This window comes from Rana temporaria, chromosome 2 (genome assembly GCF_905171775.1).
Source record: "Rana temporaria chromosome 2, aRanTem1.1, whole genome shotgun sequence".
In the NCBI taxonomy this organism is placed as follows: Eukaryota; Metazoa; Chordata; class Amphibia; order Anura; family Ranidae; genus Rana; species Rana temporaria.
This window is the reverse complement of record NC_053490.1, coordinates 135,257,845-135,534,632: the sequence shown is the minus strand read 5'-3', so window position 1 is coordinate 135,534,632 and position 276,788 is coordinate 135,257,845. Positions and strand designations below refer to the sequence as shown.

The 276,788-nt window shown below is 43.8% G+C and overlaps 2 protein-coding genes across 4 annotated transcripts in view; both read left to right on the top strand.

Annotated features, from left to right (window-relative positions):
• SPATS2 (spermatogenesis associated serine rich 2) overlaps window positions 1-41,690 on the top strand; it is a 136,906-nt gene extending 95,216 nt beyond the window's left edge. For 2 of the 3 annotated variants that reach the window (XM_040341151.1, XM_040341152.1), the window contains 11 exons: window positions 3,746-3,825; window positions 8,853-8,961; window positions 12,108-12,157; window positions 14,060-14,321; window positions 15,553-15,753; window positions 20,255-20,390; window positions 30,572-30,630; window positions 36,094-36,203; window positions 38,056-38,158; window positions 38,949-39,142; window positions 39,274-41,690. In XM_040341151.1, the coding sequence (XP_040197085.1) occupies window positions 3,746-3,825; window positions 8,853-8,961; window positions 12,108-12,157; window positions 14,060-14,321; window positions 15,553-15,753; window positions 20,255-20,390; window positions 30,572-30,630; window positions 36,094-36,203; window positions 38,056-38,158; window positions 38,949-39,142; window positions 39,274-39,573 (1,604 nt within the window). In that variant the 3' untranslated portion in view covers window positions 39,574-41,690. Of the gene's footprint in view, window positions 1-3,522; window positions 3,642-3,745; window positions 3,826-8,852; window positions 8,962-12,107; window positions 12,158-14,059; window positions 14,322-15,552; window positions 15,754-20,254; window positions 20,391-30,571; window positions 30,631-36,093; window positions 36,204-38,055; window positions 38,159-38,948; window positions 39,143-39,273 lie in introns of those variants that run through there. The other variant, XM_040341154.1, reaches the window with a different exon arrangement.
• A 57,978-nt stretch (window positions 41,691-99,668) lies between these two features.
• On the top strand, window positions 99,669-271,414 carry KCNH3 (potassium voltage-gated channel subfamily H member 3). The gene is made up of 16 exons (XM_040341150.1): window positions 99,669-99,991; window positions 108,989-109,102; window positions 178,928-179,161; window positions 183,210-183,341; window positions 183,464-183,594; window positions 184,714-184,963; window positions 187,783-187,940; window positions 189,048-189,255; window positions 192,982-193,251; window positions 208,405-208,604; window positions 235,735-235,984; window positions 236,771-236,988; window positions 238,018-238,265; window positions 262,093-262,169; window positions 270,329-270,390; window positions 270,706-271,414. The coding sequence occupies exons 2-16, from the start codon at window positions 109,027-109,029 to the stop codon at window positions 271,180-271,182; spliced, it is 2,991 nt and encodes a 996-aa protein (XP_040197084.1). The 5' UTR covers window positions 99,669-99,991; window positions 108,989-109,026; the 3' UTR covers window positions 271,183-271,414.
• Window positions 271,415-276,788: the final 5,374 nt, after the last annotated feature.

Below are 276,788 nucleotides of genomic sequence, written 5' to 3'. Positions count from 1 at the left end.
ATAAATCCAATGTATATACAACCCTAAAGATTTTCATTAGAGGGGACCCATCATGAGTGGAAGATGATGGCTGCCTGCCACTGTTGGCATTCTAACTTTAACTGACTAGAATACGTTGCATTGTTGACCATTATGGTACAAGTTTGCAAATTAGGAAGGTCCACGAATCCAAAAGTTCCAGGTAACAGAAATCTGTTATGGGGGGGGGGGGGGGCAGGACGATATCAGGGCATCCAACATTTTTCTAGGCAGGTTGTACAATGGCAGCTTCCTTTTTTGCTCCATTACAGGTTTACTTTAAGCTGATTACATTTAAATGTACTGCAGATTTATGTTTGCCATGCCTTCCTGTGTATGCATAATGTAGTTGAGACCTACTTTAAAACTGGAAATGTCAGTTTTGCTCTATCCGTGACATTTTAAACAAGTGACAGTCACCAGTGACGAGGAAAAATTTTTTGCCTTGAAGCCGTTTAGCCAGTTGAAAGGATCTTTTCGTAACAGTTCTATGCATTCATAAACATGGATGTCTACATTACATAAACGTTCAGCCCTTTTTTCATTTAACTTGGTAAGATCTTTAAACTGTAAACTACAGAGAATAATGTACGGCAGGGGTGTCCAAACTTTTTCAAAGAGGGCCAGATTTGATGAAGTGAACATGCGTGAGGCCTGACCATTTTGCCTGACATTCTTTGAAACCATTAAAATGGTTTGTTCGAGCAACTAATACACGGCCCAACAAGAATTCTATTGCCTTTGTTGCTGTGTGTGATGAAGAGATGAGCTTGGGCATGTTATATGGATATACTGTATCTATTGTGTGGCCTCAACGAATCCCAGAGCGCTGCTCAGGACTAAGGATGAGCTTGGGTGTGTTATTTGGATATACCGTATTTATCAGCGTATAACATGCACGGGCTCACCATTTCCATGAATGCAGCCTTACCATTGCCACGAATGCAGCCTTACCATTGCCACGAATGCAGCCTTACCATTGCCACGAATGCAGCCTTACCATTGCCACGAATGCAGCCTTACCATTGCCACGAATGCAGCCTTACCATTGCCACCAATGCAGCCTCACCATTGCCACCAATGCAGCCTCACCATTGCGACCAATGCAGCCTCACCATTGCGACCAATGCAGCCTCACCATTGCGACCAATGCAGCCTCACCATTGCGACCAATGCAGCCTCACCATTGCGACCAATGCAGCCTCACCATTGCGACCAATGCAGCCTCACCATTGCGACCAATGCAGCCTCACCATTGCGTTCAATGCAACCTCACATGTGCCACGAATGCAACCTCACATGTGCCACGAATGCAACCTCACATGTGCCACGAATGCAACCTCACATGTGCCACGAATGCAGCCTCACATGTGCCACGAATGCAACCTTACCATTGCCATCAGTGCAGCCTGATCGATGCCCATCTGCAGCCTCGGAGGGCAGAGGGAGGGGGGTGGGACGAGTGCCGACAGATTACAAACAGGAGAATCTCTTGTTTACTCTGTGGCCGCTTTAATACAAAATCCCGCCTCCTATGATAGACAGAACATTTGTCCAATGGCATCCCAGGAGACGGGACTTCTCGATAAATACGGTATATATCTTTTATATATATCTATCTATCCAAATCCCCAGCGGGGCCATATTAAATCAACAGGGGAGCTGCATTTGGCCCGCGGGCCGGACTTTGGACATGCCTGATGTACGGCATCCTGCTGTGTTTCTATGTGTGCATGAACATGTATGCTGGCATAGAGGTGCATTTACAGACAGAACAAAGCCTATAAAAGCAGTGTTTAAGCCCAGTGTACATGAGCCCTAAACGCTCATTTGATCAATCTGTCCAGGGATGATTATCTATTCTATACCGAACTACAGGTCACCACTCAATGTGCACATACATGTGAAAATCTGTGGACAGCCATGGATCCTGTCAGCCTGTCATTGCTTTGTATAGGCTTCCTGACCACAGCTATTTGCATTCGCCAGCAATTCCAACCACAGGAATCCACTGTCTGGCCTTATTGCAAGAAAATGGATTGTCCAAAAAGAGGTCTCTGTGTGTATACAAGCGTAGGGGTCTGATTCACACGTTGTGCAGAGTTTAATATTAGTCCAGTGGTAATTTACAGTTCCATACAAGTTTCAGCCTTAAAAAATAAAATAAAAAAATTAGCCATTAGGTCTTGAATTAAAGTAACCTGAAACGCCTGAGCTCCAATTTAAGAACAACCCTAACCAGAATCTGTCTCTCTTGTTCCTTGCCACCTTGAGGTATTCCTAAGTCTCCCATTGCATTTTTCGTAATATATAAAACTGAAGAATTTGAAACCTCCAAAACCCTTTGTCAGGATTGTGGGACAAATGGTGAACATATTAGGATCTAATGCATACCGTGTTTCCCCGAAAATAAGCCCGGGTCTTATATTAATTTTGGCAACAAAAGACACAGTAGGGCTTATTTTCGGGGTAGGTCTTACATGTAATGTGCCGTCCTCTCTCCCCCTCTCCCATCCTGCCTGACAAAAATCCCCACTGTGAACCGAATTAAAATGCTTGTACAATCCTATAATCCTCCCTATTACAGTAGCATATAATGTACAATGTGTGTGTTTCTGTAATATAATGGTGCCAAATACCTTCGTTATAACGCCGCTCTGTGCTTCTATGACTCGCCGGAGCTCTCTTCCCCACAATTATATTACAGAAACACACACATTGTACATTATATACTCCTGTAATAGAGTGGATTATAGGATTTTACAAGCATTCTAAACTAGGGCTTATTTTCGGGGTAGGGCTTATATTGCAGCCCTCCTGAAAAATAACGCTAGGTCTTATTTTTGGGGTAGGTCTTATTTTCAGGGAAACAGGGTAGACCAGCTGAATTTCAATCAGTATGTGGCTGTCTCCTCTCGAAAAGTTGATTACTGACTGAATGAAAAACTACTATGTGTGGCCAGCTAAATATCTATAGTCCCCAATAGAGGTAGGGTGGGTTTTTAACTCTCTAGAACCTGACCAATAAACATTTTAGTTTTGGGGGGACATGATCCCTTGGTGGTTGGCTTGGTGTTGCACATTCCCCAATGAACAATACATCAGTCCATTATCATTGCTTAATATCATCTAAAACAGGATTGTAGTAGTTTTTTTAGCAGCTGCTGAAGAAGTAAAGGCTTCTGGTGTTTTAATACTTAAAGGAAAAAAGAAAATACTTGAAAAAAAATGCTTTTGTTGCTGGCTTTTGAACAAAAAGCACATAGCCCAAAGCGTTTCTTGATGTTGGTAGAATGTTAATTTTGTTTATTTTGAAGTACATGTAAGACTTCTTATGACAAGCCGCATATAGTGCTTGATCAGTCCAAGTGATTTCCCTGTGAAGGATGAATAGTGCACTATGTCTTTGGAAGGGAAATTCTAGAGTTAAAGGGATAGAGGGCTGTCCAGTTTTTCCGGGTCCTGCAATATTATAGCCACGCATGCAGCAACTTCTACACTATCCAGACTTGGGAGGTGGAGCTGCCTGCTATGAACACAGCAAGCTTTATTAAAGTAGCCAAGTAAGAGGAATGAGGTCTTGCATGTATGAGGATATCCCACGTATACCGAGAAGATCATGGGTTGGTGCATATTCCCCATTTTGATGTTTTAATTATTTTGAGTAGATGTTGTTTTAGGAAAGGTGTAACATTTGTGTGTAATTGCTCTTTCCTTTTTTTCACAGATCCAATCGGCTTTGTCTTTGACGTTCAATCTAATACTGTGATGGCTCAAGGAGGCTCCTATGAGAATATGAAGGAAAAGGTAGGTGTCCTGGGGGGGTTGGTATAGTGCAGGGTTTCTCAAACCCATCCTAAGGATTCACTAAGCATTCTTTTGTGGCTTTGCACTTGTGTAACTGAATCGCTTTGAGACACTAATTGCTACAAGAATTATGTGAGGTGATCTGCAAAACATGCCAGTGATGGCTGAAGACCAGATTAAAGAATAATTGAAGTAGTGTGCAACTACACTGATGCTTTTGTGATGGGGGGGAAAAAACGACATTTTTAAAAACTTCATTTAAAATGACCGTGTGTGGGCAAAACGTCGTTTTATGTCTTCTGAAAAACGACAAAAAAAATTCGAACATGCCTCAATTTTTTATGTCGTTTTTTGTGTCATAAAAAATGATCGTGTGTGGGCTAAAACGAGGTTTTTAAACCCACGCATGCTCAGAAGCAAGTTATGACGCAAGCTTGAATGGAACAGAGTGTCGTTGTACGTAACCGCGTTTTGCTAGAGCATTTTGAAAAATACGATGGTGTGTAGGCAACGTCGTTTTTTAAAATGAAGTTTGAAAAAAAAAAAAAAAATTTCATGAGAAAAAACAACGTTTTTTTACAAGACAAAAAACGACCGTGTGTACGCGACATCAGAATTCTGAATTTCACTTCTGCACACAATGAGGTTGTACATAACAAACTTGGCCATCTTTATCTCTGAACCTATTAATCATGATGTTGTAGTTTTCACTGAAACCAACCAATGCTTGTAAGTTTATAAACTGTTATGTGATATACCGGTAATTATTATTTGCATAAAATATATAATCTGTAAATAAACATTAATACTGGATGCTTTCATTCTTCACTGTAGGCAGTTGGTGGTGATCTGTCTGAGAAAGCCCAGTACTAGCTCATCTGCTTTGGCAGAAATCTGGATGCACTAGGTGGTTTATTTACTAAAGGCAAATCCACTGTGCACTCACTACAAGTGCACTTGGAAGTGCAGTCGCTGTAGATCTGAGGGGGATATGCAAGGAATATAGCATTTTTGCTTGTACATGATTGGATAATAAAATCAACAGAGCTTCCCCTGATTTCAGATTTTCCCCTCCGATCTACAGCAACTGCACTTTCATTGCACTTGTAGTGCAAAGTGGATTTGCCTTTAGTAAATCGACCCCAACGTCCTCTTGGAGAGGGTGGGGGTTTGACCCTCTTATGCGACCTGGAACTTCAGTCTCCAGGTTACCCGGTGACTAAAAAAGGGTACATTTGGAATATTTATATTCAATATTTTTATATTTATCTAGCTAAAAAAATGATAAATTCAGGCCCGGATTCTCAGTGGAGCTACGACGGCGTATCTCCAGATACGCCGTCGTATCTCTGCGTTGCACCGTCGTATCTTTGCGCCTGATTCTTAGGAATCAGTTACGCATAGATATCTGTTAGATCCGACAGGCGTAAGTCTCTTACGCTGTCGGATCGTAACTGCATTTTTACGCTGGCCGCTAGGGGCGTTTACGCTGATTTACGTGTCGAAATATGTAAATCAGCTAGATACGCGAATTCCCGAACGTACGCCCGGCCGACGCAGTAAAGTTACGCCGTTTACGTTGGGCTTTTCCCGGCGTATAGTTACCCCTGCTATATGGTGGCGTAAAGTGCGGCGTCACAATGTTAAGTATGGCCGTCGTTCCTGCGTCGAAATTTGAAAAAGTTACGTCGTTTGCGTAAGTCGTCCATGAATGGGGCTGGACGTCATTTACGTTCACGTCTAAACCAATGACGTCCTTGTGGCGTACTTTGGAGCAATGCACACTGGGAAATTCCAGGGACGACGCATGCGCCGTTCGGGGAAAAACGTCAATCACGTCGGGTCACAGAAGATTTACATAAAACACGCCCCCCTGATCCAAATTTGAATTAGGCGGGCTTACGCCGGCCGATTTACGCTACGCCGCCGCAACTTACGGAGCAAGTGCTTTGAGAATACAGCACTTGCCTGTCTAAGTTGCGGAGGCGTAACGTAAATCAGATACGTTACGCCCGCACAAAGTTACGCGATCGTACGAGAATCTGGCCCTAAATGTTTGTTTTCCTTGCATGTCCCCCTCAGATCTACAGTGACTGCACTTCCAAGTGTACTTGTAGTGAGTGCACAGTGGATTTGCCTAAACCCCCTAGTGCCATTTGGATTTCTGCCAAAGCAGATGAGCTAGTACTAATGTTTAGTTTAATTTACCGGTGATATATTTTATGCAAATAATAATAATTCTAACATTTATTTTTAGCTAGATAAATATAAAAATATTGAATATAAATATTCAAAATGTACCCTTTTGTAGTCACCAGGTAACCTGGAGACTGGAGTTCCAGGTCACATAAGAGGGGCAAACCCCCACCCTCTCCAAGAGGGCGTTGGGGTTGATTTACTAAAGGCGAATCCACTTTGCACTTTTTTTTTTCTTTTTTTTTAAATCAAACCTGATATTTCATTTAATACCGATGGGTTCCTTCACCCCACCAGCTTATCATTCTGCATTTAAACATCTCTTTGGTGTCGCCTCTCACAAAATTTCAGCCATTCAGCTGCATTTTCTGTAATTTACGTAAAGAATTCAAAAGCGACCGTGAAATGTCTGGAATTTATGTGATGTCATCTTGCTACTGGAGAGAACATAACATATGATTATGCTGGGTCATAAAAGGGATATTAGAGGCATAATTATTTTGTCAAGGGTCAGAGAAAAGTTTAGTAGTTTAAAAAGATAATTATTCACCACTTGACTGTCCGATTAGTTTGTTTTGCTAGGGTACATCTGTACAAACGGTTTGCCTCCTTCATGTGGCCGGTTACTTGTGGCTGGGGTGACCAGATGCTGTTCACACAGAGAGTGAATGGATAGGGAAAGATATCGGAGGTTGAACACTGATGTTCCGAAAGATTGCAGGACACACTCCTCTCAAGACTAGTGCTTACAGGTTGACATGAGAGAACGGTATAGACTGCCAGTCCTGACCACCTTCTGACATGCTTGGCTGTGATTATGAATAAGTGTCTTCAGACCTTTTTTCTAAAGGCTGGGCATACATCAGTCCTTTTTTTTTTTTTTTTTTTTTCAACCAGCAGAGTGAATGAAGAAAACTGACGTGATTGGAGGAATCTTCCCTGCTGAGCTATTGTATTCTGACAGTGGGGGAACTGCCATCAACATTGCTGCCAATGCGGTTGTACAGAAATTGATTGGTATAGTGGGCTGGATTCAGGTAGGAATTGCGCCCTCTTACGGAGGCGCAGCGTACCGTTTTAACGTTGCGCCTCCGTAAATTACCTGCGCTACGCTTCATTCATAAAGCAGTAGCTACGTAATTTGCGCGGGCGCTCCTTAAAACTGCCCGGCGCAAGGGCGCGTAATTTAAATGATCCCGTAGGGGGCGTGGATCATTTAAATTAGGCGCGTTCCCGCGCCGAACGTAGTGCGCATGCTCCGTCGGGAAACTTTCCTGACGTGCATTGCGGCAAATGACGTCGCAAGGACGTCATTTGCTTCAACGTGAACGTAAATGGCGTCCAGCGCCATTCACGATTCACTTACGCAAACAACGTAATTTTCAAACATCGCGACGCGGGAACGACGGGTATACTTAGCATTGGCTGCCCCTGCTTTATGCGGAACCCGACGAACGTAAACTGCGTACGTAGGGCGCGCGTACGGTTGTGAATCGGCGTTAGTATGCAATTTGCATACTCTACGCTGACCACTACGGGAATGCCACCTAGCGGCCATCGTAAGAATGCAGCCTACGATACGACGGCATAAGAGCCTTATGCCAGTCATATCTTAGGCTGCAGTCGGCGTAACGAGCTTTCTGAATACAGAAAAGTCGTTACGCCGGCGCAACTAAGCAATTGCGCTGCGTAACTATTGTTACGCAGACGCAATTGCTTACTGAATCCAGCCCATTGACTTCTGTACAACCTTTCTTGCCCATACATGGATCGAAATTAGGCTGGTCCCTGCTGAACTGGCCAAATTTCCATTTGTGTATTGCCGGCTAAAAAAACTTGACTTAAGATAGGTGGTGTCTATCAGAATCTGAGAAAAAAAAAATCTATAAGCTGACCAGTGATCAGGCATTTCTAAAATGTTGGAGTGTATAGCTTTTTTTCACTATATGACAACTCTCACACTGAAGCGTTTTTGCAGCGTTTTAGCGTTAAAAATAGCGCTCTTAAAATGCTCATAAAACGCTCTCCATGCATCTCAATAGACCCTTTCACACTGAGTCCTGCAAGCAGCATCTTTGGAGCAGCTTTTGGGCGCTGAAAAAAACACTACAAAAACGCCCCTCTCCATTGAAATTAATTGAACGCGCTGTAAAAACACCTTGCCCTTTCACACTGAGGCACTGCAAAAACGCCCTAAAACGTTGGTCTTAGTGGTGCTTTACCAGCACATTGGGATTGCAGATGAGGCTTCGCTTGAAAAACGCTCAAAAAACGCCCCAGTGTGAAAGGGGCCCAAATCTAAATTATTCAATCTTTTCATAAGTTGCAATTACATTTGCCCCAAGTACCAGGTAAAAATATGCATGTGTTGATCCTAAACAGTTTTTAAATGTTACATGAAGAAAAAAAAACTGATCATCAAGGAGCTTCTGATTATGTAACCGATACCTTTTGATGTCTGATTTTAGTCAAAACCAAAGAAATATGTTTGTTTCCCAAGCTTCTCCTCTGATGCTTTGAGTTAATGGTACCCCTGCTGCCCTAAAATTCCAAGCAGCGTTGTCAGCCCTGCCCAGTTGTCTTCTGTTTGACACACCCAGCCTCACCAACTACCCCATTACACAAAAATATATATGTACACAATATTAAGAGCACTAACCTCTAATATAAAAAATTGAGTAATGAATAGAGTGAGATTGAATTGTGAATGATTATGTATAGTAATTTTGTATGTTAAAATAAAGATACATTATTTTACTGTAGCATATGTAATGTTTTTTGAATGATTATTTTCATTGGTTTACATTATTTAAATGATTTTATTATTTCAGATCCATGCAGTTCGTGCCATTGTTCCAAACAAGAGTAACAATGAGATCATCCTGGTACTACAGCACTTTGATAACTGCGTGGACAGGACGGTGCAGGCATTCATGGAAGGTTAGTTTCAGAACCTATTCCCATAGTGTGTGGTAATCTGGATTCTCACCACAAAAACAGCCAATGTCCTATTTTTTGAAGATGCCTTAAAGCAGGGCTTGACAAATTTTGCTTGGAATCTAGGTGCCAGTTAAAGTTTAAAGCCAAGGACATGTCCCATCCTTGCCGAGCTTGCGCGCGCAGAAGTGTATGCATTTGTGGGTAGTGCCCGCATATGAAAGCGGTGTTCAAGCCACACGTGAGGTATTGCCGCGATTGGTAGAGCGAGAGCAATAATTCTAGACCTTCTCTGTAACTCAAAACATGCAACCTATAGAATTTTTTAAACGTCGCCTATGGAGGTTTTAAAGGTTAAAAGTTTGTCGCCATTCCACGAGCGGACGCAATTATGAAGCATGACATTGTTTGGTATCAATTTTACTCGGCATAACGTTATCTTTCACAATATATAAAAAAATTGGGCTAACGTTACTGGTGTCTTATAATTAAAAAAAAAATAAAAAATGTCCCCAAAAAAGTGCGCCTGTAAGACCTCTGCGCAAATACGGTGTGACAGAAAGTATTGCAACGACCGCAATTTTGTTCTCTAGGGTGTTAGAATAAAAAATATATATAATGTTTGGGGGTTCTAATTAGAGGGAAGGAGATGGCAGTGAAAACAGACCAGGGCAAGCTCCATTAGTATTGCTGGTTGTCTTGTCATACCAACAGCCACCACAAGATGGCGCCAGGTCACAGAAGAAACCATAGGCCTGCAGAAGGCCGCAAAGCCGCAGCCTTGCCATGGCGGCCCTTCGCGATGGGGGGCGCACAGAGACACCGGATACCCCAGCTGTGCCGTGCCAGGTCGCTAATTGTAGTCGCAATTGGGACCTGGCACCCGGGTTTTGTCGAACCCTGCCTTTAAAGTGATTTTTATTTTATCAATAATAACAAACATGCTTACCTGCGCTGTGCAATAGTTTTTCACAGAACAGCCCCGATCCTTCTCTTCCTGGCACTGCCTTTTTCCCAGTGCCCCCATAGCAAGCCACAAGTGCTCGCGCCAAAACCCCCTGCTCATGCCTCACTTGCTGTGATTGACAGCCATGGCTCACGCTGGAACGTGATTGGGCTTTGGCAAGTATGGGGGGGGGGGGGGGGCTTTCGGAACGAGCTACATGCTGAAGGTTTTATATCTTCATGTATAGAATGCATGAAGGTAAAACAATTCAGCCTTTAGAGCCACTGTGTCATTGCCGAGAATACATAATGATCCCAGAAGATCAGAGTTGCTTTAATATGTGTTCACAGCAGATTAGTTTTTGCTCATGACATGCTATGCTGATACAGTTTGAATTCGCTTGGGGCTTGTTCCCAATGGTGTGCATTAATAACAAGAATTTGTGTGTGTGTATTGAAAGTGAGGGTTCTATTGGGAAAATGCAAGCAAATTTCCTAGCATGTGATCTGTGAACAAACACCCCAACAATAGATCTGTGCTCTTACCAAGTTTTGTGCCCTCTCTTAGTGCCCTGTAGAATCAGAGTAAGTCCTCACCACATTACCTTACTACAAGGTCTCATGAGATCCATGTGCCTGCTAATTTTACTCTTTTCCAAACCTGATTACTACAGCACTACAGCAGCAACGGAATTGTATTTCTGTCCATCTGGTGTTTTGTGCTTTTGTGTTGCACAATATTAAAGCGGTGTAAAATATAAAATTGTTACATTCCTGGCATGCCAGGAATGCCAACTATGACATTTGCTTGTGCCTAAAACCAAACTGTCAAGCCATCAAATGGCTGGTGTCATAACTGATCACATGTGAAGCATCATGGCAGTTGCAGATCAGATAGAGGCTAAGATGGCAGCTTCCATGTCTGAAAATAATGGGAATGTTTAGCTTCACTTTAAAATACAGCATGCCTACATTTTTCCTAAATGCACTAGTTTTAGCTTGAGCTAGCCCAAAAAGTTGAAATGGGGTTTCTATGGTATCTGGTGTAAGAGTTTAACCACTTCCCAACCGCCGCATGTAAATGTACGTCCACAGAATGGCACGTACAGGCACATGGGCCTTGCCTTGCCTTCTAGCGGGTGGGGGGTCCGATCGGGACCCCCCACCCCCCGCTACATGCGGCGGTCGGATTCCCGCGGGGAGCTATCCGGGATGACGGCGAGGCTATTCGTTTATAGCCTCTCCGTCGCGATCTCTCCCCGGAGCTGAAGAACGGGGAGAGCCGTATGTAAACACGGCTTCCCCGTGCTTCACTATGGCGCTGCATCGATCGAGTGATCCCTTATGTAGGGAGACTCCATCGATGACGTCAGTCCTACAGCCACACCCCCCTACAGTTGTAAACACACACTAAGTGAACCCTAACTCCTACAGCGCCACCTGTGGTTAACTCCCAAACTGCAACTGTCATTTTCACAATAAACCATGCAATTTAAATGCATTTTTTGCTGTGAAAATTACAATAGTCCCAAAAATGTGTCAAAATTGTCCGAAGTGTCCGCCATAATGTCGCAGTCACGAAAAAAAAAATCGCTGATCGCCGCCATTAGTAGTAAAAAAAAAATAATTAATAAAAATGCAATAAAACTATCCCCTATTCTGTAAACGCTATAAATGTTGCGCAAACCAATCGATAAACGCCTATTGCGATTTTATTTTTTTTACCAAAAATAGGTAGAAGAATACGTATCGGCCTAAACTGAGGAAAAAAAACATGTTTATATGTTTTTGGGGGGTATTTATTATAGCAAAAAGTAAAAAATATTGAATTTTTTTCAAAATTGTCGCTCTATTTTTGTTTATAGCGCAAAAAATAAAAACCGCAGAGGTGATCAAATACCACCAAAAGAAAGCTCTATTTGTGGGGAAAAAAGGACGCCAATTTTGTTTGGGAGCCACATCTCACGACCGCGCAATTGTCTGTTAAAGCGACGCAGTGCCGAATCGCAAAACCTGGCCTGGGCATTAAGCTGCCTAAAGGTCCGGGGCTTAAGTGGTTAAAAATATTTTTAAATGTTTGCCTGTCCACATCATTGTGCATAGATTTTGGTCTTTTTTTTTTTTTGTGCTGCAAATGTAATACCCAAATGATATTATCCTCCTAAAATACCTTTTTTCTCCCTTCTTCTTTTTTGTTACCCTAGGAAACGCTGTTGAGGTCTTAAAGGAGTGGACTGTGCTTGGCAAGAAAAAGGTAAACTGCATCTTCGTATAATTGAATTGAAATGAGAGCTGAATTTAGAATTGATAAAGGACTTTGTGGTGCCATATCGATTTAAAGTAGTTCCTGCACTACTTTTGGCAATTTTGGGTGCGACTTGCATAGACACCTGTGCACAAAGTCACACAGCTGTCTTCACAGCCTCACCTGAAGTCGCACTGACATGTGGATTTGAAATTGTGCGCTTTCCGAGCCGCATTCAATGTGAACGAGGACTAAAGGCCTGTTTACACAGCAAGACAGCTGTCTCACATTAATCCCCAGCAGTTTAGTGTCTGGCAACTGTCCATTCCGACTGCAGTGAGCCAGTGGTAGGGGACAGTGTGATGTGCATCCTGCAGCCCCCCCCCCCTCCTTTTTCATACATATACATACATATATATATATATATATATTTAGAACCTTTATTTGAAGTGCACAAAATGCATGTCTGCATTTTATCGCAGCTCCAAGGTGCGTTTCAATGTGAATAGGACACTTGAAGTTTATTTACTAAAGCTGGAAAGTGAAAAATCAGACTCACTTCTGCATAGAAACCAATCCGCTTCTAACCTCAGCTTGTTCTATAAAGCTTTAGCACTAAAACCTGGAAGCTGATTGGCTTCTTTGCAGAAGTGAGCCTGATTTTGCACTCTACAGCTCTAGTAAATAAACCCCATTGTGTCCTAGCGGTGACCTGTGTTCTTCCAGCGCAGTAAAACGCAGGTCACAGCACTAATTGTGAACAGAGCCTAATGCTTGTCTTTTCTATGCTAGGTCTTCTAAATAACATAAGCAGCCCACAATCCTATAATAAATGGCTTATACGCGGCTTTGGATATTTGTACTGCCTTTTTACAAATGAAGTCTGCAGTAATTCGGTAGTTTTAATATTTTGAAGGATATTGTAGTCTGAATCGTACCACATTCCTTTAAAAATAGCTTTAGTGTAGATGGACAAGCTTTGAAGGACCACTTTGTTGTCCAAACAAAGTCAGATTTCGATTTTTGATCTAAAGCTGGCTACACACTATGCAATTTATGTACAACTTTCCTTTAGATTTACCAAAACCATACAATATAAGATCAAACCTAAACACTTTTTTAAATTTCATGCAGTCAGGCAGGCCCTGGCACTACCTAGTTGAAGGTAAATCTAAAGGAAATTAAACAACAAAAATTGTATGTGTATCCAGCTTAAAGGGGTTGTAAAGGTACAATTTTGTGCCTAAATAGCTTCCTTTACCTTAGTGCAGTTCTCCTTCACTTACCTCATCCTTCCAGTTTTTTGCTTTTAAATGTCCTTATTTCTTCTGAGAAATCCTCACTTCCTGTTCTTCTGTCTGTAACTACACTCCATAATGCAAGGCTTTCTCCCTGGTGTGGAGTGTCAGGCTCGCCCCCTCCCTTGGACTACAGGAGAGACAGGACGCCCACTAACACACAGCTCCTTTCTCTATCTGCAACATAGAGAGCATCCTGACTCTCCTGTAGTCCAAGGGAGGGGGCGAGCACAACACTCCACACCATGGAGAAAGCCTTGCATTACTGTGTGTAGATACAGACAGAAGAACAGGAAGTGAGGATTTCTCAGAAGAAAGAAGGACATTTAAAAGCAAAATGGAAGGATGAGGTAAGTGAAGGAGCACTGCACTAAGGTAAAGGAAGCTATTTAGGGGGGGGGGGGGGATTGTACCTTTTACAACCCCCTTTTAAGATGTATATAATATAGATGTTTCTAAAAAGAAAAGATTATTTGCCACCTTAGACATTTTTATTCACAGCTTTTCTCCTGTCTTTATAGACCAAAAAAAAAACGTTAAAATGTTTTTATTGGGTGCATTTTTAATTCAGACTGGTTTAAGATGGCCAATATGTTCCTTATTGATCTCTTAGAACAAGAAGAAGAAGCCCAAGACAAAAACAGAAGCTGCACCTCCTAGCAGTACACCAGATGCTGTGAAATCCGCACCTACAGAAGGGGAACAAAGTACTGCACCCTCGGATAAAGGTGGACTGAATGGCTATCATGTCAATGGCACCACTAATGACACAGAGTCAGTGGATTCCCTCAGTGAGGGCTTAGATACACTTTCTTTAGATGCTAGAGAATTGGAGGACTCTGAACCTACTACACCTGATGTATCTGACCACCCAGGTGAGAGAAAAGCAAACTGTTCTCCTGTTGTCTTGAATCCACACCCACGGGTGAATCGGGAAATGAAAATTCTAACAGGATGTGCACTTTCTAAACTGTATATAAAGATGAAGACGGCAGATATACATGTAATACTTTTGTAGGGGGATTTGTTTCATCTCTGTGTATTATCTGAGGCTGTTCACTTCACTGGGTATATAGAGGGTTTACATACACTTTAACCAGTGCTCAACCGGACATATAGAAGTCAAAATACTGCTATATACTGCTGATGAGAAGGTATTTTGCAGTTTATATTTACTAAAACTATTGCATGTTCTGTGGGAGACCGGATATAGTGCAGGCATGGTCCTGGGTTTAGTAGGTCGCAGTTCTGTGAATGCATGAACTACTAGTACAGTCTGCCATTGCAGCTTTTAGTTCTCAATGAACTTCGAGAGTGCTGATAAACACTTTTTAGTTTTGATTCTTCCTGCTTCCCAGTAACTGTCTGTATGGGAAGTACGAGCAGATCGCTTTACTGAGAGTCTGCGTGTGCAATGCTCTACAGGCTCCTGAGAAGAAAAAAAAAACAATGTACATTTCTTTACCTGCAGAAAAGTGCATTTATTTGAGAGTGAGATTATCCTTTTAAAACAAGCCCTTTCTGACCCCATTGGCTTAAAAGGCACTGTACTGCAGTTCATCCTGAAAGTTGTTCACATCAGATGCACTGACATTGTTTAATTTGGCTTTTAGTAGCAGCTCAGCTTACTTCACCCACATTTTGACCTTTCAGAGCATTTGCTCTGTTTATGTTGGAAGGCTGACAACAAAACTATTGGGAGAGCAGAGTGAGCTGAGCTTCCAAGAGTTCTGCTGTGAACTAGGAGCATGAATTGTTCCACAATGGCTGTAGACACAGAGGTCGATGAGGAATTGTTTTAGAGCCCAATTACTGCTTGTTAAGGATATGTAGATACTTGAATATCTGTAGCTTGCAAGTTCTTTTTAATTGCCTGGTTGTCAAGCATGCAAATCAGGAATTCTGACTCATGTCTGCACACCCTTTTTGGCCAATGGAACAGACCGTGTGTTAAATTGGAGGATTGTTGATAAAGAATGGTGCATTTTGCATGATGGAAATATTTTTCATTCATTAACTTTTTACCTTACCTCATTGTCTGCAGTACATTATACATATTTCAATATAATATGTCTAAAGAATGTTTTGTTTATTTTCTTTCTAAAGGGTCCACATTCCACAATGGCCGTCCAGACTTAGAGCTGAAGTTGACAGCTTCCCACCTTCCTCAAAATTCCCATCATAAAAGCGTACCGACTGACCACAGGCATTCTAATAAAGTCCGCTCTGGAAGTGTTTCAAGTTCTCATTCATTTGCTTCATCTGTCACAGATGATTCCTACCTATCCACAGGGTCTAAAAAGCTTGGTAAGATTTCAGAATGTATAAACTGTCATTTCTTGTAGCAATGTAATTATTCTATGGGTTACATAACTTTTTTTATCTTAATCGGACGCTAAAGGACATTCATAGACACTGGGTTATATGCTGATACTTTCAGGGGATTGAACACTGGCAAAGTTGTTACGTTCACACCCCCTGGATGTCCCACTATAATTCTGCCCTACTCCATGAGTCCTCGGTTTTTGCCTAGTGTCCAGAGATGATGGACCTCTTCTATACCAAGAAATCACTCTTGGCTTAACTAGTTTACCATTTTACTTCAAATTCTTCAATCAACTTTTCACTCTCTTCTAATACATAAAAGAAGCAGGGCATCCAGGTCAGTGCAACCTCTGTAGAACTTTAGGAGCCATACCCGGACCCTTCACTGTGCCCTGTAATGTTGCTTTGGGCACTTTGTCCTGCTTGGAAGCTCACCTGGTACAATGCGTGTAGTTGGCCGCAGGGTATTGTATAGGGCCAGGGTTATGGTCCATTGCTATGGAACCCATATACCCTGTAGACCCCTCCGTGGTATGCCTACAATGAAGGGTAAAGCCTGGACCCTTTTATATAAGCCAGCGACATAGACAGATAAGACAGGATATGTGCTCACTCCATCAGGTCAGTAGGAGTTTCCTGGGCACTCTGACATCAAGTCTCTGTTGCTCAGCTTTGCAAAACCACCACCTGGTCTTCTGTACATACCTTTTCCAAGTTCTACCAGGTGGACATCCAGTCATCTGTGGATGCATCTTTTGGCTGGTTCTTGCAGCAGCACTCTGAGTTTTTGGTCCTTTGACCCTTGTTTTTGGCGAAACAAAAGTGCAGCGCTAATAAGTACTGTGATCAATAATTAAAATATCACAAATAATACAAATTAATATAAAGTCTGTGTGAGAACCTGGTGTCTCGAAACTAGTGACACTAAGTGAATCAATAGATCACACCAATGAGTAAAAAAATTCAAATTCCAAAAACAAGTGGTAGGTGGATGTATCAACGTTGAGTATACAGTTGCCTGAAAGGATAGCCAAGGCATCATTGATGCCTCTACTGCAAGTCAGGCGGCCGATGCTTGTAATGGGCAAATGATTGTTTATCTAATACAGCACGCCGAGGAAGGGGGCGGGGCGGTACAATGCGATGCCAGTGAAATCTCTCCTTCCATTCTAAAGTTGCCGTGCGGGTTTGAGGATTTAGGAATACACGCTGCAGGAGCACTGGTCAGTACTGCAGGGCAGGCGGCCATGCGGACCGTTTATTGTTATAGCCGCGAATCGGACGATTTTTTCACAATCGGCCGATGCTGATTTCATAAAAACGACCAAATATCGGCCGATATATCGGTCGACCTCTAATATAGATGTTTCTAAAAAGAAAAGATTATTTGCCACCTTAGACATTTTTATTCACCGCTTTTCTCCTGTCTAGTGCAACGCTAATAAGTACTGTGATCAATAATTAAAATATCACAAATAATACAAATTAATATAAAGTCCATATACAATTACACTGCTGTGGAAGGAGATCCAAAGCCATTGCTTGTTCTAGCACTGTCATTTTTTATCTTACAGCTTGCTCAAGTAGTGGGGGGGGGGGGGGGGGAACAGGTGAAGTAATAGGAGTCAGCAAGATCAGCAAAAAAAAGTTTTATAGCTGAGCTTTGTGCAAGAACTTTTTTCGGCACAGTTTTTTTTTCTGGATTGTAATGTTCCCTTTGACAGTGTTGCTGGTTTACACTGTACGTTGCTTCTGCCTCCTGATGATGCTTTAACAAAGATGGTGTCACCAAGGTCTGAGTTGTAAGAGGTGAGAAAGGGGAGCAGTATTTCCTTTTAGTGTTTTATTTACGGACCCGTTTACATTTTAAAACAAGCTCTCCTTTCCTGACTTTGTATCATACTTACACTTTTTAAATTGTCTATTACTTAAAGTCCAAAGATCTATTGTGGATCACTGTGCTTTTCAGATGTCGTGGGCAGAAGGGAAGGAGGCATGATTATTTCTAGCTGTATTACGTTTAGATCAAGTTGGCAAAGCTTCTTCTTTAAACCACATTTGAACTACTCATTAACTGGTCTTATTGTGTCAGTAACTTACGCAAGGCCTCTGCACCCACCTCTGACCCTAACGAATGCTTGGAAAATGTGAGTTAATTGGAAACTCTTTATTTGCCTTGGTTGGAGCCAGAACCCTTTTTTTTTTTTTGTCATCCTAGTTCACCTGGTCCAGGCTGTTTGAATGCAACATTATTGTAACTTGTAGTGGCGTTCATTTGAACAGCTGACACCACCTCCTCCATTTTTAATACACTGTCCTGGTTGCATTTGACAAACTATTCAAATTAGAGAAGTCGTTTTTGTAAGAATATTGTAACTTCACTGCTTGTATTTAGATTTAAACCGCTATAGTGCTTTTAACGAATAGGCATTCCTATGATATAGCATACACATCTGTACAATGATTATGAAAACTGTATTTTACGTTTAATGTATTTTTTTATTTGCAAAAAAGATTATAACAGTCCAGTACATCAATGTATTGTCCAGTCATAAGAGCATCTGCCTGCCCAGGAGAACACTAAAGATACTAAATATTAACCATGATGCTAGACTAGAGTTTAGAAAATCTGTTTCTGGTGTTCAAAAATTTCTCAGGGAGGGAGGCACAAAGGACAACCCATGTGGCCCAAATGCATGCTATTTGTGGGTGCTTTTAAAAGGGGAACACATTTTATCAATAAAAAAAGAGGGGGAAAAGTTATAGATCTCCACTTCAGATACTGCTTAGAGTACCCAGTTACCCGGTGTGATGGTGATAAAGGGTCATGGTTAAATAACTCGCTGTATACATGGCACACACATGCCACAGTCCTTGTACATAAAACTGTGCATTTCAAACGGCACAATTGTAGGACAAATTCTGCTGTCAGAATACACAGCTGATTGGCTGCAGCCACTGAGCAACAAAGGTTTTCCAGCGTGTTCATTCAACGGAAGTTGATTTAATGATCGACTTCTGTCTAACAGGGAGGGCCACACCGTCTGAAATTTAGCCAATCCAAGCTGTACGGTCTGAATTTTGATCCGTTAATGCAAAGCTTAAGCCAACAGAAGGAAGCATAGCCTGTCTATTAGGATTAGAGGCCCAGATTCACAAAAGAGATACGACGGCGTATCTCCTGATACGCCGGCGTATCTCCTGATACGCCGTCGTATCTCTGTTTTAGGGTCTTCCTAACTATGCGACTGATTCATAGAATCAGTTACGCATAGTTAGCCCTAAGATCCGACAGGTGTAATTGAATTACACTGTCGGATCTTAGGATGCAATACCTCGGCTGCCGCTGGGGGGAGTTTGCGTCGTAAACCAGCGTCAGGTATGCAAATTAGTAGTTACGGCGATCCACAACGGTTTTTCGCGTTCGCTACGTCGCTGCTAGTCTAGTTTCCCGTCGCAAAGTTAGTCGTCGTTTTAGCTGCCCTAACTTTACACAGCCCACGTATGTGCTGTATAAAGTATGGCCGTCGTTCCCGCGTCGAAATTTGAAAAATGTTTGTTCTTGCGCAAGACGTCCGGGAATACGAAAGTACGCTACGCACGTCGCCGTTCGAAAAAATTACGTCACTTCGCGCAAAGCACGGCGGGAATTTCAAAACGGAGCATGCGCAGTAGGTCCGGCGCGGGAGCGCGCCTAATTTAAATGGCACACGCCCCTTTGAATTACGCGGGCTTACGCCGGAGGCCGCCGACGTAAGTTTTCATGCAAGTGCTTTGTGAATCAGGCACTTGCGATGAAAACTTGCGGCGGTGTAACGTATCTACGATACGTTACGCCACCGCGATTCTACGTGAATCTGGCCCAGAATTTCTAATAGCCTGCCTGAACAAGGTATATGTATTTCTCTAGGAAGGTACTTTCACTGCAAATGTCAGAAAGAAAATGTATTTATGTAAAAGATAATTGGTATTTTTAAAAATGAACACCATTGCTGTATTGCTTAAAATTAGAAAAAGGAGTTTTAAACGGATCTGGTATAAGTACCCTGAATATCCTGTGTATTAATCTTCTGCACAGAATAACTCTGAGGAAGGTCAAAATGTCAGCCAGTTGGGCTCTACTTTTGTAATACAGTTCTGTTGGTTAAAAACATGCTTACTGAAGGACAAGGATAACTTCATTAGTGTACTTCTGTCTGATTGATGCCCTGTGGCTTGATAAGTAGTGAGATGACCCAGCTGAGTTGGTGATCTCTATAAAATATGGTGTCCCCTTTCTGACTATGAAATGTAGCTGGAGATTGTGAATTACAAAATTGGCTGAACAGAATCTCAAATGATTTGACAGTTCCCAGAAGTTGTGAATGGTATACATAATGCTTCATATTTACACATACCGGTTCACAATCGGACAAAAAAAACTATTTTAGGTAAGCTGTCCTGTCTGTAAATGGCCAATGTTTAAGACATTTGTATTTTTCAGGTGCCAACATTGAGAAATCTGTTAAAGACTTACAGCGATGCTCGGTGTCCTTGGCACGTTATCGCATAGTAGTAAAGGAAGAAATGGACAGCTCTATCAAGAAAATGAAGCAGGTTTTTCAAGAACTGCAGAGCTGGTAAGCTTTTGCTGATTTTATATCTAATGGCATTATCTTCCTTGTATCACAAGACTGCTGTGGCAACCCTTGACATCCGAATGATTATATTTTATATACATAGATTGTTTATTAATTATTTTTCCTCCTTGGCCTTATAAAGGGCATTGGCTTTTTATTTATATAAAGCATGGCCATATTAAACCAGGGGGGTCGAAACATTTTTAATCGCAGGCCGCATTAGCATTATGGTTGCCCTCAAAGGGCCGGTTGTATCTGTAAGACTAGTGTGTTACCCTGTGATATACAGAGTACCTAGGAATGTTTAATTTTTATTTATTTTTTTCTGGTTCATTAGTCTAATGTACTTGGCACACCTATACGCAGTGTTGCAACAGCTCTGGGTGGTTACCATTTATCTACCAATATGGTTTTGGATTGGTATGAAGAAACTAGAGAAATCGGAGGAAGCCTGCAGGAAAAAACTGAAAAATTCCCTGCAGATGGTGCCTCCGATGGAATATAACCACTTGCTTCCACAGCAAATTGTGTTAAATTAATTCCTTGTATTAAGTGAAATGCACTAAATCATGCCATGGTGTAAAATGGCTAATGCAGAGCATGTGCTCAAATCCTTTCTATCCACTATCTTATAAAATATTATAAGAATATCATCATTTTTCCTTGTAAGAATTATAAGAATAACCACTTCATGGATATACTGCTATGAGCGAGTGGTTCTCTTTTATGAGCATGTTTACAATTTACGGTGTACTGTAATTCTCCTGTAAATTCACTTATGTAACACAAAGTTACCTACCCTGCTGTCAGCGATGCGTATCCCTCTGTTTCGTTTCATGCCGTGAACTGTCAGGAAATATGGCCTTGGGCTGTTTCGTTTCTTCAGCACCTTTATGGCACATACTTGCCACGCCAGTCCTGCATTGTGCAAGGGAGTATTTTTATGACCCATGATAACCCTGCCTCACTGACAAACATGCTAGGCTGAACATAATCCTGTGACAAACCCGGCTCTGTCCTGTCATTTATAGCTGCTGTGCTAATACCGCTTTACTTTTTAAGATATTTCATTCTCAGTCAATATGGTTCAGGTCCGTGCCTTAAAGTATTGAATCCATTAAATGCACATGATAGCCAGGCAGATATCATTTTTAGGAGAAGTTGCTGGTGACCGCCTCTCTAATCTCTTGGTACAGTACTTTTAACTATTTCACATTCTTTTTTCACCATTCTTAATCTAGAAAATTCTGACACTGCACAAGCTGGATAATGGAAAATTCTGACACTGCACAAGCTGGATAATATTAAAGCCCAGTTGAACCCTAATACTCTAGTACTGCAATGCATCCAGGCTGCATATACTGTACATCGGGGGTCCTCAAACTTTTTAAACGAGGGGCCAGTTCACGGTCCCTCAGACTGTTGGGGGGCCGGACTATGGTTCGAAAAAAATATAAACAAATACCTTTTCACACTGCACATATTTTTTTTGTAGTGCACAAAATCCCTTCATCACAGACTCCCCATCACAGATCCCCCCCCCCCCCATCAGACTCCTCTCCATGAAAGACCCCCCCCCCCATCAGACTCCTCTCCATCACAGAGCCCCCATCACAGATAGCTCCCACCACAGACTCCCCCATTACAAAGCCCCCCATCACAGATTTCCCCCCCCCCCCAATATCATATAGTCCCCAGATCCCTTCAGCGATATTGCTGCCCCTTCCATAAGATCACAGCACTTCCCCTCCGCAGCACTCCCCCCTCCTCTACCTTATTCACACAAGACGTGAAGCCTGACAGGATCGGACAAAGCGCAGGACTTTTCAAGTCAAAGGCAGGAGATTGATTGCCTAGTAACCAATTACCCACTTCTTAACTCGAAAAGTCCCGCCCTTTGTCTGGACCTGTAGCAGAGGGGAGGGGGAGTGCTGCAATCTTATGAAAGGGACAGTCCGTGCCGCGGGCCGGGTAAATCGCCTTGGTGGGCTATATGTGGCCCACAGGCCGTAGTTTGAGGACCGCTGCTGTACATCAATAAATAAAGGGTAAAAGAAGATCTGATTTAAGTGCTGCAGCAAGGGTTAAAATACCCTGTGCGGAAAGAATCTGAAGCGTTGGCTGGTGGTGCACTCACACAAAGCAGCAGACCCAACATTACCAACAGCCAGTGCACTACATTGCTTCTTGGGCTGTAAGAGCACTCTTGATTGGTGCTCGGGGGAAGGGGGGTGGCAGGGTGAAGGGTGCCAGCCCTCTGCTTTGTGCCAAAGAGCCACAGTCTAGATTACTGCATCTTTTTTATTCCGATTAAGTACTGTATATGCAGCATGTCTACATCAATATTGTGAGGGTTCGTGGCATTTTTCTGTTGGTGTGATAATGATGAAATAAAAATTCCATAATGTGCACATGTATATTCCTAAAAAATTTCAATAACAGAAATGCAAAGAGCAATCAAAATCAATGGTTGCTGTTCAGTGAAATCTTGCACAAAAACCTCACGCACTCATTATGCATATATCCTATAGTAATATTTTGGAACAATTATAAGTTTGGAATACCAGGAGCTTTCAGAAGGCAACCAGTGGTACTTTAAATGGGAGTTCTTATCTTTTAGGCTTAGTTCTTCAAATAAAGTAAGTCCACTGAGATGTAGATCTTTGTTTTTAGAAGAGATTTAGATTTGCTTCTAACTTGTATACCAGTTATTCAGAATTCTGTCTCTTAATTTGTCTCATTTGAACTTCTGTTTAACCACCCTGTCGTCTTTTGGCTCGATCTGTGCTGCAGGCAGTAGGCTGCAGCGCTGATCAGTGTATTCTGATGATGGGGAAGTCTGCCTGCTGCAGAATACAAAGACACAGCAGGGAGAATTCTCCCATCCACCTTGAATGTGTGGGTGGGGAAATCGGGTCAGTTATTTTATTTAAAAAACGTATGGCCGGCTTTATCTCATTTTAAAATTCCATGTTTGGAGCAATTTATTTTTAAGTGATTCTCTTCAAACTGTGCCTTGTGACCACTCTCTGCTCTCATCAATTTAAATTAAAGCAGGTTAAGTTGCAGGACCATGTCAAGAAAACTCCCTCTGCATCATAGGCTAAGCTTTTTATCGTTTACCCCCATAGATAGGCGTGCGCACAGCGTGTGCCAGGTGTGGCCAAGCAAACCCTAATCGCCCTGTGCAGCACAGATTCCCCCTACAGATTTCCTCCTCTCTTATAGGCTGTTGCTGCTGGGATGTTTTAGGGAGTGGGGAAGGGACCAGTAAATATGTAAATTACCAGCCCCTTCCCTTTCTGAATGAACATTGTGCGTTATCGGTAGTGTGTGTTTGGGCTTTGGGGTGCACACCATAATGCAAAAGGCTGCGCACACCTATGTTTACCTCATACAAGATGTATGAGGAAGTATGAGGAATGTTTTTAACAGTTATCATTGGCTGTAACTTTATAGGTGTATGTTACATACTGTTTCTTTAAAGCAGAAAGGTTTAGTTAAATGTCAGTGTTGGCTTATTTGTTTTTTACTTGCATGCAGAGTATAGACGTCAGTGACTGTTTGTGTTGCCAGATGCTTCAGCACCTAAGCGGTTTCTTTCCCGGAGTTGCGTGCACACGGAGTGTGAACCAGGAAGCTTGGTTCCGTATAGTGGAGAAAAAGAAACTCTCGGCTGCTTTGGCTCTCAGCCAGCTGGAAACTCCTTCAATAAATATACAGGGACGGACTTTTACTCCAGCTTCAGGGCAGTTTTTTTTTGTTTGTTTTTTTATTTTTATATAAGGCAGGGAGTTGTCTTGCTCTTTATACAAAAGCAGCAAATGTTCAAATACGTATTTTTTTTTTTTTTTTGTGTGAAAAATTGAATGCTGTAATAGAGCTATCCCAATACTAGGTTCCTACCAGCAGTTTAAAAGTCACTTAGAAAAAAGAAAAAAAAATATGTACTTGCCCAGGCTTTTATGCTCTACCTCCTGGTCTAAATCCATTCTATGTCAAAGGCATAAATATAAAAACAGTATAAATATCCAAAGTTCTGGCTTATAGAATTGACATTCAAAGGTCAGCATGACAGTGGAACATCTAGCATTTTCAAAGCCAGTTTAATTTTATTTTATTTTTTCTTCTCATGGACATTTTTTTTTGTAAGGCAATAATGCTTAAAGTGGAACTTTAGTCAATCAGTCTGGCCCCTTTTGCAGGTATAGCTATGTAAAGCTTTCAAAATAAGTGCCTGTACTGTTTAAAATCCAATAATGGACAGTCTAACCCTGCACCGCTTATGCTCGGTTGCTCTATGTTTTTAGGCACTGATGAATTTGTAGAGAACGATCTGCTGACGGCCTCAAAGCAGAATTGATCCTTCCTATCCTTTACAGCCAAGGAAGCTGCTTCAGTTTGATCTGCAACTGCCATGGTGCTGCACATGTGATCTGTTATGACACCAGCCATTTGGTGGTTTGACAGTTTAGTTGAGGTCACACACAAATGTGACAGTTGGCAAGCCTGGCATTCCAGGAATGTAACTTTTTTTTTTTTAAATCGATGTTATGGTTTACTGCTGTTCAGAGACTCTGGGCTTCAGCAAATTGGTAGCCTCTAGCAAGCATAAGCAGGAGCAACACTAGAGGCAATTTACAGCACACCCTAATGATCGTAGAAAAATTGGTAATATGCAATGCATGTTCCTTGTTAGGCCCCTTTCACACTGGGGCGTTTAACGCTCGAAAAACCGCTCGAATTTCAAGCGTTTTTCGAGCGAAGCCTCATTTGCAATCCCAATGTGCTGGTAAAGCACCTCTAAGACCCTAATGTTTTAGGGTGTTTTTGCAGTGCCTCAGTGTGAAAGGGCAAGGCGTTTTTACAGCGCTTTCATTTCAATAGAGAGGGGCGTTTTTGGAGCGGTTTTTTTCAGCGCCCAAAAGCTGCACCAAAGATGCTGCTTGCAGGACTCTGTGTGAAAGGGTCCATTGAGATGCATGTAGAGCGTTTTATGAGCATTTTAATAGCGCTATTTTTAACGCTAAAACGCTGTAAAACCGCTTCAGTGTGAAAGGGGTCTTAAAGAACATTATTTTGTTTTATCCAGTTGTTGTGGGTAAAGTTCGGTTTTAAAGCATTTTAGCCCCATAGCCAATAGGGGACAACGTTTTTCTGTAAGAATAGAAAGATGGAATTTTTATTGTTTTTTGTGGTCCAGCCTTCCACTGGGGAGATTTTCCATCACTTTTTGTCCCAGTGATAAAGTATGTAGTCTTGAGATACCTGTAGTGATACAGCCAGTGTAATATAGCATAAAAGTGTCATTACCTCAACCTGTTTTGGTAAAGGTGGAGCATGGTGAGCTGAGGCTGTCTGACTTCCAACATGTGATTCATTTGAGTCCCAACTTGGTTCCTATGGAGCTTCCCGTGTTTCCTCTCCTCTATCAATGTCATGAATCTGTGTTCTCCAAACTGTGGGCTGGATGTGATGCGGCCCTTTGTTTGCCTTTATCAGGCCCTTGGTGCACTTTTCCTTCCACTGACACAAACGAAGAAGCACTATTACTTTCACTGACGCCAACAATTGAGCCTAATTTCTCCAATGAAATACTACTACTCCCACTGACACCAACAATGGGGCAATATTCCTCCCATGGGGGGAAATATTTCTCCTCCGACTGTGCTAGATTCTTTTCTATTCCCACTTACCACAGTCTGGCCCCCCTAAAGTCTGAAAGACCGTAAAATGGCCCTTTGTTTAGAAAGTTTGGAGATCCCTGTTCTAAATCCTCCATTTGCATGCCTCAAAATATAGAATAACATTGAGAGAGGGAATCTGGCATGATGGTCATAGCAGGGGGCAGACCCAGGAAGTCAAGCATAGAGATCTTGGCATCAGGGCCCCCAAACTGTAAGAAATCATTTGATGGTTTTTAACTCTCAATTGTTCACAAAAACTGAAACCATTTTGGGTGGACTGGCTCTTTAAATTCTATTTCTATGCCCTCTGCTTCTTTCTGTGTTACAACTGCAGGTTTAAGTACTTGCTACTGAGCCCTCCTCCAGTAATTAAAGTGGTTGTTAGATTCAGACATGAAATATGAACAAAGCATATCCCTCTATAGCGAGTATTTGCCTCAATTAAGAGCACAAAGTGTCATTTCTGTCTGCTGCCTCATTCCTCTACTATCAGCAAGAATCACTTCTGACAAGTTTTACTGACTCCAAGAGGAAAAAAAGCGACGGGAGGGATCCCCAACTGATTAACGTCTTCATCCCTGTTCCTGTCCCTTCCCTCCAATCCGCTCTGTGAGCTCTGCGTTTTTTTCAGCACTCGGCTCCCCTTTTTTCCTGACAACTTGACAAGCTTTGACATCTGGACTTTAAAGGGCTATAGATGAGAGAGGACCGCAGATAATTAGGTACAACTTATGTAGGAGGATTTGTTTCATCTGTGTATCACCTGAGGCCAGTCACTTCATGTAAGGGTTTACAAATACATTAACATATTCTTGAGCTAAGAACTTTAAACCACCAATTGGATTGACATAAAAGGTTTTTGCTACAACAAAGCTTTAGTAAGAATTTCATGAATGCGTTGCGTTTTAGGACCTTCAAACTGATATTACACGCATGCCATCTATAGGCTTGCTCAGAAATTTAAGGCAAGTAGTAGTGTGACCTTTGTTCGCAAATCAGAATTAACCTTTTACTGTTTTAACTTTAGTCCACTGAAACCTGATTGATAATCATGGGTTAATGTCCTTGTATATTGCTGTTTCTAAAGATTGCGTGCTTGTTTCATAGACAGAGTTTGTCTGTAAATGACTGCTAAGATGAGCACAATCAGTTTGCTTTAAAGCTGATCAAGAAATGGGACATGTAATACCAAATGAGTCTGTCTACCTCCCTAAATTTTTCATTTAAAAAGTTTGTTTTTATATTATTCCTGCAAGTCAACTTGTTTGTATTTCCCTTTCCCTGGTGACATACATGATGATTAAAGTGGTTCTTAAAGCTGAAGGTTTTTTACCTTCATGCATTCTGCATGAGGGTAAAAAAAACCTGTGTGCAGCTCCCCAATACTCACCTGAGCTCCATTGCAATCCAGCAATGTGCAGGAGTGTCTCCGCTCTCCAGGGACTCTCCAGAAGTGACTAGTGCTGATGGCAGAGGAACGAAGCAGCGGACAGAAATGGCACTTGGTGCTCTTAATTGAGACAAGTACACACTATAGAGGAATATGATTTGATGCCTAGCAGTGCTTCATTTCTTATCAAATGGTTCAGTCCAAATTTTCTGTGAGCGAGATTCTGCCTGGAAGGAAATGGTTACTGCTGTGCTGTCTCTTAGCTAATCATAGTGCTCCCAGAATCCTTTGTCATGTATCAAATTGTTTTCAAACAGATAAAAAATAAAACACCCTTTTGTATAACCCATTACGTTTTAATGTGGGCTGTTGGTGTATGTTTTATTGTTATAGAATGTTAATATAAAGGCTATCACTCGAGTAGGAAATCCAAGCATGTTTATTTATTGCTGTTTTTGTTTTTATACAATTTCCAATTTTGTATGACTGCTGCGAGTCAGTGCCCCAAAGATCATTACATGCAATATTCTCTGAGGACTAGTGCAACCAATAATAATGGATGTATCCATAGGAAATGTACAAGTTCAAATGCTCACCGAGTGAAATATATTTTTATAGCACTTTTGGCTAGGGCCCCTTTCACATGAGCGGACCGTTCGTCCGTTTACGGACTTGTAATGGATCCCTATGGGATTGCAGACGTTGGCGGATGATGCATCCGCTAACGTCCGCAAAGAACCGCGTCCGTCAGGATCCGGTTTTTCGGACGGAAGAAAACCCTATTTTTCTTCCGTCCGGCGGATCGGATGAATACGGACAGACGGTCCGTATTCATCCGATTCCCCATAGGGGAGAGCGGAGGAGAGACAGGGCGGTCTCTGCACAGTGTGCAGGGACCGCCCTGTCCGCCGACAGCTCAGCGGGGATTACGGATGATCCCCGCTGAGCCGACAGCCACACACAGAGCGGACACAAAAACGGTCTGCTCCGTGTGAAAGAGGCCTAAGGCTGCATTCACACCTGAGCGTCGGTCACACCTGAGCGTCGGCGGTTTTTTCCCGGCGTTTTGTCGCGCGTATTCATGCTTATTTGCGCGTTTGCATACAGCGTTGTCCGACGTTTTTGTACTTCGACGTTTTTTATTTTAGCCAATAGGAAAAATTATCATCTTTTCATCACTTGTTGCTATGTTGGTAGATTTTTTTAATCTTCTGCCTGGGCGACAGGTTCTATTGATTAAAGCGACGAAACGCCCGTAGCAAACGCCCGTTGTCGCGCAAGTTGCTTGAATCGAGCGTTTCCATTACTTTCTATGGGAAATGGAAACGCTCAAATACGCCCAAACCGCACGGTACGCGCAACAAAAAAAGGTCCGGGACTTGTTTGAGCTTCGCGCGACAGGCGTTTGGGCGTTCGGCGTTCAGGTGTGAACAGTCACCATAGCAAATAATGTTATTTCATCCCTCTGGCGTTTGTGAGCGTAGTGCTTCAGGCGTAAAAACGCCTAGGTGTGAATGGAGCAAAGTATCAAAACTTACTGTTATTTCTGGATATTAGGTACAGGTGGCAGCTGTCTTTATTGTAAACTAGCTGTGGAGTTTTGGTAAAGATTTGAAATATGTTAATAAGAGCAATGGATGCCAATAAAATCAGATGGATGGGGATCTGTTCCCCATCCGTCCAGTGGATTGGATCGGATCCCAGTCTGAATGGAAAGGGACAGGCAGTCCGTTTCCATCAGGCCACCCCATAGAGAAGAACGGCTGTGTCCATGCCCGCTGTGCATAGTGGAGCGGACACAGACTTCTCATCCGCCTGCTCAGCAGGGATTGGCAGACAGATCCCTCACTGAGCAGGTGGATGTGCTTGGCGCAGTCTGCCTTATCTGCAAGGGACCCAAGTCACCTGGTAATACACTTTTTTGAGAACATTTTTTTTTGCAGCATTCTGATTTATTTGCACTGCAGATAATGATGGAATCTGCATACTTTAGCTACCATTTTGCTGATTTTTTTTTTTTTTTTTTTTCTTAAATCCCTGTTCTTGCTTGACTTCTAGTTAAGTCATTTATCTTAAGGGAGCATGTGAAAATCGGGTGTGTATATAAGGTCAATGACTTGCCAAGTAGTAAAGAAAGGATGAGGATGACTACCTTTTAAAGTACTTTTGTACCAAGTGTGTGTTTATCATTTGCATCAAAGTCCAACTCCAACAAAATACTTTTATTTTTCGATAAGGCAGAGATTTCCCATCACATACTGTTTCACCCCAGGAATTGATTGGAAATCTTACACAGGAATACAAAGAAACTTGTTTTTAGTAGACTGAAAAAGGGTTATTCTGCCAATTTTTTTTTTTTTTTTTATTGCTGTATACCTCCTTCTTTTTTTTTTTTTTTTTTTTTTTATTGCTGTATACCTCCTTTTATTTATTTTTTTATTTTTTTTCTGTGGAGTGAAAGTGAGGGAAAATCTAATATTTACATAAATAAAAACTGACTTCTGTAACCGTTCAGCTCTCAGTAAACAGCCTATTTTTCCACAATAAGAAAGAAAATAAGATTAATGTGGTAAACGATTGTTAAAGGGGTGCAGTGCTCCATTTGATCACAAGAAATGGGCAAATATTGAAATTCAGAATTGTGTATATATTTCCCTAAACAAAATAAATGCACACACCTTAAGAGCCGGTTCACACACAGGCGACCCGACTTTGGAGGCGATTCGGCAAGGCAATCTCAAGGCGTCTTGAGAGGCAACTTGCAAAATGACTTCAGTATTGAAGTCAATGCAAGTCGCCCCGAATCGCCTCCAAAGTAGTACAGGAACCTTTTTCTAAGTCGGAGCGACTTGCGTCGCTCTTATTAGAACGGTTCCATTCACTACAATGGGACGCGACTTGTCAGGCGGCTGTGTCGCCTGACGAGTCGCCCCAGTGTGAACCGGGTCTTGCGCTCTTCATGTAGTAAATTTGAGTTTACTAGTGAAGTGCCTTTCCAACCAACTATAGGCTTAGCAATGTTGTTGTCTGCTGCCACCTGCTGGCACTTTTGTTTATTTTTTTCTCAAGTGTGAAAGTGTTCTTTGTTTTTTTGTTTTTTTTAGCCTCATGGACAGAGAAGTGGCACTTTTAGCAGAAATGGACAAAGTGAAAGCTGAAGCAAGTAAGTAATTATGAATTGGGCTTTAAAAGTGATTGTGTGATAAAATAATCTGTATGTTTTGAGTATTGAATTGCAATCCATGGAAATCGGGTCAGTAAAATGTTTTTCATCCAGCACAGGTCTGAATTTCATGTTTCTACTATCACATCACAGTACCCCTCGGCCGCTTGCTGCTCCGCTGTGGTGTGGGAAACCAGTCCCTTTACGTCACTGCCATAGTCTCCCTTTCATATAGCATGGGCCTCATGCACAGTGATGTTTACACAGTGATGTTTACATTATCTCACAGTTTAAAATTGCATGAATAAATAGCATATGGATGCAGTGCATTAGAGCACACATATGTATATGGGGCCTTCTAGCTATCAAATTATTTTATACCTGGGGCCCACAGTGAGTCATGTAGAGTCTCTGTTACAGCAGTGGTCATCAACCCTGTCCTCAGGGCCCACTAACAGGCCAGGTTTTTATGTATTACCTTAGGGAGATACAGACTAGAATACTGCAATCGCTGAGCAGCAAATGATATCACCTGTCATGTATTTAAGTTATCTTGCAAACCTGGCCTGTTAGTTGGCCCTGAGGACAGGGTTGATGACCACTGTATTAGTGTGTTCACAAGCAGATTAAACTTCAGCTTTAGTTTGAATTCCCTGATGCATTCTTTACTCCCCTCATCAATATGTTAATGATAATTTTAAATGACAACTTGTTTTCATTGCTTACATTATTTTAGACCCAATGTGGTCATCACTAGGTCTCTGTACTTCACCATGCAATGCTGACTGATCATGGCTGGTGGAAGGTGCCGCCCCGTACAGTCGTGGCCAAAAGGTTTGAGATTGACACATATATTATTTTCACAAAGGTCTGCTGCCTCCATTTTTATGATGTATTCTCCAGAATGTTATGAAGTGTGATCAGATGAATTGCATTTAAATGAAAAGTTCCTCTTTGCCATGAAAATTAACTTAATCCCATAAAATACATTTCCGCTGCATTTGTGAAGAAGGCTTCAGGGCGTCCAAGAAAGTTCAGCAAGCGCCAGGGTTGTCTTCTACAGCTGATTCAGGTGCAGGATCATGGCACCACCAGTGCAGAGCTTGCTCAGGAAAGGCAGCAGGCAGGTGTGAATGTATCTGTAGGCAGAGTAAGGCATATATTTTTGGAGGATGGCCTGGTGTCAAGAATGGCAAAAAAGAAGCCACATCTCTCTAGGAAACACCTCAGGGACAGACTGATATTCTGCAAAAGGTACAGGAATTGGATTGCTGAGGACTGGGGTAAAGTCATTTTCTCTGAATCCCCTTTCCGGTTGTTTGAGTCAACTGGAGAAGAAAAGGTGAGCACCACCATCAGTCCTGTGTCATACCAACAGTAAAGCATCCTGAGACCATTCTTGTGTGGGGTTGCTCCTCAGCCAAGGGAGAGGACTCACTCACTCACAATTTTGCCAAAGAACACAGCCATGAATAAAGAATGGTACAAAAACATCCTCCGAAAGTAACTTCTCCCAACCATCCATTTTTGTGATGAACAATGCCTTTTCCAGCTTGATGGATCACCTTGCCATAAGGCAGAAGTGATAAGGAAGTGGCTTGGGGAACAAAACATCACAGTTTTGGGTCTATGGCCAGGAAACTCCCCAGACCTTAATTTGTGTCCAATCCTTAAGAGGCGGGTAATCAAAAAACCCCACACAATTTCTGACATATTTCAAGCATTGAATATGCAAGAATGGGCTGCCATCAGTCAGTATGTGACCCAGAAGTTGATTAACAACATGCCAGGGTGAATTGCAGAGGTCTTGAAAAAGAATGGTTAACACTGCAAATATTTGACTCTACATAAACTTAATGTAATTGTCAGTAAAATACTTTGACACTTATGAAATGCTTGTAATTCTACTTCAGTATATCGTAGTAACTTGGGGTGCAACGGATCGTCACCGATCCGTGATCCGAACGGGTCACCCCGCTCGGATCGGCACACCCCGCGATCCGCGGAGCGCTCCGGAGCCTAGGCCTAGGAAAGTCTCCGGCTTCGGCCTAGCTCCGGAGCGGCGGCCATCTTGCTCCACCCAGTGTGCTTGCCAGAGTCCAGCGTGACACGCCTCCCTGGGGAGGCGTGTCACGCTGTGCACTGGGCTCTGGCAAGCAGACTTGGAGAGGGGAAAAAGAAAAAAAGAGCACTCGGCACAGTAGCAATTCACAAGGGTGGATTAGAGGCTGTTTGGACAGGACTTGTTAAAAGTACAATCTTGCTGTTTTTACAGCAAGATTATTTACTACTACTGCATGTTATTTCCCCCCAGTTCTGACAATGACTATAAAGTGTGTGTGATTATATTTTTATATATATATATATATATATATATATATATATATATATATATATATATATATATATATATATATATATATATATATATATATATATATATATATATATATATATATATATATATATATATATATATATATATATATATATATATATATATTTATTTTTTTTGGACCGATGAAAAGGGACTTTTTTTTTTTTTGCTGATCCGAAAATGATCCGATCCGTGACTCCTGATCCGAGGATCGATCTGATCCGTTGCACCCCTAATAGTAACAGCTGCCAAAAAGATCTAAAAACACTGAAGCAGCAGACTTTGTGAAAATGTTTATATTTGTGTCATGGCCACGGCTGTATATAGCTTGCTGAAACCTCACAACACACTGCCTTGGTACATTTTTCAGGAACCCTCAGCCCTAATGCAAGCAGAGGGCTGGTTCTTGGAAGGAGTTATGCAAATATGAAAATTCTTTGAGAGGTGGATGTCTGCCTGGAGGATTGGGCATTTTTAGCCCGACTACTCCAGATAATGCCCACATGTAATACTAGGCATCATGATTGAATGAACTTAAATTCAATGAATAAAGGGGACAGGCCAGGGACAGTAAGCATTTTCAGTTTTCATAATCCTACTTGGGTCCGATGCTGCATCTGTCCCCCGACACCTCTGCACTGAGAACCGAGCAATCGAACACCACCGATGGCTCGGTTCTCACAGCTCCCTGAGCAGAGAGCTGCTAACTGTCAATCAACAGTTTTCCGCTCTGCTCCCTCCTTGCTCATTGGAACGCTGAGCTGTGGAGGGGTGGGGAGCGGCCATCTCAGCGGCTCGCTAAGAGGCTGAGACGGGTGTCAGTCCAGGCACCTGGCAGGTCTAAACTCCCATTGTCGTGTTGACATGGTGCCTGTGACGTCAAAAGTAATGTCTGTATGTAAAAATGGTACCTAACTTGGTAAAAGCCTGGGATATAACTTCCAGCAGTTTAAGCATGCGTGTCACCTCATCGTACTGTATTTGATGTACATGGCTTCAATAAAGTAGTGCACTCTAGACAAACGAATAGCACTCCGGTTTTGGGGTATGTAGATAAGATTAGTGAAAGAGAGGAGTGTTTTTGTCTTGATACACTTTGTGTAACCATATTGGAAAATATTTCTGTTTGTCGGAATTCATACAAATGATAGCAGAACCCGCCCCCTAAAAAGAAAAATGTCAGCTGCTACAAATGTAGCTACTGCCTTTAAATATAAGGACACTTGCCTGTCCAGGGATCCAGCACTGTCCTCACCCAAGCCCATTCTTCACTGGGCTTCAGGTCCCCAACGCCAGCATCCTAACTAAGAAAAACCAGCTGTGAAACCTCACGGCTTTACTCTGCGCAAGCTGTGCTGCAATTTGTGAATGGCCCCCCAGGGCTTTTGGGGGAAGAGGAAGGGAGGAGCAGGTACCCAACCTCACCCCCAAAAACAATTGGTACAAAATACTGAAAAGAAGGGGGAGGAGACAAACAAGCAGAAGTTACCCTTTTTTGGGTAAAGTTCCACTTTAATTCGCCATAATATACCTAATTTTGCATTATATATGAGATGAGAATAAGATTCAGATTTTTGTGTAGTCTAAAGCAGCCTGTGCTTTTCCCAGTGCAAGATGGAAGATCCAAGGTAAGATTCAGTTATGTTTCTGTGGGCTGAAACAATTGCCTGATATTGACAAGCAAGGGCAAGTGCTTTTTTGATACAAAGGCGAAGGATTAGAACCTCTGTCAGAAATCTCTCTAAAGGGAACACGGACAGAAAAACCTTCTAAGTAACATGAAGGTTTAATAAAACTTTACTTTTAAAGGGGTTGTAAAGGTAAAAAAAAAAAATCCCTAAATAGCTTCCTTTACCTTAGTGCAGTCCTCCTTCACTTACCTCATGCTTCAATTTTGCTTTTAAATGTCCTTATTTCTTCTGAGAATTCCTCACTACCTGTTCTTCTGTCTGTAACTCCACACAGTAATGCAAGGCTTTCTCCCTGGTGTGGAGTGTCGTGCTCGCCGCTCCATTGGACTACAGGAGATTCAGTACGCCAACGAACATACAGCTCCTTTCTCTATCTGCAACGTAGAGAGCGTCCTGACTCTCCTGTAGTCCAAGGGAGGGGGCGAGCACGACACTCCACACCAGGGAGAAAGCCTTGCATTACTGTGTGGAGTTACAGACAGAAGAACAGGTAGTGAGGAATTCTCAGAAGAAATAAGGACATTTAAAAGCAAAATGGAAGGATGAGGTAAGTGAAGGAGCACTGCACTAAGGTAAAGGAAGCTATTTAGGATTTTTTTTTTTTTTTTAGCTTTACAACCCCTTTAACCCTGTTAGCCAGTTTATGGGTAACTCCACTTTTGTGGGAAATGAAATGGATTTGAAAAAAAAAAAGTATACAATTGCAACTGAAGTCCCATTGTAATTGAATGTTATCAAAAATGACCTTGCCTTTTTCATACTGGAGTTCTGTAACTTTCTGTAAAATGCAATATGCTTGGGGTACAGAATATCCCCCCCCCCATGCCATTTACTACCTGTGTGATTGGCTTTTCTGATTTTCCCGGAGGTCTGCACTACGTTACAAATCAGATTTTGAGCCACCCCTGCAACAGAAATGTTTTTGGTGAGCTACTCTCAAAAGGAAATATCGCATCTAAAGGGATGCAGACCCTGCAACTTTCCTCATTACAGCCCTGCAGGTGCAGCAGCTGATTGATAATAATTATAAAACCACTTCCTTATAGATTCACTCTGCACATGTACAAATCAACCGCTATTTCTTAAGAATAATAAAGAGTAGGAATTTGCAACAAAGTTTTATAAAAATCCTTGCAATTTACATAGATCACCCAAAGGGGAACATTTCTTTCTCAACAAAGTGGAATTATTATTTAGTGACCGCATGCCTTGTTTTTTGTGGGGATATTACAGTAAGTACATATTTCTTATTCCCACTGTATCAAAAAAAATACTGGTGAATTAAGGAATGACATTAAAGCAATGCCTAAATGACCTTCAGATGCTTGTCATTTTACACCAAGGCAGATTCGGCAACTGTGTCATTGTTAATGTCTTCTGTGTATCTCTTCACAGTGGAGATTCTGGACAGCCGACATAAGAAAGCAGAAGAGCTGAAGAAACTCACAGATGTGGCTGTGCGCATGTCTGAAGAGCAGCTGGCAGAGCTCCGTGCTGATATTAAGGTTGGCCTTCCCAATTTTTGAATATGGTCACACATAAAATCAAAATGTCCAACAATTTTGATTTCTTCCATTGTCGGGAAGTTATGGTGGAACTGTGGATGTAACTGAGCTGCATACTAAAATAACATGTGTTTTCCAAGCTATGCAATCACAGTAGCAACTGGAGTAGGTCTAATGAATTTCAGGTAGTTTATGTTCTGTGCAGCTGCCTTTTCCCCTCCGGTTACTTTTGCATTGTAACAAAAGGTTTGTTATGACAGGGCTTGACAAATTTGCTTTAAATCTAGGGGCCAGCTAAAAAAGTTGGGAGACAGTTTTTTTTAACCACTTGCCTACTGGTTACTTTCACCTCCTTCCTGCCCAGGCCAGTTTTCAGCAATGTGAGTTTTTTCTTTTTTGCTAAAAAAAAAATCGTATTCACTGATGAGAGGGCATTGATGACACTGCACTGATGAGCACGGATGGGATGGCATTAATTAGAGGTCGACCAATATTGTTTTTTCTCTGGCCGATATTTAGAAATTGGGGTGGCTGATGGCCGAGATATGATGCCAATATTTTAGGCTGATTTATATTTTATTTTTTGGCAGGTGGCACTGGCAGGTGGCATTGGCAGGCATGGATTCGCACTGATAGGTGGAACTGGTTGGCACCAATTAGCAGGTGACACTGACAGATGGCACTACTTGGCACTGGCAGATGGCACTGGTTGGCAGGTGGCACTGGCAGGTTTCACAGCCGATGGTGTAACTAAAACTGAATGCTCTCTGCAGTGCCGTGGTGTGTGTGAAACTGTATGGAGTGAGGAGCTGACAAATTCAGCGTGATGTTGGAGCTGAGTGGGACCCGGGGTGGGCAGGACCCAGCAGCTATCCAGCTAATGATTGGGCTGTTTAAGAAAGGGCGGGGGCTCATACATGTAGCGGCCTGCCCAGAGCCCATCACATTGGCAGGTGTTGGTTAGCTGGGTCCCGCCCACCCCCGACATTCAACCTCAATTTTGACAGCTCCTCTCTCCCTACAATTTCATACTGCCGCGCTGCTCTGCCAACAGTGTGGAGAAGGGAGGAGGATTCTCCACACTCTGCTGGCAGAGGTGCGGTCAGTGTTATATCGGCAGTGTTAAGACTGACATTCCACAACTCCCATTATGCCCGGCTGCCCCCTCACGCTACAGCCACTGGGGCTGACAAACCCCCAGGCGCCAGGACGAAAATTCTATTCGCCATGGCAGAGGCGCATTGCCGGCGGTATAGCCGCGGTGTCGCATTGTTTTCAATGTGAAGGAGCGGTAAACACACCGCTCCAAAGATGCTGCTGGCAGGACTTTTCGAGCGGTCCCGCCAGCGTATCGCCTCAGAGTGAAAGCACTTGGGCTTTCACACGGAGACTGCAGGGCAGGAGTTTTTCAGGCAGTATTTAGGCACCATTTTTAGCGCTGAACCGCCTGAAAAACTCCTCAGTGTGAAAGGGGTCTTGGGCTCCTGTATGAGATATGTAAATCACCTGTCACTCGCAGCAGGGGGGAAGAACAGACAGGGTTTTCTCCATTTGTCTGTTTTATTGCACTGAAAAAAGATAAAAGGATTGCTCAGAGCTGGATTAACTCTTTCTAGCAAGACTGGGCAAAGATTTGCCGAAATCCTACACTATACATTGTGCCAGCCAAATACATTTTTTTTTTTCTTTTTTTTTTTTTGGGGTTTACAACCACTTTAATTCATAGTCCTTCCTCTTTTACTGTTTTGTTAATGCAATTTTCTTCAGACATTTCAACATGTAAATTTGATCATCTGTAAACATTTTATTCTTGATTAACCTGTGGCATCACTTTGTATCACTTGTCTTCTAGCATTTTGTCAGTGAGCGGAAGTATGATGAGGAAATGGGTCGTGCTGCACGCTTCACAGCTGACTTGGAACCTGTGAAGAAGAGCTTAGAGTCTTTTGGACAAGGTTTGTGTCGGCTAATTGTGTACTGTGCCTTAGCCCTGGTTCACACTGGGTACGATTTGGAACGATTTGAGATGCGATTTGACATGTCAAATCGCATCTCAAATCGGCGGCAATTGTCGGCAATGGCACTGTCCTAATCAGTGCGACGCCGCATCTGCGATTTCAAAAAGTAGTTCCTGTACTACTTTTTGCGATTTCGGGCCGCGATTTACATTAAATTGCGGTAAAATCGCGCATTTTACCGCGATTTTGAATTCGCAGCAGTGTGAACCTAGGCTCAAAGTTCCTAAAAAAAAAAAAAAAAAAAAAAAAACAATAGAGAAGCCACCTATTGCCTGTTTTTCTCATCTGGGAGAATGTTGATAACTTTCCTGTGGGAGTGTTATGGCTGAATTGCAACCCCTTAAAGTGATCTTTCTGTGCAATATTGTATAATCCTCTTCACCTTTTTATTTATTTTATTTTTAATTTTTATTGTAGCCTTTAGTATCACTTTGGAACTGTGTGAAACCCAATGGATACCACAAAACTGTCATCTACAGATAGTGTAATCTCTAGAATTTGATACATCACCCATATAACAATAATGCTTATGAATCGCAAGTTAACCTTTCCGTATGATTGCATGCTTCAACTTGTTTTTAATACATAATGACTTTTATTTATTTATTTATTTTTGTAACTGGCTGCATTAGATTAAATGGTTTGGAATGCTAGCTAGCTGGATGTTTTTCTTCAACCTGCTGCAACAAAGTCCAACATATTGTATTCTGTTTTTCTGGTTTTTCAGTTTCCCATCCAAAGAACAATTATTCTGCTCGCTCTCGCTGTTGTTCCCTAACAAGTCCCAGTAATACCTCTGCTCCATCCACTACTGAAATCTCCTCTAATCCAAGCCTTACTTCATCCAATCGAAAGGCTACAGTCTCAGGAGACTCACCTGTGGCAACAAGTCATTATGGCCCCAGACAGCCTCCAAGACAGGTAATTGCTTTATTTCCCATTTGGGAACATTTTGATCAAACATAAATACAATATAATTTTATGTGTATTTTTTATCATTGGACTTTTGAAATGGTTACTTTACCTTTTTTTTATTTTTTCGAATCCTTAAGGGACCTCCAGCCAATAAAAGACCAGGGCAAGGTTATCGACCTCAGGGCCAACGACAAAACTACCAAACTAATAATCTGAGATACGACAACCGAAACCGGAACAACAACTGGTATCATTCCAATCCACGAAACCAGAGCTACAATCCTCAGGCACATCGTCAGCCCGGTGACCAGACATCCACCTATTCCGGCACGAATGGACCTGCTGCCACCTCAGAGCCCGTCCAAACAGGGGTTTTAGACCCTGAAAACAAGGCCCTACCACAGCGTAAGCCGAGAGGGAACCCATCTGCCTCCTGAGTTGGAAAGAACTTCATGCCTTTAGTCCGCACTTTCAATGTTCAACTCCATAACTTGACTTTAGAAAACTGTTAGGTTTATTAACAAAGAGAAACGTTTACAGCCAGCTGTTCCGTGCCACTTTTTCCTCTTTATCCTGTCTTATATATTTTTTTTCAAAGCCTCACTTTCAGCCTCTTTCTTTTCAATGTGTTAAATGGACTGTTGCATTAGACTTCAAGCAATTGCTTCTAATTCAACAATGGGCTCTTCTAGGAGTTCCACAATGTGTTTTGTATCCCTGTTTCTCTCACTATCAGATGATGATTGTCTGTGAGAACGGACAGTTGCTGGCTGAGACAGAACATGTCGTTCTAGTGGCATGCCAGCTTTTTCCACTGCTGTAATGACAACTTTGCAAAATTCTAGCTCATGGGCTCCCAGCAACTTGCAGCTTCTTGAGTTATTCAGTCTGTGCTTGTTTATACAGAGTAAATTAGCCAGTGTCATGAAAGCAGCGGTTCTGTGGCCAATATTTGGAGCTTTTCAACATTGTATTTCTCGTTTGTCCCTTTATCTCAAGTTACTCCCAAGAAAAACCCATTTCTCTGTCTTTAAAGTGCCTTGTTTTTGTAATGGGGTAAGCAGATTCTTCTCATTCCCACCCTTTCATACATTCCCTGAATACAGTTTTTTTTTTTTTTATTATTATTATTATTGGGCTGAGTTAGGAAGGAAGCATTAATTTTTTAGGATGCTGAAGCTGTATTCGTTCCTAAATATTCTGAATGAATGAAAACAGGTTGACAGCAGAGTGTGAGGACATGGTCAGGCATGCCACTGTTTTCCCTAATATTCGGCCAGTGCATCTGTTCTTTTAGAAATAATTTTCTTCGGTACCTAGAACCAACTTTTAGACTCTACTGCTCAGGATTTCAGAGTCCATTTGGAGCTAATCTAGTCTTATTTCTTCCACCTTCCCTTCTTTCTTGCTCCTTTTTACGCAATTTGTTTTTGTTTTAATAAAATTGCACTGTCCTGTCGCTGTGGCTGATTAATAGACAGCAGGCTGCAAGCTGTTTGTTCCCATATGATTCTGTGAATTCATCATGACAGTGCCCTCTTCCTTACCGTTTTCTCTTGTCCAAAGATGCACCTTTCACCAATATTCATGTGTCTTGTTTTTCTTTTGTTCATTGCAAAGTTAGGATTGGTTTAGTTTTAGTAATATGATAAATCACCTCTATTCTAAGGGCTATAGTGTTGATACTTCCATAGTACAACACATAACTATTATGTGATATTAAATGCATTACATGTATCCATTGCAGGTGTTATGCAACAAAAATGAAGGAGAGGCCTGATCGTGTAGTTCAGAACTTTGTACATCTTCTAGCTGTTTCCCTTATCTGGCCATTTGCCATTACTGCAGCTGCATATAACATTCCTTAGCGAAGCAAGGGAACGCATTTTTTCCCTATGAAGACAACCCTGTGGCTCCAACATGTGCTCCAGGGATATCAACATAGTTCAGTTATAAGAAAGGAACATTTTAATGAATTAGAATGGGAGAATAAGCTTTCCAGAAATGAACAATGTTGAGGTATTGCATGGATAGTCATTTGACTTGCAATCTGGAGTCAATCCAATGGTATAAAAAAAGGGCCACATGTGTTTATTCCAGACTGTCATTAGCGGTGGCATATTGCCCCGTTATTTGATACATTTTTTGGCATACATTGATCTTGATGTGACCACACTTTGGTCATTTGCATGTGACGTCAGTGATTTCCTTCATTGGTAGGCTGAGGGTTTCGGAGATTAAGAAGTGGTAAAACTCTGTGTTGATTGGAGAAAAAAATTATAAGTATCTCAAACACAGCTTGCCACTCTTTATTTTTTATGTTTTCTACATTCACAGTGCTATTAAACATCCCTTTACCCAGAGCCTTCATCAAGACATGCATATTTTTTCCTGACCATGTGTGTCTGTTATACTGTGCATGCACTACACAAGTACTGCAGTCAAATTTCTTGTAAGATAAAATATGCCTTAGTGAAGCCTCTATAAAAACACAACTGACTGCATTACTAGGTTTGTAAAATGTTGCTCTAAATATACTATTTTGTTCTCGTTATTTTTCTGTTTCTTTGTCTTCTGTCCTTCTAGGTTTATACTTTATCAAGTAGCATCAGGTGGTTTGTTGCTGCTTTATTGTGAAGGTTGTGGTTTAGCCATAAGACCATAGGTGAAGTCGCTGTTATGTATTCCATATAATTCCTGTGTGCACCACAATAGGTATTATAAAAAAATAAAACGGAGGGCAAAATTACAGAGGCATCCACCCCTGGTCATTCCAACTCACAGCTCTGCCTTCACGTGAGTTGGAGAAGCCACTAGAAGCAGGATGCAATTAATAGATGGGGGAAAAACAACCTGAAAGGAAGAGTGGACTATAACCGAAAGGGACATTAAGTGAGGAGAAAAGGTCACATCATGTATAGCAGAAGCCACATCATTTCCGCGGGAAATAGTTTTACTTGGGTGGTATCTTATTAAAGTGGTTCTAAAAGAAAAAACCTCCTGCAAGCGCCCCCCCAAAGCCTCTTTTATAACTACATGAGTCCACTCTCGATCCAGTGACGTGCATGAGTAGTAGCTCTTTCAGGTCTCTCCCTCTCTCTCCCCTCATGCCTCATTGGACAGAGCGACTGGAGCAGATGGCTCCCACTGCTGTCAAGTTAGGGAGTACTGGGCCAAGCTGCACACTGTCAAAGGACACACAGCCGGCTCAGGAGCAAACCTGCACGAGTGCTGCCAAAGCAAGCAGTTTACTATGGGGGCACTCAAAGGGGGGGGGAGCCAGGAGCTATTGTGGGGGGCACAGGAAAAGGAGGATCAGGGCTGCTCTGTGTAAAACCTTTGCACAGAGCAGTTAAGAATAACATGCTTGCTTATTCACAAAAAAAAACATTCCCTGCTGCTAAATAAGAGGTCCATTTAATATTGTGTGCAAGCTGGGCCTCCAGTGCCAACATCACCGGAGTGGATGTCCAAGATTTGCCTTCCAAATTAACTAGTAATCAAGATCATATAACATATATCATGTTACATACTGTCTGAAATATCTAACATTGTAGTACAAGGTAATCTTAAAGTGGTTAAAAAAGGATGTTTGGTGATTTTAAGAAAAAAAAAGTGTAACTTGCCTTCTCTGTGCATTGGTATTGCACAGAGCGGCCCTGAACTTGCTCTTCTAGGACCCGCTGGCATTCTCTGCTCCTCGCCTTCTGTGTTTACCTCCATAGTAAGCCACACGCTGATACTGCTACTTTTTACCTTAATGCAGGGAATGTAGAAAAAAATGTTTAGACTTTAAAACCAATTTAAAGTAGTGTGTTGAGATTACATCAAGGGGATTATAGTCCTATTAATGCTGGCCAACCTAGCATGTTGGTGTTGATGGGAATTTTAAATGTTTATCATACAGATATAGAATTGTAATGTGATGGTAAATTGGGTAGATTTGTACCCAGTATAGTCAGCAGAATATGGAAGACTTCTTGTGTCTAAAATATTCAGATTTTCGTTAGTCTGGCGAGGTGTGGGGCATTTTTGCTTTAAAAATAAGCAATAAACAATTTTGAATATTAAGCCTCATACACACGATTAGATTTTCCAACGGGAATTGTGTTGACAGCCTGTTGGCGTAAAATCCGTACATCGGACATTTATTGTCAGATTTTCTGTAGATAAACGTTGGATGGCAGGCTTTAAAATTTTCCATGGACACCCGTCTATTGGATTTTCCGATCGTGTGTACAAAAGTCCAAAGTACGAACACGCATGTTGGGAAACAATGCTCACCAAACACAACATTGGCAGAAGATACCCAAAGGATGGTGCTACAGAGCTTAAAAACAATGTAGTGTACTTAACTACGTTCGAGACTTAAAGCGGAGTTCCACCCAAAAATGAAACTTCCGCTTTAAGCACTCCTCGTCCCCTTGCATGATACATTTGGCATGTAATTTTTTTTGGGGGGGGGGGGGGCTTCGGTAGGGGTGGGACTTCCTGTCCCACTTCCTCCTTCCGCCCAGGGACCGCCTAGGCGACTCCCCCTCTCGCCTTCGGCGGCCCCTCCCTCTAGGCGATCTCCTGGGACACATGACAGATCCCAGAAGATCGCCTGTCCACTCCGATGCCGTGGCTCGTGCGTGCCCGGCCATGAAGGCGAAAGCTGTCACGGCCGGGTGCCCACAGTCTGAATGGAGGTGGAGAGGAGCGGCGCTCCGGGCGGCCGCATCGCTGGACCGTGGAGCAGGTAAGTGTCTGTTTATTAAAAGTCAGCAGCTACACTTTTTGAAGCTGCTGACTTTTAATAAACATAAAAAAGGCTGACACTCCCCTTTTAAGTCACGATCACCACATGTTTCCCAACTTGTTGGGAAAAATCTCTGTATGGGTGGTTGCTAATCATTCCCTTTTCTCATTAGCTATAGCTATGCACATTGGGGGATTCAAGCTGGAAAGCCAATGGAAACCTGTAAAAGAAAATGGACATATTTTTATTGGGTTTATTTATTGTTGCAAGGATAACAGAGGTATGGCTTAGAATTGTACATTTTAAATCAGATTATAGAAGGATATATAAACAAAAGGTACTCTTTCAATTGAACTTGCAATTCTCCTGAGAAACCACAGGCAGTGGTGTTTAATGATACACAGTAGCCAATGGGATATTAGTCTTCATTAGTTCGTGTTTTTTTTTTTTTTTTGCTACACTGTATTTATTTTTTCTTCTACCCTTTACAATCATTACATTATACTGTCAGACCGGTATGTTAAATAATGTTTAGATAAAAATAGCTGCATGTTACTTGATGAACACATTATGAGATACCTCCTCCAAAACCAGGCATACACATGTCTGAGGGCTGAATGGAAAATCTCTCAACATATCCCTTCATCTGTGCTAAACAAGGCAGATGGGCAATTCTCTCACACCAAAATTGTATTTGATCCTACAAATCCCTAGATGCGGCGCTTGTATTAGTTTCATTTTTCAAACCAAGTACCTTTCTAAAAAATAAAATCAGATTTTTGCTAGCAATACAGTGTGAGCTAAACTGAAAAGCACAGATATTCTCTTATTTTTGTAAATGTCTAATCCCCCCCACCCCCTGTGTAATGTAGTCAAAGAAAGGAAGATCTTTTTGAAGTCTACCTTGAGTAGCATACAATGGAAAAGGGTAGCGGCTCTGGAACAGGAAGTATGCTATTTGCAGGTTTACCAGATGAAAATAAAGAAAAAAGGCATGTGATGTGAAAACCACCTAATCTAAAGACTGCCGTCTTTGGGTGTATAAGCTCTTGTCGTGTATGTGGCCTACAAATTATTATAGCCATTCTTATACCAATGTTTTATGTTTTAGTGATTATTCTTCAGAAGACTATAAAATGTATTACATTAAATCTGTTAGGGAAAAACCTACACTTTAGTTTTTTTGAACAGCAGACACTCACTACAGCCAAAATCCCAAACGCTTGTAATGCAAGAATAGGTACATCTTGAATTTGTATGGGAACTTTAGTGGCGTTCTGAAACTGTAAAAGTACGATTGAAGAAATAATGATGCCTTCTGTTTGGCAGTAAGGTTTTTGTTTTTTTTTCTTAAGCATTCGTTGATTGACACAAATTCAATGACTTGGGTTATACTGCTGCAGGTGAAATTTAGGATCCCTCCTCAGTTTGGTAATAGTGTCTACCTACAATGGCCTGGTGACCTTTAACCATGTAAACCCCCCTCCCCTTTCACCACCAGCAACCACTACAGAAATACTCAAGACTCAACCTTGTACCCAGAGCTACTCTGCCATCTACTCCGCAGCTCAACATGTCAGACTATACATGCATAGGAGGGCAGTCTAGCTGCCCCAGGTGCCTCTAGCTCTATCCACTGCAGCACACCTTCAAAGTGCCCGACACAGACGGTTTAGTATTTTGTCCTCTGCTTGAGTCTATACCATTCTATACCAATTTTCTTTAGCTTTCTAAGGTCTGTCGGGCTTTGTCTTGGGAATTTAGGCACCGGGCTACTCGTTTCTAGATTTGTAAAGCTGCCAACTGGTCTTTTTTGTTCGCCACATTATAGCAGTTGGATGTTCAAGCTATTTTTTCAGATGACTTTTTGGGGCTTGAGGTCCAGCTTCCTGAGCTGCAGATAGTTCCCACTTCTATTGTTTTTTTTTGGGGGGGGGGGGGGGGGCTTGTTAGTGTTTTGCTGTTGCCCACCCCTCAGTTGGGTTGCTGTTTAGATGTTTCAACAGTCATTCCTATGTGCCTTAATAAATGTTAATCAAAATGTTTTTTTTTGTCCGTACCATAATCTTTGTCTTGTAGTTTGAGGGACACCACTCCCACCCCCTCATGCTTGTGGTATTGATTTCCACCAACCTGAGGTATGCTGGGAGCAGGAGGGGTTATACTGGCCTGGCCGTTGTGTTTTTCTTTCTTTTTTCACTGTCTCTAAATTCTCTTGTAGGTGGCAGTAAAACCCTAGAGTTATTGAACTTCCGTGTCCCTCAATGAACTACAAGAAGTGGATTTTATAGCAAGTAGAAAAATCCCATTTTAAATTACAATTCAGTATACACTTGTTCTTTTATAAGCTATTTTCTTTTGACCACAATTGTCACTAGCAACAAGTTCTTTTCTGTAACCAAAGCCCATTTGGTTGCCCTAAACCACTGCCACCTGCAAATTGCAGAGATTACATACAATGAACTAACACATTGTGCAGTTCAAATATCTGTTATTGGGGGTTAAATTCTTAATCCTAATCTTAGTTTACATATTACTTTCTGCCTAACGAATGCAATAAAAAGATGGCTGAGTAGGCCACCTCCATTTTGTTAGCCAATATTTTGTCCCAGTGGCATTGAAGTCCAACACAAAAATAGCTGGAGTAAGGAAGACTTTCTTTCGGTTTGGTTTGTATGGCCCCCTTGAGGAGATTTTACCTCACTTCCTGTCTTATGTGAAACAAATAAAGGATAATGTAGTTGCCACCAATGAAACGCATGGTCCGCAGTTAAAATATTGTTCAGAAGTCCTAACACAAACGACGAAATTTGTATATTTTGCTTATGTCCTATGTGGAGAGATTTACTGACGTCCCCAGCAAGGGAGAGCATGGACAGCAACAGAATCCTGTCAGAGGCTCTTCTAATCCTTCTCTACTCAACCCAAAACAAAGATGTTTTGACTGTAGCTGGGATCCAAGTTTCCAATCCATAGGCCTGGTTCACACCTATGCATTTATTTTTATTTTATTTTTATTTTTTAGTGCATCTTCAGTTTTTTGCAGAATCTCACTACAGTCCATTTAACATGGTTTCCTATTGATGTAGTTCACATCTGCATTTTATGGAAAGGGACAGATTATTTTTTTTCTGGTTTTTGGTTCCATAGACTTCAATGGTTAAAAGATGTTTGTTGAAAAAATGCACCTGCAAACGTGTGAATCAGGCCTTGTACATTTAACAGTGCAGCATATTTCAATTTACAAAGAAAATCTCGCCTGTATAAATGGAGCAACACAGTAATGCACATCAAGTAAAAAGAGTCCTGTGTGATTTCACATTATGGCAATGGAATAGTAATGCTGGTTGTTAATACTTGCCAATTAATTTTAAATAAATACTATACATAAGTGCAGTTATGTTTTTTTCCTATATTTGCTGATTTTACAAGCTTTTCAACTTTGGGAAGACGGGAGTCAGTAATGAAACATTCCCCCAAAAAATTCAACAACTATTTGATCTAAACATAAAACATTTTGAATCAGAAATAGTTTGTGTATGACTGCACTCATTACATATTTATTTCACAATAAAAGTGCAAGTTTGTAATGTTTTATTAATGAAAGTGATAAAATATTCTGGTTGGGAAGTATTCAGCTAAATTCAATGGTACCTGACTAACCTTAATACTGATTGTTTGTTTTTAAGGGGGACCTATTTGTTAGCTTGGTTGCACTTTTAGGGAATAACAACTACTAGTTATGTGGTTTGTGATCCAGGGGAAACCAGAGATCCTGTACCCCCAACACAAGTGGGGGAAAGGAATTGTTGCAAAAGTAATGTAGTTTGACATCTTAATTTTATCATTTAGATTTCAATTTGTATTTGCCTCATTTGAACAAGCGAGGTGTATGCGTATAAGCATAATTTGTACTGAACATATTCAGAGATCTTTTGGTGACCGTCATTTGTTTCTTATGCTCGGCTGTTGCTTGGGTAGTCGATATCACTCTAAAGCCTCGAACACACAATATGTTTGTTGGCAGTGGATTGTCTGACAGACTGTTGTCCTAAAATCTTACCGTTGCTTTGAAAATGCAAATTTCCAAGAGGGTCTTCTCAGGTTGAGGCAAGGCTATACTCCGTCTTGCAGCATGGGATATATGTAAAGCGAAGGGAATTAAGTAAAGCTGATGCACCTATTTTCTGGTGTTAATCCATAATGTATTGCACCAAATTCATGAAGAATTTGTGGCACATTTGGTTCTGACAGCAACTTGGCCACCAAATTCAGGTCATTTCAAAATGTGCCACTTTTTTACATTGTGTTGCATTAAATGCCCAAAATGCAAAAGTGGAGCTAATTAGGACCAACTTTCTTTTGGCCTACATAGAGAAAAACTGGCTCAGACAGATTTTTGAAAAAGTGTCTAAAAAAAAAAAAGTGTCTAAAAGTGGCACAGCATGAGCCCAACTCAAGTACAAGTTCTAGACAGGTACACGAAATTGGCGCATTTTTCACCACATTTAGAATACACGAGAGACCGTTTCACCAAATATGCCTGCGCCAGTCTTTATGAATATGGGAATATGTTTAACAAAACACTCAATTAGAGCCTCAACTACGCTTCACTTTTTGTTATGTTACAGCCTTATTCCAAAATGGCTTATTTTCCTCAATTCTTCTAACAATACCCCATAATGACAATGTGAAAGAAGTTTGTGTGAAATCTTTGCAAATTTGTTAAAAATAAGAAATGAAAAATATCCTATGTACATAAGTATTGAAAATCTTTGCCATGACACTTAAAATTGAGCTCAGGTGCATCCTGTTGTCACTGATCATTCTTGAGAGGTTTCTACAACTTGTTTAGAGTCCACCTGTGGTAAATTCAGTTGATTGGACATGATTTTGAAAGGCACACACTTGTCTATATAAGGCCCCACAGTTAACAGTGCATGTCGGAGCATAAACCAAGCCATGAAGTCTAAGGTATTGTATGTAGACCTCTGAGACAGGCTGCCCGGCCAAACTAAGCAATTTGGAGAGAAGGGCCTTAGTCAGGGAGGTGACCAAGAACCCGATGGTCACTTTGACAGAGCTCTAGCATTTCTCTGTGGAAAAAGGAGAACCTTCCAGTAGAATAACCATCTCTACAGCACTCCACCAATCAGGTCTGTATGGTAGAGTGGCCATATGGAAGCCACACCTCAGTAAAAGGTACATGACAGGCACCTGAAAGACTTTCAGACCATGAGAAACAAAATTCTCTGGTCTGATGAAACAAAGATTGAACTCGTTGGCCAAAATGTCAAGCATCATGTCTGGAGGAAATCGGGCACTGCTCATCACCATCCCTACAGTGAAGCATGGTGGTGGCAGCAGGGATGTTTTTCAGCGGCAGAAACTGGGAGACTAGTCCAGGATTGAGGGAAAGATGAATGCAGCAATGTACAGAGAAATACTTGATTAAAACCTGCTCCAGAGTGCTCTGGATCTCTGACTGGGGCGAAGGTTCATCTTCCAACAGGACAACAACCCTAAGCACACAGCCAAGATAACTATGAATGTCCTTGAGTGTCCCAACCAGAGCCCAGACTTGAACATCACTGGAGAGATCTAAAAATGGCTGTGCACTGACGCAAACCATCTAACCTGATGGAGCTTCAGAGGTCCTGCAAAGAAGAATGGGAGAAACTGCTCCAAAAATAGGTGTGCCAAGCTTGTAACATCATGCTCAAAAAGACTTGAGGTTGTAATTGGTGCCAAATGTGTTTCAACAAAGTATTGAGCAAAGGCTTTAAATGCTTATGTACATATGATTTTTTTTTATAAATTTGCAAAGATTGTCATTATGGGTATTGTAGAATTTTGAGGAAAATAATGAATTTAATCCATTTTGGAATAGGACTGTAACATAACAAAATGTGGAAAAAGTGAAGTGCTGTGAATATGCACTATATGTCAACAATCTTGACAAAAACATCCTACATTGTAGTGACCTTCATACAAAAATGCACTTGGGGGGTCAAGAACAGTTGGTATATCTGGCACAAAGTAAGAGAAATTAGGAAAAGTATTCTTAGGAACGGGGTGGGGAAGATTCTATAGTCCAAGAGTGAAAATGTAACAAATACAAGCTGAAATATTCCATGAAAAATGGGCGTCTGGTAATAGTGTCTGAAAATGATTTGCACTTGAAAGGACTGGGTTTCTGTATCGGGATGCTTTTTTTTTTTTTTTGCCTTGGGTAGCCAGGATACTGGCATAAGGCACAGATAAAGAAAAACAGCAGATTTCCAGATGGTGATTGCCAGTACAGAAGACTGCGGGGTTACAGAGTTTTAATCAGTCTACACCATATGAAAATATACCTGCAACTTCATACCTCCAAAATAACCCATAGATTAAATAGAAATCTTTTATGTGGCTTCAAATAGTGCCAATATTATCTAAGAAAATAATCTAGAAATATTTTAATAACTACAATCTTGAAAACCCAATTTACAAGGTTAAGCCCTAGTTCACACTGGTGCGATTTGACATGTCAAATGGGCGGCAATGGCACCGTTCTAATCGATGCTGCACCGATTTCAAAAAGTCGTTTCTGTACTACTTTTTGCGATTTTGGCCCACGATTTACATTGACATCTGTGTAGATGTCTCTGTAATTGTGGTGGAGATCGGGACTGACAAGCAGGAGTGAAATCGTGCAAGTTTAGCTGTACTCGCACCGCTTCATTCCCACAGCCCAGTGTGAACCTGGGCTGAAACCTTTGTGTTTTTGCACATGCCACAATATGAATTTTCATCCGATTTCCTGTGAGTGTTCAATATACTAAATCTCAGTCATCTATAAAGATTGCTCATTACACATGGATATCAAGCAGTTCTCCTCTCAGGTGTTGTAATAAGAAGGAATGGAACTTCCCATTTCATTTCTAGAGGATTTTGCCATTAGGACTGGACATAGTGGGTAAGTCCATTCACCACCAAAAAGCTCCAACTTGTTATTTTATTATTGTCTACAGCTATACACACGCTTGTCTAGTGTCCTTACTAATACAAGGAGTTTAATGCTTTCTCTCTACACTGTCCAAAATATCTGTTCTTTCAGGTTCCCCACCACAATGTTGTATGCCAATTTCCCCTAAACTGTCTACATTACACACTGATCATGTCTGTTCACACCAATCACCACAATGTCTCTGCAATACTGTCTGCTGCATTAAAGTGGTTGTAAACCCTCTAAAACAACTTTATGCTACAGGTAAGCCTATATTAAGGCTTACCTGTAGCTACCAAGGATATCTCCTAAACTTGCACCGTTGAGATTTCCCCATTCCGCTGCATGTGCCTATGTAATCGGCACATGTGCACTGGGGCAAACTGAGCCGTTGCTTCAGTCTGTGTGCCGTTACCAGCGTCTCCCACACGCATGTGACGTCACTGAAGCTCTGGCCAATCACAGTGCCGGAGCCGCGATACCCGGAAGCAAGCCCCAGCAAGCCCCTAGCTCATTATGCCTTTGTCTTGCAGGTTTTTTTTTTTTTTTTTTTTCAATTGGTTTAACTTCCTCTTTAAATGCTATCTACTATTGCTTTATGCGTTGTAGGATACCATAAAGCAGAGCCTTCTGGCTGCCAAATTGTCGCTGCTTATGTGTCTGGATTCTCCAGCACAATCTCCACTGTATTTACTACCTTTTTAATATTGTATATTGTCTTTGCTGGTGCCCAAAGAGGGGACTGACATCTAGGCACATATGAAATGTCATCTGACTATCCATTGCAAAGCAGGAGCTCTGAAGTTTTGCCGGGATATCAGTGTATCAGTTATCTATTGCTGCATGCTGGTTTATTCTATTCTGTTAAAGCAATTTCTGGGAAATCGAATAAATGTACTTGTGCAAGAGAAATATTTCATACCTTGTTCCTAATGTGTGAAGTAGTGGGGTGGCTGTGTCAGCTACAACTAACCTATTGCAGGTAGGTAGGGCTTACTGTAAACTACAGTACATTTGTCAGTTGACATTCCATAGGTGCTTGGGTGTTTGTTCCACTTCATGAAAGCTGCTATGTTGAAGGTGTAGAATGGTACTGACATGAATGAAGTGTCGCAAGACCAGGACCTTCATGTTTGATGCTGCATCAATGTGCAGTTGAGTGTTAATGCAAGAAATGCTATGGCACAAAAATGGGCAGAAGGCAGTAAGACAAATCTTTAGGATGATTCACTGTCTGATTTTAACTAATGTTAGTGGGTTGAAAAATCCCAAATTTTGTGTTACCCCTGCACCCCGAACAGAAAAAGACGGGAAATCTATAATCCATTACAGAAAACAGTTGTTTTCCTTTTGGGGTAAAGGTTTTACATAAATAAAAGCTGATCATTTTAAGTACCCGTCTGTTAAATACTGTATTTATTGGCGTATAACGCTCACTTTTTTACGCTGAAAATAAAGGGTAAACTGTGCCTGCGTGTTATACGCAGGGTGCTGTGGATAGTTTTTTTTCCTGAAATTTCCCTCTTAAAGTTAGGGTGCGTGTTATACGCCGATAAATACGGTAGTTTGTCTCATCTCTATAACTGCAAGAGAGCTTTTCTGTTGAAAAACATGCTTGCTAGATCACCAAATGAAAATAGAAGAAAGCCTAAAAAATATGAAACTAATGCAGCCATCACAGCTAACTAATGCCAAGCTGCAATATGTTCGCTTTTGGGTTTAATACTGCTTTAAACTTTAGTTATATTTTGATGTACTGTGCAATAAACAGACTATTGCAAAGTGGGTGTCAGTGAATTCAGGAGATGTACACATTATGGAGAGAGATGGCATAAAAGGTGGTGTGAGTTTTGAGAAAAGACGCTATTGTTGATAGTGTGGGGAGAGGAGAGCGTACCTAGATTGTGAGCTCTAATGAGCAGGGCCCTCTGATTCCTCCTGTATTAAATTGTTTTAGTTCAAACAAAAGGGGTATATGGCTCAGCAGTGGAATCAAGATCTTACGTTGGAAGTTGAAGTCCAAGCTGAGGTGTCCTCCCATAGACCGGAAGACAACCTGTGCTGTGAACAAGGCTTATCGCCGAAACGCATCTGCCGCTGTCTGTACTCACTGTGAAGGCTTTACAATAAATATATTTGATGCTATGGAGTTGCCAGCTGCATCTATTTTCTGACGATTAAATTGTTTTATAACTGTACTGTTTGCCCTCATTTTGTAAAGCGCTGAGACCACTTATGTTGGCGCTATATAAATCCTGTATAATATCGTGGAAACCGGATTAAGAAAATTAGTTGCATTTCAAATCTCTGAAAGAGGTCAGATAGATCTGAGAGGTGACGCTTGAACTTTCCTGCTGGTTGCAGTCACTATTTACACTATACAGAAAATAAGGAAAGATTCAGACTTGCATCACAGAGATCTGGGCTCTGTGCTTTACAGTAAGCACTCACATTAAAGGGGTTGTAAAGGAAAAACATTTTTTTTCATAATAAGCATCCTTTACCTGCAGACATTCCTCTTTTCACTTCCTCATTGTTCGTTTTTGCTCAGAAGTTGCTCTATTTCTTCTCTGTTCACTTCCTGCTTGTCTAAATATTACTCACCACCGTGATGGGAGACTTTACTGCGGTGGTCAGTGACGTTCTCTCCCCCTCCTGGGAACTACATCTGTGCGGCAGGACGCTCTCTACGTGTTAGAGACTTCAAGGAGGTGTGAATTACTGGGCGTGCCGCAATGCATACTGGGAAATGTAGTTCTTACATGAATGAGCGCCGCTAACCAGGAAGTGAATGAAAGAACATAAACTAGAACGCCGGAGGTGATATACTGTAGATAAAGTAATTTAATAGGTATTTACTATTTTTTTAACAGAATCATTACACTATTCTGTCTGTCTACCTTGCAGACATTAATTTTAGGCAAAAAATGTTTTACCTTTACAACGCCTTTAAACAGAATGTATCCATGTGATATCAAAATACTCTAGTAAAAAAAAAATATATATATATATATATATATTGTAGTTTCTTTTTTTTTTAATGCATAGGACATGCATGCATTTGAACTTAAAGCGGGAGTTCACCCAAAAATCAACTTTCTGCAGTTAGATCCAGCATACTGCTGACATCTGCAGTATGCTGGTCTTTTTTATTTTATTTTGGTACTTATCGTTTTAGCAGTATTTCTTCTATGGCTCCGAGCGGGGAATCCTTCGGGGAATGGGCGTTCCCGAAGGCAAGCAAGTTGATTGACGGCCTTCGATAGCGTGTCACGGCCTCCGAAAACAGCCGAGGTGACACTTGCCTGTTTACGGCGCCTGCCATGTAGAGCTGACTGCGCAGGCGCCGTAAATTGCCGAGCGTCACTCGTGTATTTTCGGAAGCTGTGACGCGCTATCGAAGGCTGTCAATCAACTTGCTTGTCTTGAAGGGAACGCCTATACCAGGAAGTAATCCCCGCTTGAAGCAATAGAAGAATTACTGCTAAAACGATAAGTACCAAAAAAAAGACCAGCATACTGCAGATGTCAGCAGTATGCTGGATCTAACTGCAGAAAGTAGATTTTTGGGTGAACTCCCGCTTTAAATTAAAAGAACAACTCCAGGAAATCTGAATAATCTCCCTTTTAGTGGGGCTGTGCATGCACTGAAAGGATCAAATGCTCATTTATTCTAGGGAACATAAAAAAAAAAAGTTGTTTCTGGAATTCTGTTCCCCCTGGGAAACTGCGCTCCCCTTTGCTGTGGACTGCCCCTTGGCATCATCACATCCAATCAGGGCTATGCACCCTGCATCTGCCTTGATGACAGGGAGAGGAAATACTGCAGAGGGCCTGCTCTAGCAACAGTGAAGCAAAGCTTATTTTCTGTGCTCTGTGAAATCGTAGAACCTTTAAGCTAGGACAGCCTTGTAACATCAGACAGTGCTAGTGCATTTGTATGTCTGGTGTGGTCCAGTGATGTCACGGATGCCTACAGGAAATGCATGTAAGCCAGGCAGTGTTGCTAGCCATCAGCATTTTTACTGGCAGCCAGTAAAAAACAGGCAATTTTCTCGGGCCAGTAAATGACCGTAAAAGTAAAATGTTGCCAGTAAAAAAATATGGCTGTGACGCTCGGCTTGGTATGAAGCTGAGACCATATGAGTGCCTACTACAGTGTGATCGGGTGGCTCTGGCGGAGCCGGTGCCTGAGCATGTCACATGATGTCATGGTGCAATTATAGGAGCAAGGCAGGTTGGGACTGGGACCATCAGTGCTGTTTGTTTAGACTTGAGTGGACTGGAGGGATCTGTCACTTGGAGAGAGACTGTCGCTGTGACTCAGCATGGGATATGTTGTGTCAGTAAGGTCTCATCATCATCTGTGCTACTGCACACTGCTGTCAGTGTCACTGTGAGAGTAAATTTTATGTGTGTGTGCCGCCCATTCTAATTTCTTGCCCTCTTAAAGACTGTCCCTGAGCTACTTACTATATCGAAAATAAAATGGAAAATATGTTTTTTATCCTTAAATCATATTGCTAATTGCATTTGTTTGTAGCCTAAATACTCTAATTTGCACTTAAAACGGTAATTTTGTAACTTTTGGAAATGCCAGTTAAAACTTGGCTGTGCCAGTAAATTTCAATCTGGTAGGTTGGCAACATTGAAGCCAGGAGTTTTCTTACATTTTTCTTCAAAATTTTTATTTGATTTATTTTTATTACTTTCACTGAGTCTGGATTAGCATCCATGCATTTTCCATCAAGATCAATGAAAATGCATATCAAAGCAATGCACTTGCACTTTGTATTAAATGTCAACATGCATTATAGCGCACATTGACTTGCTTCTTAATGTATGTGTGTAGCCCCCCTGTTTCTAAAAATGGAGCTATAGTGTAAATTTATTTTTTGTCTGAGCTGTAAATAGCTCAGATTGACTGTATATAGTTTATTAGGTTCTGTTCTAAACTTGGCTGAGTTGTGCAATTCTCACTATTGCCAGTAGGTGTCACTGGTACCACACGCCAGTATGAGATTCACAACCAGGTTGAGCGTTAATAAATATTCTTTTTCCAGAACAGCATAGTAGGAGGTTCCTGGCCGCTGTGCATTCTGGGAGGGGTATTTATGGGACAGATGCCATGTGCTCTAGTCAGTCTTCACCTCGTGGCCCTACTGGCCTGAGGCTACATTTCTGCAAATAGGCCCAGAAGCCTGTTTGGGGCCTACTAATCCTGAGGTAGTCCTAGGCTGTCTTGCCTGTTTGAAAGAAGCTGAGGAGATCCAGCGGAGGACCCTTGCTGGAGAGAGCCAGAATGAAGGCTGGTCTCTCATGAGGGCCTGGTGACTCGGTTGGAGGATGCACCTATATCTAAACTACCCTTACAGTACCGCTGGATGGCTTAAAGGTTCTAGTACGTAGTAGTAGGCTGGATTCACACTTGTGCGGTGCGAATTTCAGCTCTCTTATCTCTGCAGAGAAATAAGAAAACTGTTCAGCAGATCATCTCCATTTTAGCTGCGAATTTGGAGACCTGGGAGAGGGGAGGGGGAGGGGGGAAGTGTATTGAGGTGAATGAGAGAAATCCTGAAGAGAAATGAACACATCTGCGAATCAGATACGTGCCCATAGAAGACAATGGGCCTGAATTTGCACCTGAGCCGCACCGCAATGCCTAGGAAACGCACACGTTTTTTTCGGCAATGCATCGCACATATGTGAACCAGCCTCATTGGAATCAATGTATTTTATAATATGCGAATTGGATGCGGTTTAATCCGCAACCAATTCGCATAGGTGTGAACCCGGCCTCAAGTATAATTTTGCTGCTCAAGTAAATATATACTGTTGTTGAAGAAGTGAACTTGTGTTGAAATCAAAACCAGACATCGGGAAGTTGCCTGTGAGTCATGAGATGGTCTGCAGTTATATTTGTCTGGGTGACATAATATAAGGTGACATAATGAGTTATAATGTTACAGAGTTAATGATTAGGATTGGTTGAATACATTGTTGAAGGAAAAATGTTCTTTGAACATTTACCCCTTATTGGTTGGTGATGCCCATCTTTCATTCTTTACTTAACACCCTGTGTGGTATAATAAATCAGAACAGTGTATGAAGCATTGTGTATTTACGCTGTCCCCTATGCATATAGATATATTTGGGTGAAAGCAACAGAATTGGCTGATAAGGTAGGATAATAAGATAATAGTCAGGACTAGTGGTTAAAGGTGAAATGCACCTTTCAACTTCAACCTGAGGATGTACAGGTACCACAGGTGTGTGCAATAGGCATTAGCTCAAACACATACATACACACTTTTAATAATTGGAAACTTATCAAAGTAAACAAATACTAATTTAATGTAAAAAATATAATTTAACTTATGAAAAATATGGTGTAGACAGTCAGTGGGCAGTATGCGGTGTGGACAGTCAGTGGGCAGTATGCGGTGTGGCCAGTATGCGGTGTGGACAGTCCATGGGCAGTATGTAGTAGGAGTGCTAGGAGCAGTTCTGTAGTGATTTGTGTGCAGTGTAAGTGTCATGGTCTTACCTCTTGCTGGCTTCTTTCATCTGACATGTGCTGGCGGCCATATTGGTTTCTGGGCTTCTTATAACTTACCACACCCTGCGGCTCCTCCTTCCCACTGGGAGGAGCTGGATGCCTTGCATATATATAGGAGGTCTGTTGCTTCATTTCCCTGCTTGGTCCTCTTGTATACATATGCTCCTGAGATTGTGCTGCTGCTTCTGGTTACCGACCCGGCTTCCACGGACGATCCTTCTGGCTCCCGATCCCTGGCTTCGTTCGGACTACCCTTCTGGCTCCTGATCCCTGGCTTCGTTCGGACTATCCTTCTGGCTCCTGATCCCTGGCTCCGGTGGAAGACTCTGCTTACTGTTTGTTCATCCGTTTGGACTTTAACCTTGCTGTTTGGTTTTTAATAAAGCCTTCCTATTTCAGTTATCTGTTGTTGTACGTCTGATTCATGCTTCCGTGACAGTAAGAGCTTCAAGCAGCATAGAGGAAATTTGTGCAGGGAAGCGATAAACCTCTCCACATCAGCCACTTACCCAGGCTGCCATCTTTGCTCCACCTCCCTTCCCAGTTCCAGCTGCTCGAACAGCCACCTGTAAGTGTGTATGGAGGAGAGTTCGGGTACACCGCCTCCACAGCCTGATACACAGGTTGATAGTGAAGAGCTGAGACAGAGTCCCGCAGGGTGCAGGCCTTTAGGATGCTGTGTGTGGGGTACTACGACCATGGCAGAAAGTGAAAGGCAGCCCTTGCCGGCCTGGTGACAGAGATGTTTGCAGAAATAGGGGTGAACCCAAGCATCCCCTGGTGCTGCCTCTGAATTACAGTAACTAATGCTTGGTTGGAGAAGCCTGTGATGAGAAACCATGCTCGTTAATCTCAGCTAGGCGAGAAATGCAGAATTCTAGTTAATATAGCAAACAAATGTTAAATGCATCTCAAATAGTGTTTTATTTTTTTTAATCAAATATATTTTATTTAAAATATTTTTTTATCGCAAATTCTTACACACCAAAATACAAAAAATAACCATCCTTCTATTATTTGTTTCCTCTCCTGTTGCTCTCCAGAATCCCTGCACCTCCGGGAAGGACCTTATAGCGATGGCTAGTGGCTCCATTGCAAGGGCGAAGAGCAGGGGCAATGAGGGACACCCCTGTCTTGTCTCCCTCGATAACTGGAACCACTCTGAACCTTCTCCATTCACTCTTTGGCCCTAGGTGCCCCATATAATGTTTTAATACAGTTGAAAAAATGGAACCAAACTGTAACTCCGCTAGCCTAGGACCCGCCAGAGAAAATGACCCTTGTTTACCGTCGGTGTCTGGATGTTTAAATATATCTGTTGTATATTACGGCTTGTTGATCTATCAGGTATAAATCCAGATTGATCCGGATGTATAAGCTTTACAATTATTCTATTTAGCCTTGCCGCTAGCACCTTTGCTAGGATTTTTATATCCAAGCATAATAGGGACATTGGCCTATTTAAGGACACTTGAAGTGGGTCTTTCCCTTTCATTGGTAGGACAACTATTGTCGCTTCTGTCATAGATGCAGGTAGTCTTCCCTCCCTGGGCACCCAGTTCAATACGTCCAATAATTTTGGGAGCAATATACTTCCGTACCATTTATAAACTTCTATTGGCAAACCATCTAGTCCAGGGGATATCTGATTTGCCATTGCTGTTGCAGCTTGCAATTCTTCTAACATTATGGGGGCTTCCAGTCCCTCACTGTCCTCCCTTGAAAGTGATAGGATACTCTACCTTTTAAAAAAAAGTCCCACATCTCCCCCTCCACCTTTTCTTGTGATGTTCTATATAATCCCTCATAATAATTTTTGAAAGTATTTCCTATTTCTGGGCTGGATATTGTACCCCCCCTGTGGCAATGGCGGGTATAATTGAAGAGGGTGAATTTGCCGCAACCTAACCAAAAAGGATTTATTTTCCAATCACCTCCCCATTGTCTCCCCCCTAATTTTATAGATAGGACTAATGGTGAGTGGTCCGAGAGACCCTTGGGATTATAGTTTACATTTTCTTGTGCAAAGCCTCTTCATTACATAATGCGAGATCAATTCTAGACAACGTAGAGTGTGTCCTGGAGAATCAAGAATCATGCCTCTGGGTTCCACTTCCTCCATATACCCACCAGCCCAATAAAGAAAAATATACAGACCATACTAATCTATCTTACTCTGCCCACAGGAGAATACCACCCATGGATCAACCAAAATACTCGCACCCCTTGAATAGGAGGTGTGAACCAAGTGGTATTGAACCCGGAAGTTCCTGTACATCAATTTACAGGTTGTATCTTTTTCAAGATGTGTCTGAGTATCTTTACTTTATTTATACCTGCTGTAGAAAAGATAACTGATCTTTTATCTAGATCTCCCATCCCCCAAACGTTCCAGGAACCTATCTTTAGCATCCTAATTTGACCCATACTACTTGTTTTCCTTTTGTTTGAACATATCATTTTTCTTTCCTTGTTTTCCCATATGTTGTAAATATACCCACCCTTTGTTCATATATAAAATCCAAAAACTCATAGATCTGTGGTTCTTCCCTTTCTGTAATACCTCTATTATTATTCCCCCTTCACTCCCCAAATCATTCACCGGCTTTCTCTCACATTCATTCACCCCCTTACTCGCCCCCATAAATAAATGTGTGATAAATGAAATGGCTTATTCCATATACCCTATCAACTGCATTGTACGATCTATACTGCACTCCACTTTGTACATTGAGCTTTGCATTTTGTACTGACCTCCATTCTATATATTGCACTGTATGTTCTGTACTGCAATCCACTCTGTACATTGGGTTGTGCATTCGGTACTGACCTCCATTCTACATATTGCACTGTATGTTCTGTACTGCACTTCACTATGTTCATTGAGTTGTGCATTCTGTACTGACCACCCTTCTATACATTGAACTGTATGTTCTGTACTGCAGTCCACTCTGTACATTGAGCTGTGCATTCTGTATTGACAGGCATTAAAATGTTTCATCAGGGGTAGATGTGTGTAGTACATCTGTAGGGGGTATAATGAACCAAATTAGTATCAACACAGAGATGGTATCGTGACAATAAGTTACTGTGCTCTGTGTTAAATACTGCACAGTGTTGCACTCTGTATATTGTGCTAAACCACACCACAGCGCCCTATACACTATGCTATAACATCCCCATTCATGCGTTCTACCTTGCATCTAATGTGCTGTTTCCATGTTACAGCTTCTTCCAGTTACCTTTTTCATTTTTTGCTCTACATTTACAAACCTTTACCACTTTCATTACCCTTCCTGGTCCATTACTAATTGTCTTCTGTTACATCTGAAGCCTGACCTGACCTGATCCTTTCTTTTTTATACAGGGAATAATAGTTAAAGTCTTTGTCAGGGTCTTAATATCCCACTCTGGAAATTTACATTTACTTAATTACCCAGTAACATAGACAACCTAAGAAATTCTCACAATGTCAAATTGATCGACGCATCCAATATATTTTCATACCAAACATTAGACATCATTTTAAATGTTCAGTACAGCCATCAAATGATCATTTTACATATTATTAATATTCCGTTTTTTTACAGAATCTCTACACTACAAATTGTTGTTTATAAGTTGTTCGATATTAATGAGTCTCTGTCTAATACAGCCACTTTAAGATGTAAAGGTTTCCTTTATATGGCAACCTATATATAGCAATCTATATATATAAATAGCAACCTCTTGAGACTCTTCTTTATCTGAGCCTCTCGTTATAGAAAGACTTTGGTGCATTGTAAGCATTCTTAGAGGAAAATAGACAAAGCCCATGGATGCACACTTAACACAGCAATCATGTAAAAGTGATTTTATACATACCTTAGGCAAGAATAAATGCAGTATACTGTTTTACTCTGGTATGAATCTTAGGCCGGGTTCACACCTATGCAAATTGGTTGCGGCTTAAACCGTATCCAATTCTCATAACATTATAAAATACATTAATTTTAATGAGGCTGGTTCACATATGTGCGATGCATCTCTGGTATAGATTTTAACACAAACCCCTACGCTGAAAAAACGGCGTGGGGTTCCCCCCAAAATCCAAACCAGACCCTTATCCGAGCATGCAGCCCGACCAGTCAGGAAAGGGGTGGGGACGAGCGAGCGGCCCCCTCCTGAACTGTAACAAGCCACATCGTACCCCTACCCACCTGGTGGAAGAAAAATGTCAATAAAAAACACTGCACAGGTTTTTAAAGTAATTTATTAGGCAGCTCCGGGGGTCTTCTTCCGACTCCGGGATCTTCTTCTGACTTCGGGGGTCTCTTCTGACCTCTTCTCCCGCTCTCCGGTGCCTTCTCCGTGCTCTCCGGTTCTCCTCCCGCTCTCCGGTGCTTTCTTCCTTCTGCCGGGCACCACCGCTATCTTCCAGCTTTTTTACTAGTGGGGGCCCGGTCTTCCTCGTCGCCTTCTTCCCTCTTCTCTTCTTGAGATGTTGACTCGACGCTCTCTCCCGCTGTAATGAAGGTTGCACGGTGCGCAACGACTTGTATAGGGTGATTTGTGATTATTTTTATATATATTTATATATTTTGTTATATTTAGAGTTTAATAACTTATGAGTGCTTATATATATTTAATCACTTTACAGCGCCCTCTTTATCACCAATCACACTTTAGTAAGATGTTCACTCTTTACATTTTAGGGGAGCAGCTTAGATTTATAGAGATCTTTATAGAGAACTTTTTGGAATAATTAATTTGTCACGTGGCGCAGATTTATTTTTACTATCATAGTTGAGGTATACCTATGACGTCAATTACAGGCCTCTCATCTTTTTAAGTGGGAGAACTTGCACAATTGGTGGCTGACTAAATACTTTTTTGCCCCACTGTATATATAAAATGTTGAATTGAGTATTTTGATTTTAAAATTGCAGCACCTACACATATGCCCAGATTCACAGAGAGCGGGCGAACATTACGCCGCCGTAGCACATATAATATACACTATGCCGACGCAGCGCAGAGAGGCAAGCATGGAATTCACAAAGCCAGTGCTGGGTTTCGAAGGCGTAAGTCGGCGTAGGTGGAAGTGGGCGTGAGCCATGCAAATGAAGCATGACCCCATGCAAATGATGGGCCGAGCGCCAGACAGATATGTATCACCAACTGCGCATGCGCCGAGACGAGGACGCATCCCTCTGCGCATGCTCATAACTACGTCGGAACAACTGCCTAAAATACGCTGGATCACTGCCTACGCCGTGAACGTAACCTATGCCCAGCCACACACACGTCCAACGTAAACTCCGTAAAATATGCCGGCTTGTGTTGCCAGGTGCAGACCTTTGCATGTCTGCTGCTGGGTTACACCTCCTTTATGGGGCTTAACTTTATGCCGGACATACAACTTACGCGCACATCGCGTAGCCTGCGTCGGGCGAACGTACGTTCGTGAATCACCGTATTTCCCTCATTTGCATATTTGAATAGAAAAACAATGGGAGCGCCACATGCGTCCAGCCTAAATATGCGCCCACGCTACGCCGGCGTAGGCAAGTTACGTCGGCGGGATGAAGCCTGTTTTTAGGCGTATCTTAGTTTGTGGGTCCGGCGCACAGATACGACGGCGCACATTTGCACTTACGCGGCGTATCTTGAGATACGTCGGCGCAAGTGCTTTGTGAATCCGGGCCATTGTTTTCATTTTTATTTACAGTAAGTGCAAGATATTAACCGGTTACCGACCATGTCACGCAGAAATACTGTGGCAGAATGGCTCCCCTGGGCAAAATCCCATATGAGTATGTCCTTCCCTTTAGCAGCCACCAGAGGGATTCAATGCACATGGCCGGCGGGCACAATCGCCCACACGCGATTGAGTGCACGAGCGCCAGCATGGGGATTTGTGTGTGTAAACACATAAATCCCTGTGCTGTCAGAGAGATGAAGTTACTGCTCCAGATAGATATATTATACCAATCAATGTCCTCTCAGAGGACAATGCACAAGGCAAAAGTAGAGAAAATATATGGACAGCCGCACTTCAGAAAAAACCTTGACGGTTGCCTTTATTTGTAAAAAAACACTACAAATCACAGCAAAATGAGGGATAAATGCGTTTTGCACTATTGGCTAGTGCTTAGTCATAGCTGTGCTGTTAGGGAAGAGGAGCCATATCGTTTATTCCTACTAAGTAGGAAAAACGATCTGTCTTCTCTCCTAGCCAATCCTATCCCCATACAGTTAGAACACACTGAGGGAACACACACTTAACCCCTTGATCGCCCCCTAGTGTTAACCCCTTCCCTGACAGTGACATTTAGACAGTAATCAGTGCATTTTTATAGCACTTAGCACTGTATAAATGCCAATGGTCCCAAAAAAGTGTAAAAAGTCTCGGATCTGTCTGTAGCAATGTCGCAGTACCACTAAAGATTGCAGATCACCGCCATTACTAGTAAAAAAAATGCCATAAATCATTCCAATTGTTTATATACACTATAACTTTTGCACAAACCAATCAATATACAAGAATTATTTTTTTATTTTTTTATTTGGAGATATTTATTATAGCAAAATGTAAAACAATATATATTTTTTTCTAAATTGACGCTTTTTTTTTTGTTTATAGAGCAAAAAATTAAAACCGCAGAGGTGATCAAATACCACCAAAATAAAGCTCTATTCGTGGGGGGGGGGGGATGCAAATTTTGTTTGGGTACAGCATCGAACAACCTCACATATGTCAGTTAAGCGACACAGTGCCAAATTGTAAAAAGTGCTCTGGTCAGGAAGGGGGTAAAATCTTCCGGGACTGAAGTGGTTAAAACTTATATATCCTTTAAAACTGTCCTGTTGCTGACCAATTTTAAACTGCTGTATCCTGTGCAGTATCTTACATTTTGCAGCAAAGCCCCAGCCTGTGCTCTATGGGCCAGATTCACATAGAAATGCGTTACGCTGCGGCGGCGTAACGTATCTCATTTACGTTACACCGCCGCAAGTTTACAGCATAAGTGCTTGATTCACAAAGCACTTACCTGTAAACTTGCGGCGGCGTAGCGTAAATCCGCCCGGCGCAAGCACGCCTAATTCAAATGGGGCGGGGACCATTTAAATTTGGCGCGTTCCCGCGCCGAACGTACTGCGCATGCTCCGTCCCTAAAATTTTCCGACGTGCATTGCGCTAAATAGAACAATGTTGTATTATCATGGATCTCTTACTTCTTAAACTGAGATTGATAAAAATTGGCCAGTGGTAGGTTAATTTGGCATCAACAAGAATAAAGACAGCTATAGCAAACTACAAGCCGATTTTAATCTACCAGTCAAAGCTGGTCTATTAGTATCTGATGAAAAAAGTATGTGTCACTGCTAATTACCCGAAAGAAAAGGCTTATTTTTCCAACTGAAATGAATCAGATTGGGATGCTGCTGCTGAATGTAAGCCAAGCTAGTTAAAAAAAAATTAAACTCCACAGCCAAATATGCTCTGTCAGTGTATACTGCCGTTGAATCTGTTGGTATACATCATAGAGTTTTGAAACATCACAGTTTTAAGGCATCCCCAAGCATGTTATTTAAAGGATTTGCGCATTTTCAGTGTTGCCATTAAAGCCACACGAACAAACCCTCTCCCCACTGTATGGTATTTACCCATTTCACCCCCGGAAGAATTTACTCCCTTCCTGACCAGAGCACTTTTTGCGATTCGGCACCGCAATTGCGCGTCGTTCGACATTGCACCTGAACGAAATCAACGTCATTTTTTCCCCCACAAATAGAGCTTTCTTTTGGTGGTATTTGATCACCTCTGCAGTTTTTATTTTTTGCGCTATAAACAAAAAAAAGAGCGACAATTTGAAAAAAAAAAATCTCTTACTTTTTGCTATAATAAATATCCCCCATTTAAAAAAAATATGTTTCCTCACTTTAGACCAATATGTATTCTTATACATATTTTTGGTAAAAAAATTGCAATACGCGTATATTGATCGGTTTGCGCAAAAGTTATAGCGTCTACAAAATGGGAGATAGTATTATGCCATTTTTATTATAATATTTTTTTTTACTAGTAATGGCGGCAATTTTTATTGGGTCTGCTACATTATGGCGGACACATCGAACACTTTTGACACTATTTTGCGACCATTGTCATTTATACAGCAATCAGTGCTATAAAAATGCACTGATTACTGTGTAAATTACACTGGCAGGGAAGGGGTTAACCAGTAGCGAGCGAGGAAGGGGTTAAGTGTGTCCTAGGGAGTGATTCTAACTGTGGGGGAGCTGGGCTACAAGTTACACAACAGGGAGCAGTAGATCACTGTCCTGTCACTAGGCAGAACAGGGAAATGCCTTGTTTACATAGGCATCTCCCCATTCTGGTTCTCAGTGAGACGATCGCGGGCACCCGGCAGACATCGAGTTCGCGGGACCCGTGGGCACGCTCAAGGAGCACACAGTAGATACGTTGCTTTGCGCAGCCATGCCATTCTGCCAACGTATATCTACAGGCGGCGGTTGGCAAGTGGTTAAACAATTATTTGCATCAGCACATGTCCACTATGGCAGTGCCCAGCTTCCCATGCCATTTTGACAGTAGTTTGCCTATAAACCTTAAAAATTAACAGAGTTTAACAAGATTCAACACCCCCTAGAATTCCGTGGGATTCACCTCAAAGTTTGGGTTCACTGAATTTAAGGCAAGATTTAACAAACCCATGGCAAATCAAACCTGGGCAGATTCACCTACCACTAGTGGCTAATTGATTTAGCCCATGACTTGTTAAGTAAGATATGCTGGCCATACTTCTTTGTATACACATGCATTAGACTCACTCCATGTATTAGTGAATACATAGTTAGTTGGGACCAAGATGGGATATCTTGGTCCCAATTAAAAAAAATCTAAATCTAAAAAAAATCTTTTTACCTATATTTTGGATAAAGTGGTACTGTGGGCTCAAATTAAAATCATAGAGAATATTTATAAGAAACGATGGAGTTAATTCGAGAGGGCATGTGAAACATATATTTTATTATAAGGTTCTGAATCAGGCACCCCCGTAATGGTGAATAAATGCATCTGAAGGCATGGCCTGAGCACGCACTCACAGAACATAATGAATGAATGAATGAATGACTTGTATAGCGCAACGCATGCGAACTGAATCGCCTCTGGGCGCTTTTTCCAGCCAGTATCTACTTGGCTGGTGCGGTCATTTTTACCCCGTAGGATCATGACACACTAGGGACACACAGTCATACACACATATATACATATATACTGGGCCAATTTGGACGAGATCCAATTTACCTACCAGCATGTCTTTGGAGTGTGGGAGGAAACCGGAGTACCCGGAGGAAACCCACGCAGACACAGGGAGAACATGCAAACTCCAGGCAGATGGTGTCGTGGTTGGGATTCGAACCAGCGAACCTTTTGCTGCTAGGCGAAAGTGCTACTCACTGCACCAATAATGCTATCTGTATATGATTTCAAGAAATTGATACACAGGATCTGACCTGGGTGGGAGGGAGACACTAAGGCCCCATTCACACCATGGCTTTCCAGATCGCAGGCGGAATCGGCGCAATGCTACCTGAGATTCCTGAATCAGTGCAAAATGTGGGACACGCTTGCGATCCCATTGCTTTCAATGGCATGTCAATCGTGGCGCAATGTTGCAGCGCCCCCTGCCCCAAAACACCCACAATTTTTTTTTTTTTTTTTTTTTGGTGTGGAGTTCCCCTTAAAATACATACCAGACCCAAAGGGGGGGGAGACGACCCCATGCTGTATTTTTCATTGAAGCCGGCAATACATTACAGCCACAAGCAAGTTTTTTTTTTTTTTTTTTTTGCAAATTATTTTTATTGAGTTTCAAGTTTAGATAGAAAACAAAGCCTATTGGGCATACCCAGGCTCGGGCTACATACATCACAATAAAACAACGTTATAAAAGAGTAAAAAAAATAATAATTTAACAGTAGTGTCGTTATTGCCACTAGAACAAAGCTCCATGCTCCAGTATCTACTGAAATTGTTAGATTATTGTAGGTATCAGCTGCCTCGGAGGTAGTAGTAATCCATATAATATAAGAAGGAAGCCACAATTATTAAGCATGGGGATTCAATTACATACAATATACGTGTTCACGCGGTCTGTCGTAAGGTAATCTACTAATCAGGGGATTTAGGGTCAGTATTGGTAGATAGGTCCTCTACCCAAATGTCCCAGACCTTGTGTAATTTTTTGGAGCAACCTCTTGCTAGATAGGTGGCTTTTTAATAACATTAATAATTTTTTTCTGCCCTCATACCTCTACCCTAACACACCCCTCCACCATCACACACACCTTTGGGTTTTCCAGTCCTGCAGACCGTCCCTCTCAGTCCTGCAGCTCCTCCTCCAGATTATGTCAGTGGAGGAATCTGCAGCACACCAGAGTGGGTTAGCTGTCACTGGGGCAAGCATGACAAAACCTCCATCCGAATTTCTGGTGGCGATGGAAGCTGCACTGAGCTGGGAGCCTCCTCCACCCTGACCTCCTCCTTTGACGGCACCCCCCAGCCTGATTCCAGCGCTCATAGCCACATGCGTGCTTCCTGACAGTGGGGCCCTGCCTCTTCCCTGCACACATGGAAATCCGCCCACCGCTTCGCCTTCCTCTGCCTCATTGGACCCGCTCTGACAGCAGCACACACACATCGCTCCAACTGCCTCCTGCTCTGTTCCACTGCCTAAAACGCACGGGGGGAATGTTGAAGCAAGCAGTCTCGGCAGTCTCTGAATGAGCTGCGGGCCAGATAGAATATCCAAGCGGGCTGGATGTGGCCCATGGGCCTGGGTTTGGGGACCCCTGCTTTAGTGTGTAAACAAAGTTATTCTAAGGCAGCCTTTTCTCAACCAGGCTCACTCGAAAGGTTACTAGGGGTTTCTTGAGCTTTTAGAAATGTTTTCCCCTCAGGTAAGTTGCCACTGACACCAATGATATTTTAAAGTATATTTACAGGGACATTTTTCCCACTGACCACCAAATAAGGGGATTCTTTCCTTTGACCACCACACTTATGTGCACTGAGCTGTAGATACATTAACTATTGTCAGGGATTTCCTGAGACCTGAAACTTATATCATAGGTTCATCATGTAGCACCCTCCTTGGAAGGTGCTAGAAGAGAGTATAGTTTTGGTCTTTCTGCTTACCAGGAAGATGGTCAGGTAAAACTTAGAGTGCTCTCTGCCTTCCAAGGAGCAGGATCTATTGATTAGGTCAGCTCATTTTTGCTCAGGTGCTGCTCAGCTTGTTTGACTGTCCCCCACTGGTCTAATAGGGAGGCATATTGGACATTGGCAGGGAATCTGACAAATAAATGCACAGGCTTTGTTACAGTCCTGGCAATTGGCAGAGGAAAAGTTCTGCCTTTCATGTTGGAATACTGTATAAAAGCCCAAGGTACATGTGCTTAGAGTTAGTTGAGCTGGAGAACAACGTTTAGGAGGGAGGGGGCGGCTGCCCTCTCCTCCACGGAGGTGGTCGTGTGCCCTTGGTTTACCCAAGGGCCAGGAGAGAGAGAAGCTGAACCAAGAGGTCATGCAGAGCTGACTGGAAGGGAGACGCCAGGAAGGATCTGATTCTGCCAACTTTCAGAACAGATCTGTGTCTTTGAGGCCTGTCAAGTGAGGGCCACCCCCTTCAGCTAGAAGAGTCAGTGGACAGGTGGCAGTAAAGGGGATGCTAGAGAGTATCCTGAAGATAATTGAATGCATCAAGTCTGCTTCTAGTGAGAGAAAGAAGACTTGAATCCTCCATACATGTGACTGTATGGTTAAAGCAGTGTAACTACTTCCACAATTTATCCAGTGAGGCCAAGTGAGAGTTGTCTTTATCCACTGTGATTAGTTCAAGTTGGAGTATCCCACTAATCCCTTCTCCCATCGAAGCTCCAAATAAAATACAAAAACCCAAATACCCTGTGTGATACATTTGCCTATATGTCTCAGTTTACTGCTCCCTGCTAGCCATATGGGTAGAGGTAGAAAGGAATTTCATGTGTGATTCATTCCTCTGACCGGTTATTGACGTGCTAATGTCCCCTCACTATTCTAAACGTTAATTGATCTATTGTGTTGTGTGAAGAAGATCTGTGTTTACCCTTAAAAGATGTGTATTGTATCATCAGGCTAAATGATTAGAGAAGTAGTATGTTAATTATTCTGATTGCTTCAGTGTATTAATTAACTCCCCTGATGTCTTTATCTAAAGAAACGTGTCTGCATGGTCGGCTCCGACTTGTCTCCTATAATCTGTATGGGAAACCCCACTGTGTGAGGGGGGCGTTCCTAACAGGCTGTAACCACATATAAGCTGAGTTTTTGTGTCATTAAAGTGTCTTGTTCTAGCAGTAAGCTTGGCATGTGTGGCTTTCTGGGCGATTCCAGGGATATCCCTCCTCGTGGAATATTGGGGTGATTTTCGTTATGGGAAGAAGGGAACGTTGACGGGGATATCATACCAATACCGTCACAATTGGTTGGCAGCGGTGGGATTTTTCCCTTCTATTCCCCTTCACACCCGGATTCCAAGCAGACACTGGAAGAACTACTGGAAGTTCGTGGAAGGATTGCTAGCAACAAAACCAAGCGGGTCATCATAGCAGAATCAATGGAGATAGACCAGGAGGACGGGATTGCAGCAACGCCAGCAGTACAAGAGATGGAGACACCAGTGATTCAGGAGGAGGAATCGCCAGCCAACAAGCTAATGAGAGAGAAGCTAGCGTGGTTCGGCCCGAACCCAACGCCGGATGTGGTGCTGAAAGTGATGGACCTGTTAGCGGAGGAGGCTAAACAAATAAGAGACAAACAAATAAGAGACGCAGAGCTACAGGAGGCTAAAGAAATAAGGGACGCAGAACTACAGTTAAAACTGGCAGCAGTCCAACAAGCAGCCGCACCTTCTCCGAACAGTGAGTACAGCACAGCAGACGCAAGGAAGATCCCGTTTAGCGCTTTTAAAGCTTTTGATGAAAAGGACTGTGAGATTGATAACTACCTGGCGGATTTTGAGCGACAATGTAACCTGCACCGAATAGCTAGAAGAGAGTGGGTTTCAATATTGTCAGGCAAACTGTCAGGCAAAGCTTCTGATGCTTTCCGGACCGTGCCAGATCAGGATATCCATAGCTACGCCAGGGTTAAAGAAGCTCTCCTGGCTCGTTATGCGGTAACCCCAGAGTCCCACCGACAGAAGTTCAGGGACTCACGCAAAACCACGAAAGACTCTTACGCGGAATGGGCATGCCAGTTATCCCTGTCGGCCTCTAACTGGGTTAACAGCAGCCAGGCCACCACCGCAGAGGACATTTTGCAACTAATGCTCCTGGAGCAATTTTACAATCACATCCAGACGGACGTCAAGGATTGGGTGAGAGATCGCAGGCCCATGACTCTACCAGAGGCCGCGAAGTTGGCGGATGAATATGCGGATACTCGCAAGACAAACCAGGTCACACCACGGGTACAACCCCCACAACCAAGGGCGCCCTCACACCCACCAGCCGCTAGATACCAACCGCCTAACAGACCGATGACATATAGCCCTCGCTACCCACGCCAGGAGGACAACGAACAACGCTGCTTCCGGTGCAAACAGTTGGGTCACTTCAAGCAGAATTGCCCCATGAATGACAACACCAGGTCAAATTGGTCTCAACCTGGGTACCGCCCACCAGCAGCAGCCCATTGTGTAGACTCGGCTTGGGATCCCCAGGAGCTGGGTCAGGAAGAACCATTGGGCACCCCTTACGAAGCCCTCATGGTACAATCTGTTATTACGGACAACAGGGAACACCATTGTCAGCTGGTCATGGGCGACAGCCATGAGCCGGAGGGGCCTTGGAGGGAGATGGGCAGAAAGAGGCACCGCCAGCTACCCTCCAAGAAGAAGAGGTCCTGGAAGTCATATAACCAGCGGACCTGGGAGGAGAAGAAGCGACTGGAGGAGATGGAATCGCAGCGGGCGCCCCAGATGCGGGCCGAGATGTTCGCCAAGGGCCCACCGGTGGCCCCTTACACCACCACCCAGTTCCTGATGATGAAGGACCACGTGGAAAGCCTGCAGGACATGAGCAAGCAGGATCTGATCCGTGAGTACATAGAGCTGGAGGAGTGCATAAGCCGCATGGAGGAGGAGAACAACCACCTGAGGTCACAGTGGGCTGACCCCCCCAGGCTCCATGAACTGGAGATGGAGCTGGAGAAGCTCAAAGAGGAGAACCGGCGGCTGCGGAGGGAGCAGGGGGTGGCTGACCTTATGGGGCTCTGAGTCCCCTCTCCCCCCCCCGGACTCTGAGCACCAGTGCTACAGCATTTCAACAAATATAACTTTTTCTTTTTATGAATCCCCTGTGATTGTCACTTCAGAGCCATAACCTGCCCCCTCCCATAGCGGGACACCTAGACGGCGGCGCACAGACCCATTCGCTGTCTTCCCACTGACTTCTGGTGACTTTGCAGATCGCACAAAGACTTGGGGACTGAACGGCGTGTGATCTGACGACCCGGTGACATACCTGAGTCTGAAGCAGTTGTCAAGGGAGGTCAGTCATGCCAAACGGAGTTAACCTCGGACTAAAAGCTCTGAACCCGTCAACCCTACTGGACCAGGGAAGGTCCAACCGGGTTTGCCGGGGCAGGGAGCAAAAGGGGGGCCATTGTGATACATTTGCCTATATGTCTCAGTTTACTGCTCCCTGCTAGCCATATGGGTAGAGGTAGAAAGGAATTTCATGTGTGATTCATTCCTCTGACCGGTTATTGACGTGCTAATGTCCCCTCACTATTCTAAACGTTAATTGATCTATTGTGTTGTGTGAAGAAGATCTGTGTTTACCCTTAAAAGATGTGTATTGTATCATCAGGCTAAATGATTAGAGAAGTAGTATGTTAATTATTCTGATTGCTTCAGTGTATTAATTAACTCCCCTGATGTCTTTATCTAAAGAAACGTGTCTGCATGGTCGGCTCCGACTTGTCTCCTATAATCTGTATGGGAAACCCCACTGTGTGAGGGGGGCGTTCCTAACAGGCTGTAACCACATATAAGCTGAGTTTTTGTGTCATTAAAGTGTCTTGTTCTAGCAGTAAGCTTGGCATGTGTGGCTTTCTGGGCGATTCCAGGGATATCCCTCCTCGTGGAATATTGGGGTGATTTTCGTTATGGGAAGAAGGGAACGTTGACGGGGATATCATACCAATACCGTCACACCCTGGACTGGTCATTGAGTAACGAGCAAGCGGGAGTAAGGGTGGGACAAGTGGAAACCCCTAGCAAATAAAGTGGAAACCCTAAACAACCAGCTACAGGTAACCAGGGAGACAGTGCTACATTTGGGGGCTCGTCCAGGATGTCTCTCTGAGTTACATCAGTTTCTACTGGCAACGGCCGGATATGTACCCAAGAAACGCTATGTCTTCTCAAGTAAAGTGCTGGAGTGTCAGAGAAAGAAGGAGGTGTTGAACTGTGGAGGAAAGTGATGTCTGCTTTACAGTAATTAGTGAAAGTGTGCTTTCAAGTTTTGTTCAAGAAAGCAGTAAACCGGTACGCAGGGATCGGCATGTCAGGGATTATGTTTGTACATGCGCTGTGAAAGGAAATCAAGGAAAAGACTCAGACTGACGTGTGAGCAGGAGAATGCAGATGAATGTGTGCCCACGGCAGGGAACACAGTCTACATTGCAGTACCATTCATGGAAGCTGAGCAGCATGATGGCAGCAGTGAAAGGGTTACTTTGCCACGCGGGAGAGAGCGCGCCAAAGAGGTCTCCCTTTCAGGAGGAGCCCCTGCCAGAGAATCAGCTAGTCTGGGGCTGTTGCTGCTCTCTTGTCTAATGGAGAGGAGGACATGAATGCCATAATAAATTCAAAGCCATATTATATTCCAGCTTGCCAATTCTTAGATGTGGTGGCTGCATTGTTTTCTTTTTTTGGGGCTTTTTTTTCAACTTCTGTTAGCAGACTAAGCTGTCCGGCAAAAGTGGCAATTAGGGGGTGGAGACAAACCATTTATGCCCTGACAGGGGTGCTTACCATGGTCAGGTTTTATTAATTTATGTAAAACCTTTATCCCAAGAAACAGTTGTTGTAACTGCATAAAAAGTGTTATCTGCAGTTTGGCTTTAATTTGTTAAAGTCAAGTCAATTTCAATCCAGTGGTACATCTTGACAATGCTGCTGCCCAAGGGTGGCTCCATTACTTTTCCATAGTAGCACCACCCTGGGCAGTAATGGTGTTACTGGCCGGATCAGTAGGTGAAAATAAAGGAATAACAGCCTAAAAGAAGCAAAAGAGTGCAGCCACCGCATTTTAAGAATGGTAAGCTGCAATATACAGTATTTCACAAAAGTGAGTACACCCCTCAGTTTTGTGAGTACACCCCTAAGTGAAAATGTCCAAATTAGGCCCAATTAGCCATTCTCCCTCATTAGTGACTCATTAGGGTTGCAAGGTCTCAGGTGTGAATGGGGAGCACAATGACTGTAGGCAAGACACACTTGTCTTTGTACTCCTCACCTGGTTGCCGCCACACATGCTTGACACCATCTGAACCAAATACGTTTATTTTGGTCTCATCAGACCACAGGACATGGTTCCAGTAATCCATGTCCTTAGTCTGCTTGTCTTCAGAAAACTGTTTGCAAGCTTTCGTGTGCATCATCTTTAGAAGAGGCTTCCTTCTGGGTCGACAGCCAATCAGACCGATTTGATGCAGTATGCGGCGTATGGTCTATACACTAGGGATGAGCTGAACACCCCCCGGTTCGGTTTGCATCAGAACCTTCAAATGGACCGAACGTTCTCGCAAACTTTTGAAATCAAAAGTGCTAATTTTAAAGGCTAATATTCAAGTTATTGTCCTAAAACGGGTTTGGGGACCCGGGTCTTGCCCCAGGGAACATGTATCAATGAAAAAAACTTTTAAAAATGTCAGTTTTTTCGGGAGCAGTGATTTTAATGATGCTTAAAGTGAAAAAAAAATTGAAAAATTCCTTTGACCACTGGGCACTTAAACCCCCTTAATAACCAGACCAATTTTCAGCTTTCGGTGCACTCACAATTTGAATGACAAATACTCAGTCATGCAACACTTTACCCAAGTGAAATTTTTGGCTTTTTTTTTCCCCACAAATTAAGCTTTCTTTTGGTGGTATTAAATCACCGTTAGGTTTTTTGGGCCAGATCCACAGCCAGGCGGCGTAACTTAACTTTTCCCATTTAAGTTACACCGCCGCAAATTTCCCAAGTTAGTGCCCGATCCACAAAGCACTTACCTGGAAATTTGCAGCGGTGTAACTTAAATCCGTCCGGCGCAAGGCGTTCCTAATTTAATGGGGCGAGTCCCATTTAAATTAGGCGCGCTCCCGTGCTGGACGTACTGCGCATGCTCCCGACGTCATTTTCCTGACGTGCATTGCGCAAAATTACGTTACGCCGAGTTTTGTGAATCGCTCCGGGTAAAAAAAGTTGCGTCGGGAAAAAAAAAAGATACGGCAGGAAAAAAAAATTTAAAAAGAAAAAATAACAGCGTCGCGGGAAAGAAGGGTCTACTTTAACAAGGTGTAAACAGTTTACACTTTGTAAAAGCAGCCCTAATTTTGCGTTTGCAAACTAATACTTACGGAGAAAAAACAAACCATAAAAGCTTTGTGGATCTCCGTAAGTGCTAATTTGCATACCCGAAGCGGCATTTCGACGAGAAATGCCCCCAGCGGCGGCCAAGGTACTGCATCCTAAGATCCGACAGTGTAAGTCCCTTACACATGTCGGATCTTCTGCCTATCTATTGGAAACTGATTCTGTGGATCGGTTCCAAAGATAGAAACAGGGATACGACGGCGTATCAGTAGATACGCCGGCGTATCCCTTTTGAGGATCTGGCCCTTTATTTTTTGCGCTATAAAAGAAAAAAGACTGAAAATTCTGTAAAAAATAAATTTTTCTTCATTTCGGTTATAAAATTTTGCAAATTTGTAATTTTTCTTCCTAAATTTTGGCCAAAATTTATACTGCTACATATGTTTGGTAAAAAATAAGTACAAATTGGTGTATATTATTTGGTCTTTGTGAAAGTTATAGAGTCCACAAGCTATGGTGCCAATATCTGAAAATTGATCACACCTGAAGTACTGACGGCCTATCTTATTTCTTGAGACCCTAACGCCAGAAAAGTACAAATACCCCCCAAATGACCCCATTTTGGAAAGAAGACATTCCAAGGTATTTAGAAAGAGGCATGGTGAGTTTTTTGAAGTTGTAATTTTTTCCCAAAGTTCTTTGCAAAATCAATATTTTTTTTTTCACAAAATTGTCATATTAGCAGGTTATTTCTCACACACAGCATATGCATACGACAAATTACACCCCAAAACACATTCTGCTATTCCTCCCGAGTGTGGCGATACCACATGTGTGAGACTTTTACACAGCGTGGCCACATACAGAGGTCCAACATGCAGGGAGCACCTTCAGGCGTTCTTGAGCACCCAGGCCGATTCTGACATTTCTCTCTCTCTCTCTACATGTAAAAATCATAATTTATTTGCTCGAAAACTACATAGAACCCCAAAACATTATATATATTTTTAGCAAAGACCCTAGAGAATACAATGGTGGTTGTTGCAATTTTTTATCGCGCACGGTATTTGCGCAGCAATTTTTCGAACACGTTTTTTTTGGAAATAAAACAGTTTTGAGCTTTTAAAAAAAAACATTAAAGTTAGCCCAATGTTTTTGCATAATGTGAAAGATGAAGTTATGCCGAGTGAATAGATACCCAATGTGTCACCCTTCAAAATTCCACACGCTCGTGGAATGGCGCAAAATTTCGCTACTTAAAAATCCCCATAGGTGACGCTTTAAATATTTTTACTGGTTACATGTTTTTAGTTAGAGAGGTCTAGAGCCAAAATTATTGCTCTTGCTCTAATGTTCACAGCGATACCTCACCTGTGTGGTTTGAACACCGTTACGTGTGTGTTTGTTTCTGTATGCGAGCACACGGGAACAGGGGCACTTTAAAAAATGTTTTTTTTTATTGTTCATTTTACTTTATTTATTTTAGTTTGACACGTTTTTTCCCCAAAAATAAATGTTGTGATCACTTTTATTCCTATTACAAGGAATGTAAACATCCCTTGTAATAGGAATATGGCATGACAGGTCCTCTTTACAGTGAGACATGGGGTCAATAAAACCCCACATCTCACTTCTAGGCTGGGAAGCCTAAAAAAAAAAAAAAACGATCCTGGCTTTTATCGTAGCGGTGAGTCGGTAGAAGCACCAGAGGGTGAAGGGGGGGGGGAGTCAACTTTCGCCTCCCGTAAGAACGATCAAGAGGTGGAACATACGCCATGGTCATTCTTATGGTGTAGAGAATCGCCGGCTGAAAAATCTGATATCTGAATGATGCCTGTAGCTGCAGGCATCATTCAGCTATCCCCGCACAAATCAAGGACATCATATGACGGCCAGCGGGCGGGAAGTGGTTAAAACGCATTTTTTTCCAGAGTATTTTTCAGGTATTGCAGAGTATTGGCCGGGTATTGCAGAGTATTGGCCGGGTGTTGCAGAGTATTGGCATTGGTATTGCAGAGTATTGGCAGCGGTATTGCAGAGTATTGGCAGGGGTATTATACAGTATTGCAGGGATGGCTGAGCATGGATGGCTGGATCTGTGACTGCAATTGTCACAGATCCAGCCCACAGCGCTGCTGACACCAGCTCTCTACCTCTCACACTGTACCGATCGGTACAGAGGGGAGGGAGGAACCGGCATCATCAAATGACACCCGTTTGTTTACAAGTGATCGCTCCGTCATTGGACGGAGCGATCACGTAGTAAACGGCCGTTATCAGCAGGAATTTACCACGATCCGTGATGCGCCGGGTCCAGAGGTCACGGATAGGGTTGAGCGAACCCGAACTGTAAAGTTCGGGTTCGGTACGGACTTTGGGTTTTTCCCGAACCCGAACCAGAATAATTGGAAAAAGTCCGGGTTCGGGTTCGGAGTTTGGGTATGTTTTGGCGCGCTGCACGGCAGCCATTCGTGTTACTACTGTGACTGGGAACTGATCACAGCCATGCCTACTTATGGCATGGCTGTGATTGGCCAGTGCAGCATGTGACCAGTCTCTATATTAGATAGAGGCACACAGCACAGATCGTCACTCTGCTTCACTCATGATAGGGAAAGGCTGCTGGAATCTGCTGCTTAGGGAAAGTGTTAGGTGTATCTGGCTCGTTGTCACTGTGCTTCACTTATGTGAGGGAAAGGCTGCTGAATCTGCTCAGGGACAGTGTTAGGTCTATGCTGCTATGCTGCTCCAGAAATATCAAGAAGCACACTTTATTTCTTTGATATCTGCATCATCTTATGGCATCTGGCTCGTTGTCACTGCTTCACTTATGTGAGGGAAAGGCTGCTGAATCTGCTTAGGGACAGTTTTAGGTGTATGCTGCTCCAGAAATATCAACAAGCACTCTATTCCTGTGACATCTGCTGTGCTTCATATAGTTTAGGAATTTTGTTCAGCTATAGGGGCAGTTTGCAATCTATAGGTGACTCTGAATATTTCAACAGCACTGCACCTGCCACACCACCTGTGCACCTATGATATACTGTGTTTTTGTCAAGTACATAGTCAGGGACAGGTTCCTGAAATATTTTTCCTATAGGGGCAGTCAGCACTCTATAGGTGACTGAGTATTTCAACAGCACTACACCTGCCACACCACCTGTGCACCTGTGATATACTGTGTTTCTGTCAAGTACATAGTCAGGGAGAGGTTCCTGAAATATTTTTCCTATAGGGGCAGTCAGCACTCTATAGGTGACTGAGTATTTCAACAGCACTACACCTGCCACACCACCTGTGCACCTGTGATATACTGTGTTTCTGTCAAGTACATAGTCAGGGACAGGTTCCTGAAATATTTTTCCTATAGGGGCAGTCAGCAATCTATAGGTGACTCTGTATATTTAGGTGACTCTGTATATTTCAACAGCACTGCACCTGTCCCCTGTGATATACTGTCTGTGCAGTACATTGTTTAGGGCTGGGTTCCTGCTTATTGCTATAGGTGGAGAAATATATAGGTGAATCTCTGCCTATTTCACCAGCTTACACTTTTTTGTATTTAACATTTCTCAAAATTAGGGCAAGACCCTAAATTTGAGAAATATATAGGTGAATCTCTGCCCATTTCACCAGCACTCCACCTGTCCCCTGTGATATACTGTCTGTGCAGTACATTGTTTAGTGCTGGCTTCCTGCTTCTTTCTATAGGTAGAGAAATATATAGGTGAATCTCTGCCTATTTCACCAGCTTACACTATTTTTGTATTTAAAATTTCTCAAAATTAGGGCAAGACCCTAAATTTGAGAAATATGAGGAAAACGTCAAATAAGGGACGTGGCTGCGGTCGTGGTGCTGCTGGTGGAGCTCCTGTTACAGGGAGATGACGTGGTCGCTTCCATGTACCTGCAGAAGCAAAACAGCCCCAAAGCATGATTGACCCCCCACCATGCTTCACAGTAGGCAAGGTGTTCTTTTCATCATAGGCCTTGTTCTTCCTCCTCCAAACATAGCGTTGATCCATGGGCCCAAACAGTTGTAATTTTGTTTCATCAGTCCACAGAACACAATCCCAAAACGTGTGTGGTTTGCCCACATGACTTTCGGCATACTGCAGTCGACTCTTATTCTTTGGAGACAGCAAGGGGGTGAGCCTGGGAGTTCTGGCATGGAGGCCTTCATTACACAGTGTGCGCCGTATTGTCTGAGCAGAAACTTTAGTACCCACATCTGACAAATATTTTCTCAGTTCCTCAGCAGTCACACGGGGACTTTTCTCCACTCTACGCTTCAGGTATCGCACAGCAGTCGAAGTCAGCATCTTCTTTCTGCCGCGACCAGGTAGCGTTTCAACAGTGCCCATTGCCTTGAATTTTGCATTTACTACTGTATTACAAAACCAATTGATGTCATATTAGTTGCATATGGTTCTTTATGAAGTCCTTGTAGGATTTCATTCTGAATACAATTACAAATGTACACTAAATTCCCTAAAACCCTTTACAGCATTGGGGGGTTCAATAATTTTGAACAAAACTGCATGGACCTCGTCCTCAAAGGTCAAAAATCATTATATTTTTATTTTTATTTTTTTGTATGTTATTTTAAGTTATTTCCCTATCCACATTTATTTCCAGAGTACTTGCCATGCTCTTCCCGACATTTTGCTGCCATTTGCAGCCCTCCAGCCCTTTCCCTTAGTTTTTTAGAGACATTTTTGTAGTCAAAAGTCCGGGTCCCTATTGACTTCAATGGGGTTCGGGTCAAAATCCGGGTTCGGGTTCAGTCCCGAACCCGAACTTTTTTTTCAAAGTCCGGGTTCGAACCTGAACATCCAGGTGTCCGCTCAACTCTAGTCACGGACACTCCCGTGTGCGTGCCCCAGGGGGTGCGTGGGAGCACGATTCTGGGAGGACGTGCATAGACGTCCTCCCAGAGTTAACAAACCGCCCTTTAGATGTCTTTTATCTATGGGCGGGTTGTTAACTGGTTATATATCGTACCTGCTGGGTTGTCAATAGTATGCCTGTGAAGTGGCACGTGTTTAGAACTGTCCCTGCACAAAATGACATTACTATAGGAAAAAAGTCATTTAAAACTGCTTGATGCTTTAATGTAATGTCTGGTCCCTGCAATATGGATGAAAATCCTTGAGAAAAATAGAATGCCCCCCCCCCTGGGTCCCCCCCCCCTCAGGTCATTGCCAGCCCCTTTGGCCCTATATACTTTGAACAGCAGTATACAGGCGGTGCAAACAAGACAGGGACTGTAGGTTTGTTGTTAAGTAGAATCTGTTTGTAATTTTGAACTGGTACTTTTTTAAAGTGTAGCTCCTTCCAAAAAATCTATTTTTAAGCTTTTTGGAAAACATAGAGAAGGGTTATCACCCCTGTAACATTTGTTTTGCTGTCTGCTCGCATCTGTTCCGAAGATTGCACCTCACTTTCTGTCACAATGACAAATGTATTTTTGAAAGTTTTTTTTTTTGTGAAACAAGGATTGGTGATAAAGCATCAGTGGACAGGAGACACCTCTTACAGAAGAAAATTTCCCTTCTTCTTTCCCTACCTGTTGTTAGACATGTACATTCGTTTTCGTTAGAATGCATTTTCGTCCGAAAATCGGGTTTTTTCGTTATCGTTTTAACAAACCATAACGAAAATGCAAGAAACGAAAACCGAAAGATCCGACATTAACAATGCTTTATTTTCGTTTTCGTTGCGGTAAAAATTAGATATAGAGAGATTCGACATTATAGGGAAAAGATTCGACACTATAGAAATAATAGATTCGACATTACAGAGAATAGATTTCGATTTATGAGAAAATAGATTTGACATTATAGAGAATAGATTCGACATTATTACTAGTCATACAACATTAGAATTCTTGTAGGCGGAATATTCGAACGGAAATGTACGATTCGGCGAAAAGATTCGACGTTCCGTCGAATATTTTTTGACCATTAGACAGAAACCAACAAAGATTCGACGTTCCGTCGAATATTCTTTTGACCATTCGACAGAAACCAAGTATTATTGGATTTTCGGACGAAAGCTATTCCCCAACGAAAAACAAAATAAATCAAAACGATTTCCGGGAGTAACTAAATAAATTTATTTTCCAAACGAAAACGAAACAAAATATTCCACACTGCACATGTCTACCTGTTGTCTCCTTCCATTTGCAAGTAGGAGTCGTTTGTAAGTTGGATGTTTGAAAGTAGGGGCCTGCCGTATATACTCTGCAGAAATTTGGGCCATAGGTGTTGGTGTTGCCACAACACTGTAAGCCGTCTCAGTTAGTCTTGGTGGGCGCTGGAACGTCCTGCTGTGAACTATTATATCAAGAATTGTAATTACATGCAATTGTTGAACAGTGGTAGAAAAATTGGGTCTTTGGTGCTGGCGCTGGTTCAACAACACTCTAATTCCTTGTTTCCACTAAACTGAACGGTTCGGGTCAGTAAATTTGGAGCGGTTAGAATGGGACCGGTCTATTCTCGTGAGCGTTTCCACTGCAAATTGGACCGTCAGGGACCATTCAGGGTTTAGAAAAAATGCCTAGCGCATCCACCAATCAGTGGAATGTATTGTATCTCCGCCCTAATGGAACCGTTCCATTTTCTATGGCCCCACATCTGAAGCAGGACCCAGAATGGTCCGGTACGGTTGTTTAATGGCACACTTTCATAATGGAAACACCCAAAATAGCGTACCTTACCGAACCGATCCGCTCAGTGGAAACGAGGCATAAGTCCTCACAGTTACTTTTGGTGGGCGCAGAATGGGACGTGCTGTTAATGATCAAGAATTGTAATTACATGCCCCTGTTGAACAGGGGCGTAAAAATTGGGCCTTTGTTGGTGGTGGTGGTGTTGGTGCCACAACACTGTAAGCCCTCACAGTTACTCTTGGTGGGCGCAGGAATGGGCCCTGCTGTTAAATATTAGATCAAGAATTGTAATTACATGCCCCTGTTGAACAGGGGCGGAAAAATTGGGCCTTTGTTGTTGGTGGTGGTGCTGGTTCCACAACACTGTAAGCCCTCACAGTTACTCTTGGTGGGCGCAGGAATGGGCCCTGCTGTGAAATATTAGATCAAAAATTGTAATTACATGCCCCTGTTAAACAGGAGCAGAAAAATTGGGCCTTAGGCACTGGTGCTGGTGCCGCAACACTGCAACCCCTCACAGAAACTCTAGTTGGAGCGCAAGAATGAGCCCTGCTGCAAAGTATTGCATCAAAAATTTTAATTACACGCCCCTGTTAAACAGGGGCAGACAAATTGGGCCAGTCGATCGACCGAGTTGGTGGAGAGGCGCACCCTGTGATCGGTTACAAAGCCTCCAGCAGCACTGAAAGAACACTGGATGCAGGACAGGCCAGTAGCTCAATTGCATACTGTGCAAGCTCTGGCCAGTGATCCATCCTCAAGACTCAGTAAGCCAGAGGATTTTCAGTGGGAAAGGTGACCAAGTCTGATCTTGCCCCTAGGAATTCCCGCACCATGTAAAACAGACGCTGGCGATGGTTTCTGGAACCGCTCCGCTGGGCTGCGGACTAAAAAATTGTCTGAACGCATCGGTCAGATGGCCACCTTCTCCACCGCTCCTTCTTTGACTGACCACAGCCTCAGCAGCACGTTGTCCAGGACCAAGATTTTGTAACCTCCCAGTCTCTGGGAACGCGTTGCACAGACCTTTCTGCAAGGCCTCCCGAAGATGTTTCATCTTCTGCTCCCTCTGTGCCGGCAAGATAAGGTCCGCAACCTTACCCTTGTAACGTGGATCAAGGAGGGTTGCCAGCCAGTAATGATCCCTCTCCTTGATAGCACGAATACGAGGATCCTTCTGCAGGCTTTGAAGGATCAGGGAGGCCATACAGCGTAGGTTTGCTGAGGCATTCGGTGTGGAGTCCTCTGGGTCACTGAGGACAACATGATTCGCAGCCACCTCGTCTCAGCCATGTACAAGTCCATGGGTTTCCTGGGACTGTAATTGATCCCTTGATCCCCTCAAAGGACACAGTACACCAAGTGAAATTACTTGCTGATCAGTCACTGCCTGTGGTATTAATATGAGAACAACAGCAAATGTATTCACGTAGCTTTAGGTGCACACTGTGCAGAGGACACAGTACACCAAGTGAAAATACTTGCTGATCAATCACTGCCTGTGGTATTAATATGAGAACAACAGCAATTGTATTCATGTAGCTTTAGGTGCACACTGTGCAGAGGACACAGAACACCAAGTGAAAATACTGCAGCTAGCACAATTACCTGCCTGCCTGTCAGTATATTAGTAAGAGCATATCTAGCTAAACTCAATACAGTGTACATACAACACCTGGGATGCATATATATCCTCTACACACTGTAACTGTAACTGACTCGCCTGCCTGCCTGCTCTATCTAACTCAAAATAAATGACTCTCTCTCTCTCTCTCTCTCTCTGTCTTTAACCACCGCAACACACTACACAAGGCCGCTACGGAGGTGTACAGTGTACTAAACCCCCTGAGACATAATTAGCCGAAGCCACCCTGGCTTTGGCCAATTATGGCTCTCTGTTTTTTGAGCGCTGTGATTGGCCAAAGCATGCGGGTCATTGTGCATGCTTGGCCAATCATCAGCCAGCAATGCACTGCGATGCCGCAGTGAATTATGGGCCGTGACACGCCACTCAAATTTGGCCCGAACGGCCCAAAACGTTTGTAATTATTTAGAGCAACGATTCTTTTTTTCAGATCTTCAGAGAGTTCTTTGCCAAGAAGTGCTATGTTGAGCTTCCAGTGACCAGTATGAGAGAGCGAGAGCTATAACACCAAATTTAACACACTTGCTCCCCATTCATACCTGAGACCTTGCAACACTAACAAGTCATGTGACTCCGGGGAGGGAGAATGGCTAATTGGGCCCAATTTGGAAATTTTCACTTAGGGGAGTACTCACAAAGCTGTGAGGACTCACTTTTGTGAGATACTGTATATTGCAGCTTACCATTCCTTAAATGTGGTCGCTGTACTCTTTTTCTTCTTTTAGGCTTTTATTCCTTTATTTTCAACTAGTGATCCGGCCAGTAACACCCTTACTGCCCAGGGTGGTGCTACTGTGGAAAAGCAATGGAGACATCCTTGGGCAGCAGCATTGTCAAGATGCACCAGTGGATTTAGATGGACTTAAGTTTAACAAATTAAAGCCAAACTCCAGCTAACACTTTTTACAACTATTTTTTTGGATAAAGGTTTTGCATAAATTAATAAAACCTCACCATAGTAAGCACCCCTGTCAGTGCTAAATGGTTTGTCTCCACCCTCTAACTGACACTTTTTCTCGGAAGCATAGAACTTCATTTTGTCAGCTCTTTGTAGTCTTTTACGTTACCGCATTCTTGGCAGTCAAAAGTTCACCGGACTTTTGTGTGACCGTGTGTATGCAAGACAGGCTTGAGAGGAATTTCTTCGGGGGTTAAACCATTTTTTTTTTCCATAGGGAAAACCGCTCGTGTGTACGTGGCATTTGAATTTTTTTATGGCTTTCATGTCCTTCTCCCAGCAGCACATTATCTATTAGACAAGAGAAAACAGTTGAATGATCTGTATATTTGTATCCCTTATTTGTGGTAACAGTCAGACACCCACTATCAAACCCCCTCATCCCTTCAGCATTGACAATATTTTGCCACTCTTCGATGCTCCAAAGACTTGCAGTATTAGAGATAGTCAGACCATTTATATGAACCCAGCCTGCCTGTACTATCTATGGGCAGCAATAATCTAACTAGGGATTCCAATGCAGTGTGAAGAATTATGTTAAGAGATGAGTCAAACTGAAAAGAGAAGAAAACATATGGTATTACAGACCACATGCTATGCTATTTTCGCCAGCCATGTATAAGACTCAGTGATGACAAGGAGCATATGGAAATGCTAAAACCAGAAATCTTTCAAACCTGGCATTTTGCTGTTGAGGTGGCGCCCATCACTCACATGTCTGCCTAGTGGGCCATAGAGCACTACATTGTAGCTTAATTAAAGTAGTTCCACCGGGTTCTAAAAACAGAAAAAAAGCAGTTGAAAGTTTTGTGCAAGAGAAGAAGTATCATACTCACCTCTAAGACAGCCCAAGTCTCCTAGCTCCCATCTGCTCCAGGGCTCAGCAATCAAAAGTTCAGGGGGTGTCAGATACTGGTGTTCCCCATCCACATTGCCTTGTCATTCCTTTTTGTGATCCCTACCTTACTACATAACACAACAGTGATCTAGGGGCTGGAGGGTGGAAGTATGCCGTGGGGGAAGCAAGCACCTGACATTCCCAGAAAGCCCAAATGTTCAAAGGTAGGGATGAGCCCACAGTTCCAGTCGAACTTAAGTTCGACTGGAACATCGGGTGTTCAATTGCTAGCAAATGAACCGAACATATGGGGCGTTCGCAGGAAATTTGAATGCCGTGGAACGACCCATATTGCACTGCGAGATCATAGTGCATTGGCGTCTGTGTGGCCAAAGCACACACCTGACGTGCATGCTTTGGCCAATCACAGTGCGCTCTGCTGTGTGCACCATAATTGGCCAAAGGCAAGGTGCCTTTGGCCACTTATGGCTCAGGGGAACTAAGTCAACGCCCCACACTATATAAGGCTGCTTACATAGCAGCTGTGTATAGTGTGTGGACAGAGATAGATTGAGCCAGATTAGGCAGGCAGGTTAGTTAGTGGCGTGCAGGCAGTATATTTAATATATATATATATATATATATATATATATATATATATATATACATACATACAGTCTAGTATATATATATATATATATATATATATATATATATATATATATATATATATATATATATACATACACTCTGCACTTAGTGTAGACTATATACAGTGAGGTCCATAAATTTTGGGACATCGACACAATTCTTTAATTTAAGGGTATTTACATCCAAATCAAGTGAACGGTGTAGGAATTACAACAGTTTGTATATGCGCCTCCTACATTTTAAGGGACCAAAGTAATGGGACAGATTAACAATCATAAATCAAACTTTCATTTTTTAATACTTGGTTGCAAATCCTTTGCAGTCAATTACAGCTTGAAGTCTGGAAAGCATAGACATCACCAGACGCTGGGTTTCATCCCTGGTGATGCTCTGCCAGGCCTCTACTGCAACTGTCTTCAGTTCCTGATTGTTCTTGTGGCATTTTCCCTTCAGGTTTGTCTTCAGCAAGTAAAATGCATGCTCAATCGGATTCGGGTCAGGTGATTGACTTGGCCATTGTATAACATTCCACTTCTTTCCCTTAAAAAACTCTTTGGTTGCTTTTGCAGTATGTTTCGGGTCTTTGTCCATCTGTCCAATGAGTTCTGAAGCATTTGGCTGAATATGAACAGATAATATTGCCCGAAACACTTCAGAATTCATCCTGCTGCTTTTGTCAACAGTCACATCATCAATAAATACTAGAGAACCAGTTCCATTGGCAGCCATGTATGCCCATGCCATGACACTACCACCACCATGCTTCACTGATGAGGTGGTATGCTTTGCTTTGGATCATAAGCAGTTCCTTTCCTTCTCCATACACTTCTCTTCCCATCATTCTGGTACAAGTTGATCTTGGTCTCATCTGTCCATAGGATGTTGTTCCAGAACTGTGAAGGCTTTTTTAGATGATGTTTGGCAAACTCTAATCTGGTCTTCCTGTTTTTGAGTCTCACCAATGGTTTACATCTTGTGGCGAACTCTCTGTATTCACTCTGGTGAAGTCTTCTCTTGATTGACTTTGACACACATACCCCCTGGAGAGTGTTCTTGATCTGGCCAAGGGTGAAGGGTGTTTTCTTCACCAGGGAAAGAATTCTTCGGTCATCCACCACAGTTGTTTTCCGTGGTCTACCAGGTCTTTTGGTTTTGCTGAGCTCACTGGTGCGTTCTTTCTTTTTAAAGCGGGAGTTCACCCATAAGAAAATGTTTTCAAAAAATCCCCTTAGATTCCTGCTCGTTTTGTCTAGGGGAATCGGCTAGTGGTGTTAAAATATGAGCTGTACTTACCCGTACTTACTCGACTACGCAAATGCCCTCTATCTAGGACTCCCCAAATACCAAATCACTCGTCTGCAAGTCGTTCAAAATACGGCCGCTCGACTAGTGACTGGAAAAAAACCATGGGAATCAATTTCACCTTCACTGAGATCCCTTCATTGGTTGCCAGTAAAAGACAGAATCACTTTCAAGGCACTCTGTCTAATACATAAGTGTATTCAAGGCAACGCCCCCCAATATCTATGCAAAAAAATAAAAGCCCATAACCCAAATCGCATTCTGCGATCCACCAATCAAAACCTACTCCAGATACCCAAAGCCAGATACAAGTCCAAAGGAGATTGAAGATTTGCAGTCCAGGGACCTCGTCTGTGGAATGCACTACCAACCACCATCCGACTGGAGTCAGACCACTTGGCCTTCAGGAGAAAGATTAAAACCTATCTCTTCTGAGGTCAAGGGGTTCCTTACCCATAAAATGGATACAGCGCCCAGAGGCGATTCAGTTTGCATGTGTTGCGCTTTACAAGTCTCTCACTCACTCACCCACACCAAGGGCCAGATTCACAAAAGAGATACGACGGCGTATCTCCTGATACGCCTTTGGATCTCTGTGTTAGGGCCGTCCTAACTATGCGACTGATTCATAGAATCAGTTATGCATAGCTAGCCCTAAGATCCGACAGGTGTAATTGAATTACACTGTCGGATCTTAAGGATGCAATTCTAGGCCGGCCGCTAGGTGGCGAGGCCATTGCGGTCGGCGTAGAATAAGCAAATGAATACTTACGGCAAACCCCAAACGTCCGAGCTGCCCGTCGATCTAACTACGTTGTTTCCGTCGAGTTACGTCGCGTAAAATTAGGGCTACCTCCTAGGTGTCCTAAGCCATGTTAAGTATGGCCGTCGTTCCCGCGTCGAAATTTAAAAAACAACGTCGTTTGCGTAAGTCGTCCGTGAATGGCGCTGGACGCCATTTGCGGTGACGTCGGTGCAACGTCATTTAGCGCCCCGAAGGGCCTGATATAGATTTTGGGGGGACTTCACGCTGTTTTTGTTTTTGGTTTGGAGCTCCCCTTAATATCCATACCAGACCCAGATATATAGATTTTTTATATAGATTTTTATCTATATTACCAGGAGCTGGCAAAAAATTAAAGCCGCGAGCAAGTTTAAATTAAATTTTTTCCTTTCGAAATTTCATTTTGCTGCGGGACTATAAAACACATCAGACAGATGCGCTACTTACAGGCAGACTAAGGGGAACCCCGGGCATGATATTTGCATATAAACCTTTAAAATTAGCATGTCTGTGTCCCATAGACTTTTACTGTGTTTGCATGTTCGCACAAATTGTTTGCCTGTTCACATGTTCTGGTGCGAACCAAACCGGGGGGGGGGGGGTGTTTGGCTCAATTCCTATTCAAAGGGTTGGCAGTGACTGCAGTGCTGGAACAGAGGGAAGGGAGGAATCAGGCTGATGGAGAGGTGATTATAATACCTTTCTCTTCAGGAAACTTTACGCTGATTTTCTTTATTATCAGTAGCACCCTCTAGTGTGCTATTAGTGTGAGAGTAGACAAACTATATCCTGACTTAATCATGTGAGTCTTGAATTGGGTCAGGGATATTAGAGTTCAGGGCAGCGTGACTCATACAGATATCTGTCTGGTGCCACCCCCTGGTTCCCTAGAATGTTGGAGAATGTTCTGGAGGGTAGAGGTTAGGTTGGGTTGTTCTCAGGGCTTTTTTTCAGGGGGAACTTGGGGGAACTCAGTTCCACCACCTTTAGCTCAGACCCTTTGGTGCCTGCTCACCACAATCACTTGTAAACACAGAAGTCTGGTTTCTTTGTTTACAAGTGACAGCTCTGCACTCTGTGTGTAACCCCCTGAACTCTGCACTCTGTATGTAATGCAATTCTGGTATTTAATGCCCCTTTAAGACCCTCCTACTGTTTGTGAAATCTGAACGGGTCGTGGTTGAGTTTCTGTACCTATTTTCTGAGAAAAAAAGCTCTGGTTGTTCTGCATATTTAGGGACCCTTAGCCAATCCCCAGGAAGTGGGCCTGGTAGGGGACTAATTAACCCCTAAATATTGGATGGGTCATGCTGGAAAGGGAGTTCGGTGGAAGATGGAGATGCAGTGAGGAGGCTGTCAGTAGCCCTTGAGGCGAACCCCCTGGTCTGAGGAGAGGGTGTTCTGCCTCGGGCTGGGGCTCGGGTGCTGGCCTGGAAGGATCCCACCACAGGAGAAGTTTTAAGGAGGCTTTCCTGAGATGCAGCAGGAGCAAGAAGGACAGTGCGAGTACATCAGAATGGTGCAGGGACTTACAAGGGGAGAGACTACCACATGTAGCAGGTCTCCCTGGAAGACAGCGGTGCACTTAAGCCTTCTATAGCCTTGCCCTGGGAGATCTTCAGAGTGTCAGTCGGGGAGACTGGTGAAGAGAAGCAGCCAGGTAGGCTGATGGAAGAGCAGCCAGGAGGGCTAGTATTCCCTGCATAGGTAGAGCTTGAACCAGTTTCTACAAGGGAGTAGAGGAGTTCCAGGATACAGTTCATACCACGTTGTGCTACTTAATAAGGGACTGAGAGTACCTAGCATGTAAGGGGCTGTTGCGAAATCTAACTCACCCCAAGCAGTGGGCAAGCTGCCAAAGCCACCCAGGAAGCCGCAGAGGAGGAGAAGCAGCTGGGAAGCCCCTGAAGCCGCCATAAAGGGGAAGCAGCTAGAAAGTTGCTAAAGCCGCTCCTGGAAAGCCGCAGAGGAGGAGAAGCAGTGGGGAAGCTGCTCGAAATCTGGATGGGGTAAGTAGTAGTAGCATGACGATTGACTGATCGGCCGATCGGAGGGGGGGGGGGGGGCGGTTAGGAGGTTTGTTTGCCACCCCCACCTAAAAACAATTGAGCACCAGCCACCACTGTAACAGAGACTGTTAGTCTGTGCAGAGGGATCAGTTGGTACTAAAGAGAGGAATCAATTGGAGCTAGAAAAAGAGGAGGTTTTCACCATGTCAGAGAAACAGTGTAGTGGCCACATCCCTGAAACTGTGGAACAAGAAGAATATACCCCCTTGAATTCCCCCAGACACAGACCAGAGGGGAGATGCTATTCCCAGGGATTTTACCTACTACACCTATGGTGATTGCACAAAGACAGGGACTATTTTGGGGCTATCCACAGACTAAGGGACTTCATTGGCGGACAAAACCCCTGTTTTTAACACATACTGTTAGACAGGTTAATTGGTTGTTCTGCGAGCTGGTTGGTAAGTAGGCTTGGTTTTTCCCTGGGCATTCCCCAGGTTTTGTTGTTATTGACTTCATTGAAGGCTCTGGCTAAGCTCCTGTCCTGGTCCTCTGCTTGGAACATATATTGTCCATGTTTTTAGCCGCTGGAATCTAAGCTGCTGCTGTCTATTTGCTGAAACCAAACCTGGGAATTTGCCAAGTTAAAGTCCCCACTGATTTTGGGGTTTGCATTCATTTGCACCCCCGTCAAAAAACAGTTTCCTCATATGCTTTCCACATGGAATCACTCTGATTGAGTTAAACAATCTGCGACGGTATTGGTATGATATCCCCGTCAAACAGTCCCTTCTTCTCATAACAGAACATCACAGAATCATCCACACATGAGCCAAGGCTGAATGCTGGAACCAGAGAGAGTTTAATGGTATAACACACAGCTTATATGTAATTTCCAAAACTGTTACAATGACAAATCTCCGCCCCCCTCACACTGGGGCTTCCATACAGATCATAGGCAGACATTTCGGAGCCGACTCTGAAAACACATTTTCTTTAGATAATGACATCAGTGGAGTTAATTACTAGGTGTAACAGAATACATTATCTAGACAGCCTGACCACAATGAAGCAATCAGAATAATTAACATGAGCCCCTTCTAATCACAGTAAACAGTAACCACAGGGCTTCTTCACACAACACACTAGATCAATTAACATTTCAACAGCCTGTTAGCAGAGGGAGTCACACCTGAAATCACCTTCTAACACAGCATTAACCAAGCAGGGAGAATTTCAACTGAAGCATCCTTCACAATGGCCCCCCTTTTTCTCCCTGCTCCGGCAACCCGGTTGGATCTACCCTGGTCCAGTAGGGTTGACGGGTTCAGAGCTTTTAGTCCGAGGTTAACTCCGTTTGGCGTGACTGACCTCCCTTGGCAACTGATTCAGACTCAGGTATGCCACCGGGTCGTCAGATCACACGCCGGTCAGTCCCCAAGTCTTTGTGCGATCTGCAGAGTCACCAGAAGTCAGTGTGAAGACGGCGAATGGGTCTTTGCGCCGCCGTCTAGGTGTCCCGCTATGGGAGGGGGCAGGTTATGGCTCTGAAGTGACAATCACAGGAGATTCATAAAAGAAAAAGTTATATTTGTTGAAATGCTGTAGCACTGGTGCTCAGAGTTCGGGGGGGGGGAATCAGTGCCCCATAGGGTCAGCCACCCTCTGCTCCCTCCGCAGCCGCCGGTTCTCCTCTTTGAGCTTCTCCAGCTCCATCTCCAGTTCATGGAGCCTGGGGGGGTCAGCCTGCTGTGACCTCAGGTGGTTGTTCTCCTCCTCCATGAGGCTTATGCACTCCTCCAGCTCCATGTACTCACGGATCAGATCCTGCTTGCTCATGTCCTGCAGGCTCTCCACGTGGTCCTTCATCATCAGGAACTGGGTGGTGGTGTAAGGGGTCACCGGTGGGCCCTTGGCGAACATCTCGGCCCGCATCTGGGACGCCCGCTGCGACTCCCTCTCAAGTCGCTTCTTCTCCTCCCAGGTCAGCTTGTTATACGGCTTCCAGGACCTCTTCTTCTTGGAGGGTGGCCGGCGGTGCCTCTTTCTGCCCAGCTCCCTCCAGGGCCCCTCCGGCTCATGGCTGTCGCCCATGACCAGCTGACAATGGTGTTCCCTGTTGTCCGTAATAACAGATTGTACCATGAGGGCTTCGTAAGGGGTGCCCAATGGTTCTTCCCGACCCAGCTCCTGGGGATCCCAAGCCGAGTCTACACAATGGGCTGCTGCTGGTGGGCGGTACCCAGGTTGAGACCAATTTGACCTGGTGTTGTCATTCAGGGGGCAATTCTGCTTGAAGTGACCCAGCTGTTTGCACCGGAAGCAGCGTTGTTCGTTGTCCTCCTGGCGTGGATAGCGAGGGCTAGATGTCACCGGTCTGTTAGGAGGTTGGTATCTAGTGGCTGGTGGGTGTGAGGGCGCCGTTGGTCGTGGAGGTTGTACCCGTGGTGTGACCTGGTTCGTCTTGCGAGTATCCGCATATTCATCCGCCAACTTAGCGGCCTCTGGTAGAGTCATGGGCCTGCGATCTCTCACCCAGTCTTTGACGTCCGTCTGGATGTGATTGTAAAATTGCTCCAGGAGCATTAGTTGCAAAATGTCTTCTGCTGTTGTGGCCTGGCTGCTGTTAACCCAGTTAGAGGCCGACAAGGATAACTGGCATGCCCATTCCGAGTAAGAGTCTTTCGTGGTTTTGCGTGAATCCCTGAACTTCTGTCGGTGGGACTCTGGGGTTACTGCGTAACGAGCCAGGAGCACTTCTTTAACCCGGGCGTAGCTATGGATATCTTGATCTGGCACGGTCCGGAAAGCATCAGAAGCTTTGCCTGACAGTTTTCCGGACAATATTGCAACCCACTCTCCTCTAGCTATTCGGTGCAGGTTACATTGTCGCTCAAAATCTGCCAGGTAGTTATCAATTTCACAGTCTTTTTCATCAAAAGCTTTAAAATCGCTAAACGGAATCTTCCTTGTGTCTGCTGTGCTGTACTCACTGTTCGGAGAATGTGCAGCTGCTTGTTGGACTGCTGCCAGTTTTAACTGTAGTTCTGCGTCTCTTATTTGTTTATTCTTCTGTAGTTCTGCGTCTCGTATTTGTTTAGCCTCCTGTAGTTCTGTGTCTCTTATTTGTTTAGCCTCCTCCGCTAACAGGTCCATCACTTTCAGCACCACATCCGCCGCTGGGTTCGGACCGAACCATGCTAGCTTCTCTCTCATTAGCTTGTTGGCTGGTGATTCCTCTTCCTGAATCACTGGTGTCTCCATCTCTTGTACTGCTGGCTTTGCTGCTCTGGTCTAGCTCCATTAATTCTGCTATGATGCCCCGCTTGGTTTTGTTGCTAGCAATCCTTCCACGACTTCCAGTAGTTCTTCCAGTGTCTGCTTGGAATCCGGGTGTAAAGGAGAGTAGAAGGGAAAATCCCGCTGCTGCCGACCAATTGCGACGGTATTGGTATGATATCCCTGTCAAACAGTCCCTTCTTATCATAACAGAACATCACAGAATCATCCACACATGAGCCAAGGCTGAATGCTGGAACCAGAGAGAGTTTAATGGTATAACACACAGCTTATATGTAATTTCCAAAACTGTTACAGTGACAAATCTCCGCCCCCCTCACACTGGGGCTTCCATACAGGTCATAGGCAGACATTTTGGAGCCGACTCTGAAAACACATTTTCTTTAGATAATGACATCAGTGGAGTTGATTACTAGGTGTAACAGAATACATTATCTAGACAGCCTGACCACAATGAAGCAATCAGAATAATTAACATGAGCCCCTTCTAATCACAGTAAACAGTAACCACAGGGCTTCTTCACACAACACACTAGATCAATTAACATTTCAACAGCCTGTTAGCAGAGGGAGTCACACCTGAAATCACCTTCTAACACAGCATTAACCAAGCAGGGAGAATTTCAACTGAAGCATCCTTCACACAATCTATGACCTTACTTATCCCTACTATATACCCCTGACGAAGGTGTCAAACTGGAAACGCGTCGGGTACCAGGGATCACCACTCATTGGAGAGTATCAGTGTCACCATTTATGTATTGTTGTATTATGTTTTTTGTTGCATTTGTCACATGTAGACGTCTGACATTTTTAATAGAAGATCACTGTGTCTGATCTGCCCTTTTATGTAATAAATGTACTATTTAACCTCCTTAGCGTGACTCGGGGTGTTTTTTCCGGCTATTATCGGTAACCCAGAGTCACGCTCGGGGTAGCTTTGCAGAGCCTGCAGCGGCATTCCTTACCTTCTCCTGGCGATCCAGCCACGATCTCCACTTGCTGTGATCGCCAACGAGATCACAGCCACGCTGTCCGTCGGTCATCTGACTTCCTGGTTCCATTCCCTGCAGCAGCAATGGTGCATGGGAGCGGAACTGGGAGGGAAATTCAAACCTGAACACAAACGCATAAAAAGGAGGTGACCGTGATACAATGTAATCTGAGAGGATTACACTGTATCACCTTAGTATCTGACAAAGTGCCTTTTCAGTGCCCCTTGCCTGTCATTAGCCCATAAAAAAATCTTTGAAAAATGGCATCAAAAAAGCGCCACTTTGCAACAAATGCGCTTTTGGATCAGTTGAGCGACAGCGGCAGCGACACTGAGGTGCTAGCAGAACAGAGAGATAGTGAGTCGTGGGGAGATTTGTCATCTGACTCTGACACTAATCCAGAAAGTGATAACGGCGATGATCCTGTACCTGACCTCAGCGATGTGCGCACTTGGTGCCCTATACACAGCGATACGGACCAGGTAGCGCCCCCGACATTCCGATTCACTGGATCATCTGGGATGAAGGTAGATGTTGAGTGTGACAACCCTCTGGCATACCTGCAATTATTCCTCACCGAGGAGGTAATTGAAAAAAATTGTCATAGAGACCAATCGCTACAAAGAACAGCAATCCCCTATGCTGCATGACAGGTTTTCCAGAACCAAAAAATGGGAACCGGTGACTAAAGAGGACATCTGGCAGTTTCTGGGACTCATCATCCTTCAGGGGGTGGTGGGGAAACCGCTCCAGAAATGGTACTGGACCACAAATAGGTTACAGGCCACTCTTTGTTTTTTGGCACTGTGATGTTCGAATACCGTTTTTCGCTCATCATGAAGTATTTACACTTCACTAACAATGAAGAATTTGATGAGGCCACGCATCCTGTACCCAAACTAAAAAAAATCTGGGAGGTATGCCAAATGATTGTGACCAATTTCCAGAAAGCCTACGTGCCAGAAAGGAACGTCAGTGTGGATGAAAGTCTGATAGCCTTCAAGGGACGCCTAAGCTGGATACAGTTTATTGCATCCAAAAGAGCTTGGTTTGGCATCAAATTCTACATGCTCTGCAAGTCATCCACTGGATACATCTGGAATTCGGTAATTTACACCGGTAAAGGCACAAAGTTCAACCCCAGGTACAGCCGCTATGGGATGGCCACATCATCTGTCCTTATATAGCTGGACCCATTGCTAAACCAGGTATATTGTGTGACAACGGACGTCTCCGGAACTGTATGAGGTTTTGCTCCAAAACAAAACTGATGCGTATTGTACCATTAGGCCTAACCGACATGACATGCCATCTATGTTTGGCAAGAAAAAAAGAAAAACCGGAGAAATGGTTGCCTTTCAGAAGGGTAAGATGATGGCAATGCGATGGCGAGACAAGAAGGAGGTGTGTCTCATGAGTACCGTGCACAATACCTCCACTGCCATGGTCCATATAAAACATGGGAAAGATGTGCTGAAGCCGCAAGTCGTGATCGACTATAACAACACAATGGGAGGTGTCAACAGAGGCGATCGGGCAATGACATTTTACCCGGCGATGCGCAAACAGCAAAAGAAATATTACAAGAAGATTTTCAGGCATCTTCTGGAACAATGCCTTTGGAATTCTTATATCCTTTATAGAGCAAAGAGTGACATTCCTCTTGTTCATTCTGACTTTATCTGGAAGGTGGCTGAGCAGATTTTTGTCAACCACCAGACGCCATCAGTAGCTACGAACAGACCCGGACAACGTGCTGTTGACGTTGTCAACCCAGAACGCCTGACAGGTCGTCATTTTATGGACTACATACCGCCAACCGCAAGAAAGGCAGCACCTACCAGGATGTGCGTGGTTTTGCTGTTCAAAGAGAGATGGCAATGGAAAAAAAGTCTGAAAAGAAACAAGGTACTATTGTCCTGATTGTGACGTCGATGTCCAGTTCCATGCTTCAAAATATTTCACACTCAGGATGTTTATTGATTTTCTTTGTTTGACAAATTTCATTATTTTTCATTACATTATTGAATAAAATTATATTATTTATTAGATTATAATTCACGAGTTTGTGTTTTAAATTTATCACATCTGGGATGTCTACTAGAGTCTTGTTTGGTCAGGTTTAAGTAAGTAATTACTAAGAATTGCAGGCCTATAATACATATCACCAAATTTCCATGCAAAAAATTGTACCGCCTTTGGTACAAAATTCCAGACATAATCATACCACCAGGGAGGTTAATACAAATCAGTGTCTGTGGCTTTTAAAGGGGCAATATTCTCAATCAATTGGAGCTGTACAGAAGAATTAATCGGAGTTGTACATAGGGAGGTAGTTGTCTCTGGTTTTCATCCTATCCCAACCAAGTTATTACCGTTCTAATAATACCTAAAAACAAAGTTCAAAGACTGATCCCTGTGTTTAGATAAATGCTGAAAATGTTATATGCCTGGCTGTGCAGCAGTGGGGAACCCTGTCACTTGCAGCCCCCACGGGGGTAATGCTACATATCTAACTAGGTTGCTTGCAGGTGAATATACATTATTCTTCTTCTGTCCCTTAATATCCTGATGCTCATGAACAGTATTCATCGTGCACAAATCTGGAAGTTTGATGATGTTGGGACATTTAAAACAAGCACAGTGTATTTCCCAGGAGCAAACATGCTTGGTGCTATGTCAGGAACTGTTAAAAATACTACAAATACAAACAAAAAATGTCCAGGTATAGATAGATTCTGCTAACCAACTCATAGTTACATAGTTAAATAGTTAGAGTTAGGTTGAAAAAAAGACACAAGTCCATCCAGTTCAACCAATAAAAGAGGAAAAAAATATATCGTACAATCCCATATACCCAATTCTATACCCACAGTTGATCCAGAGGAAGGCAAAAAAAACAGCAAAGCATGATCCAATTTGCTACAGCAGGGAAAAAATTCCTTCCTGATCCCCAAGAGGCAATCGGATATTTCCCCGGATCAACTTTTTTTTTTCACAAGAAATCCCTGGATCAACTTTACCTATAAATGTTAGTGCCCAGTTATATTATGTATAGTTAGGAAAGAATCCAGTTTTTTTTAAAGCCATCTACTGAGCTGACCAGAACCACCTCTGGAGGGAGTCTATTCCACATTTTCACAGCTCTTACTGTGAAAAAACCTTTCCATATTTTGAGATGAAATCTCTTTTCCTCTAGATGTAAAGAGTGCGCTCATTGTCCTCAGTGATCACCTTAAAGTGTACAACTCAACACCAAGTTCACCAAATGGACTTCTTATGTATTTCTACATGTTGGAATAGTACATTTAACATTGCCTCTTCACTCAAAAATATGAGCAACGTGCAACGGGTATGATCATAGACCCACACTGATTTTCTGGTGCTGGGAATCCAGTTTCCCTTACAAATTCCATGTTTTTGTATAGTTATTTTTTGTGTTCAGCATAGCCAACATGTATTGCAAATCGGAAAAACAGAAGATTTCTATAAAATGGTAGGTTATCGGCCAAAGTACATTTATTTTCATGATTAGCAACCAAAATCTGAAGGATACACCAAAAAGGGTTCAGGAAGCAAAGTCTTTGTTGTCTATTGCAACAAGCTAAAAAATCTATTTTGAGCACCTTTGACTGCCTCTAGGTCAGGGGTCCTCAAACTACTGCCCGCCGGCTGGATTCGGCCCACCAGTGTGATTTACCCGGCCAACGGACTGCCCCTTTAATATCGCAGAAATCCCCCTCTCCTCTGCTACTTTTTTATCACACAAGATGAGAAACATGACAGGTCCGGACAAAAGGCGGGTCTTTTGAGTTAAGCAGCGGGGCGGTTTCAGCAATCAAACACCTGCCTTTCACTAGCAAAGTCCCGCCCTTTGTCCTGACCTGCCATGCTTTGCGTCTTGTGTGATTGTGATTGTGATTGTGACAGAGAGGCGGAGTGCTGGGATGTTATAGAAGGGGCGGCAGTGTAATATTGATGGCATGATCTGTGATGGGGGGGTCTGTGATGGGGGGCTATGTGAGGAGAGGAGTTTGTGTTGGGTGGGCTTTGTGATGGGAGGAGTCTGTGATGGGGCGATCTGCTATGGGGGCTTTTTGATGTGGGAATTTGTGATGGAGAGGAGTCTGTGATGGGGGATCTGTTATGGGGGTCTGTGATGGGGGGGGGGGTGTCTGTTGTTCTGGGCTTTGTGATGGATCGGAGTTTGTGTTGGGGGGCTTTATAATGGGGAGGATCTGTTATGGGGTATTTTTGATGGAGAGGAGTTTGTGGTGGGGGTCTGTTATTGGGGGCTTTGTGATATAGAGGAGTTTGTGTTGGGGGGCTTTATGATGGGGAGGATCTGTTATGGGGGATTTTTGATGGAGAGGAGTTTGTGGTGGGGGTCTGTTATTGGGGGCTTAGTGATATAGAGGAGTTTGTGTTGGGGGGCTTTATGATGGGGAGGATCTGTTAATGGGGGCTTTTTCATATAGAGGAGTTTGTGTTGGGGGGCTTTGTGTTGGAGGGGCGTTTGTGTTGGGGGGGCTTTGTGATAGAGAGAAGTTTGTGATGGGGGGCCTAATATGGGGCAATCTTTGATGGGGGGATCTGTGATGGAGAGAAATCTGTGATGGGTGGGTTCTGTGATGAGGGGGGCCTGTGTTGGGGGAGGGGGTTCTGTGATGAGGGGAGTCTGTGAAATACTAATATGTTTATGTTGATTAAAATTGTTCTTTATTTTAAATATTGTATTGTGTTTTCCTGTTTTTTTGCACTTCAAATAAGATGTATGCATAGGTTAATATTTTTTAAACTATAGTCCGGCCCCCCAACAGTCTGAGGGGCCGTGAACTGGCCCCCTGTTAAAAAAAAGTTTAAGGACCCCTGCTCTAGGGCATCAGAAATGGCTCAACTATCACAAGCAATGTTCAAGATCTGGAGCAGGGGTGTCAAACTCAATTTCATTCTGGGCCGCATCAGCATTATGATTGCCCTTAAAAGGGCCGGATGTATCTGTAAAATTAGATGTCCAGCGCATCCCCTCCCCTTGACATTAGATGTCAAGAGCCACCCCACCATCAGACATTATGTCTCCCACTCTTCCTTACATCACAGTGCACCCCCCTTTCCTTATGCTGCTGCTGGGAAGAAGCTGGATGCATTGCTTGAAATCAGAAAGTAAGGGTCTGGAGGAGGACCAGAGGAGGGCTGGAGCTTTCCTGAAGCTGCAGGAGAGGTGCGAGGGCCACATAAAATTGCCTGGAGGGCCAGATTTGGCCCACGGGCCTTGTGTTTGACACCTGTGATCTGGAGAATCACTTGGTTGTATGGGGAGGTTTATATGAAAATGAAAACAATATTTTTCTGTAGATAAAGGTTCAATGTATGGACATGGTTTTTTTATTCGCTGCTTCTTGAGCAAACATTTTCATTTCATTTACTGCCAACAACTCTGCCGAGCTCCGATGTGTAGAGCGTGAAGCGAGTCTCAGGATCATAATTAGTCTCTGATCACCGTATTGTCTCTTTAAGAGAAGCGGGTGTGTCAGTAGTAACTATGGAAACTTCAAGCTGAGAATAAAAGCAAATCTGTTCTCAAGCAGTCTACAGGAGCCTGATAGGAATGCGGAGAGGAGGGAGATGAGGATTTTGGATGCAGAAGTTCAGGTGGGAGGGAGGGGGTGGCTGCAACTCCCAAAGAAGATTTCTTTCTGATCATTGGGACAGGTGTGGAGTGGTCATCCTCCCTTTGCTCTACACCTGCTGCTGATAGAAGATGGACATCAGGTGAGAAGGTGCAGGTGATGCTGAGAGTGTCACACCTATTAGATGCCTCCTTCTCTTCACATTACACTTCCACATTTCACTTTAGGCTTATGACATCCACTGCTCACACGTTTCCATCCTTACTCTATCTCTGAATAACCGCTACACAGGAACTGTTAGCTGACATACCACAATGCATGCATCTTACTGTGTATATGGAGAAGAGGATGTTGGATTTTTACTTTTTGACTGTACAACATTTCACCTATATGACTTTTAACACTAAATTGACATTTTTTAAAAAGCAAAGTGTAGCTAACCACAATACAATCTTCTTGTATGGCTTTCACTGTTCTAAACTGGTAAAAGATTCTGCTTTGATACTGCACTTTGCATGTCACCTTGCTGTGGGTTACTGCACTTTGCACACCATGATGCTATGGGTTACTGCACTTTGCACACCATGATGCTATGGGTTACTGCACTTTGCACACCATGATGCTATGGGTTACTGCACTTTGCACACCATGATGCTATGGGTTACTGCACTTTGCATGTCACCTTGCTGTGGGTTACTGCACGTTGAATTCTTTGTTTTACTACACTTTGTACACCGTCATGCTGTGAGTTATTTCACTTTGCACATACGTCATCATGCTGTGGGTTACATCGCTTTGCGCACTATCGTGCTGTGGGTTATTGCACTTTGCACATACATCATCAGTTTGTGGGTTAATACACTTTGCGCACTATCGTGCTGTTGGTTATTGCACTTTGTACATGCATCATTATGCTGTGAGTAACAGTACTTTGCTCACTATTGTGCTGTGAGTTATTGCACTTACATCATCATGCTGTGAGTTACAGAGCTTTGCTCACTATTGTGCTGTGAGTTATTGCACTTACATCATCATGCTGTGAGTTACAGAGCTTTGCTCACTATTGTGCTGTGAGTTATTGCACTTACATCATCGTACTGTGAGTTACAGCGCTTTGCTCACTATTGTGCTGTGAGTTATTGCATTTACATCATCGTACTGTGAGTTACAGCGCTTTGCTCACTATTGTGCTGTGAGTTATTGCACTTACATCATCGTACTGTGAGTTACAGTGCTTTGCTCACTATTGTGCTGTGAGTTATTGCACTTACATCATCATACTGTGAGTTACAGCGCTTTGCGCACTATCGTGCTGTGGGTTATTGCACTTTGCACATACATCATCAGTTTGTAGGTTAATACACTTTGCGCACTATCGTGCTGTTGGTTATTGCACTTTGTACATGCATCATCATGCTGTGAGTTACAGCACTTTGCTCACTATTGTGCTGTGAGTTATTGCACTTACATCATCATGCTGTGAGTTACAGCACTTTGCTCACTATTGTACTGTGAGTTATTGCACTTACATCATCATGCTGTGAGTTACAGAGCTTTGCTCACTATTGTGCTGTGAGTTATTGCACTTACATCATCGTACTGTGAGTTATAGCGCTTTGCTCACTATTGTGCTGTGAGTTATTGCACTTACGTCATCATGCTGTGAGTTACAGCACTTTGCTCACTATTGTGCTGTGAGTTATTGCACTTACATCATCATGCTGTGAGTTACAGCGCTTTGCTCACTATTGTGCTGTGAGTTATTGCACTTACAGCATTGTACTGTGAGTTATAGCGCTTTGCGCACTATCGTGCTGTGGGTTATTGCACTTTGCACATACATCATCAGTTTGTGGGTTAATACACTTTGCGCACTATTGTGCTGTTGGTTATTGCACTTTGTACATGCATCATCATGCTGTGAGTTACAGCGCTTTGCTCACTATTGTGCTGTGAGTTATTGCACTTACATCACTGTACTGTGAGTTACAGCGCTTTGCTCACTATTGTGCTGTGAGTTATTGCACTTACATCATCGTACTGTGAGTTACAGCGCTTTGCTCACTATTGTGCTGTGAGTTATTGCATTTACATCATCGTACTGTGAGTTACAGCGCTTTGCTCACTATTGTGCTGTGAGTTATTGCACTTACATCATCGTACTGTGAGTTACAGCGCTTTGCGCACTATCGTGCTGTGGGTTATTGCACTTTGCACATACATCATCAGTTTGTAGGTTAATACACTTTGCGCACTATCGTGCTGTTGGTTATTGCACTTTGTACATGCATCATCATGCTGTGAGTTACAGCACTTTGCTCACTATTGTGCTGTGAGTTATTGCACTTACATCATCATGCTGTGAGTTACAGCACTTTGCTCACTATTGTACTGTGAGTTATTGCACTTACATCATCATGCTGTGAGTTACAGAGCTTTGCTCACTATTGTGCTGTGAGTTATTGCACTTACATCATCGTACTGTGAGTTATAGCGCTTTGCTCACTATTGTGCTGTGAGTTATTGCACTTACGTCATCATGCTGTGAGTTACAGCGCTTTGCTCACTATTGTGCTGTGAGTTATTGCACTTACAGCATTGTACTGTGAGTTATAGCGCTTTGCGCACTATCGTGCTGTGGGTTATTGCACTTTGCACATACATCATCAGTTTGTGGGTTAATACACTTTGCGCACTATTGTGCTGTTGGTTATTGCACTTTGTACATGCATCATCATGCTGTGAGTTACAGCGCTTTGCTCACTATTGTGCTGTGAGTTATTGCACTTACATCACTGTACTGTGAGTTACAGCGCTTTGCGCACTATTGTGCTGTTGGTTATTGCACTTTGCACATACATCATCAGTTTGTGGGTTACTGCACTTTGCGCACTATTGTGCTATGAGTTATTGCACTTACATCATCATGCTGTGAGTTACAGCACTTTGCTCACTATTGTGCTGTGAGTTATTGCACTTACATCATCGTACTGTGAGTTACAGCGCTTTGCACACTATCGTGCTGCTGGTTATTGCACTTTGCACATACATCATCAGTTTGTGGGTTACTGCATTATGTACACAATCATGCTATGGGTTATTGCATTTTGCGCACTATGATGCTGTTGGTTACTGCACTTTGCACTCAATTGTGCTGTGGGTTATTGCAACTTGCACCCCTAAAGGGGTTTTAAAAGTTTTTTTTTTTTCTAAATTGGTTCCTTTTAAGCTAGTGCATTGTTGGTTCACTTACCTTTTCCTTTCGATTTCCCTTCTAATGTTTTTTTTCTTTTCCTGAATTTCTCACCTCCTGTTTATCCTTAGTAAGCTTGCCCCCATCATCCGAGCCGTTCTGGCTGGGGGTTAGTTAGAAAATAATGCTGTGGATGCACTTTGCACATCATTCTGCTTTGGGTTATTGACCTTTGCACACCTTAAAGAATATGTTACCCCAACATTTCATTTTCCTGATATGTGCCTGCTTTACCATGTACAGTGCATCCGGAAAGTATTCACAGTGCTTCACCTTTTCCACATTTTGTTACAGCCTTATTCCAAAATGTATTAAATTCATTATTTTCCTCAAAATTCTACAAACAATACCCCATAATGACAATGTGAACAATTTGAAATCTTTGCAAATGTATTAAAAATAAAAAAGGAAAAAATCCCATGTACATAAGTATTCATAGCCTTTGCCATGATACTCAAAATTGAGCTCAGGTGCATCCTGTTTCCACTGATCATCCTTCAGATGTTTCTAAAACTTGATTGGAGTCCACCTGTGGTAAAATCAGTTGATTGGACATGATTTGCAAAGGCACACACCTGTCTATATAAGGTCCCACAGTGCATGTCAGAGCACAAACCAAGCCCAGAGTCCAAGGAACTGTCTGTAGAGAGGATTGTATCGAGGCACAGATCTGGGGAAGGGTGCAAATACATTTCTGCAGCATTGAAGGTCCCAACGAGCACAGTGACCTCCATCATCTGTACATGGAAGAAGTTTGGAACCATCAGGACTATTCCTAGAGCTGGCCCCATGGCCAAACTGAACAATCTGGGAGAAGGGCCTTAGTCAGGGAGGGGACCAATAACACAAATAATCACTCTGACAGAGCTCCAACATATCTTTGTGGAGAGAGGAGAACCTTCCAGATGAGCAACCATCTCTGCAGCTCTCCAACATTTAGGCCTGTATGGTAGAGTGGCCACACAGAAGCACCTGAAGGACTCTCAGACCATGACAAACAAATTTCTCTGGTCTGATGAAACAAAGATTGAACTCTTTGGCCTGAATGGCAAGTACGGTGCAACGGATCAAAAAACTCACGGATCGGATCGATCCTCGGATCAGGAGTCACAGATCATTTTCGGATCAACATAAAACAGAGCTCATGTGCTTAAATACAGTATTTGGAAATCTGACGGACTGTTTAATGTTAATTTTTAAAAGCCGCAGCAAACCTGCTGACCTCACATGGTTGCTAATGTGACAGAACACCTCTGATTTTCACTTTTATTTTAACATTTAAACTGTCCGTCGGATTTACAAATACTGTATTTAAGCAAATAAGCTCTGTTTTGTGTTGAAATTACTGCATCCTGCAATCCACCATTGCCCCCAGCCCCCCACTCATCACGTAATGTCCACCATTGCCCCCCACTCGTCATCACCATCACTGTTCCAGTGCAACATTGCCCCCACATAGTAATAATAGCCAGTAGTTTAACATTGCCCCCACATTAGTAATAATAGCCAGTAGTTTAACATTGCCCCCACATAGTAATAATAGCCAGTAGTTTAACATTGCCCCCACATAGTAATAATAGCCAGTAGTTTAACATTGCCCCCACCTAGTAATAATAGCCAGTAGTTTAACATTGCCCCCACATAGTAATAATAGCCAGTAGTTTAACATTGCCCCCACATAGTAATAATAGCCAGTAGTTTAACATTGCCCCCACATAGTAATAATAGCCAGTAGTTTAACATTGCCCCCACATGACAATAGTAATAATAGCCAGTAGTACTAGTATAACATTGCCCCCACATGACAATAGTAATAATAGCCAGTAGTACTAGTATAACATTGCCCCCACATGACAATAGTAATAATAGCCAGTAGTACTAGTATAACATTGCCCCCACATGACAATAGTAATAATAGCCAGTAGTACTAGTATAACATTGCCCCCACATATTAGTAATAATAGCCATTACCATTAGTTAGCCAATAGTTTAGGCATAATAAAATCCAGTCCAAAAATGATCCAACTCACTGTACTGCACTGTACCGCTTTGCGCGCTCTTGTAGAATAGAAGATCCACGAGCAGAGGGGTGATGACGTCAACGCGCACAGCCGCCGCCAGGTGTACCAAGATGGCCGACTGCTCCGGAACTAGGCCAAAGCCGCGGCCTTTCCTAAGGCCGCTGCGGCAGTGCGTTCCGCGGATCGCAATCTGTGCCGATCCACACAGGTTGACCCGTACGGATCACGGATCGGTCACGATCCATTGCACCCCTAATGGCAAGCGTCATGTCTGGAGGAAACCAGGCACTGCTCATCACCTAGTCAATACCATCCCTACAGTGAAGCATGGTGGTGGTAGCATCATGCTGTGGGGATGTTTTTCAGTGGCAGGAACTAGGAGACTAATCAGGAGTGAGGGAAAGACAAATGCAGCAATGGACAGAGACATCCTTGATAAAAACCTGTCCCAGAGAACTCTGGATCTCAGACTGGGGTGAAGATTCATGTTCCAACAGGACAACAACCCTAAGCACACAGCCAAGATAAAAAAGGAGTGGCTACGGGACAACTCTGTGAATGTCCTTGAGTGACCCAGCCAGAGCCCAGACTTGAACCTGATTGAGCATCTCTGAAGAGATATAAAAATGTCTGTGTACCGATGCTCTCCATCTAACCTGATGGATCTTGAGAGGTCCTGCAAAGAAGAATGGGAGAAACTGCCCAAAAATAGGTGTGCCAAGCTTGTAGCATCATACCCAAAAATACTTGAGACTGTAATTGGTGCCAAAGGGGCTTCAACAAAGTATTAAGCAAAGGCTGTGAATACTTATGTACATGGGTTTTGTTTTCGATTTGTATTTTTAATAAATTTGCAAAGATTTCAAACAAACTTCTTTCATGTTGTCATTATGGGGTATTGTTTGTAGAATTTTTAGGAAAATAATTAATTTTAATGCACTTAGGAATAAGGCTGTGGCATAACAAATGTGGAAAAAGTGAAGCGCTGTGAATACTTTCCAGATGCACTGTACTTGTATAAAAAAAGTATTCTATTCTCTTTGTATTGCTTCCTTTGTGTCAACCCTGGTGTTTCTGCCAGTCCCTGTGCTTTTCTATTAAAAACTGATCACACTCAGCAGGGGAACACACCATGGTCAGTTAGTTCTCTAGCTGTTCTGACAACTCAGTGCTCTCCTCCAATGATCACACTTGTCCTGCACTCGCCACTGCCAAGCTATTCGCTGGGAAGGTCAGTGTGCTGCTCCATCTCCTCCCCTCAGCTCCTATGCAACTGAGAACAGAGGGCATGTGATCACTTTATTGATTATTTATTTATTTATTCAATTGATATTGTTTTTTTTTATATCTATATATTTTTTATATCTATATATTTATTTCTGTTTTCAACTAAATGGGTTGTTTTACAAAGTGAGGGTTTACATAAGCTTGGAAGCTGTACATTTTGCACACCATCATGCTGTGGTTTACTGCACTTTGCATATCTTAATGCTGTGGATTATTGTACTTTGCACACCTCATATTGTGGGTTACTACACTCATTTTTTTGTGCTGTGATTTGCTTCACATTTGCATATCATTATTTTTATAACCCTACCCTATTATATATTCATGTTAATCTCTAACAGTACTTTGTTGTACTACTGTAATAAACATTACATTTTGGGGTTTTTAGTTACATTTATTTACATCACCAAGAACAATGCAAAAATCATATACAACCCATTGCAGAATTGTTCAGTATCAATGGCTAAATATTGGTAAATTGAGACATTTTCTCCCCTTAACCACTTAACCCCGGACCATATTGCTGCCCAAAGACCAGAGCACTTTTTGCGATTCAGGACTGCGTCGCTTTAACTGACAATTGCGCGGTCGTGCGACGTGGCTCCTAAACAAAATTGGCGTCCTTTTTTTCCCACAAATAGAGCTTTCTTTTGGTCCTATTTGATCACCTCTGTGGTTTTTATTTTTTGCGCTATAAACAAAAATAGAGCGACAATTTTGAAAAAAATGAATATTTTTTACCTTTTGCTGTAATAAATATCCCCCAAAAATATATAAAAAAATGTTTTTTTTTCCTAAGTTTAGGACGATACGTATTCTTCTACATATTTTTCGTAAAAAAAATCGCAATAAGCGTTTATTGATTGGTTTGCGCAAAAATTATAGCGTTTACAAAATAGGGGGTATTATTATGGCATTTTTATTAAAATATTTTTTTTACTAGTAATGGCGGCGATCAGCGATTTTTTTTCGGTACTGCGACATTATGGCGGACACTTCGGACACTTTTGACACATTTTTGGGACCATTGCCATTTTTATAGCGATCAGTGCTATAAAAATGCATTGGATTACTATAAAAATGCCACTGGCAGTGAAGGGGTTAACACTAGGGGGCGGGGAAGGGGTTAAGTATGTCCCTGGGTGTGTTCTTACTGTGGGGGGGGGTGGCCTCACTAGGGGAAACACTGATCCTCGGTTCATACATAGTATGAACAGAAGATCAGCATTCCCCCCCCTGACAGGACCGAGAGCTGTGTGTTTACACACACAGCTCCCGGTCCCCGCTCTGTAACGAGCAATCGCGGGTGCCCGGTGGCGATCGCTGGGCACCCGCACGGGAGTCACGGACGAGCGGGGGGTGCACGCGCACCTCCGGCGGCGCGCACGTGCCCCTAGTGGCCGCAAAGAGAGCCGACGTAGTATGGCGGGCTCTCGCCCAGGAGAGCCGACCTGCCGCCGTAGAATGACGGCGGCTGGTCGGCAAGTAGTTAAAGGGGGTTGTAAAGGTTCATGTTTTTTTACCTTAATGCATACTATGCATTAAGGTGTAAAAACATCTGATTTTTACCAGCCCCCCTGTTACTTACCTGAGCCCTCGAAAGTCCTGCGTCGAGAACGTGCTTGATCTCGGCCTGGTCTTCTTGGCTCTACATTGGATAGCAGCGCAGCCATTGACTCGCTCTGCTGTCAATCAACTCCAAAGATGCGAGGGCCGGGGAGGCGGGGCCGAGTTCTGTAGTCAGCGGCTATGGACGCTGAATACAGGACTCAGGAGCGTGCCCGCAGGGTAACCCCCTCTGGAGAGCGCTTCCCAGAGGGGGTTATCAGAAGCAGGGAGGAGCCGAGACAGCCGCCGAGGGACCCCAGAAGACAAGGATCGGGGCCACTCTGTGCAAAACATGCTGCACAGTGGAGGTAAGTATGACATGTTTGTTATTTAAAAAAAAAAAGATATTTGAAGCTTTAGTATCACTTTTTTTACATTTTGTAGAGCTACATATGTCAGCCCAAGGATGGAAGCTCACTGAAGAAATCAGATACTATTTATTTTTTAAATATTTAATAAGGAAAATAAGTGCATCATGAATGCTGGTCGATTGCATTATTTCCGATAAAATAGTACCTATAAATATATCTCTTTGATGCACTTTAACTGCGCAAACCATTAAAGATAATAGACCAATTAGATTTTTTTTTCAAATAAGATATTTTGTTTTTCTGTAAAGCACCTGCTTCACCTAAATCCACTCTATTTGCATCAAATGGTAGAATTGCTGGCACTAACTAGCCCAATGATAAGGCTGACAAGACAACACTGGCACATAGATATCATTAGAAGTAAATATTCCATGCTGTTTACATTTCTATAATAACACAGTAATTACTGTCTTCACAGTAACAGTTTGCAGTCGACTTATTAGACCAAGCTTTGCCTTTAAAAAACAGACGATCATATGGCAAAAATGACAGGCTGCCTGCCCCATTGCTGACAGATAAACACTGAATTCCACCATCTAATAGCTTTTGACAGGCAGACTTGCACGTTAATGATGGTACTGTGTGTTTTCTCTGTGCAGCCCAAGCTCCGAGAGTGTCAGCAGTGAGAACTAGAGAAATGCCAGCCATGAGAGGGCTGCTTGCTCCTCAGAATACTTTCTTAGATACCATAGCGACCAGATTCGATGGAACGCGTGAGTACTATACATATTATTGGAATATTTGTCCTTTTTATTTGTTATATGTCTTTCGTTTGAACAGAAGTTTAAAGATAGGTTGAGGCAAAAGTTAAAGTGACACTCTCAAGCTAATCAAAACAGTGTGAAGAATAAATGTGTACTGTTATCCCAAAGCGGTCAGAATTATTGGTAGCGGATGATTGCTAATTGACTGCGTTGGATCCAATGACATCACAAGGTGTCCTAGCTCCTGAGCCTGAAACTGCCATTGCAACTGAATATATAAGCCTGTTGTACCTGTAGGCCTGATTCACACCTATGCAGGTTGCAGTTTTCATATTAATGGTGCATTTTGCGTTTTCAGTACACGCTTTTGATCCATTGACGTGTATGGAACCAAAAACCAGAAAAAAAACCCTGGCCCTTTCCATAAAATGCATAGATGTTAACTGAATACCATAGGAAACCATAGGCGTGCGCACAGGGTGTGCCAGGTGTGCCCAGGCACACCCTAATCACCATGTGTTGCACAGATTCCCCTGGTGCTTGGCTGCAGAGAAAGGGACTCAGGAATCTCTGTCCTCAGCCCCTTTCTCTGTCTCAAAAGTGACATATCAGGGGTCTGTTTAGGCCCCTGATAACTCACCAAAGCACCCCAATGGTGCTCCTAAAAAATTGTAAAAGAAAATGATAAAAAAATGATTGTAAAAAAATATTGCATAAAATAAAGAAAAATAAATTGTAAAAAGTAATAATAAAAAAATAATACAAATAAACTACTGACAACAGTCCCTGCCCACTGATACCATCAACTTTTGTACTGGCATTGTCCATTGCCCTACTGCCCTATCTATCTATCTATCTATCTATCTATCTATCTATCTATCTATCTATATAGATAGATATATAGCATATGTGTTTGAGCTTTGGGGTGCACACCCTAATGTAATTGGCTGCGCACACCTATGTAGGAAACCATGTTAAATGGACTGTGGTCTGTTTCTGCAAAACTGAAAACGCACAAAAAAATGCATAGGTGTGAACCAGGCCTTAGGGCCCATCCACACCATATCAAGCATTTTTTACGTTTTTTTTTTTACATGAGTATATCATTTGTTTAGTAGGCCCAACACCCAGCAATGTGAAAATAGTCCTGAATGCTACATTTTGGGGTGCAAATATGAATTTGATCATTTGAGTCCTTTAAACCTGTTTATGTGTTTAAAACACATGGGAATGCACCTCAACTACTTTCTGTTAACACATGCATTGTGGTATGAACACGTCCTTACAAGGAAGCTGTCAAGATTGAAAAAGCTATTTTTATACAACAAAATCCTATTTAACAAGAATTCAACTACAGGTGAGTCTAATTATTGATTAAACAGATGTCCAGCAGACAGTTGATAAGTCTAAGTTCACATATATGTGGCTGCGCTTGATGCGTTTTTCAGGCACATTTTGTGTTTTTTAAACCCTCGGTTTTTTTATGCATTTTTGCATGCAGTATTCATGCATTTTGCATTTTTTTTCTTTAACCGCTTAAAGCAGAAGTAAACCCGCTGTCTTTTTTTTAAACCTGAAAAGCAAAAGCCATAATGAGCTAGTATGCACCGCATACTAGCTCATTATGAAATACTTACCTCGGAACGAGGTGAGAGGAACTTACCTGGTCCACGCCGAGGGAGATGTAATTTTTCCTCGGCGTGTCTTCCGGGTATCGCCGCGCCAGCGCTGTGATTGGCTGGAGTGGCATTGTCATCACTCCCCGGCAAGGCCCGGCGGCTGCCGGGCCTTTAGCCGAGGATCTCTGCTGTGCATGCGCCGCTGCAGTCAGCGGCGCATTGCGGGGGGAATATCTCCTAAACCTTACAGGTTTAGGAGATATTTTTTATACCTACAGTTAAGCCTATAATAAGGCTTACCTGTAGGTATAAAGTGGTAGTACAGAGTATACTACCACATTAAGGACCAGCGCACTCCTATTTATGTAGACCGAATGGCACGGACAGGCATAAGGGCATACATGTACGTCCCCCTTTTTTAGATGCCGCCGTGTGGTCGCGATCTCTGTGAGCCCGACCGCGTGTCCCGCGGACTTGATCGCCGCGGGGATACCCGCGATCGTCTCACTGAGAGATAGAGCGGGGAGATGCTAATGTAAACAAGCATCTCCCTGCTCTGCCTAGTGACAATGACACTGATCTCCGCTCCGTGTAATCGGAGCAGAGGTCAGTGACTTGTCACACATAGCCCATCCCCCCTACAGTAAGAAGCACTCCCTAGGAAACACTTAACCCCTACAGTACCACCTACTGGTTAACCCCTTCACTGCCAGTGTCATTTATCAAAAGTGTCTGACGTGTCGCAGTAACGATAAAAATCGCTGATCACCGCCATTACCAGTAAAAAAAAAAATCGAAAAAATGCCATAAAACTACCCCTATTTTGTAGACGCTATAACTTTTGCACAAACCAATCAATAAACGCTTATTGCGATATTTTTTTTTTTTTTTACCACAAATATGTAGAAGAATACAGATCGGCCTAAACTGAGGAAAACAATTTTTTTTTAATATATATATATTTTTGGAGGATATTTATTATAGCAAAAAGTAAAAAATATTGAATTTTTTTCAAAATTGTCGCTCTATTTTTTATTTTATTTTTTATAAAAATAAAAACCGCAGAGGTGATCAAATACCACCAAAAGAAAGCTCTATTTGTGAGAAAAAAGGACGTCAATTTTGTTTGGGAGCCACGTCAGTCAAAGCGACGCAGTGTCGAATCGCAAAAAGTGGCCTGGTGTTTGACCAGCAAAATGGTCTGGGGCTGAAGTGGTTAAACACACTGTGTATATATAGTTGAATGCTAAGGAGGGGGCTGGGAAGCCGGCCGCCGCATTCCTAACAACTAAATTTCCCCGCTGACAGCTGAATGTAAAAAAAAATAAAAGAAATTACAAGCAAAAAACAAATCATGAAAAAAACTGCGTTGGGTTCCCCCCAGGTCCATACCAGGCCCTTTGCGTCTAGAATGTATTTTTTTGTTTTAAATAGCATGGGGTCCCCCCCAAAATCCATACCAGACCGTTATCTGAGCATGAAGGCATACCAGTTTAACACCTAAGTTCACTTTTTCCAGAAAATATTCTATGCTGTCAAGGGGCTCCAGTAGATATAGAAATATGTTCAGCTTTGTAAAATGGTCATTTATTTAACAAAGATAGAACTGCACCCATCTCACAGAGACATCCAGACCGTCCATTTAATACTTCGACAGGAGCATCTTCTGATGGGAGGGGTTGAAGAAAATCGCCATGCAAGATCACTGCAGTTAGCTAAAGAAGTAGAAAGCCAAACTGGGGTGATTGTTTCTCGTGACACAATACGTTGTACACTGCAAAAGAATGGCATGCATGAATGACGTCCACGAAGGAAGCCCCTTCTAAAGCCCATACACCAAAAAGCCTGCCTAGAATTTGACAGGGCCCATGCTGAAAAACAAGAATACTACTGCGACTCTGTACTCTGGATTGATGAGACCAAGATAAATGTTTTTGTAACTGATGGCTTTAAAGCTACATATATAGCGTTACAAAGGTGAGGAGGACAAAGAAAAATGCATGGTGACTACAGTGAAACATGGTGGTGGTAGTGTCCTTCTGTGGGACTGCATGAGTGCTGCTCGTGTTGTGGAGCTGCATTTTATTGATCGTTTCATGAATTTACAGATTTACTGCTCTACATTGAAAGAAAAGGTGCTTCCATCACTTTGTGCGCTTGGTTGTCATGCACTTTTCCAACATGACAATAATCTAAAACATACATCTAAGGCCACTCACTGTTGAATTTCTGAAAAAGAACTAGGTGAACGTGATTCAGTGGCCAAGTATATCTCCTGATCTGAACCAATCGAACACCTATGTGTAACAGGCGCCGTCGTGCCACCTGTCCCCTGTGAAACAGGCGCTTTCAGTGCCGTATTGCGTTCCATGCTGGAACGCATACGGCGCAAATGCGCGATGACGTCATCGCCCGGCGCTGTGTTGCGTTCCAGCTTGGAACGCGGAAGTGCGCCGTGGAGTACGGCTGTCCTTTGAATCAGTGCTATGCACTGCATGTGACTGTTCACTGCCTATAAAGGCATCTATTTCAAACACAAACATTGTTCTATTATTGTCAGCCGTAGCTCGGCCTACGCTACAGAGATGGGTGTCATTGCTCCCCATGCCGAAACACCGCTCCAGCCTCAACTACTCCTTTAATGCCATCTATATCTACTGCAACTAGGAGCCATTGCTGGGGACAACCTTTGAGCCTTCCTTGCTGAGCATCCTTCACCACAGATTCCCTACTACCTATACTGAAGCCTACAAAACGGATACGTAGCTATTGTGTTACTTGTAGTCAAGATCTGCTACTTATGTGCTGGATATACAATTGCTATTGTTTATCATGCCTTCTGTTCATCAACATATCTAGGATATACTGTTGTGTTAAAGGACTGTCTGCTGAGGAATATCTAAAAAGGGACATCTATACTCAAATACCCTGAGCTATATTCACCTCTCATATATAACTAATAGTTATTACTACAACTCCTATTTACAACGTATACTCTTAATTAAAGTACCTGAACTATATTGCCTCTCATACGCAAGTATTAATTGTTACTACAATTCTTATTTACTATGAGTACTCTCAAAGTACCTGAGCTATATTGCCTGTCATATGCAACTATTGGTTGTCACCACAACTCATATTTACTACGTGCTGACATAAGTGCTACTTGTATATGGGCTCATGCCCTAAAGTTGTGGAACATGTTTGCCTAAACTTTCTATGCTAAGGGTTGACGTATTCTATACCTTCTCCCTTAAGTCGCCTAATGCACAACGCTATGTAATACTCATAATCGCTAGCGTACAGTTGTGCATTGTAATCTTTAGAACATAATATCATTTTAAACGCTAAGCTCTGGTCGCATGTTGTAATGCGTCCATGCTTAGTAGCTCAACGCCTTTCTTTATGTGACACAGAGATGTATAGATCCCCCTAACTCCTGTTGCGAGGAGTGACGCCTGGGGCCCAATACTGAGTTGTCGCATAGAGAATCGCATTGAATTCCTTGCTAACCGCAGTTGTGGTTCACTCTGTTCACCAGTGCTGTTACACTATGACGGGTGTATTGTGTGACGCCCCCTCAAAAATACCACCAGCTGCCACATTTATTAACCTTACTTTCATGTGTTGGAGCTAAACAAATGTTCTAAATTTTGGAAATTGTTCTTGTGTTCACTGAGATATTGATTAAAATCTTATTTTTCAAAAGGGCTGTACTCATTAATGCTGAGCACTGTACCTTCAAAAATAAATCAGAAATAGAAGCCACTATATTTCGACCCTGTTCCCCTACAGAGAAGAGCTGGAAAGGTAGAAAAGGGCAGTCTGGGACCCAGTGCCGTCTCTTTTCATCTTTTGCCATTCATGGTCAGGATGCATGCCTCTGGCTAGATCATGCTCCATTAAAACTGCATCTCCACACCACCACAATCTGGTGGTAGTCCAGGACTGAAGTGGCCATGACAGATCATTTGTGTGGGCAATGCTTGTTACCATAAGATTTTGAAGGTGCTTGGTAAATGATGGCTGTAGATGTAGAGATGATAGCTGCAGAATTATTGAGGTGACTGGGCAACTCATGTGTGCTGAGCATAGCAGCTTTAAAGTATTTGTGCTTGGAAGTGTGGATACCAAAAATGGAACTAAACCCTCCTCTCCTTTACAACCAAGGAGGCTGCCATCTTAGCCTTTGATTGGCTGTTGCCATGATGCTACACACCAGTTATGTCAGCCATTTGATAACTTTACAGTTCAGTTGAGGGCTAGTGTTGAGCGGAATACGCCATATTCGATTTCGCGATATATCACGAATATATAGCCGAATATTCGTGAAATATTCGCTAAAATCGAATATTCGTGATATTTTATCAAAAAAAAAAATTTGCGAAATTTCGCTAATGCGAAACTGATTGCGAAATTTCGCTAATGCGAATGCGAAATTGATTGCGAAATTTTGAAACATTCAATTTCACCTGCCCTTTGGAAAAAGTGTGGTTTTACGTAATGGACCCTGCAACTAACAAGGTATTAATAAAATAAATACATTATTATATAGATTTGAGGGTTTACTTTGACCAATTTGTATATTGATTAGTTTAATAAATATTGAATAACCATAGATTTGGAAAATACAAGTAAACCGTTTACGTTGACATCTCTTAAATGTCTTTATGTTAAACAGTTATTATTCTCATTAAAGAGGTGAAATGCAAATGATGATGACACGGGACAAAAGATGGAAAATTCTTTGAAGATGTGATACACTGGAAAAACGCACAGAAACACTCCACTCTCTCCTATGACAACTGTGGTAGGAGAACTCTGATTGGCTCTGATGCAAAAGAAGGGCAGAGAAAGTATTCGCGAATATTCGGAAATCGAAAATATTCGCGATTGCGAATATTCGGCAACATAAAAGGATCGCCTCAGCTTAGCTACTCGGCCCAGGGTCTCTAATCATAGCAGCAATGCTTTTAGACCTTGATGGAGATCACTAGGATGTGATTTGTTTTAAAAATAAAATTGAAAAAATACGAATATTCGCAATAGCGAATATTGGCCGCGAAATTCGAGTTATTCGCGAATATTCGAATATGCCATATTCGTAACGAATATTCGCAATGCGAATATTCGTGAGCAACACTATTGAGGGCTAACATAAGCACATTAGAAACTGTAACCGTTATTCAAGGCATGCCTTAAATGTAACTATTTTGGGAAATGCACAGGTGCCAAACTGGCAGTCCTCCAGCTGTTACGGAACTACATGTCCCATAAGGCATTGCAAGGCAGACAGTTACAAGCATACTCCTACAGTTAGAGGCATGATGGCTAACGTCCATCTTACCACCTGTGCTCTGGATCCTGTTCCCTCGCAAATGCTACGTTCACCCTCTGGCTCGATTCTACACTCTCTAACCCACATCTTCAAACTCTCCCTCTCTTCTGGCATCTTCCCTAACTCTTTGAAACATGCACTAGTCAGCCCCATACTTAAAAAGCCCTCACTGGACCCGTCCAATCTTGACAACCTACGCCCCATCTCCTTGCTCCCCTTTTTATCCAAACTCCTTGAACGTCTAGTCTACAACCAACTGAGCGTCCACCTTGCTCAAAATAACCTCCATGATCCCCTTCAGTCTGGATTTCGTCCTCAACATTCCACAGAAACTGCTCTCCTAAAACTAACAAACGATATACTAACAGCCAAAACTAAGGGACACTATTCTGTGCTCCTACTCCTGGACCTCTCTGCCGCCTTCGATACGGTTGACCACCCACTCCTCCTCAAAAAACTCCACAATTTTGGTCTCCGTGACTGTACTCTTCGCTGGTTCTCCACCTACTGATCCAACCGCACCTTCAGCGTTGCTTACAATTCTACTTCCTCCTCTCCTCTTCCATTCTCTGTTGGGGTCCCCCAAGGTTCTGTTCTTGGACCTCTCCTATTTTCTATCTACACCTCCTCCCTGGGTCAGCTGATAGCCTCCCACGGCTTCCAATACCATCTTTACGCTGATGACACTCAAATCTATTTCTCTACCCCTCAACTCACTTCTTCATTCTCCTCACGTATCACTAATTTACTATCAGATATATCAGTTTGGATGTCACACCACTTCCTCAAACTCAACCTATCCAAAACGGAACTTATAATTTTTCCTCCCCCACGTGCCTCTTCCCCTGATCTCTCTGTCAAAATTGATGGTACAACTATCTGCCCATCACCGAATGTCAAGGTCCTAGGAGTAGTCCTGGACTCTGAACTCTCCTTTAAGCCTCACGTTCAATCACTGTCCAAATCTTGCCGCTTCAACCTTCGCAACATCTCCAAAATACGCCCATTTCTAACCAATGACACCACAAAACTCTTAATTCACTCCCTGGTCATCTCTCGCCTCGATTACTGCAACTCCCTCCTCATTGGCTTACCGCTGCATACTCTATCCCCCCTTCAGTCCATCATGAATGCTGCTGCCAGACTAATCCACCTTACCAACTGATCTGTCTCTGCTACTCCTCTCTGTCAATCCCTCCACTGGCTTCCGCTCATCCAACGAATTAAATTCAAAATACTAACAATTACCTACAAAGCCATCCACAACTCTGCCCCCAGCTACATCACTGACCTAGTTTCTAAATACCAACCTGTACGTTCTCATCGTTCTTCTCAAGACCTCCTACTCTCTAGCTCTCTCATCACCTGCTCCCATGCTCGTCTCCAGGACTTTTCTAAAGCCTCTCCATGCCTATGGAACTCCTTACCCCAATCTATCCATCTATCTCCTTCTCTATCAGCTTTTAGAGGATCCCTGAAAACCCTTCTCTTCAGAGAAGCCTACCCTTCCCACACATAACTGTATTTTCATTTGAGTCCATCTGATCATCCCCCACAGCTAACTACCCTTTGTTCCACATGACCCTCCCTTCTAGATTGTAAGCTCTAACGAGCAGGGCCCTCTGATCCCTCCTGTATTGATTGTATTGTGACTGTACTGTCTTCCCTGATGTAAAGCGCTGCGCAAACTGTTGGTGCTATATAAATCCTGTATAATAATAATAATAATGATGGGACTTGTAGTTTTGCAGCAGGGCTGCCAGTTTGACCCCCGTGGTAATGGCTACGTTCTCTTTTTCCAGAAAATATTCTATGCAGTCAAGGGGCCCCAGTAGATAGATATATGTACAGCTTTGTAAAATGGTCATGCATACTATTGTTTTACCTGTAGTCCATATTAGTCCCATCACAGGCCTGGCTAAAAAAAAAACTCCTAATTAGCAACCCCCACATCCCAACTTGTTACTTGGACGTGAAAACCATTGGTGTTCCATTGGTTTTCATATGTGCAGTGCTGGGAGTGAGCATCCTAACAAGTCAGGACGTGGGGGTTTATTAGCCAAACTTCTGAAAGACCCAAATGGCCTACAGGTAAACAATAAAACCGATGATCATTTTACAAATGCACACATTTTTTATTTTTACTGGGGCCCCTTGACTGCGTAGGCTATTTTCTGGAAAAGGTGAACTTGGCATTTAAATCAGTGGTTTACTTCCGCATTATTAAACCTCACTCATTGTGGCAATGCCCACCACTTAAAGTAATACATTTGCAGTTCTTTGTTCTTGAAGGTTTCTGGGTTGGGCAAGTTCTTTTAGAAACCCAAGCAATACCTTTGTTTGGATTACAGCATATTTAAATAATAGCCTGTCTGTATAAAGATAATTATTTTCTGGTTTTAATTATACTGTGTAGAAAATGTTCTAAAAATATACATTGCCATCAGCCTGAGCTGATGATTTCTTACACTGCTAACATATCATTGACCTTAGAACCCTGCCATCCAATACATAAGACTTCAGTATGGTTCAGGTGGCAGTAGAATTGTTACAACCAATAGTCATTTTAGTGTAATGACATTTTTTAATCGTTTAATTATTTTATAAAGGAAAAATGTGTTTGTCTGATGCAATTTGAAAGTTATAATCTCTGACCGTTTTAGACCGAACACAGATTTCAAGGAAATCGGCACTCCAGAAATGTAAAGTTGTGTGTAACCCTCAACTTATTTATTTTTTAATACTTTATGGAATAAGCCTAATAATATGTATGGAAAGCTTCATGCATCTGTGTGTTATGCCGCATACACACCATCACTTTATGTGATGAAAAAAAACGACATTTTCTGTGAAGTAAAAAACGACGTTTTTGAAACTTCAATTTTCAAAGACGAAGTTGCCTACACACCATCGTTTTTCTCACAATGCTCTAGCAAAGCGAGGTTACGTTCCACCACGTTTTTCCATTGAAGCTCGCTTCATAAGTAGCTTCTGGGCATGCGCGGATGAAAAAACGTCGTTTTAAACTACGTTTTTGCTACACACGGTCAATTTCTGTGAAGTAAAAGTTGACGTTTTGAAAAACGACACATAAAATTGAAGCATGCTTCAATTTTTTTGGGTCGTTTTTTACAAGACATAAAACTACGTTTTTCCCCCACACACGGTCAATTAAAGTGACGTTTTTAAAAACGTCATTTTTTTTCATCACATAAAACGACCGTGTGTACGCGGCATTAAGGTGTCTTTGCTCATGATGTACATATAGATAAAACGCAAAAAAAAAAGTTGTGTTTATGCAACATTTTGCAAAGTTTGATTGTGGGTTAAAGATGCTGCTTATGTTTTAAACTGAAAGCTATGCAACATTAACTACTAGCCGACCGCGCACCGTCGTTATACGGCGGCAGGTCGGCTCTCCTGGGCGAGAGCCCATAGCTATACGGCGGCTCTTTGAGCCACCACTAGGGGGTGCGCGCCCCCCGCTCGCCCCCGACTCCCGTGCGTGTGCCCGGCGGGCTCGATCGCCGCCGGGCACACGCGATCGCTCGGTACAGAGCACTGATCGCTATAAAAATGCCAATGGTCCCAAAAATGTGTCAAAAGTGTCCGAAGTGTCCGCCATAATGTCGCAGTACCGGAAAAAAAATCGCTGATCGCCGCCATTACTAGTAAAAAAATATATTAATAAAAATGCCATAAAAATACCCCCTATTTTGTAAACGCTATAACTTTTGCGCAAACCAATCAATAAACGCTTATTGCGATTTTTTTTACGAAAAATATGTAGAAGAATACGTATCGGCCTAAACTGAAAAAAAATGTTTTTTTATATATTTTTGGGGGATATTTATTACAGCAAAAAGTAAAAAATATTAATTTTTTTCAAAATTGTCGCTCTATTTTTGTTTATAGCGCAAAAAATTAAAACCGCAGAGGTGATCAAATACCACCAAAAGAAAGCTCTATTTGTGGGAAATAAAGGACGCCAATTTTGTTTGGGAGCCACGTCGCACGACCGCGCAATTGTCAGTTAAAGTGGCGCAGTCCCGAATCGCAAAAAGTGCTCTGGTCTTTGGGCAGCAATATGGTCCGGGGGTTAAGTGGTTAAAGGGGTTGTAAAGGAAAAAAATTTTTTCCTAATTAGCTTCCTTTACCTTAGTGCAGTTCTCCTTCACTTACCTCATCCTTCCATTTTGCTTTTAAATGTCCTCATTTCTTCTGAGAAATCCTCACTTCCTGTTCTTCTGCCTGCAACTCCACACAGTAATGCAAGGCTTTCTCCCTGGTGTGGAGTGTCATGCTCGACCCCTCCCTTGAGGGGGCGAGCAGGAGAGTCAGGACGCTCTCTACATTGCAGATAGAGAAAGGAGCTGTGTGTTAGTGGGATGAAGTCACGTGACGATACACGTCGGGATTGGAGCGCTGGACACTGCACTTTCCTACTGTCGGCCGACGAGCTCATGGATGTATGTCACCGTTTTTAGCTGCCAAATGTGAGTTTTTTTTATATATTTATCAATAAACCTGTTCCTACGGGATTTTGCGATGTGTCTCCCTTCTCTTCTCCACTTCCACTGTCACTCTCTGAGCCACACTCTGCCGCAAGTGTGAATACAGGAGACCAGGAGAGAAGACAAGCAGGATTTTTGCAAGCTCTGCGCTCGTGGAGATAGGTTCATCATCCTTTCACTTTGAGTGAGTGCATTTGGTGCCTTATCCTGCTAGAGCCATCATTAGGTTTATAGAGTTACGCTATATGTCCCCTTGTTGTTCCTCCACATGTACATACCTGCCATTGGGTCCTTCAAGTGAACTCCCAGATAGATCGTGTCATCTGACGCAAGTGTGGATTATCAGGCTATCAGAGGTATAGTCGTGAGGTGAGCTGCTAGGAGCCTCAAGAGGTGTGTGTTGCACTTTGAAGTTTTCTGCATCTTTCAACACTTGGCTTTGGGATCACTATTCAAAGACTTTGACCTATTCATCTGTGTATGCACTTTCATCAGGATTTAGATTCACTTTATGTGTATGTGCTACTTATTCATTTTGTTGTGTATATTATTTTATATTGTGTGTGTGTATATAAACACATTTATGTATTTACACTGTAACATTGTTTACATTTGTGGTTTAGGAGTTATATTTATGACACTTACTCACTTTATTTGGACCATTTAGTGGTCTTTCAAAGCCACTCTTTGTTTATGTACTCTGCATTCTGACCACATTATTTCCCTTCCTCTTCCTTCACGATCCCCCGGCCCTTTGTCACACAGCGCAGACACCATCACTTTTTTCATGATTAGAGTTTTACTCCTTTCGCTAAGCTCTGGGGGTAATTTCTTTCCAAAGTGAACTGCCGATTTGTCTTTAGTAAGTCAGCTCCATGGGCGTCTGCAGGAGGGAGCAATGGGACCCAAGTGCCCCCCCTGGAAGCGGGTGCACTGCACCCAGGTGCCACAATCTGAGGCAGAGGAGGGGAGCTGAAGTTGTCAGTGCTGCCCGGCCCCTATCACAGGATCTGCACACACAGATCCTCTCAGTCTACAGGAGCTTCAGGCAACTGTGTGGGGGAGGGGCGCTGATGTCATCCCCTCAGCAGGTGCCTGGGAGGAAGAAGATCTACCATGCTTCTAAAATTAGGTCAGTAAACAGGGGGGATTGTGCAGAAACTGACCTTTGGGGGTGAAATTATTGTACTTGGGCAGGCTTCTTCCCCCATGTCCTATGCAGTGCAGTGACCACCATTTGATATATTGTGCCCACCATGTGCAGTGACCACAATGTGATTTATTGTGACAACCATGGGTAGTGACCACCATGTGAAATATTGTGACTACCATGTGATTTATTGTGATCACCATGTGGAGTCACCAATATGTGCAGTGACAACAATGCCCAGTGACCACCATGTGATATATTGTGCCCACCATGTGCAGTGACAACAATGCGCGCAGTGACCACCATGTGATATATTGTGACCACCATGCGCAGTGACCACCATGTGAAGTTACAACCATGTGCAGTGACAACCATGTGATGTATTGTGCCCACCATGTGCAGTAACCACCATTTGATGTATTTTGCCCACCACGTGCAGTGACCACCATGTGCTGTATTGTGTCCACCATGTGCACTGCAGTGACCATCGTGTGATGTATTGTGCCCACCATGTGCAGTACAGTGCCCACCATGTAATGCAGAGTGGTGTGCCCTCAGTATGTGCTGTGCCCACTATGTCACCTGCTGTGCTGTACAGTGCCCACCATGTAATTTGGAGCAGAGTGCCCTCTGTGCAATGTGCTTTTCCCACCATGTAATGCAGAGTAGAGTGCCCTCTGTGTAATGTGTTCTGCCCACCATGTCATGTGCTTAGCTGTAAAGTGCCCATCATGTAATGCGGAGTAGTGTGCCATCTGTGTAATGTTCTGTGCCCACCATGTAATGGGCAGTAGTGTGCCCTTTGTGTAATGTGCTGTACCCACCATGTCATCTGCTGTACAGTGCCCACCATGTAATGCGGAGCAGTGTGCCCACTGTGTAATGGTCTGTGCCCACCGTGTCATGTGGTGTGCTGTAAAGTGCCCACTGTGTAATGCGTAGTAGTGTGTCCTCTGTGTTATGTAATGTAATGTGCCCACCATGTCATGTGGTGTACCCATATGTAATGTGGTGTGCCCACTGTGTAATGTGCTGTGCCCACTATGTAATGCGGAGTGGTGAATAAAAAAGGTAAGAGTAAGAAGACTAAGTTAAGAGGGTTCTATTCTATGGGTGACCTGCCCTGGCCTGCTCTAAGGCCCCGTACATACGACCGGATCTGTCCGCTGATACTTGTCCGCGGACCAGTTTCAGCAGACAAGTTCGGTCATGTGTACGGCCTATCGGACCGTTTTCCGGCGGACATTTGTCCAGCCGACCGTTTTCCAACGGACAAAAATTTCTTAGCATGCTAAGAAACCTGTCCGCTGGAAACCTGTCCGTCGGACATGTTCGGTCGTCTGTACAGACTCACCGGACATGTCCGATCGACCGTCATCCCTCGTATGCGTCGAAGTGATTCGACGCATGCGTGGAAGTATTTACCTTCCAGGGCCGCGCACGTCGCCGCGTAATCATCGCGGCGACGGTCGGTATTGTGTACGTGCGGATTTCTGTTTGATGGTGAGTACACACATCAAACAGAAATCGGCCAGACGTCTGTCCGCTGAAAACGGTCCGGCGGACCTTTTTCATCGGACAGTCCGTCTGTGTGTACAAGGCCTCAGGGGGATCTATATAGGGGACAATGGCCTGCTGTTTATGTGATAGTGAATGACTAAGCCCCTCCCCTTCATGACATTGTCAAAAAGGGGTGGAGAATGGGTGACCGTAAAATGATGCCCCCCCCCCCCCCTGAAAAAAGTTTTGTGGACGCCCATGATCAGCTGGTGCCTAAAAGGAAGAAGAGTCATAAAGTTATCAGTGTGTGGGAAGACCTCTTGCTTCACAATGACTTTATCTGAACTATGAGACTTTTTATTGACTTTCTAATAATCAGATATATCTTCAATTTCAAGAGTATATTTTTAAAGCAGTGAATATGACATTCTCCAAACATTCCATGCTGACCAAATCTTCTCTGGGAATATGTTTTCTGCTAAAACTTTACAGCTTGGACCTTACTGGAAGTCAGGGCCGGATTAACAATGGGGCTGATGGAGCTGCAGCTCCAGGCCCCTTTCTCAAGATAGGCCCATTTGCCCAAAAAAAAAAAAAAAAAAAATTTTTTTTTTTTTTAAGAATTTTTTTTTTTTAAGATCGAATTTGGGGGGTTGTAGCTCGATGACCAGAGGTCACAGAAACCCCACATTTGGGGGTAGGCATGGGAAGAGCTACCCCACAACTGGTTAAAATATGGGACGCCTATCATGTATGGTTCCGGAGATACGGGCCTGCTTGCACAGCCTGTCAGAAGCTACATTCAGAGCGGCCAGTATAAATACAAGCTGACACACTGCAGCAGACTGATAGGATCACAGTGCTTATAATAATTATTTGTATATTACTCATGGTAATTAACCCCTTGCCACCCAGGCCAATTCTGACACTTCTCTACTACATGTAAAAATCATCATTTGTTTTTTGCTAGAAAATGACTCTATGGTGGTCTTTGCACTTTTTATGTTGCAGGGTACAGAGCTGCACGATTCTGGCTAAAATGAGAATTGCAATTTTTTTGCTTAGAAGATAGATCACGATTCTCTCACGATTGTTGCGGCGTAACATCATCTTTCACATTAAAAAAAAAAACAAAAAAACAATGGGCTAACTTCACTGTTTTGTTTTTATGGTTTTTATTATTCATTGAAGTGGGCAAATGCAGTGTGACATAAAATATTGCAGCAATTGCCATTGTATTCCCTAGAGTCTCTGCTAAAATATATATAATGTTTGGCAGTTCCAAGTAATTTTCTAGCAAATAATATTGCTTTCTAACTTAAGAAACAAGTGTTGGACTTTAAGTGGTTAAATTTAGTTACAATGTTTCATTTTGTTTACAAACTTCGCAGACTGCCCAGATTTGTTCTTTACACACAGAAGTGTATCCCTTTGATCTAAGAAGGAAGGCTAGTTACAATGTTTCCTGTTAAAAACTTGGCAGACTGCCCAGATCTTTTCTTTTGACAGCTGAAAGTCTCTCCACTTGTTATATGAAAGAATCAACAAACTCTGCATTGGAGATCGTCAGGGGGGTTGAATCGAGATCACGATTTTTTTAACGATTAATTGTGCAGCTCTAGCACGGTATTTGCGCAGCAATTCTTCAAACATGTTTTTTTGGAAAAAAATGTTTCATTCATTAAAAAAACAGTTAGTTAGTTAAGTTAGCACAATTTTTTTTGGTATCCTAAGCGATGCTTTACATTTTTTTAGGTTACATGTTTAGAGTTACAGAGGAGGTCTAGTACTAGAATTATTGTTCTCGCTCTAACGATCGTGGCGTATGTAACCTGTGTGTATCTGGCTCTGATACTACCGGTGCCTACCCAGCCACTGACTAGTATCTCTCCCCAGCCTGTCCCCACACACCCTCTCACCTGATGACCTGTGGATGGGGGAATCACTCCTGCAGTGTTATTGTGTTCTGCCAGTGCGTACAATGATCAGTGTTGCTAACTTTAGCTGGCAGCACTGATTGTTTTAAGAAAAAAAAACAGGCTGGTTGTACTCAAGTTGATTAATAGATTGACTTGTGTAAAACCAGCTAGCCCATACATAGATTGACTATGGCTGGTCTCTGCATAATTGGCGTAATTTCAATCCATGTATCCATGACCCGCTTAACCACTACTCAGTCCCTAAATATCCTTCCACTCCTGTACATAGTGCTCACTGTCATACTCTCCACACTCCTCTCCTGTACATAGTGCCCACTGTCATACTCTCCACACTTCTCTCCTATACATAGTACCCACTGTCATACCCTACACACTCCTCTCCTGTACATAGTGCCCACTGTCATACCCTCCACACTCCTCTCCTATACATATCGCCCACTGTCATACCCTTCAAACTCCTCTCCTGTACATAGTGCCTGCTGTCATACACTTCTCTCCTGTACTTAGTGCCCACTGTCGCACCCTCCACACTCCTCTCCTGTACATACTGCTCACTGTCATACCCTCCACACTCCTCTCCTATACATAGTGCCCACTGTCATACCCTCCACACTCCTCTCCTATACATAGTGTTCACTGTCATACCCTCCACACTCCTCTCCTATACATAGAGCCCACTATCATACCGTCTACATTCCTCTCCTGTACATACTGCCCACTGTCATACCCTCACTCTTCCTGTACATACTGCCCATTGTCATACCCTTCACACTCCTCTCCTGTACATAGTGCTTTTTTCCGTACCCTTTGTACTCCTCTCCTCTACATAGTGCCCACTGTTAGACCCTCCACATTTCTCTCCCTCACCTGCACATACTTCCCACTTATATACCGTCCATACTCCTCCCCTATGTCGCTTACCCACAAAAACAGTTCTTTAAAATTATACTGAATATCCTCAATGTTACCAGCTCTAGAATGGACACACTTTTGATAGTTCAACTAAAGGAAATCTCAGTTCTCATATTTGTTCTGCCCCATTATTAGTACTCCTTTAATTTTGTGATTACTACTATGATGTATAGAGGAACATCGGGGATCTCAGCTACTCTAAATACAGCACTTATATAAAAAAGTGGCCCTGAAAATATTTTTTAAATGTTGGCAACTGTGCACTTAGGCACTGCCCAAGGGCCACCGTCCACCGGGTCAGTAGGGGGCCCCATGAGAGGCTCCTGGGATCCTGTGATAATAAAACGGTAGTAAACTTTCCTGACATTACTACTTTTTAGAGGCCCTGGGGTAGGTTATGCCACAATGTACAAGTATGCACAGCATATTAGCACATTAGTGTACACTTACATTTTCAGACTGAGCCCTCCAGTGCTGCGATGAATCAGGCGGGGCCTGGACACTTCCATCTTCACCCGGTCTTCCTTCTGGGTTCTGTGCCTTTGGTCACTTGCCTTGGCTGGTCTGCGTTCATGTCATTCCCACGCATTTATTTATTATTTATTACACCCCATTCACACCTCCGCGACAAAACGCCCGACGCCGGCCGCTCGTGCCGCTGGAGGGGAGAATTCCTATTGCTGTCTATGAGATGGTTCACATCTCATAGACGCCGTACACCTGCGGCATGAAAAAAAGTCCCGGACCCTTTTTTTCAGGCGGCATTGGCGTTCGGCCATACAAAGCAATAGGAAGGATTTGTAAAAAAAAAGTTACACTATTCGCGGCAAAATACGCCGCGTACGCGGCGTTACTTGTCGCGGAGGTGTGAATGCAGCCTAAAAGGCCCCACCAAAATCCTCAGAACCAGGCCCATGATGTTCTTAATCTGGCCCTGCTGGAAGTGGCTACATCATGAAGGTTTGCCGTGAAAATTTGAATATCAGTGGAGGTAAAAGGCATCACAGTCAGTCCGCCACTGTGTTTGTTTTTTATTATACATTGAATAATTAACCACCAGTGAATGTTTATTGCATGTTACTCTCATTGCTTTAAAAATATGCCCCCCATAGTAAATTTTTTGTGAAAGTCAGTAAATGTGCTTTTACAAGAAATTGCAACATTTGTGCGCTGGCCTTTTAGAATCTGTATAAGCCCTGTTAAATATTAGCATTTAATGACAGTCATGTGGTACATTCAGCGCCTCCTTAATTATATGCTTCACATTCCATTTTTCGCACAACTGACAATGGAACAACAGCCCTAGTTAACTAGTTAAGCATTTGCTGGGATTCCATTGAAGTTTAATCAGAGGATCTGTGGCAGCTCTTGCCGCACAGAGACAGTTTGTAGCCTGCGTATGTTTCTGTCCTCCCCCTGTGTAACTAGAGGTGAAAGGAAGGGCTGTGAGCCAGCACTAACAATTCTCTGTGAGATCTCTCTCACTCCCCCAGGAACACATCAATACATGTTATTTAGATGAGCAATTGCATTGTGCAACAAGTCAACAACAAGGAAAATGATTAGATGGAGGGTTTAAACTACCAGTGACTTAATACGCATTGTGTACAGTATGTGTGTGTGTGTGTGTGTGTGTATGTGTGTGTATATATATATATATATATATATATATATATATATATATATATATAAAATCAGAAATCTATTAACATCATAAAAAATACATAATATAATATGTAAGGACATGTTTAATGGAGCTATTTACATTCTGACTTTATGTGCTAAATAAAAGATGCAAAGACGTTAGGCTGAATTCCTGGTATCCCAGATACAAAAACAGCATTTAAAGAAGCCATGCATTCAAAATAAAATAATTATTAATATTTTTCAATACAACCAATGTACCGTATTTATTGGGGTATAGCGCGCTCCCGCGTATAGTGCGCACCCCTAAAGTTGCCCCGAAATTCCTGTGAAAAAAAGATTTTTGTACTTACAGTTTGGTGTCTTGCACGGCGTCCATCTTCGGCCTCATCGGGTCCGGCGTCCGTCTGCGGCTTCGGGTGTCCTCTTCGTCGGGTCCGGCGTCCTTCTGCGGCGTCCTCGCTTGTTTCCCGCTTTCCCATGCCGAGTTTGAATACTGCGCCGGCATATACCGAGCGCAGTACACTCGCGTATAGTAGGCAATGCTCGCGCTGACGTCCTGGACGTGAGCGCGAGTGTAGCCGAGACTGCCCGACTATGCACGAGTGTACTGCGCTCGGTATATGTCGGCGCAGTATTCAAACTTGGCGCGGGAAAGCCGGTATCGGCGTATATCGCGCACCCACGATTTTGCCCTGATTTTCAGGGCAAAATAGTGCGCGGTATACGCCGATAAATACGGTAAGTTGTATTTGAATGAATGACTTGTATAGCACTACACATGCGAACTGAATCGCCTCTAGGCGCTTTTTGCAGCCTGTGTCTTCCTGGCTGGTGCGGTCATTTACCCCGTAGGATCTTGACACGCTTGGGACACACAGTCGTGTATATATATATATATATATATATATATATATATATATATATACTGGCCCAATTTGGCCAGGATCCAATTAACTTACCAGCATGTCTTTGGAGTGTGCTAACAACAAACAATCTAACAGGAGAAGAAGGCAGAGAGATGACCTGATCATTCTGCTGTTTTTCCTTTAATGTCCAATCACAGAATAGGGGCAGGCACTAGACCAAGCTATATTGCATAGCAATGGCAGATAAGAGAGGTCACCAGCTTGGATGTGCAGTTTAAATTTAATTAAAATAATTACTGTATTTATTGGCGTATAACACTCACTTTGTTACCTTGAAAATAGAGAGTGAACTGTGCCTGCGTGTAAGGCCCCGTACACACGATAGAATCCATCCGCTGAAAAATCCCAGCAAATGGGTTTCAGCGGATAGATTCTATGGTGTGTACACTCCAGCGGATCTGTTTCCGCGGATATTTCTCCCCTGGGATGGATTCCAGCAGATCGAATATTTGCTGACATGCCAAACAAATCCATCTGCTGGAATCCATCCCAACGGATGGATCCGCTGGTCTGTATAGACTCACCGGATCCATCCGTCCGAAGGGATCCCCCGCATGCGTCGTAATGATTCGACGCATGCGTGGAATTCCTTATATGACAGCGTCGCACACGTCGCCGCGTCATAATCGCGGCGACGGCGCGACACGTCATCGCCAGAGGATTTAGGCGCGGATTTCAATGCGATGGTGTGTACACGCCATCGCATAGAAATCCGCGGAAATCCTCGAGAGGATTTATCCGTGGAAACGGTCCGCTGGACCGTATCCGCGGATAAATCCTCCCGTGTGTATGGGGCCTTATACGCAGAGGGCTGTGGATTTTTTTTTTCCTGAAACTTCCCTCTTAGGCTGGGTACACACGGACAAACATGTATGGTGAAAGCGGTCCGTCGGACCGTTTTCACCATACATGTCTGCCAGAGGGCTTCTGTACGATGGTTGTACACACCATCGTACAGAAGTCCGCGCGTAAACAATACGCGGGGCGTGTCCGCGGTGTCGCCGCGTCGATGACGCGGTGTCGCCGCGACAATGACGCGGCGACGTGGGCGGCCCGCCTTTAAAATGCTTCCACGCATGCGTCGAAGTCATTCGACGCATGCGAGGGACGGCGGGCGCCTGGACATGTACGGTAGGTCTGTACTGACGACCGTACATGTCCGAGCGGGCTGAATTCCAGCGGGCTGTTTTAAAACAAGTCCAGGAATATTTGCCCGCTGGGAAAAGGCCCGGCGGGCAAATGTTTGCTGGAATTCGGCCCGCTCGCGCCCACACACGACCAAACATGTCTGCTGAAACTGGCCTGCGGGCCAGTTTCAGCAGACATGTTTGGTCGTGAGTATGGGGCCTTAAAGTTATGGTGCGTGTTATACACCGATAAATACAGTAATTTTTCTGATAAAAGTCCCATTTATGTACTGTATATCAATGCCATATTTAGCTTTAAATAAAGTTGTTATGAAAAGAAATAGGGAAGGGGATTTTTGCCAAAAACAAACCAGAAAAAAAGATTAAAAAAAGAATCATTTTATTTAATAAAAAAGAGTAAACAAAGTTAACTCTTAGTTAACTCTTAGAGCCGGTTCACACAGGGGCAGCACGACTTACTGAGCGACTTGGCAAGGCGATCACCCACGACTTCAGAGGTGACTTGCAAAATTACTTCTGTATTGAAGTCAATGAAAGTCGCCCTTAAGTCGTCCCAAAGTAGTACAGGAACCTTTTTCTAAGTCGTCGTCTGACGAGTCGCGCCTGTGTGAACCGGCTCTAAAGGTACAAAAAAAATACACATAAAATCAACAAGATATTATAATTGAACGTACAGAGTTGAATTTAGCTATCAATGCCTGTTAGACTCTACACGTTTCACTAAATGCTTCTTCAGGAGCGGCAGGGTAAAAAACAGCTACAAAAGAAAAAATATATATCAGGTGGTCACCGGGTTACAAACAAGATAGGCTGTAGGCTTGTTCTAACTTAAAAACAGATTCAACCTAAGAACACGTACATTTTTTTAAGTGTAGCTCCGGCCAAAAAATCAATTTTAAAGCTTTTTGGATAACATAGGGAAGGATTATCACCCCTAAAACATTTGTTTTGCTGTCTGCCCCTGTTCATAAGATTTCACCTCACTTTCTGTCCCAATGACAATTGGATTTAGAAAATTTTGGGTTATTAGGGAAACAGGGATTGGTGATAAAGCATCAGTGGAGACACCTTTTTTGCCATATTAACTCTTACAGGGGAGAATTTCCCTTCCTAGGGGTAGATTTCCTCTCACTTCCTGTTGTCTCCTTCCGTTTGTAAGTAGGAGTTGTTTGTAAGAGCCGGTTCACACAGGACAACACGACTTCCAGCACAGCACAGTGGTGCAGTGAGTAGCACTTTCGCCTAGCAGCAAAAGGGTCGCTGGTTCGAATCCCGACCACGACACCATCTGCCTGGAGTTTGCATGTTCTCCCTGTGCATGCGTGGGTTTCCTCCGGGTACTCCGGTTTCCTCCCACACTCCAAAGACATGCTGGTAGGTAAATTGGATCTTGTCCAAATTGGCCCAGTATATATATGTACTGTATATCTGTGTGTATGACTGTGTGTCCCAAGCATGTCACGATCCTACGGGGTAAAATGACCGCACCAGCCAAGCAGACTCTGGCTGGATAAAAGCGCCCAGAGGCGATTCAGTTCGCATGAGTTGCGCTATACAAGTCATTCATTCATTCATTCATTCAACTTTGGGAGGCAATTTGGACACGACTTGGGTATGAATCATCAGGCAACTTACAAGTTAACTTCAAGTTGCCTCCAGGACAGTACAAGGCAACTTCAAGTCGCCTCCAGGACAGGAGGCTTTCCAGTGGCCAATCAAACAACAATCAGCTCTGTGGGAGCGGGAGGGAGGGGTTTGCCTGAGAAATGTATGTTATCTTCCTGTATTGTTGCTTCAGTTAAGACAGTGATCAGGCAACTTCCATTGAAATCAATGGGTACAAGTTGCCTACAAGTTGGATTGAAGTAGTACAGGAGCGACTTCTTCAGTACACTCAACACTGAGGACAAGGGGGCACTCTTTACGTCTAGAGGAAAAGAGATTTCATCTCCAAATACGGAAAGGTTTCTTCACAGTAAGAGCTGTAAAAATGTGGAACAGACTCCCTCCAGAGGTGGTTCTGGCCAGCTCAGTAGATTGCTTTAACCACTTAAGCCCCAGACCTTTAGGCAGCTAAATGCCCAGGCCAGGTTTTGCGATTCGGCACTGCGTCGCTTTAACAGACAATTGCGCGGTCGTGCGATGTGGCTCCCAAACAAAATTGACGTCCTTTTTTTCCCACAAATAGAGCTTTCTTTTGGTGGTATTTGATCACCTCTGCGGTTTTTATTTTTTGCGCTATAAACAGAAATAGAGCGACAATTTTGAAAAAAATGCAATATTTGTTACTTTTTGCTATAATAAATATCCCACAAAAACATATATAAACATTTTTTTTCCCTCAGTTTAGGCCGATACGTATTCTTCTACCTATTTTTGGTAAAAAAAAAATCGCAATAAGCGTTTATTAATCGGTTTGCGCAAAATTTATAGCATTTACAAAATAGGGGATAGTTTTATTTTTTTTTATTTTTTTTACTACTAATGGCGGCTATCAGCGATTTTTTTCGTGACTGCGACATTATGGCGGACACTTCGGCCAATTTTGACACATTATTGGGACCATTATCATTTTCACAGCAAAAAAATGCATTTAAATTGCATTGTTTATTGTGAAAATGACAGTTGCAGTTTGGGAGTTAACCACAGGGGGCGCTGAAGGAGTTAGGGTTCACCTAGTGTGTGTTTACAACTGTAGGGGGGTGTGGCTGTAGGTCTGACATCATCGATCGAGTCTCCCTATAAAAGGGATGACTCGATCGATGCAGCCGCCACAGTGAAGCACGGGGAAGCCGTGTTTACATACGGCTCTACCCGTTCTTCAGCTCCGGGGAGCGATCGCGAGGGGGCGGCTAGAAACGAATAGCAGCGCCCTCGTCCCGGATCGCTCCCAGCGGGTTTCCGACCGCCGCATGTAGCGGGGGGGTCCGATCGGACCCCCGACCCACGGAAAGGCGGGGACGTACATGTACACCCATATGCCTATACGTGCCATTCTGTGGACGTACATATATATGCGGCGGGCGTTAACCGGTTAAGAAAGGCCTGGATTCTTTCCTAAATGTACATAATATAACTGAGTACTAAGATTTGTAGGTAAAGTTGATCCAGGGTAAATCCGATTGCCTCTCGGGGGATCAAGAAGGAATTTATTCCCCTGGTGTAGCAAATTGGATCATGCTCTGCTGTTTTTTTTTTGCCTTCCTCTGGATCAACTGTGGGTATGGAGTTGGGTGTATGGGATAGTACTGTGTTTTTTATTTTGTTTGTTTATTTATTTTTTTGTGGTTGAACTGGATGGACTTGTGTCTTTTTTCAACCTGACTAACTATGTAACTATGGGCCAGATTCACATAGGTGAGCGGCGGCGTAACGTATCGTAGATACGTTACACCGCCGCAAGTTTTCATCGCAAGTGCCTGATTCACAGAGCACTTGCAATGAAAACCTACGCCGGCGGCCTCCGGCGCAAGGCGGGCCAATTCAAATGGGCGTGTGCCATTTAAATTAGGCGCGCTCCCGCGCCGGACCTACTGCGCATGCTCAGTTTCGCAATTCCTGTTGTGCTTTGCGCGCCATGACGCTCCTCCTCCTCCTCCTCCTTCTTCTTCCCCCCCAATGCAGGGCCTGCATTATCTACCCATCTTTTCACAACTGTCCCACATATTTAGGAAAGGTAAGATAATAAAATGTGTAGCTTTGTGTTTTATATTTTATAGATAGTCAACTCCTATCCTCATACTGATTAGTGGTAGTCGTGCGACGTGGCTCCCAAACAAAATTGGCGTCTTTTTTTCCCCACAAATAGAGCTTTCTTTTGGTGCTATTTGATCACCTTTGCGGTTTTTATTTTTTGCGCTATAAACAAAAATAGAGCGACAATTTTGAAAAAAATTCAATATTTTTTTACTTTTTGCTATAATAAATATCCCCCAAAAACATATATAAAACATTTTTTTTCCTCAGTTTAGGCCGATACGTATTCTTCTACCTATTTTTGGTAAAAAAAATCACAATAAGCGCTTATCGATTGGTTTGCACAAAATTTATAGCGTTTACAAAATAGGGGATAGTTTTTTTTTTTTTTTACTACTAATGGCGGCGATCAGCGATTTTTTTTCGTGACTGCGACATTATGGCGGACACTTCGGACAATTTTGACACATTTTTTGGGACCATTGTCATTTTCACAATAAACAATGCAATTTAAATGCATTTTTTTGCTGTGAAAATGACAATTGCAGTTTGAGAGTTAACCACAGGGGGCGCTGTAGGAGTTAGGGTTCACCTAGTGTGTGTTTACAACTGTAGGGGGGTGTGGCTGTAGGTCTGATGTCATCGATCGAGTCTCCCTATAAAAGGGATCACTCGATCGATGCAGCCGCCACAGTGAAGCACGGGGAAGTCGTGTTTACATACGGCTCTCCCCGTTCTTCAGCTCCGGGGAGCGATCGCGAGGGGGCGGCTAGAAACGAATAGCCGCGCCCTCGTCCCGGATCGCTCCTGAAGCCACGGGAACCGCCGCATGTACCGGGGGGGGGGGTCCCGATCGGACCCCCGACCCACGTCAAGCAGAGCACGTACAGGTACGTACATGTGCTTGTCCGTGCCATTCTGCCGACGTATATGTACATGCGGCGGTCCGGAAGTGGCTAACATGGAACCTCCACATGCTTAGGTGGAGTTAGTCCTGGCCAAAGAGGCAAACTCCAACGTGGAAAATATAACGTGGAGAATCAATCATTAACATTTTGGCTGCGGGAGCAGGAGGGAGGGGCCTGATGAGAGAGCAGAGACGCCACCGCTGCTGCTGATGAGCGTGTCCTATCCACCTCCGGGCGGCATGAAGACCTAACGCCGCCGCCGACATCCATCCAGTCCATGCGTCCTCACGGCGCTGCACGGTGATGCACCCTCCTCGTCCTACACAGCACCAGGGTTCTCTAGCTGCGGGGTGCTCGGCTTTCGTGAGGAGCGGAGCGGAACGGAGGCTGATCAGAACCTGTGAGAGCCGGGAGCCGGGAGCCAGGAGCCGCCATGCTGATGTTGCTGTGGGGTATCGTAGGGATAAGATAAGATCCGTTTGATAAGCCGACTGACAAGCAGTAGCATAAACTATATGATGAGTATGAGGAGTCGTGTGGTAAACTGAGTCTGCCTAACCCTGCCTAACGTTGTATCCCATGTACCTACCCTACCCGAGCCCAGGCAACAGACATAGTACTACATACATACTACATATACCAGCATACCAGCACGTCCTTTTTCTTTTTTTTCTTTCCCTGTTTTTTATTCCAAACCTGCAGCGGGCTCGCTGCAGACTCGGACTTAGGCTAATTGTATTTGGGGATTGCATGTTGGCACAACCCCTGGGACCCCACACATCCATTTCACCTGCAGTTGTTTCTCCCGTCACTGGGGGAGTGTGAAAATGCTGGTATCCAGAATACAGCGGTAGTACCATGTGGGGTTGTGTGAGCCCTCTGAGTACTACTTATCTATAGAGAACTTCAGACAGCGAGGGCAGGTGACCAGGCTTGCGGGGAGCACGGTTGGGCGCCGCCAGGTGATATTTCCTGGCCCCCCTGCCCCTTGCCGGCCGATTGCCATATTCTCATTCGTTGCTGGTTTGTTTGTTTCTGGTGTATCTCTGATATGTATCCCTGATATTCCTGTTGCTACGGTAGCGATTGCTATTGCTACTAAACCCACTGGTTCACCCAGAGAGATTCATGAAGATCATGAAGAGCTATTAACTTAGAGTAAGAGAGAACACATTCCAAGCCATTTGCAAATCAAATAGAGATGTTGTGTAAACTGACTGCCTGACACTGTCTGATATCTGCAACAATTTGGACTGAGCATCGCAAAGTGTTGCTTAATACAAATACTAAGTTAATGCCTAAGACACGTATAAATTCAGAATAACGCTACTGTCGTCACTCTTGTTGCGATTGCAGCCACTGCTTCTAAAGCCACGGGTACTCCCAGAGAGACGCATGAAGAGCGACCATCTCAGAGCACTAGAGAACACGTCGATGCCATTGCAAGTGAAACAGAAGCTCAGTGTAAAACTGATTGTCCGATATCTATATTAATTGAGGACAGAGCATCGCAAATATGGTCCAACATTAAGATATTGCCTCAAGATAAGTATAGGATTAGTGCCAGACTGCGACAAATACCAATGACAATCGAGACGTGGCATATCTATGTTGGGGCTTCTGTTTTTTTGTTACTGTTTGTACTATGCTGCTTTGTGTTGACCCGCACTGATCCATACGGCTACGTACCGATCAGTTTCACGGAATATTGTATATCGATCCACCCTGCCCCTTACTGGAAAGGAATCTTATCACTTCTATGGATAGGTGCTAGCAGATTACACAACTAGTCATTTACCTAAGTTTACACTTAAAATTATAGCTGATATTCTCAGTGACACCATCTCGTTTATTATTATTATCATTATACTATTACTTTCATCAAACCGTTAAGTGGTCACTCAGACCTAATTGCTAAGTGGCTCTTTGTGGTGATATTTGAGTATACCTGTTGACTGTTACTGATTCTTATTGCGATACTGATACTTTCACCCGTTGGATTTATTGGCAAATCACCGTAAGCACCGTCTTTATAACCATTTATATCCTTAAATTATCTGCAGTATCGGGTAATCTTCAGTGCTAATTAGCGACATCTGGTCAAACAAAAAAAAAAGGGGGGGGGCAGAGACTCTCTCTGAAGATACTGTAACTGACTTTGGCCAAATTTGATTTCTTGCTGACAGACTCTAGCAGACCAACAAGTTGCCAGCAAGATATATGAGGTCTCATGCCGGATTTTACATCTCCAAATAGAGGTCTCCCTGCTCTTTTAGGAGGGGGCTCTGTAGGGTGGCGGTTACAAGACTAGAGATCAGCTCCACTAGGCATACCAAAGTGCAAGTGTACAAGTGTACAAGCACTAGTAGTAACGAAGGGGCCGGGAGAAGGTAAAGAGTCTAGGTTAGACTAACCTTAGTGAGGCCTAATTCTGCACACTAGGCTTGCACACCCCTCGTCATCCCTAGTCCACCTCGACTAAAGGGGTATATACAGGTTATTCTGTGCATGAGTTTAAAAATGAGGGGGAGATCGGGGAGAGGCGCGGCGGCAAATATACCTAGAGCAAGTGCGAGCCCCGGATCTATAAGGAAATATATAGTACAGGAGGGAGGAAAAGCTAGCCCTGGTAATAAGGTAGGCACTAAAACACAATCGGACTCGGCCAGTTTGCTGAGAGAGGAATTAGAGGACGACGGGGAAATGGAAACAAGACAAAAAAAGCAACAAATAACTAAAGGGGAGATGGCCGATATGTTAGCAAGTATGGAACGAAGACTGGAATCCTCTATAAAAGGGGAAATAAACAGCTTACGGGAGGATATGAAACATATGCTTGAAAGAGTGGAGGAAGTAGAAGAAAGAATGGATAGCCAAAATTCAGAATTAAAGGAGTTAAAGAAACAAGTGGAAGATTTACGAAAAGAACAGAGATATGCGAGATATAAAATCGAGGACCAGGAGAACAGGAATAGAAGGAAGAATATCAGGATCAGAGGTATACCGGAACAACAAGGAGAAGATAACTTACAAGAACAAATGGACGAGATATTTGGTCACATGTTGGGAAATAAAGATGCCCCAAGGTTGGTAGCAGGGAAGAGGGTACCCCAGAAATCCATGAAGTATCAAGATTATCTTACAAAAAATGTCAGAGATAAATATAATATCTTATAATGTGAGAGGCCTAAATGCACCCATTAAGCGCGCAAATATAGTGAAGGAGCTTAGCTTACTGAAGGGGGATGTGATTATGTTACAGGAGACCCATCTTACCATAGAAGCAAATCGCAAAAATATGACACAATTTTACCCGGTGTGGTACTTCGGAGACTCCCCAATTAGTCGAGCGAAAGGGGTCGCTATTGGTTTTGCCAATGAGATCAGGTTTATATTAGATGAGAGAAGGACAGATCCAGAGGGCAGATATTTGTTCCTGAGAGGAAAACTGAATGGAGTAGAGATCTCATTGGCAAACATATACTCCCCAAACAAAAATCCTATCCGCTACGTAATGAAAATAATAACGGAGTTTATGGAATTTAAACGAGGAATCGCCATAATAGGAGGGGACTTTAATTTCCACATGGACCCAGATTTAGATAGTACGTCTCGTGCACAGGGGACCGGAATGGCATGGAGAAACAAACTGAAAAAAAAACTCCACCAGTTTCAATTAGTTGATGTATGGAGGATACAACATAATAAACAGCAGGATTATACATTCCGTTCTCCAGTGCATGAGACCTACTCGAGGATTGACTTTTTTCTTGTAGAGCATAGGTTCTTGGAGAACATAAGTGATTCCAGTATAGGTATAGCAACCTTTTCTGACCACTCGCCAGTTTTACTACGACTAAAAATAGGGGAGAAACGGGGTAATAATATGAAGTGGAGGCTAAACGAAGAACTCCTGCAGGATAAAGATATAGAAATCAAAGTAAGAAGGGAGTTGGAGGAATTCTTTGAAATAAACTCGACAGAGGATGTCTCAGAGGCTATAGTCTGGGATACACAAAAGGCTTACGTGCGCGGAGTATTAATTAAGATCGGGGCGGAAAAAAAAAGAAAAAACAATGAGAAGAGATTAACTCTCATAAAAGAAACCTATAAATTAGAACAGCAACTCAAACAAGATAGAAATAAAGAAACTTTGCTAAAATTAAACATTAAGAGAGAAGAGTTAAGAGAGGAAATAGAACAAGAAACTAGAAGTACTTTTAATCAAGTAAAGAAAGAGAGGTACTTATGGGATAACAAACCAGGGAAACATCTTGCAAAATTATAAAAAAAAAAAAAAAAAAACTTAACTTTGAGAAAATACAAACAAGTCGGGGTGAAGTAGTGCATAAATCTACTGAAATAGTAGAGAGCTTCAAGGAATATTACGAAAAACGTTATTCAATTAATAAACAGGAAAATTTGGATTAGCAAAGATTAAAAGGGAAAAAAACATATGAATTTTTAAAGGAAATAGAGTGGGATGAAATTTCTGAAGATAATCTCAACAAGCTAGAAGCTCCGATCGCAGAAAGAGAAATCAGAGAAATAATTAAAAACATGCCAAACGGTAAGAGCCCAGGACCGGATGGCTTAACGGTGCTATATTATAAAAAGTTTATCAACATCTTGGCCCCGAAAATGTGTTTGTATTTTAATGGCTTAGGTGTGAAGTGGGACATGAGTAAAGAAGCTACTGAAGCTACGATCACCTTAATCTTGAAAGAGGGGAAGGATAGCACATTATGTGCGAATTATAGACCAATTTCTTTACTAAACTGTGACACTAAGATCTTCTCCAAAATCTTAGCAGAGAGAATGAAAGGCATAATGAAGGACCTGATACACCCTGACCAGGTGGGTTTTGTACCAGGACGGGAGGGGAGAGATAATGGGATAAGAACGTTGCTAGCCATTCAGAAAATAAGTGATAGCGGGGCCCCAGGCCTACTCTTATCGATAGACGCGGAAAAGGCGTTCGATAGAGTGGCCTGGGGCTTCATATATAAGACGCTAGAGAGAATAGGAATAGGCCCAAAAATGTTAAACTGGATTAAAGCACTCTATAATAAACCTCTAGCCAGGGTAAAAATTAACGGGATCCTCTCAGGGGTGTTCGAACTCCATAACGGCACAAGACAGGGCTGTCCCCTATCCCCCCTTTTGTTTGTTCTAGCATTAGAACCACTTCTTAGGAGAATAAGGAAGAATTCTGATATAAAGGGCATAGAAGTAGGAAGTGAGGAACACAAACTTGCGGCATACGCGGATGACATCCTGTTCTACCTAACACGCCCAAAAACAACGTTATCAAATTTATTAAAATTAATGAAAAAATATGGAGAGCTTTCTAATTTTAAAATGAATCCAACTAAATCTGAAACTCTCTCTATCAATATAGCTAAGAATGACCAAAACACCCTTCAAAGGGAGTTTCCATTTGTGTGGGGGAAAAGGGAAATAAAATATTTAGGGGTAAAAATAGCCACTTCAAAAGACAGGATCTATAAAGAAAATTTCGTACCTTTGCTGAACAATATTAAAATAGAACTCAGTAGACTCTCGGCAGGTCAGATATCCTGGGGGGGGGGAGAATGAATATTTTTAAGATGGTAATCTTGCCTAAAATTATGTATAAGATACAGATGTTACCGATTGCTCTCCCTCAGAAGTACTTTAAGACCTTACAAACGATTTTATTAAAATTTGTCTGGCAGGGTAAAAAAGCGCGCATCAGCTGGGCAACTTTAAAAAAAAATAAGACACAAGGGGGATGGGGAGCACCAGACATCAGAAGTTATTATGAAGCAGTAATTCTCACAAGAGTGATTGACTGGATTAGGGACACTAAGCAAAAAGGTGGGTAAGCATGGAATATCATATGAGCAAGGCGCGTTTAGGGAGCATTATCTGGATTCCAGATAAATATAGGGAGTTAGATATACAATCACATAGCATTACACGGCACGCTATCAAAACCTGGGATAGAGTTCACAAGAGGGAAAAATGGGACTTTAACTCACCATTTATGCCATTAAACGATTCAAAATATTTTACACCAGGGTTAGAGAAAATTTCTGGGAAATGGATCAAAAAAAAAAATGCTCAGCTGAAGGATGTCATGACACAAGACAAATTAGGTACCTATGAGGAATTAAAGGCCAGAGGGGAGGTAGTAGTGATAAACGAATGGCGATATGGCCAGTTAAAACACTTTTTTGAGGCTCTCCCACAGCCACATAGATCTTTGGAAAACCTACGCCCCCTGGAGAGAATCTGTCAGGGGGATTCAGGGAAAGGAGTTATTTCAAAAATGTATAAATGTCTAATAGAAGTTGGTCACTTGGACATTCCACCATATATTAAAAAATGGGAGGAAGAATTGGGATCCCCTGTGAGTCTCCTTGAATTAAAACAAATATGGAGAAGAGTGCACACCACGTCAGCTAATAGTAAAATAATTGAATTAAATTACAAATGTCTGATGCGATTGTATATTACTCCAGACAAGGCTCATAAACATAAAAAAGAAGCCTCAGAAATGTGCTGGCGAGGATGTAGACAGATCGGAGATATGGCGCATATATGGTGGCAATGTCCAAAAATTAAACAGTTCTGGAGAAGGATTAGACAGTTAATCACTAAAATAACGGACATAGAGATTCCAGATGATCCATGGGGATGCTTGCATCAAAGGATCAGATTACCTATGAAACAATATCAAAAAAGTCTTTTACCCCATCTTTTAACAGCTGCTAAAAGCCTAATAGCCAGTCACTGGCAAGACAAGGAAAGTCCCCCTATTAAAGAATGGTGCAACAAAATAAACCTGATTCAAAACTTAGAATTCCTAAGGCTAAGTGACACAGATGACGTAGAGGAATATGAAAAGACATGGTCAAAGTGGTCAGAGTTTAACCCTTTCACGCCGACGGATCGCATATATGCGTCCTCGGCTTTCAGGGGTTATACCGGGATGATGCCTGCAGCCGCAGGCATCATCCCGGTACCGTTGTTTAGAGCGGGCGATCGGCTTTCCAAACATAACAACCGATGCGGCTAAAAGCCGCTCGGTTGTTATGCCGGAGGAGCGGGAGGGGACATCCCCCCCTCCCGCCGCCTCTCGCTGCTCTGACCGGGCCTCCCGTCCCACCGGGAGACCCGATCCACGATCCGGCGCCTCCAGCGTCTCGGCGAGCTCTGAAACAAAGCCGTAAACGGCTTTGATTCAGTGTCCGCATTGAAACCACGGAAGCGGCGTCATGACGTCACTTCCGGGTTTCTCAGATGCCAATGGCGCCGGATTTAAAAAAGTACACAGTATTCAGAATCGCCGTTTTCGGCGATCTGAATACTTTGAAGTGCAAAGGAGGGCTCGGGGGTCTTTTAGACCCCCGATCCCTCCATAAAGAGTACCTGTCACCACCTATTGCTGTCACAAGGGATGTTTACATTCCTTGTGACAGCAATAAAAGTGATCAAAATGTAAAAAAAAAAAAAAAAATTTAATATTAGAAAAAATAAATAAATAAATAAATAAGAAAACAAAAAAAAAATTTTAAAGCGCCCCCCTCCCCGCGAGCTTGCGCAGCAAAGAAAGCGCATACGGAAGTCGCGCCCGCATATGAAAACGGTGTTCAAATAACACATGTGAGGTATCGCCGCGATCGTAAGAGCGAGAGCAATAATTATAGCACTAGGCCTACTCTGTAACTCTAACCTGGTAACCGTAAAAAAAGTTTAAAGCGTCGCCTATGGAGATTTTTAGTTACCGTAGTTTGTCGCCATTCCACGAGTGCGTGCAATTATAAAGCGTGTCATGCTTGGTATCTATTTACTCGGCATAACATCATCTTTCACATTATGCAAAAAAATTGGGCTAATTTTACTTTTTCATTTTTTTTAAATTCATGAAAGTAAATTTTTCCCAAAAAGTTGTGTTTAAAACACCGCCGCACAAATACCGTATGACATAAAATATTGCAACAATCGCCATTTTATTCTCTAGATTCTCTGCTAAAAATATATATATAATGTTTGGGGGTTCTAAGTAATTTTCTAGCCAAAAATATGGATTTTAACTTGTAAACACCAAATGTCATACATAGGCATAGGCATGAAAGGGTTAATGGTGGACATGCTGACTTATCAGATTCAGTAGAGGTAAACACAGACAATTCTACATAAAATGGAAGACACATAAAAGACAATATGGCTGAACAAGTTTTCAAATCACATATATATATTTATATATATCCCTTACAATGAAAGAATTTGAATAAATAGTACCCTAGACTATGATTCCAAGAGGAAAACAAATCAAACATACAAAATACTTTCATTTAGTAATTTTTGCAGTGTCTGGTGTGAATACAGGTGACTTTTCCTTCAAGTTTTGCAAAACTGTGCATGAGAAGTTGCTGTATTGAGTCTTGTAACTTAACATTTCACAAGTCACCTGGCTTCAGGTTATGAGATCTATCCAAACTTTTAGGATCTGGAATTGGGGGAAAAAACACATAAATGAGTTTGTCAAAACCTTAAAAGATCAGCAACATTCTCAGAGATCAAAAATATAAGCAAGTGAGTAACACACTCCCGAACCTAATCTCATAGGGAGAGAGTATAATATCCCCTTAACCACTTAAGACCCGGACCTTTAGGCAGCTAAAGGTACCCTGCCAGTTTTTGCGATTCGGCACTGCGTCGCTTTAACTGACAATTGCGCAGTCGTGCAACGTGGCTCCCAAACAAAATTGGCGTCCTTTTTTTCCCACAAATAGAGCTTTCTTTTGGTGGTATTTGATCACCTCTGCGGTTTTTATTTTCTGTGCTATAAACAAAAATAGAGCGACAATTTTGAAAAAAATTCAATATTTTTTTACTTTTTGCTATAATAAATATCCCCCAAAAACATATATAAAACATTTTTTTTTCCTCAGTTTAGGCCGATACGTATTCTTCTACCTATTTTTGGTAAAAAAAATCCGCAATAAGCGTTTATCGATTGGTTTGCGCAAAATGTATAGCGTTTACAAAATAGGGGATAGTTTTATTATTTTTTTATTTTTTTACTACTAATGGCGGCGATCAGCGATTTTTTTCGTGACTGCGACATTATGGCAGACACTTCGGCCAATTTTGACACATTTTTGGGACCATTGTCATTTTCACAGCAAAAAATGCATTTAAATTGCATTTTTTTACTGTGAAAATGACAATTGCAGTTTGAGAGTTAACCACAGGGGGCGCTGTAGGAGTTAGGGTTCACCTAGTGTGTGTTTACAACTGTACGGGGTGTGGCTGTAGGTCTGACGTCATCGATCGAGTCTCCCTATATCAATTTCTCTATATTATCATGATTTATTTGTGCTGCTGGGTGTGCTTAATATGGTTAACAGTATCCCTTATGGTTATTGGATAGTGCTACAGTTTATTATTTATCTGTAGTTACCTTTATCCTGTTACATTCGGAATTAGATACGAGGACATTAGTACTAATTGGGATATATTGTGACTTTTGTCCATTTTTTGTTAACCAATGTTTTTTATTAATTTTTATATGTGCTCTTATACATGTTTCAATATGCATATTTATATATTTTTAAATAATCGGTAATGAGTTTGTTTATATAGATATATTTATTTTATGAGCAGATGTTATGAACAATTTCTGGTGATTGTCGTTTAGTTACGACATCCCTTTAATGTGACTGTTTTTATATATTGTATGTGCGGGCTCTCTTTGAACTTCATTTGAGCTGCATTCGTTACGTGCGGTGATGAGGCGGGCTAAGCACCTATTCCCCGCCTCTCTGCTATAACGATTGGAGCTTCGTTGATGGGAGCGCCGCATATAATGAGGTGTTTATGTCGTAAGGTCACGCTCTCTGTCGAAGTCTGATGACGAAACGCGTCAGTGCGTGACCTTTACGACACACAGGAAGTGACGTTTTGCGTTTCACTGAGGTCCGGATCCAGGAAGTGTCATCCACTACCTACAGTGAGGTCCGTCCGACCATTGCTCCGGTCTAAAGGAGACAGTGATACAGTCATATACGCTTTCCTTTCATTGTTTGCAAGTACGCGCATTATTAAGTGGGGTATTTTATCTGTAAGGGGGGCACTCATTTTCCTATTAAAGCGGAATTACGCTATATGCTTCTTCTGTCTTTTTTTGATGGTGAGCCTCATTGCTGATTCTGTCCCTCATTGTGAAGAGTACATCATTCTCTGGAAATTGTACAACGCCCATTTTGAATAGCTATCTGGTGAGTTCGTACCCCAGAGGGGGATCGTTTATGCCACGTGGTGATGGTTTGAATTGATGGTGGATGGTGCTTGCTGACTACTCTTCATCCTTTATCACATATGGACTTTCCTATCAATGTGCAACTCTTCATTAATGGATATATTCCTATTTTAGCATGTGAAGTTGGTCTGAACTTTAAAATCATTACTCAGTCACATCTAATTACCAACACTGGCGCTGTTTATGATATCATTGCTTGGACATTTTACTTATGTTGACAAGAGTGCTTTTATCATATCTATTTTATATATATATATATATATATATATATATATATATATATATATATATATATAATGTGTGTGTGTGTGTGTTTTGGAAGAATATCCATTTTTATAATATTAATCCTTCCAATCCAGCAAAAAAAAAAAATGTTCTATCGTATTTTTGGAGCATCTTATTTATTTTTTGTATTGATAGATAATTTAATTCTTTAAGTTTCGTTAAGTCCTTTGGAATGTATGTTCCCAAGTACTTTAGCTACCTTCTACCATCTAAAGAAAAAATGTTTTGCAAAATATCAATGTCCTTACTTGGTAATGTAATATTCAAAGCTTCTGTCTTATCGGAATTTACTTTATAGTTGCTCATCTTACCAAAACTGTTAAATTCTTGGATTAAATTTGGTATGGATACTATTGGATTTGTTATGTATAGTAGCAGATCGTCTGCATATACAGACATTTTGTATTCTGTTCCTTTAACTTTTATCCCTTGTATATCTGGATTTTTTTGAATAGCTGTAGTCAAATACATACAGTAATGGGGATAGGGGACATTCCTGTCATGTTCCTTTCGATATTTTAACAGGTTCTGAGAGATTTGCGTTTGCTCAGATTCTAGCTCTTGGGTTTTGGTAAAGTGCCATTATCTTCCCCTTAAGCTTTGGGCCTATTCCCCACTGATCCAGGGTTTCTTCCATAAAACTCCATTACTCCCTGTCAAATGCTTTTTCAGCATCCACTGCCAGTAGACAGGCTGGGATGGAGTTCTGCTGGGCATATTCTACCAATGTCAAAGTTTTCAATGTGTTGTCTCTTGCCTCTCTCCCTCTTACAAACCCTACTTGATCCAAATGAACATATGTTGGCAAAATTGGAGTTAATCTATTAGCTATGATCTTGGAATATAATCGCAGTTCTATGTTTGTTAAGGAGATCGGACGATAGTTCCTACATAGCGTATGATCCTTTTCTGGCTTTGGAATAATCAATATATATGCTTCCATCCCTTGTGGAGCAAAGGTTCGAAAGGCTGAGATTGCATTAAAAGTTTTGATCATGATTGGAATCAATTGTTCCTTAAATGTTCTATAGAAACGAGGTGTAAAGCCGTCTGGCCCAGGACTTTGCCGTTATCAGTGAATTAATTGCCTTTTGCAACTCCATGGTTGAAAATTATTTTTCCAATTCCTCTCTTTCAGTTGGGGATATTCATGGAATGCCGTATCCTGTATATACTGTCTAACCTCCTGTTGAAAAATTTCGGGTTCCTTTCCTATCTGTTGTTTAGGTATATTATAAAGTTTAGAGTAAAATGAGTGAAGAGATGTAGAGATTTATTTCAGGTCATACGTCAGGTCTCCTGTTGTAGTTTTAATTTTTATTATAGGGGTCATAGATGTCCTTTTGAGTCAGTGCTCTAGCTAGGAGTTGGTCTGGTTTATTACCATGTTGATAGAACATGGTAATCTCTAAGGCCCCGTACACACGACCGAACATGTCTGCTGAAACTGGTCCGCGGACCAGTTTCAGCAGACATGTTCGGTCGTCTGTACACCCGAGCGGACAGGATTCCAGCGTACATTTGCCCGCCGGGCCTTTTTTCCAGCGGGCAAATATTTCCAAACTTGTTTAGAAACAGCCCGCTGGAATCCTGTCCGTCGGACATGTTCGGTCGTCTGTACAGACCTACCGTACATGTCCGAGTGGCCGCCATCCCTCGCATGCGTCCCTCGCATGCTGTCTGTCCACGCGGATTGTCTCTCATTTCTGTCTGATGGTGTGTACAACCATCAGACAGAAATCTCCGACCGGACATGTCCGATGAAAACGGTCCGGCGGACCGTTTTCAGCGGACTGTCCGGTCGTGTGTACAAGGCCTAAGGCATAACGTTTGTTCATTTAATAACCTCTGTAGTTTTATTCGTTTGTCTGATAGTTCTATTAAATTCCCTGAGATCGGATTTTGCTTATGCCTCTTTTTGAGCTTAGGAATTTCTTTTAACAAAGAAAATATTTTACTATCTCTTGCTTTTTTCAATCTGGCCCCATGTTTTATAAAGAGACCCCGCACGACACATTTTAGTGTCTCCCATTGGATCTGCTCTGACGTAGTATCTCTCTTATGGTCTAATATGAAGTTATTGATTGTTAATTTGATTTCTGCTGTACAAACTTAATCTTTTAACAAATTGTCATTTAATCTCCAAGACCATCTAGATGTAGCCCCATTTGGTATGGCCATCTCCAAAAATATTGGAGCATGGTCTGACCAAATGAAACTCCCTATGTCAGCTGAAGATATCGCTGCCATTCCTATTTGATTTATGATAAAGAAATCTAATCTATGGTAAGTGTTATGTACTTTCGAGTGAAATGAATAGACCCTATTTAATGGATGAAGTACCCTCCATATATCTATTAACTGAAATGTGTCTAGTGTGGCTTTAAATCTGTTCATTTGATTAGTCGCCTGAGATATTCGAGAGGCAGTGGTGTCCAGATCCTGGTTAAGCACAAAATTGAAATCATTTCCTACCAGGGTCACCTCTTCTGCTTTTTCCATGAGATCTTTCGGCTTCTGCATACCTATCTTAAACTGAACTTGGTTTGGTAAGTATAGGTTAATAACAGTATTTTTTTTTCCCGTAAATGGTTAACTTTAGAAGTAGAGATCTGCCATCTTGACTACGCCAGCTTCCTATCATTTGATGTGGTAAAGATTTGTGGATTCCTATGGAGACCCCTCTAGATTTTGAATAAGCCAAGGAATTGTGATACCAGGTAGAATAATACCTATTCTGTATATTGGGTATGCAGTGAGTGAGTGAGAAACTTATATAGCGCAACACATGCAAACTGAATCTCCTCTGGGTGCTGTATCCATTCTCTGGGTAAGGAAACCTCTTGACCTCAGAAGAGATGGATTTTAATCTTTCTCCTGAAGGCCAAGTGGTCTAACTCCAATCAGATGGCGGTTGGTAGAGCGTTCTATAGTCGAGGTCCCTGGACTGCAAATCTTCGATCTCCTTTGGACTTGTATCTGGCTTTGGGTATCTGGAGTAGGTTTTGATTGGTGGATTGCAGAATGCGATTGGGGTTATGGGCTTTTATTTTTTCGCATAGATATTGGGGGGCGTTACCTTGAATACACTTATGCATTAGGCAGAGTGCCTTGAAAGTGATTCTGTTTTTAACTAGCAACCAATGAAGGGATCTCAGTGAAGGTGAGATTGATTCCCATGTTTTTTTGCCGATCACTAATCGAGCGGCCGTATTTTGAACGACTTGCAAGCGAGTGATTTGGTATTTGGGGAGTCCGAGATAGAGGGCATTTGCATAGTCAAGTCTGGAATTGATGATTGTTCCCACCACGACTGCAATGTCCTCTTTCGGGATAAAGGGGGTGAGTCTGCATAGTAGGCGCAGCAGATGGTGCGATCCGCTGACTACTGACCCTATTTGTGCATCCATTGTCATGTGGGTGTTGAAAATGACTCCGAGACTTTTGACTTTGGTGCTAGGGGTGATAGTTTTACCCAGAATGGGCGGGGGAGTCCATGTTGACGCGGGGTGATTTTTCCGGTTAGCGTGAAACAGGAGAAGTTCTGTTTTTGAACCGTTGAGTTTGAGATAACTGTTTGTCATCCAGTTATCTATTAAAGTAAGGCATTTCACTAGTCCAAGAGAATGATCCTTTTTGTTGCAGATGCGGAAATACAGTTGCGTGTCATCTGCATAGGAGTGGTAAAGTAACTTCTGGTTACTGATGATTTCAAAGAGAGGGCAGAGATAGATATTGAACAGTACGGGCGACAGGGGGGATCCCTGAGGGACTCCGCATGATACCGTGCGTTTTTCAGAAGTGAAAGACCCCAGTTTCACTGTTTGTGATCGGTTTTCCAAGAAAGAGGAAAACCAAGCTAAATCTCCTTCCGAGACTCTGGCTACCTCACCTAGTCTAGTCAGTAGTAGTCCATGGTCTACTGTGTCAAAGGCCGCGCTTAGGTCCAACAGTATCAGGAGACAAGATTCTCCTTAGTCTGCGGCCTCTAGCACGTCAGCCCCATATTTTAAACAACGCCGTTTCTGTTCCGTGACCCGGACTGAAACCTGATTGAAACGGATCGAGTAATTTATGGGTGTCTAAATGATGTTGTAGCTTTTGTACAACTTCTTTCTCCATTACCTTGGAGAAGACATTTAGAGCTGTTATGGGTCTCAGGTTGTTTGGATCTTTGGGGTCGAGGGTAGTTTTTTTTAGAATCGGTTTTATTGTCCCTTGTTTCAGCAAGGTGGGCACCATGCCCTCCTTGAATGATGGGTTTATGAGCTGCGTGATAGCTGGCGCCAATATATCGGCACTTTCTTTCAGCAGTTTGGTAGGGATGATGTCATTTGGTGCTGTGCTATTTCGCAGAGTACCGATGATGTTTTTAGTGGCCTCGATGGAAATGGGTTTTAGAGTGAATTTTGGTGATTGCGGCGGATTTAAGTGGGTGTTAGGTTTGAGATTTGGGGTGGGGTTTAAGACAGTTCTATTTTGCTGAATACTGTCACGGATTTTTTCCATTTTATTAATGAAATAATCCGATAATTTTTTGCAAAATTCTTGTGAATCAGAATTGGGGGCCTCTAAACAAGCTGGGTTCATAGTCTGAGAAACCAGTTTGAAGAGTTCGCGAGGGCGGTGTAGGGCATTTGCGATGATGTTGGAGAAATTATTTTTTTTGGCCATAAAGATTTCTTTCTGATATTTCTTGGTTATTTCCTTATAAATGGTGTGGTTTTCTTCCGAAGGGCTCCTTTTCCAAGCAGCTTCTGCTCTTCTACGCTCTTGCTTTAGCAACGCCAGCTGGTCGTTAAACCAGCCGGAGTTGTTTTTCCGGAAGGAAGTTTTGCGTTTTGGTGCTACTAAGTCGGCTGACTGTAGTAGCGCCTTGTTGATGGCGTAAAGTGTTTCTGTGGCTGTTTGTTTTTGTTGGATTGCTTTTATTTTGTTCCCTAGTGTTGTTTTGAAAAGTTCCGAGTGGAGCTTCTTCTGAGATCTGGTCCAGTGAGTTGTTAACAGTTTTATCGCTTTTTTTTGGGCTGGTGTTTTTGGTAATTGAGAATTTAATGGCATGGTGATCAGTCCATGGTTCTGGATCATTTTCCAGGATGTCAATTTCCAAATCTTGTTTGAAAATGAGATCGAGCGTTTGACCAGAGGCATGAGTGGGGCCTTGTATTAGTTGCTGCAGACCTAATCCTTCCAGATGGTCAATGCATGCATCGGCGACGGGGTCCAGTGAGGAGTTGGCCCAGAGGTTGAAATCCCCAAGCACCAGAAGGTGTTTGATGTTTATGTGGCGATGAACTCTGTCAATGACTTGAGAAGATGTGTTTTTGGGCCTGGTGGTCTATAGCATAGTAGAATATGGACCGTGTCTTGGGGATTTGTTTGCAACTGCAGAGTGAGGGTTTCCATAAATGGAAGCGAGTTTTGAAGGACTGGTTTGGTGATCGAGAGGTGAATCTTGTGGATCACCGCCAGGCCCCCCCCCCTTTGCCCCACTCTGTTTTGCATTTGAATGCGATAATTTGCTGGCACCAATTCTGTGATGCCGCGTACACACCATCACTTTATGTGATGAAAAAAAACGACATTTTTAAAAACGTCAATTTAAATGACCATGTGTGGGGGAAAACGCTGTTTTATGTCTTGTGAAAAACGACAAAAAAAAATGTAAGCATGCTTCAATTTTATGTGTCGTTTTTCAAAACGTCGTTTTTTGTTTCACAGAAATTGACCGTGTGTAGCAAAAAACGACGTTTAAAACAACGTTTTTAAACCCGCGCATGCCCAGAAGCTAGTTATGAAGCGAGCTTCAATGGAAAAAAGTGGTGAACGTAACCTTGCTTTGCTAGAGCATTGTAAAAAAACTATGGTGTGTAGGCAACGTCGTTTTTGAAAATTGAAGTTTCAAAAACGTTGTTTTTTACTTCACAGAAAATGTTGTTTTTTTCCATCACATAAAGTGATGGTGTGTACACGGCATTAGAATGGTGTTGCAGTCGGCTGTGAGCCAGCTTTCTGTGATGAAAAGGCAGTCTAAATCGTGTTGAAGGATGAAATCATGGATTTCTTGTCTGTGTTTGACTGCCGATCTTGTGTTGATCAAAGCGCATAATATGCGTTTGGGCTGGGGTACCTGCGTATGATTTTTGACTGTTTGACCGTCGATTGGTTCTTAACAGTAGCTCACTCCTTAGAGTTTTTTTGGTGGCAACTGGAAGTATAGAAGCAAATGGTTTTAGTTCCCAGATGGTTTCTGCGGAGTAGTTTAGATAACCCATAGTCGCAGAAAGAAACGCAGGGAAAGTAGTGTTTATTGGGGGGGTCTTTTATTGTGAATGGGAGGAAGAATATCCAAGTGAGCCGTCACTCGTTAAGTCTTCCCTCCCCGATTGGTCCAGAGGAAGGCGAAAAACCCCAGGCGTGCTGTGCCAATCTGCAGCGACCGGGGAAAAAATTCCTTCCTGACCCCTCACAGGCGATCGGTAAACCCTGGACCAATTGCTTAGTGGGGGGGGAGATATGTCCCCTTATGGGGGGATAGGAGTCAATTCTCTGTTATTTGGACTGGGGGAGAGGAGTTTAGGTACGTCCTAAGATTTACACTTGCCAGGGTGTAGCAAGATGGCCGCAGACCGGGCCTAGGCCCGAGCCAGGGGCTAGTGTAGCTGGGTAAAGCCCTGTGGTATGCAGGGGAGGTTTTTGGGGCGCCGAGAGGGGCAGTGGTGATCCTACTGGGCAGAAGAAGGGGGATCCGATGCTATCACTGTGGATGGCTGGTGCGAGAGCGGCGCGCTGCTAGGCCGCGGCTGAGGCCGCGGACTTTCCTAGATGCGGTCGCCGCGATCGCAGCAGGAGAATTTTGTTGGCCTGAGGATGGTGGGAACTGGGGTGAAAAGGTGGCCGGGGGGAAGTATTGGATGTGACTGGGGAGTGTAAGGGGGGATGTTGGGCCAGCGCCGCGGCTTGTCCTGAGAAGGACGGCCGCACGTTTGCCCAAACGGAGGAGGATGAGCCTGAGAAGGGGGCCTTACCTTGTGGATGCTTCCCGGGGGGGGGGGGGAGGGGCCAGGGGGGGAGGATATGCTGAGCTGGTTCGGCTGGAAACCCTGCCTGTTCTGGTGCCTGAGCCACACGTCCTACTCCTAGGAGCGCGCACTGTCGGTACAGGCAAGCACCAGATTCTCGCCCTGGGAGAGAGAGAGTCACGATGAGTATGTCTGAGTCTGAGCAAAAATGCGTCTCTTGGAGAAGGACGATACTAACCTTTTGTTTATGTATATAGTGTAGAATCTGTGATCTTTTTGATGGGGAGTTTAGTCCCCTAACATTAAAAGAACATATTTTTATTGAGTTCATGTCTAGGAAAAAGGGACTGGAAGGGGGAAAAAAATAAAAAACATTAAAAACTGCTAAACTATGTCTAGCCCTATACTAATTGACTCAATTGAGTCTGAACTTATTGTTAAGTTCACTATATTGGGAATATTAAGGGACCCACCCAGATGGATCCCGACTGCCCAGGTATTTTGAACATTTGCATAGATCTTGTCCTCCATCTTGGACATCCCTCCCCTCTCCTCCAGACCATGAAGGACCCGCCACTCCGTATGAGAGAGAAAGAAAAACTGAGTGAACCGTCTATAACAGAAGAGGGATATAAAAAGGGAAGACCAGGATAGGAGGAGGGGGGAGGGAAACGGATAGGGAAACGGATAGGGAAACGGATAGGGAAGGGAAAAGGGAAGTCAAAAAAGTATTTTATATATATATATATATATATATATATATATATATATATATATATATATATATATATATATATATATATATATATATATATATATATTCCTAATCTATCACATATATTTGTATATATATTTGTATATATAATAAATATTAACAACAACTTTATCAATATTAACAAAAAGCATATCAGTACCCATCAGTGTGCCCATCAAATGCAGATTTATGGTGCCCCTAAATGCAGCCTCATTGTGCCCCTAAATACCACCTCACCATGCCTCTTAAATATAGTCTTACCGTGCCCCATGAAATGCAGCCTTACCGTGCCCCATGAAATGCAGCCTTACTGTGCCCCATGAAATGCAGCCTTACCGTGCCCCATGAAATGCAGCCCTACCGTGCCCCATGAAATGCAGCCTTACCGTGCCCCATGAAATGCAGCCTTACCGTGCCCCATGAAATGCAGCCTTACCATGCCCCATCAAATGCAGCTTTACCGTGCCCCATCAAATGCAGCTTTACCATGCCCCATCAAATGCAGCTTTACCTGCCCCATCAAATGCAACTGCATAATACTGAAAAATGGGTAATGGTTAAATAAATCAAAGTAATGGTAGATGAGACTAAAATTTCAAGTGTAACTCCACTTTTGTTGAGGAAAAAACATTCCCCTCTGGGTGATCTATGTACATTGCAAGGATTATAACAAACTTTGTTGCAGATTCCTACCTTTTTTGTTATTCTGAAGAAATCCCTCTGTGTTTGTCTGTGCCTCTGCACTGAGTGGGTCTAATGGGAGTGGTTTCATAATTAACTGTCAGGTGTGCAGCTGCAGGGCACTAATGAGGAAATCTGCGTCCCTTTAGATGTGCTCTTATTGAAAGTTTCTCACCAAAATTAAATGTTTGTTGCAGGGGATGCCTGAAATCTGACTTGCATCTTAGGCAGACTTCTTGGGATATTGGTGAGCCAATCACATAAGCAGGAAATGATGTTTCTAGGGAGTGGTCAGTACACACTCTGTGTACAGAACAACTCCAGGTCATATTGCAATGCATTCTCAGAAAATTACAGCGGCTGCAGATTGAAAAGTCATTACAATATGATTAGTGTCGCATTTATATGCACTATATTTTTTCTTTATTCGCTATTTTTTTTTCTCCACAAAAGTGGAGTTACCTTTTAATTATTTGGCCTCATCCCACAAAAGATATGTCAGTAGGGACTGGAGCACTTGTCAGGACAGAAAGTAAAATGGATGGGGCAAATACCATCAAATTATTGAGGAAAGGCTGCTGCCCTCTGCTAGAAAGTTGTCAATGGGAGGAAGGTTTACCTTCCAACATGACAATGACCCAAAGCACACAGCAAAAAGGACCACACAGTGGTTGAAGGAGAAAGAAGTAAATGTCCTTGAATGGCTTAGTCAGAGCACAGTCTTGAGCCCCATTGAAAATCTGTGGAATGACTTTAAGACTGCAGTCCACAAATGTCACCATCAAATTTAACTGAACTTGAGCAGTTCTGCCAAGAAGCGTGGGCAAATATTGAAAAGGCTAGACATATCCCAACAGACTTAAGGCAGTAATTAAAGCAATATGTAGTCCAACAAAATACTGTCATAAGGGGTGGTCCTTTTTTTCCAACTCAGTAATTCATTTTTTTCCCTGACATGTTATATCTGACATGCTATATCTTTCACTCGGATGTTATAATTTGCACTAGTACATACAGCTGGATAAAACAAAAATGGTGTCTGACTTCATTTTAGGCTGCAAAGCTACAAAATGGGGATAATTTTAAAGGGGGGGGGGGGTGATTATTTTCTATACACACTGTATGCTGAAGTCTTTGTACTAACAAAATAATATGCTTGTAACATGTGACATAGCCTGCTTGTCAATATATGCCTCTATACATTGGTGGGCAATAGGTTCCACTTGTGTAGTGATCTTTTTTTCTCCCAAATACATTGGTGGTCAGTGTTCTCCACTTCTTTGTTTTGATGGCCAGTGTATTGTCCCTTCAAATGGTGGCCAGTGTAGTGCCCTTTTAATTGGTGGTCATTGTGTTGTCCACTTCAATTGGTTTTAATTGTAGTGAACCCTTGCATTGGTGGATAGCATAGTGCCTCTTCCACTGGTAGTCAGTGTGGTATTCTTTTCATGGGTGATCAGTGTAGTGTGCCCTCAGTGCTGGAGTGCGAAGTGCCCGCATCAATGGTGGTCCGTGTAGTGCCTACTTCATTAGTATCCAGTGTAGTGCTTCCTTCATTGGCACTTAATATAGTAACTGCTTCCTTGGTGATCAGTGCAGTGTCCCCTTCGTTGTACTCAGTGTAGTGCTCCCTTACACTGGTCAGTGGGACACCGAGCAGTGTTTTCCTACCATGGGGAAGTACCCTACAATGATTCAGTAGAGGAGGAGGGTAAAGAAGTGTTCAACACCTCCCTGCTTTTCCTCATGAATCCTATTGCTACTTTCATTGGCCATAACAATTTTTCCTTTTTGGACCCATTCCAAGCACAAAGCTTTTGATCTCAGATTAGCTGCTGGAAAAAAAAAATAGACTCCCTTGTCCATAATGTAGAACAGAATCGACAACTGAAACTGCTATGTTAGCTCTCCACCATCCCATCTGGCTAAAAGATTCAACAAAGTGGAAGAGAGAGAGAGAGAATCTGTTTCAGATGTCTGTGTTTCTGGAATACACATTGTACACCAAAATGCCAAAAAATTGCCCCAAAATTGTACACAAGCCAGAGGGTGGATTAAGGCTGCCTTTTAGTTACACAAAGACACAGGTTTTCATTGTACACCATTACAACCTTCTATCTGCAAAATTCCAAACGACTAATGACATCATCAGTTGATAAGGAGGATGTTAGTTGCCTGCGTATCTTCCTTGTTTGATTCTTGCCTCTCTTCGTCGGCTTTGGGGTCTAATTAGCTAAGTGATGGAGAAAAACTGAGGGAGAAGAGAAACATTGGAATACTAGTAAGTACCAGTTTGTAAAAATGTATTTGCTTTGGAAGAATAAATCCCCTTTAACAACAAGAACATGCCTACCTTTTGACGCTTTGGATTCTCTTGCATTAGAATATTGATGTGTTGCCTTTTATAATCTGATACATTTCATAGCTTATTCAATAAAAGCAAATTCTGACTGGTTGCTGTGTGCAACTTGTTTTAAAATAAATGGTAACTATGTGATTTGCAGAAGCAATATTCAAAATCTGCTGCCTCCTACTTTAACCAGTTCTTTAGTTCCCACGAAATTTCAAAATTGTGACTAGTTGTAAAATACAATACATTTTGGGCTCATACTACATTTAATATTTGTAAAAACTAGGTGAAGGTTTTGTTCCTTTTTATAATTTGCAGAATGGAAACAGCATATGCAGTAAAGAGAGAGGGTTAAAAGAAAACTTCCAGCAAATTGGCTACCCATGTAAGATCAATACATTTTTCTGGAGTCGTCTTCCCCTTGCTAGGAAGGGAAGTGTCAGCAGTGATTTAGTGGCACATTAACCAAGTAGTTGATATAAAATCTTCAGCACAAACAATGTATAGAGGATATTTATCAAGCTGTAAGACACTAAGGAGCAGTAGCATCCAAAGTAAGTTACTGAGCAATAATATGATATATGGAATTAAGTCCAACACTGTTTTTATACAAATAATGGTACCATTGGAAGCAAAGATACTGCTGATATTTTAGTCCTTGGCGTCACGTGTAATTTGTTTGTCGGCTGGGGTATTTTGAGCTGCCTTTGCACATGCCATTAGTTATTAGTTTCAGCACATGCATTTATTCATTATGTTTTATATCCGCCTATTGGAGATTTTCATGGCTCTTAACCGACCATAAAGATATATCAAAATGGCTTTTCACCTGCATACAATTTTGTTTTATTGATTTTTTTTCACAAGCCTTATGCAACTTATGGATTTAAGTAAAGGCTTATTAAATCTCTGACAGAAGTTGAATACATTGTACATTTTTAAACCCTTGTTGCTGTACAACCCTCTCGTGACTGACTAGAGATAAGGCTTAAGGGGCATGCCAGAGAATTGGGGGGGTGAGTCAATATAGATTATATAATAGGGGTTCTAGGTCACAAGGTCATAAATCTTTTTACCCAGCTTCCAGTAACGTGTAGATGTTTAGATATTCTCAAATGGCAAACTTTTTGACTGCTCTAGATCGCACTAGTGACCTGACCTCTTCCATCTCCATGGAGTATTTATGCAGGAATTAAGATAAGCATACTGGCCACATATTTAAAATGTATAATATATTGCATTCAGGTTCTTCCAAGTTGCTATACATGGAGAAATGGGAACAATATCTGGGAGAGATGATGGCAACAGAGGAATGGGGCAAATTGGCTCAGTACAATTCTAGATCATACATAAGTACTGTATTTGCTGGCGTATAAGACTACCTTTTACACAAAACTGGCCAAAAAGCAGGGGTCGTCTTATACGCCGGGTCAGCTGCTCGGATGCCTGCTGGATGAGCAGTAATACTGTATGTAGCTTCGGCTACGTACAGTATATACCGCTTAGCCAATCCCGGTGAGCGATTTATTCAAATGAATACAGAGCCTGCTCAGATTGGAGTAACAACCTCTGCCAATCCGAGCAGGCTACATACAGTAGCCTGCTCGGATTGGCTTAGCGTGAGAGAGGCGTGGGCTGATGATGTTACAGCCTCTGCCAATCCAAGCAGGCTTTGTATTCATTAATAGAATACATCGCTCGCCATAATTGGCTCCAACTCCAGCAAGAAGGAAGAAGAATATGGCTCCAGAAGGAAGAAATATGAAGCATCGGAAACCTCGGAAGGGGGTCGTCTTATACAGTGAGTACAGGCAAAAAATCTTAAACTGTAAAATTAGGGGGTCGTCTTATACAGTGAGTACATGCAAAAAATCTTAAACTGTAAAATTAGGGGGTCGTCTTATACGCCGGTCGCCTTATACACCGGCAAACACGGTACCTCACTGAGGTAAATTATAAGGTTTTCCTAATGTGGAATATGGTACCAGTACAACTCATCAGTGTTCTGGGAGCCTCCTCATTGTGCTATAGAGGCTGTGGTCAGAAGGAATTTTACACACATGGTGGACTTGTCAGAAAGTCAAGCGGTTCTGTATATGCATGTACAATTACATTTTTTTCCCTTACCCAGGTGAACCTAATTAATACTCCACAACAGGCCCTACTGGAAAGACTGGTGGAGTGGAAACCAAGGCACCTGAGATGGTTAATTTCTCGTGTTGGTTTTCTCCATTGAATTTACTACATTGTACATAAGCTGACAAGTGTTGCGTAGTGTGCCGTAGGAGAAAAAATGGTGTGATGCACACTATAAGTGATTGCCCTGGCAGGTGAGATGGATTTGCCCTTCCTTTCTCCTGGATGTGAGAGGTCAGGTTTACACAATGGTTAACAGGGAGGTGGAAAGGTTACTTAAAGGGATTCTCATGTGTTATATAGTTTCTTGAAGCTAAATGTATTGCACTACGAATGACCTTAGGATCAGTGGATACTGTCTTGACTTGTCTTACTATCAGTTATCTGACCTTTTTTGCCACATGTTTTCTAGTTGGCTCTTGTACTTCTTTGAAATACAAAGAAAGTTTGCACTGCTATAACGAAATCAGAAAAATTAGTGACTAGACATTTTACCTTGGAAGTTAATTGGTTTCTATGCAGAGCTGCACCAGAGTTAGTAAATCAACCCCTAGTTTGGAAAACAATAGTCAGGCCTCTATTCTTTTTGAATCAATGCAGAATATTTAGCCAGACTATGGAAACAGATTGACAGCTCTCAGGGCTGGACTGGGACAAAAATTTGGAGCTGGACTCCATCCAGACCAGCCCACTTTAACTTTGCAAACATGCACAAAAACAAGTGAAGTGGGAGGGCTAACGTTGTGCAGGAATATTGCTACAGCCTCATTGGCTGGAATTTCAGAAACAGGCATTGCTACACAGCTATTGGCTGCCGTTCAGCAATGTAGCGGTGCTGAGGCTGAGCAGGGTTGCGCACTATGAAGTGTGTTGATGAGCAGTGCGGATGACAGGTCTGCACCCTCCCGGCTAGGCTAGGCAGCAGTTCTGCCTAGTTCGCCTAGTGGGCGCGCCGGCCCTGGGAAGTACAGCCGTGCTGCCATTACTTTGACAGATTGTCACTGAAACCAACCCACTGAGCCATCGGCCCAGCAGGAAACTCCCGATAGTCCCGATGGCCAGCACATGCATGACAACACTTTAAAACAAGGTATTGACTACAATCTAGACTTCTATTCTATTTTTGCTCTTAAATGTGCTACTTTTAGTCCTTATAGTTGGCGCCGAAATTACAAAATTATTTTTAAAACCTAATTTTTGTCACAGAAAATGGCAGCCTTTGGGAACACTGACTGTGGAAATATTTTGTCATTTACTGGGCCAGAACATGTTCTGCAGTTATCTGGAATACACACTGCTTAGCCAGAGCCATACTTAAAACCATGAGAGAAGGGAAAATGTTACCTGTTTGTAGCACCTGGCTATTTTCAGAACTGGTGCTATTGGAAATTTAGGGGAAAGTTCAGAGAAATAGTTAGCTCTGAACCAGTCTAATTGTTAACATTTGGGGCCTCTGCTCTAGCTTTGGCTGTGCTGACTGTACATGCTGTCGTTGCCGGGGGAGTGAGTTCCGCCCCGGGGACGATAGGTGGCAGCAGTGGAGTCAAGTGCGGTTAGATATTTCGCCCCCCCCTCCCAGCAGCCAATCAGGGAGGGTGATCGCCTCGCTGTGCATGCTGGGGAGGGGTATTTAGGGGCAGACGCCATTCTCTCTGGGTTCTTCCTCGTGTGGCACCCACCATTGGGGTAGCCATTCCACGGCACCCCCCTAAATGGCCCTTCTGGCCGGGGTGTGCGCGTGTCGCAGTGTTTCTGGTCCTGGGACCACGTTAGCCAGGAGCAATTGATCTGCTGTGCGGGCGCAGTAATCGACTGGGTTCCCTGACCTGTCTGTCCAATTGGAGGAAGCTGACCGATGAGGAGTCTGTCTGAAGGATACCAAGCACGAGGCTGGTGTTCCAGGAGGGGCCTGTCCATTCATCGGAGGACAACTTCGGTTCTGAGAGACTGGATGTTGGTCGCCTGTCAGTTGCTAATTTTACCAAAACTACCTGAAGGAGATCCAGGTGCTGAATCTACTGAAAGAGGATTCTGGACCATAATTGTCTCCAACATTTAGAAGGGTCTGTGGCAGAGACTTAATCCTAAATTCGAATGACACTCTGGCTGCCAGGCTGGTGAGAGAGGCCTGTCCAGATGCACTATACCCACTCTGGCTAGAGTGACAATGTAAAGTTGGAAGCAGGACTGTTTCCCTATCCAGTTACACCTTGCTATATTCCATTCTGCTATCCCTTCACCTTCCATTTACTTCTATCATTTTAGCCTGTTGGGTAATAAAAGCACAAAAAAAATTTGGACATTCCCTTTACTGCAGCTCTCATCCAGTACCCTAGACGGCGGAGATACAGAGGTAACGTGCCACCCAAAACAGACCAGCAGCTCCTTCGGGGGTAGTGCTACACGTTGTATAGTACAGACACAACATATTCATTGCATCTGTGGTAGTGGGTACAGCAAAGCCACCCACTGACAACGTTGTCCGATTCCTACTCATTTTGCAGAGTTTAAAAGTAATAAAAGAAAACACAACCAATTAAAATAATAGGACACATGTTTATGTTATGCTTGTTATGCTTGTTTTAATAAAAGCTCCTGGATAACAAAACAGACTGTTCCTCCCTCCCCACTCCACACAAGCCCCATGTTCCTATCCATGTTCCTATTACCAGACACTTTCACCCCCTTCCTTCCCAATCGCTGTCACATTTTTAATGCTAATTACTCAGTCATGTAATACTGTACCCAAACTAAATTTGTATCACTTTTGAGACACAGCTTTATTTTGGTGTTTTTTTTTATCTTTTTCTAAAAAAAAAGAAAATACAGAATTAAAAAAAAAAAGCTAATTGTTCTTCTGTTATATCATTTGCTAATAAATAATCTTTCTTAATAGATGTAGGCCAAAATGTATTCTGCCACACTTCTTTGTTAAAGATGACCCAAATCAGTGTACAGTAATACCTTGGTTTACAAGTAACGCGCTATACGATCATTTTGAAAGATGAGCAACATTGTGTTTAAAATTGTGACTTGATATGCGAGCAATACAATCCATGTAGTAATGCCGCTAGTGTATGCAGTACTGCATGTAGCCAAAGGTTTGGGAGCGCTGGTGGCTCACCCAGAACTTTGTGTAGAACTTGGAGACGCTCTGAGGCACTCGGAGACACTCCCAGCTGGGTGGGGTGGACGTAACATGCATCGGAGAGCCCAGAAGTGTCAACAGTTTCCGAGTGTCTCCGAGCATCTCCAAGAAGCCATGGGAACCACCAGTTCCCCCGCACATACAGTACTGCATACACCAGTGCCCCGGCACCTTTGGCCACATACAGTACTGCATACACCAGCAATGGTTGTGCAACAAATCATCTGAGTTTCTATTATTTCTTATGAGGAAACTCGCTTTGATATACAAGTGCTTTGGATTACAAGCATGCCTCTGGAAGGAATTATGCTCATAATCCAAGGTATTACTGTATATCAGGGGTATCTAAACTTTTTTCCAAAGAGGCCCGATTTGATGAAGTGAACATGCGTGAGGGCCGACCATTTTGCCTGACGTTCTTTTAACCATTAAAATTTGTCTAAGTGTGTTCATTCGAGCATTTAATACACTGCCCAACAAGAACTCACTTGCCTTTTGTGGCTGTGTGAATGAATGAATGAATGAATGAAAAACTTATATAGCGCGGCACATGCGAACTGAATCGCTTCTGGGCGCTTGATTGTTCCTGTCTCTTGACATCAAAAGAGCAGAGTTTTAATCTGTCTTCTGAAGGCCAGGTGGTTTTCCTCCAACCGAATGCTGGTTGGTAAAGCGTTCCATAGTCTGGGACCTTGAAAAGCAAACCTTCTTTCTCCTTTGGACTTGTATCTAGCTTTGGGTATCTTGACCAGGTGTTGGTTAGTGGATCGCAGAAGGCGATTGGAATTGTGGGGTTCTATCTTGTCGCAAAGATATTGCGGAGCCTTCCCATGGATGCACTTATGTGTCAGACAGAGTGCTTTAAAAGCAATTCTGTCCTTTACTGGCAACCAGTGAAGGGTTCTCAACGAAGGTGAGATTGATTCCCATGTTTTTTCCCAGTCACAAGTCTGGCGGCCGTATTCTGAACGACTTGCAGACGAGAGATTTGGTATTTTGGGAGTCCGAGGTAAAGGGCATTTGCATAATCCAGTCTGGAGTTCACAATTGTTCCTACCATGACTGCTACGTCTTCTTTGGGGATAAATGGAATAAGTCTGCGTAGTAGGCGCAACAGATGGTGAGAACCGCTGACTACTGACCCTATTTGTGCATCCATTGTCATGTAGGTGTCGAAAATGACCCAGAGACTTTTGACTTTGGAGCTAGGGGTGATGATTTGGCCCAGAATGAGCGGGGGTGTCCAGGTTGTAGCCAGTTGACTCTTGCGACTGGCATGAAACAGGAGAAGTTCTGTTTTGGAGCTGTTGAGTTTAAGATAACTCTTAGTCATCCAGTTTTCTATCAAAGAGAGACATTTCTCTAAACTGAGATGATGATCCTTTTTGTTGCAGATGCGAAAATACAGTTGCGTATCGTCTGCATATGAGTGATAGAGTAGTTTTTGGCTACTGATAATATCAAAGAGAGGGCGAAGATAGATGTTGAAGAGCACCGGTGACAGGGGGGATCCTTGGGGGAATCCACATGACACCGTGCGCCTTTCAGACATGAAAGATCCCAGTTTAACTGTTTGTGATCGGTTTTCCAGGAAGGAGGAAAACCATGGTAAGTCACCTTCGCATCAGTAACAGTTTGTGGTCTACCGTGTCAAAGGCTGTGCTTAGGTCCAGCAGAACCAGGAGACAGGATTCTCCTTCGTCTGCGGCCTCAAGGGCGTCGTCCCATATTTTGAGTAATGCTGTTTCCGTCCCGTGTCCGGGACGGAAGCCTGATTGTAATGGATCAAGTAGATTATGGGTATCTAGATGCTGTTGCAGCTGTTGTACCACTGCTTTCTCCATTACCTTAGAGAGGACATTTAGGCCTGTTATGGGGCGGCGGTGAGTTGGGTCCTTGGGGTCGAGGGTGGGTTTTTTCAAGATGGGCTGGATTGTGCCCTCTTTCAGCAGGGAGGGCACTATGCCTTCCTTAAATGACTGGTTTATAAGCTGCGTTATAGGTGGTGCCAGGATGTCAACACATTCCTTCAGCAGTTTAGTGGGGATAATATCATTGGGCGCTGTGCTGTTTCGCAAAGTACCGATGATATTTTTTGTGGCATCGATGGAGATAGGTTCCAGAGTGAACTTTGTTGACTGTAGAAAGTTTCTCTGGGTGTTATGTGGTGGGCTGAGGGGGGTATTGTTTTGCAGAATGCTTTCCCGGATTCTCTCAATTTTGTTGATGAAGAAATCCGATAATTCATTGCAAAACTCTTGGGTGTCTGAATTGGGGGCTTCAAGACATCCTGGATTCATGGTCTGGGTGACCATCTTGAAGAGTTCACGGGGGCGGTTTAGGGCGCTGTTAATCGCCATAGAAAAATGTTGTTTCTTGGCTTTGAAGATTTCTTTATGATATTTTCTTGTTATTGCCTTGTAGATGATGAGGTTTTCCTCTGAAGCGCTTCTTTTCCAGGCGGCATTCGCCCTTCTGCGCTCTTGCTTCAGTAGTGACAGCTGGTTGTTGAACCAGCCGGACTTTTTTTCTGGGTGTGGGCTTTGCGTTTCGGTGCTACTAAGTCGGCTGACTGTAGTAGGGCTGCATTTATGGCATCCAGTGTATCTGAGGCTGTTTGATGTGGATGGATTGTTTTGATTTTATTTGCCAAGGTAGATTTGAAGAGTTCCGAATGGAGATCTTCTGAGATCTAGTCCAGTGTATTGTCACCGGCTTGGGTGCTTTTATCACTGGGGGAATTTTGGAAATTATGAATTTAATTGCATGGTGATCTGTCCATGGCAATGGTTCATTTTCCAAAATGCTTATTTTCAGATTTTGTCTGAAAATTAAGGTCGAGCGTGTGTCCTGAAGCATGTGTTGGCCCGCATATAAGTTGCTGTTGCCCTTACCCTTCCAGGTGGTCAATACAGGCGTCAGCAACGGGGTCCTGTGAGGAGTTGGCCCAGAGATTGAAGTCCCCGAGCAGCAAAAGGTGTTTGCTGTTAAGGGTATAAGTGGAGATAAACTCCGTCAATGATGGTAGGAGCTGCGATTTTGGCCCGGGTGGCCTATAGCAGAGAAGAATGTGGACAGTCTCCTGGGGGTTTGTTTGTAGTTGAAGAGTAAGGGTTTCCATGAATGGAAGAGGATTTTGAAGGACTGGTTTAGTGATTGCAAGGTGGATCTTGTGGATCACCGCCAGGCCTCCTCCTCTTTGTCCTATTCTGTTTTCCGTTATAATCCGATTTTTTGGCACCAGTTCTCCGAGAATGGTGTTGCAGTCGTCTGAGAGCCAACTTTCTGTAATGAAGAGGCAGTTTAGATCATGTTGTAGTATGAGATCATGGATTTCTAATCAGTGTTTTACTGCCGATCTTGTGTTGATCAAAGCACATGATATGTGCTTAAACTGGGGTAAATGGCTGAAATTTTTGATGGTCGATCGTCGATCGATTCTCAAAAGATGCTCTATTTTTAAGGCCTTTTTGGTGACGGCTGGTAATGCTGTGGCGAATCGTCTCAGACCCCAAATAGTTTCTGCAGAGTATTGCCGATTAGCCATAGTCGCCAGTCACCGGGGGGGGGTGAAGGTGTAGGAATGGCGATGGAGGGAAGATTCGCTGAATCCTCTCTCTCGGCTTGGTCCAGTGTGTGAAGAGATGAGCTCAGGCATATTATTTGGATATACCGTATTTATCAGCGCATAACAGGCACCTTCACTTTAAGAGTGAAGTTTCAGGGAAAAAAACTAAAATTTTAAATAAAGAACTGTGAAGCAAAATAAGGGTCAGTGCCCATCTGCAGCCTCACAAGTGGCCCATCTGCAGACCCACCATTGCCAGGAATGCAGCACCCACCATTGCAGCCTAATTGATGCCCATCCATCTGCAGCCTTGGAGGGGTCAGGACGAGTGCCAAAGATTACCTACAGGAGAATCTCCTGTTTACATGGCAGCCTCTTTAATAGAAAGTCCCGCCTCCTTTGATGGACAGAACAGTTGTCCAATTGCAGCGCTGGAGACTGGATCTCCTATTACAGAGGCCGCCGTTAAACAGGAATTTCTCCTCCTGTACGGCACTTGTCCTGCCTCCTCTCTGTCCCCCTCCAAGGCAGCCAGCATATACGTCTTTTGTGGCCTCGGCGCTGGGAGATCGTCAGGTCCACAAAAGATATACATGTCCAAATAACCAGGCGGCCCATTCAAAACTGGAACGCGGGCCGGACTTTGGACATGCCTGCTGTATATTAGTTGATCTGTGTGAAAGTTGGTCTCCAAACTACATACAGTGGCTAAAATAAGTATTGAACACATCACCATTTTTAAAGGTAAATGTATTTCTTAAAGGGGAGTTCCAGGCTTGTTTTATGTTTGTTAAAAGTCACCAGCTACAAAAAGTGTAGCTGCTGGCTTTTAATAAACAGACACTCACCTGCTCCACGTTCCAGCGCCGCGCCGCCTGGAGCTCCACTCCTCTCCGGCCTGCGCCTTCATTCCTAGTGTGGGCACCCGGCCGTGACAGCTTTCGGCTTCACGGCTGGGCACTCACTGCGCATGCGCCAGCGGCACTGCGCTCTATGAGTGGTCAGGCGATTGCCTGGTACTTGTCACGTGTCATTGGCAATCGCCAACAGGGAGCGGCCGCCGTCGGCGCTATGACGTAATGCCTAAGCGGTCCCTGGCTGGAAGGAGGAAGTGGGACATGAAGTCCCACTCCTACTAAAGCCCCCACTCCTCCCCCAAATAAATTACATACCAAATGTGGCATGTAAGGGGGCAAGGAGTGGTTTAAGCGGAAGTTCCACTTTTGTGCAACTCCGCTTTAAGGTGCTATTGACATGAAATTTTCACCAAGTGTCAGTAACAACCCGTGCAATCCATACATACAAAGAAACAAAACAAAGTTCAGAAATTAAGTTATATGTAATAAAATGAAATGACGCAGGGGAAAAATATTGAACACGCTAACTGAAATGCATTTAATACTTTTTACAAAATTCTTTGTTGTTAATGGCCGCTTCATGATGCCTCCTATATGAAGAAACTATATGCATTGCTCAGGTGTGATTTTGTCCCATTCTTCCACATAAACATTTTGATCTTTCATCTGATCTTTAGTTCTTTGCATAGATTTTCTTTGCATAGATTTTCTATTGGATTCAAGTAATGCGATTGGCTGGGCCATTCTAGCAGATTTATTTTGATTCTTTGAACCCAATTGAGAGTTTTGTTGGCTTTGTGTTTGGGATCATCGTCTTGCTGAAATGTCCACCCTCATTTCAACTTCATCATCCTAATAGATGGCAGAAGATTTTTATCAAGAATGTCTTGGTACATTTTTCCATTAATCCTTCCTTCAATGACATGAAGTTTGACATGGGATGTCTTACATCCACCAGAAGTGATGCAATACCATGTGGTGTGTTGTGGGGGGAAGAGGATGATGGCTGGAACGCACACTCTACGCGGCTTCGGTCACTATCTGCCATATAGTTCAACTCTTAGGCCCCGTACACACCATAGAATCCATCCGCAGATAAATCCCAGCAAATGGGTTTCAGCGGATAGATCCTATGGTGTGTACACGCCAGCGGATCTTTTTCCACGGATATATCTCCCCTGAGATGGATTCCAGCAGATCAAATATTTGCTGACATGCACAACATATCCATCTGCTGGAGTCCATCCCAACGGATGGATCCGCTGGTCTGTACAGACTCACCGAATCCATCCGTCCGAAGGGATCCCCTGCATGCGTCGCAATGATTCAACGCATGCGTGGAATTCCTTATATGACAGCGTCGCGCACGTCGCCGCGTCATAATCGCGGCGACGGCGCGACACGTCATCGCCAGAGGATTTCGGCGCGGATTTCAATGCGATGGTGAGTACACTCCATCGCATTAAAATCTGCTGAAATCCTCGAGAGGATTTATCCGCGGAAACGGTCCGCTGGACCGTATCCGCGGATAAATCCTCCCGTGTCTATGGGGCCTAAGTAAGGCTTGGTCCTCCCAGCTGTTTTGGTTCACAAATCGGTGTGAACCAATCAGTTATTCTTTGGCCTCGGTGCAATGGTTTTAAATGGGTGGCGATCTGCCATTCAGATAGCGGATGCTCACCCTGCAACATATGGAGGATTGCTGTCCTTTACTTGGAAATCTAGACTACATTTGGTAAGCCATTAGATCTCCCTCTTTTTGCCTGAAACAAATTCATAATGCTCTCTCTTTGTGTTTTTTTCTACATTTTGGGCCGACTTTTTACAGATAATTTTTTTTTATGGGACTTTTTCTATGCAGGTAACCAAATGCTGCTGTCCTCTTTTAAGTGTACCTTTAAGTGTTTAAAATTGGAAATACAATACCTCCCTGCCCATTGGGGTGAGTACCTTTGGGGCTTTTCACATTGAGCTATGTTTAACTCCTTGTAGGACCAGCAAGTGAGTATCTTGGATATACTTAACAATTCTGTTTTCTTCTTTTTTGAAAACATAAATATTAACATACTCCCCCTCTTTTTGTGCATGACACTATTTTTGCCACCCTTGGGTTCTGTACTGTTTGTTTCCCAGGATGTGGACCTCACTTTTGGTCAGCTGTGGGATGAATGTTTATCGTAATTAATAATTATTTATATACTAGGTATACCTTCCCTGGACTTGCCTCCTGACTCTAGGATGTGCATGGAGCTGTTACTGGCATCCTTATCTAATCATATACATTGTAAGATATATCCAAGTATTTTGATTTTTGATTTACATGTCTCTAAAAATATACATTACTCCTTTTGTACAATAAGTTACTGATTGACTTTTAGTGCCTATTCATTGTATTCTTTCACAAATAACCCCCTGAAGAAGACTTCTTGTCGAAATGTTGGGGTATCAATGTGATGCTATATTGAATCTGAATAGGATATGTCACTACTTGTTTCTGTAGCTTTGAACTTTCAGGTTCATAATGTTTTATCTTTTTTTTATAATTCATAATGTTTTATCTTTAATAGAATTTTAACATGTGTGTACTCAATAAAACTCTTTTATATATCCAAATGCAATAGTGTTGGTGCCTTCAAAAACCCTTCCCCACCTAGTTTGTTCTTTGTATATACATTGGGATGTGTCACCTGTTTAAACACTTGAACAGTCAGGCTTCTGATAAATATGTTGTATGTTTTACACTACAATTTCTTATAATAGACACGGAAACAACAATTGCCTGGTACACTGATCTGTTAACCACTGTGTCCTCACGTACAAGCAATGCAGCCCCCACTTCCTCACATATGCAATGTAGTTCCCGTTCTTCGTGCACACATACAATGCAGCCCCCTGCCCTCCTCAGACATACAATGAGATTCTCCCTCCCCTCACACATACACACAATGCATTTACTGTAAATGCTTTATTGTTGTTCTGTTAAAGCAATGGAAACAAGTTTGTTTATTTCATTAAACTCAAGGAGGCGTCATAGCTTCTAACCTAGTCACACTCTCCAATTAATTTAGAGATGGGTTACTTTTCTCCTGTGTAACCCATCTACATGCACATGTTCATGTTGCATCAACCAAACCAGTGAATCGCACCCAAACCAAGATGACTGCCCCCTGTACTGAAGACACTCTATAGATGAAAATTGCAAAGTAATTGCCCTAAATATGGTTGCTACACTTCTGTATTAATGAATATTCAGCTTAACCCTGTCCATACTGCAGAATGACAATATACTGTAGTAGCAACAAAGGAAGAAGTTTCAAAGCAGTTTTCAACTACAGTCCAGGTTACATACTCCCCTCACCAAATAATATTTGGTCCTCTAAAGAAGTGAAAAGTAACAGGGAACTAAATGCAAGTTAATAAAATAGTTACCTAAAAACGAAAATTATTAAATTACATTTCTTAACAAATCCATGGTGATGGAAGCTGCCAGCAAGGTGTGTCAGTGTTGAAACAAGGGTCCTTTCCTCTAGTGCTTTCATTGGGGTCGCTGAAGCCTCAGGACAGTCAGGATCGTCCTGAACTGTGCTGTGTGAGTCATATGTAAGTCTTTGTGTGGTCATAATATTTTCTTGACCCACTGTTCATTGTGAACACATTTAGGGGCTGATTTACCAAGCCTTTACTCCATGACTCATGGAGTAAAAGCAGGAGTAGCAGCCGTTTGGTGATTTACTAAAGAAATACGCTGCTAGTGCAGTGTATTTCCCTAGTTACTAATGTGCTCCGTGCGCCCAGGAGAGGGTGCATTGTGCACCAGTACAGACCTGGCGCACGGCACATTGAAATGTAAATTGCGGGGGTTTGGGCGGGAGTTTATTAGGGGGGAGGTGGGGGGATGCAGGGGAAGTGAAGTGACATGTGTTTGAATGTGTTTGGCGGGCCGAATTGAAAGGGAAAGTGTTTTTTTAAAACAGATCCCTGTACGCTTGCACAGTGCGCCTGAACCTCGGGAGGTTCATTTGCATACTGGGCATGCGCAGAGAGAAATTTTGGCGCTTCCTGTGCGCCTTGTCAGTACGCAGTGAAAATCTTGGTAAATACCAAGCGGCGTACCCGTGAATGTGCTGCGTGACGCAGCGCACGGGAATCTCCGAGCTGTTTTCAGCCATGAAGGGGAACTCCGCGCCAAATTTCAAACTTGAAATCGGCGCGGGTCCCCCTTCAGGGCTACATTAGGCTCTTAGGCTTGGTCCGGAACGTGAGGGGTTAAACCCGCGCCGATTCGGCGCGGGGGTCCCCCCCCAGATCCAAACCAAGCCCTCATCCCAAGCACGCAGTCTGGCACGGACTGGAATGGGGGTGGGGACGAGCGAGCGCCCCCCCCCCCCCTCCTGAGCCATACCAGACCGCATGCCCTCAACATGGGGGAGTGTGTGCTGTGGGGGAGGGGGGCACTGCCCCCCCACCCCACAGCACTCTTGCCCCCATGTCGATAGGGACAAGAGCCTCTTCCCGACAACCCTTGCCATTGGTTGTCGGGGTATGCGGGCGGGGCTAATCGGAATCTGCGAGCTCCCTTTAATAAGGGGGCCCCCAGATGCCGGCCCCCCACCCTATGTGAATGAGTATGGGGTACATCGTACCTCTACCCATTCACCTGGGGAAAGTGTAAAGTAAAATAAAACACCACACAATAAAATATTTTATTAATCTGCTCCGGAGCCCCCCCTTTCTTCTTTAGCTCTCTTACAAGGGGGGTTTCTTCTCTCCCGATCTTCCGCCGGGACCATGGGCTTCAGTGATTTCTGCCGGGGGAGGGCGCCATCCCTCGGTCCTCTCCGGAGCCTTCCGCCGGATGCCCCCACCCCATTTAAGCTCTTTTACATTAGGGGGGGCATCCGGACTTCGGGGTCTTCTGCCGGGGGATGGCGCCTATCCCCCGGTCTTTCCGGTGCCTTCCGCCAGGGTTCCGGTCTTCCTGGTCTTCTGCCGGGGGTGCGCCAACTCCCTGGTCTTTTCTCTTCTGTCTTCTCTGCTCCCTCTTCTGCCTGGCTCCCCCGCGGAGCCAGGGCTTTCTTCCCTCTTCCTTCTTCTGCCGGTCTCCTCCGGGAGCACAGGGCTTGTCTCCGCTGTCTTCTTCCTTCTCTTCCATTGGATGTTGACACAACGAGGTTCCGCGCTGACATGCCGTGTCAGCGGCGGGCATGGACTTATATAGGGTAATGCCACCATGTGACCTCAACCCATGTGACATCACATTCCCTGGGCATGATGGGAATGTGATGTCACATGGGTTGAGGTCACATGGTGGCATTGCAAGTCCATGCCCGCTGTTTAGACGGCATTCCAGCGCCGGACCTCATCGTGTCAACATCGAATGGAAGAGAAGGGAAAAGACAGCGGAGACAAGCCCTGTGCTCCGCGGAGGAGACAGGCAGAAGCGGAAGGCATCGCAGAAGCCCGCAGGTGTCGCCCCCCGGCGGACACCGTCGATTGGTGAAGGGGGTCCCAGTGAATTACGGCGCTGAAGACGGGGGTGGGGTGCAAGTGCACCCTCCCCCGCAGAAACCGTCGAAGCCCGGGACCCTCCCCCAAAGGCAGGAGCCTCACTGGTGAAGGGGGTCCCGGTGAATTACGGCGCTGAAGACGGGGGTGGGGTGCAAGTGCACCCTCCCCCGCAGAAACCGTCGAAGCCCAGGACCCTCCCCCAAAGGCAGGAGCCTCACTGGTGAAGGGGGTCCCGGTGAATTACGGCGCTGAAGAGGGGGGTGGGGTGCAAGTGCACCCTCCCCCGCAGAAACCGTCGAAGCCCGGGACCCTCCCCCAAAGGCAGGAGCCTCACTGGTGAAGGGGGTCCCGGTGAATTACGGCGCTGAAGACGGGTGGGGTGCCAGTGCACCCCCCCCCACAGAAACCGTCGAAGCCCGGGACCCTCCCCCAAAGGCATGAGCCTCACTGGTGAAGGGGGTTCTGGCAGAAGATGGCGAAGCCCGGGGCCTAATGGGGTGGTGGTGGGGGGCCCCGGCAGAAGACCCCCGGCTGACTAATAAATTAATTTTTAAATGTGTGTGGTGTATTATTTTTTTCCATTTTTTTTCCCCAGGTGAATGGGTAGGGGTTGTCGGGAAGAGGGTTGTCGGGAAGAGGCTCTTGTCCTTATCGACATGGGGACAAGAGTGCTTTGGGGTGGGGGGGCAGTGCCCCCCTCCCCCACAGCACACACTCCCCCATGTTGAGGGCATGTGGCCTGGTGCGGTTCAGGAGAGGGGGGGGGCCGCACTCTGTCCCCCCCTCTTTTCTGCGGCCGGCCAGGTCAACGTGCTCGGATAAGGGTCTGGTGTGGATTTTTAGGGGGACTCCACGCCATTTTTTTTTTAAATTTGGGGTGGAGTTCCCCTTAAAATCCACACCAGACCTGAAGGGCCTGGAATGGATATTTGCCGGGAACCGCACGTCTTTTTTTTTTTGGTTTTTACGGCGGGGTTCCCCTTAATATCCATTCCAGACCTGAAGGGCCTGGTAATTTAATTTGGGGGAACCCCTACACATTTTTTGTTTTTGTTTTATGAATGAATCCCTTTAGAATTGTCAGAGCCGACAATTCATTATAGCCGCGTGTGAATTTTTAAATGACTTTTTTCCTTCTGAATATCATTTTGTGCAGGGGCAGTTCTAAGTGTGGGAAAAATGCGCTATTTCACATGCTGACATTACACCCCCCCAGGTAGGAAATTTAAAGGAATATTTCACTTTTATTGTTTCACTTTAAGAATTATTAATTTCACTGCTCCCGAAAAAACGGCCGTTTTAAAAAATAAAAAAAGCATTGATACATGTTCCCTGGGGCAGGACTGAGGTCCCCAAACACTTTTTTAGGACAAAACTTGCAGATTAGCCTTTAAAATGAACACTTTTGATTTCTCCCATAGACTTCTATAGGGAGTTCAGCGCGGCTTTACATATTACTTGCAATGCGCCGGCTGCTACGCTGGTTCATGCGCCTAATTTAGCTTCCACCCGGCGCACTAATTAAGGCATGAACCAGCGCAGCGCACAGAGCATAGTAAATCAGCCCCCAGGTAATGTCCCTATATATTTCTCAGAAAGGACCAGTTGCCATCTTTTTTGGAGCTCATCCGATAGACCCCCTTCAGCAGACCACCCTGTCAAGCAACTTTAAACGGTCCCTCTGTTTGTTGGCTAGTTGAGCCTCCTTCAGAGGATCTGTGGCTAATAGAAACTTTGGGTGACCACTTTGCAAGGCTTTCAAGGTCAAACAGCAGAGAGAATCTTCTGCTTGATATTTCCTTAAGTCTTTCTTGGAGAGAGTGGCAAGCCCCATTCCTCCCCTGGGTCAAGCTGTTGTAGAGCTTTGGGATGCCAGCAGTGGTGGCTCGGATGGCTTTGGCCCCTGCTGCCCTTCTGGCTCTGTACTCTATTACTTAGACTCCTAAATTTGATTAAATTTCCTCTTCCTTCTGAGTCTAAGGCCGGGTACACACGGACAAACATGTATGGTGAAAGCGGTCCGTCGGACCGTTTTCACCATACATGTCTGCCAGAGGGCTTCTGTACGATGGTTGTACACACCATCGTACAGAAGTCCGCGCGTAAACAATACGCGGGGCGTGTCCGCGGTGTCGCCGCGTCGATGACGCGGTGTCGCCGCGACAATGACGCGGCGACGTGCGCGGCCCGCCTTTAAAATGCTTCCACGCATGCGTCGAAGTCATTCGACGCATGCGAGGGACGGCGGGCGCCTGGACATGTACGGTAGGTCTGTACTGACGACCGTACATGTCCGAGCGGGCTGAATTCCAGCGGGCTGTTTTAAAACAAGTCCAGGAATATTTGTCTGCTGGGAAAAGGCCCGGCGGGCAAATGTTTGCTGGAATTCGGCCCGCTCGCGCCCACACACGACCAAACATGTCTGCTGAAACTGGCCTGCGGGCCAGTTTCAGCAGACATGTTTGCTCGTGAGTATGGGGCCTAAGTCATAGGGTCTTCTTGATATTGCATCAGCATCCCTACTATCGATTCCAGGGCAGTATTTCAAAACTAAAACAGAACATATACAGTGCTGCCAAGTATAAACATCCCATGGTATCTAGTTTGGCTATAGGAAGAACATATGTGAGCAGGTTGTTTTCAATCCATTCCAACCTCAAGTTCTGCACTGTACAAGTATTATTTCAGCTTGTCCTTGGCAGCCTACTTCAAAGTCAAAGGGTCAGGATTGTTTCTCTCAGACCGGGTTTAAGCTTAGGCTTATGTAAGCATCAGGTCTCAGACATTCTTAATGCAACATACCACCAAGTCCTTCTCTACTGGTGTCAACATTTGTTTGGGCATCACCCTCCCTTTGTTTTGAAACTGGGAATTGGAGCAGGCTGGCTTAGTTGGGCACCCAGTTGGCTTGTAATGTTGTTTCTGTGGTCTTGGTGGGCTGGGAGAATTATAGTGGTATTGACCAACACCCCCACACTTCTAACAGACCATTGATCTGAATGAATATTAAAGTACTTATTTGCTGCCACTTCCCTAAATTAAAAAGCACCAATATGCTCTGAGCTGCTGTTAACAATTAAAATGTGTTCCCACATCCATCCGTAAACCCACGTAGTAGCGATGTTCCTTCTTTAATATGTGTCATTCTTTCATAATAGTTGATCAGGCCACGTTTAGGACCCTAAACTCAGTGGTCGGAAAAAGAAAGTTAATGCAGCAGATGAAAGACACATCATGCTTACTTTCCTTTGACATAAGAAGATGTTCAGCAGCGCCATCAGCACAAAATTGTCAGAAACCAGTGGGGCACTGGTACATCGATCTACTGTCCTGATAAGTCTGGGCAAAAGTGGTCTTAATGGAAGAATTGTGTCCAAAAAGACATACCTTAGATGTAGAAACAAGGCTAAGTGAGTCAACTATGCATGAAAACATAGAAACTGGTGTGCAGTTCTCCAGAACATTTACGCATTGATTTTTCTCTACCTAAAATTTTAGCAAAAGCCTAATGCCACGTACACACGACCGTTTTCGGGGTGTAAAAAATTATGTTTTTTTTTATGTCATTAAAAACGATCGTGTGTGGGCTCCAGAGCATTTTTCACGATGTAAAAAATAGCCATTAAAAATTTCGAACATGCTCTAATTTTTTCACAAGGTTTATAATGTTGTAAAAAAATGGTCGCTTTAACAACGTGAAAAAACGTGCATGCTCAGAAGCAAGTTATGAGACGGTAGCGCTCGTTCTGGTAAAACTAGCGTTTGTAATGGAGTAAGCACATTCATCACGCTGTAACAGACTGAAAAGCACGAATCGTCTTTTACTAACATGAAATCCACAAAAGAAGCCCAAAGGGTGGCGCCATCCGATGGAACTTCCCCTTTATAGTGCCGTCTTGCGTGTTGTACGTCACCGCGCTTTGCTAGAGCATTTTTTTTTTCACAATCGTGTGTAAGCAAGGCCGTTTTAACGATTGGGTTAAAAAAAAAAAAAAAAGTAGTTTTTTCTAGACCATTAAAAATTTCATTTTTTACAACCCGAACAACGGTCATGTGTACGCGGCATAAGGGCATTTTCCTTTTCTATGTAATCTCCAAAATGATCACTATTACTTGCACCATTTTCTGAATTTAAACTGTTGACAAGTACACATTAGTCAATTGTTAGTAAACAGATCTCTTTCTGTGCACATGCTAAGTAAAAACTCACACGCAAAGTGATTTTCTAGCTTACCCTAACAACATGGGATGAAGTCTTTAGTTGGGTTGGTTACTCAGTGCGTCTAACAAATTATGTTTAACTTTGTTGCTCTGAGAAAATCAAGGTTTCCCCATTTCCTCATACCCTGTGTTCACCATTCCACACACTTGCTGCTTGGCAACCCCACTGCATATACTTCTTCAACTGTAAGCAATAATCAGAATCTGCCACATTTATGCTCTCGAATATCAAACCAGATTAAATACAGTAGGTCAGGACACAATTCTAGTGCCTTTCTGACTAAATGAAAAAGAATCGCTACATTGACAGATCACTTTATGCAGTTGAGGGCTCAAATATTTTGTGGAGTTCAGTCACTGCAAATGTGCAACACAGTGACTAAACTCAAATTATAACTGAATATGAAACATAAAGAACATGAAACAAAAAGTGCTGCGCTAACATCGGTAAAAATTTACAAATTTTGCATAGACGTAAATTATGAATTAATAGTCCATATAGATCATCAAATCCATCAAACCGGAAAAAAAAGTTCAACTCCACCACAAAGAAGACACGCTTACCAGATGAAAGCTTAAGAAAGCTTGCGGCTATTGCCCAGCCAAGGCCTTTATCCTGAGGGAAATTCTGATGTCAGCTCATGGACGGATCCCACTCCATGTGGGTTAAGGCCAAGTAGATGTCTTTATACTCTCAAAAGGGACCAAGGAGTCAACTCCGCAATCAGTGGACAATTAGGCCAGGATAACCCCCCCAAAAAAAAACTTGTTATAGTGTAAAACCAACTACAACTTTAATAGTAAAAATGGTAATGCACTTACAGCAAGGAGCAGAATAAAAGCATAGATAAAAAGCCGGCCAGCTTGCATAGACTACCCATCCTTTCCGGGATCGTAACAACGCGGTGACATCAGCATCCCTCCTCCCTGCTGACGTCACCGCATTGTTAAGATCCCAGAAGGACACCAGGGAGCCAGAAAGATAGGGGATCAAATACTTATTTTGCTCATTTAAATGAGAATCAATTTATAACTTTACTGAAATGTGTTTTCCGTGGATATTTTTGTTATTCTGTCTCTCACTGTTAAAATAAACCTACCTTTAAAATTATAGGCCCATATTCTCTCTAAAAATCCGCGGGCTGCGCTTAAGGCACTTACACTCCGCTGTCCCAACTTACAGGAGCAAGTGTTGTATTCCCCAAACACTTGCTCCGTAAGTTGGGACGGCGGAGTGTAAATGCCCCGGCGTAGCCTGGCGGATCTCCAAGGGGGCGGCTTGTATTCAAATTAAGCGCGCCCCCGATTCTAATGAACTGCGCATGCGCCGGGCTTCAAAAAGCCCAGTGCGCATGCTCCAGTTCTCGGCGGAAAACGTCAATGACGCTGACGTGTGCGTCATTGACGTAAAGTCGTATTCAAGAACGACTTACGTAAACGATGTACCCGACGAAAAAACACGACGCGGACCCAACGCATCCGTAACATGGCCTACGTGGGACTTGCGGAAACTTACTCCTCATATAGCAGGAGTAAGTTTCCGCTTACGCAAACGACGTTAGCGACGGTTACGCAACGCGAACTCGTTCGGGAATCGGCGTAGAAGGATCATTTGCATACGCAAATGGTGGAGCTCTGCAAATCATTCCTTTATGTCCATGTGGCCAAATCTACACCCAGAACCACTGGTTTATAGTATAGATGCAGCATAAAATTATTTAGCCGTTTATTCCAAATTGCAAACAGATAGGCCCGGATTCACAAAGCACTTACGCCGACGTATCTCGAGATACGCCGTGTAAGTGTAAATATGCGCCGTCGTATCTATGCGCCGTGCCCATAAACTGAGATATGCCTGAAAATAGGCTTCATCCGACCAACGTAACTTTCCTACGCCGGTGTATCGTGGGCGCATATTTACGCTGGCCGCAAGTGGCGCTCCCATTGATTTCCTATTCAAATATGGAAATGAGGAAGATGCGTCGATTCACGAACGTACTTGCGCCCGGCGCATAATATATGCGGTTTGCGTAAATCGTACCTCCGGCGTAAAGTTATTTCCCATATATGAGGCGCAACTCATGCTAAGGTATGGACCAGGGAACACAGCCGTCGTATTTTACGTTGTTTACGTAGTACGTGAATAGGGCTCGGCGTAGGTTACGTTCATGTCATAGGCAGTGATCCGTCGTATCTTAGAAAGTAGTTCCGACGTGATTCTGAGCATGCGCACTGGGATACGTCCACGGGACGGCGCATGCGCCGTTCGTTTTAAGTACTTGTATGGCACTCGGCCCATCATTTGCATGGGGTCACACCTCATTAGCATGGCTCATGCCCACTTCCACATACGACGGCTTACGCCGAGGGAACCCAGCGCAGTTTGGGAGGCAAGTGCTTTGAGAATTCGGTGCTTGCCTCTCTGCGCGACGTCGGCGTAGCGTATATTAGATACGCTACGCCGGCATAAATATGCGCCAATGTATGTGAATCAGGGCCATAGTTGGCAAATTGCAAACAGATAGTGCAGTGTATGGAAAGGAAACCATGGCTTCTATTGAGTAGACTTGTGGCCATGGGCGTCCGCTGAAATATTTTCAGGGGAGGGCGCTTCGGCAGCGGCGATACACAGTCGCATTTAACCCTTTCTTCAAACGCTAGCGGGGGTTAAAAGCGCCCCGCTAGTGGCCGAATAGCGCAGCTAAGACCCCCCTCCTTCAGCACAGGACCCCCCATTCAACACAGATGTACCCCCCCTTCAGCACAAACCCCCCATTCCACACAGACCCCTCCCTTCAGCACAGACGGCCCCCCTTCAGCACAGATGGATCCCCCCATTCAGCACCAACTCCCCCTTCAGCACAGACGGACCCCCCATCCCATTCAGTACCTAAGGTCAGCCATCAGCGTGGCACAGGCACAGCACAACACTGGAGGGGGAGGCGGCTTCACTCTGCTCGCTGTGCATGTGTGACATCCGGCCCAGGACCGCTGAGACAGCACGCGGCCACGAGAGAATGGGATGGTTGGTCAGGTGCAGTGGTGTCACCCCGCACCAGACCAGCCCCCGCCCCCCCTTGCAACACCACAGCCAACAGCTTGCCTCTCTCTCCCTGTTCTAACCTGCCTGTCACCACAACGCTGTCACTCCTTCAGTCACGGAGGAGTGTCTTCAGTCTTCAACACCTTCTCGATTTTCCAGGGGGGGTCAATTGCCCCCCCTTGCCCTATGGAGCGGACGCCCATGCTTGTGGCCCAAGATTTCAGTGCATTTGCTGTGAACATTGAAGATGAACCTCCTCACAATGTCTAGCTTCAGAGGTGAACGAGGGGCTTATTTCAACTGGTTTTACAGCTTGCTCAGAATATTTAAATACTTTAGTTAGCATAGCTTTGGTATAGGTTCACTTAAATGATGCAGCACAAAAACCAAAGGTGATGTGCAACTCGCAGTAACCAAAACACAAGGTTTTTCATGTCATTTGGCTGAGCAATGCTAGAGGATTGCTTATGGCTTATATAAGTTATTGCAGATCTTTTATTGCTGTTTACTGCATTGCTGTTTTTCTTTTTAATTGCCTGTTAATTTCTTGTATCATGCTTTTTTTTATTCATCTAGCATCTTCTGTATTTTTATTTTATCTTCCCCTTTTCCCTTTCTTCCCTTCTAAATGTGTGTGCTTTCCCTCTCCAGACAGCAACTTTGTTCTTGGAAATGCTCAGCTGCCTCATTCCTACCCTGTCGTGTATTGCTCAGATGGCTTCTGTGAACTCACTGGCTTCGCTCGAGCAGAGGTTATGCAAAGGTCATGTGCTTGTACCTTTCTGTATGGCACAGACACTGGGGAGCAAATTCAGCATTGTATCCAGAAAGCCTTGAATGATAAACAAGAGCTAAAGACTGAGCTGCTGCTATACAAGAAAAGTGGTGCGTAAATGGAATGTTTTCTAAGTGCTTTCTTGCTTAGCTTTTGTAAAATAACATAAAAAATATTTATACTAATAAGAATCTCCTTTTGTAGCATCTGTCTAAAGAGCAAGGTCAAAAAAATATGTTTGTAATGTAAAGAATGCCTACATCTAGTACAAAAAAAAAGAGAAAAAGTCCCAAACCTTCTTTAAGAAATGAGAATTTCTTGAATACAGGGATTAAATACCATCTCTACTTATGCACAAAAAAATCTGAGCACTGCCATTTTGTATTCCTTGCGTAATCTCCTCCACTCCATGTTTTGAAAGCTTATGGGAATCTGCCAGGATAGGAATTTGGTGGTTGCTATTGACGAGGTAGTCAGAGTGTCAGAGGTCACTTAAAATCTAATGTTGACCATACACTGGACAGTACAGTGGCTAAGTGGATAAGTAGTGTGGAAGTGAATAGTGCCTAGCAATACAAGGTACGTTGGTTAAAAGCCCAAGCATGGCACTACTTGCATGGAGTTTGTTTTCTATTCCTGTGTGGGTTTCTTCCCGCACTCCAAAGACATGTTGGTGGGTGAACCTTAGATTGTAAGCTCCTTATAGGCAGGGACTATTGTAAAAGTGCTGTGGAAATTGTCAACAAAATATGAATACCTGTAATAAAAAAAAAAAATACATGGTAGATTTTTAAACAAAAATTCATATGAAAAATCTTGTCAATACATTCAATAATGCCAAAAGCAACTTGACGTAGGTCGTTCTTAAGTACTTACAAATTTTATTTGCTTTTAACATCCAATTTTGGTATGAATAGGATCTCCTGAGTGAAAACCACATACAGTGCTGGAAATCCGTTCATTCTAGAAAAATTATCCATTCTGTTCCTTCAAATATTCTTGTCACTAAGGTCAAAAACAAACATCGATTTGACCCCATTAAGCATTAGAAAATTGAATGAAGGTTCCAAAAATGAATATTTTTGACAAATTCTGTTAGTGCCTGACCAGCTTTACAGTTTCCAGCAATTGTTGGTCTTCAGGAGACCTCTGACACCCCAGCTAAAGCAGGTCTGAGAAGCTCAAGTCTAAGGAAAAGCTCCAAACGCAGTTGTATCTTCATCTGCACGTCACAGTGTGACAGATATACTGTATGTGTATGACAGATATGTTGAAATGACAAACTGTTAATGATAACCTAAGAGAAAAGACTGTGAGAGCCTGCCTACATTTTCCCATTCCATTGTTTGTGGATTCGCTGTTTGTGGACCACCTCCTTTAGATAGCCTTTAAAGGGTTTGTAAAGGATTTTTTTTTATCTTAATAGCTTCCTTCACTTTAATGCAGTGCTGTTTTCATGTCCTCATTGTTCGTTTTTGCTCTCAAGTTGCTGTAATTCTTTTCTGATCTCCACACCTCCTGGTTGTCTGTTTCCTGATGACCACAGTACTGGGAGCTTTCTCTCTGTGGTCACTAATCAAGGAAGTGTGATTACTGTGTGTCTAAAACCCCTCAGCACCAATCAGTTTCGTTTTCCAAACTATCACTGCCCTGTATTGGCTCTGTACATCACAGAGGCAGGAAACAACATGCAAAAACTAAACTAGAAACTGCAGGTACATTATATGATTGATTGTTATCTATTTTTAATCATTTTTAAAAGGAATCAGTTAACTATTATGTCTCTATACCCTGTAAACAGTAATTTCAGCAAAAAAAAAAATTTCCTTTAAGGCCCCTTTCAGACGTCCGCTCCGCCTGTCCGTTATTACAAGTCCGTTAACGGACTTGTAATACATCCCTATGGGATCGCGTCCGTTAGCGGATGGAGCATCCGCTAACGTCCGCGTCCATCGGGATCTGGTTTTCGGACGGAAGAAAACCCTATTTTTCTTCCGTCCGGCAGAACGGAACTGATGCAGACGGACAGACGGTCCGTCTGCATCCGGTTCCCCATAGGGCAGAGCGGAGCTGAGACAGGGCGGTCTCTGCACTGTGTGCGGGGACCGCCCTATCCGCCGACAGCTCAGCGGGGATCCCCACTGAGCCGACGGAGACACACGGAGCGGACCCAGAAACGGTCCGCTCCGTGTGAAAGAGCCCTAAATCAGGTGTTTCCCTGCCTTCAGACATCCGTTTGCAATGCTATGTCCTGCTCTAGAATAAAGTGCCCACCACCTGGGAGACACCTTTTTTGTTTGTCACTATTTGTCTGGAGATGTGGCAGCTCTGTCTTCTGCCGCCCCCAACACCTTCAGTGTACTTCAGTGGGCTTCTCCCTGCCTGCCATACTTCACTGTGCAGTAGAGAATGCTAAACAAGAGACAAATATACATATTTTCAAAGTAAGCCTGCACAGTTAAAGTTTTGATATTCAGATTCCTTCATAAGCCCAGACCTGACTAGTCATATTAAAGGGTTAATTTACCTTTACCAAAAAAAACTGTCTATGCAAATAAGGGGCATCTATATGTGAAAACAAACCGTGCAGCTCTGACAAAGATCAATAATGACCTTGTTATAGGTATAAGCCATAGACATACCTCCATGATGCCTGACTAGAATACCCCCAGGATGTTCCTAAATGAGGCCTAGTCATTACTGCTTATCTCTGCCACCCAGGAGTGAGTTTTCAAACGTTAAGCTCAGAGCTACAGCATCAGGGGAGAAAAAGAGCATGTGAGGGGGTTTGCATCAGAGAAAAAGCTTGCTCCTGTGATGGTGGAGAGAAGCAGTAGGGATTAGGCCTCAACTTCCTATAAATGTCCTGGGAGTATTACAGTCAGGCTTCATGAGGTATGTAAATGGCCTACACTATGCAAGGGCATTCTTCATCTGCAGTTTGTTTTTATTTACAAACACTCCTTACCTGCATGAGTGAACTAACCCCTTTAACAAGAATTATTACAAATTATTAGTGAGATGAAAAAGCAAATGTAGGGAAAGATCCTATGCACACAGAAGAACAAAACACACTTAATACACTATTGAGCTTTAACGCTGGACTTACAGTTGTGTGGGAGAAAGGCCTTCATGAAACCCACCCAGAAACCATGTTGATTGATTAAAAAAAAAGCCTGGTGAACTAGGTGTGCCTGATAGTACGAAAGAATAAAACAATTGCCACTCTTTAACCCTCCTGGCGGTATCCCCGAGCGTGACTCGGGGTTGATTTTTTCTACCAAAATCGGTAATCCCGAGTCACGCGCAGGGTAGATATGCGGAGCCTGCAGCGTGCGCTGGCTTACCTTCTCCTGGATCCAGCGATGTCACCGCGCTGTGTGAGCGAGGTCCCGGGACCTCGCTCGATTCACACAGCGTCCTCCTGTGCCGCCGATCTCCGTTCCCTGCGACGTTACGACGCACGGGAGCGGAGATCGGCGCCAAATTCAAAAAAGTAAACAAACACTATACATACAGTATACTGTAATCTTATAGATTACAGTACTGTATGTAAAAAAAACACCCCCCCCCCTTGTCCCTAGTGGTCTGCCCAGTGTCCTACATGTCATTTTATATAATAAAAACCTTTCTTTCTGCCTGAAAACTGTAGATTGTCCATAGCAACCAAAAGTGTCTTTTTATGTCAAAAATGGTTTTAGATCAGCTAGAAAACAGCGATAATAAATTATAATCACTTGCAGAATTGTGCGATAGCGATTTGCGGGGAAATTCGTCATAAAAAAAAAAAATAATGACAGCAACAATTCTGCAACTGAGCAAATTTCAGTGATTTTGAGTTGATTACATTATTGAATAATTATATTATTACTTGCTATAATTATTTATAATTATTTATTATATTATAATTTAAAATTTTGTTTTTAAAAAAATGTCATACCCGGGATGCCTATTAGACTCTTGTTTGGTCAGATTTAAGTGAGTTATTCCTAAAAAATCACAGGCCTACAGTATAAAACGCCAAATTTTCTTGCAAATAATTGTACCGCTTTCAGCATGTTTTTTCAGAAAGAATCATACCGCCAGGGAGGTTAAGAATTGTCAGGGAATGCTTCAGTGAAATAGATGCAGTTACCCCTTTTGTATTTTAATCTTCAGGTTCGCAGTTCTGGTGCTTGCTGGATGTTGTACCCATCAAAAATGAAAAAGGGGAGGTGGTTCTATTTCTTGTTTCATTTAAGGACATCACAGATGCCAAGACCAGAATGCCAGAGAGCTGGAAAGAGACAGGTACTAGAAGAAAATTTCCATATGCTGAGCATTCTGTATTGTACATTTCTTCTTCTGCGATTCTGTTGACAGTGGGAGTATTACATTGAGTACTGATGGAATGCAATTTCTTATTTTGGCAGGAAGGGGAGAGCAGCAGACTCGTTTAACAGGGAAAGGTTTCAATGCCAATCGTAGGCGAAGTCGTGCTGTGCTTTACCATCTCTCAGGTCATCTACAGAGACAAAATAGAGCCAAAGCAAAACTTGGTAAGGTAGGTACAAAGTGAGGATACAACGTGAATGTGTACTACAATAAAGTGCTAAAGTAAGAGCTAAAGATAAAGTAAGGAGTCCAATGCCAATATGATGTGTTAAATAATCAAATAATTATTTTGCTGTTATTTCACATTGATTATCATATGTCAAGAAAGCAGAACATTTTCATTTAAGATTTTCAATGGTAGAGAACATTTAGGAAAATGTAATTCCTCCCACAACTGGTTCTTAAAGTGTATGTAAACCCAAAATGAGTTTCCTCCCTATTTTTGGCATCATGCCTCACTGTATATAGCTTTGTTAATTCAATCATTTTTGGTAAATCTCTTGCAAAAATTCCTACTTGGAGATCCTGTCAATAGCAGCCATTTCTGTTGCAGGTTGAGCACCACTAACCCACTGTCATACAGTGCATTGTGTCAGCCTGCCATGCGCACTTCTTCAATTGCTCATTGGGCTACCTTTTGGAGAGACCTCTTAGGTCTCGTACACACGATCGGTTAACTAGAGGACAACGGTCTGATGGACCGCTTTCATCGGATTCCTAACCGATAGGTCAAAACCGATCGTTAGTAGGCACGACCATCGGTTAAAAATCCACGCATGCTCAGAATCAAGTTGACGCATGCTTGGAAGCATTGAACCTAATTTTTTCAGCACGTCGTGTTTTACGTCACCGCGTTCTGACACGATCGGTTATTTAACCGATGATGTGTGGGCGTGACTGACCATCAGTCAGCTTCATCGGTTAACCGATGACAACGGTCCTTCAGACCGTTCTCATTGGATGGACTGATCGTGTGTACGAGGCTTGATAGGTTGCCCAATGGCCAACAGGAAGTGCTGTTTCTGGCAAGATCTCCAGGCAACCAACAGTTTCACAAAAATTATTTGCTTAGGAAAACTGTATACAGTGAGGCATGATGCCAAACATAGGGAAATACGTAGATTTTGGGTTTACATGCGCATAGAAAAACAATTTAAATGTATATCTGTTTAAGAACCATATTAGAACTAAAAGGTGTGGTCTTAATGAATTTATTGATAGCTTTTTACGTTGATGAAACTTGTATTTTAGGCTTAATTTTGCTTTAACTAATTTTGCTTCCTCGCAGGGTGTCTTTGGTGAGAAGCCTCGGGTTCCAGAATATAAAGTTGTATCTATGCGTAAATCTCCTTTCATACTTTTGCACTATGGGCCCTTCAAGGCCTGCTGGGACTGTTTGATCCTTCTCGCCACCTTCTATGTAGCAGTGACCGTGCCATACAGTGTCTGCTTCAGTAGTGCGAAAGAAGAAGGTACTCAGAGTCCACGCAGCCCACCCAGCGCATGTGATCTTGCTGTGGAAATCCTCTTCATACTAGGTAGGCATGATGTTTGGAGGGAATAAAGTCACAAATAGATTTCAAACAATGTGGGTTTATCAGAAATTAGATGGTTGGTTAAACTGAAAGCGAGATTCTTGAGGTCTGTAACCAAGGCTTTAGCTAGCACACATAAGATCATTGATAGACATACTTGGAGGCCTATATATGGAGTTCATACTTTCTATAAAAAAAAAAATACATAACAAATTGTTTCCACTACATTTGGAAAGTAAACCTGTTTTTAGGTAATATGGAAACTGCCATTTTAACTTCATCTTAAAATTCTAGATTCCTGGCTGTGAAGCTATAATGCTATTGTTTTGAGGCACTTATTAGGAAAAAGCAAGAATATTAGGTATTCTTACTTAATCTGCCGTATGCTTTTCTGAGTCAGTGGCTACCTATTAAAACCAGAGACAGCCAGGATAGAGGTCAGCAATGCTGACCTCCATATTGCGCTCAGAACATGTTTCCTTTAAAGCTATTCTGGACACTTCCTCCACACAGCTGACTGCATTTAAGCCATGATGGAAAACAATACAGATGACAGATAAAATTACCATTTTATACAGACCTCCTGCTGTATTTGGTCCTGAAAATGTTGGCAATCATTTTATGCCATCCTAAAATAAGTGTGATCTATTATTTTCAGAACTTTTCCCTTTTTTTTTAAATGCAGTCCAATTTATTTGCTTATCATTATTCTTTATCTTTACGGTTTTTTTTTTGTTTTTTTTTTAGACTGTAAGCATAAGAAAAGTTTAAGTTCAAAACAGAGCAAAGTGTGGTGCTGCATTCTTTCTTATTGCAGGGCAAAAAGAAGATTAGTCCAGGCTGTCAATCACAGTCATGTGTCTCTGCATATGTCAGAGTGAGAACGCATGAGTGTGCAATACTCTTTAAAGGTTAATAGGACTTCAAAATAATTTAGGCTTAACATCCTAACCTCTTCCATGTTTTCAAATAGACAGCTTCTGCATTATGGACCCTGGGGTCCATTTTTTTTTCCTTATAAAGTCTGTAGGGGTTTATAAATAGAATGGGGAGAGCAAGTGAAAAGTTCCATTGCAGTAACATGTAACAGGTCAAAGCTCTCCCAGGTCTACTGCAGGTAATGGCATGCCCTGAAATTGTGAAGATTAGGCATTAAAGGGATAATTCACCATTACCACAAAACTGCCTATGCAGATAAAGAGCATCTGCAGGGGTAGCCCATCCATTAGGGGCTCCGCCTCCCCTATCCACGGCCACCCTGTCTAACCATGCATCCGACCCCTTTCAGGTTGCCGGATACATAAATTCCAACGAGGGGGGTGTTTAATAGGCTTCAAAAAAGGTGGTCTCGGGGTGCAGAGCATTGCGCTACAAGCCAGCCCAGGTTTGTTACAATAGTGAATGAATATTTTCTATTGAAACACTGATCCTCCTCCTGGACAATCAGGAACCGGGTATGAGACTTGTTTCCCTATTGGCCGGAAAGAGAAGCATTCCAATTGGCCACCGAGGAGGAGGGAGGAAACTAAATCCAGAGCAGGGGAAAGGGAAGGGGAAACCGCCACCGCGGAGAGATGGGGAAGTGGGAGTTGCCGCCACTGCGATGCCCGTGGAGAGCAGGGGAAGTGGAAGCCGCAGCCTCCGCCATTATGCCCGTGGAGAGCAGGGGAAGCAGTTGCCCAAAGAGAGCTGGGGAAGGGGAAGCTGCCAGTGAAGAATGGGAGAAGTGTTGCCCGCCAATAGATGGGTAAGTGCTCCAGACCTGACCGACCGGGGGGGAATGGTGGTGGCACTGTTTGCCACCCCCCCCCCAAATTACCACCGGCCATAGCTGGACATCTGTAAATAAAAATAAACTGTGCAGCTTTGACTACAGTTGAATAAAGCCCTTGCTATGGGTGTAGGCCACTTACATGCCTTATGAAGCCTGACTGGAATACTCCCTGGATGTTGCTAAGTGAGGCCATGTCATCACAGTGCTCACCTCTACCATCACAAGAGTGAGCTCTCAAAACCTGGACTCAGAGCTACTGCATCAGGGAAGAGAGAGTATGTGAGGGTGTTTGAATCAGAGAAAGAGGTCACTCCTGTGATAGTGGAGGTGAGCAGTGATGACTAGGCCTCACTTGGCAACGTCCTGGGAGTACTTAGAAATGTCCTGGGAGTATTCCAGTCAGGCTTCATAAGGTATGTAAATAGCCTACACTTATAGCAAGGGTATTTTTTATCTTTAGTCAGAACTTCTCAGTATCTTTTCATCTACAAACATCCCTTACCTGCATAGGCAGGTTTTTTGTAAAGGTGAACTATCCTTTTAAAAAAATCAATTCATCCCAGGTTTTTTACACCCTCCAAGTGTAGCTTTCTCGCAGCACTTCTATAGTTCAGAAGGCAGGCTCTGTGAAAGGTGTGACACAGCAGTGCCTACTAAGGCTGGCCATACATTACATCATTTTCTTATTCAATTTTCCTTTAGATTTACCAAAACCATATAATATGAGGTCAAACACTTTCAATGTGTATGTAGTCAGGCAGGCCCTTGCATTACAAAGTTGTAGGTAAATCTTACAGGACACAGTGAATACATGTCACAGAATCTAAGGAAGTGAATATGTGGGAATCTTCACAAAGTGAGTTCACACTTCAAGATCATTCAGATCACTGGGTGTAGGCTAGAAATAATGAATTTCAAGGTGCAAATGAAAAAGGGATTTGCCATATTTTCCTTAGATACACTTGAATTAGGCTGTAGGTATTGTTGAATATTTCACGTAGTTTGAGATTAATGCTACATTTTTGTATGGTCTTCTATTGATAAACAGATATCATTCTGAATTTCCGCACCACATTTGTCAGCCAGTCTGGGCAAGTGGTATTCTCCTCACGTCTTATCTTTATCCATTACACCAGGACATGGTTCCTGCTGGATCTTCTAGCTGCTCTTCCTGTGGATCTGCTCTATAGCTTTAAAGTCAACATAGTGAGTGACCTTTTCTTCAAAGTATATAACATTTGTGTTTTGTGTGAGACTTTGGCCTTAAAGAAAACACTCCTAAAGGCTTTGCATTCTCTAACACTGACTGTAGGCTTACTCTGTGGTGGAGTGGCTCTATAATGGTGACTATAACACTGCACTGCTGCCAATAAAGTTTTTATGCCATTAGACTGGTCACACAGTGACAGTATAATTTTGGAGATGACCAGTGCAATGCGGTGCTATTACAGGCCCTGACTTCATTTTTCCATTCTCTAAAACAAAAGCAAATTTTATTTTTGTAACTGAAATAGCTACAGTTATTACATTACACCAACAGTAAGGGCACAATAGATTAGTTGCATGTATCCCTGATCCAAGTGGGCACTATTTTTTTTACAAATTTTTCCCACTACTGGCTGCAACCTCAAGCTCTGCAAAATCTTTTCTGATTCATGCTAATTTTTTGGGGGTTTGTGACAGATGCAAAGTTCTGCCAAACTTTACATTCTTAGATGTGGAATCTGCATTAGGTTTCTTTTTCAGGCTAAGAACGTTATCAGCAAGTAAAGAACATTTTTGTTGATCTCTCTAGAAATTCTGTGTCTTTGCCCCTTCCTGTGAGCTGTAAAGAAAGCACATAGAATGTTCTCTATCTTGTGTAAACTACTAATCAGCCCCCAGGTAATGTAGGAACAAAGGCAGACATGCAAAAAGATGCCAAAAGTCCAGCCCGGGGGCAACCATGGATGTCGTAAAGGTGTAGGCCCCCTATAACAACATCCCCTCACCCCCCCTCCCCCCAGTGTTATTCACAAGATTACCAGGGGAAAAATAAAGGGGTGAAAAAAGAAAACAAAGGAGTCGCCATATGTAAGAATTGGTAAGCTGCAATATATTTATATGTGTGTATTGGGATTTAGATGCGCTTTGATGAATATGCCACATCATTCATTCTTTATCATTCAGTAGTGACTCTAAATGTTATAGAATCCTGGGATGTTTCGAGATCTTTCATACTTACGTTTTCTGCCTCAATTTGCTTGCAACATGTCATCTGTTCTGTAATAATATCAGTTGTACTCTTGTCTCTTTCTTTCCACCTAATGAAAGTATTTTGGGGCTCACCTCTTGAAGACTGTTCGCCTACTTCGACTTCTACGCCTTCTCCCACGATTGGATCGATATTCCCAGTACAGTGCAGTTGTTCTTAGCCTCCTCATGGTTGTCTTTGCTCTTCTAGCACACTGGGTGGCTTGCATCTGGTATTTCATTGGTCAGCAAGAAATTGCAAGCAACCAGTCGGAAGTGCCAGAGATTGGTGAGCTTGCACTGTATATTAAATAATGCAGTTTCCATCTGGTTGTGATAGATGTTTAAAATGTAAACTTACATAAAAAACGTAGACATATTTAAGACATTTATAGATTCCGAAAACGGTATAATATATTGGCTGGTAATAGGGAAAGTAGCAGTACCCCCGTAAGGGCTTCTAAGTATTGTCGCCCACCTGTCACCCTGCCCAGCCCAGCATTCACCTCTCAGACATTCAGAGACATAGAACAGCCCATGCACTTTGTTTTTGTTTTATTGAGGGGATTGAACTTGAATGGGATAAAGGAAGTATGGGATGCCCAATGGAATTGGTAGGACTTGCTTGAGGCAACTCTATACAGTTCAGTATATACACTCCATTTCTCCTCCTGCACATCCCTTCCTCTTTAATCTTCACCCCTTTCTCATCCTGCACATTGCTTCTAATCTCCAAGGCCAGCTAGCACTAAGTGGTTAGGCCTGACACTGACTCAGCCAGGCCTTAGCAATTGTCTTTTGCAGGCAGGGACCGCGGGCCTCTATAGTCTAGCAAAATAGAAAGTCTCTGGTGCTAGCTGTCCTACATGTGGCTATTGAGCCCAGTAACACATATTCAGGCCCTGCCAGCCCTCCTGGTTGCAGTTGCCCCTCTCCACTGCCCATGACACCACAATCCACACCGCTGGCTCTGCACCCATCCCAGACTGCATATTCTCAGTCCTCTCAGGTGTGCCTCCCCAGTGCTCTCAGGCCTGTGCATGTCACTCACCAGCCCTCCTGGCTGCAACCAGTTGTTCCTCCTTCTGGAGACTTGCCAGGCAGTGCTCTCTCCTGCTGTACTCTTGCTCTTCCTGTGCCTCCTGTCCAGGGCACCCCTGTAGTTTGTACGAGGGTCCTGTCCGCACCCGAGCCCAGGCCCAAGGTCACCCCCCCCCCTCCAGATTGGGGAGCTCCCTCAGAGGCCACAACAGCCTAGCACTCCATCTCCAGCTCTTCCACCTGAACAATTTCTTCCTAACTGGACTGACCCTGGGTATTTAAGGAGGCCTGCCCCCTGCCAAACAAAAACAGAACAAACACAATAGTAGCTTTTATTTGGAAACCATGAGAGAATTGTTTGCGCTACTCCATATTTCAAAAAACAAAGGGAGTTCCCAATTTGTAGAAATGTGCATTAGCACAAATCACACAGCTGACTTTTTCTATAATGCAGCTGAGACCTCCGCTATGTGTATTTCTAAATATCCCATATTGCAGTCCGCTGCCAATTTCCTCTGTCCCATATCTTCCTTCTTTCCTATGCCCAAAACATTTGAGTCCTTGAATGCAACACAACTTTAAGATCTGGGATAACTGTCAATTCTCATAAACACTTCTTCCTCTAACTGATCCACCCATAACTTTACTACTGTTTATCAGATTCTAACAATACATAGGATAGGGTCCTTCACACTTATATGTATTTAGCTTAATAGAATTTCTACCTGAAATACATTTTCATGCAGTTAAATGTATGCATTTTAAAGCAGGAAAATGGACAAGTGTGAATGACCCAAAACTCAGAACGTCCAATAGTCCAAACTCAGAACAGTTACGGTACTTGCAATTCACTAAACCAGCTTGCCTCTTTTTAAAAGGTTTGCATTTCTTTTCCCCAGTACATGCAGTTCATTTTTATATTTTATTCCCCACATGACTACTTACACAGCTCATAAACAGCGCTTAAATTGGTAAATGGGACCATGACCTACTTTCCAAAGACCTTTAAAAGATTAGTTGTACTTGGATTAGTTTGCAGTTTAGAATCTCATGTGACCCCTTTCTTCTTTTCTTTTCCTTCTGTTTTCAGTCCAATGTTTATAGAATTTTTGACATTTTTACAGGTGGGTGAACATTACAATAGATTTCAATTTAGAGGGGATATTTAAATTCAATGGGTAGATATTGTTTTAACCAGAGGGGCATGTATTTGAACAATTGAGAATCTGATTTATTTTGATTCCCGATAACTGAATCTAATTTCCTCATGGGGAAAGTAGAAGTTGTTTTGAAGTTTTATTGCATAACAGCACCTATTAACCTATTTGATATCCAAATAAATATTGATTATATGCAGGGGTTGTCTTTAATCACCTATAAGAAACTCATTGGTGGTTTTTGGGCACTCTTTTGTTTCCCCTGTGACTTCATCATTTGTTTTGTAGGAGGTACTACTTTCTCTTAAGTAGGGATGGGCCAAACACTGCCCCAGGGGACATATATCAATGCAAAAAAAAGGTTTTAAAAACAACTGTTTTATTAGAAGCAGTGATTTTAATAATGCTTAAAGTGAAACAGTAAAAATGAAATATTCCTTTAAATATCATGCCTGGGGGTTCCCCTTAGTATGCCTGTGAAGTGGCACATCTGTCTGATGTGTATTACTCCACTGCAGCAAAATTAAATTTCTAAAGGAAAAAATGTAATTTAAAATTGCTACCGACTGTAATGTATTGCCGACTCCAGCAATATAGATAAAAATCAAGGAAAAACCTTCGGGTCTGGTATAGATATTAAGGGGAAATCCATGCACAAAAAAAAAGTGGCATGCCACCCTCCAAAATCCATACCAGACCCTTATCCGAGCATCCAGAATGGAGGACAGGATGGGGGGATGTGGGGAGGAAGAGCGAGCCCCCCCTCCTGAACCATACGAGGCCACATGCCCTCAACATGGGGAGGGTGCTTTCTCCCGTCAACCCTTGCCCGGTGGTTTTGGGGGTCTGCGTGCTTATCAGAATCTGCAAGTCCCCTTTAACAAGGGGGCCCTCAGATCCCAGGCCCCGCATGTGAATGGGTATCGGGTACATTGTACTCCTACCCATTCACCAACAAAAAAGTGTCAAAAAGTAAAAACCACAAAAGACAGGTTTTTAACAATTCCTTTATTAAAAGGAAGAAAAAAAAGTGTCCCACGATGTCCATCCATCTTCAATCACACTACCTGATGGACCTGAAAAATAGAAAAAAAAGAAAATACCCCGCCTCCATAGATACGGGACATGACACGTCAGAAGGGGAGGGGTCACTCTGTTTCCTTTTTTAATAAAGCCATGGTCAAAAAAATAGGGGGGCTGGGATCTGGTAGGCTCTGATAAGCCCCCTGCCCGCAGACCCCCACAACCACTGGGCAAGGTACTTTGGGAGGGACCCATGTTGATGGCATGTGGCCTGGTATGGTTCAGGGGGGTGCTCGCTTGTCCCCCTATCCTGTCCTTCAGGCTGCATGCTCAGATAAGGGTCTGGTATGGTATTTGGGGGGGACCCCACGCCAATTTTTTTTTTCATTTTGGCATGGAGTTCCCCTTAAAATCCATACCAGACCCAAAGGGCCTGGTATGGATTTTAGAGGGGCACCCAGGTTGTTCTTTTTTTACATTTTGGTTTGGAGTTTCCATTATATCAATACCAGACCCGAAGGACCTGGTATGGACTGTTTTGTTTCTTGATTCTGTCTTGCAGTGCATTATGGGGCATTCCATGGCGGTCTAATTTTCCCGGGAATGCCCCAAAATGTTCGGTATTTGGTGAACAGCCGAACACCCGATGTTCGAGTCAAAATTTTGTTTGACTCGAACATCGGCCCATCCCTACTCTTAAACGTAAGAACAAATATGTTAAATGTGGAGGAGATTATAACAGTTGTAAGATGAGAAATGCCACAATCCCATTGATGCAGTGCTTTATTTTGCAGGTTGGCTTCAAGAGCTGGCCCGGCGTTTGGAAACCCCTTACTACATGGGGAAAAGAAATATCAGCAGGCACTTGTCGCTTCCAAACAATGACAGTGAAGACACTTTAAATGAGACTGCTCTTGTGTTACTAGGAGGACCATCTCCCAGGAGTTCATACATCACATCCTTGTACTTCGCACTCAGCAGTCTAACCAGTGTTGGATTTGGGAATGTTTCTGCTAATACAGACACTGAGAAGATCTTCTCCATCTGTATCATGTTGATTGGAGGTATGTGTTATAACGTAGAACAAAATTACATATACAGTATGTACACTCAATACATACTTAGCTTGGAAGTTGATTCCTCCATCCATGCTATACAACATGGATGGACAACTCTCCCGCTGCAGTTATTGTATTCTGATAGCCAGAACCAGTGGCTGTTAGGGCATGTGAAGAGGAGCTTCATCTGGTTGAATGCAGCTGCTGATCAACTTACAATTTTCCATCCAGCTCCTTCAATTTTTTTCAATTGAATGTCAGGCAGGCAGGGACTGAAAAGGTCACTCAAAGAGTGAATTTCTCCAGTTTATCAGGAACTGGCCACAATATGCATAATGTATGGTCAGCTTAAGAATTCATAGGAGCTTGGAACACAATTATTGTACCTTTTTTAAAATTGATGCATTCTCTGAAATGACTTGCTATTAACGTGAGAAACATAACTTGTGAAGTTGTAAAGATAGCTGATAAGCTGTTACTTATTTATTTATTGGAAGTGTAAAATGAAAGTAAGAACTGCAAAGATGGTTACTGTGCTAATCCTACAATTCTGTCACTGTTATTTGTTTTTCTGTCCAACATACATTTTTGTGAATAGAAAAGTTCCAGATTACCTGTTCTTACAACAAGAGTCATCAGAAGACTAACCAGTAACAGTAAATAATGAGCTTCAAGTAGACCTAGCACATAAGGCCCATCTGTATTTTTCTGTATTTGATCAAACTTACACCATGAGGAGCAATCGTTTTTATGCTTTGACATCATCTGTATTGGAGATAAATGAATAACGTATGTACAGAGCGCTTGAGCAGGCCATGGGAACTCGCGTATCACACAAAACTTTCTGGCAAATGGCAAGTTAGAAAGAAGGCCTTTCCAATTCTATAAAACAAATGGAGGAGGAGTAATGATTGTTGTTGGTAGCCCATCTTCTAACCACTAGTGGTTATACTTATGACTGTACACCTAGTTCAGTTCTTGCTTGGCTTTGGGTGATGTGACTGGTGGCCATTGCGGTCTGGAGGAAGTGCAGTTCATCATCGCCATCCCTGCATGATCCCTAATGATACCTAATGAAAGTTCTGTGCACAGTAAAACACAAGGGAGATCTGATAAAATTATCCATTGCTGACCTAGGTTTTGTCTGAATTTGGTGTCACAAATGTATCTGTTAGTAAATGTACTCTACACATACAGTACATACCCAGTTAAAATCAGAGCCTGCTCAGATAGTATAGGAAGAAAGTCATCCTAATTGTTTAGATATCTTTACCTATCTTTTACTTCAGTGTTTCTTTTGTATTACTTTATACCACTTACTTTATTTCCACTTTCTTAAATTATTTTTACCGTAATTAGTAAACAGAGGAAGGCAGATTCCTGATCTATGCATGTGTGGGATATTTCTATGGAGACAGTGTATGCATCATGTGTGGGCGTATGTGTGTGCATATGCTGGCTGGTGAAGGGTCTCCTAGTCCGGGTATTAATAGCTGCAGCAGAAGCTTTAAACTAAAAAAGTTCTCCATACATATCCCTAGCAGCTTCTTAGCAACACACTGCTCTACCAAGAAAAGTGTCAACTGTGTTCAGCAATGGAATAATTAAAGCTAAACTAAACACAAACTGTAAACTGCTGATATTATGTAATCCTGGCTACAGATTTTTTGTACTCAAGAAAAGGATTTACAAACAACTGCATAGTAGGTAAACCCATATTAAGCAATCCATTTAAATTAAAAGCTTATACCCAGCCATTTTTTTTATTTGAATTTTTTTGTTTGGATAGAGTAGGAAGGGATAAGAATCACTGTAGAGTTTACTGTTATTTAGAGTTTCGTAGGAGAAATTTACAGTTTTTGTTGCCCAGACAACATTTTCACAAGACACAAACCGTTTTTTGGAGCAGAGTAGGGAAAGGTTAAAGCCCCCATCAGCTTTTAATGGCCATAATAAGGAAAAAAATGACCCCTTGTCTCGATGTGGACATGCACTAGACTAATTTGTTTCTGGTCCCGTGTATTTGTCCTATTTACTTTATTCCACCTCCCCGTACCGAAAGAAGCCAAGTTTGCCTTACGCCGCCGTAATTTTGGGCTCAAGTTCTGTATTCAGAAAGGACTTGCGCCCTTAGTTACGGCGGCGTAACGTATCTCGTCCGGCGTAAGACCGCGTAATTCAAATGGGGATGTTGTTGGCGTGTTATATTTAAATTACACTTGACCCCGCGTATTTTATGTTTTTTGTGAACGGCGCATGCGCCGTTCGTGAAAGAATCCCAGTGCGCATGCTCGAAATTACGCCGCAAAGCCTCATTGGTTTCGACGTGAACATAACTTACGCAAAGCCCTATTCGCGAACGACTTACGCAAACGACGTAAAATTTTCAAAATTTGGCGCGGGAACAACGCTCATACTTAACATAGGATACGCTGCACATACCCCTCATATAGCAGGGGTAACTTTACGCTGGAAAAAACCTAACGCAAACGATGTAAAAAAAAATCGCCGGCCGGACGTACGTTTCTGAATCGGCGTAAATACCTAATTAGCATATTCCTTGCGTAACTATACGGAAGCGCCACCTAGCGGCCAGCGTGAATATGCAGCCTAAGATACGACGGTGTAAGACACTTACACCAGTCGGATCTTAGGGATATCTATGCGTAACTGATTCTCTGAATCAGGCGCATAGATACGACGGCCGGCACTCAGAGATACGACGGCGTATCCCCCCAGGTGGGAGACGAACAGCCTCCTTACCTTAGGGGGCATATGTCCGATCTCCCCTCCTCCTATCTCCCCTTTCTGAGCTGGGGAGTGCTGGATACTGGGTGGCTGAGTCGCTGCGGGTGAGCCATCCCTGGAGTCACCGTGGCGGCTGGTTGGTCGGGCTTCCCCTGCTTCTCCAGCCATGTGTCTCCTCCCTCCTCCTCGGGCCAATAAGATCGTTTCTCCTTTTGGCCAATCAGGAAACAGGTTTTACAACCCGCTTCCTGATTGGCTGGGAGGAGAATCAGTGTGACAACAGCAAATATTAATTCGTTATTGTCACACAACTGGGTGGACTCAGGGCGCAGTGCTCTGCTCCCCGAGCCCACCCTTTTTTGAAGCCTATTAGAGCCTCTGGCTCTAATCTAGTGCTTAAAAAAATTCCCCTACATGTGTCCGGCTCCCTGCATGTAGATCAGGGGGCCAGAGGCATGGATAGGGGGGCAATGCCCCTGCATCCCTAATGAACGGGCCTCTGATACAGTTCATATGGATGGATTAGCACTTTGAGCACACCACCATCACATCTGCTTAGTATACCCTTAAGGATTGACCTTACACTCCAAGTGTTTAAATCTTTCAGGTCAAATCTATGATATTAAATTCCCAATAGTTGTGTCACTGGTTTATGATGAACCTTGTTTTCATTTTATCAATGTAGCGCTCACCCCCGAAGGAGCCGCTGGTTGATTTTGGGATCGGTCTTCTAAGTTACCCTGGCGGTGTCTAGGGGTGTATTTGTGAGAACAGCGGTAGTGAGCGAAGGTCCAGACAGCCAATAAAAGGTTTTCACTGCTTTATTGTCCAGGCCAAACACTGCCAACATCAACATGTATTGGGAAGGTCAAGGTTGATGAAGGAAAAAGAAGAGAACATTGCGGTATCAGGCCTGGATATCAAATGGAGCAGTCAATACTGCTTTGTATAGTACCAACTTTTGTAACTCGTCGCCACTCTACTTGGAGTGGGTGAAGTGCCCCCGGACAGACCCCTATAATAGGCCTGGCAGCCGAAGCGTCACTCTGAACTAGCTGGGAGGAACAGGTCTCTCTCACAGACCTAGGGCCTCTGCCACAGGCCAATTTCAATAAAGGACTTAGGTGAATAAAGAGAGCGAATCCTCCCAGTTGACTTTTCCTATATAGGCCCCCGGATGACAGCAAGCATACCTGTCAGTGGTCCGGACGCCCGATCCCAGACTGGGATTCTCTCAACAGGCCATGGAACCCAGTGAAACACTGGGGTCCCTTTTCTCCTCAGGATGAGGTTCGATGCAGTCTTCTGCTTTGGCCAGGTGGGCCGCGCTGGCGGGGTCCATGGATGCGGGTACCCTGAAGGTGGATACCGCACCTGGAACGGGGACCCCGCGAAGATTTACCAACACATGACCCCTGTCTCAGATATACTATCCCCCAGCATGCCCCGCGAGGGAAAACTCCTCCAATTGGCTGCTGGGGAAAACTTGCTCTGCCAGAACCCTCTGGCGCCAACTGCCGGCAAGGGGTGGTACTGCACCCCTTGACCACAGACTGACCCAGTGGACATTTCTGGGATGACAGAAGTGCCAGATTTAGACAAATCATGAATGGGAGCATAGTAACTCTCCCATTCTCACTAACTTTAGCATAGTGCCCATGCTGAAAGCTACATCAACAATGTATAAATTAGACTTACAAGTGAACATGTTAACCTTTATTTATTTTATAAAAAATAGCTGTCTCTGCCAAATCTGAGGTCTAGATCCAAATTATTGCTTTTTATATGCTCTTCTTTTACCTAATGTATTACATTATTTTAAATTATATACAGTAAATATTCCGTTTATTTAACCTATAGGTCTGGTTTAGTGATGTACAGTATATTTGGGCAATGGTTTAGAGTGTGGCTATAGATCCCTTTTTCTATCTGTGGAGTCCGTATCCACACTTTGATTCTGTAGGGTATCATGGTTAATGGCTTGTTTTTATTGTTTTAAACGTCCTAGGGGTCAAACAGTTTTTCAGGGTATAGTCAACTAAATAAAAGTTTTTTATACATTTAAAGTTGGTCTAATTGTTGTTCTCGTTTTTCAATATTTTTTGGAGAAATACTTGAAGCTCTCTGTACAAATGAAGTATTTATTAGTCTTGCTTTGGAGCAAGGGTGTTTTTTCTTCGATTTTTGCCTTTGATATTTGGTTTGGAGTCTTGAGTCCCCATTCTTTAATTTGATATATGATATTTCATTGATCTCTATACAGGGTTAATTTTCATTTTGTCTTTTATGTCTATGTAACCTTCACAAGAAAAAATAATACAGGTGGTGCTAAGGCATAAAGAACATTAGCAAGGTTACATAGTTAATTAGAGTACATCCTGTGTCCATTCTATGGCTAGGCTTTCCGTTGGTTTCTAACAGCTTAGAAACATCTGTTATGCATTTACATCAGGACTGACAGGCTGCCAGGATGTTGTTTCATAGAAAGGTGATATTAAAGTTTTTATATACATTGTACATAATGCAGACTTGTTTTTAAACGGAACCCACCAAACACAAAAATTCATAGTGCATGAAGCACTGCATGTATATCCATTAACATCATAAAAGTCATTTGCCATTTGCCATTAGCCCCTGGGAAGGCAAAGTTACCAGTAGGGATGAGTTCAAGGTTCAGTCCAAACACAGGTTCAGACTTTGATTGGGCGTTCTTCCAAACACCAGGCTTTTAGCCAATTGGGCAGGCTCCAAACATCGAATATAGTAGTGGTATTTTTAATGCTGCTATATACACTATATTGACAAAAGTATTGGGACACCTGCCCTTACACGCACATGAACTTTAATGACATCCCAGTCTTAGTTCGTAGGGTTCATAAATGAGTTGGCCCACCGTTTGCAGCTATAATGGCTTCAACTCTTCTGGGAAGGCTGTCCACACGGTTTAGGAGTGTGTCTATTGGAATGTTTGACCATTCTTTCAGAAGGGCATTTGTGAAGTCAGGTACTGATGTAGACGAGAAGGTCTGGCTAGTCTCCACTCTAATTCATCCCAAAGGTGTTCTATCGGGTTGAGGTCAGGACTCTGTGCAGGCCATTCAAGTTCCTCCACCCCAAACTCGCTCATCCACATTATATTCTCAAATATATTGGGCCATCCCTCCAAATCATTTGGTGGAGGGGGGATTATGGTGTGGGGTTGTTTTTCAGGGGTTGGACTTTGCCCCTCAGTTCCAGTGAAGGGAACTTTAAGGCCTTGTACACACGGTCGGACCAAACCGATGAGAATGGTCCGACGGACCGTTTTCGTTGGTTCACCGCTGAAGTGGCCTGATGGTCTGATATGTGTACACACCATCGTTCCAAAAACCGATCGGGTCAGAACGCAGTGACGTTAAACACACGACGTGCTGAATAAAACGAAGTTCAATGCTTCCAAGCATGCGTCGACTTGATGCTGAGCATGCGCGGGTTTTGAACCGATGCTTTCTGTACTAACCATCGGTTTGGACCGATCGGGCAGCGGTCCATCGGTTCGGTTTTGAAGCATGTTTTAAAATTTTGGACCGAAGGAAAACAGACCGATGGGCTATACACACGGTCGGTTTGGACCGATGAAACTGAACCTCGGTCCATTCTCATCGGTTTTGTCCGACCGTGTGTACGGGGCCTTAAAGCGTCAGCATACCAAGACATTTTGGACAATTTCATGCTCCCAACTTTGTGGGAACACTTTGGGGATGGCTCCTTCCTGTTCCAACAGTGCACAAAGCAAGGTCCATAAAGACATGGATTAGCAAGTTTGGGGTGGAGGAACTTGACTGGCCTGCACAGAGTCCTGACCTCAACCCAATAGAACACCTTTGGGATGAATTAGAGTGGAGATTGCGAGCCAGGACTTCTCGTCCACATCAGTGCCTGACCTCACAAATGGAAGAATGGTCAAACATTCCCATAGCCACACTCCCAAGCCTTGTAGACAGCCTTCCCAGAAGAGTTGAAGCTGTTATAGCTACAAAGGGTGAGCCAACTCAATATTGAACTCTACGGACTAAGGGGCAGATCCACATACATCTGCGGCGGCCGCAGCGTATGTAAGATACGCTACGCCGCTGTAACTAGTCGTTCCCGCGTATAATTTTGAAAATTTTACGTTGTTTGGGTAAGTCGTCCAGCCTCATTCACGGACGACTTACGCAAACAACGTAAAATTTTCAAAGTTATACGCGGGAACGACGGCCATACTTAACATTGAGTACGCCACCATATAGCAGCTTTAACTATACACCGTAAAAAGCCGAACGGAAACTACGTAAAAAAATGCGACGGCCGGTCGTACGTTCGTGGATCGTCGGAAATAGCTAATTTGCATACTCGACGCGGATTACGACGGGAACGCCACCTAGCGGACGCCGAAAAATTTAATCTAAGATCCGACAGCGTATGAAGACGTACGCCTGTCGGATCTAACCCAGATGCCGTTGTATCTTGTTTTGAGGATTCAAAACAAAGATACGACGCGGGGATTTTGAAATTACGCCGGCGTAATTTCTTTGTGGATCTGCCCCTAAGGCCCCGTACACACGAGGGGATCTCCGCTGGAAACGGTCCGCTGGACCGTGTACAGCGGACCGTGTACACTCCTCTCACACTCCAAAGACATGCTGGTAGGCTAATTGGCTCTTGTCTTACTGATTGAAACCTACTTGAGGGCAGGGACTGATGTGAATGTACAATATATATGTAAAGCGCTGCGACAGCACTATATAAGTACTTATAATAAATAAACAATTGGATTCTAAAGTGTTACTAAACCCATAATGGTAAAATCAATCTGTATACTGTATGCAGTAAAGCATGTGGAACCTAAGGGGTTACTCCTGTGCATTGTGTAAAAAGTTTGATCCTGTCTTCTCTGATCCTCCCCTTCTTGCATTTCCCCCAAAACATGTGCGGATAAGACAGCTACTGAAGTCAGGCTGCACATGCTCAGTTTGGTGTGTATTGATAGAGAGTTTATTTTCTTTCTTGGGAGGGTGCATGTGCTCAGCACAGGGCCAATCAGCACTGTCCAGACAGAGGGTCAACGGTCCTGCATCCTGATAGGACAGTCAGAGGAGAATGAAAACTTAATCTTCAAGCTTTAACCAGGCACTAATAGAAGTCAAAATACTGCTGATGGGAAAAGGTATTTAGCTGTTTATATTTACAAAAATAATTGCATTTCCATGTTCTGTGTACTGTGGGACAGGGCCGATCCTGGGCGGGTGCACTGCACCCAGACGCCGCAGAGCGGGGGGCGCCAAAGTGCAAAGGTATCGTGATCGTCAGTCCCGAGTGTGCTGCCTCGCCGAGTGTGCTGGGTGGCACCCCTCCCCCCCCCCAGTCGTGCCCGCGGCAATGAGTATATTAGCACTATTCCCCGCGGTAGTGTGCATATTTCCCGCCCCCCGGCACTATGTGTGTTAGAAACATTCCCTGCCCCCCCCTGGCACGCCTACGGCAGTGTGCTCATTTCCTGCCCCCCCGGCGCGCCCGCGGCAGTGTGCATAAAGTATAGCTAATTAGCTAGCTTCATATTGCATATTGGCCGCCTGGCGCCCACCTCCCGCTCGCCTCCCTGCTGCACATCCCTAGCCCGACGCCCGCTGTATATTTCGTATAAGGAGGTGTAGGCTAGGTCTGTCCCACCTCCTCCCCATGTCCCCCCTGTGCCCGCAAACAACCCCTTTGTGCAGCCAATCCGGGCATGTGGGCGGGAGATTTCAAACCAGCCAGCTGCCAGCCAGTGATCCTGCCTGATGTCGCTGCCTGAGCCTCTGAAGACAATGCAGCCCGGGTGAGTGATCTCTCCCCTCTCTCTTCTCTAAATGTGCCAAAGTCTTCCATGCTTCCATGTGCCATAGCCTTCCATATGCCATAGCCTTCCATGTGCCATAGTCTCCAGCCTTCCATGTGCCATAGCTTTCCAGCCTTTCATGTGCCATAGCCGTCCAGCCTTTCATGTGCCATAGCCGTCCAGCCTTTCATGTGCCATAGCCATCCAGCCTTTCATGTGCCATAGCCTCCCAGCCTTTCATGTGTCATAGTATTTCAGCCTTTCATGTGCCATAGCCTTCCATGTGCCATTGTTTTCCAGCCTTCCATGTGCCATAGCCGTCCAGCCTTCCATGTGCCATAGCCGTCCAGCCTTTCATGTGCCATAGCCGTCCAGCCTTTCATGTGCCATAGCCGTCCAGCCTTTCATGTGCCATAGCCGTCCAGCCTTTCATGTGCCATAGCCGTCCAGCCTTTCATGTGTAATAGTCTCCCAGCATTTCATGTGTCATAGTCTTCCAGCCTTTCATGTGCCATAGTCTTCCATGTGCCATAGCCGTCCAGCCTTTCATGTGCCATAGCCGTCCAGCCTTCCATGTGCCATAGCCGTCCAGCCTTCCATGTGCCATAGTCTCCCAGCCTTCCATGTGCCATAGCTTTCCAGCCTTTCATGTGCCATAGCCGTCCAGCCTTTCATGTGCCATAGCCGTCCAGCCTTTCATGTGCCATAGCCATCCAGCCTTTCATGTGCCATAGCCTCCCAGCCTTTCATGTGTCATAGTATTTCAGCCTTTCATGTGCCATAGCCTTCCATGTGCCATTGTTTTCCAGCCTTCCATGTGCCATAGCCGTCCAGCCTTCCATGTGCCATAGCCGTCCAGCCTTTCATGTGCCATAGCCGTCCAGCCTTTCATGTGCCATAGCCGTCCAGCCTTTCATGTGCCATAGCCGTCCAGCCTTTCATGTGCCATAGCCGTCCAGCCTTTCATGTGTAATAGTCTCCCAGCATTTCATGTGTCATAGTCTTCCAGCCTTTCATGTGCCATAGTCTTCCATGTGCCATAGCCGTCCAGCCTTTCATGTGCCATAGCCGTCCAGCCTTCCATGTGCCATAGCCGTCCAGCCTTCCATGTGCCATAGTCTCCCAGCCTTCCATGTGCCATAGTCTCCCAGCCTTCCATGTGCCATAGTCTCCCAGCCTTCCGTGTGCCATAGTCTCCCAGCCTTCCGTGTGCCATAGTCTCCCAGCCTTCCGTGTGCCATAGTCTCCCAGCCTTTCATGTGTCATAGTATTCCTGCCTTTCATGTGCCATAGTCTTCCATGGGCCATAGTTTTCCAGCCTTTCATGAGCCATAGTTTTCCAGCCTTTCATTTGCCATAGTCTTCCAGCCTTTCATGTCCCATAGTCTTCCAGCCTTTCATGTCCCATAGTCTTCCAGCCTTTCATGTGCCACAGCCTTCCATGTGCCATAGTCTTCCTGGCTTCCATGTGTCGTAGCCTTCTATGTCCCATAGTCTTCAGCCTTCCATGTCCCATAGTGATCCTTCCTGCCTTTCATGTAACATAGTGGTCCTTCCTTTCTGCCTTCCACGTGCCATAGTGATCCCTCGTTCCTGCCTTCCATGTACCATAGTGATCATTCCTGCCTTCCAAGTGCCATAGCGATCCCTCCTTCCTTTCTTCCCTGTACCATAGTGATCTTTTCTTCCTGCTTTCCATGTACCATAGTGTCCCCTCTTCATTTCTTCCTTACACCATAGTGATTCTTCCCTCTCTCTCTCCCTAGGGGTTCATACTGCAGTACTTATTCTTTGGCTCCATCCCGGGTTCCTCAGATCCTTTATAATCTTCTATTTTAAGCTCTTTGTCTATTCTCAATGTATACAAAACCAGATGTAAGGAAGTCAATTTCTAAATGATTGTGTTGAGGTTTATATGTATCTATGAGACTCCAGCTTGTGACACACAATCAAAGCATATTTAGAGGGACAAGGAAGCCCAGATTTTGTTTAACCATGACCATTAAGCCCCTCCCACAATCATGTTTGGTGACACCCACTTTTTGCTGTGGTACAAATCTCCCTGAAGGGCCCCTTATTCTCAAGTTCAAAAGTTGGGCAGGACAAAAGGGGGTGGAGTCAGCAGCGGAGCCACGGGGGTGGTTGGGCAAAATGAGGTTTCGCCTAGGGTGTCAAAAATCCTTGCACCAACCCTGTTTGGTGGGCAGTGGTAGGCTGCATTTGTTGGACACTGATGAGGCTGCATTTGATGGGCACTAATGAGGCTACATTGATCTCTTGTATAATTTTTGAAGTCTATGACCATCTATTGTATCATGTCTGAAGTCTCTGACCATCTCCTGTACTATGTCTGGGGGGCTCTTTCTAACAGACTCTAACAGATGCCCTCTCTGTGTACATTAGAGAGACCCCCCTCCAGGTTCCATAAGCATACTCCTTGCTCTTTCTGTATTTTGTTTATTGTCAAGAGATCATGGGAGGATCCCAGGGAAGCAAAGACTGCTTAGGGGAGCATCTGTGTGTTTGAGTCGTTGCCATAGAAACACGTGTAAGGGGGAAGAGTTAGTAATGATAACCACGCCCATGTGGGGGGGGCAGAAATATTTCTGCACCAAGGCGTCTGTGACCCTAGGATCAGCCCTGCTGTGGCATACCAGATATAGCGGATGCAGGGTCCTGGGTTTAGTAACACTTTAAGTGTATTTTAGTTATGATCGTATAGGAGGTGTGTGTATATTTCCACTTTTGCAGATCAAGCACTCTAGAGGTTATGGCTTTTTGTTTATGTGTTTCTGTTATGCTACAAAGAGATTAAATAAAACACTATATTAACCACTTGCTTACTGGGCACATAAACCCCCCTCCTGCCCAGGAGAAATTTTAGCTTTCGGCACTGCATCGCTTTAACTAACAATTGCGCGGTCGTGCGACGTGGCTCCCAAACAAAATTGACGTCCTTTTTTCCCCACAAGTAGAGCTTTCTTTTGGTGGTATTTGATCGCCTGTGCGTTTTTTCTTTTTTGTGCTATAAACAAAAAAGAGCGACAATTTTGAAAAAAATACAATATTTTTTACTTGTTGCTATAATAAATATCCCAATTTAAAAAAAAAACACATTTTTTTTCTCAGTTTAGGCCGATACGTATTCTTCTACATATTTTTGGTAAAAAAAAAAAAAATCGCAATAAGCGACTGGTTTGCGCAAAAGTTATAGCGCCTACAAAATAGGGGACAGAATTATTATTTTTTATTATTTTTTTTTTTACTAGAAATGGCGGCGATCTGCGGTTTTTATTGGGACTGCGACGTTATGGCGGACACATCGGACACTTTTGACACATTTTTGGCACCATTCACATTTATACTGCGATCAGTGCTATAAATGTGCACTAATTACAGTATAAATGTGAATGGCATTGAAGGGGTTAACACTAGGGGGTGAGGAAGGGGTTAAATGTATTCCCTGCATTGTGTTCTAACTGTAGGTGGAGGGGGGGTGACTGGGGGAGGTGACCGATCTATGTCCCTATGTACAAGGGACACAGATCGGTCTCCTCTCCAGAGACAGGACGCTGTCTCTGTGTAAAACGGCAATGAGAGATGATCTCATATGTTTACATATGAGATCATCTCTCATTGGCTGCACAGATCGCATCGCAAACGGCCACTCTGATTGGCCGTTCGCGGCGAACTGTAATTGGCTGTGTCCAAGGGACACGGCCAACACAGAGTTTCCCCGCTGCACGCTCTGGATCGCGCGCGGGGAACGCCCTAAGGGGCGGACGTCAATTGACATCCAGTTGGATTTTCAGGTCCGCGCTGTAGCCGTCATTCGGCTATAGCGCGGGTCTGAAGAAGTTAAAATATCCTAATTTTTGACAGGCGACTAACCTGAAGAGTGGTATATGGCATTTATGCTGTATCTAAAAATCTAGAGGTGATAGGGAAACATTTGCCATTTTTGGAATCAGCAGGTCAAATATACCTAGGAACAGGTCTAACATTTAAGGCACCAAAATCTTTGTTGGACTATGATAAACACACTGCCTGCAGTCCCCCACAACCCTGGCCCTTCAACATGGACACAAGCTGCTTTGCCAGGGGTGTCCCCCCTGGCACAGTACTCCCTCATGTCCGAAGCCCTCATTTTGCTGGTAATTTGAACAGGTGTATACATTGGGCCATTTCTCCGGCAGGTTAAGGGGATCCCCCCAGGCAAGTTTTGTTAAAGATATTTTGCATTTTTAATGTTGACATTAAAGCATTATTAAATCTCTGCTCCGGCACACTTTTTTTGTTTTGGTACATATTCCCCATGGCAGTTCTCGGCCCCTGATGCCATTTCTTTAACAACCCCTTGTCCATTGGCTTATAAAATGGCCATCACTGTTATTTACCATTCAGCTCCCATTGCATTCAATGGTGTTTTGGATTCGGCATCTGAACACACGATCGGATTTTCCGTGGACAAAGCGTAGGACTTTTGTCTGAAGGGCGTTGGCCAGGAATTTGTCTTGCATACAAACGGCACACAAAACCTACGTGGTTTTTCAGCTCTTTAGCACCAACCTTTGGGCAACTTCTACAAATGTTGTTGTGTTATGGTTAGCATAGCATTGGAGCATACAAACGGTCGGATTTTCTGACAACAGCTTGTCATCACACAATTCCCGTTGGAAAATCCAATCGTTTGTATGCTCCATCTGACAGTTGTCGTATTTTCCGCCAACAAATGTAGGATAGCATGCTTTAAAATTTTCCAACAACAAATGTGTGCTGTCGGATTATGTGATCGCGTGTACAGAAGTCCTTTGGAAAAAATCCAAAGTACAAACATGCATGCTCGGAAGCAATGCTAACTGTGACGAGACCCTTTCTCGCCCAGGTCCTGCTCTCCCGACACTCCTCTGCTTCTATTGGATCAGCTTGCAGATTGCAACGTCTGATGGTCCAGTCATCCAAGGTTCCGGGATCCGAATTACAGCTATGTGCCATTCGGACCCATTAAGAACAAACACCAGGCAGGCTGTATGTAAGTTCAAACAGGACTCTTTATTTTCAAGTACACAGCACACTTTTATACAGAATTTGGAACATCCCACTCCCAACAACCGCTTTCCTATTGGTCAATTGTAAAGTATATGCAGTCTTCACTCAGGTCCTCCTTGACCATGCAAATGAGGACTTGAAATAGTCAACAGGGATTGGTCCAATATCTTGGATAGAAAGACTTGTGTATTGAGACAGAAGCCCCAGGGGGTAATCAATGTACACAATAACCCGGTCTACTTAATTACTACCTCTGAGAGGTTACATTCCTTTTAGACAATATAATGCTAATTCAATACAGCTGACAGGCTTCTGACCTTTAGAACAATACAAAGTCCCTTAGCGTAAACACATACATCTTCAAACATACATAATAGATTCAATTAACCTTCAATCCCCAATTCTAGCCAGACGGACTGTCTCCGACACCCGCTCTTAACCTGCAGAACACAATAAAAGGTATTTCACAAGCTGGTTCCACTTAGCATTTCAAAAGCCGGTGTCCTTGCATTGAATGTCCCTCTCCTGTGTAACAGATGTCAAGTAGAAACACTTTAATATCTCAAGATCCATGACACTAACCATAACACAACTTTAGCAGAAGTTGTCCAAAGGGTGGCGATAAAGAGCTGAAAAAGCACGTAGTTTCATGTTAGTTGGCCGACAAGTTCATGGCCAACGCACTTTGGACAAAAGTCCTACGCTTTGTCCACAGAAAATCCTCTTGTGTGTATGAGGCTTTATTCTGCGAACCCACCTCAAGCCAAACCCAGGTATGTTCGGTTCATCCCTAGTCACCAGTGCCTTCCAGGGAAATTTTGCCCATGTACCATACGAGACTTAGCACAGCATGTTAGTATTCAGATGCTGTAAGGTACATCTGGCAGTTTGTTATTGGTGCATGCATAAAATCACATGCAGGCATCATTGGTGGGCTGGTACAAAATGAAGAAGAAGCCAGCCAATTTTTTTTTTTTTAAATGGCGGTGTGGGTATTTCATGTGAATGAAGAACAGGCTAGGGAGACTATAACAGACAGACACAAAAGCAATAGGAAACTATGTTTTATTGTTTTTAAATATAGCTTACAATGCTGTTATCAGTTTTAGAAAGTCAGTGGGGGGTTGCTTTTAAGCCTGTTTAAAATATGTAAATACTTTAGTGTGCATTATATGATCACAGGAACACTTTAAGGTTTATAACTGGTTAGGGCATGATCGTGTGTGTGTAACGTACATAGTGGGGACTGTGACACAATTATTGCCTAGAGCCAATGACGGTTCAATTTAACACTAAATATGATAGTATAGCTCAGTGTTCCCATGATTATAGTTCTATAGTGACTGTTTTTTTTTTTCTGTTTTTTTGGTAACTAAGCATCAATGGAGCAACCTAAAGAATCCAAACATTTTTCACTCTTTATCCTGTACTAAATGCATAAATTGTTGATTACCTGGTGTTTTTGTAAATTGTTATTTGTTTGATCAATAACCATGATGCCTGTGTATTACTCTGTTTTCTAGCCCTGATGCACGCTCTGGTGTTTGGAAATGTAACGGCTATCATCCAGCGCTTGTATGCAAGGCGCTTTTTGTATCACAGCCGTACTCGGGATCTTCGAGATTATATCCGTATCCATGGCATCCCCAAGCCTCTAAAACAGCGCATGTTAGAATATGTTCAGACCACGTGGGCAATAAACAATGGCATTGACACTAATGAGGTAACAAAAGCTTTGTATGTATTTTGAATCTCCCAGGTTTCACTCATTAATACATTAACATGTATGGCAACACCATTACTATGAATTTGCATGGATAGAGTCTGCACAGTAAAGGCAGGCTGAGTTACATGAAATGCATATTAGTTTCATATATATTTGTATTTATTAGCAGATATTATGGTCTAGAATAAAACTTTTTTTTTTTTCTTTGGGAGGGTTAAAAAAGATCAATTGCATATGAATATTTTGCATTTTCACATCTAACCAGCAACTGGAGTTCCAGGGATTCCTTAGACACGCTAATGTAAAAAGCCCATTATTTGCAGACCTCAGTAGCCCAAACCTAGAGCTAACCTTCAGTATATACAAACTTTGTCTAAATTCTAGAGACGTGTGTATTTACCTAAATCCCTTGTGCAGGGCGATTGGTCTTGCATCTGCCCCAGCTAGTTTTCTGCACACAGCCTGTAGTGGTGGATCTGCTGTGTTTCCACTTTTTGCAAAGCCTGTGTGCAGCACAGTGACATCACCACTAATTTTACAAGGCAATACTTAGGTTTGCAAAAGCATGTGGTGCACACAAAGTGGAGTTATATCCTTTGTAGGCAAGTGAATGAGTCAATGGAAGTTACTAAATCCCCTCTCTCCCCTCACTTCAGTCGGCTCCCTCCAAATAAAACACAGAGGTTACCTACTTTAGAATTCCATTGAGCTGCACCACTGAAATTGTCAGTACTTGCACCCAATTTATCAGGTACAAGTTGTGGTTCACAAGCAGCTCAGGTCACTCATCTGTAGTGAGTTTTCAGGAACTAGGTATTCTCTGCCTATATGAGCTGTGACTAAGGACTTTAAGTACAAAACAAGTCATCTGGTATTACCTAGATCAGGGGTGTCAAACTCAATTTCATCAGCATTATGGTTGTCCTTAAATGGCCGGTTGTAAGAATGTATAAATATACAGCGGGTAAAATAAGTATTAACCACTTAAGCCCCGGACTTTTAGGCAGCTAAATGCCCAGGCCAGGTTTTGCGATTCGGCACTGCGTTGCTTTAACAGACAATTATTTGGTCGTGCGACGTGGCTCCCAAACAAAATTGGCGTCCTTTTTTTCCCACAGATAGAGCTTTCTTTTGGTGGTATTTCATCACCTCTGCGGGGTTTTTTTTTGCGCTATAAGCAAAAATAGAGTGACAATTTTGAAAAAAATTCAATATTTTTTACTTTTTGCTATAATAAATATCCCCCAAAAACATATATAAAAAAAAAAATTTTCCCTCAGTTTAGGCCGATACTTATTCTTCTACCTATTTTTGGTAAAAAAAAAATCGCAATAAGCGTTTATCGATTGGTTTGCGCAAAATTTATAGCGTTTACAAAATAGGGGATAGTTTTATTGCATTTTCATAAATTTTTTTTTTTTTACTACTATTGGCTGCGATCAGCGTTTTTTTTCATGACTGCGACATTATGGCGGACACTTCGGACAATTTTGACACATTTTTGGGACCATTGTCATTTTCACAGCAAAAAATGCATTTAAATTGCATTGTTTATTGTGAAAATGACAGTTGCAGTTTGGGAGTTAACCACAGGGGGCGCTGTAGGAGTTAGGGTTCACCTAGTGTGTGTTTACAACTGTAGGGGGGTGTGGCTGTAGGACTGACGTCATCGATCAAGTCTCCCTTATAAAAAGGATCACTCGATCGATACACCGCCACAGTGAAGCACGGGGAAGCCATGTTTACATACGGCTCTCCCCGTTCTTCAGCTCCGGGGAGCGATCGCGACGGAGCGGCTATAATTGAATAGCCTCGCCGTCGTCCCGGATCACTCCCCGAGGGAATTTCGCCCGCTGCACGCAGCGGGGCGGGTCGCGATCGGACCCCCCACCCGCTAGAAGGCAAGGACGTATATATACGCCTACCTGACTGTCCGTGCCATTTTGCGGACGTAAATAGTCGTGCGGCGGGCGTTAAGGGGTTAAACACCTCACAATTTTTCTAGGTAAATATATTTCTTAAGGTGCCATTGGCATGACATTTTCACCACATGTTGGTAACAACCCATGCAATCCATGCATAAAAAGAAATCAAAACAAATAAGTTCAGAAATTAAGTTATATGTAATAAAATGGCATGACACAGGGAAAAAGTATTGAACACGCTAACTGAAATGTATTTAATACTTGCCACAAAATCCTTTGTTGGTAATGACAGCTTTGAGATGCCTCCTGCGTGGAGAAACTAGTCCCATGCATTCAGGTGGGATTTTGACCCATTCTTCCACACAACCAGTCTTTAAATCTTGAAGGTTCCGTGGGCCTTTTCTATGAACTCTGATCTTTAGTTCTTTCCATAGATTTTCTATTGGATTCAAGTCGGATTGACTGGGTCATTCTAGTAGCTTTATTTTCTTTCTTTGAACTCAATTGAGAGTTTCCTTAGCTTTGTATTTGGGATCATTGTCTTGTGACATATCCAATAACAACACATTGGACAAGATCACAGAAGAAACTACACTCAGAACTCTTCAAAACCACACGATCGAATAAAATAACAATGCTAAATTAAAACCATTCAATGGAAGAAACCCTCGACTTCCTTAACAAAGCATTACTACAGACAGCAGACACAGTCGCTCCGAGACGCAGAGCACTCATCCGCAAAAATAATTCGGGCTGGTTCAATGACGCTCTTACATTGCTGAAGCAAGAACGCAGACGAGCTGAAGGAGCCTGGAGGAGAAACTCAACAAAGGAAAACCACACAAACTACAAATTACTTACCAAGAAATACCACAAAGCAATCTTCGAAAGAACACTTCTCCAACACTATCTCAAAAGCCTTAAACCGCCCCCGCAAATTTTTCAAACTAGTCGCTCAAACTATGAACCCTACCTGCCTAGAGCCTCCAGCAAATGAAACACAAGAGTTCTGCAATGAACTATCTGATTTTTTTATTGACAAAACGATAAACATTCGTGAAATAATTCAGCAGAAAAAAACAACTAACCTTGTCCGGACAAAGCAAGAAAAAAAATCAATATAAATATTCCACAATAAACGCTATTCACGCTGCTACCAATCACCATCGACACCACCAAAAGCATCATCAAAAATCTCCGAGACACTACAGCACCAAACGACATAATTTCTACAAAACGGTGCTGCCCAATAGGCATATAATTTGTTATATATACATATTGGGCCAGATTCAAGAAGCACTTGCGCCCGCGCAACCATAGGTTGCGCGGCGCAAGTGCTTACTTGCTCCGGTGTAACGAGTGCTCCTGATTCAGGAACCTCGTTACACCGACTGCAGCCTAAGATATGACAGGCATAAGCCTCCTTATGCCTTCATATCTTTGGCTGCATTCTTGCGTTGGCCGCTAGGTGGCGCGGCCATTGTGATCTGTGTATAGTATGCAAATTGCATACTACCACCGATTCACAAAAGTTGCGCGGGCCCTGCGCACGCAAGGTACGGAGTTTCCGTACGGCGACTTTAGCATAAGGCTGCTCCTGCTAATAGCAGGGGCAACCAATGCTAAAGTATAGCTGCGCTTCCCGCTCGTGAAATTTAAATTTCACGTCGTTTATGTAAGTGAACCGTGAATGGCGCTGGACGCCATTCACGTTCACTTAGAAGCAAATGACGTCCTTGCGACGTCATTTGCCGCAATGCACGTCGGGAAAGTTTCCCGACGGAGCATGCGCTGTTCGCTCGGCGCGGGAGCGCGCCTAATTTAAATGATTCCCGCCCCCGGCGGGATCATTTACATTAGGCAGCCTTACGCCCGGCTGTTTAGCATATCGCCCGCGCAATTTACGGAGCAACTGCTCCGTGAATCGCGGGCAAAACGCAATATTTGCGTGGGCGCAGAGAAAAATATTTGCTCTTTGCCCACGCAAATATTGCTCGGATCTACCTGAATCTGGGCCATTGTTTTCAATGTACCTTTGTTTTGTTTACATGCTGCCATCTAGTGACCTTTTGTGGTAATGCACATATTCTCTATATTTCTTTTGTCTGATCTATGACACACTTCCTTTCTGTGTATGCTCCACCCTTCTTCCTGAGTTTGTACTTCCTGTTTAATGGAGACATCTTATCAGGCCATATGTAACAAGGGCACATGTATTCTGCATTGTAAGCTACAGGCAGTATCATCTTTTGACCGCACAATACTACAACCTGTTCATCTGCTGTAACCTGTCATCTGATGTATTCTGATGTTTGGATTAAAGCAACTTCTGTGAATAGAATCGGTATTGGTGAGTTCAAGCTATCTGATAAGGATTGTCCTTAGTGATTATATCTGCTTATACAGGCCAGGCATAGAGGTCTCACAAGGGATAAATCGCTTCAGAACAATCTGAGTCAGAATAAAAACTCTTGAAAAATGTACCGAAATCGTGGCACCATAACACATCTCATAAATCAATCATTCAAAGAAGGTATTGTTCAAACTTCTCTCAAGCAAGGCATAATCAAACCCCTCCTAAAGAAACCCAACCTCGACCCCAAAGACCCAAACTACCACAGACTGATAACAAGCCTTAGCACCTTCTCCAAAATCATGGAGAAAGCAGTAGTACAACAGCTATAACTCCATTTGGACACCCACAAACTCCTGGACCTACTACAATCAGGTTTCCGCCCAGGCCTTGGTACAGAAACAGCACTTCTCAAAATATGGGATGATACCCTTGAAAGCAGGGGATGAAGGAGAATCTTGTCTCCTGGTGCTGCTGGACCTTGGTGAAGCCTTTGACACAGTAGACCACAAAATTCTGCTCACTCATCTCACAGAAGTAACCAGAGTCGGAGACTCTGATCTACCCTGGTTTGCATCATTCCTAGAAAATCGATCCAAGACAGTGAAACTAGGAGTCTTCACTTCAGAAGCCCACACCGTCACATGCAGAGTCCCTCAAGGATCACCCCTGTCACCTGTGCTCTTCAACATCTACCTCCGCCCAGTTCTCAAAATCATCAGCAAACAGGACCTGCTCTACCAATTCTACGCGGACGACACTCTTTATCTTCGCATTACACCAACAAAAAAGACCAATATCATGGACTAGAAAAATGCCTGACATTGATAGATAATTGGATGACGGAGAGCTCCCTCAAACTCAATGGATCCAAAACAGAACTTCTTTCTCCATGCAAACTGAAAGGCAAATTCTAGGACGACATGGACACCTCCCACCATCCTTGGACAAACCATCACCCTAAGCACTAAAGTCAAAATCCTTGGAGTTATCTTTGACTCAGACATGACTATGGACGCACAAATGGGATCAGAAGTCAGCGGATCTCACTATCTTCTCCGCTTGCTGCGTAGACTCATCCCGGAATGGGACACAGCAGTAGTAGTTGGAACACTCATCAATTCCAGACTCTACGCAAACTCCCTCTACCTAGGACTACCGAAATACCAGATTTCTCATCTACAAGTCGTCCAGAACACTGCAGCCAGACTGGTAACGGGGGAAAAAAACCTGGGAACCAATCACCTCGGAACCAATCACCCCGGTTCCAGGGACCCTCCAATGGCTAGCCGTAAAGGATTGCGTGACATTCAAGACCCTCTGCCTCACCCATAAATGCACGCAAGGAAACAAGTCTCAATACTTATGCGAGAAAATAAAATACTACACCCCAAATCGGGCCTTACGATCAACTAACCAGAACCTCCTCCGCATCCCCAAGTCCCGCTACAAATGTAAAGGAGAACGAAGATTTGCATACAAATGTAAAGGAGAACGAAGATTCGCAGTCCAAGGACCACGGCTATGGAACGCTCTACCCACGGACATCCGCATGGAAAAAAAACAAGACCCATCTCTTCTGAAGGTTTCTGGACGACGCCGTGAGGCGATTTAGTTTCGCATTTGTAGCGCTAAGTTTCTCACTCGCTAAAATTTCAACCCTCGTTTCATCTTCATCATCCTGGTAGATGGCAGAAGATTTTGTCATGGTACATTTTTCCATTCATCCTCCCTTCAATGATATGAAGTTTGCCAGTACCGTATACTGAGAAACAGCCCCACACCATGATTTTCCCACCTCCAAACTTCACTGTTGATATTGGGGTGCTTTTGGGGTGATGTGCAGTGCCATTTGACCTCCAAACATGGTGTGTATTATGCAGGGGTCAAGTCCTGGGAAAAAAAGTGTGATGCCGCGTACACACCATCACTTTATATGATGAAAAAAATTACGTTTTTAAAAACGTCAATTAAAATGACCGTGTGTGGGGAGAACGTCGTTTTATGTCTTGTGAAAAACGACAAAAAAAAAATTTAAGCATGCTTCAATTTTTTTGTGTCGTTTTTCAAAACGTTGTTTTTTGTGTCAAAAAAATTACCGTGTGTAGTTTAAAACGACGTTTTTAAACCCACGCATGCTCAGAAGCAAGTTATGAAGTGAGCTTCAATGGAAAAGAGTGCTGAACGTAACCTTGCTTTGCTAGTGCATTTTGAAAAAACGATGGTGTGTAGACAACGTTTTTGAAAATGAGGTTTCAAAAACGTCGTTTTTTTACTTCACAAAAAATGTCGGGTTTTTTTCATCACATAAAGTGATGGTGTGTACACGGCATGAGAACTCACCCAAGATTGCCCCCCACCACCTCAAAAATAAAGTGTGTGTTTGTATGTGTGTGTGTATGTATGTATGTATGTATGTATATATGTGTGTGTGTGTGTGTGTGTGTGTGTGTGTGTATATATATATGCAGCCCTACCAGTGCCCAGCAATGTAGCCTCACCAGTGCCCAGCAACGTAGACTGATCAGTGCCCAGCAAAGCAGCCTGATCAGTGCCCAGCAAAGCAGCCTTATCAGTGCCCATCCATGCAGCCTTACCAGTGCCCAGCAATGCACCCTGATCAGTGTCTGGATGGATCTTGGATTTTGAATATCTTGGCGCGCCCCTCCTCCCCTCCCTTTGTCCTCCTCCTCCAGTGGTGGCTGTAACAAGAACCCGCCTCCTATAATACACGTCACACTGATTCGATTTGCATTTGGCATTGGATCAGTATTCTGCCTACCACTGAATCTAGGAGGCGGGACTTTGTTACAGTGGCCGCTGGAAAAGGAGGACTGAAGGAAAGGAGGATAGGCGTGACACCACCCCCCCACAGTGTGTGGCATCCGGGGCGAACCGCCCTCCATTGGCACGAACGCCCTCTCCTTCCCGCACACCCACACTGCCTGTAACAGCTTGCAGTTCTAAAGGACGTGGCTGCTAACGGGAACGGCGTTCCTGTTGTGGAAAAAGTACAGGAACTTTGTTTCCAATGCGTTCCTGCAGGACTTAAGCCCTGATAATATGGCATCCAAAGAGTTCAATTTTGGTCTCATCTTACCAGACTATATTCTCCCAGTATTTCACAGGCTAGTCTAAATGTTGTGCAGCAAACTTTAAACAAGTTTCAACATGCTTTTTCTTCAGCAATGGAGTCTTGCGTGGTGAACATGCATATAGGCCATGGCAGTTGTGTGCTATCGTTATTATTTTCTTTGAGACAAATGTACCTGCTAATTCCAGGTCTTTCTGAAGCTCTCCACAAGCGATCCTTGGCTCTTGGACAACTCTACTGATAATTCTTTTAACTTCTCTGTCAGAAATCTTGTGAGGAGCACCTGGTCACAGTTTATGGTAAAATGATGTTCTTTCCACTTCCAGATTATGGCCCCAAAAGTGCTAACTGAAACATTCAAAAGTTTAGAAATCTTTCTGTAACCAATGCCATCAGTATGTTTTGCAACAATAAGGTTGCAAGGGTCTTGAGAGAGCTCTTTGCTTTTACCCATCATGAGATGTTTCTTTTGTGACACCTTTTTTTAGGCCATCAGTTAAGACTGAACCAGATGATATTAATTTGCACTGACAAGCGGCAGGATTGCTTTCTAATACTGATAGATTTCAGCTAGTGGCTTTCCATGACTTGTTGTACCTCCCTTTCTTCATGTGTTCATTACTTTTTCCTTGTGTTATTCCATTTTATTGCACAAAACCTAATTTCTGAACTTATTTGTTTTGATTTCTTTGTATTTAGATTTCATGTCAATAGGCCCTTTAGAAATATATTTACCTAGAAAAACATGTTCAATACTTATTTTACCCGCTGTATATGCTCTTTATCATGTAAAATAATTGACTCTGCATTCAATTATTAGGCTTAACCACTTCGGGCCCAGACCATTTGGCTGCCAAATGACCGGTCCACTTTTTGCGATTCGGCACTGCGTCACTTTAAATGACAATTGCGTGGTCATGCGACGTGGCTCCCAAACAAAATTTACGTCGTTTTTTCCCCACAAATAGAGCTTTCTTCTGGTGGTATTTGATCACCTCTGTGGTTTTAAATGTATGCGCTATAAATAAAAATAGAGCGTAAATTTTGAAAAAAAAAAGCAATATTTGTATTTTTTTTTTTTGTTTAGGCCTAAACATATTCTTCTACATATTTTTGTTAACCACTTCAGATCCGCGCTATAGTAAAAATACGTCTGCAGCGCGGACCTGAAGTGCCAAGTGGCCGTGTTTAAACGGCCTGCTGTTTCTCTGCTGGAAGCGCGTCCTCGCGAGCGCGCTTCTGCAGAAAACTGTGTTGGCCGTGTCCCTCGGACACAGCCAATCACAGATCGTGCTGAATGGCCAATCACAGCGGCCATTCAGCATTCGATCTAGCCGTCCAATGAGAGATGATCTCGAATGTAAACAAATGAGATCATCTCTCATCGCCGGCTTTCTCTCCTTACACACAGACCGCGTGTGAGGAGAGAAAGACAGTTTCACATCGATCGTTTACTACAGTAAAAAAAAAAAAAAAAAGTGAGTGACACAAACACTACCCAGTCCCTGCCAGTGCCACCTTCCAGTGCCACCTTCCAGTGCCACCTTCCAGTGCCATCAGCCAGTGCCACCAGCCAGTGCATTTTCATCAGAGCCACCTGCCCCTGCCATCAGTGCCACCTGCCCCTGCCATCAGTGCCACCTGCCCCTGCCATCAGTGCCACCTGCCCCTGCCATCAGTGCCACCTGCCAGTGCCGCCTGCTCGTGCCATCTGCCCGTGCCACCTGCCCGTGCAATCTGCCAAAAGTGCAATCTGCCAAAAGTGCAATCTGCCATCAGTGCCACCTGCCAGTGCCACCTGCCCGTGCCACCTGCCCGTGCCACCTGCCATCAGTGCCGTCAGCCATCAGTGCCATCAGTGCCACCTGCCATCAGTGCCACCTGCCGCCACCTGCCGCCAGTGCCACCTGCCGCCAGTGCCACCTGCCGCCAGTGCCACCTGCCCGTGCCATCTGCCCGTGCCATCAGTGCCATCAGTGCCATCAGTGCCACCTGCCATCAGTGCCACCTGCCATCAGTGCTACCTGCCATCAGTGCCATCTGCCCGTGCCATCTGCCAGTCCCATTTGCCGTCAGTGCCACCTGTCAGTGTCATCAGTGCCACGTGCCATCTTTTGTCATTGCCAACGATGGCTAAAAGATCTTTTTCACTTACGGAGGCATACGAAATTATTGCGGCCGACGAGAGCAACGGGGAGCTCTGCGATTCGGATTCCTCCGCAAGGTCAGACGCCGGATCTGATGTTGAATATGAGCCGATAGTTAGCAGTGAAGAGGAAGAGGAGAAAGAGGAGGAAGAGGAGGAAGAGGAGGAAGAGGAGGAAGAAGAGGAGGAAGAGGAAGAAGAGGAAGAAGAGGAGGAAGAGGAAGAAGAGGAAGAAGAAGAGGAAGAAGAGGAGGAAGAGGGTCCGCCCGCCAGACGAAGGCGTATTGCTAAGGAGGCAGTGCCATCCACCAGCACTGCTGTGCCATCCACCAGCACTGCTGTGCCATCCACCAGCACTGCTGTGCCATCCACCAGCACTGCTGTGCCATCCACCAGCACCGCTGTGCCATCCACCAGAACCGCAACACCTCGTCAAGCAAGGTCACGTACCAGTAGGTCCCATGCCAGCCTTCCCTATTCCCTTCAGTACCCCTTGTGGCTTCCTCCTAATTCAGGAGAAGCCAACATTCCCCCTTTCACTGCCCAGCCAGGAGTCCAAGTGGACACAGAAAATTTTGCCCCAATAGATTTTTTCAATTAAATTTTTACTGAGGACTTGCTTTCCTCAATTGTTTCCCAGTCCAATCTCTATGCCCAACAATTTATTTCCAGTCACCCCACATCCTATTATGCCCGTCCCTTCCAATGGAGACCCCTTACAGTGGAAGAGTTTAAAAATTTTTTGGGCCTCGTATTCTGTATGGGACTAAACCACAAAAACGAAGTACGTTCATATTGGTCAAAACGCCCCATATACCACATGCCCGTCTTTTCCTCAAAAATGCCCAGGTCCAGATATCAAATGATCATGCGATTCCTACACTATAGTGACAATACCCAGTGCCCTCCCCGAGATGACCCAAATTTTGACAAACTTTATAAGATTCGGCCACTACTAGATTATTTTTCCCAAATTTTCCCCCAGTTGTTTACCCCGGACCAAAACATCTGTGTTGACGAGTCCCTTGTAAAATTTTCTGGCAGGCTCGGCATAAAGCAATTTATGCCCTCCAAAAGGGCCCGCTATGGAGTGAAGCTCTACAAATTATGTGACCGTGCCACCGGATATACCTATGCCTTCAACATATATGAAGGAAAGGACAGCCAGCTACACCCCCCTAATTGCCCAGACTACATAGGAACCAGCGGGAAAATTGTTTGGCAACTCCTAAACCCGCTCATGGAGAAAGGCTACCACTTGTATGTGGACAATTTCTACACAAGTTTGCCCCTTTTCCGAAACCTGTATAGAAAGAAGACACCCGCATGCGGCACCGTACGGTCGAACCGGAAGGGCTTTCCTCAAAGCCTCGTCACCAAGAAGCTAAGAAAAGGGGAGACGGCGAGTGCACGCAATGAGGAAGTTCTGGCCGTGAAATGGAGGGACAAAAGGGATGTGTACGTGCTTTCTACCATCCACAACAATACATGCGTTACCATCAGGAGGAATGGGCAAATCCAGAAACCAAAATGCATTCAAGATTACAATAAGTTCATGGGGGGTGTCGATTTCAATGATCAAATGATCGAGCCCTACCTTTCCACAAGACGATCATACCAGTGGTATAAAAAAGTTTCAATTTACTTATTCAATTTGGCCATATACAACACCTACGTATTATATCGAAAATCCACTCCAAGACCCAAATCCTACCTTTACTTCCAGGAGGAAATCACCACTGCCCTTTTATACACCAGCAACCCACCAGCAACCATTCGATCCGATGTGGTAAGCCGACTCTACGAGCGCCACTTCCCAGATAAAATCCCTCCCGGACCAACAGGCCGAAATTCCCAAAAAAAATGCCGGGTGTGCTCCAAAGATGGAGTGAGAAGAGACACCCGTTTTCATTGTGCCCAATGCCCTTCCCAACCAGGCCTCTGCATAGGCGGCTGTTTCCGCCGTTATCATTCCTTACTAAATTATTAGTCACTTCCTGCCATTTACCTTTACACCCCTTATGCCTCTGCTTGCTCTGTATTTGACCCTGGCTTGTTATTTGACCACGATTCTGCCTACCGATTTTGTTTATACCTCTGCCTGATATGGAACTGACCCTGGACTGTTATTTGACCACGCTTATGCCTACCGATTCTGTTTATACCTCTGCCTGATATGGAACTGACCCTGGACTGTTATTTGACCACGCTTATGCCTACCGATTCTGTTTATACCTCTGCCTGATCTGGAACTGACCCTGGACCGTTTGACCATTCTTTTTGCCTGCCTCTTGGACTGATCTTTTACCCTGCCAGTGGACTAGTGGGATTCAAAGCACAGGGGTCTCACATGTGAGGGGCTCCAGAATTGTTTTTCTGGATGAAGAAAACTATTGTTTTTGTTTTCTCATTCTAGATTAGGGTCTGGTTGCCCGGAGGCTTCAAAGAGATTTGGGTGGGAGAAGCCTCTACCCCTGTCCCCATTCTGTCCTGAACGAGGCCCTACTTCTGCCTGCTGCCTGTAGGACCTATGCCATCATGCCTGTTGCCTGGACAATTGCATTTTCTTTTGCTGACCAAGTCCCTGCCTGCTGCCTGGACCAGTGCTATCGTCCCGTGGACAACTGCGCTACTAAAACCACAGGTACATTTTTTGTTTACCCTTTGCTTAGCATAATGTATTTTGGGGTGTAATTCTTGTCATGTGTATGCTATGTGTCCCTAGAACACCGGTTGGTCTTCCTTGCATGTTGGGCCTCTGTATGTGGTCAGGCTGTGAAAAAGTCCCACACATGTGGTATCGCCATACTCAGGAGGAGCAGCAGAATGTATTTTGGGGTGTAATTTTTGCTATGTACAGGCTATGTGTTGGCAATATCTTATAAATGGACAACTTTGCATAAAAAAATTGCGTTTTCATTTTTTTTCCACATTTTCCAAAAACGTTTGGAAAAAAATGAATCGTTCAAAAGACTCATTATGCCTCATAGATTATACGTTGGGGTGTTAGCTTTCCAAAATGGGGTCACTTTGTGGGCATTTCCATTGTCCAGGTGCTCCAGGGCCTTCAAAAGTGTAATAGGTAGTCAACATGTTAGATGTGTAATTTATGCTCCTAGAACACCTGATGGTGCTCCCTGCATATTGGGGCTCTGTATGTGGTCAGGCTGTGAAAAAGTCCCACACATGTGGTATCGCCATACTCAGGAGGAGTAGCAGAATGTATTTTGGGGTGTAATTTTTGCTATGTATAGGCTATGTGTTGGCAATATCTTATAAATGGACAACTTTGCGTAAAAAAAATGCGTTTTCATTTTTTTCCCACATTTTCCAAAAACGTTTGGAAAAAAATGAATCGTTCAAAAGACTCATTATGCCTCATAGATTATACGTTGGGGTGTTAGCTTTCCAAAATGGGGTCACTTTGTGGGCATTTCCATTGTCCAGGTGCTCCAGGGCCTTCAAAAGTGTAATAGGTAGTCAACAAGTTAGATGTGTAATTTATGCTCCTAGAACACCTGATGGTGCTCCCTGCATATTGGGGCTCTGTATGTGGTCAGGCTGTGAAAAAGTCCCACACATGTGGTATCGCCATACTCAGGAGGAGTAGCAGAATGTATTTTTGGGTGTCATTTGTGGTATACACATGCCATGTGAGAGAAATAACCTATTACAATGACAATTTTGTGAGGGGGAAAAAAAAAATATTAATTTTGCAAAGAATTGTGGGAAAAAATTACAACATCAAAAACCTCATCATGCATCTTACTAAATACCTTGGAATGTCTACTTTCTAAAAAGGGGTCATTTGGGGGGTATTTGTACTTTCCTGGCGTGTTCAGGGCCCCAAGAAATGAGATAGGCACCGGTACAACAGGTGTGATATTTGTTTTATGATTTGCACCATAGCTTGTAGACTCTCTAACTTTCACAAAGAGCAAATAATATCCACTAATTTGGGTTATTTTTACCAAAGACATGTAGCAGTATAAATTGTGGCCAAAATTTATGAAGAAAAATTAATATTTTGCTAAATTTTATCGCATAAACTAAGAAAAATTCATTTTTTTTCAAAATTTTCCGCCTTTTTTCATTTATAGCGCAAAAAATAAAAAGTCCAGAGGTGATCAAATACCACCAAAAGAAAGCTCTGTTTGTATGAAAAAAAGGACAAAAAATTCATTTGGATACAATGTTGTATGACTGAGTAATTAACATTCAAAGTGTGAGAGTGCTGAAAGCTGAAAATTGCTCCGGGAACGAAGGTGGTTTAAGTGCCCAGTAAGCAAGTGGTTAAAATCGCATTAAGCGTATATTGATTGGTTTGCGCTAAAGTTATAGCGTCTACAAAATAGGGGGTAGTTTTATGTCATTTTTATTATTATTCTTTTTTACTAGTAATGGCAGTGATCTAAATTTTTTATCATGAATGCAACTTTATGGCAAATACATCGGACACTTTTGACACATTTTTGGGACCATTGTCATTTATGCAGAGATCAGTGCTATAAAAATGCACTAGGTGGTGCTGAAGTGGTTAAGTGTGTCCTAGGGAGTGATTCTAAGGCCCCGTACACACGACCAAACATGTATGCTGAAACTGGTCCGCGGGCCAGTTTCAGCATACATGTTCGGTCGTGTGTAGGCGCGAGCGGGCCGAATTCCAGCAAACATTTGCCCGCCGGGCCTTTTCCCAGCAGACAAATATTCCTGGACGTGTTTTAAAACCGTCCGCTGGAATCCTGCCCGCTCGGACATGTACGGTCGTCAGTACAGACCTACCGTACATGTCCGAGCGCCCGCCGTCCCTCGCATGCGTCGAATGACTTCGACGCATGCGTGGAAGCCTTTAAATGGCAGGCCCGCCCACGTCGCCGCGGCGACGACGCGGACACGCCCCGCGTAATGTTTACGCGCGGACTTCTGTACGATGGTTAGTACAACCATCGTACAGAAGCCCTCTGGCAGGCATGTACGGTGAAAACGGTCCGACGGACCGGTTTCACCGTACATGTTTGCTCGTTAGTACCCGGCCTAACTGTTAGGGAGAGGAGCTACCAGTGACTACCAGTGACACGTCAGCAATCACTGTTCCCGATCACAGGGAACAGTAGATCTTTACTTGTTTATGAAGACATCCCCCTGTTCTGCCTTTGCCGACCGCAATCGTGGGCCGCCCGGGAACATCGGGTTCCCGGGACCCGCGGGCGCACTCACGAGGCATGCGGCTGGGCGAAAAATTCAAAGGGACATGCAGGTACGCCCATTTGCTTGCCCGTGCCATTCTGCCAGCGTATATCAGCGTGCGGCGGTTGGCAAGTGGTTAATGTCCATGGGACATTTTACAACCTCTCCTGAACAATTATAACGATAATAACCAACGTTTAAAAAAAGTCTGTTTTGCCGCGTTTACATGCCGCATTTAGCCGCGGTTGCATTTAGAAGCGTTTTTTTCCAAAATAGTAAAAAAATGTATTAGAGTTACTGCGTTTGCATGCGTTTACAAGCTATTACAGGCGTTTGGCATTTTCAAATGCCTCTGAACATCCATCCTGAATGCTATGTTTTTACTTTCCAAAAAATGCTTTTAAACTCAACTGCCTAGAAAAGACTATAAACAACCCTGTGTACATGTACTAATAAGATAGAGGAGAGTTTAGGGCAGTGGTCTCAAAGTACTGGCCCGCGGGCCATTTGCGTCCCGCGAACCGGTTATAAATGGCCTGCAGGCAGGGCGGAGGGTGCCACAGAAGTGGGGGGAGTAGATTTCCTTTACATGCAGAGTAGCGCAGGAAGTGTCTCTGTCATAAGTTCACTTCCCTGTCTCACGCTGCGGCTGCTCCCCGCCCCCCCCTCTCTTCTCGTCCATCCCCATTTGCTTGTGATATGACCTGGGATGGACGAGAAGAGAGGGGGGGCGCCGGGGGCGGGGAGCAGCCGCAGCGTGAGACAGAGAAGTGAACTTATGACAGAGACGCTTCCTGCGCTACTCTGCATGTGAAGAAAAAAGACAACAAGTAAACGCTGACCTGTACCCCATGTACCCTGATTGTGCCCTGATTGTGCCCCATGTGCCCTGATTGTGCCCCATGTACCCTGATTGTGCCCCATGTACCCCGATTGTGACCTCATGTTCCCCATGTACCCTGATGTGCCCCATGTACCCTGATGTGCCCCATGTACCCTGATGTGCCTTAATGTGCCCCATGTACCCCGATTGTGCCCCATGTACCCCGATTGTGCCCCATGTACCCCGATTGTGCCCCCATGTGCTCCATGTACCCCCGATTGTGCCCCATGTACCCTGATTGTGCCCCCATGTGCCCCATGTACCCTGATTGTGCCCCATGTACCCGGATTGTGACGCCATGTGCCCCATGTACCCTGATTATGCCCTCATGTTCCCCATGTACCCTGTTTGTGCCCCATGTACTCTGTTTGTGCCCTCATGTGCCCCATGTACCCTGAATGTGCCCCATGTACCCTGATGTGCCTTAATGCGCCCCATGTACCGTGATGTGCCCTGATTGTGCCCCATGTGCCCTGATTGTGCCCCATGTGCTCTGATGAGCCCCATGTACCCTGATGTGCCCCATGTACCCTGATGTGCCCCATGTACCGCATGTACCCTGATGTGCCCTGATTGTGCCCCATGTGCTCTGATGCGCCCCATGTACCCTGATGTGCCCCATGTACCCTGATGTGGCTGATGTGCGGCATGTACCCTAATGTGCCCCATGTGCTCTGATGTGCCCCATGTACCCTGATGTGCTGGGCTCTGTACCCTGATGTGCTGTGTCATGTGCCATGTGCCCTGTCCTGATGTGCTATGCCCTGATGTGCCATGTGCCTTGTCCTGATTTGCCGTGCCCTGTACCCTGATGTGGCCTGTTGTGCTGTGCTCTGATGTGCTGTGCCCTGTACCCTGATGTGCTGGGCACTGTACCCTGATGTGCCCTGATGTGCGCTGTGCCCTGTACCCTGATGTGCTGGGCTCTGTACCCTGATGTGCGCTGTGCACTGTGCCCTGTACCCTAATGTGCTGGGCTCTGTGACCTGATGTGCTGTGCCCTGATGGTGAGTGGTCAGTGTGTAGTGGTCAGTGCGGTGTGTAGTGGTCAGTGTGCAGTGTAGTGGTCATCGTGTAGTGTAGTGGTCATCGTGTAGTGTAGTGGTGAGTGTGTAGTGTAGTGGTTATCGTCTAGTGTAGTGTTCAGTGGTCAGTGTGTAGTGTGTAGTGTGCAGTGTAGTGGTCAGTGTGCAGTGTAGTGGTCAGTGTGCAGTGTAGTGGTCAGTGTGATGTGTAGTGGTCGGTGTGCAGTGTAGTGGTCAGGGTTAATAATGCATCCACTGACACCAGTGCTGGGGGTAAAAATGCGTCCCCTCCGCCCTCTGCTGGTGGTAATAATGCGCTAGCTGACACCAGTGCTGGGGGTTAATAATGTGTTCGCTGACACCAGTACTGTTGTTTTTGAAGTTTGAAAGTCTGCATGCGGCCCCTCATGGGATATGAAAACTTGTCTTGTGGCCCTCAGGTAATTTGAGTTTGAGACCCCTGGTTTAGGGGCAGCTGAAAAAAATGCCCAACTGCTCTTAAAACGTCCATTTACCAGCAGCAGTGTACATGAAGCCTTGCTGGTTTTAGTAATTACTTAAGACTTCAGACTTAAAGCTGTGAAGGGCAGGTGCAGACATTCACAAAGCCCACTCACACTCCTATAGCAGATAATGCAAGTCTGAAAAGGAGGGTTTCACACCACTGGTATCATTCACGAGAAACTTTGAGAATTGGAGACTGCTTAGACAGAACATGGTTCTTCCAGGCGGCTGGCCAGGACTTGAGCCAAGGCAGAAGAACATTCGAGCAGAGCTGAATGGGCAGGCACCCGAAACTGAAAAAAATATTCCCTCCACTCCGACCAGCACATGATTATCAGAAAGGGGCACAGATAATGGAAAAAAATACACCCCTCTAAGCTAGTAGGAGCGGCGGAGCGCGGGGGGGTGTAATTAAGATTTTTTTATTACTTTTTTTTTATTCTGCACTGATTGTCTTTGAAATTACCCCAGCCCCTGTTCAAATCCGGGGACAAAACAAGAGATAGACTTGGTCCGGGAACAGTGTCCTCAATCCGGGGATGTCTGGTCACCCTACCCCACCCCCCTTTACATCAGATGTCAATAGGGTTGCCACCTTTCCCTCAAGCCAAACCCGAACACTTTAGCGGCGCATGGCAGATGGTATACACTATAGGATTTTAAAGACCTGGAGGAGAGCAATAATGTGTCACGCTTAACGTGGATGGCAACTACTGGTACCATCCACTGCCCTACTGACACCGTCCATCTCCCTCCCCACAGACTCCCCTTGCCTTATTTCAGCCCCCCCTCTATTAGATCAGGGAACCCACCCATCAGTGTCCCGCCTTCTATTGTGTGGGGAGCCTTGGGGAGAAGTGTGTCGACAAGACACAGGATTCAGGACACATCCGAACTGGTGCACTCACTCACAGGGCTGCTGTTAGCAATTATTGGGGCCCCATACAGCCATCCCCAAGGGCCCCCCACCCCCTGAGGAGAGAAAGAGAGAGAGAGAGAGAGGTGGGTAGGCAAGCTGATAGAGCAGATGAGATCTCAGGAGACACACATCGTGACTGTGAGGCAGGACTCTGGCAGCAAGCAGGCACGATTATCAAAACAGTCCAGCCCTGCCCCCGCCTCCACATGTGACCAGCACCAGCCCGCAGGGCCAGTCACAGACCCCCATGTCTGCCACCCGGCCCGCCCCGCACATGGCCCGTTTGGCCAATCACAGGGCACCCGCTGGCTCAGAGCGCACCGCTGTGTGACAGTGATAGCGGGCACGGGATAATGCGCGCCGCCCCTCTAGATGTTGCGGCCGGGGACAGAGATCCGGCTGACACTGGCCACAGGATGGTATAATGTGTGCCCAGGTTTCTAGCGGGTGGAAACCCAGGCACATGTGTCAAAACCCGGACTGTCCGGGTCAAAACCGGACAGGTGACAACCCTAGATGTCAAGTGCCCCCCCCCCACCATCAGTAGTCAAGAGCCCCCCACCCTCCCTTACATCGCAGTGCACGCCCCTTACCTTGTGCTGCTGCCAGGAAGAAGCTTTTGGCGTAGCTGCAGGAGAGGAGCAAGGGCCACATGAAATGACCTGGAGGTCATTAAATATAAAACTCGTGGACAATGGAATAAATGGAGGCTATTGAAAGAAAAACAAAATGGCATGTAAGGAAAGAATAACTCTGCTAGGCAGGAAAATGGGAAATAAGTAACAAAACTGTAGGGTAATGATAACAGTCGGAGGGAGGAGGGAGGGGGGGTAGCAGGCTGGGGTGTCTCATCATTTTTTTCCCCCTTTTTTTATCTTTTTTATTTTTTGTTTATATTGCACCACCTAATTGGACCAGCCCCTAGATTAGGGACTGCCCACTGAACCATTGGGCGGGAGGGTTAAAAGTGGGTAACTTACCCTTGGGGGATTTAGAAGCAGGAGGGAGGGCAGGGGGGAGATAGTGAGGGTGGGATAAAGCAAAGTGGGCAAAGGGGGATTAGGGTTTTTTTTTTTATCTTTTCCCCTTTTTTTTTTTTTTTCTCCTTTTTTTTCCCTCTCCTTTCTCTCTCCCTTCCCCTCTCCGCCGGAGATGGAAGGATTAAAAATAACCTCCCTGAACGCAAAGGGACTCAACGTCCCTGAAAAACGCAGGATGTTGCTGAACGATCTGCGACATTCAGAGACATATATTGCCTACATACAGTAGGTGAACCCGATTTTGTGTCAATCTCGCTCTCTTTCTCGGCAAGATTGAGCACCTACGAGCCCCATCGCGGGAGCCAGCGCCGAGCTGGCTTGCCGCGATGGAGACAGAGCCGTCATAGAAGCGACGGGAGATCCGACTTGGATTCCCGCCAATTCTACACGCGTGCGGCGTTTGTTATGAATCCTGAGGGGGAAGTCCCCGCCGGATTTTAAATAAAAATCCGGCATGGGTCCCCCCCTCAGGAGCATACCGGGCCCTTAGGTCTGTTATGGGTTGTAAGGAGAGCCCCCCTACGCCGAAAAAAACGGCGTAGGGGGTCCCCCTACAATCCATACCAGACCCGTATCCAAAGCACGCTACCCGGCCAGCCAGGAAGGGAGTGGGGACGAGCGAGCGCCCCCCCCCCTCCTGAGCCGTACCAGGCTGCATGCCCTCAACATGGGGGGGTTGGGTGCTCTGGGGCAGGGGGGCGCACTGCGGCCCCCCACCTCAGAGCACCCTGTCCCCATGTTGATGAGGACAGGGCCCCTTCCCGACAACCCTGGCCGTTGGTTGTCGGGGTATGCGGGCGGGAGGCTTATCGGAATCTGGGAGCCCCCTTTAATAAGGGGGCCCCCAGATACCGGCCCCCCCACCCTAAGTGAATGAGTATGGGGTACATCGTACCCCTACCCATTCACCTGCAAGAAAAGTGGTAAAAACACAAATAAACCACACAGTGTATTAAAATATTTTATTTTTCTGCTCCGGAGGCCGCCCCCTGTCTTCTTTATTAGCTCTTTTACCAGGGGGGGCTTCTTCTTTGACGTCTTCGGGTGGGTGGGGGCCGCCGTCTGGTTCTCTTCCACCGCCGGGGGGGGGTGGCTTTTAAAAAAGCCCCCACCCCCCCGGCGGGTTTCCTCCGGCGTCTTCGGCGGGGCTCTTCTTCTTCCGCTATCCCGACGGGTCTTCTCAACTCTCCGGGGTTCTCCTTCTGTCTTCGCCGCTCTCCGTTGTTGACTCGGCGCACCCCGGTTCTTCGTCTCGCTGTCCGGTGTCTTCTTCCGTGCTGTACGTCTTCTCCTTCCGTGCTGTGATGAGTTCTTCTTCCGTGCTGTGACGTCATGTTCTTCACTTCTCTCCTTCTCCCGATGTTGACACGCCGGTCCTCCTCGCTGAAATGACGGATGCGCGCCTTGCATCGGACCTATATAGGCCTCACAGTCCCATCATGCTCTGTACCTACCCATGTGATGGTAGGTATCACATGGGTAGGTACAGAGCATGATGGGACTGTGAGGCCTATATAGGTCCGATGCAAGGCGCGCATCCGTCATTTCAGCGAGGAGGACCGGCGTGTCAACATCGGGAGAAGGAGAGAAGTGAAGAACATGACGTCACAGCACGGAAGAAGAACTCATCACAGCACGGAAGGAGAAGACGTACAGCACGGAAGAAGACACCGGACAGCGAGACGAAGAACCGGGGTGCGCCGAGTCAACAACGGAGAGCGGCGAAGACAGAAGGAGAACCCCGGAGAGTTGAGAAGACCCGTCGGGATAGCGGAAGAAGAAGAGCCCCGCCGAAGACGCCGGAGGAAACCCGCCGGGGGGGTGGGGGCTTTTTTAAAAGCCACCCCCCCCCGGCGGTGGAAGAGAACCAGACGGCGGCCCCCACCCACCCGAAGACGTCAAAGAAGAAGCCCCCCCTGGTAAAAGAGCTAATAAAGAAGACAGGGGGCGGCCTCCGGAGCAGAAAAATAAAATATTTTAATACACTGTGTGGTTTATTTGTGTTTTTACCACTTTTCTTGCAGGTGAATGGGTAGGGGTACGATGTACCCCATACTCATTCACTTAGGGTGGGGGGCCGGTATCTGGGGGCCCCCTTATTAAAGGGGGCTCCCAGATTCCGATAAGCCTCCCGCCCGCATACCCCGACAACCAACGGCCAGGGTTGTCGGGAAGGGGCCCTGTCCTCATCAACATGGGGACAGGGTGCTCTGAGGTGGGGGGCCGCAGTGCGCCCCCCTGCCCCAGAGCACCCAACCCCCCCATGTTGAGGGCATGCAGCCTGGTACGGCTCAGGAGGGGGGGGGGGCGCTCGCTCGTCCCCACTCCCTTCCTGGCTGGCCGGGTAGCGTGCTTTGGATACGGGTCTGGTATGGATTGTAGGGGGACCCCCTACGCCGTTTTTTTCGGCGTAGGGGGGCTCTCCTTACAACCCATAACAGACCTAAGGGCCCGGTATGCTCCTGAGGGGGGGACCCATGCCGGATTTTTATTTAAAATCCGGCGGGGACTTCCCCCTCAGGATTCATAACAAACGCCGCACACGTGTAGAATTGGCGGGAATCCAAGTCGGATCTCCCGTCGCTTCTATGACGCGCTTGCTGGGATGTGCTGTCACTATTCCAGTGAGTGTGAGATGTCGGCGAGATCTCGGCACCCTGTTGCCGAGTATCAGCGCGACGCTGTCGTGCTAAAAGCACAATATCACAAACACCTACTGTACAGGAGACTCACTTTAGGACGGGGGGCTCCCACTATTGCAAAATAGGTTCTTCCCTTCGGCCTACCACGCAGGGAACCAGGAAGCAAAATCCAAGAGGGTTTCTATTTTGATTTCTAATAGGATCCCCTGGACATTAGAAAATTGCTATCGAGACCCAAAAGGGAGATACCTTTTTTAAAAGGGGAGATAGGAGAAACAAAAGTGACTTTAGCTACAGTGTATGTGCCTAATGTACATCAAGATACCTTTATGAGGAAGACTCTCAAAGAGTTGATGGAGTTTTCAGAAGGCAAATTAATTTTGGGGGGGATTTCAATATCCCCCTGAATCCAAAGATAGACACCTCAAGGGGAACTTCGTCTACCACAGAGGGGGTCAGACGGGGGGTTCTACGTAGATTGTACGAAATCCAGCTGGTGGATGCATGGAGGACGTTACATGGGGAAGAGAGGGATTACACCTTCTACTCCAACCCTCATCAGGTGTACTCCAGGATAGATCTCTTTATGATACCTCACTATCTCATCTCCTCTGTGAAGGAGGTGTCCATTGGCAGTATTACATGGTCGGATCATGCCCCGGTTGGCCTGCGTATCTCACTATCTGGCGCAAGGCTTGCACAGGAGAGAAGGTGGTGTCTAAATGAAAGCCTCTTGCAGAATAGGGAAGTGAGAGAAGATGTTGCTCGGGAAATCACAGAATATTTCCAAATGAATGCTACCCCCGGGAGTAATCTAGGGATGGTGTGGGAAGCGCATAAAGCGGTGATCAGGAAGTTCTTTATTAGACATGGAACGATTCTAAAAAGGAAGCGAGAACAGCAGGTTAAAAATGTATTAACAGAGATTCAGGAATTAGAACTACAACATAAAAAGACACATACCCCTCAAACAGGCAGAGAATTGAGCCACCTGAGAAGGCAGATTACAGAGATCCTACGCCTTTAAGGCCAAAGCAATAATACAAAGGGGAAGGAAAATAAACTACGAATTTGGAGATAAGTGTAGTAAACTACTAGCTGGGAAACTGAAAGAGAAGAGTCAACAAACGTATGTCCCGCAAATTAAGGGGAAGGAGGGACAATTAAAACGTACGCCAAAAGAAATAGTGGAGGAGTTTGGGAGATATTACTCCTCTCTATATAATTTGGCACAGCTACCAGTAGCCCCACCCAAAATAGAAGAATATCTCTCAGCAATGGACTTAGCTAAGTTACCATCAATAGCTCGGGCCAGTTTAGACACCCCCATCTCGATAGAAGAACTAGAGGCAACATTAAAAACTATGTAGGAAGGGAAAGCCCCGGGACCGGATGGCTATACGATAAGATACTATAAAGAATTTGTAACATTATTGGGAGGGCAGTTAGCAGAGTTTCTCAATGCAGTGGGCCAGACGGCTAAATTCCCGCCGGACGCTTTACTAGCTCGAATTATAGTCATTCCCAAAGATGGGAAAGATCCGGCGGAGTGCGGCAGCTATAGGCCGATTTCATTGTTAAACTCAGACTTAAAACTCTTTGCAAAGTTACTAGCAAGACGGATCCAAGTATGGTTACCTGAGCTAGTGGATATGGATCAAGTTGGATTCGTTCCTACACGGGAGGCAAGAGATGGTACAATAAGGGTCCTTAATCTGGTGCAAGGGGCCACAGACGGGGACATCCCTTGCGTGTTCCTAAATACCGATGCCGAGAAGGCTTTTGATAGAGTGAGTTGGAATTTCCTATTCTCAGTGCTGAGACACGTGGGCCTAGGGGAGAATATGTTAAGGTGGATTGGGAGTGTTTACACAGACCCACGTGCCTCAGTGAGAGTTAACGGGATGTTTTCCAAAACCTTCCAAATCACAAACGGAACGCGCCAGGGATGTCCCCTGTCACCGCTACTATTTGTGTTATCTTTGGAGCCCTTATTAAATAAAATACGCCAAAACCCGGATATACAGGGTATACAGATAGGGGGGAGAAGGCATAAAATAACCGCATTTGCAGATGACTGGCTGTTTACTATATCAAACCCACACGTATCTCTTCCCAATCTCGTCAAAGAAATCGCTAAATTCGGAGTGCTCTCCAACCTAAAAATAAACCAGGCAAAATCTGAAGCAATGAGGTGGGGGGGGGGGGGGTTTACCCCCAGTTGGCAGGTTTTTCCCTTTTTTTTTTTGATGATTATGTTGATTTTAGGTTTAGGGAGGGGTTAGGTGGGGTATAGGAAAGGACAAGGGAACAGAGGGGGGGAAGATGTGTGAGGTTAATACAGTGGTATTAAGAAACGGGAAAATAAGTTATTGATAATAAGTAGGCTGGAGTGGGAACAAGGTAAGGGGTCCAGGGAGGTACTGTTTTTGGTTTATTCTTCTTAAGTTTCTGGATCCCCTCTTGTTTATTTGCTAGCCCTTCATAAGATTGTAGTGATAAGAACTATATGTTTATGTATCCATGGTATAGGTTATGTTAATCTTCTGTGAACTTGTCCATAAAAAAAATAAAATATTTAAATATGAAAAAAAGAAATGACCTGGAGGGCCAGATTTGACTTGTGGGCCTTGTGTTTGACAAATGTGACCTAGATGGTTAAAGGGACACTAAAGGAATTTTTTTTTTTTTTTTTGCTAAATAGCTTCCTTTACCTTACTGCAGTCCTGGTTTCATGTCCTCATTGTTCATTTTTGCTCTAATCCTTCTCTGTTCTGAACACTTCCTGGTTGTCTGTTTCCTGATGAAAAAAGTCATGGGAGCTTTCTCTCTGTGGTCACTAATCAAGGAGGTGTGATTACTGTGTGTCTAAAACCCCTCAACACCAATCAGTTTAGTTTTCCAAACTATCACTGCCCTGTATTGGCTCTGTGCAGCAGAGAAGCAGCAAACATGCAAAAATGAAACTGAAACTACAGGTACATTATATGATTGATTTTTATCTATTTTTAATCATTTTTAAAAGGAATCAGTTAACTATTATGTCTCTATACCCTGTAACCAGTCATTTCAGCAAAAAAAAAAATGTTTTCCTTTACAACTCCTTTAAGGTATAAAAAAAAAGCTATTGTCAACATTGGATGTATTGTTGCTATCTATCAACCAGCCCTATTTATTGGATTTACATTTTTATTCAGTATTTCCTATGCTCATTTCTGTCAAGGGTGAAAAGAGTAAACAAATACCAGTATTGTACACGTTATAATGGTCTATAGTTCTGCAGATTGTTTTATAAATAAATGACACCAAGGATCACAATTCAAAAAAGCAAAAGGACACACTGACCACAGCAGCTATCAAATGCTTGAGTCTGACATGCATTGAAAATGACAGGTTGAGGCCTATAGGTTGCTATAGGCAACATCTGTAGTTTTAATTCCCCTACATAGCTCCCAACTCTCCCTGATTTCGAGGGACTGTCCCTGATTTGGAGCAATGTCCCTCTGTCCCTCATTCTCCTCATTTGTCCCTCATTTTGGTCTGATCTATATAGTTGTATATAAAATACACTTTTTATCTATCAAAAAGTGTTTCCCAGTGGTAAACTTTTCATCTGATTTCTAAATTGCTGCATTTGTAAATTCCAAAAGCCAATATAAAGGAATAGTGGTGATAAAAAAGCACTTGTGGGTTTTATTTTTTGTACAATTCTCCTTTAAGGGGGCGTGGCAAGGGGTGTGTCCTATGCCTGCATACTTTTGCTGATAGATGTCCCTCATTCCCATCTCAGAAAGTTGGGAGGTATGCCCCTAGTTTATTTTCACAGTGCAGATTTTATTGCTGATTTGAGTCTTTGTCTAGGTGTACATCTATGTGGCTGCACAGTTTTTCAGGCACCTTTTTGCAGTGAATTTTGTATGCGTTTTTGCATGCAGTTTTAATGCAGTTGGCGTTTTTTTTTCTCTTTAAACACACTGTATATAGCTGGTTGCTAAGGATGGGGCTGGGAAGCCGGCCGACGCGTCCTTAACAAACGATGAGTCATCAGCTGAAGCTGAAAGCTGAATGTAAAAAATAAAAAAAATAACTGCTGTAAATTTTTTTTGCAAAAGTCCTTTATTAACCACTTAACCCCCGGACCATATTGCTGGTCAAAGACCAGGCCACTTTTTGCAATTCGGCACTGCGTCACTTTAACTGACAATTGCGCGGTCGTGCGACGTGGCTCCCAAATAAAATTGGTGTCCTTTTTTTCCCACAAATAGAGCTTTCTTTTGGTGGCATTTGATCACCTCTGCGGTTTTTCGTTTTTGCGCTATAAACAAAAATAGAGCGACAATTTTGAAAAAAATTAATAATTTTTACTTTTTGCTTTAATAAATATCCCCCAAAAATATATAAAAAAATATTTTTTTCCTCAGTTTAGGCCGATACGTATTCGTCTACATATTTTTCATTAAAAAAAATTGCATGGGAGAAGACAGCACAAGAAGAAGACGACACCGGGAGTTGACGACTCCAGGAGAAGATGGCTCCAGGCTTCTTATTTAATAAAGGAATAATTTAATAAACAAAAACCGGCTCTTGTATTTTGTAAACCTTTCACTGCTTTTGGTTGAATGGGTAGGAGGGCCGGGATATGGGGGCCCCCTTGTTAATGGGGGCTTCCAGATACCGATAAGCCCCCACTCGCAGCCCCCGACAACCAACGGCCAGGGTTGTAGGGAAGAGGCCCTTGTCCTTATCAACATGGGGGCAAGGTACCCCCATGTTGAGCACGTGGCCTGGTATGGTTCAGGAGGAGGGCGCTCACCCGTACCCCTCCCTTTACTGAACTGCTGGGCCGCATGCTCGGATAAGGGTCTGGTATGGATTTTGGGGAGGACTCCGCGCAATTCTTTTTTTTATTTTGGCGTGGTGGGGTTCCCTCCGATTCCTAACCAGACCCAAACGGCCTGGTATGGACCTAGGGGGGAACCCTACGCCTTTTTTTTTTTCACAATTTTTTTTTGCCGGCAATTTTTTTTCAACATTCAGCTTTCAGCGGGGAAGCCCACTGATGACTCATCAGTTGTTGAGGAGGCGACGGCCCTCTCCTTAGCAACCAGCTACATACAGTGTTTTAAATGGAAAAATAAAAAAATTAAAATGCAAAACACTTTAAAAATCGCACCACAAACACAACACTTGCATTTCTGGTGTGATTCCATTGAAGTCTATTACATGCAAATGCAGAGAAAAGTCCCAGACCCTTTCCAAAAATGCACCAGCCTCAAAATGCATAGATGTGAACCTGTACCATAGGAAACCATGTTAAATGAAATGTAGTGCCTTTCTGAAAACTGCAAAACGCACAAAAAAACGCATTGGTGTGAATATGGTCATATTGTATTCTTTCACACTCTGCAGCTCCTGCACAGTCTTCCAGATGAATTACGAGCTGACATTGCCATGCACCTCAATAAGGATCTATTGCAAATGCCACTCTTTGCCCTTGCCAGCCGTGGATGCCTGCGTTCTCTGTCATTGAACATTAAACCCTCCTTCTGCACGCCTGGAGAGTATTTGATCCGACAGGGAGATGCTCTGGAATCTTTATACTGTGTGTGCTCAGGATCCATGGAAGTACTCAAGGATGGTGTTGTCCTAGCAATATTAGGTACGTGCTGAGATCAAAACCTGTTTTGTTCATTATTTGTAGGGATGAGTTGACCAGATAAAAAGTTTGAGCGAATATGCAAACCCTATTAGGTCTATGGGACATGAACGTGAAAAATCAAAAGTGCTAATTTTAAAGGCTTATTTGCAAGTTATTGCCATAAAAAGTATATGGAGACTCGGGTACTGCCCCAGGGGACATGTATCAATGCAAAAAATAACAACAACAACAATTTTTTCAGGAGCTGTAATTTTAATAATGCCTAAACTGTGAAACAATAAAAATTAAATATTCCTTTAAATATCATACCTGGGGGGTCCCCTTAGTCTGCCTGTAAAGTGGCACATCTGTGCAATGTGTAGAACAGCGCCACAGCAAAATGACAATTCCAAAGGAAAAAATTGAATTCAAAATTGCTTGCGGCTGTAATGTATTGCCAGCTCCCGGCTATATAGATGAAAAATCAAGGAAAAAATCAGCATCCCCCCCCCCCCCCCATTCCATACCAGGCCCTTCGTCTCTGGTATATTCATTCGAACACCCAAATGTTCGAGTCGAATTTGCGTTCGATTCGAACATCAAGACCATCCCTAATTATTTGCAAGTGCTAAAGGTTTTTTTTTGTCCAAGATTGGAGGTGACATAATTGAACATCCATCTTATAGTCCTACTGAAACATGTACATCAGTGGGCAGTTACATTTCTGACCCAATGAACATATTCCGTCATTAACATAATATAACATTTTGTATAATTTTAATAATTTCAGTTTATTGCTCTCTGCAGGTAAAGGTGACCTGATTGGCTGTGAGGTCTCTTGTGAAGACGCTGGGATTAAAACAAATGCAGACGTCAAAGCTTTGACTTACTGCGACCTTCAAGGGATCAGTCTGAAGGGTCTTCGTGACACTCTGTCACTCTATCCAGAATATGCTCATAAATTCACAGGTCAAATTGTACACCAGCTCAGCTACAACTTGGGAAGCAGCAGATGTGAGCCAGAGGTAAGTCAGTGAGAGACCACCACAATTCGAAATATATATTGAGCAAACAGATGAGCCAGACTGGCAGCTAATAATCTTATCAGTTATTGCACATGGTCACCTAGGTGAAAAGTATTAAATTGCGCACGAGTCACCTGCTAAATAATCCTTGGAGATGCTGTACCTTCAAATAACAAAACAGATATAAAAATCCAGAAGAGACATGATAAATGGGTACTAATAAAAGCTTATTTACCATTCATATACAAATATATACATTGCATGCCACCACCCACTAAAACAGAAACAACTTTTTCTATGATACACGTGGCACTGCTCAACCTATCCAAGCAATCAAGTGTGCGTCCTTGAAATGTGGAAATGTAACACAATCCTCAGTTACTGCAATACTGTCCATCAAATGTACATTGAAGATATCAACAGGGAGGAAAAAATAGACTTTTTGCAGCATCTGCCATCTGTTCGCATACTAATCATCTTCAGTGGATAACGTCAGTACATTGATTATTCTAAAACCACCCCCATTTCACTCTGCAGCTTGCATAACCGAGCTGCTAACATTAATTTTCCAACTTAGTAGATAGGTGGAAACCGTTCAGAAACAAGTATAAATATAAGTAAGTCAATAATGGCTCCAAAGATCTCTAGTTTACTGAGATATATTGGTGTATTTTTGTCAGTGGCTAGCCCTGCAGATTTGTTCAACCTAGGCACACCCTTCTGATTACTGAATATATGTGCTGTGCTATATCCAGGCCATCCTACATATTACCATTATCGATTATATGATTTTTCAATGGTGTAATTTGTTTTTTTGCCTAGAGTTTAGTTTTAAGGTTTTCCAGAAAAAAAACGTAGTAATGTGGAAGTGCCTTTAGGACAGCAATTGTAAAGCTAGTGGGGTCTATAGTGTGTTTTTTTTTTTTGAGTGTCTAATAGTGTTTTTCGCCTTGTTTATATATGGTTTTGCTCCTGGAAATAATTTTCAATAATTCTGGAAATAACACTATGCCTTTACCTTCCTACCAGACTCAAATCCATACCGAACACTCTTCAAGGACAGATCTGCGAGACCAAGCTTCCCCAAATTTAAATACTTCAGCCCTCACCCCAAAGAACTCCCCTCACCTCCGCCTCTCTCCATCTCGATATTCTAGCTGCAGTCCACAGCACAGATCTCAGGAAGTGACTCCAAGGCGTACTCCTCACAGGGTGACCACTACTGAACTTCACATACCACTAATGTCCCAATCAAGGCCTCCAGATCTGAGCCCAAGGTACAGTACAGATAACAAAGCTTCTAAGAATTTTCATTTTTAAGATCACATTTCATTCATAGAAGCTATAGTACTGGCTTTCTATGAATGAAGCAGCTGGAAAGAAAGGGTGACATAGTCATAGACTCTTGAGAGTCTGTGACAGCTTCCTCAGTTATGTTAACCATAGCCGCGCCGGATGATTACGATAATGGTGGGAATGCATGGATGGAGCAGCATTTCTCCTAACAAAAGAGGCATCGTACAAGGATCACATCCTACTGTAAGCTTTGTCCCTTTTGCTGATTTTGGTGGTTTTTATTTTGTCTGCACTTAGGCTTTAGGTAGAACTGTGGCCAGACTATAGGCATTCAACTATAAACAAATCCTCATTGACCTATGTAGCTGTCAACAGTGTGGAGCAATTCATCCTCAAAAAGATTAAAGGGGTAGTAAACTGTAATTTTAAACTTGCTCCTACAGGTAGGCTTAAAAATAATGTATATAGAAAAAAGAGAGGTCAACTGCTCACTAAATATTAAACATTACACCAAAATAGTTTATCTGGCACACTGTGTATATAGAGATCCCTCGCGCTAACGGAACAAATGTGAACCTCTAAAACGTATATACGTATTGAAATTGCAGCAAAACCTATTAGTGTTTACAGTACACAAAGAGTACACAAATTGAAAATAAAGTGATCTAGCGCAAAATAAAAAAAAAACATAAATAAAGTGCATGAATAATCCACTAAGTGAATAAATGCAAATGTATAAAGTGCACATGTGCAAAAATATATATGGCACACTGTCCCATTTATTGTACCAAGAGAGAAAAAAAAGCAAAAAAGAAAAATGACTGCTGCACACCCTTAAGAGTTATTACTACGTTTTATTAAATATCAGAAAATAGAGCATAAAAGGCATTAAAAACACACAGGTAACCAATAATGGTATAGTACCCTAGAAGTGACCTGAGAATACACTCACAAAAGCGAGACGGCAAAAATCAGTGACAAATTGAAAACTGGAGCTTGATCATCCAATAAGGAGATCTAAGTCCATAACTCACCCATTCACCCTCCACACAACACAAAGAGACCCCCCACCCCAAGCACATATAAAACCCCCACTGCTATCAATAATCCTAAAGATTTCCACACCATGCGGTGGTTCCCTGTAACTACAGGTGAAAGTACCACCGTCTAAGTGGGAAAAGTTGCAAAAAAGAAAAAGCTCAAAAATGGGGAGATGAGAGGGATCCACTATATAGTGGTATAGTAATACTGCTCAATTGGAGATAAATGGCAAGTGATAAATCAGATGAGAGAGATATAGTCCCAGGGACCGCAGACAATTCTACTAGGCTGGAGAAAAAAAGTGGTATATATATATATGTCTCTGCTCTTCAGATGGGTCGCCGCATCTGGCGTAAACAGTTATTCAATTTCCATCAGATAGTAACTGATAAGGAGGCATTCAACAAAAATATATATTTGAGACACTGTAGTAGTGATCATTAAGTATCAGAGTTCACCTATGCTGCACTTGAGAGGACTATGCAACAATGTAGCCACAATTGATTGACGGGTTCCCATTACTTATGGGTAGTGTCCATTCTAATATATCAAGTAGATATGTCCATCAGATATTGAAATCTTGTTGAACTGCTAATGGCAATTAGGCTTACATGAATATTGGATGTGTTGATATATACACTGTTGGTGAGCAGATAATTGATCAGCATTCCACAGAAAATAAACGGTTGAAGTTGTACTCACTGTTGGGCTGTTATGTGTAGCTCAGAGTTGTAGCTACCACATCAAATCTGTACTCACGTGCTGCCAGAGAGATTTGCAGCCGAGCCATCCATCCATGTGTAGCACACAGAGCCTGAAGCACTCCTCATCAGTGCAGTAATGATAGGTGAATGATATAGTAATGTCCAGTATAAAACTGCAATTATACAGTGTCTTCAATGATGTTAGGCAAATACCAATCTCCAAAGTTGAGAATAAAGAATGTATTAGGTCTCCATGGGGTCAGTCTCTCCAATTTGAGCGTGCAAGTAATGTTCAGATTGCACTGTTCATGTCTCCATGTGATACTTTTCCTTAAGCTGCTTAGTGGCTCAAGGTAACCATGTTACCGAGCTCCAAAAGAAAAAAAAGCACTGAGGTTCAAAATGTGCATCGGGGGGTCCCTGTACCCCAAGAGTTTACATGTTTCGTTCCTTTAGAACTAGGAACTTCGTCAGAACTGGGGGGCTATTGATCTTTACCTCCTATAAAAAGGGAATTCAGAGCTATCCATAATTAACCTAGATGTCAATCAGGTGTAATCAACCCATTATCTCATTTAACCATTAGGTTTACCTGGTGCTCTACATATCAATTTTAAATATACAATTAAAAAGAAACCCATAGCCAAAAAACCTATGTTGGTGTGCGCTGTCACATACAATCTATTCCCAATAGGAAAAACGCATTCATACACACTGCATCCATGCATCCATATAGTACATGTCCAAATAATATTTTTTAAAAATTTGAAACATATCGTATCCAAAAAGATCCATCCACATACCATCCGATTCCTATTTCACAAATATATCCAAATCGCAGAGGAAATTCTTTTCCATATTCTCTGGCAAGTGCATTTAACCACCAGGCAATACACTGCTTGGAATCTCTATGGAACCAGAAAAGGGATATGGATGGAGCACAGATAGAGAGGTGAGGGGTATATACATACCCAGTGCGACTGGAACACCCGGTCAGTTTCTATAGCTATGCATATCATATCCCATAGTAGATCAATATTCCCTACAAAAGCATAGGGCGTATCACTATCAATTCTACACAATGCATATGCATGCGATATACTCTTCACATATAGTATTTATTGAAAAAGTGGATCATGGTCGCACAAACATGACATTCAACATACTCACTACATGTGTGCGCATAATACATACACTCAAGCGTCCATATAATACCGATCGAATAATCACATTTTACATCCGGCTTTCCCGCATTTCTATGTTCCATGCTTGTCCATATCGCATGGTCTGTCCCCAAGTCTTCCGATTTTTATTTCACAGTCAGACTTATATAGTACATAGAGCATTAGATCGCAATGGTCACAGACAGCACCTCACCTTCAGGATCGGTGTTCAAAGTGTAGTAAAAGACGTGTCTCTATCAGTTATGCATGAATTACAAAAAACATTGCAAAGATGAGTCGCTGTTTAACCCCTTAGGCATCATACAATCCAAAAGAAATATCCATTTAGCTTCCTTTTGTTGTAGGATTTTGTCCCAATCTCCCCTTCTATTTGATAGTTCCAGTTTGTAGATCACCATGCATTGCATTCCAGTGGCCACTGATTCATGGTGGTCCATAAAATGCATTGCTACCGGTGATGTATCATCTTTGCCTATTATGCTTGATGTGTGTTGGCCTATTCTCTTCCTAAATTCCCTGATAGTTTTTCCTACATAGATCTTGCCACAAGGGCAAATTATTTGGTAGACCACAAAAGTTGTAGAGCAATTGACAAAGGGTTTAACTTTATATATATTTTTGCCTGAAGAATTTTTAAAAGAGTTAGTTTTCATAACGTATTTACATATTGAGCAATGTCCACATGGGTGCATCCCTCCAATGTGTTTAGCAAAAGATAGTGTTGTTTGGCCCTTTATGCTTCCTCGAGTGTATTCACTGTGAACTAGTGTATCACCTATAGTAGGTGCACGTTTTGCTATCATATTGGGACGAGGACCCAATATTTGTTTCAGTTTGTTGTCTAACATTAGCAAATGCCAATGTTTACCCAAAATTTGTCTTAGGTAGTCCCAGTGAGTACCATATGTAGTCACTAGGCCTACCCTCTCTCTGTCCATTTTTCCTTTTCTTTCATCATCCGGTTCTAGACCCAGGATTTTTTCACGTGTTTGTTTCACTGCCCTTAATTTTGCTTGTCTAATTGTAGAATTAGGGTAGCCTCTTTTCCTGAATCTCTGACCTAGCTCCTTGCTTTCTTTATGGAAGTCTTTAATTTGTGTACAGTTTCTCCGAATTCTGAGGAATTGACCAATGGGAATTCCTCTGATGAGTGCCCATGGATGATGGCTGGTGGCGTGGAGGAGGGTATTTCCAGCTGTTGGTTTTCTGAAGGTATTGGTCACAATTGTTCTTCCTTCTTTACGGATCATTAGATCCAAAAATTCAATCTGTTCCCTATCGACTTTAAAAGTGATAAAGATATTTCTAGTATTGTTATTTAGTTCACTCATAAATTTCTCAAATTCAGCTGTAGTACCTCTCCACACCACCAGGACATCATCAATAAATCTAACCCAGAGGGCTACGTGTTTCTCAAAGGCAGGGTGGTGGTAGACTTCTTGTCGTTCCCACCATCCCAAATGTAAGCAAGCATAGGAGGGTGCACATGAGGCTCCCATTGCTACGCCTCGTTTTTGACGATAGTATTTACTATCAAAAACAAAGTAGTTGTTATTTAACACAAAATCCAAGAGTTCTATTAAAAATTCATTGTGTGGGCCCGCCAAAGGGTGTCTAATATCCAAAAACTGTGACACTGCATCAATTCCGATTGTATGAGGGATGGATGAGTAAAGAGATTCCACATCAATGCCTGCTAATAGACAGTCCTCTGGTATTTCCAGGTCCTTTAATTTCCGCAGAATGTCTGCCGAATCCTGTACATATGATGGTAATTCTTGATTAAGATGTTTAATTCTCTTGTCAATATATTTGCCAATTCTTTCTAGAGGTCCACCCATCCCTGATACAATCGGCCTACCAGGAGGTTTGTGTTAAAGTTGATAACTTTAAGGAAAGAAAATTCCTTTTGGGTCAACAATCCAACCTCAAAAGCTTTTGTAAGACGGTAATTGATTTCCATGACAAGGTTTGGGAATGGGTTGTCTGGCCATTTTTCATAACAGTGGTTGTCATTTAATTGTTTATAGATTTCCTCAAGATATTCATTTTCTGGCCATAGAACCACATTTCCACCCTTGTCACTGGGTTTGATAATACAATTGGATAATTCCTTTAATTCCTGTAGTGCCTTTCTCTCACTCTGCGATAAATTGTCTACTATTGGTTCTATTTTCTCCCAATTTATCGATCTAATATCTTCCGTAGTAGCCTCAAGGAACATTTGAAGATATTTATTATTTGAGAAATTAGGGAATCTCTGAGATTTATTTGCTAGACCTGAAGGTGGTGGTGGGTCTAACATGTCTGAATTTATCCATGTATTCCCCTCCAAAAAGTCAACCACTTGGGACTCCTCAATTTCAAGTATTTCCATTCCTCTAGGTGGTTCCTTGGTTTTTCCAAAGAACATGAGTTTGAAATTGACTCGTCGTAGAAACAGACATATATCTTTATATATCTCAAATGGGTTACCCTTGTTACATGGTGAAAAGCCTAAGCCTTTTCCTAACACAGATATTTGATCCTGATTTAATGTATGTTCCGTAAGGTTAATTACATTCATATCTGTGTTTTCTGTAGCCGCGTGGTTACTCTGTTCCCCTGTAAAGTAGAGTTCCCCATCTTGGATGTATTCTGTTCTTGAGCCGTGTGTATGTCTGTTCTTTCTATTTCTCCTTCTCCTTCGTTTCTTTTTTCTACCATTATTCCCTTGAGAGTGGTTTTGTCTGTTTTCTTTAAAAAGGTCACGTTTTTTCCCCCCTCTTTACTATGGTTCCTGGGGTCTTGTTTTTGAAATCTATTGCGTGATCTACTTCTTCCTCTTTTTCTTTCTAAATCTAGAATATTCCCTGTTTCAAAGTCAGCAGTGTCACGTTGAAACTTCTTTTGTTTACCAATCTTTTGTTCTTTTTGGAAGTCCTCGACTTCCTTCTTTAGCCTCTCATTGAATTTTTTGAAATCTTCAAGATCCTGATATTCATTAAGTAATTCTACACTCTCTTTTAGTTGTATTTCTATATCATTTAGTTGTATTTTTTCCTCTTCTACAATCAGACCGATCATATGTAAACCATGTTTTACTGATTCCTCTGTCCATTTTTTTAGAAATCTCTCATTATGTAAATGGTCCGCAGGCATGATACGTTCCCTTAGACCTCGTGGTATCATATTACTTTCTATGTAAGCCTCTAATGAAATGATATTCCATTTTCTCTTTAAATGTTTGATAGTTAGATTACTATGCTTTCTAAAAAGCTGTCTAAATTCATTCTGACGTTTTGGAATTATCTGTTCATCTTTATTGAATACTGCTCTAATCTCTTTTTCTATTCCACTATCAATACAAAAAGCCATTGTCAGTGAGGTCAAATCATGTATCTATATGAACACTACAAACAAACACAACATATACACTCCCACCATGCACTCACAGCCCACACCAACACAAATGTAATTGTCTGATGGGTGAATGAGTATTCATATAAAATCAGACAGAAATGTCCATATATGTCACTATGCCGTCGCAATGAGTGAAATTCTGTGGACAAATAATTGTCATATAAATATATCCATAATGAGTGTATTCAATACCGTGAATAAATGCCTTAAATGAAATATCCAAGGATCACCTTAGTATATTGGGGCGGGACTCAACCATAAATAGGTTATACAAAACCAAGAGAACTATAAACAAAGGAGAGAAGGATATGGGAATCCCACCTATTTATCAAATATGTAGTACTCACCGATATTTTCGGGGGGTGCAATCAAAAATATAATGTACCAAGAGAGAAAAAAAAGAAAAAAAGAAAAATGACTGCTGCACACCCTTAAGAGTTATTACTACGTTTTATTAAATATCAGAAAATAGAAAAAAGACTTCCATAAAGAAAGCAAGGAGCTAGGTCAGAGATTCAGGAAAAGAGGCTACCCTAATTCTACAATTAGACAAGCAAAATTAAGGGCAGTGAAACAAACACGTGAAAAAATCCTGGGTCTAGAACCGGATGATGAAAGAAAAGGAAAAATGGACAGAGAGAGGGTAGGCCTAGTGACTACATATGGTACTCACTGGGACTACCTAAGACAAATTTTGGGTAAACATTGGCATTTGCTAATGTTAGACAACAAACTGAAACAAATATTGGGTCCTCGTCCCAATATGATAGCAAAACGTGCACCTACTATAGGTGATACACTAGTTCACAGTGAATACACTCGAGGAAGCATAAAGGGCCAAACAACACTATCTTTTGCTAAACACATTGGAGGGATGCACCCATGTGGACATTGCTCAATATGTAAATACGTTATGAAAACTAACTCTTTTAAAAATTCTTCAGGCAAAAATATATATAAAGTTAAACCCTTTGTCAATTGCTCTACAACTTTTGTGGTCTACCAAATAATTTGCCCTTGTGGCAAGATCTATGTAGGAAAAACTATCAGGGAATTTAGGAAGAGAATAGGCCAACACATATCAAGCATAATAGGCAAAGATGATACATCACCGGTAGCAATGCATTTTATAGACCACCATGAATCAGTGGCCACTGGAATGCAATGCATGGTGATCTACAAACTGGAACTATCAAATAGAAGGGGAGATTGGGACAAAATCCTGGATTGTATGATGCCTAAGGGGTTAAACAGCGACTCATCTTTGCAATGTTTTTTGTAATTCATGCATAACTGATAGAGACACGTCTTTTACTACACTTTGAACACCGATCCTGAAGGTGAGGTGCTGTCTGTGACCATTGCGATCTAATGCTCTATGTACTATATAAGTCTGACTGTGAAATAAAAATCGGAAGACTTGGGGACAGACCATGCGATATGGACAAGCATGGAACATAGAAAAGCCGGATGTAAAATGTGATTATTCGATCGGTATTATATGGACGCTTGAGTGTATGTATTATGCGCACACATGTAGTGAGTATGTTGAATGTCATGTTTGTGCGACCACGATCCACTTTTTCAATAAATACTATATGTGAAGAGTATATCGCATGCATATGCATTGTGTAGAATTGATAGTGATACGCCCTATGCTTTTGTAGGGAATATTGATCTACTATGGGATATGATATGCATAGCTATAGAAACTGACCGGGTGTTCCAGTCGCACTGGGTATGTATATACCCCTCACCTCTCTATCTGTGCTCCATCCATATCCCTTTTCTGGTTCCATAGAGATTCCAAGCAGTGTATTGCCTGGTGGTTAAATGCACTTGCCAGAGAATATGGAAAAGAATTTCCTCTGCGATTTGGATATATTTGTGAAATAGGAATCGGATGGTATGTGGATGGATCTTTTTGGATACGATATGTTTCAAATTTTTAAAAAATATTATTTGGACATGTACTATATGGATGCATGGATGCAGTGTGTATGAATGCGTTTTTCCTATTGGGAATAGATTGTATGTGACAGCGCACACCAACATAGGTTTTTTGGCTATGGGTTTCTTTTTAATTGTATATGTAAAATTGATATGTAGAGCACCAGGTAAACCTAATGGTTAAATGAGATAATGGGTTGATTACACCTGATTGACATCTAGGTTAATTATGGATAGCTCTGAATTCCCTTTTTATAGGAGGTAAAGATCAATAGCCCCCCAGTTCTGACGAAGTTCCTAGTTCTAAAGGAACGAAACATGTAAACTCTTGGGGTACAGGGACCCCCCGATGCACATTTTGAACCTCAGTGCTTTTTTTTCTTTTGGAGCTCGGTAACATGGTTACCTTGAGCCACTAAGCAGCTTAAGGAAAAGTATCACATGGAGACATGAACAGTGCAATCTGAACATTACTTGCACGCTCAAATTGGAGAGACTGACCCCATGGAGACCTAATACATTCTTTATTCTCAACTTTGGAGATTGGTATTTGCCTAACATCATTGAAGACACTGTATAATTGCAGTTTTATACTGGACATTACTATATCATTCACCTATCATTACTGCACTGATGAGGAGTGCTTCAGGCTCTGTGTGCTACACATGGATGGATGGCTCGGCTGCAAATCTCTCTGGCAGCACGTGAGTACAGATTTGATGTGGTAGCTACAACTCTGAGCTACACATAACAGCCCAACAGTGAGTACAACTTCAACCGTTTATTTTCTGTGGAATGCTGATCAATTATCTGCTCACCAACAGTGTATATATCAACACATCCAATATTCATGTAAGCCTAATTGCCATTAGCAGTTCAACAAGATTTCAATATCTGATGGACATATCTACTTGATATATTAGAATGGACACTACCCATAAGTAATGGGAACCCGTCAATCAATTGTGGCTACATTGTTGCATAGTCCTCTCAAGTGCAGCATAGGTGAACTCTGATACTTAATGATCACTACTACAGTGTCTCAAATATATATTTTTGTTGAATGCCTCCTTATCAGTTACTATCTGATGGAAATTGAATAACTGTTTACGCCAGATGCGGCGACCCATCTGAAGAGCAGAGACATATATATATATACCACTTTTTTTCTCCAGCCTAGTAGAATTGTCTGCGGTCCCTGGGACTATATCTCTCTCATCTGATTTATCACTTGCCATTTATCTCCAATTGAGCAGTATTACTATACCACTATATAGTGGATCCCTCTCATCTCCCCATTTTTGAGCTTTTTCTTTTTTGCAACTTTTCCCACTTAGACGGTGGTACTTTCACCTGTAGTTACAGGGAACCACCGCATGGTGTGGAAATCTTTAGGATTATTGATAGCAGTGGGGGTTTTATATGTGCTTGGGGTGGGGGGTCTCTTTGTGTTGTGTGGAGGGTGAATGGGTGAGTTATGGACTTAGATCTCCTTATTGGATGATCAAGCTCCAGTTTTCAATTTGTCACTGATTTTTGCCGTCTCGCTTTTGTGAGTGTATTCTCAGGTCACTTCTAGGGTACTATACCATTATTGGTTACCTGTGTGTTTTTAATGCCTTTTATGCTCTATTTTCTGATATTTAATAAAACGTAGTAATAACTCTTAAGGGTGTGCAGCAGTCATTTTTCTTTTTTGCTTTTTTTTTCTCTCTTGGTACATTATATTTTTGATTGCACCCCCCGAAAATATCGGTGAGTACTACATATTTGATAAATAGGTGGGATTCCCATATCCTTCTCTCCTTTGTTTATATGTCCCATTTATTGCAGACTCACCAGTGTGGTGCGGTCTCCGTAGGCCAGTCATATACTACAGAAAATAAAGGGAAAAGGAAAACCCCCAAAGAAGCCACGGGTGGACCAAGCCGCATAAAAAATGGTATAAATTAGGGTTGTCCCGATACCACTTTTTTAGGACCGAGTACAAGTACCGATACTTTTTTTCAAGTAGTCGCCGATACCAAATACCGATACTTTTTTTAAATGTGTCCCCAAATGCAGCCATGTCCCCCCACATATGCAGCCATGTCCCCCACATATGCAGCCATGTCCCCCCAGCCATGTCCCTCACATATGCAGCCATGTCCCTCACATATGCAGCCATGTCCCTCTAGCCATGTCCCTCACATATGCAGGCATGTCACTCTAGCCATGTCCCTCACATATGCAGCCATGTCCCTCTAGCCATGTCCCTCACATATGCAGCCATGTCCCACTAGCCATGTCCCTCACATATGCAACCATGTCCCTCTAGCCATGTCCCTCACATATGCAGCCATGTCCCTCTAGCCATGCCCCTCACATATGCAGCCATGTCCCTCTAGCCATGCCCCTCACATATGCAGCCATGTCCCTCTAGCCATGCCCCTCACATATGCAACCATGTCCCTCTAGCCATGCCCCTCACATATGCAGCCATGTCCCTCTAGCCATGCCCCTCACATATGCAGCCATGTCCCTCTAGCCATGCCCCTCACATATGCAGCCATGTACCTCTAGCCATGTCCCTCACATATGCAGCAATGTCCCTCTAGCCATGTCCCTCACATATGCAGCCATGTCCCTCCAGCCATGTCCCTCCAGCCATTTCCCCCATACCTTTGCCGCCGAAAGCCGCCGCATGGAGAAAATCACAGCATTCATTTGAATAGCCGTTTTGCCCGCGCGTATAGACACTCCCCCTTGCTCGGGATTGGACAAATCACGATCACCCATCCAATCCCGGGCAAGGGGGAGTGTCTATACGCGCGGGAACACTACAGCTATTCAAATGAAAGCTGTGATGTTCCCGCACAGCGTTTAACCTATGCGGCGGCTTTCGATGCGGCGGTACGATGCGGCGGCTTTCGATGCGGCGGGGGGGGAAGTATTCTATTTAGGTATCGGGGGTATTTGCGCGAGTACGAGTACTCCCGCAAATACTCGGTATCGGTCCCGATACCGATACTGGTATCGGTATCGGGACAACCCTAGTATAAATTTATTAGCTAGAAAAAAAGTTAATTTTTGCACATATATCAGGCACACGATACCCATCACCAACACCCAATTTAATAAAATTAGTGAGACAACGTTGTCTGTACTAAAAACCTGCTACGTCATGTAAAGTGCATGTATGCATATTCCTCTCTGCAGGATTGCTAACTAATGGTAACTGGTAAGTGTACACAGACCCAATTAGTTGCACTGCAGGCTAATGGTTCAGCCAATTGGAGCTGAGTGGGGAGTAAACAGGAATGATTATAAAAATAGCTGTGCACATGAGGCTCATATATTGTTAATACTATTGACAAAACTAAACAGCAAGTTCGGACGATGTGATGTCCTGTAACCAGTAAGATTTCTGTTGCAAAGAGATTTAGTATGTCAATCACAGTGTCAATCACAGTTGAAGCCAGGTATTTATAAAGCTGAAATGACAGTGGGATAACAGCAGAAAGTAGAGAAGCAAGTCCCAAAAAGTAAGCAGCTGGAAATGGAAATGAATAAGCTAACAAGGCTGTAATGACTATATATATATATATATATATATATATAGCGCCAGCATTAAGCAATTACATAAGGACCAGCAGTCCACTCACCCAGCCTGGTTATCGGAGGGATAGTCTTGATATCCAGATTGCTCAGTCTCTCCTTGCTCGTCTGTGGGGAGTTGGCAGTCACGGACTGCAATGCATTCAATGCGGCTGGATATGGTAAGTGCATTAATTGTCCTTCCCTGGTTTCCTGGCTGGGAATTCTACTGTGTAGTGGACTGCATTGGGTGGGTACAAAGTTCTGCTTTTCGTTGGCTCAAATGAGCGTATATGTCCTTCTCAGACTTCCTGGCTGGGGATTCTGCTGTGTAATGAACCGCATCTGATAGATACAAAGTCCCACTTTTTGGTTAGTCATATTGCTGACATGGTTAAAGGATAAGGCCCGGGGGCGTGGCCTGGACATGGCTGAGTGAAGCTGCTTCTTCATCGAGCTCCCGGCCTTGTCCTCCCCTATACCGGCCAAAACACCACTATATTCGGCATTGCTATTCGGCCAAAAAGCGTAGCATTAAAGCTACTACCCGGGTGACCAGATCCAGCGCTCCGTCCGGAGATTTGCACCGGTACTTCCAGCACCAACAGCGGATATCCCCGGGAGCCAGAGCGACGGCGCCACGCGGTGCGGCGCCTGCAGCCCGGACAGAAACCCTGGAGCGCGGAGAGTGGACCCTAGCCCCAGCGACACCGGACTTACCTTCAGGCTCTCGAGCACCACTGAGCCTCGCTGACCTTGGAATGGAATCCCCGTCCTCCTCCCCGGGGGGCTCCCCGGTGGAGAGAGAAATTCGGGCCCTGCTTGAGGCCCTCCCCACGCGGTCGGACATAGAGGCGCTGATCCTCAAACTAGAGGAGACCCACCGTCTGGACTTCCAGGAGGTAAAGGCGGACGTATCATCCCTGGCGGAGAGAGTGACGACGGGCGAAGCATCATTCACGGCCCTGGAACAGCGGGTGGCGGGCCTGGAGAGAGCGAGAGACCAGCACAGGGACACGGCGGTTGCCCTACAGCTCCACCTGGAGGATGTGGAAGACCGAAGCCGCCGCAACAATCTGCGGCTACGGGGGCTACCCGAGACGGTGGATGCGGAGACACTAGAGGGGAAACTCCAGGAGCTGTTCCGAGAGGTACTGGGGGAGCCGCTGGAGGAGATCGAGATCGACAGGGCGCACCGCGCTCTAGGCCCCAGGATGGCGGAACAGGACAGGCCGCGAGACGTGATCTGCAGACTTCTCAGATATGCCCAGAAGGAGCGCATAGTGCGAGGAGCCTGGGAACACGAGGAGGTGACGGTGGAGGGAGCACGGATCACGATCCTGCCGGACCTATCCAGGGCAACACTTAGACGCAGGGCAATGCTCAGACCGGTACTGGATCTGGCGAAGCAGCTCGGCTTTACCTACCGGTGGGGTTACCCACTGTCTGTCACCTTTCGGAAAGAAGGTATGGCCTACACCCTGATGACTCCGGTGGACCTGCCGGGACTGTTCCGGTTCTTGGGAGCTGAACCTGTATCGGTGCCAGACTGGTTGCAGATCCTGCCGCGTACGATCGGGAGATCGGGGCCTTCCAACTACAGAGCAGCCGCACAGCCGAGACAGCGTAGACAGAACAGACGACGGCAGAGAGCACCATCGGGAAACGAGCCGCAGGGATAGCGTGAGTAGAACCTGCATGATGACCCACTGTTTGACCCCCCCTCTCCATGAAACTGAATGTTAACTGCCATGTTCAGCCTGTCATCAGGCATACTTTTCTTTCCACCCACGTTGTCGGCCCTGGGCGAAGAAGGAACGGCCATAGACATTGCTCTGGCCCGGCCATTCACCCATTCAGAACCCACTACGGTTGTTTAATGTTAAGTGGAGGGTGGGGGATGGCAACTAACCCCTGTAGGCCACATAAACATGCCCGGGCTGCAGAGACCCCTTGCCTGACCTGAAGCTGATGACCCCCCGCCGAGGTGATGAGAACACTCGCCCTCCTATCCCCACCTGACAAGCGGGGTGTCCCCCAGTCTCCCGCCCCACTAATGGGCACGATGGTTGTATGCGGGCCCTGAATGACGTTTCGACACATGACCCCCTTCTCCCTGGGTCTGAACTCGAGCTGCCATGGTCGGGCCGCCGTCGGGTTCTCTTTCCTCCCCCCGCGCCATGTTGGTCCGGGGGGGGGGGGGAGTGCACATGGTCTCTGCTTGGGCCTGGAGATGGTCCTATCTTGAACCCACGCCCGATCTTTGATGTTAAGCGGGGGGTGGGGGAAGGCAACCAGCCCCTGTAGGCCACATGTACATGCCCAGTATGCAGAGGCCCCTTAGCCGGTTGGAAATTGGCACTCCCCTGCTGAGGAGTCGGGTCCTCTCGCCCTTATGTCCCCGCCGGGCAGACAGATACTTCCTCGAACTTCCACCCCACAGGGGGTCGTGACATGATCCGCCCATGTTGGTAACGGGACATTCGGGCATCACACAACGGCCCCCCTTTTCAGTGACACTTGGAGCCGCTTCCCAGTATGAAGGGAGGGAGGTGAAGGTTCCCCACCTCCGGACCAACGGGTACGCGGAGACGTAACTGGGCCCTCTGGGGGACTGGACGGTGGCCGTGCGGGGGTGAGCTGAGGGGACCTGAGGGGTGAGGGGGGGACACCATTGCACTAGGGAACGCTTGGACGCTGGGGGAGGGAAGGCTGAGCGGCTGCTCGGTGTGGAGGGGGGATTTCTCACTTGGGGAGAATACCTCGGTGGTCTCCCTGTGCCCTATTGGCCGGGACGTGGAGGGGAGGAGCGGTAGTATTATTTAAGATGAAGGAGGGGGGAGATGACATGGCTCACCACCACTATGCCAGTTCTAGTTAGAAACAGCACCATATGCATAGAACACAACAGAGGGGCCCCCCTCACAAGGGGATTAATGACACTTCATACTGAGGATAGAATTACAATGCCCTGTTGACTTTGAGTTGCTATGAACCATGTGATGCTGTGTTGTTCTGTTATGCTTGGTTAATCTATATTATGAATAATCTGATGTTATATTACACCTGGAATGTTTGATGACTTAGATTGCACTGTCAACTTGGGCCCCAACAACACCTATGGTCGGGGGGGGGGGGACGGGGACACGGGAGCTCGCCTTTGCAGACCCTGTCCTACCCACCTACCCACTTAGGCCTGCGCTCGGTTCCCAGTTTTTTTTAGCTGGAGAGCGCCTTTAGCTGTTTAGGCTAACTTAGACTCTTTCTCTTTAGCCACACACTCTGTTGGTGGCCTCCTAACTTGAATCTTCCTTTTCCCCTATTCCCCCCACCCTCCCTATACTTCTTATCCACCCTACCCCCCTATACCAGAGAGGACTCACCCCCTACCCCACATCTTCCTACCCCCCGCTGACCCAGGGGGACACACCCTCCCCGAGTTCGCGAGCATGGACAGGCTGACAGTGGTGTCATTGAACGCCAAAGGCCTGAACATCCCAGAAAAGAGGAGAATGCTCCTAAGTGATATGCGTCGCTTAGGCGCGGACGTGGTGTTGCTACAGGAGACGCATTTTAGAGAAGGGAACATACCTATGCTAAAAAGTAGGCACTATCCCACTGTATACCACTCAAACTATGCGGCAGCAAAATCCAGGGGAGTTTCCATACTACTCTCAGCTAGAGTTCCCTGGTCGTGTGAGGATGCTAAATTAGACACGGAGGGACGATTCCTGTTCCTGAAGGGCAGAATTGGACAGGTTCAGGTTACTATAGCGAACCTCTACGCCCCAAACGAGCGCCAAGATACTTTTCTATCCAGACAACTAAAACAGTTAATGCGATACGCGGAGGGACAACTAATTATAGGAGGCGACCTTAACATTCCTTTAATTCCTGAAGAGGACACCTCGACAGGACTCTCCTCTGCCTCCAGGGACTCCCGTAAACGCATACACACGACGCTACACTCGGCACAGCTGGTGGACGCCTGGCGTCTTCTTCACCCTGGAGAGAAGGACTACACCTTCTACTCCAAACCCCATATATCCTATTCCAGGATTGACTACTTCCTGATACCTCACAGACATCTTTCGGCAGTGGAGGATGTGTCGATAGGGTCGATAACTTGGTCCGACCACGCACCGGTCACGCTAGTGTATGCCCTGACAGACGCACAGACGGCCCAGACACGTCCCTGGTGACTTAATGAGAGCCTGCTGCAGGACGCTGATACCATGGCAGAGGTGGTGGAGGAGATGAGACATTACTTTGACTCTAACACCACACAAGACAGCGATGCGGGAGTAATCTGGGAAGCCCACAAGGCGGTCATAAGGGGGATTTTAATCAAGCATGGGGCCAGACTGAAGAGACAGAGAACAGACCAACTCAACAAACTGCTCGATAAGTTACAGCTACTAGAGACCCAACATAAACAGTCCCAGACGCCCCAAGCGAACTCGGAACTAAACACCACTCGCACACAGATCACGGATCTGTTACATTTCAAGGCCAAAGCGGCGATACAGATATGTAGGCGACATGGTTACGAATCGGGCGATAAATGCGGGAGAATGCTGGCGCGAGCACTCCGTACACAAAACGCAGCATCATACATACCGCACATAGTCACACGCGAAGGACGGAAGGCCTCCACCCCTCAACAGATTACCCAGGAATTTAAAATTTTTTATACAAACCTATATAACCTCCCAGGCCCAATCCCAGAACTTGACTCGAACCAGACGAAGGAGTATCTGACTTCCTCCAGCATGCCGACCTTAACAACAGAAATGAGGGAAGAGCTAGAGGAGCCAATTACCCTACCAGAGATACAGATGGCACTAAAATCCTCCAAACCAGGGAAGGCCCCGGGCCCAGACGGCCTTACGGCCACATACTACAAGACCCTGCTGCCATCTCTGGGGAACCATTTGGTGAGCCTGTTCAATACCTTGGGGACAGAGGGCGCGTTCCATATTTCCACTCTGCAGGCGCAAATAGCAGTGATCCATAAAGAGGGTAAAGACCCGGGTCAATGCGGCAGTTATCGACCCATTTCACTGCTGAACACTGACATAAAGCTATTCACAAAAGTGATCGCCACGAGAATTCAGAAGTATCTCCCTGGTCTTGTTCACCTGGATCAAGTGGGCTTTGTCCCAACCAGGGAGGCCAGGGACAATACGACCAAGGTATTGAACCTGCTCCACGTAGCTAATAAAACAAAGGTCCCTTGTGTCTTTGTAGGGACAGACGCCGAAAAGGCATTCGACCGGGTGAGCTGGAGTTTCTTGTTCGCCACCTTAAGTCACGTAGGGATAGGTCAGAAAATGATGCGATGGATTACAGCGGCCTACACGAAACCAACGGCCAGAGTAAGAGCAAATGGAACGCAGTCAGACCCGTTTCCGATCGCGAATGGGACCAGACAGGGATGCCCGCTGTCACCCCTCCTATTCGCCCTGACGCTGGAACCCTTCCTACGGCAAATACGGCGGAACCCAAATATTAGGGGAATAGAGGTCGGAAACAACCAATACAAAGTCTCAGCCTATGCTGATGACATGCTGTTCTCTCTGACTAACCCGTCGACGTCCCTTCCAAATTTGATGCGTGAATTTGACTCCTATGGCAAACTGTCGAACCTAAAAATTAACCTGTCAAAGTCAGAGGCGATGGGGGTGGGAATTTCTCAACCACTACTGACCCGACTTAAACAAAGCTTTCACCTAAAATGGACGGACACAGCACTAACGTATTTGGGAACACGGATCCCACCACGACTGTCTAATATATTCCAACTTAATTTCCCTCCATTACTTAGGACAGTCCAACAACTGTTGAACCACTGGACCGTTGGATTACATTCCTGGTTCGGTAGGTGCAACATTCTGAAGATGTCCATTCTGCCCAAATTTGTGTACATGTTGCAAGCCCTCCCTGTGCATGTCCCCTCAGAGTTTTTTAAGCAAACACAGGCCGCGTTCGGGACTTTCTTGTGGGCAGGGAAGCGATCCCGAGTAAATAAAGCCGTCCTCTCATTACCCAAATTATGTGGTGGCCTAGCCATGCCAAACATACGAACGTATTATCATGCAGCGCAGTTAAACCGTCTCATAGACTGGAATCGACACAGCTCGCTCAAGCTTTGGCCACAATTAGAGCAGGCACAAAGTGGCATTATGCTACGACGTGCTCCGTGGTGCCGTGCCCTACAACAAACAGACGTACAACACCATCCACTGATAGGGAATACTACCAAGGTGTGCGCGAGGCTGTTGGAGCAGTACCGCCTGGCAACGGAGACCTCACCGCTACGCCCAATTCTGGGCAGCCCAAACTTTACACCGGGACTTAGAGACGCCAAATTTGTTGCGCTCAGCGAGTCGGGGACTTTTCAAGCCTCACACTTCAGTGAGATGGGTCGGTGGAAGTCGTCAACCCAGCTGATGGACCAGTCTGGTCAATATCAGCTGGACTTTATGAGAGCCAGCCAGCTGGGCCACTTCCTCAGAACCATCTCCCCACCACCCGCCGGGCAGACTCTTACGACTTTGGAGGAGATGTGCGAGGAGTCAGGGGCGTTACCCCACGCCCTGTCCTTACTACATACGCTGCTGGTGACCCCCGTAGAAGGGTATCAGATTCCTAGCCTTGACAGATGGGAACAGGACTTGGGCTATCAGCTAACACCCGCTAAGAGACAGCAGATACTCACATTTACACATAAATCATCAATTTGCACCAAGGTCCAGGAGACCAGTTACAAACTGCTGACAAGGTGGTACAGGACACCAGACCTATTGCACAAACTGTTCCCGGACACATCGGACCTCTGCTGGAGGTGCCGATCAGACAGGGGGACACTATTACATATCTTTTGGTCTTGCCCACTCCTCAGACCATTCTGGGAGGGAGTAAGGCGAATTACACAAAGATTCACGGAGCGCAAGGTCCCAGATGACCCAGCGTACTTCCTGCTCCATGCAACCTCTACCCCAGCGCGTGTATACAAAAAGTCGGTGGTGCGCCACCTGCTAGACGCAGCCAAGGCCTGTGTCCCCCTGTGCTGGAAATCCTCCAACCCACCGACAGTGGCCATGTGGTTACGGAAGGTGGATGAGATCGGGCGGATGGAGGATCTAGTCCTGTCAAAGCAAGATAGGGGTGAACTCTACTCCCAGACCTGGCAATTATGGGCAATATTTAAGTACTCCGAAGAGGGCCAGGCCCTTAGAGGAGAACTACCGCCACCCCCTGATCAGAGCCTGCCCCCACACCTGGACATGCAACCCTGACGGCAAAGGCCGCCACGGTAAAAGGAACCGACGGACAGAGATGCTGGTCCATGCTCGCGAACCTCCCCCCCCCCCCCCTCTCATTCCCTTATCCTCCACTTAAATACCTACCCTTATACCACTCTTCTCCCTCTACTCTTTTATTTTTCTATCTCTCCCCTCTTTGTCTCTGGACTGCTCACTGAGCAGCACCCAGATTTCTATTTCTGTTTTCCTATACTCTACTACACTTAGAAAATGGAAATGGTAGAGGACTGGCACACGGTTCCATAGTTCCCGGCCGCAGAAAGATACCACAAAAACACGGAAGGGGATGGGATGCCGGCTTTTGAACTGGGGGCGGCGATGCGGGACGAGTGGCACATAGCCTTTCGTGCCGTGCGCTGCCACACCCAGCCGGGAGAGGTGCCTCCACAGACAGTTTAAGAGTTCTCGCAAAACTTTTCTTATGTAACTACCATGTCTCACATGTGTGCCTCCATATGACAACTGTTGTACTGTTTACTTGCTGTGGTCCTTGTGGGCCGGTCTTCTATTTTGTATAAATAAAAAATAAAAAAAAAAAAAAAAGGATAAGGCCCTCTATTCACAGAGACACTGTATACAGACACTATTGTTCTTTCACCTTGCTGAGGAAGATCCTGCATTCTTTACTTAATAATCTGGGCCAGTTGTGGTGTTTGGCCCTGCTTTTCAGGAGTTTAAGTGCACCAATGAGAGTGGCTAGCTGAAGATACAAAGCCTTGTCTTTCTTTAAAAGGACTGAAGCTACTAGTGCCATTTGGGCCCACACGCACATACTCAGGGCTCTGTATATGCAGTGGGTGTGCAGGACAGTTTATCTGGGAAGTTAAGCCTTTGAATAGTGATTTGAGTACAGTGTTTGAAGTTGGGCCTGTGATGTCAGAGGACAGAAGAGAGAGGCCTGACATAAAGAGGGGGAATTCCTCTGCTCTCCTCCTGCCTGGACTCATAGAGCCAACCTGACTAAAGGTAACCAATCTGGTACAGATTGCCCTATTGTGATTTATTGTTATTGAAGTGTTTGCCTCTGCTCTTGGGTTTATTCTCAGATTTTGAATACCCTGAAAGCAGCCTAAATATATTATAGAGCTATTTTGCTCTTAACCTCAGTTATTGCTCTTTACTTGCATTACTTGAATATATATGTTACTGTTTTGTTACTCTTTTCCACAGAAGTATTGCAGTAAAGACAATTTCTGTGTTTTACCATAACATGTCTGTGTTGCTCATTGGTCCTTGCACTTACACTATTGCCAGGTGTGTCAGAGGGGGCTAAGACTGTTGCATCAGATCGTATTAAAGAAGGGGATGCAATATTTTGCTGTGGATCAAGCTAGAATGCAGCAGATCCTGAGAGGTGCTTCACGCTCTGATTCAGTTTGGATTCGGCTGTAGACTAAGCTCATTAAATTAGTGAGAGAGGAATAAGCCATGCTGGAGAACAAACACAAGTGCCAGGGGTCGGAATCTGCTGTAGGAGTCAGAGTGGCCAGCACAGCTGATAGTGATCCAGAAATTGGGGTCCTGAAGACTCAGATGTCACAGCTAATGGAGATGATATCTGGATCGTTAGACGTCAAGTCTGAGGTAGTAGCACTAAAGATGCAGATATCCCAGATGATGGAAATGAACATGTTGCTGCAAAACTTACTGAGTTGTCTGGAGAGGGGGTTTAAGGGCCCTATGTGCATTCGGCTTTGTCCACAGCACCTAGCAAGAGCCTAATTAATCCAGACGTCTGTCTAAATTGTGGAGGTGTAGGTCACTACCAGCGAGAATGTCCTAGTCCACCGAGGAGGAGAGAAGGCTGGCTGGGACCACAGAGAAGGGACCTAAGGATGGAGAGAAGACCTGGGCCTTCAAGAAGAACCTTCACTAAATGTGAAAGAGAACAATGGAGGACACCTGCAGTTTATGCCATTTCAGTGAAGAATGCCTATCGGGCCTACAAAACATCATCAGAAACGGCAGTCTCGACGTCGGAAGATGAAAAAAGCATGGGTCCAGCCACAAAAACCTGTTGTTCTAGATGTTTCCACCAAGCCTTCCGTCCAGTTGGTAGGCCCTCTGCCTGTAGTGTCTGTTTTGGTGGAAGGAATCTATACAAGAGCCATTCTTGCTTCGGGTGCTCAGGTGAGTTTGCTGACCAGTGACTATTGCGAGAGGTATTTGTCATACATGCCCCTGCAAAAGTTGGAAGATATAGAGATCCAGGGTATTCAAGTAGAGAATTACCCTTGTGATGGATACCTGCGGGTTAAGTTATCATGTATCAACATATCAACACAGATCTCGTGAAGTGCCTGTTAGCCTCTGTTGTGCCCAAATGTGATCCCTTACCTTCCCTGCGAGCAGGAGGGCCAGAGTTTTCTCCCTCTTCCACAATGAATGGAGAAAGATCTACAGCAGAAGCAATAGAAACTGATCTGCAGAAGGCAGAAGCAGTTAAATAGGAAGAAGAGGCTAGTGAGCCCACCGTGCCTGAGCCAGTGGAAAAGAGAAAGTGAAGAGTTAAGCACCCTCTCAAGAGGCCGACCTGTGATGTGTTCGGTAAGAGCACCAAAGAAGTTATCCTCACCTCTCAAGTGACTCTTGCAGAGCCTGACCTTCACACCACAGATTTGGTGAAGGGAAACCATAACTCACACCCTGGCACAACTAACTGGGCCATTCCAATTAAGGTGGCCTGTAGGCAGAACAACCTTCCTTCCTATGTTTTTTGATGGGAGGTTCCTCTGCCAGGTCCTTATGAAAATGCGAATTGTTTGTTTTTCTGTGTACACTAACCGCTTTTTTCTTCATTTATTTGACAGCATGTAACAGGTGAAGGACTGTTACTTCCTGTGGGGACCAAAGGTTCTTTGGTGGGGGGAGTATGTAGCCCTGCATATCCCGCTGCCTGGTGAAGCAGGCCAATATTTTTCTGTGAAAGAGATAGTCCCATTCAGCTTCTGAGGGGGATATTTCCCCCTCCATTTTTTTCTCCACACACAGACACACAGGGCTGCTCACCCTGCATCCTCCCCTGTGTCCCTACTGGTAGAAGGAGGAGCAGTTACAGGAGCAAATCAGAAGGACTTTAAGAAGCATCAGCTTTAAAGGATTCTGGGATTTATAGCCCCCATCTAAAATGGCCACATAGCTTTCTATGGAGTCAGAACAACAATAGCCAGACTGCTCTGAGGGAAAAGGAACTCAGCTGATCTGAGGAGAGTGATCAAACTCCACGAGGCAGAGGAAGAGATTAGACTTAGGGGAGAGGTGCTACCTCCCAGGTCAGTCCACCACGTGATTTCAGACATCCACAGCCAGTCAGGACATCCAGCCTGAGAGAGGGGGATCCCAGGTGCATATCCAGACACACTTGCACTGACAGTGTGAAGCGTTACAGTGTGAGGTGACCAGTCGGGTCCATAGAAGATCCTGTTTGTTCCAAGACATTCGTTTGGGCCTTAGCAGCAGATTTGGGTGAGAGGGCTTTCGCCCACTTGCAGGAAACATGGACACTGTATACAGACATTGCTGTTAGTCATCTTGCTGACACTTGTAGTGCCACAGGGATAAAGGATAAGGCCATCCAATCACAGAGACACTGTATACAGACACCATTGTTCTTTCACCTTGCTTAGGAAGAGCCTGCTTTCTTTACTTGATAATCTGGGCCAGTTGTGGTGTTTGGCCCTTTTTTAGGAGTTTAAGTGCACCAATGAGAGTGGCTAGCTAAAGATACAAATCCGCATCTTTCTTCAAAAGGACTGAAGCTACTGGTGCCAAATAGGCCCTCACACTGCATATACAGAGCCCTGAGTATGTGAGGGTGTGCAGGAGTTAAGCCATTAAATAGTGATTTGAGTACAGTGTTTGAAGTTGTGCCTGTGATGTCACAGGACAAAAGTGAGAGGCCTGACATGAAGAGGGTCATTCCTCTGCTCTCCTCCTACCTGGACTCATAGAGCCGACCTGAGTAAGGTAACAAATCTGGCACAGATTGCCATATTGTGATTTATTGTTATTGAAGTGTTTGCCTCTGCTCTTGGGGTTTTGAATCCCCTGAAAGCAGCCTGAATATAGTATTGAGCTATATTGCTCTTAATCTCAGTTATTGCTCTCCAATTGCATTAATTGAATTTATATTGTTACTGTTTGTTACTCTTTTCCACAGAAATATTGCAGTAAAGACAATTTCTGTGTTTTATCATACCGTGTGTGTTTCTCATTGGTCCTTGCACTTACACTATTGTCAGGTGTGCCAGAGGGGGCTGAGTCTGTTATTGGGGTTGAGAGGCAGAGTATGCAACAAACATACTTAAGTAGCTCTTGCCGGGGGTAGCGCTACACATAGCTATGAGGGTAAAAAGACCTTGATTTTTCTGATATACCTGACAAATCACCAACTCACCAAGTAGTGCAAGATATTTCATATTATTATACATGATTTACGTAGCGCCAACTGTTTACGCAGTGCTTTAAAACATTACATGCTCATTACAGCTTACAATCTAGGAGGCGTATGTACTGAATTATAATATTTTCAAAACCAATGCTAAAATGCACAGTATACAATTTTTAATGCGCAATCACCCTACATGTTCCTAAATATTTTCACATTGCTGTTTCTTCCTACAGGGTTGTTGATGGGATAGAAGAAACTGCCCAGCAAAAGTTTACATTTTCAAACTGTAGTTCCCTTTCAAATGCTCCAGGTAAGACCACCTTCATGGAAAATTTCAGAAAAGTCACTAAGTTCAGTAATGAATAAGCCATAATCAACATGTGTCTGCCTTTATTTTTGTGCTTTATGTCAAGAGAAACGTAACAATTCCCATCGGGATATGATCTGTACTGTACTTCAGATAACCACACTGATTCTAACACCTAACTAGAGTAGGGTGACCAGACATCTTTGGTTTCCGGGGACAGTCCCCGGATTATGAACACTGTCCCTGAACCAAGTCTGTCCCCGGATTGGATTTAAACAGGGGCTGGGGCAATTTCAAAGGCAGTCAGTGCAGAATAAAACATTTTTTTTCCATTATCTGTGCCCCTTTCTGATGATCATGCTGGTCGGAGCAAAGGGAATATTTCTTCAGTTTCAGGTGCGTGATCATTCAGCTCCGCTTGCATGGTCTTCTGCCTTGGCTCAAGTCCCGGCCAGCCACCAATCTCCTTGCCTTCCCTGGCAGAGTGATCTTCCTCCGCTCCCCACCCAGTAGTAGCCCGGAGAGTAAGACTTGACAGGCTGTGAGGTGGGCGGTGATGGGCAGAGAGTTGCTGATTGCCGCCATTACTAGTAAAAAAAAAAATATATGTCCCCAGATTTCATTTAAAAAATCTGTTCACCTTAAACTAGAGGCTATGAAGGTATCTGGAGAAGATGGTTGTGTTTGTCCAGCATGCCTCATGAGCCCCTGAGCTTTTTATGCAATACAAAGGCCTCTCCACATCCAAAGTAACAATGCTTGAGCTCCTTGATGGCTCATTCCTATATTGGGCTTTGTATTGAATTGAATAAAATAATATATGGAAAAATAGACTTTATAGGCACATAAAAAATTAACTAAATTTGAATGTTTCACAGAATGATACATAAGATGCATCTAATAAATAGACTACAACAATAGAAATTATTAAAAAAGAGGACCACGTGATTTAACACTGTAAATACTCAATGATCTGATACACTCACTGCAGGGATGTAATCAATAGAAATGCCCACGCTGGGTAGAAAGTATCTCCTTGGTGTGTATCCACAAGGTTCTTGAAAAGATTAAAAGATAGCTCTACATGTTTGGCGATCTAACAAATCGCTTCCTCTGGAGCTTCAATGAACTGGAGCGAATTGAGAGTGTGTTTACACAGTAGCCCTCACCAAACAGTGCAGAGGCTGAAAACAGACCCCACCCCAAAGGATATTGGGGCGGTGGATATATGGGGATGCACCGGATAAAATGGTAATGGTAATATTGTCACAACTATAGGGACACCTATAGATACTTTCTACCCAGCGTGGGCATTTCTATTGATTACATCCCTGCAGCAAATGTATCAGATCATTATTGAGTATATCCAGTGTTAAATCACGTGGTCCTTTTTATTCATTTCTAATGTTGTATTCTATTTATTAGATGCATCTTATGTATATTAAGTATCATTCTGTGAAACATTAAAAATGTTGTTACCTTTTCAATATATTTTTCCATATATTTTTTTTATTCAACTATTAATAGGATGTGGCACATTTGTTAACTGGGGTGTTGATTACCACCCAAGGGCACCTGTAATCAATATAAATCTGGGCTTTGCATTGACACGACAGTTGGCTCTGTCAACACAGAATTTGCAGGGATGGTCCACCGTTATTACATAAATCAGCAGACCTTTAGAAACACACAACAAAACATTCTAGCATTTCTGGGAGCTCAATTCACTAAGCCCTAACTTGTGTTGCCCCAAAACAACTTCAGCCCATGTACATTTCAGCACATCACAACATACATGTGTGTTGTGGTGCATCTTGTTGCAAAAAAAGTTTCCTGTTTAATGTTTGTGCCTTGGCAACCCATTCTAAAAAATATGCTCTGCGATCCTTAATTATAAGTGCTGCGGACTAGAAAAACTATTATAAGTGCAGATGCTAGAACCCACAATGTCTGTTGAGCGTCCAACAATGTGAAAAGTGATTGGTTGGGGGAATGCACATATACTGATTATGCTGCCCTGACCATAATATCTAGGTGGGTGTCATCACAAAGATCAACAATGCTATATAAAGAGAGAACTGTGGAAGAAGTGAAACCAACTTTGGGCTACCAAATCATTTATTAAAAAATTCATAAAAATGTAATGTAATTTAATTACTCAAAATATATATATAAAAAAAAATTGAAAACAAGCACCAATTCTCTATCACTCCCCTTCCTCGCTATCCCCAGTAATGTATATCTGTATCAATGTGGTGGGCTTTTACCAAATAGGACCGGCCCGTTACCATTACCACTGTATAGCACAGTGCCTCTATGCGGATTGCATAAATGTGCACATCCTAAATTAGTGTGCACATATATGTTAATTCCCCCTTGTCTTCTATATCTGAAGCAGTTTTTTTTTACTATATATACATTGACCCAGATTCAAGAAGCACTTGCGCGGGAGCAAGTGTGATTTGCGCCGCGCAAGTACTGATTTGCTCCCATGCAAATTTGCGGCTGATTCTGTAAACCAGTTAAGCCTGAAATGCGGCCATTTTCCCGCGCACGCAGCCTAGCTGCTCCGGCGCAATTATAGCGCAATTTTGCGCGGGGTGTAAGTTGCGCCTTCATGGAATTCCCTCAGCGAATATGCAAATTAGGTACTGCCGATGATTCAGAAACATGCGCGTGTGATGCGCATCTTGCGCTGGAAGCGTGCAAGCTTTTTTCCCCGGGCAAACTTGCTCCTGCTAAAAGCAGAGGCAAGTTAGCAAAAGATGGCCAAATGTCATCTGAAGGAGCGCGCAACTTCAGCAGCACCTAGACAGACGAGCTGAACAAGCAGAGCACCCACATTTTCGGGACCTCACATCTGTGCACCAACATGCCAGGGGCAGCTATGGTTCTTGATATTCTATTGACTGAGCCGACTCGTAGGAGGGCACGGGAGAGGATTTACAGAGGGCGCTACAACCTTTTTGAGATGAGTGATAATGAGGTGTATCGCATGTTTCGCTTCAGCCCTGAAGTCATCCTTGAGTTGGTAACAATCCTGCAGGATGACATCAGCAGCCCGACCCATCGGGGACAGGCAGTGCAGCCACTGGTGAAGGTAGTGGCAACCCTTCATTTTTTGGCAAGTGGCTCATTTCAGCGCACAGGTGGAATGGTGGCGGGGATGTCCCAATCCAGCATGAGCAGGTGTGTGCACCAAGTGATCTCTGCAATACTCAGACGCATGGGCACACAATTTATCAAACCAACCACGGCTGACCTGCGGCCGAAGGCAATCAGTGATTTTTATGAAATAGCCAGATTTCCACGCACTGTGGGTGCAATAGATTGTACCCATGTGGCACTACGCCCCCCCCCCCCGGCTCCTCGAGCATATCTACTGCAACAGGAAACATTGGCATTCGATAAATGTGCAGGTGATTGTGGATGCACATGGCCTCATATGGCATGTCCATGCCAAACACCCAGGGTCAAGCCATGACAGTTTTATTTACCGACACAGCCCCATCCCAACCGAGTTTGACCAGAACATGTATGGAGACAGCTGGCTGATTGGTGAGTGACATGGGTGTCAGGTATGACTGCCCCCCCCCCCATGATGCAGACATCACAAGGGGCACATGCACGACTAACATCCTCCTGTCTTTTCCCTTCCAGGTGACTCTGCATATGCCCTGGGACCTCACATGATGACCCCATATCGTAACCCTCAAACACCAGGAGAGGAAAGATTTAACGAAGCCCATGCACGTACCCGTGCGGTGGTGGAGCGCACATTTGGCATCCTTAAATCTCGATTCAGATGTCTGGATAAATCAGGGGGGACCCTGTTGTATTCACCCAACTTTGTGTGCCAAATCGTCGGGGCATGTTGTATTCTCCACAATTTTGCTGAGAGAAGGGGCATGCACATTGAGCTACGCAATGACCTTACCCCCGAACCACGCAACCCCCCCCCCCCCAAGAAACACTACCGGATCTTCTGAGGGAAGAGCAATCCGGAATGGTCTTGTGGAACGTCTCTTTGCACATTAAACACACCCTGATCTTGTCACAAGTATAATGCATGTATGCACACCACTGTAGTCCCTAGCACACACCCGACACATGCACCCCAAATTGGATTAGACCCAACAATACCCCATGGTATTAGGGAGCAGCAACGCCGCGTCAAGGCTCCAATTATGTTGCTGTCCATTCATACACCTTTCACATGGCAGAGGGTGACACCCCTTTTCCAGCAGGAGTGCCACCCCCCCCCCCCATTCACACACCAGTCACACTGTACACTCCTCACCGTGTGTAGGGACTACAAATAAATATAAAAGCTCATATCCTGAGCATATATCAAAAATAAAATAAACTCATATCCTGAGCATATATCCAAAAAAAAAATAAACTCATATTCTGAGCATAAAATAAATGTAGAAATTAGATCATTTTTTTTGATTTTTTCTTTGGGCCAAGGGTGCCCCGGCTCTGGCTCCTCAATCTCCGTGGTGCAGAGGAGGCATGGGGTGGGGATTGAGGGGGGGAGGAGCATCAACCCCTACTTCCACACTCCTCGCAGGTGGTGGCTGCATGCCCTCCATGGCGTTGGCCAGGCGGGCGAGGATGGTGTTGGTCTGGGCCAACATCCGCATTTGGCGGGTGGTGGTATCCCGCTGATGACGGCGGGTAACTCTCCCCTCCTCCCGCACTGCAGCGGTGTTGGCCTGCACAGCAGCGGTGTTGGCCTCCACCGCAGCTGCCATCCTGCTTAATAAAGCGGGGGCGTTCTCCTGAGCCACTAAGCAGGTGACTATGGCCTTGGAGTTGCCACTTATTTCCGCCAGGCTCTGTGAGACATGTTTGTCCCGGTCTGCATGCAGGGTGAGGGCATGCTGCACAGAGGTGGAGGTGGATGCCATGCTGTCCGCCAGACGTCGAACATCTCCCACCATGGCCCCTATATGGCGGGTCTGCAGGGCCTGCTCCTCCAGCAGACCGTCACGGAGGCTGGAGGATATATGCCTCGTTTTGGACAGAGCCTTCCTGGGGGGAGAGGCTCGGGCACGGACAGAGGGAGAAGGGGAGGGGTCCACAATGGAGGGGCTTGCCCTGGAGGGGGATGACGTGCTGGGCGGGGGGGTGGTGGGTTGCTCAGGGATGGTGGTATCCTCCTGGAGGGAGCCAGAGTCCTCCTGGATGAGGAAAAAGGAATCCTCCTCCAAAACAACTTCCTCCACCATACTTGGCCCCGGTAGGATCTCCTCCTGGACCAGCATAGCCATAATGTCCATGGGGCCTGACTGGACCCCTGGCTCTGGTATGGATGGCGTGGGTCGACCCGCAGCCGAAGACGGCCCAGCTTCATCATCATCACCACCTGTGGATGACACCAAAACGAAATATTTTGCTGGTGCAACACACTGCTCACATGTTCACTTCTACCCCCTCCCATGATGCACAGCAGATATGAAACAAAAATATTAGTTCCATCTTAACTTCTACCCACAAATATTTTCACTTCTACCCCCTCCCATGATGCACAGCAGATATGAAACAAAAATATTAGTTCCATCTTCACTTCTACCCACAAATATGTTCACTTCTACCCCCTCCCATGATGCACAGCAGATATGAAACAAAAATAACTTACCAGTCCCCAAGTTCCCAAGAGTGGAGTCGTACCCTGCAAGTCCCTCCACCTGCTCCTGCACAAAAGTTTGGGCAATAAGCTCCTCCTCATGATTTAGGCGGATCTTACATCGCGGTCCCCCTCCCGTGCCACCGGTATGTTTTCGGATAAGAGCCAGTTTATCCCGGACCCTGCGCCTCATATCATTCAGTTTTTTTTGAATGTCATCCCAGGAACGATCTTCATTACCCAGGGCATTGATGTCCAGGGCTATGGCTTCAAAGATAGCCCTCCTTTGGGCAACGGTGGTGTTTGCCCGCTGGGCACCATATAGAAGTTCTTTATGTTGCTGGAGTGCAGCAATTAAGATGTCCATCTCCGCAGCCACGAAGTTTGCCTTTCTTTTTTTAGTTCCTTTGGGAGGTGCCATCTCTTCAAAATGGGCTGAATTTCCTTGCTCAGGGGGGGTTGGAAAAAGCAGGATGAAATTCAGCAAAGAACCTGCGCAAGTCTGCTCCTATTTATTTGCTCAGTGCAAGCAGCTGAGCATGATTTGCCCTGAAAGTATGCTAGGCGCAGTTTGACGCATGCGCAGACGGAAGCGCTATAACTGCGCATGCGCGCGCGCAAACCTCTGCTGAGCCGAAAAATCCTCATTTACATAGGGGCACACCCACTTTGACTTGCACGGCCTTGCGCCCTCAGCTTTGCCTTAAACAGGAGCAAATTAAATGAACAAACGATTCCTGAATCAGGTGGCAATTTGGCAAAATTGCCCCAGCGCAGAGAAATTCAGCTGAGCAGCTCATGTGTAAGTAATGGGCAAATCTACCTGAATCTGGGCCATTGATTACATAGTACAGGGGTCTCCAAACTGCGGCCCGGGGGCCAGATGCCCTTTGCTTGCTTTTATCCGGCCCTTGTGGCACTAATCCTCCCACTGATACAAGACACTATTCTGCCATCGAACACCAACAATGAAGCACCATTCTTCGACTGACACTAATAATAGGGCACTATTCCTGCTTATGATGCCAGCGATTGGGCACTATTCCTCTAACCTAATACCAAATGTGGCAATGTTTACTCCTACTGCTGGCAGAAACATTTCCACTCCCACTGGCCACGATCTGGCCCTCCTGAAGTCTGAAGGACAGTAAACCGGCTCTTTGTTTAGAAAGTTTGGAGACCCCTGACATAGTGTTTATATTTTCTGCCTTATCCAACCATCTATTATCTATCAGCCATATCCCTGAAACTCTTTTTTTTCAGCCGACGGCTGGCTTTCTCATTGAAGTGTTCTGAGCAGCTCATTAGTCGCTGGTTCGCTTTCAGAAGCGATTTCCTGCCTCTCACCATAGTTTCTCGAGCTTACAGTTTTTACTGGAGCACCCAAGAAACGTTTCGATAGCCGGCTGGTCACAGAGGTGAGCAGAGACCTGATCACCTCTATGGCCTTAGAGGACCTGAGCAACGTCATGAGCAATCTAGGGCGGAAGTAAATATATATTTTTTAAAGCAAAAGATCAAAAAAAATGTACTTATAAATATTTAAACTTTTGCCTTTAGGCCTGGTTCACACCTATGCATTTTTTAGTGTGTTTTCAGTTTGCAGAAACACACTACAGTCCATTTAACATGGTTTCCTGTTTCAATATTTTTGTTAAAGTTTTTCACAAAGAGTAGAAAAATAACATATAATATAAAATACACAATCAAAAGTGTTTATATACCGACAAAGAAAAAGATTTACATTATCGTTCCAAGGAAGGGAAACAGAAGGCATATAATCTTAAGGCCCACTTTAGTTGTAGAGGTTTCCCTCAATATTGCCACTTCCAGGCATCTCAAAGGCATTTGATTGTGAGCTTATGAGGTTGTGCACAAACTTTTAGGCCTCGTACACACGACCGAACATGTCTGCTGAAACTGGTCCGCGGACCAGTTTCCGCGGACATGTTCGGTCGTGTGTAGGGCCGACTGCACCGGATTCCCGGCCTCGCGGACAGGTTTCCAGCGGACCAATGTTTCCTAGCATGCTAAGAAACATGTCCGCTGGAACCATGTCCGTCGGTCAGTACGACTCATCGGACATGTCCGCTCGGCCGAAATCCCTCGCATGCGTGGAAGTGATTCGACGCATGCGTGGAAGCATTGAACTTCCGGGGTCGCGTACGTCGCCGCCGCGTCGCTGCAACGTCGCTGCCACGTCACCGCGTATCCTGTTCGCGGGGAATTTGGTCTGATGGTGTGTACAGCCATCAGACCAAATGATCCCAGCGGACATGTCCGATGAAAACGGTCCGCGGACCGCTTTCATCAGACATGTTGGGTCGTCTGTACGAGGCCTTATAGATACAATGATGATATCTGACAAATAGAATACAAGTGTAGCATCAAAAAAATGATTTAAACCTGTAAACAAAAAGTGTCACAAAAGGCCTGGTCTTTAAGTGGTTAAACAAGCCAGTGGTAGGATGAATTGTTCTTAATAAAAAGCGTTCAGAAGATGTTATATAATTTATTTATACTTTTTTAGATCATTTGTTCCTGACATCGGAACCGAGAGCTACCGAAAGTATGGACCGATTGAGTCAAGCGGTGAGTGGTTCTTGGTCAAGTGTAACGTAAGAATAAAATTGCTTTGTTCTCAGCAAAACACAAACTAAAGGAAATGAGCAGTATTCCTTTTTGCCATAGTAAGCAATAATAATAATAGTCTTTGGGAGTTTACAAATAACGCAAAAGATGAAGGTGTCACCATAGAATGAGCATTAAAATTTTCATAGAGGACCTATGCAATGACTAATGGAATCCTTGTGAAACAAAATCCAAGGTAAAGGTTTTAATGGGTTGAGTCCTTATTAGTCAATGCAGAATCCTTTCCTGTACATATCAATTTTCTTTTTCTTGCAGGTTTCTGACCTGTCGTGCCAAGTGCAAGACCTCAGAGAAGGCCTTCAGTCTCTCCGTCATGCAGTTCAGCTATCTCTAATGCCATGCAATACCTCACCCTGCTGCCATGGAGGAGACTTCCATACACACTGTGGGGGCAGTTTACACTCTCCTGGTGATGCACCAACTACCTGCCCTTCACTTTTTCATCCTCCCCGGGTAGAAAAGGCCTCTCAGGTCTGCTACATTCATAGTGCTTCCCCAGCCTGCTCCGAGGGACATCTATCTTGGCTTTGGACACCCCCTACACCTCTGTGGCTGCACTGCACAGGGTTTGAGCAGAGGGACTTAAGCCAACCAGACACTTCTACCCTCACTGCAGAAGAACCCCATAATGCTACAGACCCTCACTCTGTAGAAATGCACTTTATTCCTCCAAACAGAGGAGGCAACACGGATCCTGAATACTGGTCCAGGGAGGAAGGAACAGGAATGTAAATATGAACTTGAATACTACTAGAAGGAACTTTTTTTTACAGTGGTTATTGAGAAAAAGAGTGGTTGTATTCAGTGCTGAGACAGTTATCCAGTGCCCAGGGCTAAGGTGCCAAACTGCACCCCTCCTACTCCTCATTGTCCTTGCCCTGGGTGCAGCAGCACTGTTCATAGATAAAACAGTCAATTTATGTACCAATTTCACAAATTAAAATACTAAAAATATTTTCCCAGATTTTCAAGTCAGAGATTGCTTTATTCCTTCCTCATAAAAAGCATGAAGACACAGGGTCAGCCTCCCAAGTTTTTGCTAGCCAGCGCTGAGATCATCCTGGAGTCCATCTTTAGTACTAGTGTTTTGCAGCTATTACGCTATTAGTCTGTAACTATGAAGGATAAGCAAACGTGACTATACATATGAGTAACTGGCAAAATCAAAGTATAAACTATCACTTTCAAACCAGGATTGGCACCCATAGTAAGACTGCCTGCTGTTATCACCTCCATTGTATAAAACATTTTCTCCCTTTACTGACTCTAACCTGGCAATATCAAGTCAGTAGGCTTGAAATAGAAACTTTGGCCAAAATTAAAAAATGACATATACACATACTTACCAACATCCCAAGTCACTGACATCCTTGCCCATGGTCTGCATTTCATTCGCCCACTTTCTGGGTGGGCATACTCAAATTTATGTCCACTTTACAAGTTGGTCCATCTTAACCACACCTCCAAATAGGCATGCCTATTCTACAAGTTGGTCCTACACAGACCTCTTTGAGAAACCTTTAAAGGGCCAGCATGAGGCAGTAGCAAGTGGTTAGAAAGTGTGGTTAAAGCTTTGTGAATTAAGCCTAATGTGTAAATATTTGCGATGAGGACAAAATATGTGGTCAATAATTATAAAGAGAAAAGCCCCCAGTTTGCTTCTGCCACCTAGTCTTACTTTGTCTCTTGGTCAGTTCAGCCCTGCAATGCTGGCCATATATACTAGTTTTAATGCATGCAGGTCTATTTATCCATACACTCTTGTAAAGGGCCATCTTTTCCCACACAGGATGCAAACTTCTGTGCATCTGTGTGCAGGCAGTCACATTAATTTCTGTTAGGACACAACAGCTGCATGGGCACAAACACTGGTCCCAATTTGACAGTGTGTATTTGGGGACACAGACTCGCACCTGCACAGCTGTTAAATTGGGACCAGTGGCTATGTCTGTGCAGCTACTGCCTCCCAATAGAAATGAATTGAACTGCCTGTATGCGGATGCATTGAAATGTGTATTCCATACATCAAGTTATTGTTTGACATAATCTGGAGGATACAATCTTTATGATTGAAATACGTGTTAAATTGAATAAAGATATACCATAGTTATGCACATGTTTAAAATGAACTAAAATGATCATTCTAGCCATGTTGTGTGCGTGACTAGCATTGAGGGGTACTGAAACAAGATGGTAAGGCGACCAGAACACTGGCATATGGAAGGCGTTTAGTGACACAACTTTTATTAAAGCCCACTTTTTGAAGGCTACACTCTTATGTATTTTTTTTTTCACACTTTTTTTGATGTCCACTGGCCAACCATGTGATATGCAGGGTGCTCTACCTTTCCTGATCTTCTCCATATAGTTGGATGGTCCTTGGCAATGAAGGAAAGAGGCACCAATATCATCATGTCAGTCTGCATTAATTCAGCATGAATTGCATCATGGTGACGCTCCCTCAAGGACTAGGGTTATCACACTCTGTCTATGTAAAAAACAAATTGATGTCCGAATGTGAAAAACGCCTCAACAAAATATGCCACATGCTAGATGCCGATTACAATCATAGGACATAATTATATTACATAAAACAAGTTAAGTTAATTGGGGCTTGTGAATGTTTGTCATTTGTATACCACATTTTTTATACATAGACCTCATAGTGTGTCCTTAGTTTCCCACTGGACATTTGTCAACTCCATAGACTAGGACATCTTGTGGCGGAAAAAAAAGTACTGCTGAGGACAGCTCCAGACTGAAGGTGAGTATTTTCAGCCTGAGTTGCTTTTTTATTGTGTTCACTGCCTGGAGGCCCAATTGTTTTTTATTAAGAAAAATGACCACATTTAGGCTATAAGCTGACCAGACACATTATCTGATTGTACAATTTGGACAAAAAATATGTAGTGCAACAGCCTGCTTGATTGGATTGGAATTGGATGAATTGTTTAGGTGGGTACTCACATTACTTATTTTTAGAAAATCTAAAAGGAATTGACCAACCAGATTGTAAACTATATGGGCCATCTTTACATAAAGAAACAGTCAACAAGAACATTTCTTGAAGATGACATCTTATGTCCACAAGTAGGCTTGAGTCTTAGGCCCCTTTAACACTAGCGGTCTGATTGGGTGGCAGTCGGTTGTAACTTGTAAACCATCAGTTTGTCCATTTTCATCCAACCGCCCATAAAGGAGAGCAAGCTGTGTCTGCTCTGCATAAGCTCCTCAAAAAACTCCACACCTTTGGTCTCTGTGACTTTACTCTTCGCTGGTTCTCTACCTACTTATCCAACCGCACCTTCAGCGTTACTTACAACTCTACTTCCTCCTCTCCTCTACCATTCTCTGTTGGGGTCCCCCAAGGTTCTGTTCTTGGACCCCTCCTATTTTCAATCTACACCTCCTCCCTGGGTCAGCTGATAGCCTCCCACGGCTTCCAATACCATCTTTACGCTGATGACACTCAAATCTATTTCTCCGCCCCTCAACTCACTCCTTCATTTTCCTCACGTATCACTAATTTACTATCAGATATATCACTTTGGATGTCACGTCACTTCCTCAAACTCAACCTATCCAAAACCGAACTTATCATTTTTCCTCCCCCACGTGCCTCTTCCCCTGATCTTTCTGTCAAAATTGATGGCACAACTATCAGCCCATCCCCACATGTCAAGGTCCTAGGAGTAGTCCTGGACTCTGAACTGTCCTTTAAGCCTCATGTTCAATCACTGTCCAAATCTTGCCGCCTCAACCTCCGCAACATCTCTAAAATACGCCCCTTTCTAACCAATGACGCCACAAAGCTCTTAATTCACTCCCTGGTCATCTCTCGCCTTGATTACTGCAATTCCCTTCTCATTGGCTTACCGCTGCATACTCTAACCCCCCTTCAATCCATCATGAATGCTGCAGCCAGACTTATCCACCTTACCAACCGCTCTGTCTCTGCTACTCCTCTATGTCAATCCCTCCACTGGCTTCCGCTTGCCCAACGAATTAAATTCAAAATACTAACTATGACCTTCAAAGCCATCCACAATTCTGCCCCCTGCTACATCACTGACCTAGTCTCCAAATACCAACCTAATCGCTCTCTTCGTTCTTCTCAAGACCTCCTGCTCTCTAGCTCTCTCATCACCTCCTCCCATGCTCGTCTACAGGACTTTTCCAGAGCCTCTCCAAGCCTATGGAACTCCTTACCCCAAACTATCCGTCTATCTCCTTCTCTTTTAGCTTTTCGAGGATCCCTGAAAACCCTCCTCTTCAGAGAAGCCTATCCTACCCACACCTAACAACTGTATTTTAACTCTGCCCACCTGATCACCCCCCACATCTACTACCCTCTGATCCACTTCACCCTCCCTTCTAGATTGTGAGCTCTAACGAGCAGGGCCCTCTGATCATTCCTGTATTAAATTGTATTTTAACTATAATGTCTTCCCTGATGTTGTAAAGCGCTGCGTAAACTGTTGGCGCTATATAAATCCTGTATAATAATAATAATAATAAGCTGAGCGGACACTGACCAGCCATCTGCCTGCTTAGCGGGGATCAGCAGACAGATCCCCTCAATCGGCAAGCGGACTCTGGATGGAGTCCACTCTGTGAGAAATACTCCATATTCCCATTGCACATGTTCCTGGATAAGCTCTCAAGGGTTTGGGTGCTGCAGCAACAACCAGATGGAGACTGGTTCCGAAAGTCACAATGGAGATATTTGCCAGCATACCATGGATCAACAAGGAAGCATCTAAACTGATTCTTTATTGCATGATCACATCACAGAGCAGTGCAAAGTTTCGGAGCTACGCATGACCCCTTTGTCAGGCATGTGTCACAAAGGGGGCCTTACCAATATGACCTGGAATCAATGAGGTTCTGGCCTTCATCCCAATAGCAATACATGGGGGATAATTTACTAAAACTGGAGAGTGCAAAATCTGGTGCAGCTGTGCATGGTAACCAATCAGCTTCTAAATTTAGCATGTTCAATTAGGCTTCCCCCCCCCCCCAAAAAATGGAAGCTGATTGGTTTCTATGCAGAGCTGCACCAGATTTTGCACGCACCAGTCTTAATAAATCAACCTCATGGAGTCTGTATTGTCCTACATAAGTCATACAGGTAGTTAAATGGCTTTTGACTTAAGTTGGCCTGTAACAATACTTAATAAGAAAAGTGTTTTCTGTGGCTCCCTTTGCTACTAGGGACCCAACCCAGCTTACATCAGCTAACCAGTGTGTGGGCAGGGCCAGGCATTTGGTATCCAGAGAGGAGAGAATACACACGGAGACCAAGTATTGCAGTAACGTGTATTAACATAAAAGTTCCGACAAGGTGGTAACAGAGTCTGTGTAACACAGCTGAACTGGCACAGCAGCACTTACAGAAAGTTTTGCAGAGGATTCCTGGAAATAACTTATGATGCCCATGTAAAACTGATGAACTCCTGGGCTGCTATTGAGACCAAATAACCCCCCTCCCCATAAACAGCAGCTAACACCTTCTAGCACTCTCCCATGTGCATCAATGACATAAAAAACATAACAAATGGTGTAGCTCTATAAAATAAATAGTTAGACAATATGGAGTAAATCTTTACCACCCCCCCCCCCTTCATGACCAGGCCATTTTTTGGGATATGGCACTTTGTTACTTTAACTGACAATTGTGCAGTCGTGCAATTGTTCAATTGTATGTCCTTTTTTCCCCCCAAAATAGAGCTTTCTTTTGGTGGTATTTGATCACCTCTGTGGTTTTTATTTTTTGCGCTAAACAAATCCAGACTGACAATTTTGAGGAAAAAAAAAATATTTTTTACTTTGTGCTATAAAACATATTCAATAAAAATATGTAAAAAAAATTGAATTTCCCCATTAATTTATGCCAATATGTATTCTGCTACATATTTTTGGTCAAAAAAATCACAAAAAGCGTACATTGATCGTTTTGCGCAAAAGCTATAACATCTACAAACTATGGGATATTTTAATGGACCTTTTTTATATTTTATATTAGTAGTGGCAGTGTTCAGCAACCTATAGTGGGATTGCGATATTGCGGCAAACAGTTGGGACAATAACTGACACTTTTGACACTTTTTGAGGACCAGTGACACCAATACAGTGATCAGTGCTAAAAAAAATGCACTGTCACTGTACTAATGACACTGGCTGGGAAGGGGTTAAATATCAGGTGCGATCAAAGGGTAAAATGTGTTCCTAGCCTGTGCTTCTACTAGGCGATGGTAGAGATCCATGTTCCAGCAACACAGGATCAATGTCTTCTCCACTGACAGAATTGCAATCTGCCTTGTTTACATAGGTATACT

What these genes read in the sequence shown, in the direction of transcription:
- KCNH3 (XM_040341150.1), top strand. Translation starts at nt 109,027, where the DNA reads ATGCCAGCCATGAGAGGGCTGCTTGCTCCTCAGAATACTTTCTTAGAT. An exon ending in ATAGCTTTAAAGTCAACATA is followed by an intron (nt 187,941 to 189,047) that starts GTGAGTGACCTT and finishes ACCTAATGAAAG; the next exon opens with TATTTTGGGGCTCACCTCTT. An exon ending in TGGACCGATTGAGTCAAGCG is followed by an intron (nt 270,391 to 270,705) that starts GTGAGTGGTTCT and finishes TTTTTCTTGCAG; the next exon opens with GTTTCTGACCTGTCGTGCCA.